The sequence below is a fragment of the Pholis gunnellus genome (genome assembly GCF_910591455.1).
Source record: "Pholis gunnellus genome assembly, chromosome: 1".
Classification (NCBI taxonomy): domain Eukaryota; kingdom Metazoa; phylum Chordata; class Actinopteri; order Perciformes; family Pholidae; genus Pholis; species Pholis gunnellus.
The window spans coordinates 27,503,819-27,767,523 of NC_136528.1; the positions used below are offsets into that span (position 1 = coordinate 27,503,819).

The 263,705-nt window shown below is 41.3% G+C and overlaps 8 protein-coding genes across 11 annotated transcripts in view; 6 read left to right on the forward strand and 2 right to left on the reverse strand.

The window, feature by feature from the left end:
* The window catches only part of slc7a10a (solute carrier family 7 member 10a), a 25,775-nt gene extending 1,451 nt beyond the window's left edge, over nucleotides 1–24,324 (reverse strand). Inside the window, exons 1-11 of the mRNA XM_079170484.1 lie at nucleotides 24,155–24,324; nucleotides 18,836–19,040; nucleotides 17,542–17,693; nucleotides 4,033–4,158; nucleotides 3,085–3,238; nucleotides 2,831–2,954; nucleotides 2,251–2,354; nucleotides 2,009–2,105; nucleotides 1,719–1,868; nucleotides 526–703; nucleotides 1–434 (exon numbers count right to left, since the gene is read on the reverse strand). The exon at nucleotides 1–434 is cut by the window's left edge and continues 1,451 nt beyond it. Of these exons, the coding sequence (XP_079026610.1) occupies nucleotides 334–434; nucleotides 526–703; nucleotides 1,719–1,868; nucleotides 2,009–2,105; nucleotides 2,251–2,354; nucleotides 2,831–2,954; nucleotides 3,085–3,238; nucleotides 4,033–4,158; nucleotides 17,542–17,693; nucleotides 18,836–19,040; nucleotides 24,155–24,260 (1,497 nt within the window). The 5' untranslated portion in view covers nucleotides 24,261–24,324 and the 3' untranslated portion in view covers nucleotides 1–333. The remainder of the gene's footprint in view (nucleotides 435–525; nucleotides 704–1,718; nucleotides 1,869–2,008; nucleotides 2,106–2,250; nucleotides 2,355–2,830; nucleotides 2,955–3,084; nucleotides 3,239–4,032; nucleotides 4,159–17,541; nucleotides 17,694–18,835; nucleotides 19,041–24,154) is intronic.
* Nucleotides 24,325–39,253: 14,929 nt separating this feature from the next.
* rhpn2 (rhophilin, Rho GTPase binding protein 2) lies at nucleotides 39,254–67,774 on the forward strand. 2 transcript variants are annotated; one of them, XM_079161430.1, is made up of 15 exons: nucleotides 39,254–39,416; nucleotides 44,232–44,347; nucleotides 48,768–48,896; nucleotides 54,134–54,209; nucleotides 55,322–55,399; nucleotides 55,672–55,796; nucleotides 56,662–56,828; nucleotides 58,559–58,746; nucleotides 58,920–59,076; nucleotides 60,380–60,499; nucleotides 60,695–60,889; nucleotides 61,306–61,382; nucleotides 63,572–63,718; nucleotides 64,788–64,943; nucleotides 65,409–67,774. In XM_079161430.1, exons 1-15 carry the CDS (start codon nucleotides 39,351–39,353, stop codon nucleotides 65,670–65,672), a joined length of 2,061 nt encoding a protein of 686 aa, XP_079017556.1. In that variant the 5' UTR covers nucleotides 39,254–39,350; the 3' UTR covers nucleotides 65,673–67,774. The 2 variants fall into 2 exon arrangements, with proteins under 2 accessions (XP_079017556.1, XP_079017557.1); XM_079161431.1 differs by having other exon boundaries at nucleotides 61,306–61,352.
* A 1,421-nt stretch (nucleotides 67,775–69,195) lies between these two features.
* cep89 (centrosomal protein 89) lies at nucleotides 69,196–120,640 on the forward strand (the record flags this gene model as incomplete). The annotated part of the gene is made up of 18 exons (XM_079158925.1): nucleotides 69,196–69,237; nucleotides 69,846–69,952; nucleotides 70,430–70,576; nucleotides 71,081–71,273; nucleotides 72,949–73,000; nucleotides 74,227–74,331; nucleotides 74,797–75,036; nucleotides 75,657–75,799; nucleotides 76,825–76,875; nucleotides 77,366–77,449; nucleotides 78,215–78,318; nucleotides 79,560–79,675; nucleotides 80,056–80,236; nucleotides 80,856–81,023; nucleotides 83,863–84,004; nucleotides 86,401–86,490; nucleotides 111,229–111,377; nucleotides 120,331–120,640. 18 exons carry the CDS (start codon nucleotides 69,196–69,198, stop codon nucleotides 120,638–120,640), a joined length of 2,424 nt encoding a protein of 807 aa, XP_079015051.1.
* LOC306695638 (E3 ubiquitin-protein ligase RNF182) lies at nucleotides 95,913–111,115 on the reverse strand (the record flags this gene model as incomplete). The annotated part of the gene is made up of 2 exons (XM_079158937.1): nucleotides 95,913–96,658; nucleotides 111,052–111,115. The coding sequence occupies 2 exons, from the start codon at nucleotides 111,113–111,115 to the stop codon at nucleotides 95,913–95,915; spliced, it is 810 nt and encodes a 269-aa protein (XP_079015063.1).
* Nucleotides 120,641–125,579: 4,939 nt separating the features above from the next.
* LOC306694547 (ATP-binding cassette sub-family C member 12-like) lies at nucleotides 125,580–153,505 on the forward strand. Of its 3 annotated transcripts, none has more exons than XM_079157450.1 (31): nucleotides 125,580–125,666; nucleotides 131,056–131,121; nucleotides 131,336–131,487; nucleotides 131,631–131,777; nucleotides 132,001–132,148; nucleotides 132,552–132,788; nucleotides 135,214–135,387; nucleotides 135,700–135,847; nucleotides 137,224–137,372; nucleotides 137,513–137,620; nucleotides 138,118–138,312; nucleotides 138,401–138,472; nucleotides 138,705–138,829; nucleotides 140,212–140,284; nucleotides 140,945–141,148; nucleotides 141,474–141,608; nucleotides 142,029–142,125; nucleotides 142,672–142,722; nucleotides 142,984–143,076; nucleotides 143,225–143,328; nucleotides 143,887–144,069; nucleotides 144,314–144,540; nucleotides 144,771–144,908; nucleotides 146,654–146,843; nucleotides 146,948–147,037; nucleotides 147,262–147,451; nucleotides 150,361–150,520; nucleotides 150,643–150,721; nucleotides 151,319–151,432; nucleotides 152,775–152,939; nucleotides 153,015–153,505. In XM_079157450.1, exons 2-31 carry the CDS (start codon nucleotides 131,062–131,064, stop codon nucleotides 153,105–153,107), a joined length of 4,101 nt encoding a protein of 1,366 aa, XP_079013576.1. In that variant the 5' UTR covers nucleotides 125,580–125,666; nucleotides 131,056–131,061; the 3' UTR covers nucleotides 153,108–153,505. The 3 variants fall into 3 exon arrangements, 2 of the variants coding, with proteins under 2 accessions (XP_079013576.1, XP_079013577.1); XM_079157451.1 differs by having other exon boundaries at nucleotides 131,339–131,487; XR_013767047.1 differs by lacking the exons at nucleotides 152,775–152,939; nucleotides 153,015–153,505 and having other exon boundaries at nucleotides 147,262–147,359.
* Nucleotides 153,506–157,257: 3,752 nt separating this feature from the next.
* Nucleotides 157,258–182,062, forward strand: LOC306697243 (ATP-binding cassette sub-family C member 12-like; the record flags this gene model as incomplete). The annotated part of the gene is made up of 30 exons (XM_079161031.1): nucleotides 157,258–157,308; nucleotides 157,593–157,744; nucleotides 157,888–158,034; nucleotides 158,291–158,438; nucleotides 158,782–159,018; nucleotides 160,452–160,625; nucleotides 160,954–161,101; nucleotides 167,678–167,826; nucleotides 167,953–168,060; nucleotides 168,598–168,831; nucleotides 168,920–168,991; nucleotides 169,224–169,348; nucleotides 169,952–170,024; nucleotides 171,096–171,299; nucleotides 171,625–171,759; nucleotides 172,057–172,153; nucleotides 172,589–172,639; nucleotides 172,997–173,089; nucleotides 173,224–173,327; nucleotides 173,911–174,093; nucleotides 174,615–174,841; nucleotides 175,011–175,148; nucleotides 175,836–176,025; nucleotides 176,128–176,217; nucleotides 176,442–176,631; nucleotides 179,971–180,130; nucleotides 180,253–180,331; nucleotides 180,929–181,042; nucleotides 181,653–181,817; nucleotides 181,901–182,062. 30 exons carry the CDS (start codon nucleotides 157,258–157,260, stop codon nucleotides 181,991–181,993), a joined length of 4,131 nt encoding a protein of 1,376 aa, XP_079017157.1. The 3' UTR covers nucleotides 181,994–182,062.
* Nucleotides 182,063–192,135: 10,073 nt separating this feature from the next.
* On the forward strand, nucleotides 192,136–211,722 carry LOC306697249 (ATP-binding cassette sub-family C member 12-like; the record flags this gene model as incomplete). The annotated part of the gene is made up of 30 exons (XM_079161047.1): nucleotides 192,136–192,186; nucleotides 192,475–192,626; nucleotides 192,770–192,916; nucleotides 193,167–193,314; nucleotides 193,722–193,958; nucleotides 195,966–196,139; nucleotides 197,629–197,776; nucleotides 198,646–198,794; nucleotides 198,924–199,031; nucleotides 199,490–199,723; nucleotides 199,812–199,883; nucleotides 200,116–200,240; nucleotides 200,839–200,911; nucleotides 201,572–201,775; nucleotides 202,101–202,235; nucleotides 202,655–202,751; nucleotides 203,295–203,345; nucleotides 205,637–205,729; nucleotides 205,848–205,951; nucleotides 206,455–206,637; nucleotides 207,310–207,536; nucleotides 207,706–207,843; nucleotides 208,464–208,653; nucleotides 208,756–208,845; nucleotides 209,070–209,259; nucleotides 209,701–209,860; nucleotides 209,983–210,061; nucleotides 210,659–210,772; nucleotides 211,383–211,547; nucleotides 211,630–211,722. The coding sequence occupies 30 exons, from the start codon at nucleotides 192,136–192,138 to the stop codon at nucleotides 211,720–211,722; spliced, it is 4,131 nt and encodes a 1,376-aa protein (XP_079017173.1).
* Nucleotides 211,723–248,948: 37,226 nt separating this feature from the next.
* Nucleotides 248,949–253,362, forward strand: LOC306696245 (gonadotropin-releasing hormone II receptor-like; the record flags this gene model as incomplete). The annotated part of the gene is made up of 3 exons (XM_079159813.1): nucleotides 248,949–249,506; nucleotides 252,557–252,761; nucleotides 252,881–253,362. Exons 1-3 carry the CDS (start codon nucleotides 248,958–248,960, stop codon nucleotides 253,360–253,362), a joined length of 1,236 nt encoding a protein of 411 aa, XP_079015939.1. The 5' UTR covers nucleotides 248,949–248,957.
* Nucleotides 253,363–263,705: the final 10,343 nt, after the last annotated feature.

The following is a 263,705-nucleotide window of genomic DNA, read 5'->3' on the forward strand; positions in this document are numbered from 1 at the left end:
GAGGTTCTTTGAGTGAGTAGAAGGGAGAAGATGAGATAAAGATCTCTCAGCGTACTGGCGAGGAGAATGGAGGAACAGTATCAACCAACAAGTAAAAACATATTTCGCAGCTTCAGGGTTTAACGTGCTACTGTCCTAAGTGTAACCCTCCACTTCTTTTATACTGGAGCTTCATCGCGGCCTCATTCAGGCTGCACCTGTGCAAGAACATAGACGGAAACCTTTTCCTTCAACATCCACAAACTAACCAATGTGAAACATTGTAAAGCAAAAAAATAAAAATGGAAGTGCTAGTCCCGATGTAAAAAGGGAATTCCTGGTTGACTGCATTGCTCAGTCAGTGGCTTTGGAGGCAGTGAGAGGTTCAGTCTCTGAAAGGTCTTCCTGAGGAAACACCACATATAACAACTTCTGGCCCATGTACGTGACTCTTTCTGCAACGCAAAAGACAACAGGAGGAGTGTTATTATCACGGGCCGACTGCTAACATATCTATAAATATTCAAATATCACAGCACAACTCACCGACTAGCCGGTAGACACATTTGGGTTTGTCCTTCCAATGAACACCCACAAAGTATACCGGGACTCCAGTCAGCATGATGACCATTCCCAGGCCACAAACCACCGGCTCAGAGTACAGACTGAAGCACAGCAGCACAGCCCAGAATATCAAGTAGGCGATGGGGACCAACATGCTTACCTGCACAAGACAAACATATATTTACACATATATATATATATTTTGTCACATTTTGTTCATTGGTGAATTTTACATTTTTTCCATCTGAAACAAACACATATCCAAGATCAGAGCTTGGATATTACTATTTTAAAAAGATTGGACAATAACATATATATGTTTAATATTTTGACCTCAAAATATTATATATTAAACCAGTGCATGTATTCTATCACACGTATTATATTATACCTTTTCTACACCAGGGGGCGCTAAAACACCATACATGTGCATGACCAACAACAAGTGACCATCCCTAGGTATCTAAAGCTAACTCATTTCTCCAACTGGTCTTTGAAGTAGCTTCATTTACGGCTAGTTTAGTCACTTTAGGAGTGCCGTAACGTTACTTAATGAGCTAAAGTGCAACCGCTGACCTTTTCCGGCCTTGCAGTCTAGTGGAGCAGGTTTAGGTTAACATTTATTTAAGCATTAAGTTAAGCATTAAGTTAAGATTCGTCATATATTTTAGTTGTCATCCGTTTAATTTACAGACCAAGATTCCATGTAATTTTAACTATAATTGCAGATTCAGTCATTAATAATTGGTCCAAACCGTACAGTCCTGTATGTGTCTGAATTATTGTCTGCACAATTTGAAGATATAGGAAAAGGCTAGACATACACTTGGTCACTTTTTTGTGTTTGTGTGACCCCATTTGTTGTTAATAACAATTCCTAAGAGGCTCATTGTTATCTCACTATGTAAGCTATATCATTTATGTTATATTGTTTTGACATTTCCTCATTGCGGTACCCTTAGCTTTGGATTTTTGCTAAGAAAACATATATATATATATATATTTTTAAACACGATTTCCCAGTTACAAATGACAGGGTGAAAAGTTAATATTCAAGCAGTGGCATAAGAGTTCTGGCACAGGGGTCCCTGCTAGTCCATTTGAAACAAACCGAGAGCTATGAATTGATAACATTCTGTCATGTCCTGCAGTTTGTGGTTCTCAGCTTTCTGTACCTTGATGGGTCTGACCAGGTTGGGTCTTTTCTTGCGGAGGTAGAGGAGGCCAGCAATGGTTACGCCGTAGGACAAATAGTTGATAAAGGACACATAGTTGATCAGGTTGTGTGTCTCTCCGATGCACAGGATGAATATGGTGGCAGTGCACTGTGGGAGGGGAAGGTAAGGTCAAAGGTCAAATACATATTGAACTATTTTTAGAATACTGCAAAATAGTACCGTATTAATTTAAAACACAGTTTGTGTGAGTGAGACAAAGTAGGCTAAACTGTGAGTGCGGCACTCACGCTGACCAGCAGGGCGGGGATAGGAGTGCAGTTCTTTAGGTGGATCATAGCCAGCAGATAAGGCAAGTGACCCTCTCTAGCGCCTGAGAAACACAATCTACAGAGAGACAGACACATTATGCATGTGTGTGTGTGTGTTCAGGTTTACTCTACTTGTTAGGAGTAACTCTTAGCATAAAAGGACATTTATCAAAGTAGGTTCGGCATGTCGTGTGCAGCAAAGCAAGGAGTGTGTGTTCTACCTGGAGGAGGTGAACAGATATCCGTTGATTCCTCCAAAGGTGGACAGCGCTACAGAGATCGGCATCACCCAGGAAAACATCCCCAGCAGCTTTTCCCCGAATGTCTGCAACACAATATCTGATGGGTCAGATATTTGACAAAATAATTGAATAATTGACTTACTGATTCAGTCATTCAGTCCCCTAACAGTAATGCGTTCATTTATTAATTTCACTGAAAAATGCAATGTTGGACCTTTCGTCTCTTTAGCTCATTTAGAAACATTTTTTATTTTATTTCATTTTCTAATAACGGCTTTATCCTTTTATGAGGACACTGCTTGTAATTCAAGTCCCACAAAGGAAAGTAGTCACATACTGAACTCATGACGGTTTCCCAAATTTCCCTCTGGGATCATGAAAAAAAACTTTAATCTTATTGACTAATTAATTGGTTGGTTGAGGTCTGTCTCGTGCAACGATTCTCAGCTTCAGCAGACATCCAGTTTCCAGACAACTGAGACTCTTGTTAAACAGTATATAAACTGCTATGAGCTCCTGTATGAGACATACATTCATGGAGAGACCGAGAGCTGCTCACCACTGCCACAGCGTTGGAGGCCAGCAGCTCCTCGGGGGTCATGGAGGAGAAGTAGGCAATGTTGGTCAGAGTGTAGACAAGGGTCACCAGTGGGATGGAAATGTAGATGGCCCGGGGCAGATTCCTGATAAAAATAATGGCAATAATTCAAAAAGTTGGTGTTGTTTTCAGGAGCTTTAACGAGACTGAATTCAAATCAATTATAAAGTCCTGAACTAAAGGGGATGAAATAGTATGCTGTGCATGTGACGTACTTGCGTGGCTCCACGACCTCCTCTGTGACGTAGTTGAGGAAGTTCCAGCCGCTGTAGGCGAAGGAGGCCTGAAGGAAGGCCAGCGCTATCTGTCCCACTGAGGGGTCCTGACTGAATTCAAAGGCCACACTGGGCCGAAGGGCGTCATAGTGACCTGGAGAAGTTGAGGGGAAGGGATGTTTGGATGAAACAGTGAAACGATCCTCAATAATATCACCTATAAAGTATAACTGCATCTTTTTTTTTCACTCGTTCATCACCAGAGTATTGCTTACATCTATAAAACTCGAAGTTACTGAATAAATGTATTTTTCTCATTTGTTACTGTTGTTTTTTTACTTAAAGAACTTTACATGTTATGTCTATTTATGTCCACCAGGGGTGTGCAGTGTTAATACAATCTGACAGGAGCTTTCCTCCAAAATGACCTCATTAGAAACAAACACAATCCCAAATACTGTTGGTTCATTGTTTCACATAAAGGTGTTTAAACGTTTTTCAACAGTGTTAGCATTTTTAATCTCTTAACTGTTTTGTTTTTTTCCAAAATGCATGCTGCACCCAAATTACACGAAACACTATAAAACTATTTTGCTTTCGTCATAAATGGATCATTTTAAGCTGTACATTTTGTTAATAAGTTGTATTTTGTTTGTATACATTTTCTGTCTCAGTGAGTTCTACTGCTGTTATGTTCCACATGATGGTAATGCGGAACTTTGTCATTATCCTGTTCTGTTGTGGAAAATGTAGGTGGTATATTTAATTTTCTCTGTTCTTTTACATATTTTTTATTTGATTTTCAGTATTTGTTATTTCAACAATTTTCCTAATGGAGATAATTACAATAAAATCAGTAATCAAACAATGAATGCACTATTTCCAGATATGTCCACAGAAATCATGTTGAGGAGTTAATCTCACCAGAGCGTGCATATGTGTGTTTACCTCTACAGATCTGGATGAGTCCAACCACTATGATGAGTACCAGAGCGAGCAGTTTTCCTACAGTGAAAACATCCTGGATCCTTGTCGCCCAGCGCACACTGGAGCAATTCACCCAGGTCAGGAATACTGCGGACGCAGACAAACACACACACTTAATGTACTTTAAAAGAGTCATGTTTCTGACAGGCTCTGCCTTATAAATGCAGTTCTGTATAAGTACCGCCTCCACTACAATAATAACCTCCACTAATAGGAGGAAAAACACAATACACTTTTATGAAATACAATCCTAACCTTAGAGGAAAAGCAGCAACGGTATTCACCGGCTGGATGCATGGACTACATGTATTCTGCTGCCTCTTTCATATTTATGTCAAACGCTCTACGGTCTGTGCGTTTTCACACTGCACATAACATCCCACTCTTGTCAGCACAAAAAAAGAACACATCTTTCCTGACAAAACAGACAGAAGTCTATAGAATTAAACACTTCCTACCTCCCGTTTCCTACTTGCATATATAGTGTATGTGTGTGTGTGTGTGTGTGTGTGTGTGTGTGTGTGTGTGTGTGTGTGTGTGTGCGTGCAAGCTCATATTTGCCACCATAATTAGGACTGGCCAAATTCCAAGTAGCTCTTGAACTCAGTACAGTCTTAAGTGAGAGGTAAACCAAGTAGCAAGTGTGAATCAGGCTTCCAGCGCAGAGTAAAAAAAGAAAGAGGGAGACAATTTTTTCTTTTCAACTTTAAGTTGTGCAATGCTTTACACATCATACCACGGATTTCAGTCTGAAAATCAATGTACTATAACTGCAATTCAGTCAGCCAGCTCACATGGAATAGACTATTGTATGTAAATGTTCAATATGTACAGCATTAACTACATGGAGCTCAGCTCAGTGCTTTGTTAGGTGGGGTTCAGCATGTTAGGTAAGTGCTTGAGATGGGCTGCCTGAACTGAATTGCCGGCTTCACTTCATATATGCTGTATACTATGTTGACTGCTTTATGGTGCTGGATGTTGTGATGTTATAAATCACTTTCAGACATGCACCCCGTTACACAAATGTAATGGACATTTCTTTATCACTTTTGACATGGCTGAGGTCTAAATTAAATACTGTGACCTTAACATAAAGTGCATATCACGCAAAAGGTTAAACAAACAATGACAGATATTACATTCATAATGTTCTGTATTCTTAAGAACACTGTAATACATTTGTCTTTTAATTATCATTTTGTTATACACAAAGAAAATCAGCACAATAAACCATGAAATACTGTGTGGAGGAGATTCTTGCCCTTTCGGTGAAGTGCAAAGGGCTGTGCGACATTAACCAAACACATGGCTTTCTAAATTTAGCATAATTCAATCTGAACATTTCTACAACCACCTTAAAAGATTTAAAAGTATCCAACCAAATCCTGATTTAAAGTGGCCCGTGTGTGTGTGTGTGTGTGTGTGTGTGTGTGTGTGTGTGTGTGTGTGTGTGTCTGTATGTGGTTGTGAGGGGGTGTATCACATGAAAGTGATAAACGCATACCCAGTATTTTGTTGTCTTCTCAATGACGTACAATATCAACAGGGAATTCAATTCAATTTAATTTATTTTGTATTTCATTTGCCTCAGAGGGCTTTACAATCTGTACACGTAGGACATCATCTGTCCGGGGACCCACACATCGGTACAGGAAAAACTCCCCCAAAAAAACCTTTAACGGGGAGAAATAGGGGTTTAAGTTGTATAATTAGTAAATCCCCTTACCTCAGCCTTCATGCTTGCTGACCATTGCCTGTGTCTCACGTGCACTCAGATTAGTTTGGCACTTCAAATCGTGAGTTTGAGATTATGAAGCGGTTTAGGCGACTGGATTCGAGGAAGATCGCTATAGATCTGTATAGTTTCCATCCCGTCTTTATTTAATCTCACTTATTTATTATTATTATTATTATTATTATCATTATTATTTACTATTTGAACCTTTCGCTCCTCCTCGCTTTTACACACAAACACGCTCACAGAAGTATACGTGTGTTTGTGTGTGTGTGTGCATATATGGGTGAAGGGTGTTATCGACCATGTCATCCATCACCGCGGCAAGGTTTCCCTCCCACCACAGAAATCTGAACAAACTGCTTCCGCTGGAGCGGACACACACACACACATACACACACACACACACACACACACGCACATACACACACAAGTGAATTTTTGGCAGGTCGTATCGGTGGCACCGGGCAGAGCTTTCTCTCCCCTACAACGCCGCGGTGTTTTATAGTCAGTCACCCTTGGGGTGTTGCATGCATTTCCGTTCCTGTGTTCCCGTGAAGCCCCCCACCACATCCACCACCTCCTCCCCCTACTTCCTCTATGTTAACCCTGACAGGAAGGAGGTGCCAGCAGGCTTTGAATGCGACAGCGCAGGTAAATCTGTGTCCTGCCATCACAGCTTCTATTGAAGGCTGGCCCAGCACTAGAATACTAAACTAATTACTGCTTTTACTCTTAACAGATTCTGAACCCAACTTCGTGCAGATTTATTAGGGGGCTTTAACCTCAGGAATGCCTCCTCTTGGTTCAGGATCTGGTCACAGGAGTCACTGAAGTGGCAATAACCCCTCAGTCCTGTCTGTCCACCACAAGTTGACTCCAGACTCCCCTCAGACTACAGTAAATCTACAGGATTAAGTCTGGGTCAAAGACATGCTGACAACTAACATAGTACAGTCAGTGATGTAGTGTAGGGGTAGATAAAAGGAAGGCTGCACCAAGCCATCACTGTTAATTTGTCTTTATAAACTTCCATTCAGACTTAAAGGCGCAAGATATAGGATTGGGAACATGTTGATTGCCTCCCAACAGCTCTCAACATGGCGACAGCAAGCTGGTGCGTGATTATGAAACCCACTTTTTTTCTTGGTAAGACCTGCTGACTATGTGTACAAAGCAAGGAGAAGCTGAGATAACAACACACAGAGCGACTTCATTCTCTGCTCAGGTACACTGTAATGAATTACTGTAAATTTACGTTGGATTTAAAACTGTATTTTACTGTATTTCATAATAACTGTAACATACCGTTACATGTTCATCCCACACATGTAAATTAACAGTCAATGCTGTCAATTAACAATAACAGCATACTATCGTAATTTATCAGCATGATACAGTATTTTCTGTGAAGTGGTGGAAATACGCAAGTTCAGTGAATCACGATCCATCTACATCGTACAGTCTATTGTAGGTTAATGTGTCTGTAATGACGATAGAATATTTTTATTATTTAAACTGCTCATTGCCTAAAAGTCATTTTTGAGTAACAAGACGTGACCGACTGCTCCTGAACGTGACTTTGGACACAACAGCTTCAGTTCATCCTTCTGAGTACAGCCATGTGGAGATAAACAGAGGAGACAAGGTGGCGTTAAGCTTATCACCTGAAATTCAAAGTCTCCAGAATTGTTCTGTCTTCATGATTATTGAACTGTTAACATCTCAGCTAATGTTTCACTTGGTCTGTTTCATTACATCAGGTTGATAATCTTAGTGGCGCTAGCTCTGTGATGTTAGCTAGCTCGAGCTTAAGTAGCCTTAGAAAGGTTAGCTGGCTAACAGCAAAGCAAGTTAAGTTAACATAAATAAAGTTAATACAGTGTTAAGATGTAATGTCAGTAACCTAACTTGTGTTTACTTGTGCTGTTATTGAACCGACTGTAGGACCGCAAACGGGACGATTATCAAAATGGAGAGGGGACCAGAAATCACCAACGTGTGTTCAAGACGATGATCTTAGTGGAGCGAATTTTAATCGCGATCACGATTTTGGCTGCCACGATTAAATGAGCATGATCGTCTGCGATATTGACGTTTAAAATACGTGCTCTGCTACATATCAAATCAAGCGCTTCCTCAATTAACAGTCAGCCAACCACCAGGGGGCGAACGAGATGAGAGCTGTCATGCGCGCACCCTGTAGAAGTAGAAGAGTAGAGACGGGAGCTTGAAGGACGAGTACTTGTGCTTAATTTATTTACACGCATGTCACGTCTGTCACTACATGGTCGCGCGTTTACAATTCCCCTGCTCTCTGTATCGCGCACGGCGGTGTTCTGCCCTGATCCGCGCGCACGATGCAACAGTCGCTCTCCTGCGAGTCGCGCCCCCCCCCCCCCCCCCGGGTAACTGGTCATTAATGAATAATCATGATTAATAATCGTGATCTCGATATTGATCAAAATAATCGCAATTATGATTTTGGCCATAATCGTGCAGCCCTACAGTTGAGGTAACGCTAATGGTAACATTACGTGTGTTATCACAGGAGCAACATTAAACCAGATCATTAAACCAGATCAAACTCATTTTAGTGTTGAACGTTAGTCCATTGTGGTCCATTGTCTTAGCTTCATTTCTTCACCGTAATCAGCTCATCATTTAGGCAAGTCTGTTCATTTAAACTGTATGGTATTGTTGTATTAGCTTTTTGCAAAGACTTGCACTGATATGTTAACATATGTGAGGCACATGCGAACCCACAGTTGCACACCCAAAGCTTCTTTTAAGTTTGTTCCTCCTGGATGGGGACAGGTACCGACAACAGTGGCATACCACTCCAGGGATAGGTACCTACTAGTGCTGGGCGTCCCTGCTGCCAGTAAGTTACCATTATTTCACGGTGAAATTGTTTAGAGTGTAGATATTACTCCACTATATCTCTACATAGCTAATAGTTGTTTGCTGCTGTATTAATGTTAAATACAGCTCCTTTGTTGAACAGAGACCTAGCCAACAAGGCGACACAGTCTGTTACAGATAGACGGGCCAGCACATGACTATAAATGTTAACTGGTTACGTTTCGATTGGCACATTTTTATGTTTTTTTTTTCTTTTTAAGATCTGTCTCATGGATTTTGGTTTGTAATGCAAATAAATCACTTTCATTTCCATGAAGCTATCTTTAAGAATAAAGATCATTGTGGAGATGATAAACAAATACATACTTGGATTGACTCATTTTATTCATCGCTCATTCGTGGTTCTGTGTAGTTTTCCTCTCAGGCATTAACTTAAACCATGGAAAAATATATACAGCGTTCCTGTCAGACAGGAAAGCTGTATATATTTTGAACATTGTTTTTGTTGGCAGGTTTCCAACCAAGTAGTTCTGTTGCCTAAACCTAAATGCAACCTCAACCACATTAAAGAGTAACTTAGGCATGATGTCTGTTTTTATCCTTAGCATGTGAACTGTGTCAACCCTGTGCCCATAGCTGCATCGTTGTATTTAGTACAGAGGGCTGAAATAGTACACAATGTACCCGTGAAAGGCACATTACGCTTCTGGGCGTTCAGGACACATCGAAGGTCGAATTATATCTACAAATTTTATTGTATCTATTTGTTATTTGTTAGGAACGCCTTGAGGGAATGCTAATTATGACAATCTCACACAAATGTGTAATAGAATGAAATTATGAAAGGAAGACATTTGGACAGACATGGATGTGAACACTGAGGCGGTAATTCTAGTTTTGTAAATGTAAAATTATTTTCTTCAATTAAATTAAATACAAGTTTGCATTTTTTGAGTAGAATAATGGCGCAATTTCTTAGGATTGTTTCGTGGAATATGTCATAGTCATCCATCAAAACCAGTGGGCAAGATTTAACATCTGATTGGCTGCAACACAACTCCTACTCCTTGACTTGCTACCACCGTTGCACCACCACACTGATGTGGCACACAAGTGACTAAATTGGCTCCCTGCTGCACTGGAATGAACAACAGTCGCTATTACTGCTGTTTCTCCTCAGTACACCTAAGAGAGAATCAGGTTGTGTATCCCTCGTGCTTTGAAAAGAAAGACATTTTGAGTGATTGTTGGGTATGATGTTACATAAATTAATGATATTCTATTCTATTACTGGAACAGGTACTTCATGTAGATTGGTGCTTTATATCTAGTTAAAGTGATCCACGTTTGACAGAATAAAGTGCCGTTATACAGTAAATCTCCTGAAATATGCGCATGACTGTGCTGCTGTGGGCAGTGCTCCTATTATTAGAAGAACACTACAAACGCACAACTGGACATGTCTGGTTTTCTGAAATACACACACGCACACACACACACAAGGGAGAAAGAAGGGGGGGGGGGGACACATATCTAGGCTGACTCACAGTCATAAACCAACCTGTCACTAAGAAAAGTTCAGTGGACATGACAGGGGCCTCAATAAGACTCAGCAATGCAGAACAACATTTGATCCGGTTAATCTCACTGAGTGTTTCAGACAAACCACCAAACGCTGAAAAATGTTAACAATTTGTCCCCGAGAGCCAAGATACTGCACATTTTTATTCCGTGAATTGATGTTAAGCTGTCTCTCACAGGTTTTTGCTTCTGGGGTTCAATTTATGGTGTATGGTTTATGGTTTATGTCGAGTGCATTTACGAACACTACTATAGAGTGACTCACTCAACGCAGAGTTGTGTAAGCCAAAGGCTAAAAGAATGAGTTACCTTTGAATTAAAATAGTAATCCATCATCTTCTCTCAGTAAAGGCTGTAGGTGGTGATAACTAACTAAAAATTTGTTTGCACCACCAGTTCTAGAGGAGTGACATGTCTGCTGTTGGTGTTTAAGGATGATGGAGCTATACTGAAAAGACTTATCAAACCGTACACTGTCAATGTTTTTAACATCCAAGGGTTCAGAGGGAAATCTTCCCCATTTGTTATCAGGATGCTGTGGAAGGGGACATTTTTGGACATTTTCCCCGCTAATAAAGTTTCACTCACATTGATTGAAACTTATATAACTGCTGGTCCCAGATACAATCTCACTGTAGGTCTGAAATGTGATGCTGTGGACCAGAGAGGAGGACGGAGGCGTTACCAAGCAGCCAATAGGAACATCAAACATCCAACCAGAATGTCAGCTGGCCAATGGGATTCCCCATCAACGATGTGCAAGGTGTCCGGCCCATTTCCTGTTTCCATGGTGCTCCGTGACAGGAGTGTCACGGTAACCACTGTGAAACAATGCACAATGGCGTAGACACACCCTCTCATTAGCGGCGTCCACAAAGGCTGGCACCATTATATAGTCTGACACTGATACTGACACACACACAAACTCGTCGCACACTCAAGAGAACAACACATAAAAAACACCACACACAAAGTGGGCCCCTGCGGTTGTAACATTCTGTCGCCAAAAATAGTGGCGGTTCACCAGCGTGCTCTGTAAATGCTAACCCCAGGCACCTGCACACAATTTCAGGCACAGATCCCCAGCCCTCTGCCGTCCATCCCCTCGTTTCTGCATCCAGTTCAGACAAGACCAAACTGGCTGGTGTGCCTACCAGATACATGCACAGTCTGCTTTCGCCACTGGCTATTTAAATACAGATTGCTGTACTGTACAACATTTCATGGAAGGGCGCTAGTCAGATTAGAAGCTGGAAATAGATCACAGTGTATCATAAGGAATCATCAAAGGACAATGACAGCCGTCAGCACACTGTGAACTATCACAGTATCATAATATCTTCATTTGGTTTGCAGAGATTGTTTTAGCCTTTGAAGTTACGTGGCTTTTCCCTTGCTTTACATTTAAAGAGCCTCTATCCACCAAGTTAGCCGCTCACTCCCAACACGTTGGTCTCTGGGTGCTCAGGTTTATCCTGCTGGATGACAGATTTGTCTAAACAGGGACCTGTTGTGCTTTTTCCTTGCTCTCATTTGTTGTTCTTTTTTTAATACATTTTTTTCAGTTGCTGTTTCACTGAACAAAAATCACAACAAAACATCCTTAATGACAAAAATAAAAATAGACAAAATTGAAAATTAAATAAAAGTTAAATAAAAGGGGGTCACCATTCACTCTTTACAACCTTTGATCCATTCTTTTCAGACCAGCTGAGAACACTACCCATCTTTTCCCTTGTATACAGTCCATTTTCCCCAACGTTGATCATGGATCTCTGCTTTGATCCTTAGATAAGATCCTTTTTCCATAGAGTATATAATGTCCAGCCACTGTCCTGGACTTGGAGGGTCACTTTTCAACCAGCTCCTTGTGATGGCCTTTTTACTTGCGAGTATCAGGATTTTAAAGAGATAGATGTCCTTCCTTTGAATTATGTCACCAGGTATCAATCCCAGGTATACAATCCGGGGGTCCCTGGGAATCTTGTAGCATAGCATCTCCTCCAGAGTCTGAATAACTCTGTCCCAGAATGTTTGTATTTTTATACATGTCCAGAAAATATGTGAATGTTTGGCATTCATCTGCCCACACTGTCTCCAGCATGGCTGCTCTTTACCCAATTGTTTATGTTTTATGTGGGGTGTAATAAAAAAGCGGATTAAGTTCTTCCAACCGAATTCCCTCCATCTTCTAGAGCTAGTAGAAGTTTGTTGCGTTCTACACATGGAATGCCAATCACTCGACAGTTTAATGTTCAGTTCTACTTCCCATTTCAGTTTGACATATAGCGTATTTCTTCCGTTTCGTTTTTTGTAAACTCCTGTACAGTTTGGAAACCAACTTTGAAGGGGTTTGTTTATATGCACCTGTCAACACTTCAATCACTTCATTACCTTCTGCTGAAATTCCTTTTTTAATTTCTGTGTCATAGAAATGCAGGTCCCCATTTTCTAAATTAAATTCTCCTTTTGAGTTTTTCAAACGTTTTGTGTTCAACGAGTGTACATATCGCTGTTATTCCTTTTTCTCTCCACCGTTTAAATGTATTATCTATCAGTCCAGGTCTAAACCTCTGCTCTCATTTGTTTTACCAGCACTTTTTATGATCTACCATCATTCAATGCTCAATCAATATTTCTTTAATCGAGTGTGCTCTGACCTTTTTACCATAAGATCAGTTGCTAGGAAAGGAATGTTGATCTAGGAAAGGAAGTTTGCTCCGATATTTTCCTCACCGGGAGTCACTCTGGGTCATACAGTCAGGTGACCTGGATATCTAAAGCAGCAGAAGGTGTGAAGTGTGATACTTTGAACCAGGGTGTCATAGTGACAGAGGCAGAGACAGGACTGTTAACCAGCCAGCCACAGTATCAATACACCAACGGAATGCTCTGAAACTACTTTCTCCAGGCAAACGACCAACAGTTCCATCAATGACTCTTCCTCTGTTTACACACATTTTTGTGAGCCAATCGACCGGACTCACCTGGCCAACAGCAACAGATTTTCAGTTAGGAAAGGTTGGGATTAGCTTTTTCAAAAATCAAAAGCTTTTTCCTTTGCTCTACTATATTTAGATGTTCTATATATATTTAGAATCATAATAAAGCATGAAACAACTAAATGCTATAGTGATATGATATAGTGGAGTAATGTGTACCTGAGTAGAGAATGAAGTCACTCTCCCTCTGTGTGTGTTGTAATCTGACCTTCTCCGTTCTTTGTTGAGAACATGTACAGAATCTCTTCATTTGAATTTAAAAATAATATTCTCCAAAATGCTGAATATCGTGGAAATTGATAAAATTTGGAAAATCAGGGTTTTCCCTCCCATTATACGCGTTTTCCCCCCTCAAATGAATTCCCACCTTAACATGGTGGAGGGATTTCAGTGCGTCAGTGACCCTGAAAGCTGAGTTATCGGGGGCAATATCTCCTGGTAGGTCTCGGCGAGCGTCTGGTGGCCGGGCCTTGGGACATGGAGCTTGGCCGGGAACAGCCCCGAAACCTACATGGAGCTGCGCTAAGGGCCCGCCATAGGCATTGGGATCGGGTGCATTAGGAGCCGGGCGGCAGGCAAAGACGGGGACCTATAGGCGTACAGACCCAGTGCAGCTTCAACAGTAATGTGGGGGTTGTACCGTACAGTTAGGTTGAAGAGGGAGCTGAGCCTCAGCTCTCGATTTACCAGTCTATCTACATTGAGACTCTCACCTACTGTATGTTCAGAAGCTTTGGGTAGTGACTGAAAGAATGAGATCACAGATGCAAGGGGCCGAAAATGAGCTTCCTTTGTTGGGGGGCTGTGCTCAGCCTTAGAGAAAGGGAGAGGAGCTCAGACATCCGGCGGTAACTCGGGAGTAGAACCACTGGTACTTTGCATCGAAAGTGAGCTGAGGTGCTTTGCGCATCTGATCGGGATGCCTCCTGGAAGCCTCCTTTTAGAGATATTCCGGGCACATCCAACTTGTTAGAGGCCCCGGGGTAGACCCAGAACACGCTGGAGGGATTATATACTGTATCTCGTCTGGCCTGGAAATGCCTCAAGGTTTCTCCAGGAAGAGGGTACCCTGAGACGGCTTGCGTAGTTCACACTACACGACTTAAGTCCTGGTTTTCCACTCTACAATTGTTGTTGGAGCTTCACAACAAAAGCCCTAGATCAGAGGCAAATTGGGGTTTGCTTGGCTCTTGCTATTCAACGAAGAGAGCCGAGAGGCTCGCAATGCATCACCTAGTGGCATAAATATCTAACCTGTTGGGAAGATACAGCCAATAGGAGCACAAGACACATGTTGAAAGTAAACTTTGGGGGAGGGGTCGTCTGTTAGTCATCCAAAAAAAGGTATTCGACACTAGCAGTTAAATTTAAAGCACTTTATTTTACAAAAGGATGGCCTGTTTCGTTTTATAACTACATTGAATCACTTTCCCTGATAAAAAAAAAGAAATTGTGCAATGTTGTGTTCTGATGAAAATATGCTTAAATCATAAAACACATCATTAACAAAAATGTAAATGAAAATTAAAGCTGCAAGCAGCGATGTACGGGCCCTCGCATCCTCCCGCACGTCGGGGGTACTGGCGGGATGCCGGCAGAAGCGGCCATAAATATCTGCGACCATCAGACAGCGAGCCCACAAGGTAGATGTATTTTTAATGCTTGGACTGTGTGACACTGGAAATTATATCGTGCAAATATTTCACCAGTTCCTGTATCCACTATCAGGCACTAGAGAACACGCGCAAACATGCATTATGTTGCTCTATATCAAGTATAGACCACATTGTGTAAATCCAATTCAGTGTGTCACAGAACGCTGTCTTCCTGTTGACAGTAGGTGACATTATGACTTTAAGTGGAAATTGGCTCATAGACATCCTCCGGCCATGACTATTATCAAGTATGGCAAGTTTGGGACAGATTTGAGCAAGTCCAGTGGAGTTACATCAGCTTGTTGTTTAACGGCGAATCACTTAAAAGGGCCGCCATGCCACGGCTTCGCCATTCCATCAAACGTAAAGCTTTGAGTAACTTGTAATTGCAAAGGTCTTTAGATTGTACTGACCAAATTTGAAGTGGATCTGACAAAATCCCTAGGAGGAGTTCGTTAAAGTATAGCGACTAGAAATAATGGAGAAATTCACACAAAAATCTAGATGGCCGACTTCCCGTTAAATTTAGAGCATGGTCCCAAGACACTTTTTGGTCCCAAGTCTTCATGTGATACACGTGCCTACTAAATGTCATACTTGTAGGTCAAACGTAGTGCTGGGGCTGGGTTTTTGAATATTTGTAGGGGGCGCTATCAAGGCAATTTGAAAGGGTCAAGCCAAAAAGCCATATGAAATATTTATTTCCATCACCTATGACACCTGTGCAAAGTTCCAAGGCTTGTTGAGCATCCTAAGTCACAGAAAAATAAGCTTCATTTTTCATGGCGAATGACGCGTTGCCACAGCAAAAGTTTTTAACGACAACTCACAATATTCACGATGAAGCATCATCATGTCTTACGGCTTACCTTACCAAATTTTAGACTGATCTGGGAAACTTCCTAGTCGGAATACATCAAAGTATAAAACTTGTCATTTCCTTTTGCCAGTAGGTGGCGCTATGACTTTGTGAAAATGTTGGCATGGAAATGTGCTCAGGCCTGGACCAGCATCATGCAAAACAAGTTTGGGCCAGATTGAATAAAGTACCTTGTAGTTACAACAACTTCCTCTTTCATGGCGAACGGCACGAAATGTACCTGACATGGGCGCCACATAAAACAAAGGTCGTTCAATGTCAGTACGCCATTTCAGTAACTTTTCATCATTAATGTCTTTAGATCATCTTGACCAATTTTGAAGTTGATTGTATAAATTCTGTGGGAGGAGTTCGTTAAAGTACAATGCCTGAAAACAATGAAAAATGCCTCAAAATGCCTCAAAATGGGAGTATTACTGCATCGCCCCCTAGTGGTTGTATGGAATAAAAATTTGAGAGTATGTTACAGGACACAATGTGAACATATGCTACAGATTTTGTGATGATAAGCCACATGGTTTTGAAGTTATATATATTGCTGTAGAAGGCCAATTCCTCATGAAATTCATTGGTCCATATATTCTTAATGCAATAAGATATCAACACAATTTTCATAACTTTTGATGATATATATCCAATAATGATTTACAGCAAATTTGGTACCAATCAGACACAGGGTCTAGGAGAACTGTTTTTTTTTTTTTTTTACAAAATTCAAAATGGCGGAACATTTTGGTAGGCGGAGCTTAGGGTCCCAAGAGGATTTTTTGTAGAACTCATTCAGTTGCTCATGTCTGTAAAATCTTAAGTAATTTGGACATACGGGCTGTCGGGGCTTGCCTTTCCAACTTCTAGGGGGCGCTAGCGAGTCATTTTCTCATGCTCGAGCATTGGACCCATAAAATATCAAAATTTCCCGCAGTCCTGATATGCTTGCCAAATATGGGGAGGTTGGGGACATGACACATACCCTTAAACACATATTCATTCAAGAGAATAAGAAGAAGAAGAAGAAGAAGAAGAAGAAGAAGAATTCCTACAGATACAATAGGGACCTCGCGGACCCGACGTTGTCAGTGCTCGGGCCCTAATTATTGAATTTGGGAATTTTTTTTACGGAATCTGGAAAAACATGAAACTTGGGGCCCTATGTGTCAAATATTTCTTCCAAGGAATAGTGAATCCCCCTATTGCCAGTCTCTATGCTATACTATGCTATGCTATGCTATGCTTAGCTAGGCTAACAATGGCCGGGATGGAAAGCTGAGCTACCATGAGAATTGTGTTTTTTCCCAAAATCATTAGAGCATCACTAGTCTTTGTTTGAATCAGTGTGTTAATCTCTTTGTTGTGCCTCGCCCCGTCACATAATAGCGATCTTACTACACCCACTTAATGAAAGCTTGTAAATTTGCTGTTTTAATGCTGCATTCCTTGTGGAAGGTAAGACATTCCCAGCTGCGAGGTTATATTACACTTAATGTTTTGCAGTGGTTCACAAATGTAAGGACCTGCAAGGCTTAAAATGAAACGTAGGCTTAAAATGAAACGTAAGTGTGTTTTGAAGAATTGAACGTGTGATGTTGCATATGGTTTGTAGTGAGTAAAAATACCTGCGCTGATTGGCAGATGATCTCTGGAAAGAAATCTTCATAGCAAAGAACCAAAAGTAGACTAAACAGAAGAGCTCATGAATCATAACTAAAACGCATCGTGACTTTCAGAGTGTTTTCTATGTTTGTGACTCACAGATACAAATGGTGGCGAGGAGTCTGGTGGCGATGTACGGTGGCAGGCAGTCCTCGAAGGCCGGCTGCAAGACGTAATTGGAGAAGGTGAGTGCGATGACAGCCAGCGTTGTCGGATACATGATGAGGACGGCACTCCATAACAACAGGAAGCTACGGGATGAAGAGACAAAACACACAGGATTTCGTATGTGAAAGTAACACTTTGGGGTGGACTGTTTTTGGACAGGCGAGGAGCTCTTGCTGCTCTCTTTCAGTTATATTCTGACTTCACAGTCACACTTATACATAAGAGCTGCCCAGCACAACCATAGTTTCCTGCTCTTGGTCTCTGTAGAGCTCCACTGCGGCAATTGGGGTTGGGTGACTTGCTCAAAGGCATCTTACACACAGGACACAGGACTAAACTAGTGCGTCCACAGGCATTCACAGTGCTCGGCATATTTTACCTTTTCAGTCTTACAGCGCTGCTCTATGATCAGCTGACATGTCACATGATCAAATGAAAGTCACAAGACCTTCAGGGCTGATTTGTTCCAGGCAGGCAGACCTCTTGTGTACAGACTGTTGCAGTATAATCCATACTAAGTGAGTACAATTGCTGCAATCTAACACTCTCGACACGAAACTTGTGAAAGATGTTGAACTACAAACTGCTGTTGTAGTTGAGGCACAGAGTGTTAATTATAAATTTGCACTAAGTAGCGTACAGATTTCCGTCGGGTGTGTCTGCAGCGACCACTGCTGTATTGTGTGCTTGAATGAATACAACACCAATGTGCTGTTAGGCGTCATAAAACACACTTCATTAAAAACTCAAAAACGAGCAGCGATGTATACAGGCAACTGACTCGAAGTCAGTCGTCGTACAAGACATTTCATACAATCTTCCCAAAAACAAAATTAAACTCAACAAGCTGTCTAGTTGCTTAGCAGCGGCTGAGTTATGGCTAGGTACAGCAGTGTGTGTACTGGTAGTTCCGTTAGCTGTTAGCCAAACACATTATCCTTCCACCGTGGGCACAGAGTAGTGGCTGTGGGGTCGGTTAAGAGCGGTGAGTGAGGCGTCACAAGGCTGTCAATAGCATTTAACGAAACAACGAGAGGTCCTTGAGCATGCTGCCATAGCTGGCCACCCAAAATATTCTGTTTGCTGCTGCAGAATGTGAGATTAGCTGTGGACAGACACAGACGTGCACACTCACTCGTTCACATACAAACTAATATGTGAACAATCGCATGATCCTCCTGGCGGAGATAAACAAAGGGTAACTGGACAAAACAACAGTACTTACCCCACTAGCCCTCCAAAGATTTCTGTCACATATGAATAGTCTCCTCCAGATTTTGGGATGGTGACACCAAGTTCAGCGTAGCACAGGGACCCAAGGGCACAGATGCCCCCTCCACAAACCCAGACGATGAGTGACAGCCCCACGGAGCCTGCATGCTCCAACACTCCCTTAGGTGAGATGAATATCCCAGAGCCAATAATGTTACCTTTGGAGAAACACAAAGATTAAGAGGGTTATTTACATTTGCCTATGAATAATACAAATATGTAACTAATAAGTAGTCAGAGAGCATAAACTTCTGCAGAAAATGTCTACCTATTACACACAAAGCAACATGTATTCATTTTACCTTTTGTTTTTACCTTTTTTCTTTTATTGGATATTGATAGTGGTAGAAAAGAAAGGGGGAGAGAGAGGGGATGACATGCAGCAAAAAATTAAATAAGATATCCATATATTTTAAATAACCAATAACCTCAAAAGCTGTAAACAAAAGCGGCTTAGACAAAGAAAAAACAACAACACTGTCATCAAATCCCAAGAGGCTTATTAAACCCTCCCAACCATTTAAATAAAAGCTCTAGGGATTCGTTTCAACTGACTTTAGTTTCATTTAATGACTTGTGCAATCTCTAAAGAACACCTGTCATCAACATTATGTCTGTCTTATGGTGGACTGTAAGCATCCGTGAAACTAGTTTTGATCTGGTCTGGGTTTTGGACCAATAAATGGACTCATATCTCCCAGTCCTCATTCCTGACAGTTGTGCTAGTATATTGCATAAAGTTGGCGGTTTGCCATTCAGGCTTGATTAATGTGTATTTTTGCGGCTCATATAACAGATCGGGTGGGTGCGGCGGAAATTTAAAAACCCTGCCCGGAGTAGTTAAATATGTTGAATATGTTTTGGGCTAATCGTTCTGTTTATAATAGAGCAGCAGACGCTATGACACCTTTGACGACTCCTTTTAATTTTAACATCATATGAATATAAGCAGGTGTGCGCTGGTCGTCTTTGAATTTGTTGTAATAATTGAAGTATAAAATAATTAGGTGTAAATGATTTGATATGCTGGAAATGGCTTCTTATGGTTATTTATAATTCATTTAGGCTACCAGGGAGAGCGTACAGCGCACTGTGACCATTTACAGAATTTATTTTGATCTTTTTTGCTGGCAATCGATTTGAGTTGGCGTGGTGAGAGCAAAGATGCCGAACCACACGGCAGCGCTACCTGTGACATTGCAGGCTGCATGTATTGAATATTCAGAGGGATGTCAACAGGGTCAAAAGACAAAAATAATAGCCAGAAAACCCTGAGTTGTGACTTTCTCACAGTTTTTGATCAGATTTTATGAGAAGAAAAATGAAATAGCAGGGCAGACCCTTTTCAGATTAGAATAATTGGGAGAAACCCAAATAAGAGTAACTATAATGACTTGTATAGATCTCGACCAAGTTGTTTTTGTGATCATTTTACATTTATTATAAGTCTTTACTTGGCTCTCTAACTTAAATAGGGGGAAAAGTTTCAGCCTAGTTGCACGGTACCAAACTGAAATTAATCTTGATTTTGTTGATCATCAGTAATCAGTTATTGCATGTAGATGCAGAGTCAAGCTTACTGACCTCCAGCTGCTGAACTCTTCTGTCTATGTCAATCACACTAGTAATGGTAATAGATAATGATAATGGTAAATTACCACAAGCCACCCTGTTGGAACTATTTCATTAGTTTGATTATTTTGTTATTTGTTCTTATTGTATTTATTTTCGTTGACACTAGGGACTCTGAGATTTGTATAATGTGTATGCCATAGTTTACAACTAATTATAGTCCCATTCTATTTAGTGTATCATGTTGGCCATAGTTATGTCGGATGAACCAGTTCATCCAACATGGCCTTGTGGTGTAGTGGAGTCATGGCTCATTGAGGCTCCTGGCTCAGCTGTCCCCCCAAACAGGGATAAACAGAGGTTCCCTGGTGGCTCAGTTGGCTAAGGCACATACTAATAAGCAACCATGTCATGAGTTCAACTCCAGCCTGGCACTCATATGTCATCACCCCCACAAAAAGAAAAGACAAAAGAAAAACTAACAAGCATGAGAAAGTAACCAAACATCAGCTGTCCAAGCAAAACATGGTTTGCGCTGTCGTTCATGTTTTTCTCCTCATTGGATAACTTCGGGACAAACGGAGTCTTCGAGGACAAAATATGACTCTGTAAACATTTTTGCTGTTTAAAACCCAGTGAGGCACGCCATCGCGTTGGAGCAGCACTGAATGCTCCCTAATGATGCAGAGGGAGAGAGGAGGTCCGAACAGTGCATTTATCACTGTCACATTTGATTGTGGAGGCTGTGGTGAGATGCAGAGCCATTGCATAACGCCTACGTTGTGTTTGTTATGTCATAAAGTGTGGCATCAAGAATAAGAGCATGAATCAGAGTCCTACTGACCCTCTCAGCCTCCCTGCACTTTAGCTGGGAAATGTTCTCAAATGTATTACTCAGATCAATCGCCATTTTATTCAAATTGTGGAGATGAGTAAAGAAATACACCACCACGCTCTTCTGTCAACCCATAAGCTTGTTTGAAATTTTTGCAGTGTTTTATTTTTCTCTCCATGAGTCTGTCTTACAAGAATGTGCACGCAGCAGGAAGCAGGGAGTGATGATAACAGACTCCCTCCAAAGGGGAAATGTGGAGCAGGATATTATTTGTTGGCGTGGAGGTGGTGCTGGTAAAATGGGGGAATGTAAGTAATTTGATACATTTGATTTACTGTCCAGCCCCTAAACATAAGCAGGAGTAGTTGCACACAGAGAGGCAGCAGCCAATAGTCCACCTTATTAGACGGAGCGGGGGATATATGAGTAGGCTGGATCTGGTGGGTAGTAGCATGACTCAAGTTGTATGTGTGTAATAGCTGCACACAGGCTTCACTCCATCTGTGCACCACAGAAAAGACTTGGCAACTGGTCATTTGAGCACTAATTTCACACCAGCAACATTAAAGTAGACCAAGTCCATAACCCTCGAAGCTCACTGATATACTGTAAAGCAGTTTCCCAAACTTTTTCTCTGGGGACCCGGTTCACTGTAGTGCTTGTCTCCCAATCGCGAGAAGAGCATATTTGTACTTTCCTGACCAGTTTTACTGACATTTACACGTCACCTTTTATTATCTTAAATAGGAAAACCAGTGTTATTAAAACATATACACATGTTTAATACTTACTTTACTTACACCATACTTTACACCAAATAAATGCTTTTAGGCGGAGTTAAGAGCCTCTGAGTGAGAACAGAATGCACACTATCCTGTCATATTAGATTAAATTGTTGTAAGTAAACTACAATAATCAGAATAATAGGAAAATGAAGGCTCCCTCGTGTGGCTCAAAAGTGGACTGCAGATATAAATGTTAAATAAAAGACTATGGAAGATATGTATTTATTTATATATCATTATTTGGCGACCCTCTTAAAAAACTTCTCCAACCCAGTCTTCGGGAATAAGTTATGTAAAGCATAGACAGCACTGTGGGTGTACTTTGAACATTTAGCAAGGGATTTGAACAGCGACTGCTTGCCAAATGAGTAAAAAACAAAGTTAAACAGGCAGGTTAAAGAATAACTTTTAACTGTATCAGCTTCTATCAAAGCACAATAGATGTGACCTTGCTTATGAAGATAATCTATTAAAATTATAACATTACTATTGAAACTGCCACACAGTAGAACTTCCTTTGTAACACTTTTTGAATGTCACATTGCTATTTATTCCTCTTTCCACTGAGATCTCATGTTTGTTTTTTGCCCTAATGATAAAACAGCCTCTATTGTTCTCTATTTATTACTTTTTCCGGTAGGTTTGTGTCAAGTCTTCTCCATTTTCATATTTATCTCAATATATAAAACATGAGGATATGTGAGCAAGCAGGGGTAGTAATCAACATTGTAAACAAAGAAAAAAAGAAAAAACACTGTGGAAATCACCGGCCAACAAGTTTCAATTATTCAACATCTGTTTCAGTCACTTTGGTCCGCCCCAACATCCCTTTGACTTGGAGGGTGCCGCCTCTACTCCTGGTGGAGGAGCTTATCATTTGGAGAGCAGATGTACAAACGGAGTTATGGAATCTCATGGCAGCACTGTAAGTTTTCCCTGGCACATTCCTAATCATACCCAACGACATGTTACTTCACTCTCTCATTCACCCAGTCCTCCAAATTCTGTATAGACGTGTCACAAGCATTCAGTCCGGTCCTTTCATCCTGCATGCTCTTGGTTCATGTGTTAATCTGAAGGTAGAGCCTCCCTACTCTAAACATGCAAGTTAGCAATCCGTAGTGTACAATTAAAAAAAAGGTGAGTTAGTGTACTGATCTCTAATAAGCTAAATACAAGAACAGAATGTTTCGCACAGAAATAACTCCATGACCTCATGACAACATTCATGTTATGAGGTCCTCCCCCTGCCTCCAAAAATGTAGAGGCTGTACTCTGGTTATCAGCTGGTGCTTGGGGAATCCTCTGCCTTACTGTCACATTATCATAGCACATACTGCATAACCTGTTGCAGATGAGGTCGTTCGTACTGTAAGACTATATCACTGTTCAGCAGCCCATCACGTTTTAAAACAGACTGTTACATTCGAGCATTTTCTAATGCAAATGTGCTGTTCTGCAGTACGAGTGCATTTGTACTAGGCTACGAGCGGGTGATAATAGGATGATTACAAGGAACTACATCGATGCCTTGCTTTACCCCGGTGTCACTCTACTCGGGGGGTGGAACCCACAACCCTGGTAGTTTAATGCTCGACTGTTCCACATAACCATACATATATGGAGGCTGTGCTTTGTCTGCATGCCTTTCAAGTTCAACACGGAGGAGGTCCAGCCACGTAGGCATGTCCATATTCAGATCATCACGACTGATGCAACAGTTTCCACACAAAGCCCAAGTGGACCGAGACATGGGCCATCCGCGCGTAAAAGCGACTCTTTCTGTGCGCATTTAGGCGGTTTGTGCCAAAGTCAGACTGCTAAGCCATATCAAAATGTTACGGTGAATTCCATTCCCTACAGTGTACTTACAGTAGTTTCGGAACAATAGAACCCGTTCTGTGACTGTATCCTATTGTGTGCCATGATATTGTAACTTTAACATCAAAACAACAATTGCACACCGGTTAGGTTACGATAGTTAATCCGCTCAAGCAAGTTTCTCCTTGTAGCTGAATTCACTGTATCGACCCATTCTCCGTGAACACACGATTTAAGACAAAAGCTGGCACACACTCACCGATGATAATAGCGCAAGCGCTCAAAAGTCCAATTTCTTTTTTCAGAGTGACTCTGTCGCTCTTGGAGGACTTATTATCCTTCTTCTTTTTCTCTTTGTCCCCCATCTCCTCCGCCGTGCAAATGTGCTTCCTGCCCGCCTCGGTCCGGTCCAGACACCGTAGACTGAACCAAGCTCCGCTCCCCGGGCTGCCCTTATAATTTACTACTGATGAACGGAGGAGGATACGCGCATGCGCACGACTCGCCACTGAAGTCACCACCTAGACTCAGGTAGGCTGATGTAAAGGTGTGATGACGAGATGGTGATAAAAAATAATTACATATGAAGAAATAGATAATCAAGCTGTATAGGGAAACTGTAGACTTCAAATAAGACAAATGAAGACATGCACATTAATTGTATTTGTCTTGCTTTTGGATGTGCACAAACTCCCCAACTTTTTAATTAAATATGGAAAAAAGGACAGGTTGTCCTTAAATTAATTCGAAAAGAATATACTGTTTGACTTTTTTTAATCTTTTAAACTCCCATGTGTTATTGAAAGCGCCCCAACTTTAGGTCTGTTGGGTGATTTGAGTCTCTGCTGATTATTTTGTAGTGGACTCACTGTAGTACTGATCAAGATACATATGAAAACACAGATACATCATGAAATGTCATTGATAAGAAAGGTGTGAAGAAGAGTCAGGGATCAAACACCTGAAGTCTGAGGAAGATGTCTCCAGAACTACATTTTGATGACACACTCCCAATGACATGACTCCCAATGTAAAAACAATACCAGGCACACACTGTCACAGACAATTAATACATTATTAATTAAGCTCAATAATTAAACTGTCCACTTCAAATAAAACGTATTAAATAAAATCATATATTATTAGATTTTTCCTTTTCTTTTTAAACTCCCGTGTTTTCTTGAAAACTCCCCAACTTTACAAAAGAAGGACAGGTTGTCCATTCTTGGAAATGTTTCTGTCTTAGTCAAACAGGATTCAGATGAGTCTGTTCTCCCTCGGGGCTGCTGTAATTTGAGCCTCTGCTCATTCTTTTGAAGTGGAAGAGGGTCAACACAACAGCATGTTCCACACACTGCTTTCAATCAGTAGGCCCAGACTATTAGATTCATCTGGTCTACAGTCAGATGCTCTTGTATGTAGGTGTACACGCCCATTAAAACAAATTTCACTGGCAGGCTGTGTGATAATATGGAAACAAATATTAATAGATAGAAAACAGGCCTATGGTTACACAGAGCTGCTCTGTGATGCATGTAAACACAGCGGTGCATGGATAAATGCTAACGTCAGCATGCTAACATGCTCACAATGAGAATACTATTGTCGCACAATGTCGATGTGTAGCAGGTAAAATGCTAACCATGTTTATCATCTTAGCGTAGCATTTGATTGCTAACAACGGTTGACGAGCTGTGATGGGCCGACTGATAAAGCCACATTCAGCATTGGTATAATACAGAAAAGTATCTGTCAACATGTGTTATCCTTAAATATGTCACGGCGCCTTGGGTAAAATGGTTACAATGAATCCACAGCATGATCGACAACTGATCCTGTATGAGACATACATTAAGTGTTGGTTGTCACGATTAGGCTTTGCCTCTGTGTTTTGTGTTCTTTGTGTAGCTCCACACCCTCCTCATGCTACCTGTCAGTCACTCCCTCGGTCTAATTCCCTTCACCTGCCTCTGATCATTAAACAAGCACTTCCCCCTCATCAGCACAACTCCCCTCACCTGTTCATCTGTCTTGTCCGTGGATCCCCTGTCGTGTCCTGTAAGTTTCCTGTTGGATTGAATTGTGCATTAAAATACCTGTGTCACGCTACTCTGCCTGGTCTGCGTTTGAGTCCTCCATCATGCCCCGTGATATTGGTGGTATGACACCAATCAAAGCCTAATCAAATCCAGAACTATAAAACCTGTTGAACAGGTGATGTGGTTTGTCTTGCAAATGGCGAGTAGCCTGCCTGACACGTCAATATTGTCATGATTAACATCATTAGCATGTAGCTTTTCAGGTCCACAGCTCGAAGTGGCAACTGAAAGAGCAGGAGGAGGCAAACACTGGATAACTGGCTTTTTTTATCCACAGATGACATGTTTACATGTCACAGTAGGATAACCACAGGTGTAAATAATGCAATTAATGATGGTTGTATTCTGCTGCTTCGGTTTCAGGGTCCTGGTACTGTGGATGCCTGCTCACTGTCAGGACTTGTTGGGACACTTGACTACAACAAATCCGTTGTCAATGTGGATAGTAAAAGGTATATAGAAGGCACAGCCCTACAAGAGTTCACAGCAGGAAGATAAAGGCCCTACACCCACATCTCGGTCTTTTCACTTACTGTGTCTGATCAGATTTCTTAAAGTTTGGTGTGAGCTGTACTGTTATTTATTTACAAATAGCAGTAGGCCTTTTACAGTAGATATTTTTTCATGTGGTAGCAGGAAAATACAGGTGTAATTAAGAAATATGAACAATGGCAGCATTCCATCTAGATGTTCCAGTTGCCTGGTGGTGTTCCTCCTGGCCGACTGGGACGGATTAACGCCGTGCTTACTTTAACTGAAACAGAACCATCATAAATGTTAGCTGCACCTGTGTTTCTCCTGCTGTGACAAGTCTGCATGGAAAATGTTCTTTTTGTTTTTCACAGCTTAATAGTTAGTGTAGGGTAAAAGAGTCTCGTCAAAGTTTAAATCAGGTGAGTAAGTAATTAATGAACCATTATCGTGAGTTCTATTCTGTTCCCAGATCAAATTTGGATGGTAGTGTTTTTGGATTCACAGCACATGGCTTTGTGTGCAGCCCAGGGGTGGTCGTCTGGTCTCCTCAGAAGGACCTCTGTAAAACTTCACACTCATACCAATTAGCTAAATAGGCATATATGTGCCAGAGGGGCAGAGAGAGTGAAACATTACCCCGGAATGATTAATTATTTCCCCTGCTGTGTATTTGTTTTCAATGAAAACTTCCTGGTTTTCAATAAAGCCCACTTCTATTTTTATATATCAGAGCACATGGACACACACACACACACGGCAGATAACGGTTAGGATCACTTTGAAGATGTCAAAAGAAAAATGTTACGTGATACGGATATTTTAAGTGATTGTTTAACCCCCTCAGTTTATCTACATGAATAGGACTTTAAGAACGGTGTATTTTGTTGATATGCTATTGTGCTTAATGGTTCATTGAGTGCACCTGTAAATCATGTGTTGAGCAGGCGCCAACCTCCGGTTCTGAAAAGTGAATCCAATACGATAAAATACGGAAGTGCCTTAAGCTTGCATTCTTTCTAATGGCCAGCAGGGGGCGACTCCTCTAGTTGCAAAAGGGAGGAAGATTGTATAGAAGTCTATGAGAAAATGACTCTACTTCTTACTTGATTTATTACCTCAGTAAACATGAGTTTATGGTCTCAATCGGTAGTTTCAAGTCTTCTTAAATACAGCATGATATTCATTAAAATCATGGTTCCAATTAGAATAAAATACACCATAAAGCAGGGTATGCTTTAGGGTGGAGCTACCTTGTGGTTGACAGGTTGGTACCCGACCAGAGTAGTATATGGCGTCCCTACGTCACTCCTCCGCAGTCCAAATATGGTCACTCCGTTCTGGTTTACGAAAAACAAGATGGCGAAGACCAAAATGCCAAACTTAAGACTTCCAAAAAATTGGTCCACAAACCAATGGGCGACATCCCGCTTCGTTTTACATCAGCTGTCACACAGGTGGTTTTACTAGCGAAGCTTTCATGCACAGCAACGCACCGAGTGCAACCGCCGTCAACTCTCTCACGTATGTGTGAGCATGGGCAGAGCCCCACTCGCAGCGATGCACCACACACCATAAACCACAGCAAAACGCAGTATGAGACTTTATTTATGTTATTTACCTAATTTATATGCACTTATTTTGTTACAGCTCAGTGGGAGAGTGTCTTGCATTTTGCTGTCATCTACGGTGCATGGTGTTTCACCGCGTACAGTGGTGAGATGAGAGCCAACGACAACCACACTCACCATGCCACTGCAACAAAAGCGTAATATATATATGTTATCCCTGCAACAAATGTACAGACTACAAAAATAAAAACTCAAAGGAATACAGTTCATCCAGGTATCTCAGGAAAAGGCTGCACCAAACATCGATCATAGAGCATACTCTTAAAGGAACAGTGTGTGAAATCTAGTGGCATCTAGTGGTGAGGCTGCAGATTGCAAGCAACAAGTGTGTTGGAGAACTATGGTGGCCTTCAGGCAGTGATAGGTATCTTTAGGTTTTTTTTACTTCGAGGAGCTACTTTTAGCAGCTGACTAAATAATTGCTTTTAAAAAAACATGTATAGAATTTTGAAAAACAGATAAATTCAGAACAAGATCAGAAGTTATTTATGTCTTAGATATAACTAAATATTGTTTCTAGAGTAACAGTATAGTTTACAACAGCAATGTCACTATATAAAGTCATAATTATCTAAATGGAAATTAAAAATGTCAATACAATTATTTATATTTCTTAGTGAAGTTTTTAATGATAATGAAGAACACAGACCTATGATAGTATGTAATTCCTCATATCCTCCTGGCTGCTTTGTCTCAGCCAGCAGAGAAGTTTACAAGAACAAATGATAAACAAGAAACTCCAGACAGACAGCTTTTGTTTTAGATTGTTTGTAATTCGCTATCATCCAAGTGTGCGTGCTGTGCTTGTGTAAACATAGAGGTGTTTGTTGAGAGACCGTACTGTAACGAGCAGAGTTGTGGTCGACTCCAGTAGTCTTCACTTCATCCGGTTCTCACTGTCTCCACTGAAGCCTCTCTGCTCTGTATGCTGACTTAATTCCTTGTGTGTCTGTGTGTGTGTGTGTGTAGTTGGAGGAGCTCAACACCGACAGGGAGAGCAGAGGAGATACTAATAACTAACTTTAAGGTTTAACGTCGGGGCGTATCAATACTCCAGTCTTTAATTATTTAGCACTGGTGCCTGTTTCACACTGAGTTTCAGTACTTATCCCTTCCTTTAGGAAATGTTCTTTCTAGAGCCAGTGTCCGGTTTGTCTTTTCTGGGCTACTTTAGAAACATGGCGGACTCCGTGGAAGAGGACCCGCTCCCTATGTAGATATAAATGCCTTTTTCTAAGCTAACAAAAACATAACACTTCTTAGTTTCAGGTCGTTAGACACTAATGAAAACATAGTTATGAATGCCATTTAATCCCCATATGTTACACACTGTTCCTTTTTAAAGGGAGAGAGAAATTCCCTCAGGACAACGACGAGTACATTGAGGGTTTGTTATTTTATACATTATTTTGTACAAAATAAAACAAAAAAACATGAAGTAATCCAGAGGGTGGGATCTACACTTCCGCAAACAACAGTGTGGTTGGGACGGTGTTATCAGCTGTAAGAACATTTCTTATAGCGACTCCCAGTGGTACAATCAAAAAAGACAGTGTGATGGACAGCAATACATGCCACTCCCCCCAGTTTTCACAAGCACTGTCAAATGTTTCTTTCAAAATATGCCATTCAAATAATTTAATTATCTAAAATTTCAACATGGAGGGGCTAAAATGGTTTAAAAAACCCATCCTAAATCTGTCCTATAGCAACAAGTTGCTTCTGAGTTCCATGTGTGAGTTTGCTATCCCTTTGCTCTTCCTCCTTCTCACCAGCTAGCTGATGACTAGAGAAAGAGAGAAATAAAGAGATGATTGATTTGCATCCTAGCCATGCCAGCAGCGTGTGCCTCAGGGGTGTTGAAGTATTGAATATATTGCCATGAAATTTTAACTTATGACTTAATTTAGCCCCACTAACAGGACAATGTTTTCACTTATCCAGTGAAATATCTCTTAACTGATTGACAGGCACAACATTTGGTACAGACATTCATGGTTTCCATATGATGGGTCCTGATGACTTTGGTGACCCCGGACTTCTCCTTTTGCGACTCCATGGGGGTCACGTTTGTGGTTTTTACTAAAATGTCTCACCATATACTGCCACAAGATTTGGTACACATAATCATGTTCCCAAATGAGTTAATTGTAAAAACGTTGGTGTTGGTGTTTTCCACAAAACAACATTTTAGTTTGTTCAATACTTTCATTTGTGACAAAATACGTTAAAAACTAATGCCATGCCCATCAACCTCAGCTGTACTTTGTGCTAATTACCAAATATTAGCAAGCTAACATGCTAAACATTTTGACCAGTTCTCTGTGTAAAAAACACATCACTTCATCTACAGTTTAAGGAGTTAAGTTGTTAAGTTGCGGCAGGCGAATGCTAACGAATGCACAATTAACTTGTAGCACGGCCTCCCACTCCAAAAGGAGGCCCCAACAAAGAGAGGAGAAGCTTTGTTGGCGAGAGGAAGGCAAGCCGAAAACACTGGCTTCAGTGATGATGGGAGGGGATGAGGAAGAGGAGGAGATGGAGGGGGAAATAGCCAAAATACTGTGGTGGCATCAGGGGAGGAGTTGTGCTGTAAACAAATGCATCACAGCCTCCCAGTACAGCGGCCGGAGGAGGAAGAGGAGGGGAGGAGAATGGAGGAGGAGCCACTGGAGGACATGGAGGACAGGAAGGACAGCAGGAAGAGGAGAAGAAGAAATAAGGGGAACTTAATGGGTGAGAAGGAGGAAGAAGAAGAGGTGGGGGTTGGAGTGTGCCGTGGAGGACGAGTTTAAGGATTTGTGTGGTGATAAGAAGCTTCCTCGGGCCTCAGAAAAGATTTGTGATAAAAACCCACACAACTTGTCTTAATTAAGAGGCTGCAGCCTACAAAGCCTACATAATGGGCTGAGAAGGCTCGTACCATTTTAAAGACTAGTCTATATGCAGCCAAGAAATAGTAATTTGTCTAAATTTGAAGGACACATTTGGTGCATTATGTGCACCCATCAGTTATTTACTATGATTTCAGGTATTGTAGAGCTTTTGTGGGTTCACCAAAAGTCAACTTTGCCATTTCTTCTGATGAAGATACAGAGAACCACATATAGCTGCTGTGTGACAAAGATCAACCTACCCAGGGTTTTGTTGGAGATCCTATTTATCAACTTGAAATTTTGTGATTTGGTCTCTCATGACGAATCAGGGCACAGGGGTGTTGGTAAAACATACAATCTCATTCGGAGACATTTATTTTGGCCCTGTGTAAAAAGAAACGTCACCGATTACATCATGACGTGCCACACCTGTCGGTTCATCGGTAAACCAAATCCAACCCATATCAGCCAGCCCTTTGAGCACCTGATTATCGATTGCATAGGACTTCTTTCTCATTCAAGGTCTGGTAATGTGACCCGACAAGCTCATCCGCAAATTCGATCTCTTGAATTGGCCGGTTCTTTGTCTCAAAATTACAGCTTTTATCACTCCAACTGGGCAGGATTGCGAAATGCACCTGCAACGTCCCAATGGTTGATGAATAAAGTCATTAGCAATATGGAAGGCTCACATGTTGGCATGCTGACATTAGCATTGAGCTCAAAGCACTAAAACTATAAGAACCCTCTGAACCCCAAAATGCGCCATCAAGATGGAAAAACACAATAATTGCCAAAACTACATCATTTATTATTGCCAGAAGCTGTAAAAACGTCATTATCGTCAGATTTCCATCTTTCCAACGGTCTTTGAATACATCACCAAAAGCATTTTATTCTGTTTTATTATTTCTTTTTTATTTCTTTGTTTATTTTGCAGGGACAATGCACACCAATCAACAGTCAAACTGTAAGTAAGCCAGAGTTAGCCAGAGACACTAGTTTTCATCTGCTGTCCCCGGACAGATGTTTGAAGGCAGCTTAAAATGAAAAAATTTCAAATTAAAATGGAATTAAAATTCATAGATAAACAGACAGTAACGTATAGACAAAACCAATATACATATAAGCAAAAGAAAAGTGTGCATAAGACACTAGAGCAGAGCAAACCCACCTACAGTACAAGCACATATATAACACTGAGGAACATAACAGACACATCAAAATGGAAAATAGCAACACTGAACAAGACAAATGCACATAAAGACGAAATAAGCAGGCAGGACAGACAGTACATCAATGCTTGCACGCCTGATTGGCAACAAGTCATTTCTTAAGGCTATGTTTGAATGTTTTGAATGTGTTTTTTGTGCGTATGTGTGATGACAGAGCATTCCACGAGTGTGCTGTCTTCACAGAGAATGTAGATTTGCTAAAAGAGCTTGAACTATGAAATGACACAATCACCTCTTGAAGCAGATCTACTCTGTCTGCTGCTTTGAGTGCTTCGTTTAATAAAATCACTAAGTGGAGGCGGGGCCATACCACGTACAATTTTAAAAACAAGACACACATCAGTGAATTTAATGAGGTTCTCCCAACTCAAGATGTGGTGTTTAATGAGGATATTGCAGTGATGGCAACTTTGTTTTTTTTTTATCAAGTGTTTTTAGAGCTAGTTTATGGAGAACATGATTAGATTTTAATGTTGTGCTACATGTCTCATTTATAATATCATCCCAAATAAACCATTTAAAGTAACCAGATCCTGTAAAAAACATTCAATTCTGCGCTCCTCAGCTCAACTAAGTCGTGATTGACTCACCTGAGACCAACAGTCACGTGACAAAACTTCTGTGAAGCTTCGACTGAACTGCAGGCAGCTGAACACATTGCATCGAGGAGAGGACAGGAGAGGTTGTAACAATGTGAATAGCTCAGTGAATGTAGCATGCAGAGCCTCCTTTCCCCCCATCATTGGTAACACTTGTGGCAACTTGGAAACAAGTTGTATGTATAGATTCCGATTTGTTTTCCAATTTCTATAATATAAATGATCAAAGAAATTCAACTTGTGTTTTTTTTCTTTTTTATGATTTATGGAATTGTAATTTTGTTACACTGTACTACACAAAAGACATGTTTTTGTTATCTCTACTTCTAGCCATGGTTGTGCTGTTTCCATAGAGGTCCAGCACTTATGTATTGCAGTGAAAATTAAGGCCAGATAGAAAATTGTGACAGGAGCAAAAAGCACCCCGAAACTTGGGTTTCCAACTTGTCTGTTTAGATTACCAGTTGTCCACTTGACAATTAATTTCTGTTTATTTTGCACAACATTATTCAGCAGATACCTCTACCTCTCTACTTCACAGTAGTGCACAAATTGGTAGTTTCAGGATATAAAATATAATAATAATCAGGAGCTAATAGCAATTCCACATCCCAGTGTGGGATTTCAGCATGTAGACATGACTAGTATGTATGCATAAAGTTTCGAAAGCGGCAATGGCGAGAAAGACGAAACGATAAATAAAACAATGATGGAAGAGGAGACATTTGAGACAGAGGAGGCATTTGCAAGGAAGAGAAGGAAGCAAGGAGAGAGCCGCCAAGGGAGGAAAGGCATGGAGAAAGGAAAGGAGGGACAGAGATGGGTAGAGAGGGAGTGGTGAAGGGAAGCAAAAAAGGACGATTGAGGAAAGCGGGAACAAAAGAGAAAGGAAGGAGAAGAGGCCATGAACCCAACACCACTTTGCAGCCAAGGATAAACTATCACTCTCTCTCATCCCGCCCTTGATCTATTCTTACTGTAGAGCTTCTAGAGTGCCTCAAATGGTTTGCTATACTGCCCGCATCGCACACCATTTGTTAACAGGGAAGCCAGAGTTCTTGCGGCTGGGGAGCAGAGCTGCATAGCAACCCTACAGCACTTCCTGTTGGGCCAGGGGTTGAACGCCGGTGCCCGTTGTTCACTGCAGTGCCCCCTCTGCCTTTTAGAAAAGCAGCCGGGAAGCAGCTCACTTACAATCAGCTTTGTGCTTCGTTGTGAGGCGAAGAGAAATGAGCGGAAAGGCAAAGCACCCTCAGTTCACCGCACTCTTTAACAGGCAGGGACCTCTATATGGTTTTACTAATGTGGGTCCCTAAGGGCCGACGGTTACATTTTTTGGAATGATGATAGCTGAGCATTGCCATCAGTATTCAGCACCTTTTAATTGTGTCTGTTTGCATGAACAACTCTTTTAAAGTATTCATCCTTCAATCAAAATCAATATCCTTTTATACAGGATTTTCTTTTTTCAGGAAGAAAACAGATCCTCAGACTCATGATCGTGTAGCTGAAGAGTGTGGACTGCCCATGTTCACTGTGAAATATGTTGTAAATAGAAAGCTGTTTTTCTCCACCAATCCGTGTTCTGTGATTATAGAGAAAATATGGTTTTACAGCCATAAATGCCAGGGCCTGCTGGGTTAAGTCACATAAGCAGCTTAAACAAGGGCAGACGTTGACTTGACATGCCCTCCTGACATTACGTGGAATGTCATTGGGATCTTGGCTTCCATGGTCATGTGGGCGCATACGCTCTCAAAACTTTAGTGTAGACTCACATTGAACAGGACAAGTAAATCAAAGTGCAAGAGATTAAACTGTTGACCAGGTGATGGTTAAATGCAGGACAGGAGGCAAATATGCAAAAAACATCTAGACAATACTTGATCAATACTCCAGGATCCAAGTATGGTAAAGATGCAATTATTATCCCCAGACTTTATGTGCATCAATCACTGAAATCAAACGGTGTATTTGTGGAATATACCACCTCTCTTTGTGCTCTTAAAACCCACCGGTGCCACGCTACTGTTCTGAAGGCCCCTTACTGCCAATAGGCAGAAAGCGCGTTTGTCCAAAAGCCCAACATCCAAACTCCCATTGTTCTGAAAATACTTAACCTTTCTTCACTTGCAGAGTTTGACTTTCAAATTGACAAACACTATATGTGTAATTCAAGCCACAATTCAAATGGGAACAAAGATGTTTTTTTGACTACCTTTGCTGTTGACCATACGTACATATTTTTTCTCAGATGAAGTCCCATGGGGGACACTGGAAGGTACGGAAATGTGTGACTTTTACTTTGGTAAATCTCTTAAATGATACAGGAAAAATGCTTGATTTTGTCTGTATGCAGTCAGAGATGCCTTGAACTCAAATGTGTCAATCATCGTCAGAAATTACTTTTCAAGCAACACAAATATCAGAAGAAATAATAGACATTTCCCTCACAATTTGTGGTATTTTCTTTTTCATTTATAAAGGCCACAGGCAACACGTTTTATACTTCTTCTTAAAATGATGCAGTTAATGTTATTTCCGTGTATGTATTTTGTACACACCCTTGTTAACACCTTACTTTTTTAAAACCTGACATAGTCACTCAGAGCCTCGTGTGTGTCCTTCTGCTGACTTCGCCATGTCCGTCACTGTCAGCTTGATATGAACCATTTGCATGCTTTCACCGTTGGCTGATTTGACCCGAACATTATAGGTAATAAGATAGCGACCTTTTGTTTTCTCAAGTTGATCATCATGTTATCTTGAGATAACAGTATTACATTTTTTTATTATGTCCATTTCGGGCTGTGAAATCATGCTACAACAACACAGACACCTCCATGCTGGCTTCATATAATCACTAATGGAAGCAGCTGTGTGTGTGCATCCTACTTTTCAGGCCTCGGGTTTACCCCGTGACAGACCTTTAAATCGAAAGGAGCCACCATTGTTAGTGACACATGCTTTTCCTGCTCAGATGAGCAAAACATGTGCTATGATAAAAGGCCTATAAGTGACGTGGGAAGGGTATAGACTTTTCTCAGATAGACTCAGCCACATTTGACACACGTGTGAATAACATTTTCAATCATTTCATGTAGGGGTGGCAGTTCCAGGGCCCTGGTATTAACTGTCTTACAGGCACATCTAAGCGGTAATGGGCCATTAGTTGTAAAAAATGTCCCAAAAACTAATTTCACTTATATTTAAAGAGAGCTTGGACTTCTTGACATGAACAAACAATAAAACACAGACACCATAAAGTGTGAGCCTGTTTATCAAACAATTCATAAATGTGTGCTGGTGACAGTAAAGTAGAATTTAGTTGAATTATTTGAAGAAAACAATCTACTACTACAGAAAACTAAACGAGGAAAGCAAATCACCCAGTGATTAACAACAAGGATAGAAGAATAAATAGACAATGTCAATGCTTAAATATTGACCACTACCCCCACCTAGTGGTTGATGTTGTTTAGTACAATATTAGTGACGTAACATATACTCTAGAGCAGAGGTCTTCAACAGAGGGTCCGCGACCCCCAAGGGGTCCGCAGAGGTACTGCAGGGGGTCCGCGAAATTTTTGGTTGATTAGACAATTATTATTTTTTTTTCCCAAACATGAATCTGTCCATTATTTTAATAGTTCAGTATTGTATGCAAGACAACAGGTATGTTTATGCATGGCAGTGGCACTAATAGGCCATCACTCATTTTCGTTTCCACATTTATGTTTAAAATGAAAACGTCAATTTGAACAGCTCGTATGCATGATTATCATGCAATTGACAGACAATGTTGATGTTGGCATTGGTATCAGTTAACAAGGTATGTTTATAAATGGCAGTGGCACGGCCGCCCTACTCACTGTGCCTTCACATGTTTAAAATAAAAACATGAATATATCAACCTGTGTATTATTTGAATAGCTTAGTATTTAATGCACAATAAAGAGGTATGTTTATACATGGCACTAGGCCCAATTTTATATAAAACACAATTTTATACAATATATATAGTCGGAGGTCCCTGCTCCATCTCTCTATCAGTTTGGGGGTCCTTGGCCTGACAAACGTTGAAGACCCCTGCTCTAGAGGACAGGACAGAAGCCCCCTGCACTCTTTAAACTTAATTCTTCAAAATATTATCCAAAGTCCAGACCTCTGTAGTGACGTCAGAAGTAGGCAGTGATACCAGTGGTTGATTTGTCACCATTTAACTAAACATAAAAAGCAACACATCTTGTGTTGATGGTCTTTTTTCAGACTGTTAATTTGCTGACTAACAAACAGTTATGACAGATAAAAACTGGCACTCCTTTCTTGTTCAAAGAGAAAAAAACATTCCGTCTGACTGAAACTGAAGGACACACTTGACTATGTGAGCTGGTCACCAACATAACCAGCTGGACCGGTTTGAACAGGGTTGTGACATCATTCTGGCTCAGTACTGCGGGAAAGTGTAACACCTAAGACAAAATATATCAGTTACATTTTAAACTTCCATCTCCAGTCTTATCTTCTTCTGTGAAACATTGTTCTCTGTACAGGAATATAAACTGATAATGTAACAAATGTTAATGTCTCCATTGACCTTTTAAAACATTAGTAATCCTTCACCTTGTTCTTTTTGTGCTGACATGGTGCTTCACTGACTTACTGTGTGGTATATTGGCAAACTGATATGAGTGCTTCAATGAACTGCTTATCCATTCATTATTTTAATATGAACTTGTAATATTGTAAAAAAAAAAGCCCAAGTGAAAAAGCCACAGAATGTGCTCTAACATTAAGGATTAAAATGGAAAGAAAATCATTCAGCCACACATGTTAAATGAGGTGAGGAATAGCCGTGGCCTAGTTTACTGCCACAGCAGCAACACCCTCGTTCTTCTGGCTTCAACTCTGTGTAGTTGTTATCAATAATCCTTTCCTGACAGTAATTACAACCTCTTAACCTGCTTTCTAACTAGCACAACCAGCCATACATGAGCAGACGACTCCTCTTGTTTCACCTCAGACACAAACATACTGGTGAGCTAAACACACCACAACATAATGGATTGTCGTCGTACCTTTAAAGAGGCCACTGACAAAGACAGTGAGTGGAATTTCGGGGGGTTTATTGGCAAAAATTGAATGTATTATTTATAAGTATGTTTTTATTAGTGTATAGTCGCCTTTAACTAAGAAGTGTTGTGTTTTCGTTACCATAGAATGAGCCACAACGGAAGCAGGTCATTCTCCGACTCGAGGGGTATTCGGTTGGTTGCAATCTGCAACCTCACCACCAGATGTCACTAAATCCTCCACACTGCTCCTTCAAAGCTAGAGTAGGGGTAAAGCTCACTTCACCCACAGATCCTCTCACTGCCGTTGCCAGGCAAGCAATTAAAAGCACAGTTTAAAGATCACAGGCGTCGTAGGCCTACATTTGTATGACTTTTTTTTATAGTGTTTGTATTAATCCGTTTATGTCAGTACCTTTCAGACCATCTGCCTTTCTCCCCACATGTGTGAGAAGTGCATGGTCTTGTCAGTGTGTGTCTGCAGAGGAAAGACACTTGCTCTTCACTGAAGAGTGCTGTTAAATATCACGATCATGAAATAAAAAAAGGGTGGATTTAAGACATTCAACTGTCACTTATGGGAGAGCGGGATCAATTGGAACAGGGGGCCAGCGGCTTTTTAGCAAGTTAGGAAGCAACTATGCCCATGCCATTCACAATGCTTCATACTCAGCCACACACCATTCTCTTTCAGCCTCAAAGTGGAGACCTTCTGACTGTTCCATTCACATTGTATTCACAGTTTTGAAATGTATTTTGTGTTCTTCTACCATGCTGTTTTAAAATGATGCCACTTACCAAAACACAATTCTTGCCAGTTGATGCAAGTGTTACCTCTAGATCTTGTTTACTCAAGTGGCAGCAAGTCAGAAACCCTGTTTTTGCCAAATTCCGTAGCTCAGTATATTTAACAAAATTAACAATATTTCCATTGCTGTTCATTTAGTCTGTGAATAATGGAAGAGTATTTGGTATCAATAGTGATTATTGTTTTAATAGCTTTAGATAAACCCTAATCATTATTATGCTGTAGGCTAAAATTAGGATATTATCTCAGTATGGACTGGACTTTCTGTCTCACTTGTGCGTTTCTTGTTTTTAACTTTCAACATTGTTTCAACAAAAATCAACAGGAAATACAAAATGTAAACACAACAGTGATTTACTCACTATTATAAGGTCTAGCCGGCTCAACGAGGTGGTAGCTTGATGTTGCCTAAAACCTGAATAAAACAGGTACCGTCCGGTGAGGTTTTCTGGGTTTTACGCACCACCCAGTCTCAACCTATCCTTTTTTCCGTTTGGGCGGAGTTTCTGGTTTCTGCAGGAAAACTCCCGGGTGGAGTCGAGTGAGAGCAGACACATAGTTGGAGGACAGAGGACACCACCTGTTGAACGGCAGCGGTCTGGTTTCAATACAGTTTTTATTCGCTTGTTTTTCCACTGAGAGTCTCAGAGTCAGAGCCTTCAGGATGACGGACACTCTTTTACCAAACGGCATCAAAGAAGGCAGAGGAAACAGCAGTTGTTTCAGAAAGGTGAGTTTTGTTTGTCGTCTCTGTGGTAACAACATGCATAGCTCGCGGTATATATCCGTGTACGTCACTGTAACGTGACGCTGAGAAGGAGCACATTTTAACCTTTGAAAGTGGGAAAAAAAATGACTTTAGCCTGCTGTTAGCTTACTGTTTGTGACATGTTTACGGCTTGACTGGAGCTTTTTAAATGTTTCATATTTTCGTTGACTGTCTCGGTGCATTGTTGGCATGCAAAAGGCGTTTTTGACGAAGCAGTCTTCACCAGATATTAGACCAATTTTAACGTCACTTTTACACGCCGTTAACTAACGTAACCTGTCGTTATGCTATCGGAGCACAGGACGTTAGTTAGCCTTCCCATGTTCACATAGTCGGAGACCTAAGTGACGGTAACTGACGAGAGAAGCTATGTTTTGCTAATGGCTTCGACCCAATAATTCATTCAATTAATCAAAGGTGTATATAAATCACCACATGGAGAAAACGTCAACTTTTTGTCATTTTTTTTTTAGAAACTGTATGGTCTCAAATGTAGCACAACAAATGCAAACAGCAGCAGAAACCTCAGCACTGTCAGCTTCAGCTGTGTGTGTGTGTGTGTGTGTGTGTGTGTGTGTTTTACTCCAAGAATAGCTGTATCTCCTGCAGTTACTGATAGTAACCGGGACTATGAGGTCAGTGACCAAACATCCCATAATCACCATCATCAGTTCCCTGCTGGTTGTCAGAGGTGTGATGGTGATTGGCATTTAACAGGAAGTGTTGTGTGCGATTGATTCCTCAAAAGCTTTGATGAGACGCCTGCTAAACTAAGGTCAGATTAGCCTCCTGTCCTTAGGCAATCACAACAAATAGCTGTTGTGTTTTAAGGGAACATTGTAAGGCCACTAAAGCCCCGACCTTTGACCCTTTTTATTGATTAACTGTATCTTACAGCTTCAGCATCAGCTGAATGATTACATTTACATGTTAGTGCCAGGTTATCTAAATTGATTGATCAGATAAGACAAGTGTTTACCATGCCGGTGTTTGTGTTGAAGTTGATGCCTTTTCATCATGTAAATGAGTATGCTGCTGCGCTATCATTATTTAGTAATTAACATGTACTGCTACGGGACCAGCACAGAAACCTCTCCAACCAGTTTTAAGTTTCACGTAGCTGCGACTGTAACATTTCCAAGAGCTGTGAGTTTGTCTAGTTTGAGGCTATGGGAAAAGCTTTTGGCAGTGGTTGAGTGATTATCTAATGTGTTTTTACTGAGCTCCCGGTCTGCCATGCGGCAAAGGGTTTTCATAGACGAGCTTGTTTGGATGGGCATCTGAACAGGGCCTTTGTGTCTTTCAGTCCCCCCGAATCCCCCTCTGAACGCTGTCTGGATCTAGGCTCTGTGCTGCACTTCCTGTGTCTATAAAGAAAAAGTCAGTGGGAGCCAGGGTCTGGCTCTGCCATTAGACATGATGGTAGAGCCTAATACCTCAATCACGTCCTTTATTACTGTAACACACATTGTAGATCCTGTCTCATCAGGTGTCCATCCCTCTCTACATTTCCTTCGTCCTCTGTATTTCCAAGTGTTGAACACTCTTGAGTCTTTGTACTCATTGCAGAAACCCTTCTCAGTAAAACAAAAAAAGCTCTTGCACATTAGCTGAAACCACAACGCAATGAGTTCAGCATTCTAATTCTGTCATGTTAAAGGGATTTGCAATTTGGAAACTTTTTGGTCACAATTTAACCAAGTGGAGCCAAGATGATCTTTGCTTCCATTTTTCCTGTGTACCCTCCTTCTCTTGGGCGAAAATGAGTTTAATGATTTACAAGGCCTCACTGAAGCCCCGGGGAGCTGTTGTGGTTCAGGGCTGCCGTCCACGGTTTCACCTCACCAGTGGACTGAGCTCCGACTGGACGGATGCTGGGTGGAAAGATGGCAGGGCAAAAAGCCGAATCGGCATGATTCTCCTCCTCGTCCTCCGCGGCCAACGAAAGAGCATTGACGTAGCATCTGGAGCGAGGCCGTCCTTCAGCCAGACCACAGACACAAATTGACAACATGTGTCCTGGTTTCAGAAACCAGACAATCTCCCTCAGCTTGGAAACACATTTCTATTCTCTTAGCAGGGTTTGTATTGGAAAAAGACAAATGAGAGATTGAGCTGCGATCGAATATTGTCTTTCACCGCACTCCTCTGAATATAAAGATGTCTTTCTCTGGGTTGAATGAAGCACAACCCCTTTTGAGCGAGCTGTCAAAGCGTCCCCGGTAATTGGAGTAGATTCAATGTCAATTAGGGAACATGCATGAATTCAGCTTGACGTTCACCTCATAACGATGAGGCGTGAATATTGAGGTACTGAACACATTCTGTAAGTCCATCCGACCAACTGTGCCATGAACCATGAAGCTCTACACGTTATTTACGAAGCCTCGGTTATACAACCGCCAAATGATTGGCTGTTTGATGGATATGATAACGGACAGGACCGTCTCTGTGTTTTGCTGTAATGAAGTATTTTGTGCGCTCGCAGAGAAAGGCTGTACTGTTTGAGTTTGCCAGAGAGTAGAAGGGGTTCAATTCCCTGAGTGGTCCAGTGGGTTAGCTAAGGGCTCCCTTCAATGTGTCACTTGATTTAATGTTGAGCTGTATGACTTTTTTTCCCCCAAGCATTTAGGCTGGAGATCATCAAGTTGGCACTGTAAAACAATGTCCAAGACAATCCCAAACACAAAAGTCCTAATGTCTCTAAGCAGAGGTTGAGGTGTGGTATCGGACCATCAGTACTTTTAGATGATGAGACACGATGTAATGGTCACCGATCAGCTGATCAGAGTCGTGTTGCTACGTCAGGGTCAGTGTCATCACTTAGGAATGCCAGCATGGGTTGAAGTTTCGCATTGTGCTACATATTAGAAATGGAAACAGAACATACTTCTTGCGTTACTACCAACCACGAGCCACTCCCTTGTTCCTTAACTCAAACAGACACCTCAGTTTTGATGTAATGACTGACGTGACAACATACTGACATAAGTCCACGCCCTCTCCAGTCGTATGCCTACGGCCTCGCCCTGCTGTCATTCTAAGAATAGCCGCCGCTACCTGCAGCCAGGCCCCCCCCCCCCCCCCCCCCCCCCCCCCCCCACGGCTACATTGTGTAATTAAGGAGGCGCTCATTTGTGTAAATGGTTAATCATTACACCCTCAGGTCACTGAAGTGTTTGGGCAGGAACACCCGGGTGAATACAGTGGAGTGGTTATAGAGAAAATGGGATGTCAAAGGTGACCCATTGGACCTGACGTGTTGAAATTTGTATTTGGGAAGAACACCGTCACTGCTTACTCATCTTACAGGACGTCTCTTTGGATGAGAGCATCAGCAACATGACTCAGATGTACATGTACAAGCTGTGACAGGTGAAAAACACAACTGCACTGACTGACTTTAGTGAATACAAACAATCCCTCCGAGCAGTAGCGCATCAACAGTTACGTTTATTAATGGTAATTTTTGGGGTGTTTTCATCTTCATCGGACAGATGACAGAGTAGAGGCAGACAGGGAATGAGAAGAGAGGCTGGGGAATGAATGCAATAATTTAAATATTGATGAGATGAACGGAGTATTAAATTACGAACTTAAGTGCAAAATGAGTATTTGTGGGAAGCCAGTGAGGGATTATATCCTTATCGCAGCACTAGTGAGGTGGGGATCAGAGGGATAGTGTGAACCTCTTGTGTGTCTTGACCCCATGGTGAAGCTCAGTGAGTCAGTAGGGACCTTGACTGCAGCACAGAGGGAAGGGGCATTTCAAATTGGAATTTCAAAAGGAAATAATCTCCCGAACAAGGTTGTGACGGGCACAACAAATATTTGTATTATTTATGTCCTACACCCCTAATTTAATATGTTTTGTAACTCACTCTTTACCCTTTTCCTTAGTGTAGAAACTGAAGCTCATTCTGCTGCTGACTTCAAACTTAAAAATAAATGCAACGTGAATGTGTCCCAAGTTGAGGACTGTAAACTAACAGGTTTTACTGAGCCGACTGGTTTCTGAGCATCATGCTGCATCTGAAGTACCGTAACGGACTACACCTCTGCTCTGCTGTGAGTCAGCCAGTATGAATGTCTAAGGGCCGTCTATCTGCGCTGGTATGAGTGACAGCCTGTTGACTTAGTGAGGCTTGGACACTTGTGATAGGGACAGGGACACACAGTTCAGCCACACACTGGCGGAGTGTAAACACAGAGAGTCAGAGCAGGTGTTTGAGCTGAGCACAGTACAACAAGGTGCAGCTCCCTCCACACCCAGTTTAGCTTCATTTTTACCGTTACTTCAGGGAACAACGAAAAAAGTAAACATTCACAAAAATGAATCTTAAAGCCAAATGTACAAAAATGTTGACGTCAGAGGAACATTCAGAGAAAACGCTGTCGAGCAATTTAGTACTTTTGAACAAATAATAATATCTTGCCAGCTCTGTGGGAGGGAATTGACGTTTGTGGGTGAAAGTTTAAAGAACAAACCTGTGAACCTGGTCAGCTTAGTCCCCGACTGATATCATGATATATTCTGATTCAACAAACTGACCTGATATAAATAAATATAGGTTAAAATAAAACAGATTCTGAATGACTTGAAGGAAATTGAGGATCTTTTTTAAGATTGTATAAGCGTAAAAAACATAATTTGGGAAATCGCCAGAGTGCAGAGTGCAAATTTTTCTTGATGCAAATGCAGTTTTTGTTTTCCCACTTATAACACAAGATCTAATCTTCTGCTGACATGTTTGTTCCTGCATCTCCTTTTCTCAGGGTTGTAACCCATTCGCCCAGACCGGACGAAGCAAACTGCAGAATCAGCGAGCCACTCTGAACCAGCAGATCATCAAACAGATGAGGATGAGGGCTGGAGCTGAGAACCTGCTGAAGTAAGAACTGAACACCCGCATGCATACTGTACATTTGTGTCTGCTTAATGCGTCGACTCCCTACAATGTGGATTATTCTAGTGGAAAGTGCAGGATGGTTTGGACTCACAGTTAGGCATTTGTTGTGAAAGCCAGCTGTTCTTAAGTCTCTCTCTCTGCTCTCTGTGCTCAGATGTGTCATTCATCTTTCTGTATTGCTAGTCGGCTATGTGCTGGTTGTGAACTCCAGGTGGACTGTTGATGCTGGGACAGACTGGCTTCATCACCTTCATTGTTCTGTCATCCGTTGTCATGAATTCTTGGTGAGACTTGAGACAACACAGAAACTATTGGGTAACAGTCTTGAAGAGGAGCAGAAAACAAATAGCTATTGTCATACGTGGTTTAGAAGAAGCCTCAGACTAATATTTGTCTCCATTTTAAAAATACATGAAGAGATGTCTTCTTCCTGCGGAAATACTTGTTCTTGTAGCATTGAATGGCATCATTTGAGATCAGATTTCTCAGCAGGTACAATGCAGCAGAGAGAAATTAGGAAGTTTACTGACCTTTACTTAGTCTGGCTGTGGGGCTTCTCCTTACAAAAGACCATCTTTCAGAATCCCCGTGTGTTGTCAGGAATATGTCATGGTGTCACTGGTAAAATAATATCTAGGATAATTTACTGTAAAGGCTCCGCTCCACCAGTCGAGAAGTGCTACATGTTTACACAGTTTGTACTGTATGCTTAAGGAACTTCCATTGCACGTAAACAGCTGTGCCGTGTGCACCAGAGTTCCACCAGAGTTCCACCTTCCCTCTTTTACGTCTGTTATTCTCTTCTGTGGCCTTCATGGCAAATGCTTCAGACGGCCTATAAAACATAGGTGACTTCAGAAATACTTTTCTTTTTGTTTTACTTGTCCTGTAATTAGTCTCTGCCTCGTTTTAGACAATTTTTGTTTTTGTTTTTTTATCTCCCAAAAAGGTCTGTGCGACAGAGGCTTTAGTTTCTTAGCTGACATTTTGGTTCATCATTGTTTTATTTTTATTTTTAGTACTTAATTAAATGTAAGGCCATCATATCTGAAGAGTATATTTTTGGAGATTGAGAATTTTCTTTCTATTTTAAATTGCTGAGGATAAGAGAGAAGAACAGTGCATTTTCTATATCCAATCTGGGTCTTTGTTTCCCTGAACATCTTTTCAATGTAAAACCACCCCAACCTGGAAAAAAGGTCTGTCAACAGCTTGCTGCCTGGTGAGACAAAATGAGGAGATAGAAAAACATTTTAGTGAATTATAGATGATCTCCAGGGGAAAACTGTCCAGAGTTGAATAAAGCTATTCCAGGAATGGAATATAATAAGCTTCATAAAAGCAGTGTTTATTATTGCAGGCTCACTGTATTGGATTGCATTAAGATATACAGTTCTTTTTGTTACTGTGTCTGTTCTGTGTGGAATTTGGCAAAAGGATAACGTTCCCCACAGAAAAGGTTAGTGAACCGTAAGGGCCTGCTATTAATAAACAGGTCCTGTGGTATCTTCTGAGGCACCGAGTCTGGAGAAACAAAAAGGTACGGCGGTGCACCTTTTCTCTGACAGAGTGGAGCCTCAACTTCCCCCACTGGGATTCTCGGATCAACTCTCTTTCCGTTTGTGTTAAGATAAGTCTGGTGAGGGAGGATACTGCAGTGTGTGTGTGTGTGTGTGTGTGTGTGTGTGTGTGTGTGTGTGTGTGTGTGTGTGTGTGTGTGTGTGTGTGTGTGTGTGTGTGTGTGTGTGTGTGTGTGTGTGTGTGTGTGTGTGTGTGTGTGTGTGTGTGCGCGCATGCTTGTATATGTGGATGTGTCATGCATTAGGTCTGTCTAAGCCTACTGTCAGCCTCAGAGGCCTCCACATTCCTCTAGTGCTTCACATCGTCTGCCCAGCCAAGGCCAGGGGCAAATGGTGTGTGTGTGTGTGTGTGTGTGTCTTTACTAGCCTAGCTGCAGCACAGGGAACAGTCTGGATGCATTTTTGAGTTTCAGGTATGCACTAAGCTTTTTTTTTTTATTTATGGTCATTTGCAGTCTGACTGTTCCTGTGATTTTCCGTCTGTGTGTGGATAACAGGGTTTCCGTGGCTCTCCTACCTATTTACACCATCCACCTGACTTGTCACGTCAAAAACAGATTTGCATCAAATAACAAATCATTCCAGAACAGAGAAGTCTCATTAAGAGAGTTTAGTTTGAGTCATTATGACCTATGAAGAATCTAAATCCTTGTTTTTCTTTAGTACACTCTAAATGTGTGCGTGTGTGCGTGCATACCTTTTTCTCATTTGGTGCCGTCAATCTTACTTTTTTTCACCTTTTCCTTTGTTCTGCATTCCTCTCTCTATCAGCAACAGGTGGAGTCCTTCTAGTCGGACCAGTTCTCTCTCCTTAACCTCCTCTGACTTGGGTTTGAGAGTTCACGGTTTAGCTGTTTTTCAAACTTTAGAAATCTCCCTCAGAGTCACAGAAGACGATACAACACCGCCTCATAATGAGTAAACTGAACTTCATGTGTCACAGCGGTGGGCTGCCCTTTTAAAGCTTGATATGTAATACATACTAATTATCTCTGTCAACTCCAATCATCATCAGAACCGGATATCCGTCTTCTGATGAAAAGCTTCGAGGAAAAACGCAACATACTGTCACTCTGCCAAAAACATATGAAAACAGGAAAGAGGACAGGGGGAACTTCAGTGTAACCACACTTGCTGGTTTACAGTCTCGTTCCCACGCTCTGCGGGATGATATTAGATATTAAATGAGATATTAATAACAGCCTCTGGGCTGGCGAGTTGGCATCTATTCTGCCCAAACCACAGCACCTCCACCTCCTCCACCCTGATGGCTTCCCCAGGCCAGACCTCCTCAAAATCCCTTCAGCAGGCCAAAAGGAAGTGACGCTAAGCCGGGGTTGACCTCCCGGTTATGTTCCAATGTGTTTTATGGAGCGAACGACTGCAGGCGGTAATTTCAAGAGCAAGAATCGAGACCAAAGTGCAGAGTGAACCAGATTTAAAGAAGACTCCATTGATTCCCTAAAACATTTTGATGTGTGCTCCATTTTAATGAAAGGTCACGTTATTTAGTTTAACAGAGTTTGGGTCATTTACGGTCATAACAACTTTTCCCCTAGATATAATAGTACTAGTGGTTTGTTAGTGCTTAGGCCAAATTATCCATATGTGTCACAAACTTTGCAAAATTTGTAACTTTTGTAACATTTTTATGGCTGAGAATCGCCATAAAATCCCCCATCTCCAGTCTCTGTCTCTGAAAGTGTCAAAGGTAAAAATGCCAAAACAAACCAAAAAAAGAGAATAAAATCAGCCATTAAAGACTATACTTCAGTAGAAACCTAGTTTGTCTGTTTCACCTTCAGCTTAACTGATTATGTTTAAACTCCTGCCTGCCAGTGCTTCTTCACAGCTCACCATTCTTGTTAAAAATCACTTCCTCTGTAATTACAGGGTAGAGAGAGCGAGAGAGAGCAAGAGAGAGAGAGAGACCAGCTGACAGGCAGACAGACCATAAACATCTCTAGAACGAGTTTGGGGTTGGGGTGTGTGCGTGTGGATGTCTTCCATTAGTGACGAATGTTTTAGGATTCACTGTAAAACACAGATAAGGATGAAATGAAACCACTGTGTGTGTGTGTGTGTGTGTGTGTGTGTGTGTGTGTGTGTGTGTGTGTTACCTTGTATCACTATGGATGCATGTGAAATGCAGTTTCACAAACAATGCATCATAAATTCTGCTTTACAAAGGATCCAACCACTTTGTCTTTGTATGCACACACACACACACACACACACACACACACACACACACACACACACACACACACACACACACACACACACACACACACACACACACACACACACACACACACACACACACACACACACACACACACACACACATTATTACAACCTTATCTCAACCTTATCTCTACTGTGCAGTGAGCCCTAACCCCTTGTGCACACACACACACAGTCAGTGTAATGCGCTAGTCTTTACTCACCTCAACATAAATAACGTACAGTATTCACACGTGTGTAGTGTACAAGATGAACCTTTTGTTTACATAAATGTACAGCAAATAATATTGAAATGTAGTGGACCTCCGACCTCTCCAAGTTGTGCGATCACATCGCATTTGTACTACACAGGGATCGCAACTGTGATTCATAGATCTTGGTAAAGCTGCTGTGTGCTGGAGGGTAAATCAAGTGCACAGCAGGGCACAGTGACGCAGGTCTGTGGTCCACAATAGCGGGGGAGGCACGCTAGTTTTAATAATCAGCTGCAGGAACGTTTGGTTTCTTCTCTTTTATTTCAAACATTTCGTGACCCTTTTGCGTCTTCTAATTTTTTGTTCCTCTCCAATCTGTAGGGCTACGTCCAACAACAAGGTGAAAGAGATGGTTCTGCTGGAGTTGAGCTACGTTAACTCCAACCTGCAGCTGCTGATGGGACAGCTGGAGGGACTCAACAGCTCAGTGGAGGTGTACCAGGACACCCAGTAAGTCCAAGTGTTACTGCTCCCTCTTTTGCTACTACTGATTCCACTACGGCCACCGCTGGTGCAATATGTGAGCTACTTCTAAGTGACAAACATCTTCATAAAAAGGAAGAAATGTCGACACCTGCCATACAGGCTTGTTCAGAACATTAGTGAAATGAAGATATAATAAAACACACAGCTATTCTGCACTGTTGGTTTAAAATCACCAATAGAAATGACATGCGATTTTGATCCGCCAGTAGCAATGCATCCGCAGGCAATGCAATGTAATTACTTGCATACTAGATCAATTAAGATGTTATTACCTTCATGCTGACATCCTGTGATGAGGTTATTAAATAGATTGCATGTTAAATCAATGCACAGCAGCCAGAGCTTTTCAGGGTTGACACATGTGACTTGGGCACCAGTGCTCTCTTCACATTGACCCAACAATATTAAACCTTAATGTGAAACAAAATCTAATTCTAATTTCCAAAGTAGTGAGGACTTGTCAAAGTAATCCCAGTTTGCAAATAATCTGCAGATCTGAATCTCAGACTACGATTCATACAGAAGAAGAATAACACAGACACAGAGTGCCAACAAGAGACTGATCTGGCTCTGATACTCTGTGGTTAAGTCATCATGAACTCTTCCAGATGAAAGGCACTCGATGACAGAGGAGCAGAGAAAATTGGTGTATGGCGGAAGAGGGAGGCCTGTTGAAATACATGAAGACAAAGTGCATGAGTTTGTTGTTGTTGAACTGGACCGGCTGGTTTTTGTGATACAATGCACGCAGCAACAAGGAAACTATGAGCTGAACTTGCATGCAAACTGAGACAAGCATCTGATTCAAAGCTTCTCTGTCGGTCTGATCATAGAGTGTGTATTGGCGTGGGTGACAGTGAAAGCTTCTGGTGTTTTCTTTATTCAAAGACGAGCCAAGTTTATGGGCTGTGGATGAAAATACAGTATGTATGCTATGAGGATACACGCGTTACAGTCAACAGTTATTTATAAAAAGGGGGTAACTACTAACTAACAGCAAGGCAAGAACACGCAATATTTGACCTACTGCTGAAAATGGACACGAGAGTGACTCACTATCGCCTCCTGAGGTACAAGTGGTATTACATGACAGGCTGGGGCTACTCAGCGAGACATCTGACCTCAGTAGATATCTCTGCAGCACAATACATAGATGTCTTTGACATTAAGTCAACACTGCAACCTCTTCACGTTCTGTTGATGGTGTTAATTCATTCATTCAATGTTTTAAATGGAAATTCTGTCCAGATCTTACACATTGCACCTTTAAACTATGGTGCCTCGTGAAGGACAGCACTTGGTTGACTGAACGCAAACACTACAGTGGCGGGAGCTCAATTCTAGAGATAATAAAGGCGATACAGGATTTCCATTACGGACGTAACACTTTCAAATACAAGTCATGAGACAGTGTTAACAGGATTTCTGATGATTTAAAAGCTCTTGATTGAAGCGTTTCTGCTTCCAGGTGGCTCTTCTTATTGAGAACACCTCCATGGACCATCTGCCCAGGCACACACACACACACACACACACACACACACACACACACACACACACACACACACACACACACACACACACACACACACACACACACACACACACACACACACACACACACACACACACACACACACACACACACACACAAGAATAAATAAATGCACTATACACATGCTATTAACACTAAACCTGCACTACCCATTCACACAGGTGCACATGAGGAAATGCCAAAATCCATAAACATATACTCAAGCATGTGTGATCCACACACTATAAAAATAAATGTATGATGCCTATATTGATTACCATTCGTACACAAACCACAACACACTTCTGTAGAGGATGCTATGTTGCCCATGACAACAAATCACAACAGAGTGAAGAGGGAGGGAGATTGTGGAGGATTGTGGGTAATGGGTTGTTGTGTGGTGGTAACTATGGTACCAGTTCTGAGGATCATTGACGGATGTTTTCTTTCCCAAAGCACCAAGCTGCTGCTATCAGGCTGTTTCTTTTCATCCTAAAAACATTTATTCTGTTTTTTTTTAATGAGCTACATTAAATCTGCAGATGACCTAAAACCCTCAATAACAATTTTCATTGGCACGCACGGTGCTGTGGGGATCAGGGGTCTTTTTCCTGGTTTTAATAAATTGTCTTCTTAGACAGGCATGACTTAGAATTTAGTAAGAAGATAGATTTGACCTCTCAGGAATCCACAGAGGCTTTAGATTTGGAGAACACATTGCACACCAGCCACTAAGAAAAAGTCATTTAGTTTACTAATTACATGGAAGTGGACAAAATGCAACAGCTGCCTCTCAGTACAATCTTAAGGCCCAAGTGTCCTCTGTCACATGGGCTCAGATGGACTCGAGTGTGGGAACATTCAGCCTCTCACCAGCCTCCTTGACGGGCTCTTAGAAAGAAGCACCTGCTCCATCCATAGACAATAGGCATGCTGGGAAACTACCATCAGCTGGCCACCATTGTCTGTCTTTAAAAGAAGACGGAGCTTGTGCACGGGCCACAGTGGTCACGTCAACACATTCACACCAGCAGATCTACAAAAGGCCAACACATACAGGCGGACAGATAGCATGCACGTGGGAATATTGGATATGTTGAGAAAGTCTGAGCAGGTGTCTCAGTGGGATGACGTTGTGTAGAGGCACAATGGAGAGTTCCTCCTCTCAGCCTGAAATACAACCTCGGTCTTAAGCACGGAAACAAAAAAAAACTCTCCTCGCCATTTCGAGGCTATTCCCACCAGCACGCCGTCCTGTGAATAGCTCCTCTCTGAGGTTACCTCTCACTCAGACCAGATTCAGCCGCTTCTAGCATGAGGTGATGCACGACAGAAAGCGCATTATATGTGACAGGTGTAGCACGCTTGCTGTACATGACGTTAGAGACCCACTTCAACCGCCCCATGAGAATAATAACGGCTACTCACTCGCTGTATCTTGACAATCTTATCATCGCCTCTTATCCATTAGCACTTTGTTGAACAACATGCTTACTCTACACATTTATGAGTGTGATATTCCTTCAGTGTCACTCACAGTACCGACAGGTTACTTGTGCTGTGATGTAGCACATGTTTGTTCGGTTGCTGTGCGTAATGTTCTTGACCTGGACAGCAAGCTGAACTTACTTACAGACCTTCTGAATCAGCACAGCAAAAGTGCTGACGAGTGAAAAGATAGAGATGTCAGCACTACCGGACGCTACATTAACTCTGCTGAGATAGAGGCGAAAGAATGATTTACGCTCATCTATTGTTAGAGAGATGAGCTTTTGCAACCTCTGACAACTGCTGTACTTTTAATGATCCAACAATGAATAATGATAATAATAGATAGGTGGAGAAATGGTTAAGTATGATCACAATTTCTTACATTTGTTTTGCTTTCTGATCAGGCTACTGAATAAGACTTCAATGAATAAATTAACTGTAAAAAAAACCCATTTCTTTGTTGCAAACCATATGTCGTTTATGTAATACACAAACTGAGATATAGGGAGTTTCAGAGGTGCTGGTAGGTTGATTTTGCTCATACTTTTTGGAAAAAGTCGGGCTAGTTTCCCCCACTGCTTCCAGTCTTTATGCTAAGCTAAGCCAACCCTGTCTCCTTGCTCTCCTTTCATATTTATTTGGCAAACATGAGAAGATGCCTTTTCATGTTACTACGGGCAAGAAAACAAATAAGCGTACTTCCCAAAATGTGCAACTTTTCCTTTGAAGCAGACTCGCACTGTGGCTAACTTACACAAGCCACCACTCAACTCCTGTGGGAGCCGAAGAGGCCAGGAAGCCAGAAACACATCGGTCTACTGTGTAGCAAAACAAAACCACTCTAGATGCAGAGTTTTGATGTTCAGTAAAGGGCTTAAGGGCCGTAGCTAAAACCAGAGTTTCGCTTGACTGCTGTGGCGATGGTCGTCTGTTCCATGTCATGCACACTGACACTGTGTGTGTGTGTGTGTGTGTGTGTGTGTGTGTGTGTGTGTGTGTGTGTGTGTGTGTGTGTGTGTGTGTGAGAGCTTTTCTGTGATTCAAGGAGCCAGTATGCCAGAGGAATGCTGCCTTATCGTCAAGTGATGAATGAGTGTGTACGGTGTTGTTTTTCCGAACCCTGTGCTTTTGACGTCTTGCATGCAGGGAGAAGGCTCTGCCAAATCTCTGATCCCTTTGTTGGAGAGGGTCCTGATTTAAAACACCACGGGGACTGAAGTTTGGGCTGCTGTTGTCCTCTTTAGAAGTTTGAAGAATAAAATGCTCAGCAAATCCAGAAGCAACCCAAGCTTGTTTTCTTTTTTAAAAGGGCAATTTATTTAGTGACACCTCACTCCTGCTTTCAGAAGGGGGATTTTTTCTTTTCTTCGCTCTACCAACTCTGTCTGATCGGCAGCAGGTATCTGTCAGGTTGTATTTCCTCCTCTCTGATAACAAGCTGAACCTACTTTCCATCTGTCAGCAGCTAGGACCTCCAGGTTCACACAGCCAGAAAAAAACTCTGAACCATTATAGCTACAGCTGAGAGCAGAAGGGAAAACCCGCTGTTTTATGGCAGCCTCTATTTGCTTTTTGGTCGGTAAAAATAATAGGAGGTAAAGAGCCTGCTCGTTAGCATTGCTGAAGCACGGCTGCAACTCCACAATGATTTATCAACAGAGAGATGTGAGGCTTTACAACACGAGGAGACGTGGGGGCCCCATTCACCTTTAAATCCTAACTCCTAAAGTGTCTGCTTACAGCACCATCTGTCTAATCCTGACTTCCCCTCTGTGAAGCTACACTAAAGATTTGATGAAAATGTAAACTTTCTCAGGTACCAAAGCCTGGCACTGCACGTTATATATATATATTTATTATAATCTGACATTGTTATTGTCGTGATATCCCTAACAAGGCTGAGTCTGTTGCCAAAGGGAGTTTCTTGTTGCTTGATATCTTGCACCACACCTTAGAGCCTGCTTTTGTTCTTGCTTAGCTGTTTGGCCGTGCGTACATAAATCACATTAAGATAATCACGGCATTGTCCGTTTGTATGTAAAGTTCTGCTGTATTGTCAGCATTTACTGACTTATTGTCCTTGTTGCAAACCTCAAATATATTTCCTTTTATGTGTATTGCATTGAGCATATGATGACTGATCATGATATCTTTCTTTTTCTCTTTTTGCTCACAGGGAAACAGCCAACATCCCCCTCATTGCTCTGGGTCTGAAGGAGACAAAAGACATTGATTTCTCCACTATATTCAAGGTACAGAAGCAACAATTACAGCTTCACCACACCACCCTTTGATTATAGGAAATGTGTATGAATATTTGACATTCTGAATTTACTATTTTGATGTGATGCAGGCATTTTGACTTCAGTAAAAATCCTTTAGCTCTGGTGACATTTTGGAGCAAAGAGATACAGAATAATGTGATGTTGTTAAACTGCGTTTCTATCATAATCTGCTTTATTGGCCAGGTATGATTTCACATACAAGGAATTGGTATTTATTTTAGTATGTTTCATGCTAAGATAGCTCTTTGATGTAAGCAACAACTCACTGAGCTCCAAAGAGCTTAAAGGATTGGTTCTCACCTGCATGTCTTCGTCATCAAATAACCAAAATTGCCATTTTTTTTTATATGTCAAGGAGAACATTCTCAAAGACTTTATAAACAAGGAGGAATAGCTATCCTAAATGGAAACTAGCCAATAGTAACAGGACAGAAATATGTAGATAAAGGGTTATACATACTGATAATTAACATTCATGAAATATGACCCACATTGGCAGTCAGTGTTTTCAATACTGTGTTCCTTGAAGTATTTGGGTCACATTGTCTGCGCCCTGAACTCCAGCTACTACATTATCTTTGCCATTTATTCGTTCAGGAACAATAAATCATCGGACCAAAAAACGTTTTGTCTTGTTAACCAAAGTGGGTCAGTAGTTATTGTGCTATTAGAGCTATCATGTGGCTGTGTCCCAATGCGGGGAGGCTCTCTATGTAAATGTCCTGATGATACCTTTACAGGGCCATGCATCCTGTTCTGGTTTGTGGGCAAGAATTGTGAAACTGTGCGACTTAATGAGCACGTTTATGCTGCTCTACTCATTGACCGTAATCGCACCGACCTTAGTCTTAATGACTGGCCGGCTCTGACAGAATGGCAGCGCTCACCAGCCCCACTTGGCACTGCTCAGTCAGACGGGGCTTCTGTGTGCATTTAGGAATGATGCGGCGGAGTGGCTTAGCTGTGAGAGTAGCCGGCAGGTAACCGAAAGGTCACAGGGTTAAGCACTAGAGCACTCCCCAACTACAAGCCAGGAAAATGTTGTATTGAGATGTTGAGTTGTTTTTTTATTCTGACAGGACATCATCTTGGAGCACTACAGTGAAGACGGGAACAGTTTTGAAGATGAGATTGCTGACCTGATGGACCTGCGACAGGTAGTGTACACACAGAGTCTGATCTGATTTTATATCAGATGTTAATCATTTCTAATACGTGGCTTTCTTTTTTTACTCTAGCGGCCTCCATAATATAAAAACAATTATAATAATAATGATAATAAAAGACCACTACTTTCAGTAAGAAAAAAAGTTTTGGCTGTGATTTGGGAGGACTGATCCTTTTTAAACAACAGAGCTGTGCATCTTCATTACAATAAGTTTACCATCATTGCAGACTGTATCAGATCTCTTTACTTCCGTGTTCCTAGGCCTGCAGGACGCCAAGTCGAGACGAGGCCGGGGTGGAACTGCTGGCAAAATACTCCAGCCATCTCCCTCTGATGGAAAGCCGATTCTTCTCCCCAACCCGCCAGACTGGCATGTTCTTCACCTGGTACACACCAATGATTATTAATTAACACCAACTTTTTAAGAGCAATTATCAGAATGCAGTACATGAAATTCTTCATAGGACATTGGTTTACAAAACAAATGACATCAACAGTACCTTAACTTCCAAACCCTAAACGGAAAGGCAACAGGTGAGGTTATGTGAGAAGTGATAAAACAGGGATTGAGCAAAGAATATTATGAAGAAAGCTGCGCTGCTCTTTAATCTAGCTGCCTTGAGCCCCTACACCGGGGTTTTCCAAAGCCGTAGAACTTAAAAGCCAAAAGCTCAGTCATTTTACAGCCTTAAATCCATGGATCAACTGGTATATCTCTGCCAGAAGGCGTCAGGCTGTGCTTTGTCTCATAGGAGAGATGCATAATAAAGACTGCAGCGTTTAAATTTTGGTTTTACCTTCCTGCTGCATTTTGCACCTGTTACAAGCAGATTAGAAATTCTATTTAGAAAGGGAGCGAGAAGACCGGTGGTCTACATGAGCAGACATTGTCAGACATTGCCCTAACTGTAGAATATTCTTTTTGATATTTTAAACTCAAGAATGAACGTCTGAATGAAGTACACATATTATTTATTTATTTTAGCAATTTTAGCCGCTAACCCGTAATTGACTTCATGCTAAATGCATGTCATTAATGCAGCAGAGAAAGAGAGAAGGGAGAATATTGGCTGAAAGGCTTAAACACTCACATCTTTTTAGGTGTGATGTAGCGTTTTCACAACACATTGTGGCATACAGGCTTTTATTCCTCCTGTATTTACCTGTTAAATTCCTGATTCTGAGACTGTTTTGATTCCTGCTTTACCAAAATATACAGTATAGTGACAACTTATGCCCTCTTTCCTTCAGGTACGACTCCTTCACAGGAGTGCCGGTGTGCCAACAGAACATGTCCCTGGAGAAGGCCAGCATCCTCTTCAACATGGCCGCCCTGTACTCTCAGATCGGTACCCGTAGTAACCGACAGACGATAGCCGGCCTGGAGGAGGCCATTTCTTCCTTCCAGAAAAGTGCAGGTAGGAAGAGATAGGAGTCATAAACTGGTTTAAACGGATACTACAGACACAACACTCTTTTCTTTATTTCTTAAGACCAGGCTTACCTGTGATCCCATGTGATCTCTGCTTTCAGTAGTTCAAACGAGGGAAATAATGGGAGAAACTAAGCTGAAATGCTCCCATTGTAAGAAACAAGTGATTGAAGTAAAGAGAGGAAGAACAAGAAAGACAGGAGAATGGTTACTAAACAATGAAGCCGACACTTTTAACACCTTAATTGTTTTGTTCTTTGAAACATGTAATATGTAAATCATCCTCTCCCCTTGCAGACATTTCCTAATAACCTTGCCATTAAAAAGGCACACACTATTTCCAGGAAAAGTGCACTGGTATGAACACAGCCTTATTTTCATAATGTGTGCCAGCCTCCACCCTCTGACTTCTGCTCCATGACGAAGAATGAATGCCGTTGATGCCTCTCTGGCTTCTTGTCATGTGGCTGAGCTCCAGAGGAGCACCCGTCATACAAACTGGTTTCCCAACCCTCTGAGGTTTCAGGAAGCTCGGACAAGTCTTGATAGAATTATGACTTGGCAGTATGAGGAGTGTTGAAGTATAATTACAGCTCTGAAGAGGCCATGGCTTCGGTGATGTTGCTTTGATGGCTATAATGTAGGCTTCTACTAAGTAAAACAATCATGTTGTTATGAGGAACATTTTTACCAGTGTACAGGGCCAGCAATAAACTAAGCTGGGAGGTGATAGGCAGGGATGCTATCTGTAGAAGTGCTGCTGCAGTGCCGTCTAGCCAGGGACACGGAAGAGGCTTCGAGGACGGGAGGAGCCAGCCAACAATGGCAGAACCTTAGACGAGGACTAGCGAGGCAGTGCTCTGTTATTAAGTTGTCTACATCTCTCTGCTGAGAGGTTGTTAATCTGTAAAATAAGAGGGGAGGCGTTCTCAGTTGGAATGCAGATGGTCTTGTTGCTTCCATCGAACATGAAAAACTAATTTAAGAAGGTTTGTGTCTTGGCACAACATGAAAGACGCACACAGACGTTGAGCCCACTGCCAGCACTGGATACTGTAACAGCAGCATGCCCGAGGAAAGGAAGAAGTAGATGTTCTGACTAACTGGATCACTTAATTCTCTGTGTGGAACCTTTTAAAACATCTGTATAAGACGGTGTGTCCGTAATTACGGTTAATGTACCAGCATACTGAAGTCATTATGTGGACAACTAAACCATATGCCTCTCCCAAATAAACTATTTGAGTTCATTGCCCATGAATATTCACTGTTACCCTTAACTGTACTATCAGCACAGCACTACTACTTGTAGTACCAACTACCACTTTTAGAGTAACTCGTTGAGTGTTGAGGGGCTACGTTTCATAACACAGAATGCACGAAAACAATCTGAAATTATCATTAAGATGTTGGTTGTAAATGAGATATTCTGCTGGGATTACATCAAAGGGCCTTTTGTTATTTACTAACTTCACTATGGAGATAATGAAGATAAAAGACGTGTAATTCCCTGTCCTAAAGACAAAGGGTCTTAAAATCACAAACAAAACACAAACAATTAGAAATTCTTAGTCTGCAGAGTCCCATTAATCAAATTCTAACGCTCACCGAATGATCTTTAGTTCAGATTGCCAGACAAGCTGGGAAAGTCTGGGTACAGAAAATGAAAATGAATAGTTTGGTGTCGAGCTGTGCTGACCTCTCGTTCTCCCCCAGGAATCCTGAACCACCTGAAGGAGACGTTCACCCACACTCCCAGCTACGACATGAGCCCAGCCATGCTCAGTATGTTGATCCGGATGATACTTGCTCAGGCTCAGGAGTGCCTGTTTGAGAAGACTGCGCTGCCTGGAATCCGAAACCAGTTCCATTCCCTCATGAAAATGGCCCAGGAGGCTGCAAAGGTAAAAGGCAGCTAAGACACCCACACAGTCCTCACATCATTTAGGCAGTGTATTGTTTCTTTCGCTGTGGATATACTGTAGGCAAAGTAATAATGTCACCGCAGTCTGATTCCTCACTTCTGATCAGTGCTGTTAATGTCCTCTCAGTAACTTTACCCTCCTTGTCCTGCCAGGTGTCAGAAATCTACGACCAAGTCCACCAGTCCATGATCCAGACGCCAATCAAAGACAATGTTCCGTTCTTCTGGTCCACCATGTCGCAAGTCAAAACCAACCACTACCGCTCCATGGCACACTACTTTGTAGCCTCAGCACTCCTGGACCACCAGTGTAAGAAAACCTGAGAGATGTTAATCATTTTCACACAGATTTCACGTGAAAAAAGAGAAGGTTGAACTGAAAAAAGGAGATAATGTCACCATGCATCTATTATTTGCTAGTAATTCTATATTTCACAAGCATGCAAGCTGTTATTATTTCTGATGAGAAGCACTACTGTCATAGCAGGACTCTGTTTTTGCAATGCACTGAAATTTGCATCTAGTGCACTAGATGCAAAATAGAGACAGGTGTGCTCTTCACAGACATACTGTAACACAAAGTTGTTTAATAATCCTATAGCTAGTGGCAAAGTCGCCACAAATCAAATGTTACCCTGCTTCTTTTTGACAACAACACAGGTGGAGTTTATGGCCACAAAGTTGTATCCACTCTCGTCATAAACAACATCCACAGTTTGAAACGACTAGTTCTATGGTGTTAGTCTGGCTGTTGGCTGCTGAGGTGTGAACCAATTCTGGGATTGGTGTAATGAGACTTTTGAACACCCTGGAAAACCTGATCCTTCTCTTAAAGTGCTGTATGGGCCACTGGGTTGGTCATGTCAGATGGCCGGACTGAACCACAGCCAGCCACAATGCTATTACATAACGGCTATTTAGAGACACGCACACGCATCCAAAACCCATGGACAAGTTTCCAGGAACTCAGTGGCAGGATGGGCAGAGAGGGAGAATGAGGGGAAAAGACAGATGGTTGGAGTGAGTTCAAATCGAGTGGATGTACTGTAGACTGCTGGAGGATTACAGTTATGTAGCCTCGTAATGCTGTGTATAATCAAGAGAGAGCCAGCCACTGGGTGAGAGACGAGGTGAAGGATGTTTTGTAAGGGAATACAAACCCTCCAGCATTGCTGTTACTAATTTAGTGTCATACTGCCTTAGTTCTTGATGGCTTGCCATTATTTTTGACATTGTTGCGGTCTTGTTTTTATCATTTTGCTTTCTTAGTACACCTTAACAAATGCACTTTAGGAGAGATTAAACTGAAAACAAAATGCAGCAGATTATATCTAGTTTCCAGTGAACGGTCATAGTTCTTAGCCAGTGCTATGAATGGGGCACGACTGAATGGAGGAACAACGGAGCGAAGCGGCTTTGAGTTTGGCAGCTCATTAACAGATTCCTGTGCGAATGAGGAGAATAGAGCAATTAACAAAGCAGGACAGAGTGAAGATTGCTGTAGCGAACAGATCAACTGCAAAGCAATAATGGCCATTTGTTTTCAGACGATCTTGGTGGGAGAGAACGGTTCAGTCTATTCATGTTAACATTGATTCTGTCTGTGCGTTCAGTGGGTCTCAGTGACGATGAGGACCAGCAGGAGAAGACGCTGTCACAGGTCTATGATCGCCTTCCTGAAGGACGCTCTCCTCTTGACATCCTGAAAAAGAAAGATGAACGCGAACGCATCGGTAAGAGCGAGCACGTTGGCTGAGCGCAAATGAAGACAATGGAGCACAGTACTGCCAATAGCGCCAGAACTGACTTTCCCCTGTTCATCTCTGACCCTCTTCTTTCCTCTTTATTCTCTGATTCGCTCCTTCTCTACCCTATCCACCTCTCCTCATCCACCCAATGGCCAATTCTTCACCCCCCCCCCCCTCCAGGTAAAGCACACATTCGTCGGGCCATACTGGGTCACGAGGAGGCTCTAAGGATCTATAGTTTGTGCCATCACTTGAACAAGCTGGAGGTCTTGCAGGACATTTTGAGAGCCAGTCACCAGCGCTCGCTCAACAAGTGCAGTGAAAATGAAGACGAGGAGGAGTTCACGGACTACATAGAGGCCCCAGACATCATCTGTGAGTCTTAAATGTTTTTAAATGAGAAGAATTGGAAGAATTGTGGCGTTTATTTGAGTCTCTTAGGTGACAGCTATCCTTCCTGTGGTTGACATAGAAACTAACCAGTCACCTCAGTGTCACCACAACAAACCCTCCACAAATGACGCCAGAGTCCAGCTGGACCAATGTGTTCATTTGTGAGGTTCGTCTCTCAGGAAACGGCTGGTGTATGAAAAAAAAAAAAGACTGCAGTGTTTTGTACCACACCTGCTGCAATCAGCTGTGATAAGTGACATTTCTTTCAGGTACAGGTGATGTAATGTTTACACTGCTAACTCCCTGTCCGCTGCTCTCAACATGGCACCAGTTGAAATGTGGTTGTGACAATAAACAGTGTAGACTAACCGCTGTTTTTCCCTCCCTTTTTCCCGTAGCTAAAACAGAGCACAAAGCAGAGATGGAGGTTCCCGCAACCACAAAGGTGAAAGTCACAGACTTCTTCCAGAGGCTGGTATGTGGGTTACTAATACTCTTCCACTCACATTGCTGTTTTTCTTGTACATCACGGTCTGTTTATTCATCAAGTGACATGAAATGGCTCTGGATTTGTGTTTTTAAGTGCACTTATTCTATTAACACCCAGAGTGTATTTTTTTTCTTGTCAAATCTGAATACAACCAACCAAGGGTGAGTCTCCTGGAGGCTTTGGCACATTTGAGCAGGAGACAATCCAAAGTCTGATCTTGTTTCCAAAGCCTCCTGGACATTCATCCATAGCAACAAATGCACAACTAACACTAACCATGGAGAGAGGGGCTCGGACCCTTGCTTTATTGTCATGGTGGTGGAAGGGAGAGGGGCACTGGCATCCTCTGTCAATATAACTGCAACCTTCTGTTTGTGTCCTCTGAAAGAGGCATTCAACTGAGAGTCCTTTTGTTTTTTTCAACTAGTTTACTATTACTAAAAAAAAACAACTTAAATTTCCAGACAAGAAAACAACGTGGATGCAAATGATTGGTAAGGAGGTCAATGGTCAGAGCTGACGCTCCCAGACAACAGAAGGAGTCTCTGTGAATAAGTACCTCTGCGGTTCCTGTTGTAACATCCAAACTAGTGAAGAACTAGGTTGGATTTTACAACAGTCTTTGCAACAAGACTCAAATCCTTTTGGAGCCACAGAGAAAACGAGATTGAAAAGTTAAATCCAGCACAATCTCACCGTACAATCACCACGGCGATAGCATTAAGGGAGCGCGCGGAGAGGCATCATCTTGCTGTTACATAGGATTTATTGTGGAGGAGAGATTTTCCCATTAGATAAGAAGTGTATTAATAGGAGATAGCTACTAAAAATTAGGACTTGTTTGCCTTCAATTAAAAGTAGGACATATTTGTGTTCAATTATAACTAATGTTGAAATGATCAATGGGAAAGAAGTAACTGACAGTTTTAAATGATTCATTATTTAAGTCATTTTATAAATATGATTGCTTTCACAGTACGGTTGATTTATCACTTGTGCATCCCTTTCCTTAGAGAACAAAAAAACCTCCACAAAGATTGAATGCTAGGGGGATTCATATGTGTCTGTGATATGTCAATGATAAGTAACAACACTGTTTTTGATGCATTGCATCAAACACTGCAGTGACCTATAATACAGTAGAAACCAGAAAAATATATATTGTATTTGGCCAACAGGGAAAACATGAGAAAATAGCTCAGTCGGGTGGACAAAAGTAAATATTACCATTTTGAAACCCGGTCTCTAAATTAAAAGCCTAATGTAATAGAAAGCATGATTTTACGCTGTAATGGCCGTGGGATCAAAAATGATGGTTTTAATACGTTTCAATGAGGACATCTTTATAATAACCTATTAAATAGAATGAATCGATAATTACAGCCATAGTTTCGTCATGCAGCTATACCTGTACAGTATGGAAGATACGACTAAATAGACAGAAGTAACATGTTCAGTGTGTTGAGAATCTTTTTTTCATATGCATCTCTTTGTTGAAGAGAACACCGTGAGGATTGCATGCCCTTTGCAAAAGGAAATGTGAAAAAAAAGGGACCGATGTGCGAGAGATTGATCGTTTAAATATAGACAAAGGTGGCAAAGGCTGAAAAGCCTGTGTGGCGTGAATGGCCTACACAGTTTCCTTTAGAGTGGCCGCTTTACGGAATTGACCTGATGCGACGGATCGTGTTTTCTGAGTTCGCATAACATCCAATCAGACATGTTCATGAGCCAGCTATGACTTTTGGGTCATCCTACGTCAAAGCCTCTTGCTTTGTGCTTCCTGTGTTGACTGTTAAATACCGAGTCACTGTCCCAGTCTAAAGATGTTTAACTAGCCCATCGTAGTCTCTCATTGCATTAGTTTAGACATCGGTGACAAACAACTGTTTATTATTTCTAGGGCTGGTTAACATTTTCGATAGAACTAGTAGAGTATATGCCTTTTCCTGCTGCAGTAACCAGGGTAACCACAGTAAACAATGCTGCTGTATGTGCAGCCTATTTGGGAGAAACATGTCATGACCAGATATAAAACGGTACGACAGGTTCATTTATTTATTCAAAAAGTAAAGAAAGAAAGTAAACATACTATCATAATGTATTATTATAATCATTCTAGTTATTATTATTCACCATATTGACTCCAGCATCCCCACACTGTCTCCATTCAGGGCCCTCTGTCAGTCTTCTCAGCCAAGCAGCGGTGGACAGCCCCACGGACAATAAAACTTCTCCCAGAAGACAAAGATCTGGGCTTCACCCTGAAAGGAGAATCACCTGTCCAGGTGGTTTCGTTGGACCCCCTCTGCCCAGCTGCTGTAAGTTATTTTTTGGATGAAAACAGGAAGATCGATCTGCTATTTTGCAGCCAGCATTTGGTTTCTATTAACGTCAGTATGGAATAAAGATAGGCCTGCACACAAACTATGTTCTTTTAAGCACAGAAGATATTTCAGGGGGCATGTGTAGTACCTGAAGTGCTGCCAAGTTACATTTTAACAAAAGCCGTGGTTGCTCAATATTAACTCCCTGCAACAGGATTAACTAGCGGGGAGTGACTTTGTTTGAGGGGGAACTAACCGCTTGAAATGTCATGCTTGCTCATATACAATGTCCTTGTATATGAGAGTGTTATTTGCTCAGAGAACCTTGGATTAGATAACGTAATTCTCTAAACCTAACCAGGATTCAGCTTTAAAGAGTGTTTAGAGGTGCTCCCTCCACCCCTACAGTCACTCTGGCTACTAATTTAATTAAGATTCAGAGAGTATTTACTCTCTGCAATCCTTTTCAGTCCGACAGCTCATTGAGAGGTGCTGACAAAGAGCAGAGAATTATTAGGTCCTGCGGGCTATGCAGAGAATCAGATTAGTAGTATTACATAAGTCTAACTAGGCCAAACTTTTTATAACTTTTTAATACTGCATTTACTAGGATTTATTCTGGAACTGGCTGATTCTCCGGATCTGCCTCTGGTGAACACAGATCAAGTTATCAGACAGAAATAGCTGAGCTCATGTAGATAAGACTTCCCACAGCTATGAAATACTGTGCTCTGGTAAACACACACACACACACACACACACACACACACACACACACACACACACACACACACACACACACACACACACACACACACACACACACACGTGTGTTTGTCCTGCTGTAAAAAAACATTGCTAGCAACTAAACCTCAGTGTTTTCTCTACTGATCCCGACTGCCACCAGGGTGTTGAAGGAAAGTAGGTGAACCTGACTTGGTCGCCATTCAAGTAAACCCTGTTAATATTTACTGTCAGCTGCAGCTTTAGGACATTTCACTGGCCCTCCTCTCTGACTCCTGCTCTTCCTCTCTGACTCCTGCTCTTCTTCATATCTTTCCAGGCTGACGGTCTGAAAGAGGGGGACTACATTGTTGCTGTGGGCGACACAGATTGCAAATGGATGAGCGTGAGCGATGTGATGCGGCTGCTGAAGGATGTGAACGAGGAGGGGATTGACATCCAGGTGGTCAGCATAATGGACAGCAATCCTCAAATGGTATGCCATGCCCTTTTTCTCTCCTGTCGACCGGACGGCAAAATTGGTCTTTGTATCAGCTCAGCACAGTTAGCATTTCTGATGTCTCCTTAGTGTTTCTGGCCGAGGTAAATTACCTGTAAAATTTCACATGAGAAAATCTTTGGGTATGATGTAGTGCCTAAAACATATATTTGGATTGTGTAGGAAATAGTTCATGAGCCAGTAGCCTAATTATCAGGATAAACAGCATAACTAATACTAGACATGCATAGGGTGAAAAGAAAAAAGCAGTGTCTGTCAAAAGGCCATCCCATTGTTGTTAGAAAGTGACCGTTTGTGATTCTGGGTATTTATTGACATCTGTGGTAAAAGATAACCTATTAACCCCATATATTGATCGAGGCTGTACAGGGTCCTGACAGGGTCCTGGGTAACTCTTTGATTAAACAAACAATGACTCATTATTTCAATGTCTCTGTCCAGCCAACCAAGAGTGCCACCTTCTGCGGAAACCTGCCTAAGACCTACTCCATGATTTGTCTGGCCTATGATGATGACGACAAGAAGTCCCGCAAAGTAACAAAGAAGTCATCCTTCCTCAACTTTGGTCTGAAGAACCGGCTTAAGAGCGCCAGCACCCTCAGCCTTCCCACGTCAGCTGACCACTCCGGTGCCCTTCCCTGGAATAAGCCTTGTCCCTCGTTCCCCAGCTCCAGCTCCTACAACCACGACAGTGCCCTCTACTGAGCTGGCTGCAGACTTTCTACCGTCTGCAAGCATCGTGCAGTATGCGTATTAGGCCAAGTATGGCTATATATATATATATAGTGCTGTGTTGTACCCATACTGTAGCTGCTATGATACTGTACCAGTTCCCTTTGGTGTTTCCACTGGAATACTGAGCAGTAGTCTATGTAGCTTGTATGTCACCAGTGTACAATAACATTTCTGCCTGCTACCTTGGAAATTGGCTGTGCCAAATACTGTCTATAGGTGCCATTGTTGGTACATGGGCGCCTTCCTAGCACAGTATCTGAAGTAATCTGCGCTGCACACCAAACATAATGGGAAATCATTCTGTACCACGCCAGTATGCGTACAGCACAGTACAACTGCACTGTGGGAAAAGCACGGCAGTTATCATTCCAGTCTCTCTATATATATATATATGCACACGCACACGCACACGCACACGCACACGCACACGCACACACACACACACACACACACACACAGCACTGAGACAGGCCTCTAAGTTAAACTGTCATCTCAGTAGGTTTTCTTGAAGAAACGTGCCGGACGAATTGAGGGACTCAAAAACAAAGTTGTGCAAACACACCCAGCGTCGGTTTCAACTTGACGGCAAGGGGGTAATTTTATTGTGGCTTAAGCTGTCCCTTGTTAGTTCCATTGTGTACTGACGTAGCTGTGCACTGTGCAGTTATATTCTCTGTGCATCCTCAATACAGGTCGTGTTTCATACGGTACATGTGTAGGATTAGGTCATTGCCACGATATTTGTTGTTTTGGGGTTTGAAATACATACATTTTCGAAATAGATATGTAGATATTTGAACCTTGAAATGTTAAAACGGTGACTGAGGGCAAAAACAAATTGTGCTGTGCAGTTGTTTTTGTCTGGGGAGAGTTGATGAATGAAAGTTCCATAAGCTGCTAAAGAAACAAAATCACATGCATACCTTGTATTATTTTCAGTTTTGCATTTTCGAGACAGCCTTTGAGGATTATTGTTTCTGCTGACTGCCATGCCTGGGACGCAACCTAAATGGAATCATTGGTACTTTAGGTTTGCTTGATGTACCAGTTATGCCACAGACCAAAATGCCTCCACATCCGTGATGTGCCAGAATGCGCCATTTGCCATTCTGACTCATCTTACCCAGTTCTGGCCCTCTTCGATCAGTGCTGCTGCCGCCTGGCAGTTTGTCCATTTGTAAGAAGAGCGTGAGCTGCGTGTCTCTGTGTTAATGTGAATCTTGATGTAGTTAAAAGGTTAATTTGCCTCCAGAAGGGAAGAATGTGGGCAGGCCGATGACATTCCTGCATCGTACTTTGAAAGCCGGTCACCCAACAGTGACTTTGATCAAAGCCCATATTCAGGTTTCTGCTATTTGCCTCTACCTGTCATAAACATAGTCATATCCCACATTTTACTGACACTTTGCAGTGTTGGACTATCTCTTTATCTACAAAGTAGATTCTTATACACATTTGATAATCAAATTATTTATGTAATACAAAAATACACACAAAAAATATTTTATATATATATATATATATATATATATATATATATATATATACCTGTATTTGTAGGTTTCAGAATTAGTTTGTGAATGGTCAAGTTGTGAATTTTTGCACGTTGGATTTCTTGGTTGGTTTCTTGGAGGAATGTATTTTACTAGCCTTGCTTAATCCTTTGGTGAACTATATATATACTGGTACAATTTGTCAATGGAAAGCTATTTTAAAATGTAAATGTTTTTAAACAGTAATACTGAGAAGATGTAGATCTTAACTGTCTCTGTTTACCTAATGTGGTGTCTTAAGTGCCATTTATGCTCATACTCATGAAGGAAAATGTCACAATAAGTGTGTAACAAAGAAGTGCAGTAATTAATTGATATAAGTGCTTACAGAGGATTTCACGTGCATAGGGATCCTAAACGCCTTGGTCTATGCAGAGGGTGATGGTACCTGTTCTCCTGAAGGTCTCAGGTTGCCTTCGCTTCTCTCCCTGAACTTTGTACTGCATAGCAACTGTGGTGTGAATGCCTTGTCTGTAAGTCTTTGTGTCATATGTATAAACTGAAATCTCAATAAAAGAAGGGGACAAAACTAATTTTCCTGGATTTTCTTTTTTCTTTTTAAAAAAAATATATACAGTACATATATTTGTGGTTCTGTGTATCTCAGTGATTGAAGCTACCAAGCAGGTTGGGAATGACTGGAATGAAGTTTGAACACAGCCCTCAGTGAGCCAACACACACTAAGTCAACACTCATGGGTTTGTGACCGATGGGAGTCTGGCCTGGGGTCACATGACATCCTAATCTGCCTTCATGGAAACAGAAGAAAAACACCATGTGATTAAGTTTTACCCATCAAGTCTGTATTCACCCATACCATTCATGGTCTTTGGGCAATAGCTTGGCACTCATCTGTGTGTTTTGTGTGTGTTAGGGCATTGGGCAGAAAAGAAAGCGCTGATTGTATATTCTCATACCTTTGAACTTTGAAAATTAGTTTCCCTAAGCTCAAATTCTCTCCTGTATTTAGATTTGTTTTAACAGGAAAGATGTATATTGGCAGGAATCACATCTGTTGACTTTTGGTTATAGGATTTTCACTTCCACCGTTCTTAGGGGCAAAGGTCAGCACTTGAGAAAACAAATTTTCAGCTGATTTATTTTCAAAAGAGGGCTGAAAATACACGTTTAAAAAAAAGTATATTATTGCAATCACCCTGCACAGTGCAGGTGAGTGTCGAAACTAGATGGAGATCTGTTCATGTTTGGAAAACCTTAATTCTATTAATCAGTCGCGATAAATATGAAAATATTTGTTTGAAGTTTGCAAGGTAGTGCCCATGATCATCATTATTGTGTATAACCAAAGTTTTGGAGCTATATTGAACTGACAAAGTGGACTGGATGGAAGACAAACTTGAGTGGCTGTCATGTGAAGTATACTTTAAACAGGTATTGCTTAAATGTTATTTTAGTCGACACATTCAATTTAAAGTTTGCTGTACATTGTATTCATGATAACTTATTTTGTTGCTTTATCAAGAAAGAAAGAATGAATTAAGAAGTAATTTTACAGCAACCATAATGTTTAGAGACAGGAGGCGACAGTTGATTATTAAATGGAACGACATCGCCCCCTGTCGGAGTGGCCGCTTGTCGGTAAGGACGTCGTTGCTAGGTGAATCATACTAGTCACTGATTGGCTGCTCTCCTCACTGTTAACCAATCAGCACTACTTTTGTAGAAAGGTGTCGTCTTGTGGTGAAGCGTCTAGATACGAGAAATCTTCTGCAAACAGGCAGCCTGTTGAACACTGTTAGCTTGCTTACTTTTCTTTATCGTTTTAGGGTAAAAGAGGAAAGATAATTTGAAACACAATGGCAGTGGCATGAAACCATTTCTTATGCTATTAAGACTAAACAAGTCAAGCTGTTTGCCTAAACTGAAAGATAACTTTAGCTAACGTTATTGAAACAAGTGTCCAGCACGTATTTCCACTATGTTAAAATTCAACTTCAGGAGGGAGAAAGACAACGAGTTTGTAAGTTTAGCGTCTCTTATTAAATAAATTGACCTTGTTTAATTTCTAACTAGCGAAATGTGCTTTTTTTGGGGGGTAATTTAGCTAACACTAACCTAGCGTTTAATTAGCTGTTAGATACCTTTGGTTAACCTTAGCAGAAGTTAGGCTAACGTTAGATATTTCAGAAATGTTTAAGCTAGCGTTTGATAATACCCGTTTCGTAACGTTAATACGTCAAGTGGTGTAATTGTATTCATATTGTTGACCAACATTAAAACAGCGAGTAAAATGAGGGATTTATCATCTCTGCTATTATTTAGAAAGGCAGTTAAAGTACTATTGACCGCTGAATACTGGACACATTGTGGCCAATAGAACAGGCTGTTTGAATACTTCAGTGTTTGGTATCTCGTTTATCAAGTGGTCATGTTGTGATTCTGTAGTCATCCTTTCCACCTTTGTGACGTTAGCCTCTTTGTTTTTCGTCAGTGTGGATGTGAAACAATGATTTAATGTAACGTTACTAACTGAAACTCTCCTCAACCATTGTCCCACATTGTGTGTGTTAATGTCCGTCTATGTGATGCTAACCCTCTCTCTAACCCTCCTTTGTGCACGTTGTGTAGAAGCATATAGCTCATGGTTTGATCCCTGCTGCCTCCATTGCTCCCAAGCCTGCTGTGCCTCGTACCCCGCCCCCACGCAGCCCAAACCCCTCACCCGAGAGACCCAGGTACCTAACAACCTCCAACCTCCTTTCATTTCGCTGTGTTCTTCTTCTTCTTCTTCTTCTTCTTCTTCTTCTTCTTCTTCTTATGACTGTTCTGTAAACTAGCCAGTGATTCATCTCAGATCCTTTTCCGTACTTTAACTTTAACTCTATGATGCATCTTTGTAGATCTTGATTCTCAAAAATGTACTCGCATGTATCACCAGCCTATGTTGTCCTCAAACATTTGCTTATTATTGACATGTTGTAGAAGAGTTGCATTCTGGTCTCCACTGTTATTGTCACTGCAATTCAGAACCATCATCAATTAATTCATCACTAAGCATCATCATACATTTACCAAACAGTGTATCACATCAATATCAACATTAGAAATAATAAAGTTTGACTTGACATTTTGATGTGATTAGCAGCATTTCTTGTGCTTGTATTACAAAGTATCTGTCCCTCCTCATATGAATTACGTATTTCCATCTACAGATCGGCCTTAGCAGCAGCCATCTTGTCTTCATCACTCACTGGACAGACATGGGCCCTCCCCCCCATCCGGCCGAGGTCTTTCTCTGAGACTGGCCAATCAGAGTCCTTCATATCTGAACCAAACATCAGCACAGACCTTTTCATCAGGTAAACTCCCTCTGGCAAATACATCAGTAGTATCACAAGCGTTGTGACAAATTATTCTAATTACAAGAGGTGACTCTCTAAGTTTAAACCTCACCTGGGGCTGTATCTGTCAAGTGTGTCACAGTAGAAAATGGGCCAAAGTGGTACACGATTGGGCCTACTTTAAGGAAGAGTAGTAAATGTATTGTTTGAGCCTCTTCCAATAGAACATTTGGGGGAAATAAAGGAAAATAAATGTCTGTAAAATTTGAGATGTGACCTTTAAAAATGAAAGAAAAGATTTAGAATACGGGTAGTTAATGTCTATCTTAAGAAGCCATCTATGCTGTTCTAATTCTTTCTTTTTTTTGGTGCAATTTTCAAAGTAGGCTTCTCATAGAAGGCAATTTTTTTCACATCACAGAAGAATAAGCACAAGTATAAATAATAGAATGAATGATAGCTGAATTCTATTTAGCTGTTTTGGTTATAGTGATAGTGATATTACTTTATTACCTTCCTCAGGGACAGATGGTCAGACGATTTGGGCAGCCGGCCGCGCCTGTCCTCCCCTGACCACTCAGAGGAGGAGTTGGAAGACAAGGAAGAGGAGGTGGAGAGTGAGGAGGACAGGGAGGAACATGTTTACCAAACTCTTGACAGAAAGGAGAATTGTGTACTCACTGAACCTATCTATTCTCTGCCACTAAAACCGAAGGTGAGACTCTACAGCACGATCTCATTGTTATGTGTAAGCAAGTTTCTGACTAGAGTGTTGCTCGGTCTGGGACCATAATGAATGGGTATGCATTTAATTGGAACATACTACTTCCTCATTACATTGCACCTTGAACTTTGACCCTCTTGCTCATACATCCACAACGCAGAGGACTGAATGGCCAGAGAAGCATGCTGGCTTACATACTGCAAAATGCGACTGGATGCAGGAGGACATCCTGGCATTTTTGGCATTCTATGTTTTGGGACAAACTAAATCTTTTTCTGAAATACTAAATATTATGGTAGTGGTATGGTTCCTGCTGTGACAAGTCAGAATATCTGCTTCTGAAATTTTGCGTTGAGGGACGATAAGTATCCTTTCTCAAATACTTTTATACTTGGTTCAGTTTGTTTGTTGTTGTGACACCAGTCTGATCCACTGGGAGGCACAGTTTCACACAGAATAAAGGTAACGTAATCTATTGAGCCTCGTACTGTAGAGAAGATTTGTAAAGTTTAGTCGTAGGTTTTGACTCTGCTCAGTCATCATTTTTAGGACTTGCAGAGAGTGTTGAGATATCCTTTCAGTGTCCCTGAATCACTACTTATGGCTAATGTTCCTTTGTAAAGCTCTTTTTGCAGTGCCATTGCAGTTTTCCTACCTTTGGCAGGTGTTTTTATTTATTTACTGAGACTTCTCCCTTTGCCACATAACATCACTCTGCATCGTTTGCCTCTCACAGTTCAGGAGCAACTTGCGTTTAATATTGAATTTATAATTGTGATTTATGGTAGTCACTGACAACAGGGTATTAGAAGTGGGTACCGAACACCGAGCCATGCACCTGAAATGTCTCTCTTTACATAGTTAAGTCAACTCCATGGTCTGTATCTATCATTTTTACCTGTGAGATTTATTCCCAAAATCCCAATAGCTATATCTCAAGAGTCTGCTCTCACAGCACATGTTTCTATTCTATTCATGTTATTGCCCTGTATACCGCTACATTGGGTTGCTAACCTGTAGTGGTCCCACTGGGCTCTGTTTCCCCCTGTAGAGTATGCTGAAAACATTTTAGCAGCACAGAGGATGTGATGTTTCTAAGGTGAGCAACCAAACGAACAGGCGTTTCTATTATTTTGTCCATTTACATCAACGAGGCTAACAGGATTACAGAAACACATCTCTGTTTAAAGCATGCTGTTCAACTGCAGCCTCCAATGTGACCATGCAGTTGAATCTGCACCTCTCTGAATACCTTTTATGAAGGTATAAGTAATATAGCAAGACTGTTGTATTGAACCGCATCAGATGTACTTAATAAACAGCCAAGTCAGTGTCTATGAATATAGTTTATTTTCTTGTCATTTGAGCATTGTGCCTTGAACGAATTAGCAGATGACGTTGTTCAGTCTGCCACATTCTTGTATTTCATTCTTTCTTTGCTTCCTTCTTGCTCATTCACATGGCCTTATGTGTCTCTGGGGATTCGCAACAACACTGTATACGCACTAACAAGAATCTTTTCTCCACATTTGGACAATGGCCATAATGGCCATAGTGGTCTCTGCACAAAAGGGATCCGGGCAGCAGGGCTTTGGAAATGTCTTTGAAAAGACTCATTATCTGTCTCTGACTGCCTGTCTGTTGGTCTGGCCTGTCTGTCTTTCAGACCTGTACACCCCAGCTCATTCAGATGTCTAGCAGGAGAGCGCCTTCTCCAGGTAATTACTCATAATCTGTCAGTAAGTGGCAATATTACCCGACCTATAATAAGACCAAACGCTGTGTATAGTTTAATGAGGCAACCCATTGTACATTTACCTTAGCCTTAACCTCACAGCCCAATAAAACAACAGATGTCAATATCTACATACTGTAGATTTCCAATGAGTTTTCTTGGAAGAGATAACAAATTACTCAAAATTTTCTTTATACATTTGACAAACTGATGTTGGCGTATTTACTGGTCAGACTATGAGATTCTATGTATGTTGTTTGTTTGTATATCCAGAGATTGTAGGAAGTAGTCACTAGCAAACATTCTGCCTCTGACTGGGTAGGACTTTTTTTGATCTTTAGGGTCCACTCAGTTTCCACATTACGTTCACATTAAAAGCATATAAGGTGGTACTCCTGCTGGTTGTAACCACGGATGTGAAGAGATGGTGGCAAAGATGATTACCTTCAACAGACAATATGGTGGTTGGTGTCAGTAAGTAGACGGAAATATCTATCAGCAGCCTTCGGTAGTACAGAGGAGTTGGAATGCTTCTAATCATAAATTGCTAACAGACCGGATGTACTCTAATAAAGTAGAAAAATTAACCATGAAAATCATTCAAACAACATGCAGCAAAATAAATGTAACAGATGATATATAAAGAGACGTGCAACTGGATTTCAGAATTTTCTCCCATAGAAAGAAAAAGAAAAGAATGGTGACTCTCTTCATATGACTCCTCCTCAGGCTTAAGAGGACGACGAAGATGCAACTCTTAACTCAACCAAAATGTAGTTTCACAGCAGACATGATGTACCTTACATCATTAAAAGCTGAATGGACAGCTTCATTATACAGTTGTTGTTACCAAAGCTGGCCTCAGGCTTTTCACGGTGCTAAATGAAAATGTTTTATGTGTCCCTAAAATGCTCCTACTTTTAACAACTAAATTGTGTACGCTACACTCAGGCTGGCTGTGTTCTAAAGTAACACATTCAAGCTATGCAGAAAGTCACATTTAAAGAACAATATGCATTTCATGGTTAAATTGGGTTATGTAGTTAAGCACACAGGAACCATCACTTCTTCTGCGATTGCATGCATTCAATGATGGCTTTATTTTTCTTATCTAGCAGTGATTCACTACGACGTATTTCTTTGATTCCAGCACTCATCCTATTGGTGCTGCCTTTTTGTATTGTTTCTGATTTTTTTCTTGTCTCTCAGATCTTTCTGAGGAAACCAGTGTCCTTTGTCCCGGAGACAGCAGTGATTCTACCAAGAAGAAAGCCTCTGTCAGGAAGAGCCCTGGAAGTCGGGGAGATGTGCCGTGTGGGTGTAAGTCCCAAAGAAGCCTGCTGTGTGTCTTCTTGTTATTTTGACTTGTTTTTTTTTTACCCAGCTTTTGATTTATAGCACATAAAAAACATGGCTTGCTTTAGATCAGGCAAAAATAAACCTCTTTCCCTTTTTGTAGTCTTTCATGTCCCGACAGGCCAGTGCTGTCTGATGGGAATATGCCCTCTGTTGGTTAGGTTCTTACTAATGATTATGATGCATTTTATCCAGTTAAATAGAACTTTAGTCACTTAAGTGACTGTCAGATTACTTTAATATAAAACAGTTTTCTGCTTCATACACACATTTCTTTGTTGATGTGTGAGATACTTGCATATTCCCATAAGTATTATGTATTGAGATTACATTTTTTTGCAATACAGCAGATTTTTCACATTTTATTCCATTGAGAATATTTTTGTGTACTGCCAGCCAAAGTATTGACCTTCCCGATTACAGCCGAGCTACCCATCCTAACCACCGACCAACCCAGCCAAGCCAAAGACCTGAAACACCCCACCCATTCGTCTACAAAGCTCAGCAAGGCATGCGATGAGGTGCAGAGGGAGGTAGCAGGGGCCTTGCCAGTGAAGGACACAAGGATGGTGGATGAACAAAAGCTCCTGGAGGAGAGACTGCAACGGCTGGAGCAGGAGATCTCCCACAGCCAAGCCGCCTCTAACCCGAGGTCATCGGCAGGTAGAGTGGACGAGCCGCTGGAGAATCACGTATGGGAGATGGAGAATTAATCAAGTGGAATAAAGGTTAAAGGGTGGAGGGTTGGGGGGGGGGGTGAAGGGAGAGGGAGTGAAGCAGGAAGTGAAGCAGGGAGGAGGGAGCTGGAGATAGGGCTGTGAATAGATAGGGTGTAATGAAACACGGAAAGGAAAAAAACACACAAAGAGTTTAAAAAAGGATGGAAAATTGGCAGTTTAATTAGGTAGCAGGTTGGCTCTGTGATTAGGGACTCCTACCTCCCGGTGGGCAGAAAGATGCAGCATGGAAAAGTACTATTCATTATCTGCTATGAAGCATTCATTATGTTCTATTTATCATCACCCGAGGGTGAAGGGTTCAGGGTCAGTCAGCAGACCACATGGAGAGTCAAAGCCATGTTGAAGAAAGACCAAAGCCATCTTACAAAATACACCATAGTCGTCTTTAGTTTAGATTACACCAGCCCTCTCTGTTCCCTTCTTCCTGAAACTATAATAATGAATATGGTTATTGTATATATAGTTAGGCCACTAAGCCCTCGACTTTTCTTGTTTGCGGGCATGTCTCAGAACTATGTATAACCGGATCTGCTGTGCTCACAGGCAGCCAGGCAGAGCTACTGAATCTGAGGCAACACGCTCAGGAGCTGGTGGATGAAAATGACGCCCTCAAATTGACAGTTCACCGTCTGAATGTGGAGCTGAGCCGCTACCAAACCCTCTTCAGGCCGTTGACCAAACAGGAAGTACGTCTAGCTACGAGGTAACGCCTCTGCTTTTCGAGCCGTACCTCATCTCATTTTCACAAATTGACAATTTATGAATGAGACCTCCTGTAACCTGATCGTAGGCCCTGTGAAACAGTTATGGGCTCATGCCTTGCATAAGAGACCCCTGGTAGAAGGCTAATGTTGGCAGCCTTAAAAAGCTTCCCTGTAGAACAGTTCCTAATTACACCAGGGCCCTTTCTGTTATCAACCAGCCTCTATCACTCCAGCTCATGCTGCCAGAATTAAATGAAAACAGGAGTACCTGTTCTAGTGTACTCCTCTGCTCTCTTCACCGACAACAGCAGCTTTTATACCAAATCTATGACCAGTACTTTGTTTTCACAGCAAGCCTTCAAGATAGAAATCTGCCTTTTGATTTGAATCCAGCTGAGCTAAATAAGGCTTATTTTTGTCTGTCCTTCTATCAGATTTGTTGCACTAAAGGAGTCACTTCGTTCCCATTTGCGGCTGTGTGTCCATTCTGGTATATTGTGTGTTTTACACGGCAGAAGGAAGCTGGCCTGTGGCTTTAATCATGGCTACCTCATGCTGTGTCTTCACACCAAGAGATCTCTGCCACCAGTTTGCTTCTGCTATTGCTGGATGTCTCTGCTAGTTCTAATTACTGACAGCTGGTGAAAGGAAGAGATAAAGGAAAAGATGAGGACGTAGTTTTATAGCAGAATGATAATAAGAGATAGGATAAAATCTGAATCTGAATTTGTTAAATTGGCCAAGCTAGAAGTAAACTTTGTCCACTTCTATAGATCCCATTAACATGACATTTTACTTTAGATTTCCCATTTGTTCTGTAGTTATAACCTACGAAAATGTTGGATTAGCTTCCCTGTGCACCAGTCCACAAGAAGCAGCAGACTTCAATCCTCTCTCACCATTTTATTTAAATATGTTTACTTTGTGTGAATGACGACATTTAAAGCAGCCATGTCAACCATGGCTGCTACGCATGATGACTAACTTTCTTACTGTGTTTCATCCAGAGCTCAAGAATCAGCGGCTTACCAAAGACAGGGTCTCCTCCTCCCTGGCTGGTCAGTATCTTTATATAGCTGCACATTACTTTCATACGGCAGGGCAGGATTCTAACCGTATGGCTGGGTAATAGTCAAAATGAGCAAATCAATCTGTTTAAGATGGCCGGCTAGTTTAATAGGCAAGTCGTTAATAAAAAAAAAGAAAAGCTGAATGATTGTTTAGCAGATTGATTTGGATTCAACATGTGTAATCATACATGCTCAGTCTGGTGACACATAACGGGTCTGATAGTTTGGAAGCTCAACTTCACCGAAACCTGCTTCACCTCTCAAATGACCAAAACACAAAGCCAGGTTGTTCATTATGTGTCCACAGTGACTAGAATCCTGCTGGATAGATCAAGGAAATAAAGCCCATTTGCACTTTGTGTGGTTCAGATTTACCAACTGGTGGGCTGGTAAATGATTTTCCTTCCTTCGATAAGCCCCATATGTGAAGAGATCCATGGTTTTGATGTTCTCTTTGTCCCTTTTTTTTTTTTTTTAGCTTGACATGAAGTATTTATCTCCTTTGGTGCTGGCCTATGAAGACAGGATGAACGAGAAAGACGCACTTCTGCAAACCACTGAGGTAAAGTGTATGTGAGAGAAACTGTATGTGTGTGCGTGTGTTTGTTATTATTATCCGCTATTATCATCTGATCATTTAGGAGAATGTTATGTGTTATCAGAGACAGAGGCAGCAGACTGTTAATGCGCTGCCTCGGCTGTAATGCACGGGATCAAAACAGATTTATCTGACTGAAAAGTCACATTTATAACCAGTGAAGCAGAGGGTATAGGTTTTATTTTCAATCATCGATTATTAATCAACAATTAATTACGATCCTGTTGAATGATGACTGAATCTTTCCTGTGAGCTGATTGTTCAGTAGAAGGCCTGTTGAGATGTTTTGATCTGATCCTCTGGAGTCGACCTGCTCCGGAGCCTCAGTGTTCCACTGAACGACTCAGAAGGTCTTTTGTTCCAGCAGCAGTCAGATTTTTAGATGTGGTTTTTAGATTTAGTATCTTTCTGATGTGATTCATGTCTCAAATATCATTTTATGATGTTATTTATTTGTTGTAATGTAGTGTTTTGTCTGTTATGCACTATGGAAACTATGTCTATTGTTGATTTGTTGATTTGGTGGCAAATGAGTTTCATTAATGATGCTTTCTAATCTAATCTAATCTAAAAGTTAGCTGGCTAACCCACTTATCCCGCGTCATGGCACAGGCCCCTGGAGAACTGGTGCACCCAGCTGTGGTTGCTATCAAGGTTTTTGTCTTGGAAGGAAGACCCCTGATCCTTAGGTAGAGGATTTCTTTTTTAGTTTTTGTCTGTTTTCCACAGGAGGAGGTGAAGAGGTTGCGTGTTCATGTAGTAGCTGTAATCAAAGAAAACGAGAGACTCCATGATGACGTTACAAAGATCGAAGGGGTCAGCCAGAAGAACTGGTAAGAAGAAATGTTCTCTCTGTGCATGTGTATTGGTTCGACACCATCAGCACTTGCTTGGCTGTCGCCATTCATTCCCCCTGATGTAGTGAAAATGGAATACCTCCTTTATTCTCTCCTGCACCTCTGCTTGCCCGTCTCTGGGTCTGTACCTAAAGCTTATATTGTGTGAAAGGATGAAATAGAAGTAGTAAAATCGTTATCTCTTCTGCTGCGCTCCTATATCTTCCCCCATCACTACTCTGTCTTTTATCATCACTCTGACTTGTAATGTTGCTGAACGCTGACTCGTGTCTTTTCATTGTAAGTAGCTCTGACATGTCAGATATGGTCAGATAGAGACATTTGAACCTGTTTTAAGTTGTGTATCAACTCAAGAACAATGTGAAGATTCATTAAGACATGAGTTGTGTGTGTTTAAATACTTTTCTTACTGTAGACTAGAGTACAGTACATGATGTTTCCTGTTGTGCTGTCTTACCACGTGAGACTAAGTGTTAAGTGCTGTTTACGGTTCATCAGTTTCCATAACAATCCCTGATTTCCCTCAGAGAACATTGATTGTCCTCCAAAGCATTAAGAACAACATCACACAAATTCTCCATCTAATTATGAATAAACAAACCGTTAGGTTTCAGTTTCCTTCAAAATACGCATTATAGCGTACACATATCTGTGTAGCAACAACACATAGAAGATGACAGTTAACCGTGTACATAATGCAATTATAAAAAGAACATTTTCCAATGCCGCCTCAAGACCCATCTCTTCTCCACGACCTTCTGTTAATGTGTGAGTCACCTTGTCTGTTGTTTGTTTCACCACCGCTCCTTTTTGTAAAGTGACTTTGAGTTCTAGAAAAGTGCTAAAAGTTATTATTAATATTACTAGTGCTTAGAAAGAGATACTGTACTTTATATTAGGATTACAAATGTTATCTAAGATCTTGTCTTTGAAAGACTAAAAATCCTCCAGGAATGTTTTAAGAGAATACTCTTGGAATATTTATTTGTGTCTGTTGTGGTTTTTCCACAAAAACCTTCACTTAACTTGTGATGCCCAGTGTTGGTTTAGACGTCACATGTACATTCAGACTTTGGCTTTTAAAATAAAAGTGATTATATTTCCAAAAAGGTACAATCTATTCAGTACCATTAAGGCAGGTTTGTGATTATTCATGGTGCCATATTATAGCAGCTTTGTGCTATAGACATTCTCTCTCTCTCTCTTTCTCCCTTCAGTCATCAGCTACAACAACAGGCCCTCCTGGTATTGCAGGAGAACCAGGTCCTGATTGATCAGCTCGAGGCTGAGCACGTTAAGGCCAAGGCCAGCCACAGCAGACACCATTCTGAAGGTACAAAGCTGTACATCCTCGGCGACTGTGTTGTTGTCTCCGAGCGCACCAGCTGGAAGATGCAGAACACACAGCACCACGACTGTTTTTCAACAGTTAGTATAACAATGATGATACAAAATTAACAAGAAATAGTTTGGTGAAAAAGTTCCGATTCGATTTCAGTTACAAAGTATTTTATGTTGTTAATGGTTACTTTATATCTTAAAATGTGACACAGCAGGGTTGGCTTGAAATGCCACTTTAGGAATAGAACGTGAACCGCTGATTTAGGTTTTTTTAAAAGTTGAAAAGGAGGCTGTCCAGCATATTTAATTATTAATGTAATCGGTGTACCGCATAAACAAGCAGAATTCTTCTTCTCTTCCCTCGCTTTGCAGTTTCCAAGGTGTGTAAGCAGCTGATGTTGTTGGAAGCAGAAAAGCAGCGTTTGCAGGAGGACCTGGAAGAGAGCAGGAGAGAGTTGCAGAAAAATGGAAGGGATGTACAAGTGCTGCAGGCCCGCCTCAAGGATGCCGTCACATGGGACGAACACTGCAACATAGCTGGGAGACTCAGGCGGTACGGCTACAATGTCTCATTTTATCTAACATTTCTTTCTTTAAAAGGATGAATCGGTCGGTATTAAACACAGTTCTGCTTCTTAACTGGGACACATTTCTTTTCATTTTGCGAAGTAAGAACAAGAAAGACAAGAATATAACTACTGAGTAGTTTTTATTAGTGACACACACTGCGACATTGTGGCACACACTCTCGCTCGCTGTATGTCAGGAAAGGGTGTACAGCGTCCTTGATATTGTCCAAAAGGCCACATGCCAGAGCTTCTCGTCGTCTTCTTACGTCTTACTTCAGTTTATTATTTATTCAACTTAAAATAGATTTGTAGAAGACAAAACAAGAACAAGACAAACAAACAAACAAGAGTAGCACCTGAAGCATTGCATTGTTAATCACAGTAAACCGGGGCACTTGGATGTGACGAATGTCGTACAGAACCCTAGCTGTAATTACTTTAGTTATATTTGATAGAGGTGGGAAAGTAATCAAAACAAGTAGTAGTAAAACTCTATGTAGGTTTGTACATTTTGTAGTGATGGAATATTCTTTGTTGAAAAGTGTTCACCAAGGCCCAGATGTTTTGTTATAATGTGCTGTGCAATCTGCTCGCGGCTCTCAGACAATTGGAGCAGCAGGAGAGTAGGAATAAGAGTGAGATGGATGAGACACGTCTCAGATCGTCCAGCCTGCAAGAGGAGAACAGGACTCTGGCTCTGGACAAGGCCAACCTGACTGCTGATATAAAGAGAATGGAGGCTGAGCAGGATCTCACCAAACAAGCCAACAGGTACTTAATATACTTCTTTCTTTGTCTGATATCATCTTACACATGAAGCCTATGACATGCCAGTCAGCCACAATTCCATCACGTCACCTCAAAGAAATGTTAGACACTTTATTTTGGCAGTATACTGCTACTGTCCCTAATACTGCTATTGCTACTAATACTGTTGAGCAGACTAAGATGTGCAGTCAATACTAGTCCAGCTAATATCATTGGCATGTTTCATAATCTGCTGTTTAAAAAAAATGTTTAGCCCAAAGCAATACAATATACTGTACACACATCTGTTAACCTGTTAATCCCGAACGACGCCCAATTGGGCGTCGCGAGTGTTTTGCGAAGAAGAGCGTCATATAAATCACTTTTCTGAAATGAATATAATGAATTTTACCCACATGCTATATATCTACTTAACGACAAGAGTCTGAGAAAAAATACAAAAAAAGTAATTTTACTCACTCAAAACACAATTATACACAAAGTAATATATAAACTACCAAGTTCTAGCGCAATACCACGTATTTTTCAGCGAGCTACAGCGAGCTACGCACTCTGAATGCAGATATCATCACAAAAAAAGAGACCGTCATGGCTGAAGATAGCTTAGCAAGCATGAGAATTCCACCCTGAATCCGCAGATATCTTCCATATTTCTCTCCTTCAAACCGTTCAAACGTTACACCGTGGAACACACACTAGATCAACCAACCACAGAGCAAAACATTTGAAACGCACCGTACCTTGAGCTGGTTTTCTGGGCGAAAAACTCTGTAAATCCACTTAAATCCTTTTGCTACATATGCGCTGGTCCCTCTCTTCCTTTTGGGAGTAAAATAGATTTAATCAAGGCATTTATGCATAGATAGTCCTCCTTTTACTTTTCAGCAAATCATTTCGACGCTCGGTCTGTTGCGCAACTCTTTTGGAGTTTTAGTGGCTAAAATGTCTGTCAATCACCTGACTGACCGACCCACCGCATTCTACACTCATTTCCGCATTCTACGACGTATCACATGTGCAAATCGACCAATCATAGGCTTCGAAAGCTGCCAATACACACACAGGAAGCGACAAACAAATCACATAAAACACATAAATCAGGCCCCTGAGAGGTCAAGAATGGTCCAAATTGATGCCAAACTGCTGTATTAGATAGATTGAACCCTGTTAGTGATAAAACAAGTGAAATATATAGTTATATAGTATACGTATACAATTAGAATAGAACAGCTGGAAACCTGGTTCCAAATTTCGAAAAATTCCGAATTTTGGCTTGACCTGGCATGAACTTTCTGTACTCCAACCTCTATCAACTTGGCCTGCTTCACTTTATCAAAGCCAATTCTTTTTTTAAAAGGACTGCTGACATGTTGTGCTATGATTGTGGAGAGTTTTAGGCTTACTGCTGCATTATTTCAAAGACAAAGGTGCTTTCTTTTCCAGGCGAACCTGAACATTTTCAATTTGAGCTGTGTGCCATCTTCATTCAGCATTAACCAGTAACATATACACTGATATGTACACATATTAACAAACTATCACATGTGTTAGTGTTATTATTCCATTGAAATTATTCAAATAGACCTTGTAGTTAGAGAGATAAGCCCCTTTAAGTATGGGTATGACATAAAATAGGCTTAGGGAAAGTGAATGACAAAATCGACTTAGAAAGTCTTCTAAGATTGATAAGGGGCTGTTTATAATATTTATTATACAGTAAACATAGAAGAATGTGATTATTTAAAGCCCCTTCACACTCATTGCCCACCCACACATTATTTTGCTAGAATAGGGCCTCAGGAGTGTGCGGTCATGTACAAACTATTTGATAGACATCTCCCTCCATCTCTTGTTGATTTTGTTGCACCTATTAGCGCAGGGAAGCTTACAGCTCAATTATTCTTATTAATACATGGAGTTTAGTGACCTCACATCATTTTCAGCATAGCTCTGCTCGACTTTAACCTCGACAGAGTTGCAGTCAGCCGGAATATAATATAATAAAATACCTGTTTGGGTTTGCAGGGCCTATAATGGTTATACAATTGTGGCTAATAATTATTGAATCAAGTGTGAACCAGAGTTTAATTGAACTAAAAAAGAAAAAAAAACATGAAGTCCTCCTTATTAAATCAAGTCGCCAACCACTTCATCAAACCACTAATTAGCACTCCCAGTTTATGCTGAAGTGAGATTTGAGCTGGTAGCTTGATCTCTGGTTGCTGGAAAGGTCAGCGGTAACTAGAGGAAATGCTCAGAACCCCTTTTTTGTTCAGTGTTCTATCTCATGGTATAAAAAAATATGCCCCCTCTACCCAAAGAGTACAATCAAAATGATGTCTTATTGCGAGAGAGTTATTTATCAATTTGTAAATTGCCAGAGTGACTTTTCAACAGTTCACATTATACCACAGTTCACATCAGGTTATTCTCCTACAGTACACAATTTATTGTGGTCAGGGATTCCAGCTGTTTTAAAATGTGGTCTGTCCTCTGCCACTTCCCTCGGCTCCCTGCAGACCTGAGCTGAGATTAAAGTGGACTGTCTCATTCCGAAGTGTGAAGATTGTCAGAAGGTGTTTGATTATTTGATGCGTTCACCCTGCTCCCATCATAAAGGCAGGATCTCAAGATATCATCCAGTTTGCATTCCCTGTTTTCAACCATTCCATCTGCCCTGTTTCTTTCCCTTAACCCCTGAGACATTGTATTCTTCTTCATTCTTTTCTAAATCTCTTCTCTTCTCCGCTTTACTCGTCCTCATTCTTTTTCTCTACCCCCCATCTATTTTCTTCTGTTCTGTTTCATTATCTTCTTCTCTCTCTGTCTCTCCATCATCCAGGAAAGCTGAGAGGAGGATGAGTGTATTGAAGAGACAGAAGGAAGAGTGCGTGTTGAAAGAGGAAAACACTCGGCATTACATGGGAGCTGTCATTTCTGTGGCTGAGCACATTTCCCTGGAGAGAGACCAACTATTACAAATGGTACTACCAATGCTACTGATAGTGTTGAAAGATTTTGTACATCACGTGGTACACATGATTCACGTGGAGTAGCATCACTACTCACACCCTAGCGAGACAATGTATGTACATACAGGTGCTAGTGATATCCCTGACACCTCTATGACTGCAGTAAAACAAGGGAGTACACATTGACCTTTTGACACTGCAGAAAGTCTGGATATTACACGCGATAGTTCAGACACTCATAATCTCTATAAACAGATAGCTGCATATGAATGCAATGGAACAAGATTTTGGTGTCAGAAGCGTTGTGGTTTCCGCTTGGTCAATGCTACTCGGACTACAATCATGTTTGAGAGAGTTTTGGCTGCAAGCAGGGAAACAATCAATAATCCATCCGCCATCATCTGAGGAGGATTTCTGCTTTATTAGCATTTCAAAAACATCTGAACCTCAGAAATGTATTCGCCCCCAAAGGCGAAGGACTTAGACACGCCAACACAGATCGTTTCTTCTGTACAAAAACTGACTAATTAGTACAATTATTATAGCTTCCCTATTATAGCTTTAAAAACAATTTAAAAAAAATCTAAAATCTAATTTTTGTATTTGTTTTTGCACCAATTTAATACAAGACTGTATTGATCCCCAGGGGGGAAATTCAGTACAGATAAAAAAAGTAAAACTAAGAATATAGATTAAAAAAATTAACTAATCAAAAGCAGTTAAACTCAACATTGCAAGGCAAGTAGTACACAAATAGTACCCAGTGTTGTACTTCAACCACTAGTGCAGCACTGTCTAAAGGTAAGTCACATAGTGGTGTGATTAGTATTACTATTTTATACTATATTATGTTAATATATGCATATAATACCTTTATGTGTTGCAGTAGTCCATATTCACAAATAGTAAAATAGCAACTCATGCTGTATTACTCCAGTTAGGCTATTGAGTAATACGGAGCAGCCTTGCAGCGTGTTGCTGATGGCAGTTGGTCAGCAGAGGCAGGAAAGTCAGAGGAACCTTTTGTTTTTGGTGCCAGAAGTCGTGTATTTGTCATTTGTCAAACACAGCAGTTTCTAGTCTCCATGTCAGCACAGCTGTGAGATGCAGAAAAGGGGGGGATATGATAAGTGTGAGTGATTAAACATTCCACAGAATGTACTTAAGGTGCTTGAAATCGACCCTTTCGCAGCAGACATCTTGGCATGTCATAGCAGGAAAATCACCAGTGTAATTGATAACCACGTAGGTGAGCAAAAAATGCTCACCTACGTGAGCATGTATGAGCTTTCCTTGACCTCAATGAGAAAACGTCAGAATGTCAAGGAAAGATGTGACAATTCACAAGGATCACACGGCCTTTGTTTTGGCTCACATCTCATCTGAGTGCACTTTTCTCGTTAGTGATTTTGATTTTTCAGAAAGAAATAATCAGCCACTAATTAAATCATAGAATATTTAATTTCAAAGAACATGTAATTTTCTCGCTGTGGAGCATTGTATTGATTAACAAAAGACTCTTATGCTATTAATATGACTTGTTGTTCTTTCAGAGCCTTAATACTTGACTGAAGTAGTCTTTTTTTGGGGTGATAATTCTAACATGGTAGAGGAGTTGCTCTGCAATGTTGGTAGAATAGAATAATATGGTCAGAGCCATGTCAAACCAAAAACATTAAGCTAATCTGAAACAAATAGAACGTGGCTCAGTTGGCTGAGTGTGTGGCAGAGGAACCGAGAAAGTTTTTCTGGTAAATGTTAATAGATTCAGGGACTCTTTTTAGAGGAAAAGTCAGAGCCCGTCGTGTGTGTAAGGTCACACTGACACCATATTAGAGGTAGCGGGTCTAAAGCTAACAAGAACCAATTTGTCTGGAAGAGAACACGATGACTGTGTGTGTGCATGCGCACAGTGAGATTAGGATTGGTTATTTGCTGTGTTGTGGCTGGACCACATTAGTAGGAGCTGTTCTATAGGAGCAGATTTAAAGAAGACTGGCTCGTCCATTGAAGGATAATTGTAGTTGCCTTCAATGTCTGGCTGTGACTTTCAGGATTACTGCATGTATGTAAATTTCCGAGACACTATCTGATGTTCTAGGCTGTGTTTTGTAGGCTAACAGATATTTCACCATTGTTTTGATGCTGTTTTTATTTGTATCCTTTTCCTTCTTATTTTTCTGATTGGTTATGTTGAACTGAAAACAGATATTGTGTGGCTGTGTTTTTACCTCACACGGGACTACTGTTAATTGGCAACAGTTTCAAGAGTCTTTCCTTCTTTTCCTTTATCGTCTCTCCCATAATCCCTTACTTCCTTCATCCAACTGTGTGTTCCCCCCCCCCCCCCCCCTCTGTGTTCCTCTCTTAGATCAGTAACCCCCTGTCTTCCTTCTCTACCTCCCCAGGCTTCGGTTCTTCAGCAGGAAAAGCAGGGATTCGTCAGCAGGATCCTGAATGGCACAATACGATTCGGAAAACTACAGGAAGAAGTCAAAGTAAGTTCATTCAAAACGTCTGTCGGAACCACCCTGCTGCATGGCGGGCAGGTTAATCTCATCTTAACCCCTGATGCCAGAGTAGCATGTGAGGCTGCAGCTTTGGCTGAGCTGGTCCCTCAACAGTCCACACTAAAACGCAGCATTTTATCTGAAGTCAATTTTGTCCAAGATAACACTCCAATTTATTTCTATTGATCAGCCCACTCCACTGCACTTGATAGTCCATCTACTATCAGTCTCCACTACTCAGAATGCATAAATTGACAAACACTTGCTCAAGCTGAATTCATTGACTTTCTAGCTCTTCATTTTCCTATCTTTAATAAAGTGTAGAATCAACAGCGCACAGTCAGCATGTGAAATGTAAAGTGTTGTGGTTTTTTCTATGTCGATGATCTTGGACTTTGAAGTTGATATAACCTTAATATCTAAAAGCTGGCTTAATACTTGTTTGCTATCTGACTCGTGGTGAGATACCACAGGAATCTCACTAAAAGGACTTCAGTAACGAACACCCACAGAACACAAGAGAGATATGAGGTTTCTTCAGTTCACGCAGGTTTATTTGCATCACACAGAATACAAGCAAAACGAGTTGTCCGGGCTCAACTGACCAGAACAAAGACATGTAATTTACTTTATACTTTTTCCCCCCATTCATGATGATCCCCCCTCCCCTTGCTCATCAACTCTCAATGTTCGTTAAACAGTCATTTCGTTCATCATGCTTAAAGTAGGGATTCATAACGGTTTTGCAGATCCTGTTCCCTGGGGGACATGTGGTTGGGAGGATGAGATGTACTGTTGGTGTACTAATTAATCAATATTATACGGACCACAACTCAGAGACTTCTATCGCTCCCTGTTCCTCGTCATACTAACTATGGACAGGAACGCATTCCGATGTCCAGTATCTATGCATCTACTATGTATGGGGCTATGGGCTGCTGGGATTCTCAGCTTCAGATCTTTCCCCCTTGGTCTCAGTTTGTCCTCCCCCCCTTCTTAAATTAAGCTCCTGCCAAACGTCTGGCTTCCTCATCACGGTCACTAAAGTCACAGTGACGCAATCTGAGCAGGCACAGGCTGGTCTCGGGGCCTATACACAAAGGTCATCCTGTTTCCTAAGGACATGTGTGGGTGACATCGTCGGTCTTTAACTGGGCCCTACCTATGCCCTACCAATTTAGGGCGGGGCAGACAATGACGAGAGGAACAGACGGGGGCAGAAAGTGAAGTGAAGCACACTGAGGAGGTGCAGGTGATTGAACGCAGCAGTGTCTAATTAGGGGACGGGCAGACCATCACAGGGTAAGACAGACAAAGGCAGGAAATAAAGTGCAAGACACATGGAACATCTCAATAAAACTGAATAAATAACTAAATCCAAACATAAATCGTGACTAAAACAGTATAAAAGATTAGATTATAAAGATAACAGAGCAAACACATGAATGTACGATTGTAAAGATAACAAGGCATACATACACATGTAAGATTATAACAATCTCTGAGCAAACTTATAATATAAACTCAGACTTAACAGAATATAGTGGTAAGCGCATACGTTCTCCAGGTAGATGAATATTCACATCTGAAAACCCTGGAGTAAATAATATAGTGGCACATGCATACATTTTTCCTCCCACGAAAGCAAACACCAGCAGTGCGAGGACCAAAGGTGTTTTTGCTCTTCTCGTCGTTTTGAGTTTTGGTGCCTGAGCAAACGTTCTGTTTTTGTTTTTGTGTCACGTTGGTTCGACATTAAAGTGATGCTGTGTGTGTGATCTCTTGAGTATCTCTGTGACACTGCTCCCGCTAGTAGCTATGGTGCTTACTTGTGATATCCGTGGCAATGATGTTATTCCTGCTGCTCATTACTTCTGATGTCTGCTGCTGATACCAGTGTCGTAGTACTCCAGACCAGTCTCAAGACCAGTCTCAAGACCCCTTTCTCAAGACCCCTTTCTCAAGGTCCCAGTCTCGTCTCTACTTGGCCGTGCTTTTACTTTGTCTCGTCTCGGTCTCAGACAAAGAGACTCTGGAGACCACAACTGTGGGGATTTCACTAAATGTGTATTGTCTGATTATTGTCTGATGATTACTGTGATTGGATGTAAAACTTCCTGCTTCAAAATGCAACCAATAACCCCATTGATTTCTAATTTGAATTGTCTACTTTTTGGCTGTCGCCACTTTGTTCAGACCTGCCATAGCTATAATATAAATAAGAAAAGAATTTCAAGATTTGTTACAACACTTGTTTGTCTGTTTATTATCGCCTTATAATTTATTCATTCAAAAATGATTAATTTCTGATCCGTGCTAATGAACTTGGATGTTTTTTAGGTATAGGAGGCTGTAATAGACACTATATGATCATCGTGACATCTTTTTTCTTTCCATTCTGTGACAAAAACTGCATTTCATCTCTTTCCAGACTATTCCAGCAAATCACCATGGCAACCTTTTCCACATCTGTCTAAATGCCAGTTTGAACCTTAGCGCTGTGATGACAGTTGTGCTGCAGTGCCAACTGGTCCATCCTGTCATTATTGGTTTGTTTGTCATGCCAGGCGTGAACATGGCATTGGTCTGACAGTGTTAGTGCCTTGCTCTAGGGCCAGTGCCCTGTGTTCCAGCTATCAGCAGCTCTTGTCATTCGAGCCACATCAGGGAAAAACATCTCAGCGGGTCTGACAATTTTATTTGTGTCTCTATAGCAACAGCCCAAAGAGAAAGAGATGTGTGTTTATGTGTGGGGATGTGATTTCTATTGGCGGTAATTAGACCATTGAAAGAGAAGAGCTATACATGTTAAATGTGTAGAAGGAAATGATTCCCATTCCTCATTTTATATTTCATTCAGTGTTTCCTACAGGATTTTGTGAGACTGTGGTGGTTGGACCTCAGACCGTCTAGGGGGGGGGGGTCCTGAGACATGCTCCCCTGGAAAGTTAAGACAAAAATTAAAGAGGATCTATGATGAACTTTGTGCTCTTGTAAACAATCTTGTGCCCTCGCAGTGGTGGAACGAAGCTTGGTACATTTAAGTTCTGTACTAACATTTTGAATGCAGAACTTTTAGTCTACTTGTAGGCCGAACAAAGCCTGTGGTTTTACTACTTTTGCTTTTAGTAAAAGATCTGAGTCCTCTTTCCACCACTGCGCTCTAGTAAACGTCCTCATCTTTAGTGTTTGTGATTAATTGAAGAAATTAACAATTCCTCCACTTCCCTCCTTTGATCGATTTAACTAATTGTGTCGGCTAGAGCTTGTTAAAAAAGTGTTTACAGGCACTATTTCCTTAGACTACTCCCTTATTCCCTGCCAGCCGAACAAGATATTAACAAAGAAGAACACTTAAAGGTGTAACGATACTTCTTCTTCAAGGTGCTGCAGTGGTTATACTGGAGCTGTAAATAACACAGGAATTGTTTTTAACACAAGTTATAAACCACTATTGCTTTGCCCGTTCAAAATGTTCCTTTTCGAAACATTAATCCAAAATACTTCACATTCAACACTACTCTTCCTTGAGTCCTCATCTAATCACCCACCATGTGTGAAGTCAATCCGATAAACAGTTGACGAGAACATTGAAGGACAGACAGACAGAGACTCCATCCACTTTAGTTAGATTTACTGTCATAGATCTGCTACAACACAATAAACAAGTCATGCATCGTCAGGAAGTGAAGTGCCTTTATTATAAACTGAACGCCTGAAGATTATTATTATTATTAATTAATGTGTACTTTTTCGGGTAATCATTTCCAGACATGGCGAGGAGGAAACTGTGATTAAAAAAATATATTTTCATTCTTTGATCCTCGGCCTTCTTTTGCTTGTATATATGATTATACTGATATCTTAATTGTATACTATATTGTCCCATGTAAAATGGGATCTGGCCCTTCACTACTGCCTAAAATCAGAGTTTTCCTCATCAGAGGAACACACTAAAACAAGCACATTTGTGGGATTATCTATTAATTTCACAGGACATGAAGGCTGTGAATGTCCTTTCTATGTCAAGATCCACATTATGTTAAAATTACTAGCTAATTCAAAACTAGTCATTCATACATCTGCCTCATATGGTAGTAGAGTTTAGCAATCATTAACATGGAAAACCAAAAGAAATACATTTATGTCAGTGATAAAGGTAAAAAAGACAACTTTTTCTGACATTGTTAGAGAAAATAACTCAAATGTTTCCCAGGCCTAACAATGCACCTGCCAATCTCATGTATGTAATTTAAACCAGACGATTTTGGTTTGGTTTGAAGCACCAGATGCAGCATCTTCCCATCAGATTTAATGACCTTAAATAAACATAACTTTGATGGGTTGATGGAGGCCACCCCGTTTAAATGACAATAAAAGTCCACAACATGACGGTTGCACATTTTCACAAGTGTTCCATTTTAGAGCTCCATGATTATATTCCTTACCGATTTACCTGCTTCAGTCAGATTTTCCACAGCACGGTCCCTTTTGTAGTCCACTGCAGCTCATAGGGGCGGCTGAACTCTTTCTCCCAGCAGCAGATGAGAATGTTCATTTCAAAAGTTCTGGCTCTCACATTTCATACCAACCTGAACTGCTGCCAAATCTTTTTAGTGAGCAGCTAAAACCTTTACAACCATCTCTAGCTCTCATTTGATTGTTATCAACCTATGGTGATTGCAGTGCATGTTACCACTTTATGAATTGAAAAGATAAGGATTGTGTGTAAAGTGTGTGCTATAAAGAGAAAAAGCAGATTGCGACTATACATAATTCATGTGTAATTAAAATTCATGCTCCTCCATCTCCTTGAAACACCTGAAATTGTTGAATATTTTAGTGAATGCGTGTATAAATATAGCCAGGTCACAGGTTTGCGTGACCCGTGCTGCTTGATGCTAGCAGGGAACCTTTCTTCCCAATCAAAATCCTCCTCCGCTCTTAGTTCCGCTCCTTCACATACCATTGATCGCACATAATCATAGGATCCCATAGATATTTGCTCCCTCTGAGACCCTTGACCTCCTCATTTTATGTGTTTGTGATTAATTGAAGAAATTCTACCACTTCCATTCTCAAGGATTCTTTATTTTCACAACCTTTCCTTGACAAACTACACTTGTACTGCACACATTGTGTCATTTAAACCATTTTTAAATAGAGAAAGAGTCCATATGCAAACTGATGACAGTTAGGTGAGGTCTGTGGGATATCCTGAGTGTCTCATAGTCAGGGTCCTCTTATATTTGGACCAATGTGTTATATATTTTTTTAAATGTAACCTGCCGCTCAGCTCAGAAAGATGAAAGCAGAATCCCGTAGATGTCACACAGTACAACCAGCAGGGCAAACGCTCCACTGACAAGCACTCTGTCCTACTGCTCTGCCAACTCAGGCAGAAAATGAAATCTCTTTTTACTGTCTGACCTGCCGCTGTTGTCTCTCATCTCTAATTTATTTTCTGTTACTTCTTATCGTGTCTGTCTCTCGCTGGTTGTACTGTATAAACCAGCCTCAGCACTTTATTGCTTTATTTTCTTTGACTCTTATTGTACTTAAAAAATAAAAGCGAGTGGCTGATTGATCTTGTTCGAGTTAGAAATACTATCGTGCTGAGTTACCATCATTACATGTGAGAGAAATGTTTCCTTTGTTGTCTCTCGCTTTGGAGCTATCGCTATTTTAGTGACACTTGAAAGTAATCTTGTGCAGCCAGACCTCCATCTCATCAATCTTGTGACGGTTTGAAGAATCTTGTTAAAAAAAATGGATTAAGAGACTTTACAAATCCAGTGGATTGGAGATTAAAATGTTCTTTTCTGTAAAGTTACAAATAAGCCCCTGCCTTTTGTGATTTGGTTGGTTTGAAGTACAACAACAGCATCCTGCCTCGTTGAGGTGGATGAGACACACTTTGCAAGATTAACCTGCGATGACAGCGATGTTGTCTGTTATGGACGGAATCAGCAGGCAGCAGACTTAGAAATAAGTACACAAGCAACGTATAGAAAATAATTCTCCATTTATTTCACTGTCTAGTATCTGTAATCAGAAGTGTGGCACTAAGCTGAGAGCTGCAGTCTGTAGATCAACACAGGAAAACATAGAGGGAGTGGGCACAGAGACAGCTAGAGAAACAGGGATAGAAGGTTGACAAAGGAAAGGTAAGATAGGAAAATGTGTACCCCACATCAGAGAATGAACAGGACTGACTGGACATTATACTGTAGAGGAAGGGTTTAGCACAACATTCTACATATCCATTTTGATGAGAAATACAATTACCTGAAGTTTGTTATTTCTATCTACATTTGATCAGCCCAGGTCCCTCAGTTATCAACAATGCACAGAAAAGGTTGACTCCTACGAGTAAAATGTGGAATGAGTACAAGGATGTTGGTAAATTTCACTTGTGCGTAACTGTTCCGAGCACCCGTCAAAAGTAGTGCGAATTGATAAAACCATCAAATTCTAAACCACCATGCTCAGGAACAGAACGCTCCACTTACATAATAAAAACACTCAATCTGTCGTCTAAACTTGTGGTGCCGGAAATGTCACCCTTTGCTTGGGTACAACTGCAGCAGCTCAAGATGTCTCAGAAGATTCCAACACACTGAAATGTTTGTTTTGGTCACATAGCTTTAAGGAAAACTACTTTTTAGTACCCACAGAAGAAGCTTTACGCTTCAGCAGACTTAATCAACAATAATAAATACATGTGAAATTACATTTAAGACTATAATAACTATAAATGATAATAATTGTTAAAATAACATCGTAGTTTATTGTTACCTTCCTTCCTGAAATCCACATGCCAGGATGATGACATGTAGGGGAGCGTTTGCCTGACATGCAAAAGAAAACCAAGATGCCGCATCAATAATGCACACAACCTTGAGGTGCCACACAACAACAAATCCACATGGTTTTAACATGGCAGTATGTGCACGTGACTTACAGCATGAAGGTAACAGAGGATTCCCATAGCCATAAACTGAACCTTTACTAGCTTTTTACAACCGGTACCACAAAACACAACAGAGCAGCCTGTGTTATTTTCAACCCGACAAGGAACTGAATGGTAACGTTGTTGCTTAACATCAAAAGACTATCAAAAAACCTGAGGTATGAGTCTTGGTTTATGCCTCACATGTGCGCTAAATCCATTTAACGCAATGAGAGAGAGAGAGAGAGAGAGAGAGAGAGAGAGAGAGAGAGAGAGAGAGAGAGAGAGAGAGAGAGAGAGAGAGAGAGAGAGAGAGAGAGAGAGAGAGAGAGAGAGAGAGAGAGAGAGAGAGAGAGAGAGAGAGAGAGAGAGAGAGAGAGAGAAAGAGGAGCAGGGCACATTCAAAAAGCAATGCTCACAACCTCATCACATGTAAGACCAAAGCCAATGCTGTGACAGAGAGGTAAAAAATAAAATATTATTGCCAATTCACAGTTGATTAGGTAATTTGTATTTAGTCCTCGCTGACATGTGCATTGCATACAGATATGCATACAGCCTTTTCCTGTAATATTCCTTTGTTTAACAATACACTGAAATTGGAAAAACGCTACTTCAACCCATAGATGTCAGCGCACCAATGCCTTTTCTCCATGCATTTTGTAGGAGCTCATGGCAAGACCAGAATCACAATTGAATTTACATATATTCGACTTGCACAGAGGGGAAATATTTGGTTACATGTAGTGCCATGAATGCTGGCTTATGGACCTGAACAACACCAATGAAAATATAAGTAATTAGTGTCTAAGCCAGGGGTCGGCAACCTTTACCATTCAAAGAGCCATTTTGCCCCATTTTTCACCAAATAAAATGTGTCTGGAGCCACAAAAGCTATTTGATATCACAGTTTATAAAGTTTTGTACATAGTTATATTATAGATACAAAAACTATAGTTTGTTGTATTTGTGAAATTATAGAACAAGGATAAAGACAATTCCAGACATTTTATTGCTAATTTACCTGTTTTGGATTTATCCATTGATAGTGTAGCCGAGGCTTAATGTTGCGCCAATACTTTATGATAATAATAAAATAATAAACACGGGGCTCCGTAATCTGCGCCAAGACGGCAGCAACTTTATTCACTTTTCCCACACTTCACCAGAACCTCTTTTTCTCTTTCTGTCTCATCCTCCACAATAAAAGCACCAAACACAGACACAGGAACACTGCTTCCTAGAGAGCTCTTAACGTGCTCAACATAATATCTTACAATAGTTTACCGAGGGCGGAGGTCTGCAAATCATAATTAGCCACCTGCAGGGAAAGGCGCACATTTTAGTTGACAAACTATTAAAACATTTTTTATTTTGGCCGCGTGTCCAGCGACGTTATCAGCCCTACGGACGTCTGAAGTCACGGTTAGCGGCTTTGAGGAGGACGGACACAAAACAGAGGACTTTTCTTTTCTTATTATTGTTTCTCAACTATTGTGAAGTCCAAACATATAAACTGTAAAGGAACTAAACATTGATTGCTCTCCAGAACGACAGAGACTTCAGTCACCAGCAGAGCAAAGTATCAAGCACGACCTTTCATTCTTAAAGACTACTTTATTACTCTGTCGTATTTTTTAAATAAATAAACCAATCTACTTCCTGTTTACATCGGCACCATCATGCCCAGCTAGTGTACGTGAATAGTCATGTTATATTTGTTTTCAGGCGTGTTAGTCTGGACGGAGGTCATCTCGAAAACGATGCTGAAACGCCGTGTGGATCGTTTTCGATTTAAAACTCCAAACTCCACTCCAGTAGTAGTGTGGATGTAGCCTCAGGGAGCCGCGGGTTGCCGACCCCTGGACTCTAAGAGGTGCTTTTGATTTTAACCGGTGGCCAAAGTTGCATACAACTTTGATTTTCCTCCGTTTTTGTCTTTGGGAACTCACAATTATCCAGTAATGCTTAAATGCATTTGTTAATTAACTGAACAACATGATGGGTGAACCAAGTTAATACTCAGACTGTTAATGTTAAGCACACGTTTCTCTTGAAAACGATTGAATGCAAACATTTCGGTGGCACAGTGTTGATAAATGAGGGCCAAGGACTCTATCAGTGCTGTAATTATTTAAGTCAAAAATGAAAGGTCTGCTCTCAAACATAATGTCAAACTAAGTCATACACACAGCACAGAACGAATATGGGTTACAGAAATACATTACAGAAACGTATGTATAGGCACCGCTCCAACCAACACATCTTGTCAGGGGCTCTGTTCCTGTTGGCCAAACTGGTTTCTGAGTTGCACTGGACCAGTACTGAAGGCGGTCTTAGGTCTCTGCACTGGCCCATTATTTGTTAAGTCTGTGTTGGAGACTGTTGGCATCATCTTTACCTTTTGGGTAAAAACGCATCAAATACCTGATCACTGCAGCTGACCCGTCCCGTCCCATCAGCCCCTGGAGGAACAGTCACACATGCCCTGGCACAGACACTGGCAGAACCCGTAGACCAGGCAAACTGTCAGGCTCGATGGCACCAAGCTAACACATACAATGCCCAGTGTCACTCTCTGGATCACCAACAAGTAGATTCCTAGAGGCAGTGAGCCAAAGTATAAGAAACCCAGCAGCCAGACCAGGATGCGCGGGACGTGATTACAGAACTTAGACAGGGCGTCCTGATCAACCGGCCCATTGGAGCCTATCGATACAGAGTCCAGGCTCTGCTCGGCGTAGACGTCAGAGCTGCCGTTTCGGCTCGGGGAGTGCTGTAAGTCCCCCTGCACTTCCATTATAGTGATAACCAGGCAGTTGGAGGAGTCGTGAGACGGGCTGGAGGAGGAGAAACTGGTTGGAGTCAGGACCACCTCCCTGTTGTGGTCGGAGCTCCAGGATTTGTCCCGCATTGCCAAGTGGGACATGATGATAGCATCGTCAGGTAGGGCTGACACATCGTACTCTGTGACCTCAGTCTGGTGTCGGCAAAAGGGGCAGGAGATGAAGCCCGTCCCGTCAGCGATGTCCAAAATCTTAATGAGGCAGCGGACGCAGACCCGGTGCAGGCAGTCCAGGATCTTAGGCTTGCGGTTGTGGGCATTGTAGCGTTGGTAACAGATTTTACACTCTAGTTCCTCTGGTGGAGGACAGTCCTTCTCTTCTAACTCAGCCTGAGCACAGCTCATCTTCAAGTCATGTTCTGGGGAAGGCGAGAGAAATATAGAGGCAGAGACACATTAAGAAAAAGTGAGTGAGAAGGAAAACGGTATATAGTCCAGCATTACATGTGACTTTAAGTAGGACGGAAATTGCATTGGAACAAGTTGTTTCTAGCTACTGTGATCTGCTGTATCTCTACAGGGAAAGGTCAGGGTCTGCCTTGTTCTCTGGCTGCTTGTGTTCTCTGTACGTGCTGGTGATGAATGATTTATGGTTTGGGAGTTGGATCGGGGTGTGATCCCAGAGCCCTTTGTGACATAGCAATAGCCAGGAATGCTATTGATTTTTGGGGAGAGCTGGGAGGGATAGCTGCTCCTTCAACATTTCCTGTTGGCTCAGTCGTTTTGTGTAGAATGCAATGTTGTTGCAGATATTTATTAAAATGACCAGTCCCTGAATCGAAGCTTTTGGATTGTTGTCCCTTGGATGATAAAAAGCCCTTTTTAGGTTTCTGTTTGATCTGTTAGTATACGCAACTTAAGAGCAATGACATTTCTTTATTAAAAGCCAATCACTCCTCTTTTGTTAAAACTGACCAATGAGTGCTTTAGTTAGCATTAATCCATGCCTGTTGAATTTAGTTATTGATCAAAAAAAACCTACAGATGATGGGTGGCAATTGTTGAGTGAAAAAAAAAATGCAACTTAAAAACCATCGTTTTCCTAAGAGGACTCAGTGATGTCACCCAAGCCTATACCAACCAATTTGCTGTGTTTGTGTAGATATTTGCAAATACTTGAAGAGTCTTCACAGAGGAAATTAGATAAGAGAATTTTTACAAAGTAAAAAAAATATATAGTGGAATAATTGATCAGATATTACAGATTTCACCCCAAAAAGATTAGGGCTGACGCGAGACAACTCCAATGAGCAGTTTCCTCCATGGAGAAATGGCAAGAAACTTTCAGTCATCATTAATAAGGTCAAATAGCTGCAAGCATGAATCCATCGATACCTAGCATGAATAGGAACGAGGTTAAGGAGGACAACACAAACCAACGACCAATCATTCTTTAGTGAAGCCATGCCGTGGATTCCCTATAATGCTGTGAAAATAGGTGGGATCACACATAAGGGACGGAACGCTTACGCAGCAGATCTGTAGTCTTCAAATCAACATTACACATCCGCAGGTCAACTTGGAAAATATTAATCAGGAGACTGAATGAGAGACACTCTCCGCTCCAGCAAGGGACGTAAATCCGCAATGCACTGTGCTACATTCTGTATTTAATATTTAAAAAAAACTATATCATTCATCTCATTAAGTAAGTTACAAAATTACTTTTTTTTAAATATGAGAACAATCTTATACAATCTTATATACACCTTACTATACATCATATAATTGTATGCTTTGTGGTTTATACGTAGATCTATTCAAACTGAATGAGGAATGAATCTTTACAATGAACTGAATACATTTTAATGCTCTCTTCTCTTGAAATAGCCCGAAGCAAAAGATTTTATACAGGTAGACAAATACAGTAGTTTATTTTTTTAACCCACTAATTTTCATGGTGTGCATGCTGTCGCCTATCCCCCAGACGTGACAATCAGCAAGGACGGGGGCGCAGCAGAGGCTGAAACAGGCTTTCCAGTCTTTGTCCAGATCCAGGTTTTTTTTTCAAATTATTTATGATTCAGTAAAGGTAAAAAAAAAAAAAGGTTAAGTAAAAACAAACGAGCGTGCTTCCGTGAGCTACAGCTGCAGTTACCTCATTCTTGTGACATCTTACTTTACTCACTTCACCTCGTCATTAGAAGGCCCCCCCCCCTCCCATCAGGAAATATGCTATATAAAGAAAAGTCAGTCATTCATTCATTCATGACCATGAAATATAGATTGAATAGGTGGGTGTTGCCTTTGGAGTTGCCCAGCAGGCCTCTCTGTGACTTGCTGACTGTTAAATATTTCAGCCTGCAGTCTGTTGCGTTAAAAAGCCTTCTGAAACATGTCAGAAAGAACGAGCTGCATCAATCCCAGGAGCAGATTTTTTCCAAGTTTTCCGCAGACCTCCTAGACAGATAAATGCAGTAATTAAAGGACACTACACTGGGATCATGCCAGAGGAAATCCAGCTCCTTGTCATGCAAAATGAACTTAAACATAAAGGTTAAAATTGTTTGTAAAGCTATTTTGTGGAGTTTAACCAGAAATAATTGTGTGTTCTCAAACACTAGCAATGTCTTTCTTATCTCATAAAACGTTTTTATGCATCAGCTTATTTTCTTTTATTGGTTCATTGCTACCTTTTAATGGCACATGACTGCTACTAGCTGTCAATATGCATTACCGCTCTGCAGTTGCCAGAAATGTATATCGCAGTTTCCAGGAGAGCCACACCTCTGTTTATCCGTTTCACACCACTAGCACAACTGTGTACACATCAATCAAACCTGTGCATGTCACACGCTCAATCATTTGTTCTATGCCAGGTGCCAGCCATTCATCAATTCATTTTTAAAAGCCAATTTAGAAGAGAGGACAGTCTGCAGTGAAGTGGAGACAGGAAACAAAGGGAGAGGTGGGTGGGACGAGCAACGAACGTCCGCAGCTGGAATTGAGTCGGGGATGTTGAGATTCTGTGTCATGCGCTGCAACCATTTGGTTGTAGAGGTTTTAATTACCTTTAAATTGAATACTTCCAAAAATTGTAATTTGCTTTTGTTGGTAGGCACTGCGTTTTGAGTTGAATAATTACATTGCCGAGTATACCATTTCGAGGTTCAACACACGTTTCCACTGGGCTGCTCCCGTTTAAAAGACTACCGTGGTTTTCCATTCTTTTTATGCTGCCAGATCCTCCATTTCTCAACCTTGAAATTGTTTTCAGCTCGGCGTTGAAAGGTATATGAACACCAGCCGCATCATACCCATGAGAAATCTCATAGCCCCACAGAAAAGAAAACTTAATTCAGAGCAGTGTAGCCTATAGGAAACAGACTGGGGCAAAACACACACATTGCATCTTTGAGATTGCTCATAGTTCTCTGAAGGGCACTTTGAAGGCTTGAATTTGGGATTACTGCTCGCTGCCAATTAGGGAACTGCAGCTGACCAATGGAGTGATAGTTGTGTTTGGTTAATTAGCATCAGTTGGACCAGTTGCTCTATGCATGTCCATCTCCCCCTCCATTGTGGTACTACTGCATAATTGTTTGTTTCCACATTAAATCAAATGCTAATTACACACATGCAGTAAGAACGAGACGTGCATTCCAAGAAGAACGACAGCATCAGTCGCTTCAGCAAGTTCCCCAAAACGACACAAGTTTAGAACAAGCAACAAAGCCCTCTAGCCACCATATACACTGTCTGTTTTCCATTTCCAACTGTTTTCTGGTAACCCTGTTACCTAACCGTACCAATGTGGACAACAAAGGCACTCGTTTTGCCCCAAACCACCATATCTCCCTTACCTTGACTAAGTGCTTATTTTTACCCAAATCCAATCTTTCCCTAAACCTTAATCATAGCTTTTTCACATCGTAAAACAGATTTATTTGTCAACAGTGATTTGTAACTGTTTCAATGGGCGCTGACAAATCATGCTCTCCTGGCAATTTGGGCATCAGATGACAACATGTGTTGTTCTCAAGGATAATTAAAAACAATGCATTTTGTTTAAATTTGGAGGAATTGTTGGTTAGAACATTAATTAACAAATGAACCACTCTTTGTCTACTAGTCACAGCGGTGTTATAAACTCCACATTGAGAGTGAAGAAAGATTGGACAACAGCTTCCTAGTCTTGTCGGGTTCTGACTGACTGATCGGTTAACTGTTTGGTTGACTGACTTATTGACAGATTGACTGACTGATTAGTTGGTCTCCACGGTAAATATATTTCATTTGAAAGGTGAAACATTGATTTGAAAAAAGGGTTGTAGCTCCACTATGGACTGGAGAAGGAATAACATGGGGAGGAGGTGGACTGAAGCTCACATTTGACATTTAGGATCTGATTGGAGGAGAGTTGAGGGAGTTTTGATGCGTGAATAGATGAATTGTGTTCTTGTTCTCCGAAGTAATTAGATCCTGTTACATCTTACTTTGGCACACATATGGGTTATTTCATTGCTCTCTGGAAAACACTGGAGAATTTACTCTTATTATATTGTAATTTCAGTAACCTGTTCTGTAGATGGCAGGGTTAGCTGGGTGTGGTTAGGGAGAATACTCTCTACCTAGCGAGTGTGGTTTAAAGTGCCCTTGAGCTTCACTAAACATCTCAAATCTTGCATCTATAGGATTTGCATTATGTGCACAAATCTGAAAGCTGAGTTTGGCTGCTATCTAAGTGCTTATTGCACATGAACCGTTTCACCATTAAACAACAATAAGAATTTTGATCAATTAATGCTAGTTAAACAGTAAAAAAATATTATTCTTTTTTTTTAATAAAAGCTGAGCAAAACTCAGAGGAGCGGCTTGTCCCCAAAATGAGAATAGGCTGAGGAGCCTGGGCCGAAGTTGTCGCTAACTTCAGGGTTAAACCCCTTCACTTTAATCAGAAGGTAGTAAGCAAGACATGGGAACTTGGCTCGGTTCTTGAGGAGAAAGAAAATCTGTTAGTTAGTAGTTGACTGTAAATTTAGATTGTATGGACCCGGTAGTAGAGGTGGAATTCTGCCCCCAACTTCTTTAGAGCGTGTGGCAAGGCATTCAAAATGTTTCACCTTTTTTATACAGTCTGAAAGCGGTTGTGAATAAGAGATTGTAGTAGTACCTGAAAGATACATCTCACATGTCTCTCCCTTATTTGGAGCACACTGAGTGAACAGGCAAAGTGTGATTCAACATCAGCTGATTATACAATTACATATGACATTATAGCCTTTGTGAAGCCAAAAAATAGTTTGTAGCCTACAATTGTGCATTGGAATGCAGCTACCTTGGGATTCATCAGTAGTGTCATTGCCATCTAAATCCCAATTGAGCATCTGTTAGACCAGTTGCTCTATGCATGTCCATCTCCCCCTCCATTGTGGTACTACTGCATACTTGTTTGTTTCCACATTAAATCAAATGCTAATTACACACATGCGGTAAGAACGAGACGTGCATTCCAAGAAGAACGACAGCATCAGTCGCTTCAGCATGTGCCCCAAAACGACACAAGTTTAGAACAAGCTATAAAGCCCTCTAGCTGCCATATTGATAATGAGGAGAGCAAATGTTTTTATAGAGCAAAAAGTCAGTGTAGAGAGGAGGTCAGGTTGGCTGGATGGGTCAACAAAGCACCATGCTTTAACATAGGAGACCACTGTCTGTTTTCCATTTCCAACTGTTTTCTGGTAACCGCGTTGCCTAACCTTAATGTGGACAACAAAGGCACTCGTTTTGCCCCAAACCACCATATCTCCCTTACCGTGACTAAGTGCTTATTTTTACCCGAATCCAATCTTTCCCTAAACCTTAATCATAGCTTTGTCACATCGTAAAACAGATTTATTTGTCAACAGTGATTTGTAACTGTTTCAATGGGCGCTGACAAATCATGCTCTCCTGGCAATTCGGGCATCAGATGACAACATGTGTTGTTCTCAAGGATAATTACAAACAATGCATTTTGCCATTACATTTGGAGGACTTGTTGGTTAGAACATTATGTACCTTTGAATCCCTACCAGCTCCGTTAAAGCTGTTTTGTAGCTGACCCTGAGCGCTCATAGGAAGCTGAACCAGAGGTGAATTTAAAACACGGGGAGATCAATGAGTATCACTTTGACTTATTCTACAAACCACTACCAACGACAAGTCGATATTTGTAGGAAGCAAAAAGTGCTTTGATCTTGCATAATGGAAAAGACTTTGATCACCATGATGAAAGCAAAGCCTGAGCTGGGTTATCACAGAAGTTTAGCACAACATTGAGCTCCAGGCGCTCTGTTGCATCTGCACCTTTACAGACAGAATTATCAATCAATATTCTGCATGGATCCTGGCAAGACAGATTCGATGGAACACTCTGTTTACTGCATTTATAGCAAATGACAAGAGGGACATGGTAGATTCTACAAGAAAAGCCTGCAAGTACTTCTTGGTAGCTCAGTGGGTTTAGATTTACAGTCTTGCCATTTGAAAGCTTTTAAAGTCTTCATGCGATTAACAGCAAAACAATTAAGGATCTACCTCCGACGGCATTTGGACTCACAGACTTACAGCAGGAATCCCACAACACATACCACACAAAGAAGCCCCTAATGCACCCACCATTTCTAAACTCCTAGCTGGCTGCACATTTGTGTGTGTGTGTGTGTGTGTGTGTGTGTGTCTGTGGCTCTGTTTGCACTGTATATGGCAGGCAAGATTGGACACATATCCTCCCCATCCCATATGTTGTCTTCTCCCCTGCCTCCTCCTCTCTACTCCTTCTTTCAGTGGGGAATTTTGATGATAGCTTCGACCTTTGCTGTCAGAATATTTGCGTGGTGAGGCTCCTCTCAATCATACGATTGATCCAGAAGATTATGTTCATGCTGCTTTTGGCAGATCTTTCAGCCTGGTTCACGACAAATAGGTGTAAACACAGAACAGTCTTTTGGTAAACTTCTCTCATTAAAAAAACGACAAACATTAAATCGAAACATTTCAAAATACACTTCTTAGCTAACTGTACTGTCTAGGCCTTTTACTGCAATTATTTTTCTGAACCTCAGATTTTTATATATATTTGATTGCAGATAACACCCCCACTCCAAATGTTTCACATTAAAGATAATTGGCCTTATAAGCCAAACCAGAGATGAAATCTTAAAAACATATTGCTCTGATAATTTAAAATCCAGTGAAACCTCTGTCTTAGTGAGCTAAAATGGGATTTCTTTGTTTTGTTCCAGAAGTTGACAAAAGTGGATTTGGAAGTTTGATCTGCTTTAGCTGGAATGATACTCCTGCAAAGACACGTGATGAATACAATCAACTGTCATATTTATTTTATATGGTAAGATGTAGAACCTACAGACCAACCCGGCTTCACAGGAACAGTGTTGTACCTTAATTTCATTGTATTCTTTCTTGATCTCCAGGTGACGTGGTGGTCCACTTTTACACCGTGATCTGTAGCTTTAGCTTCTATCTTTATCTAAAAATAATGGTCAATTGTGGCCTGTACTCCGCATTCTGCACATTGACCTGTGAAACCTTAGACCTGCTCTCATTTAGACTGATATTTAGACATTTTTCCCCAGTCCTCAGCGGTAACAAGGACAAATGTGTGGACCTCAAACGATGCATTTGACACTTACAATGTTCTGTCAAAGTGTATTTCGTCATAAGCAGCAATTACTGTATGTCTGGGGATGTGGCTCAGTTCTGGAAGCTCCTCGCCATAAAATGCGGCAGGAGTGTGTAAGGGAGAAAACTGAGCACTAACGGAACAGAATATGCTGCAACAACAAGAGAGTTGCTGTATCGTTCACATAAGATAGCACCAACAGGATGTGAGTGCAGGGATTGAATCACAAGCATAGATATGTTTTGCAGTTTGCATTTGCTAATCCTCCGGGCTTAATGACCAGAACTAAATGTGACATTGGCAGATGTTTGTTACAGACCTGAGAAAGGAAAGCTTTCACAGTTCTTTACTAAGGGAGGTGCATTTGTGCGTGTGTGTGTGTATGTGTGTGCTGTGAACCTTTTTAACCCCGGCAGATAACGAGGCTTACTTATCTTACTTCTGTCATTACACCAACCCCATGCTGTAGTTATATCCTTTGCCATCGCAAGCCAACCTCCTCACACCGGTGGACCATACTACAAGAGCTTCACTTCACAGCAAAGGTCAGAGATTTTTAAACAAAAGGGCATGACAGCAGAGTCTTGTGAGAGCTGACAAATCAGATCTTCCTTGACATTGAGACATTTAATGCTGTACATCAGTAGCTTGAAGAAGAAATGTAATCATTTCTAACCTTTACTGAACCAAGAGAAGAAACCTGGCCTACCTGCTTCACACTCAGGAAGATTTATATGTTCACATTGTGTAGCTGCACAGAATCACACAGGATTCTCCTGTTGGCCACTGGGAGATGCACAGTACATTTTTAGTTTTAGCCACTGTTTATCCACTGGGAGCCAACCAATACAACCACAGTGTTTTTTTCTGTTGGCCCCTGAGAGCTTAGAAGTCTTACATTCTCTACCACTGGAATCTGTCCAGTAAACAACCAGTACAGTAGAAAACTATTGCCTCTTTTCCACTGCAGGGTTCAGCTCAACTAAAATCGTGTTTGGTACCAGGTCCTTGTCTATTTTGCGTTCCACTGCTGATAGTACCCCCTCATTGTAAATGCCGTGCTATCATCTTTAACGCATAACTTTCACTTTTGTCAACTGTTCAACATAGTCTAGGTCGACGTATTGTACAGTGTAGTTTGCAGGATACCATTTTTTTTAATCTGGGTCGAGTGAATACAAAAAATGATATTGACTGTAGCTTGGCTATTCAAAAGCGGCGGGTTTTTGCAGGACGTCCCGTGTTGTTGGTGATGATTCCCTGACCAATCAGTGATCGGCAGTGTTTTGACTCCACCTTCTAGTACCGGCTCACATCCCTTGGAACCTTGACTGAGTTATCAAAAATCACCAGGTACTGTCCACAACCTTTGCTAATGTAAATCCCCAAAACAGCAAGTCAAGCTGAGAGCCAAGCCAAACCATGCAGTGGAAATGTGACAATATCTTTTCCTCAGCGACAACTTTCCTTTTTTTTGTCTCACTATGCTCCCATCCATTTGATCTACTTTTATTAGACGCAGTAAGATTGGGTGGAGAGTACGGTCTCATGTAGTTGAAGTCTTCCTGCCCTATTGAACTGCTTCATTACCTAATGACACAAGACGGCCAATTTAAGCAGAAAAGGTCAGTTTGTTTACTCACGCACCGATGCTTTATAGATGAGGGAATGGAGGCATTGCCGTAGGGAATTTAAACATTTTGATTTGCGAATTAATGAATCGGATAAAAGGGTATGGTGAGGTTGTGAGGCATTAATTCAAATTATGACAGGTTGACAGATAAAAGGAGAGGCGGGTGTATATACAGTAGCCTTTATCACAAGCCCAAGACTTACTCTGCATTTAGACTATGACTGTAGCAGCAGTGGTTGGCTGCAGCACAAATAGCTTTTCAGCATGAGGCAGGACATATGGCAGCTGTGATACATTGTTGGTTTCAAACAGGTGGTGGGACCCAAAGGATCAGCTTCAAATGAGTTTCCTACAGACAAACAAAAGAACCAGATGACTGGTTATTTTAGGAAATAAACGGAGCAAAGCTTGAGAGCAAGTTCAAGCGGAAAACGTCAGTGTAGTGCTAGTCACTGCAGCATGCGGTATATCAAACGCTCTCCCACAGCATCTGTAGGCTCTAAGTTGCCCCAGGGGGAAGTTATTATTGTCAGGTCTGAGTCTGGACACCATATACATATTAATCCATTTTCACATAAAAATCCATAAAACGTGAGTTGACTGAATGAAATGTACTTTCAATGATTTTGAAAGTTAGTGCTCAAATGTGCAGGGAATCATAAAGCATGCACAGGGAAAGCTAATGCTCACACACAAAATAAAATAAAATATGGCACAATTGTGACTCTCAAGGTTTCAGACTGCTATCAAATCTCAGTCCCTACTGAAAAAACCCAACTGAGCAGGTGTGTGTATGTGTGCTCAGTGAAACGTCAGTGGATAAACAATTGATATGAAGAAATCTATAAAACATGATGAAAAACATATTTAAATACATCTACAATTGCCCACTGAATTGTAGTATCAAAAATACTTTTCTGCGTTTTTTTGTATTTTTGTTGTTACTGTGTGGAGAAGGTCAGCCAGCCTCTGGGCTACAGCTAGGAGGGGGATGTATTGGTTTTTGCATTGCTCAGCTCAGCTTGTTATGAGGGCTAAATGTCACCGCTTCAGCTGGGCTGATGCTGTTGCCGTGCTGCCTCCCTGGGGGGTTGATGGAGATTCAGGGCAAGCTGTGGAGACATTTTGCTTTCCAGGTTCAAGTTCTCCAACAGAAAATACCGATTCCATTCATTAATGAGCACAACTGGGAATTTGCATAGTGGTTGGGGAGAGAGCTAGGGCCATATTCAGGGGTAAAGCTCTCAACCGGCCAGGCCAAGTGTCCATTATATGATGGGAACAGAACAGTGTTTCATATAAATATTTAGAAGGCACAAAGGGCCTTGTAGCAACCCTGCTAAGACTGGAATAAGACTGTTGAGTGCTTCTTGAACGTTTCTAGCAAAGATGTTTGATGTCGCGAGCTAACACATGTCTGCTTCTCTTTCTACGCATTAAAAATACCCTCTGTTACCTACACATCATCTGGTGACTAATTTTCCTTCAGCAAACTACAACAAATGAATACATACATGATTACATTAAAAATATGAATTATTTAATTGGCAGTTGACACATCTACACTGTGTCTTTAAACAACTTATTGCACCATCAAATGATTAACTATTTAAATTCCAGTAAAATTCCAGTTATTGGTCAATATTTTGGTTCTTTTTATCTTAAGACATATTAGCAGCCTTGTCAAAATGTCGGATGTGGTTTGATTAAGTACTATATGACTGTCTTTGGCTGTGACATGGGGCAAGGGAAAATAGTCACTGTTGCTGCCCGCTAAGCACGTCAGACTATAGCATGGTGGTGGCTGATGACATATGCTGCCACCTAATAACCACCTAGACCTTCTTCTGAGGAGGAGCGGTCACTGGTAGAAGAGAGGCGAGTGTGTCACCTCTGCAGGATTAAACGGGCAAGCTTATATTTCCTGTACTACTTCTTTAGAAGGTGAGGCTTGTGTAAAACTTTAGTTGGGCGTGCTGCATGTTGGTACTAATGCCAAGTGGCAACCTCCGAAGCTGAAAAATGAAGCCAACGGGTAAGTGCTAAAAGCTGCGGTACTTTTAATGGCCACCTGAGGCTGACTCCTCCTCTCTATAGCTAATGTTGTGTTCATGACAACTGTTCTTAAATTATATTAAGGCTTAACGTTATGCATAATTAAGGGTGTGTCAGCTTTGAGTGACAGGTGGGTGCCTGCACAGTGAGGTGTCTCCTCAGCTAATTTGAGTCACTGAGCCTAAACCATGTTTGTGGTGATCGGTGCCTTTTGGATAATTTTGTATTCAAATATCGGACAAATAACAACGCTTGTTAACGCTGTACGCTGTGCATTCTGCTGGCCATGATTTATGACCCCACGAAAACACACACACAAATACACACATGCACACCAGCCTGCACTCCACAGTGGCAAGACATCAGTAAATAAAAGGCAGGTCAGATACTTAATCAATCAGACACATTACTTGCGACACTATTGTCAGGCTGCGCTCATTCTCTGTTTGCACTTGCACATATATTACACATGTATTTATGAGCCAGGACATGCAGCAGGGCTGCCTCTAAGGAGGTCAGGTGACATAGCATAAAGAGTATCAAAGTCCCATGGATGTATGAAGAGAACTGGATACAGCTTTGGAGGCGAGGTCACGTTCATTCTTATGAAAGTTGCTCATTGTGCCAAAAAAGGTTTGACTGCTGGGTAAAAAATAACCTCTTCTGCATCCATAGGCCCATAGAGCAAGCACACCTGCAGGCTTTTAATTCCGCCTCCCAACGGCTCGCTCATCATTATGCCGAGGGAAATAACTCTGGATTCAGCTATTAATGAACCTAATGAGGACCTAATGATTTAAATAAAGGCTATTTAACTGTTTGTACTGGGAAAAAGAAGAAGAATTATCCGCTGATTTGCAGTCGTTTCTTTTTCCAATGTAAGTCTATGGGGAAAAAGTGTTTGGGCCCCATGGCATCACTTGATGGACATGGAAGATTTGATACATTGTTGGTTTCAAACAGGTGGTGGGACCCAAAGGATCAGCTTCAAATGGTGTTTCCAACAGACAAACAAAAGAACCAGATGACTGGTTATTTTAGGAAATAAACGGAGCAAAGCTTGAGAGCAAGTTCAAGCAGAAAACGTCAGTGTAGTGCTAGTCACTGCAGCATGCAGTGTATCAAACGCTCTCCAGCATCAGTAGGCTCTAGGTTGCCCAAGGGGGAAGTTATTATTGTCAGGTCCGAGTCTGGACGTCATATACATATTAATCCATTTTCCCATGAAAATCCATAAAACGTGAGTTGACTGACTGAAATGTACTTTCAATGATTTGAAAAGTCCACAAAGGGAGGGGGGGTCACGGTCAATGCATGGGTCAAACAAACACGGGACTTTCACCCAGCAGACTTCTGTTTGTGTCCCATGTGAGTCAGCGTTGACTTTTTGTTACGGAACTTTAGTAACACCACTTACATAAGTTACGTATCCAATATATTTGTTTCACGTAACAAATATTCTTATTTTAACCACTATCTTTAGTGGTTTTGGTTAAACCACCAAGTTGTTTTGTTACCAAACCAGTTTCTGCTCTGCAGGGGCTTGTGCAGGCTCACTGATAGACAGCGAGTAAAAGGTCTTCAATTGCTGGTCTGATGATGCTCTGAATATATTAATTGCTTAAAACTACTAATGCTTGATTCGTTTAACAATTGGCATTTTCAATTTGCTCACTGCCGAACAAACATTTTCACAATGTGTCCAGCCTTTCATACATGCCATGTTCCTCTGTCATGGCTCTGTTTGTATTCTGTATGTGTTGATAAGATAAGGTGGATCCCACCATTGTGTAGACTCTGATGTAGGAGGTTAGTTATTCTTTATAAAAATGGGTGACAATAATGATGATGATGAGCTGATGATTTTCTTCTTTACGGACTGTATTTCCTCGGTGGACTATTGGTTTGGAAATGATGTAATCTTTTTTTATTATTTTTTTATTAAAGCTGTACTATCCCATTTTTGCAACAGTTTCTAGCCATGTGGATGAAACAGTCACATTTGGCTACGGGAATAGAGAGACTTCAAAACTGTGAAACCTAATTGGACCCAAAGCACAAAACTCATTTTGACATGCTCTTAGCTCTCAAGTCCATCGCAGGCAATTACTTCATTTTTATTTCATGCTTTTCATCATCTCTTTGAGACTCTCTGTTCCAAAGCGAGGCTCAAACATTCATTTTTACATTAGACATTTTTACAGTAAAATAAAAAATGTGAAGGGGAAAATGTGTAGAAATGACAAAACTGTCAGCCACAAACAATGTTCAAAAATATCTAAAACTACAACCATAGACCGAATCGTAGGAAATGTGAAATGTAATTGCTTTAAAATCATTGAGGAGGTAATGAAGTTCCTAATACAATTCCAAAGGGTCTTTAACACACAACACTAATTAGAGGACAGTTGTTTAGGTGGAGAAAAGCAATTTCACTCCTTGTTTTTCATAAGCGTCATGAGGCCCTATTGTATGTGAGCCCTCTGCTCAGCGTTGTACTCATTACAATGACTCATTTTAAGCCTGTTGTTCGGAGAAATGTGATTGTCTCCTTGGTTGGCTAAGGGAAAAGCATTTGCCATCCTTCGGCACTTTTCTGAAAAAGGCTTCATAAAGAGAAGCCATGGTTGCTCTCTGTTGCCCTCTGTGTACAGTAGGCAGGAGCAGTTGGGGGTAAAATATGCTTTGTGCAAACACATTGTGTTCAGATAATTACAACTCACCAGTTCTCTGATCTTGTACCATAATTACTAAATTAAACGAAGAGATAGTATAGCTTCAGAAATCCAGCCACAGATTTAAATCGGTATCAAATCTATCACCAGTATTTAAACACCCTTTTCATTACTACTGCTGTACAAATGTCTCAGAATCAAATCTAGACAAGCAAGCTACATTATGATCCATAATCATTTAGAGTGAAATGGGGGAAAAAACAACTTGTTTGATTTACCCTTTATCAAGCAGAATAATAAAGTCCAATGCGCACACACAAATAGCAGACAAACACACACACACACAGTGTGTGTCCTAATACAGACCTTGTTTTTATCCTCACTAAATATCCAGCTGCAGAGCACAGAGCAGCAATCCACAGAATCCATCCTGTTTCTTTTTGTGCATTTGCATTTTCCTCTGCCTCTCTTGCTCTGACAGTGTTTTCTTTCGTTGTTTCTTTTTTTTTTACTTTACTTGCTCTCTTTTTGCTTTTTTTAGCCACATAATAATAAACATGTATGCCACTTGTATGAGTGTGTGTGTGTGTGTGCGCGTGTGTGTGCGTGCGTGCTGCACCTCAAACAAAACTATTATTTTCTGGACACAAAAATCCCAAACAGTTAACACCAAATGCAGTAGAAGTCCACATGCACCCACACCAGCCTCTCCAGAGAAGATCTGCAGGTTAGTGTGTGTGTCTGTGTGTGTGTGTGGTTCCTCACCTTGTCCCAATGTGTGTGACTCCCCCTCTTCCACCCCAGTTGTCTCTGATGCGCTGTCCTTCATGTAAATCCACCTCCTTCATAGCAACACTCCACATCTCATTCCTCTGTGTGTGTGTGTGTGTGTGTGTGTGTGTGTGTGTGTGTGTGTGTGTGTGTGTTTACGTGTATGTGCAGGTGTACCGGAGGCAGGCGTCAACCAGACTGGCAGTGTTGGAGGAGGCAGCGGAGGGGAGGACAGCTTCTTACCACAGGGAGATCCTTCACCTGCAGAGGCTGCTAAGAGAAAGACAGGAGGCTGAGGAGAGACTGCTGCAGTCCAAACGGTAGGAGGGGAGTGAGGAGGAGGAGGAGGAGGAGGAGGAGGAGGGGAGGAGAGAGAGAGAGAGAGAGAGAGAGAGAGAGAGAGAGAGAGAGAGAGAGAGAGAGAGAGAGAGAGAGAGAGAGAGAGAGAGAGAGAGAGAGAGAGAGAGAGAGAGAGAGAGAGAGAGAGAGAGAGAGAGAGAGAGAGAGAGAGAGACGGTCGGTGGCGGACGGAAAAAGGGAGGAGGATAGGGAGAGAATGTGTGAATGAGAGAAGGAGGAGTAAGAGAGGAGACTGTGTGTGTGTGTGTGTGTGTGTGTGTGTGTGTGTGTGTGTGTGTGTGTGTGTGTGTGTGTGTGTGTGTGTGTGTGTCACGGGAGGGAGAGCAGAGACATCGAGAGGCAGCCGTAAGGTGTGCATGAAGGCAGAGACGGTCACATCAACAATCCGACAATCACTGGCAAGAAACTGACAATTTCTGGCAAGAAACAGATGGAACAGATGTCTAGACAAACAGATCGGTTTCAGCCTTCTTGTTAATCATCCATATTTTTTTTTTTTACATTGTTTCCCTCTAAAATAATAAGCCAGGCCAATTATCATCTGGTTTAGCGTATCAGTGATTTAAATATCACAGGGACAGTACAGGACAGACATGCCAGAATTTGAGATAATTCGGAAAAAGTGTTTACCTAGTGTGTCACCAGAGAGCACTGACTCAAATGCCTTTTGCATTGATGTACACACATTGGTCACAAGTCTTTATAGCTACTACATAGAACTTTCATTTTGTGCTGGTTTTGGTGGTCCCTGTGGACAAAAGCTGTAGTTTTTACGAGCACCAGAGTCCCTTTAGAGAACCTCTTGTTTTACTGCAGCAGGGTCTGACAGTCTGCTCCACTCAGTCCTGGTTCTGGTTCTCCAGGAGAGTCTGGTAATCCTGCGAAAATCATTTCATCACATTTCGTCGGCAAATCAGACCCGATGACAGGCATTAAGAATAACTACATAGAAATAGCTAATGTTCTCGCTGATATCTTGTTTGCTTCTGTAGGTCATAAGCATCAGTATAAAATTAAAAGTTCATTGCGGTAACTTCAATAACCAAATTTAAATCTGCTACAACCAATATATGTAACAGAGATATGCATATAAATAGCTTTGTGTACAAACACAAAGTGTTAATATCATAGCGTGAATATAACATTGGACATAAGGTTTCCAGAAACACCAAATGAATGCCAACTATGATGCTTGTTGCTTGAATTGCAGTGATCTCGGTATGAACTAATTTAATAGTAACCTCCTCCAGTGTCGCCAGGTTTATTGTACACATCATGCAACTCCGGAAATTCAATACAATTTGAGCTCTTTGGCGAATCGCTCTCGTTGAATCCTTCAGCAGCAACACATGTAGTACATAGAAAAGTATGTGAACAATTCCGTTCAGGACGCAGCCGGTTGTCTACGCGAGCGTGTGGTTAAAAAGTGGTTCAAAGTATATCTTCGGACGGTTCCTAATCAACATTGTTTGTTTATGTCGTGTTTTTAATTCCAGTAACAAATATTGATAGATTTATCGTAATTGAATTTGAAAAAATCTCATTATTTGTCTCAGAATTGACCTACAGTAGTCATTTGGTTTTACACGACACAATGCGACCCAATTCACAAGTGAGAGTACGCACAAAAACACAGCCTGATAATGCATCAAAACACATCATTTTACAAAAGCAAGACATCATCTCTTTTGCTACTGTGTATCTATGTATTCTCCGGGTTTTCTATATTTGTACAGTATAATAGATGTAGATGCTGATATCCCCGTGAAACCACTGCACGCAGCAGATCACACAGCTCTTCTAAAATTCTCTCTCAACACTAAATCAGTTAACCCCCTAAGGACCGTCCATTGCAACCCTCCGATCCCTACTGTGTGTCCTCATTTACAGGTGCTAGATGGCTGGGGGTGGAACAGCCCTGCCTGATTTTCGACAGGATTTGCATATTGCCTGAAGCGTTTTATGTTAGAACTACATAGAAAGACCGACTGCTGGGACAAACAGCATAGGGTAATCATTGCTGTCAATGCAAAATGAAGAATGTTTTTCATGTTGTAAGTATTGTATTTATGTAAATCTAATCTGTGTGTTTTTCTGGTGGTTATATACATATAAACTCTCGACTTTTTTGAAATACTTGGTGCTAGAATGTCAGAAGAGAAGAATAAGTATAGCAATCTTGTAAATGAAGGCTGTTTGTAAATGATAATCGTCGTCCATTAAGCTAATTGAATTGTCCTGGTGAGGGAAGTAATGTAATAACCAAAATAACTGAACTGAAAAAATTACAAATGTCATGTAGCCAATCATCTGAGTTGGGACTGATTTTCAGGAAGACTTTTTTAGATATTCTTACTGCTACAGTGTGACAGCCATGAAAAACTCAACTCCTGAAACAATCTCCCACTTCCCCTTTATTCCCTCATTGGTGTGTCTGTTTTTAGCTCTGTCCCTGGGCCTGCTGCCCGCTGCTATCAAATGAAAGCTAGCTAATCAGATTGTGAGAAGATCCTGTCCTGCTCGGCCCTGAGGGCATTGTAATGACAAATCACACACACGCACGCACACGCACACGCACACGCACACTACCAAACACATCACTCACGGCACTTGCAACGGCTTTACGTCACCACAAACCGCTGTCCTGCTGGCCTTGTGAAACTGCATTTACCACCAGATTTACCAAACACGCGCTCTACCCTGGATGCTGTGAGTCATTGGGATGCGTGCGGGTGAAGCCCTGACTGACCCCCAAATAATAGAGTAGACTAGTCTACCAGCCACGGCAAAAAAGTGAAACTATCAGTGTAGTTGGTGGTGAGTTCCTGTCCTACTTGTGTTTTTGAGAAACCAGGTGTCCTCGGTTCTCAGCTAAAGCATTAGGCGTTCAGCCAGGTAGCGATCCACTCAGCTGAAGTCAAACTTCTCACCTCCACACAGAAGAAAAGCCTGCCTCTTCCTCTCTGATGCACTGTTTTGTATTCTTCCTGTGCTATAGCAGCAGACTGCTGAGTTCTCTGTAGCCTCTGTCTGAGACTTCCAGAAGCTCAGGAGGGGATTGAGCCTTCAGATCACTTTTCCCCTCTAAAAGCAGTCCCGTCTTCCCCACGTCCAGCCACAAACACATAGAAAGCCACATATGAGCAAAGAGGGATCTTGATGAAGGTAGCTGAACTCTCTAGGGGATTCGCATTTTGACATATGCTTTGATTTAATTTCTTTCACCTGATAATATGATTCATTCCCACTACATTTAGACTGTGTTGTGAGATTTAATGTGTTTGGTATTTTGTGTAGGGCGCAATAAATTGGTTGAAATTGATTGATGAATTAAGAATGTACTGAGAATTGTTGGATGGATTTATAGAGAGTCAAGTATATATCTATATTAGTTTTTGTGTAAGATATTTGTAGATTCCTTTCGGGGGTACAGCCCTGGACTATTACATACAGGGTAAACTTGTGTTTACTTAGATATTGTTTTCAGCTTAGCGACACACTCTTTCAGTTGTAATTCTGATCTAAATGCAGTCTTCCTCCTTATAAGTGTGTTGAAGCTTTTGGTTGCTGCAGTCTGAATTCTCCTGTTTTCACACAGTGGAAAACAAGCAGTGTAAATCACTGACTTTTTATGTTGATGGCGCACACGCTTGGAACCTCATGCATCATTAATGCTAAAGCCCATGAATGCAGATACAAACATTTTAGTAGTATTTCCTCACCCCTTGGTTTCCCATCAGGTTCAGGAGGGGTTCTGTGTCTGCTGCATCCAGCAGAGAGGACCAAAGATGGCTGATTCTCTTTTTCTTTTCTGATACTTGTTCCTTACTTCGCCGTAACAACGTGTTTTATAACTCGTACTTCCTTGTAATGGCTCATCGGTTTCAAGAAAACAGCTTTTAAAAAGTACTACAAGGAAGCATGGCATTGACAGTGATGGGTGGTGATTATATGGCAAACTTTACACAAGTAGCTGCTGTTTTTTGTACGCATGTCTCCCCAGCTTCTCTTTGGAAGGTTTGTTTTGTGATCTAAAGTCTGCCATTGGCACGGAGTAGGAGTACTCTGCTAATAGCTGCACTCCGCTCACATATAGAATCCATAACACGTTTGTAGAGCTGCAACCACCACCAAGATACCATTTCTCAATTCGACTGACACAGTGGACCTGTTAGTTAGTTGCTTATAGTGTTACAAATGTAAAACAGAAGACATATTTGAATATATTATAAGAAGAATCTATCCAGAACCTCTTTTAGTCACAAAACTTTAATCCTGAAACAAAAAAAAAGGTTTATGTGAATGATGTCCGAGTATCGCCCAAAGCATGCTGGACGGCAAATTGAAAACTTGCTCTGAGACCCTCTCCTAAGATATGGACCTGAGAAAAGCCAGATTCAATTTAGCAAAACCGGTGACGTGTGGATGTTACAATTGACTACTACTCAGCCATTGCCGTATCTATCTGGTTCTAGGACTATTCAATTATCCATGTGTGTTTGCGAGATGACACACTACTTTTCGGTGAGGGAACAGAAGGACAAAGACTTTATTGAAGCGATACTTCAGGACGGATTGTCTCATGCTGGTGCCTGTGTGGTTCCCTGTTTCTTCCTCCCAGCCAGACTTCTAAACCCCACAGCTCAGATAACATTGAATAATGTTAGCGTCTGAGCTGACAGGGCGAGGATGTTGAGGGGGGGGATTCTGTTGCAGAGCGATAGAGCGAATCCTAAGATGGCTGCAGCTTACTGAAGCTATAATTGTAATGGAGACATACTGAGGTAGAAGAGCTGCTGCTGAGCAACCGACTGGTCACCACTGCTTTCCCACCAAAACACACACATACACATAACAGACATGCTCCAGATTCATTTTCCACCTCTTATAGCGGCAAAACTTGTCTTTGTTTCTGCACAGGAAGCAATGCAGTGTGGTTGCCATGGGTAAGGCATATGTGCATGCTGTTTGGGCTGGAGGTAATTAGCAGACGATGGAGTCTTTGTGGGTATTTAGTCAAGGAAGAAAAATAGTTCTTAGTACGTCACTCAAAGAAACAACATTATTTGATCTTCATTATAATGACAGTGAAAGCATTTTTTCCCCTCATAGTTGAGTCGATGCTTTCAAGATACATTTGTGATGTCAGAGCGACTCGATGATTTGAGATTAAATTGAAAATACTGTCTTTCAAACCCCATCTACAACCAATCTTATGTGTTCTTAAGGAATCAGGTCCCCATACATAAACAACTAAATAGATCGTTTCACTTGTCTCTAAAATGATCCTTTTGACCATTATAAACTATTCATGAGCCACAAAACTACTTGAATAGGTTAGAGAACAGCCATGCTCATATTTTTGTCCAGAATGTAAAATAACTGCTTGAACAGGGTTTTTAAAGTTTTTACAGGAAGTCTAATCACCTCGTGTCGTACTAGTGACTTGGGGTCTAATAACCCTAACCCTAGAAAATGAAATGATATATCTCAAGGTCTTTATCCTGATGAAATTCATTTGATATAAACTTGTAATTTAGTATGTTCGCAATCTTAGTTTAGCGTGTTTGCATTGAACATGTTCTAGTTAGCACTAAAGACAAAGTACAGCTGAGGCTTGGGTGACCAGATGTCCCGTCACATTCAGGACAGTCCTGACTACTTACGAGCAGTTGTCCTGAAGCCTGTTCTGTTTGAACTGGAAATTGAACTAAATCCAAGTGTTGATCAGATAAAGCCGGCTAAAACAATAAATACTGATTGTTGTGAAATACTATTTTGGTGTTGCCCACAGACGGGCAAATATTGGACAAATTTGGATCACCCAAATGATTACGATTCATGCTAAGAGGGACATGAATGTCTGTACCTAACGCTATGTCAATCCAATAGTTAACGCACATCAATTCACTCCCGACCACAAATGTGAACTTCATGGTGGCGCTAGAAGAAAAGTCTCAAGCTAATGCGTTGCAATGCAACCGTTACAGTTAGCGGTTAGCTAGTTGTTATAAGCAGGACTGTGCGAGGGAGACCGTGTGCTGTAAGCAGACGAGCCGGTCAACGTGATTGCTCTGAGCAACATGCATGGACATGAATTACAATATAATAAGATGATGATTGAATTAGTTTTTACAAATGTTTTTAAAGGTTGTTTCTTTAAGGACAGCCTCACAGAGCTGCAGACTATTAGTCGTGTTTTACGTTTCACTGCTTTTAGACAGAAAAGCAACAACAAAAGCATATCCCCAATCCTGTGTGTGTGTCCAAAGTGTTGTTTTTTTTACTGTGTAGCTGTACCCTCTTCTAGCTTTGGGCCAGAAGTTGGAGGTACAGTGTGTCATGCTCTTCAAACCAGCCGGCTGGACACAGATAAGTCGGCAGCTTTCTTTGAAGACAACGCTCTTCAGCCTGTCACTTCATTTCAAATACACACGTACAATATTTGAGTTGTACAGATATGCTGATGTTCCCTCCACTGTAATAAGCAGCTAAGTGAGTACAGGCATGGAAGCTGATTGCCTCAGTTGCAGACGTGTCAACAGCCTTTGACGAAAGAGCTTTAATCCGTCAGCCATTATAGCAATAACAGCGCACACAGGTAATTGCAGTGCTGTCTCCTGGGAGCTGGTATTGTTTTCTATTATCACTCCTTCCTTCTTTTGTCTCTGTCAGGTTGTTGACTCGTGAAATCATACATAAAATGAGAAGAACATGGCCAACATTGATAGAACGGTTTTTCATTTAATCATGAACTGAATTAGTGAAACGTCAACTCTAATGTGGAATATGATTATTTTTTACTTTAAATGTTTACAGAAAACACACACACACACGCACGCAATTTTGACCTTAATAAATGATCTCAACTCATGGTGCTTTAACTTGCTATTCCTGAAGCTTTACAACACATCTCACGGTCCTCATCAGCGAATAGTTTGCTCAGTTGTCAGGGAATTGGCCCAGTTGTCGTCATGTGACGTAAGTGGGGAACTTGGGTCTCAACAGGCGTAACCGCATCGACTGTGAAAGGGTAAAAGTCATCTACCAGTAGAGAGGCCAGAGAAAGATGTTTTTAATGTATTTCTTTGATTCAGTAATGGCTTTTATTCCAAATGAGTTTTGATTGATGTGTTGAATGGACACATTTCTGGACCTTGACATCTTTTTACAGCATTACTGTCATGGCTGTTTATGTTCCTGTCTGTGTGCTTGTCAAGTCTTATCAAGAATGTGGCAAAAAGCTCAAACTCTGAAATAGGGATTATGTCGTGGCCGGTATAGTGAAGGCCTTGTACTTTGAACCTATAACAGCTGATGGACATAGTATTTAGACTATCATATGCAAAAGGAATGGACAAAAGACGGACTCAAATGTCATCACAGCTCTCATTGTGCTGATTATGCTGAACTAGCATCATCCCTCTTAGTGTAAAGAAACGGATCTGGAGAAAAAGAATAGAAAATCGAGTGTTATGGCATCAGTTGATTTTGAATGTGTGACGCTTCCAAGTCAGAGCCTTTAACAATCATACCACTCTGACAGTTATTCCCATATGATCTGATTGCGGTGTGACACCCTCGCAGAGCCCAATGATTGCTTCTTTATTTAGAAACACTTCACTTTGTTCCTGCATTGGGCCAGTTCATCTGATAGCTTAAACATCCTTACTACCGTGAAGGTGAATGTTGTGGCCATTCGAATGTAAAAACACACACACTGACTTAAAAAAAAATAAAGCTTAATGTTTTAATTTATAAGTTCTAATTAAAATGTTTTTGTGTAGTGAGCGATATAGGAGGTTTAATACGATCCTAAATGGGGTTTGTTTTACCGGGTTTCAATACTACCAGCCAGAGTGATTGAGCATGTCATGGACACTAACGTTCTGTAGGTTAAAACGCCAGATTATCAGCTAAATCAAATGCTGTTTATCCAGCACATTTCAGCCTGATTTGGTTACAATTTGTTGATTTATATCCCCGACAGCAACAAACAGACAGGTGGAGATAAGAAAAAAAGAGCATGTCCTTGGAGCTGGTGTGTAAGCTTGCGCTCTGTCACTGCAACATTAAGAGTTTGCAGTGCCTGCTTTAGGTGAAGTGCCATAGATAATAAACAGTGTTTGAACACAAGCAGTTAGTCATTCTGAGAGATCTGTTACATCTTCACAAATCAGCCTTCTGATCTTCATATTTGACTCATTTCAGTTTCCCACCATTACGCTTTGGAAGCAAAACTGACACTTCTTTAGTGTCTACAGCACACATGGATAAATAATGCGCTGGTATCCAGGCACAGAAAAGAGGGGCACAACCCTTATACATCTGGCCATTTGATTGGTAGTACTAGCAGTATGTAAACATCTTTGACATGACAGGACATTTGATTTAGTCTCCTGCACACTACCACATCCTCCATTTTACTCACGCCCAAACTCCTTTATTTTATATTCCCCGCACTTTGAAATTTAACAAAAGCAACTACAGCCTTGATTGCGCTCTAGCACATTCCCATTGCTGATATGAGCCGTTCTCTCCATCATTGAAAAAAATACAGTGCTTCAGGCATTACTTACAAAATAATTGGGAGAGGAGATGGCGCATGCAACTGTATTCCCAGGAGCCCAGTGTTTATGGATAAGGAGGAGTGAGGACTATGAATGAATGATGTATGACTGAGCTTCATGACCACATCAATGCTGCATGTCAGCTGTTAACCTAAGAGCACCTTTCATTTGGGTTTAGTTATGATTGTCAGCCTACACATTAATAGTATTATTTTCTCTCTTTCATAATTGTTAAATTCAATTCTCAGCACTTTCTTCTGTTTTTTTTATTTCCTTTGCATCACCCTCTCAGCTTGCACTTGGCTAACTGACCTTGTTTTCTCTCCTCTCTCTGCTCCTCCAGGGAAGTAGAGGAAGAGTTGGAGGTGGTGTGGCAGGCAGCATCCAGGGAGAACCAACAGATGAGAGAGACCCTTTTGGACTCTATGCTCACTGCGGACCATCATGGCAGCGCCTCTCCTGGCCGGCCTTCTCAGGCTCCAGATGAGGCCACTGCAGCCACCCAGCATCAAACACACAGCCCCGGGCCTCTCGTCTTCACCTCCTATCAAAGCCCTGGGCTCCAGGGAAGGTCCATATTTAAATCTGACTCCGACCACCAAAACAACCCCTTGGACGAGAGACATAAGCATGGGCTGGATTTCTATTGCTAAGATTCTTGAAGCCATAAACCATAGGTGTGTTTGCTCACAACGGCAAGATAGACTGTGTCGATAACTACACTAGTTACAGTCCTGAACATGTCAACGTACCAGCATTGTCAGATCGACTTTGTTTCGCAAAAATAACCTTTAAAACTTGCACCGTCCTCTGTAACAAACTCATAACTGTATTTAACTACTTTGTAAGCACACGTCTCTGATAGAAACCAGTATGTACAGTGAAGGAGAGGCAATAGTAGTCTGGGTACGGTCACTTACATTTTTTGTTAATTATCCTGCAAGGAAACTTTGTTTGGACACAAGGATTGCAGTAAAACATATAAAACATTGGAGAAAAAAAGCATAATAAAGCAGCTCAGTTTTTAGCACAGCTTAGTTTTGACAGCGTGGCCAAATATACCTGACATCTGGTTGGGTAGTCTGCCAAGATTTACCCGCTTTATAAAGAAGTTTTTTATCTATTTGTATTTTTAAATTCGTCTCAGGGTTTTGTAGACCATGCCAACTTGTATAATAGATTAACAAGTTCACCCAATATTGGAGAAAGTTGCATTATTTAGCTTGATTAAGGCTGTTGCGTTCGAAAGAATTTAACCAATGTTGCCACCTGCTGGGCACATATGATAATGGTATTATCATTGTCAGGGTGGCTTAGTTACATGGTGCAGAACAGGCAGACATGGAAAAGCTACAGGTAAAGAAGGACGTTCAAAATGAGTAAATGACATTTAGCAATTGTTCTGGAGAAGATAGTAGTGATGGTATTTCAGCGCATATCCTGGAAATGTGTTAAGATAAAACAATTGTTTCGCACAAATAAATGCACATACAATTATAGCTGCTTGGCTGTATTTTCACATTATTATTACTACCTTTTTAAACTATCAGATTATATTTTGGGGCATTGCTGATTTAGCTGAATTTGTAAACTGATTTTGACTTGCAATTAAATCTGCTTTGGACACAGTGGAATTGACTCAAAGTGATATTTCTTGGGATAGTTTGTTTAATAATAATTGTTTTTCCCCAACAAAACAGTAGTGAACCCAGTGGGCGTTGTTGGGAGTTCTGCCTATCAAATACAGACATAAAACTAACTGTTATGACGCACATATCACCTCCTCTTTGGCACTACCGCAGCCCTGCTGCATTAGACTGATACCACAAGGCAGAGTACTGTCTGAATGGAGATGTACCACAAATCCCTGCTGACGATCTCAGACCAGCATGACGGCGGTGCAGTGGCTCAGACACGTATTATATCTGTAAAGTGATGAGGGACATGTCTAATACCTGGTGTAATCGTAGAAACGGGCAGCCTGCCAACAAATCAAAACAGCCAAAATATGGCATTGGGCCTCTAAGCCACAGTGTCATCAGCAATAAACATTATACATGTGCTGTTATAAACAATAACAAAAGTAACCTCATAGTGACTGCCGACCATACATACATATATATATATATATATATATACAGTACATATGAATGTATACATTTAATTAAGTAAGTTTATGGCCCCAACAAAAGCAGTGTTATGTACCAGAGAGACTAACATTACAACAAAACATCCAAGAATTACTCTTAGATGAATGTCAAAACCTTTTCAATTCTGTTAAATTCTATGATATCTAACAACAGAGATTCACACCATGTAAGAATTTAGATCAGGGGTCGGCAACCCGCGGCTCCGGAGCCCCTTCGGCCCCTCTGTTGCAGCTCCCTGAGGCTACATCCACTACTACTGGAGCGGAGTTTGGAGTTTTAAAACGATCTCCGTACACACGGCGTTTCAGCATCGTATTCGAGATGATCTCCAGCCAGACTACCACGCCTTAAAACTAACATCACCTGACTATACACGTACACTGGGCACGAAGGTGCCGGTGTAAACAGGATGTAGATTGGTTGCTTAGTTAAAATAATACGACAGATCAAAGGAGTCTTTAATAATGAAAGGTCGCGCTTGATACTTTGCTCTGCTGGTGACTGAAGTCTCTGTCGTTCTGGAGAGCAATCAATGTTTAGTTCCTTTACAGTTTATGTGTGTGGACTTCACAATAGTTGTGCAGAACAAAATAAGCATTAATAAAGGAAAGGAAAGTCCTGTTTTGTAGGGCTCCATAGGGCTGATAACACCGCTGGACACGCCGCCAACAATACAAAATGTTTTAATAGTTTGTCAACTAAAGTGTGCGCCACATCCTATTACGCCTTTCCCTGCAGGTGGCCAATCATATATTATTTGCAGACCTCCGCCCTCGGTAAACTATTGTAAGCTATTATGTTGAGCACGTTAAGAGCTCTCCAGGAAGCAGTTTTCCTGTGTCTGTGTTTGGAGCTTTTATTGTGAAGGATGAGACGGAAAAAGAAAAAGAGGTTCTGGTGAAGTGTGGGAAAAGTGAATAAAGTTGCTGGTTGCTTTGCTTGGTGCAGATTATTTTATTATTATCATAAAGTATTGGCGCAACATTAACCCTCGGTAAACTATCAATGGATAAATCCCCAGAAAAGAAAAGTCACGGAGGAAAATAGAGAGTTTAATTCTGCGTGGACGTATTTGCTTTCACTGCCAACGATGCTGGTTTACCTGTATGCTTGAAATGTGGCGAGAAATTAGCAAACAACAAAACATGTAATGTTGAATGTCACTTCCAGAACAAGCACACAGCATTTGATGAAAAGTATCACGCTGGAGATGAGCGAAAAAAAGAGCGATTCCTCAACTGCTGCAGCAAACTGAGCAAGTTTCTTTCTCCTCTTCATGAGTTTGATATTGTTATAACAGGTAAAATGTCAAGAATTGAATTTATTCTTGTTCTATAATTTCACAAATACAACAAACTATAGTTTTCATATGTATAATATAACTATATACAAAACTTTATAAACTGTGATATCAAATAGCTTTTGTGGCTCCAGACACATTTTATTTGGTGCAAAATGGCTCTTTGGCTTGTAAAGGTTGCCGACCCCTGATTTAGATCAAATTCAAACGCTATGAAGTCTTATTGGCATCTGCACAGCACCAAAAACACAAGACTGAGAAGAATCCTGCACACCGTCTGACACTTGCACTGACTTTATTAAAAACGTTTTGGTCTTTTGCCTTTCATCAGGTAACATTAAATGAAATTAGAATTGCACTTTGTCTGCTATGCAGAAGACAGAAATGTCCCTGTTTAAAACGTGTAAAATGAATTGGTTGTGAACCACTACCTTCTAATAACTAATTAACCCGGTAAAAGCAATTCAAATTCTAATAAAAGGCTCTTGGATCGTTACAAAATACGAAAGCAAACATCCACATTCACACCCCTCACACCTCCCCATTGACCAGGGCAATCAGGTCAGTGGAGGACGCAGTTAACACGTGACGGCACTACATCCTACAACTCCAGCTTGCCGTTCAACACCATCATCCCAGACATGCTGCGCTCCGAACTCACCCAGCTCACTGTCCAAGCTTTCACCGTCAGTGGATCACATACTTCCTGACAGACAGGAAACAGCAGTTGAGGCTGCGGGAAATCACATCCAGCGCCCTGGACCATAAGCACTGGCATCTTCCCCCGGACTACAGGCAGACACTAAAATCTGCAACAGTCTTTTACTATCAGGAAAAATGACTTGCAGAGGATGAACTTCCTGTGCCAGCTCCTGTTCCTGCCTCAGGAACTGCTGATACAATTCAACCCTGTATTCATCCAGTCTGTTCTCTGCACATCCATTGCTGTGTGGGTTGGATCAACAACCAAACAAGACAGGAACAGACTACAATGCACAGGTGAGGACTGCAGAGAAAATCATTGGTGCCAGCCGGCCCTTTGTTCAAGAGTTATACACCTCCAGAGTCAGGAAATGGGCAGAAAACATCACTGCAGACCCTTCACACCCTGGACACAACCGGTTACAGCTTCTCCTCTGTGGGTGGCGCTGCAGAACACTGTACACCAAAAGAACGAGAACAGTTTCTTCCTGCAGGCCTTCCCTCTGATGAACACTGACATCAGTCATACATTCCATATCCCTCTAACACCAACATATGCAATGCTACCATTATAGATTAGATACTTACCATTTTAATGCAGAATTAGTTAAATATACATATCACCTGTCACTGTCAATATAAATCCTACACACAGTACAGTATATAGACATCTGTATGTACATACATACTGGTGGATTGGAGCTGGTGGATGTGGTCAGGACTGTCTTGTCTTTTAAATGACAGTAAAACTCGTCACACAATGACGACTCTCTCACATACCAGCCTGCCTCAAAGTCTCAAACATCATCCCCATCCCCAAAAAAACAAGGATCACAGGACTTAATGACTACAGGTCCATCGCCCTGACCTCTGTGGTTATGAAGTCTTTTGAGCGCCTTGTCCTGTCCCACCTCAAAACCCTCACCGACCCTCTTCCGGACCCCCTGCAGTTCACCTACAGAGCCAACAGGTCTGCTTTCAACACCATCATCCCTTCTCTGCTGCTACATGCCCGACTCAATCTGCAAGTGGATCACATACTTTACTGCAGAGATCAGGCAGTTCTAGGCGTGTTACTGCCGGTCCTGCTAGCAACACCTCACATCTCCTAAATCGTCAGATCTGATTGTTTAATCGGCTGAATCTTGACAAACAAACCACAGATTTTATGCTTAAACAACTAACTTCTCGCCTAAAAACATCCTAAAATTACTTTCTGTGACTTAACAACAGTAGTATTTCGAAAGTTTCAACTTCCAGTTGGTTGATTTCTCCTCCTCCATTGTTTCCTGTTGCAAAATGCATTCTGGGATATTTGGCTGTCCCAAGTACAGACAAGTCACCTCCAATGCTTCCCAGATAAAATGGGCGGAGCAAGCCACATCCGGGCATTTGGACAGTGCTTGGCTTGATGTGAATTCAGAATTGCAACAGTACTTAAACGAGTACAGACAAGTACGCATATTGAGAAAATCCCCAGTGTGAATCCGGCGGTACATTTTTTTTTCTTCGTGAAAAATTCAAAAGGTAGGTTCATTTTGCAGATAGTAAACGATGTGATTTATGTTTGTGTTCTGGCTCATATCTCGCTGATGCTTTGTTGTAGCTGGCTTTGTTTGATATGTGTGGAATCCAGTGGTGGGCCGTCAGTGCCAGCTAAGCCTTCTCTGTTGGCCAAATTTTTCGCCTTTTCCTATTAGCTTATTTTCTCATTGCACAGCTCCCGTCTTCCTCTGTTGCTCTGCTTCCAGCCTAGCTTGTTTTAAGAAGAGCTTTTATCCAATCAGATTCAGCCCCCATTTCTCTATGTAAGAAGACAGGCCCGAGGTCCTCTAGGTAGACTTTGCAGATTAAAGTATATGGGGACGATATTGATGATTGTCAGTCTTCAACCAATCAGATCTTTAGTCATGAATCAAGAAGGACTTCTTACTGGAACGATTTACTGGGATTTAGCTCTATATTGTGTGCGTATTACATAAAATACCACAGTGATAGAGCCAGAAATGTGGAAAAGTACAATAAAATAGCTATATCGGCTACTTCCAAAATCATAATTGACGTTGGCTGACCACAGCTGACCTGTACACCGGCATTGATTTCTCAGGCATACTTCACTCTATCAAAGCCAATTTTTTTTTTTAAATGACTGCTGACATGTTGGGATATGATTTGAGAGAGTTTAAGCCTTGGACTGCATCATTTCAAATCAATAAAAGTGCTTTTCTTTTCAGGCGAACCTGAACATTTTTTATTTGAGCTGTGTGTTATATTCATTCAGCATTAACCAATAACATATACACTGATATGTACACATATTAACAAACTATCGTTTGTATAATACCATTGAAATTATTCAAATAGACCTTGTAGTTAGTGAGATAAGCCCCTTAGAGTGTGGGTATGAAATGTTCGAGCGGAGGGCTCAAAATAGGCTTAGGGATTAAAAGGCTAATTAGAGCATGTAAAAACGGCTTACATGATGTTGTAGCCCAGGCTTTGCTGTTTAATCTGGTATACAACGTGTAGAACATCATTATATTCGTTCCTGATAAGGGCATTTTTTCCGACTGTATATGCTAAGCTTTCTCCACAGCCCCCGAAAACGGGGGCGCACGGGCTCAAGATGTTCAGTTTTAACACTCCTTGGCACACAACACATTTGGGTTATCTTGAAGGACTTTTGGGGCACATTGTTTTTGTATGGCCTTCCAATCCACATAGATAACAAATTAGCATTTTGGCAGGAGGCTTTGATGACATATTAGCGGGCTGGTTTTCCCTCATAGGGGGCTTACCCACACTTGCGGTTGGCCTTTGGTGGTACTGAGACTGGCTTGTGGTTCTCTCTACTTTCCCACATGATGTAACGCCATGGCTGGCCTTTCCTCCGTGCTGTCACGTACACAACCAGTTTAGCGGCCTCAGCAGCAGAAACTAGGTTACTCCCTTTAATCCAGACCTGCAGCTCAGGAGAAAGCATTCTCAAGTATTGCTTCAAGATTAGGATTTCACCAATTTCCTGAACCATTTTACCTTTTGGGTTAATCCACTTCCCGTTGTGTTTTTTCCTGTTTATGAGCTGCTTCTTTGACTTTACCCAACGGCTGGCTCAGTAACTGTTATCTATCTGACTCGTGGTCAGACACCACAGGATCTCACTATTAGGAACGCCGTAACGAACACCCACAGAACACAAGAGAGATTGGCTTTTCTTCAGTTCACGCAGATTTATTTGCATCACAAAGTATACAAGTAAACCGAGCTGTCCGGCGTCAACCAACTTCACAATAGCATTGTACATTATTTTATACCTCTATTCTACCCTAAATCTCCCTCTCTTCAGAGATTTCCTCCTCTGAACTGTCACCTAGACAAGTTACACTGTGTACCTACAGAGGGTTTTTTGATTAACCACAGTGTCCTTCCACACTCGTCTTTTCCTGATTCCGCCTGTGACAGCCTCTGGCTTTCAGCAGGGCCTGCAGTGGGCGTTCCTTTGTGTCTTGTCTGTGCTGTCTTGCAGGTCCCTTGTAGGCGGAGCCTCTCTGTCCAATTGGGAGCACCTGGCCAGTCTCCCAGGGGTATATAGGACCTGCCTGTCGCAGTCAGAGCTCTCGCTGTTCCTGCAGCACCATGCCTTTGTTTTGTTGAGCAATAAATGCAAACTGTTTGGTATAACAACCCGTGTGTCTCGCGTTTTGTCATGGCTCAAGAGCCAGGTCGTGACACTGCCTCTGGCCGCCAGTCACAGCTACCGGCTTTTGTCTTTCCCCTCCGTTAGAAATCTTGCCCTACTTGTTTATCCAAGTCATCCCCCCTCCATCTTCACCCGGGCCCCAAGGCCGCTATACAAGACTCCCTGTCTCAGAGACGTGAATAACATAGGACAATGATACAGGCCAATATCACAGTATGAATGTGAATATACATGGATACATTTCAAATTATGGATACGATTGATTTTACACAAATATATCTCAAGACAGACATTTTTCTCCCACACTGTACAACTCCTTCAACCGAGCATACAACTCATTTGGGTTCTTCTCAGGCTTTATTTCAAGGGAGTGGAATCTCAGCCTATATGTCTCAGGGTTAATGTCATATTTATGGGGACTGGCTCTCTTGACTTGATCATAATCCAAAGAATCATCAATATCCGTGTGAACATATGCACCCCTAGCTTTTTTTTTCAACATCGTCTGTGATCTTCTCCAATCTTGGCTCATGAAAACAAGACTGACCTGCTGAGGCATAGGAGTTGGGTGATAGTCTCGTTTCTGGGAGCAACTTGGAGAGGGATGTCAACATCCGGATGCTCAGGATCAGGTGGTTCAGGCTCATCTGGCAGAAGCTCAGGGACTGGAGAGGTGTGGACTTCCACTTCCTCCTGAAGAAGCCGGAACTAGTGTTGGAGTGCTCTAAAGCAGTGATTCTCAACTGGTGGGTCACGACCCAAAAGTGGGTCGCGGGCCTTTACCTGAAAAAAAGGAGAAAAGAAAAAAAAAACATTGCTTTTATTTTGAAGGGGATTTTTTATGCAGCGGAGTGCAGTCTATTCACACTCCTTAAGATTATTTGGCATTAATGCCCTCGGAGTTTATTTTCTTATGCCAATTAAGCATGGTGAAACGCAAAGTACAACACAGACTAAATGAGATATGGATTTTCTTACGTTGAGGACAAAAGAGGGCAAAAACCTCAGTGTGTTTCTGGCACAAGAAAGCATGACGACGTCAAAACTGAAGCGGCATTTGGAAACAAAATACCCTTAAGATAAACCTGTTGAGTACTTTCGAAGACGACTTCAAGACCAGAGGACATCACAAAAGTGTCTTACTTACCTGCAGCCATGGACATGGTGAGAGAGGTGTTAGATCAATCTGCAGGGGATAAACTGAAAACTATACCTCTGTCAAATGACACTATAAGTAGACGAATTGAAGACATGTCGGACGACATCAAACAACAGATCACAGCTCGAATTAAGGAAAGTGGTCATTTTGCATTACAAATGGACGAATCTACAGACGTAACAAACAAAGCAGTTTTACTCGTTTACGTGAAACGTGTGGGACGGGGACTGACAGGAACAATTTCTCTGCACAAGAGAGCTCCCTACACTACGACTGCAGAGGACATTTCCAGCTCAGGTTCAAACTGCACCATCTATTCATTAAATACATTTTCCCGAATCGTTGCATGACTTGGAGATCAAAGGAGGAAAAGATTAAAAAAGATGAAAAAACAAAACCCTGTGCCTTCATCTGGATGATCCCACCACTGCCACCAAATGTCGTGGACCAAGCAGTCAAGGCACAAGGAAACAGGCAAAAAAAGTCAACAAAACTTAACTCTATTAAAGAATAGGGTTAACAAAACAAGACAATTACTCCATTAACAAAAACCTCTAGAACAAAACTGAGGGAAAGCTATATACTGGCTGACCAAACCAACAAAAGCATATAGGGGAGGACAACACAGACAAGAACTACTAGGTAAACACAAAACCGCCCAGATCCCCCCCATGCGGTCAGAGCTCTTGGTATGGTCCTTGGCTCAGACTTCTGCATAAAATCAGGCTCCACCCTCATCCCCATCTTTTGTCAGACCAGGAAGAGGAACTCATTAGCCAGGTAACTTTAATTGTGGGGCAGTGGCCACCACAGGCACATAGGATTTCTGTAATTCATTGACACATTGTATTTTCAGGTGTTGAAATTTCAAGTCACGCAAGTAAAAAATGGGAATGTAAGAAATGAGAGTGCAAAGTTTAAATATAGGGATAATGTATCAACACAATGTGGGTGGTATACATATAAAATGTATACAAATTTATATTTACAAGTTTGATATTCTGCATGCCTCTGCCTGAGCCTTATCGAAATCATTGCAATCTTACTTTTTGTTTTTAATTGGACTTTATAACCTTTCTTGCAATGTGGGTACATTTTTGATATTTGACCAAGTAAAGTATTGTGGTCACAGTTGTAATGCCTTGTGACTTGTCATCAGTTATAATACATGAAGCATCCTGAATGACAGCATTTCTTATTAATTGATTGTGTTGAAATGAGTAAAGTCCATCTTCTCTTTAACAGGGTTAAATGATACGGTTGTACATTACATCGGTGCGGTTCAGTTCCAGCAAGAGGTCCTTCTCGATTCATGGACGCCAGTGATGACAGTCGAGCTTTCCCAGTTGTATTTCTTGAATACGTTTTAATGCGTTTGAGGGCTGAAAATGTCCGCTCGACATAGGCAGCAGATATTGGGATTGTCACTGCCCAACATGTCACGCTAGCCCACTGACCAATCAAGCTGCACGTTAATGCTGACGTACTCTGCTAGGCCAGCTAGCAGGCTCTGGCATGTGAAAGAATAGGTTCAACATGTCAAACTAAAAATCTGATTGGTTGAAGACTGACAATCAACAATATAGTCACCATGTACTTAAACTGCAAAGGGATCCACTTGTAAGTTTGAAGGCCTCTGGGAAGATTTCGTTTTTTAACCTAGAGAGCATAGGGTCGAAATCTGATTGGATAAAAGCTCTACTTCATACAAGCGGTGCTGGCAGCAGCGCAACTGAGGAAGACAGCAGCTATGCAATGAGATAATAAACTAATGGGAACAAATATTTAGAATACATGTAGTGTATTTATGAAAAATAATAAAATTATAGAATGGCTATAACTTTGTGATTCTATCTAGGCCAGAAGGTAAGGCTTTGCTGGCCCTGACGGCCCACCACTGCATTAGACTGTTGCACAGCAGTATGAGAAATGGTCATGCCCTCCATATTGATGCTGTTAAAAGTATTTGGTTAGTAGGCTTCAAGCAATGTTTGTACTTAAAATGTCTTGTTGGCAAGTACAATAGTGACGCTGCATGTTTGTTTCCCTTGGTACAGGACAAAATGATGGAAGACTTTTCACTGGAAAGGAACAGTCGAGGAGTCTCTTTTGTGGAACAAACGGTACACTGCCGGCCTCTTTACATGTGGCTTTCACTGCCTGAGATCTTTTCCTCTTCTATTGTTAATCCTGCATCCTGTGTTTTTGATGCAAATTTGCTTAATCCACTTTTTGAGAATACTTTAGTTTGAATATTGACAAAAGGCTCTCTTTCTTTCTGTCTCTTTCTCTGTCCACTCTGTCTGATTCTTTCTCTTTGTGTTTATGACTCTTCAGCAGGAAGTTGTTTTCCAACGGAGAACTGGATCTGTGGCCTCCAGTTCAGAACATACTGATTTGGACAACAGAGAAAGATCCTACCCTACCCTGTTTGGAAAATACAGCCAGAGCCTTCAGACCCTCAAACCCTTCCGCTGGTCCTCATCTCAGTTAGTGTCATTGCTGACATCATTTGTCTTGTTTTGATGCTGTTATATTTCATTTGATAAATAAATGTAAGGTAAAATGTTAGCAGACAGGTACTGTACTATACCGGCCCTCATTGCATATTGGGTGATGTTTCCTTGTATAGGTCTCACCCTCTGGACAATGCAGGTTTCCTGTCCTTTGCAACTTTTACCTGGATTACCCCCATGATGTGGGCCTTGTTCAAGAATAAGCTGGACATGAGCTCTCTCAACCTGTCTCCTTTGGATGTAGCCGACACCAGCGGAGAAAGGTTTGACACTCTTGTTGATTCATGGGCTCCCCCACATTTCTCTACATGTCATTTGATGCAATGAAATACAGGACACGATATTTACAGATGTTCATAGACGTCACAAACCTGAAATTCGTATCTGTAAATTACTCAGGACAATGCTAGGAAATTATAAATAAGAGGTAATATGTGTGTGTCACTGTTTTACTTGAATAAGGCTAATTTTGTGTTTTGTGCACAGACTCCACAGACTTTGGGAGGAAGAGGTGGCAAAGGTGGGCCTGGAGAAGGCTTCTCTGGTCCGAGTAATCCTTCGCTTTCAAAGAACCAGGCTGATTCTCTCTGTCGCTGTTGGTGTCCTTGCCATGGTGGCAGTGTTTCTGGGCCCGGTAATTACATTTGAAGCTGAATATCAGTACCAGTGCTTCCTCTATTGGATACCAGATCCAGGAGTCTTTTCTGAAGTTTTTCCTATTATCACATTCACTGTAAATGTGCTTGAAGAAGTATTCAGATATTTTTCTTAAGTAAAAGTGCAAGTATCTACTGTAAAATATTTCACTACAAGTAAAAGAACTGCGTTCAAAACTTTACTTAGTTAAAATACGCAGATATAATCAGCTACATTTACTTAAAGAATGAAAAGTCAAAGTTCTCATTATGCAGAAAAATTGTCAAGAAATGCAATTAAAGGCTTTATGAGTGACGGCACAAAGGTTTTATGACACAAATGTAAAGGTTGTTTAATATGTTATGCTCTTTTGTGTGTTTCAAACTTCTCTGTCCTGTCAGGCTGTTCTGGTCTATGAGATCCTGAAATATAATGAGCACCCAGAGAAGTCCACAGTATTCTACGGTGTTGGTCTGTCCTTCGCTTTGTTCGCCTCTGAGTTCTCCAAAGCCTTCCTGATATCCTTGTTGTGGGCGTTGAACCTGCGCACTGCAGTCAGACTGAAGGGAGCCTTCTCTTCAGTGGCCTTTCAGAAAGTCATCTCTCTGCGGGTGCACAGCGGCATTTCAATGGGAGAGGTAGGGTGCCTGCTCTTCTCTAGGAAAGCCATCTCGTACACCAAAATCGCTTTGCCCATCGTTTGAGAGATCTTCTTACTCTTGGTGAACTTTAGAAAGTAGTGTCAAGAAAATATATTTTCAATATACCTCCTGTCTGTTTTAAATTTGTGGAGTTTAACATGTAAACTGGGGTCAGTCCAGGTCTTAATTAATATGTATTTTTAATGTTGACATACATCAAGTGCACATGTAGTTGGTGTTACAGGGGACAACTGCATAATGCCCTTCTTGAATATATATATATCTCTATCTATCTATCTTTTCATCAAACTTTGTAGTCGGTATTATTGCACCTTTAGGGTTCTAGCTCCAAAGGGATTCCCTGTGAGCTGGAAATAGCAAGAAATAGACACTTCGCCCAATAACTGGACACGATGTGCATGTGCTTTGTAAGAAATCTGACTTAAATCGGCCACATGGTTTAATGTGCCAACACACAAAAAAAACATTTTAGGAAGGCCACGACCTTTCGCCACCAAGTTGGATTGACTTGAAATGGGACATACTCTGACCATATAAGTTCGCGCCACTACATTTTCGTCTATTAGGAATTTTTGAAACATACATTTTTGTCATCTCCTCCTTAAATGTAGATCTGATTGCTACCAAATTTTCTGTGAATCATTATTGGACCAAGCTAAACAAAATGAATACAACCTTGTTGATATATGATAAAGCTTTCAAGATATTGACCAATGAACTTCCAGGGGTCCTGCCTCACCACATTAATATACCCAACTCAACAATTGTTTGGCCAATCATCTTGCAGTGTGTATCTACAACAGTACCTGAAACAAGTTTCAATCAAATCGACCACTAGGTGGGGCTTCAAATACAATAGATAAGTGTGGCACAACCCAAATTGGTCTATAAATCAAACAGTTTGTCTAATCAATACAAAACTTGCAGGCTATGTTTCATGACAATGTCAAACCACGTGTGGGAAACTATTTCAAAATCACTCAATAGAGGGCGAGACTGGACTGCATGGGGCAGATTTGGTCATAAATCGAAGACAGTTAGTCCAAACATCACCAAACTTGCTGTTGTGTGTAAAAAGAAAATATGACTGGTGGGACTTTGAGTGTGAAATTCTGAAAGGCTGTATACATGGTCATGATGAAACAAGTGTGTGATTGGTTTCACTTTGTCTTTAAACAAGATTAAACCAGCTGAATTGACTTTGCTCTACTTTTTGAAGCCAATTACCCAGTCCCCTGGAACCTTGAATGGCCCCTTGTGGCTATATACTGTATATGTTCTGTAGCGTGAGCGGGTCCTGCACCGGGGAAAGCGGGACAGGCTCGCACCTAACACGGTGGTAACTCCGTCGGTAATCCGACCAACCTCAGTGGGTTTTAGTGTCCCACAGAGGTGTCAGAAAATACCTACAGCATTTTATCTCACCCCGTATCAGAATAGGATGTTAGGATTTTGGAATTGTCTTTCTGAGAGTCTTGTATGGCTACGCCCTTGGTGCTCTCAGTAGGATGTAGCCCTAACACCCAGCATGAATAGTTATGTAGATCGTCTATACTTTACTATTGCCAATTTTAAGTTTCTCACCATTTTTGCCAAGTCTTCACCCAGGGACCTTCCCTTAACTTCCTCTGGTAGAGTCAGTCGTCACCTGTGTATCACACTTTTCATGGACGGGGGTTAAACTATTCTAAAGAACCAGAGTACTTAGTTTGGATCCCAGTCACTTACAAATGGTAAGGCTGTGGTTTTATTAAAGTTTTCTCACAACAGTCACATACAACAATTTTAATTAAATGAAATGGTCTCAGTGCTACAAAAGCTAATGTGGACAATCCTGCTGTTAACAGGCTCTCTCTGTCAGCTCTCGCTGTGTTTTTTTTCATTATTTGATAGCAGAAGCGTCTTCCAGTCACCCCTAATGGTAATATCTTTAAGCCTAGTCTTCTTATTATAGAAGTGTGATCCAGTGTCTATGCTGGAACCGGCTCTTCTTCTGTTGGCAGAAGGGTCTTCCAGTCATCTCTCAGGGCGAAGACTCTCGTCACCTCTCAGGGCGAAGACTGAGTTCCCTCAGTTATGCTGCTGCTTTTATGCTGGTCTGAGACTAGTACCTCTACTGGTTTCATGCGACACTTGCACATGAGTCATCCTGTTTTAAGGTCAAACACAGGATGTAAGGATCATACAAGGCTTGAGTGACTATTTTATATAAGGTGTCTATGCAGTTTATGTTTAATCACTTCTATCATGAAATAAAACAGGTTGTATGTTGTAATAGTTATGCTTTCATACTTTTCTACAATCTTCTTACAGTTCTCACCATTAGTTCAAGCAACTTGCCTTGGCAAAGCGATCTTGGCAAATATAGATTACAGTCTTTCTCTCCTTCTCCCCCGTCCAGATAATTGCTGTTTTGACCAACGATGGCCACACATTATTCGAGGCAGTAGTGTTTGGGAGCTTCGTGCTGTCCACCCCAGTGCTCTTTATTGCCTGTATTGTCTATGCCTGCTACATTCTGGGCTACACCGCACTGACTGGAGTCTGCACTTACCTCATCTTCATCCCAGTACAGGTCTGTATGTTGGAAACTGCACAAACGGTTATTAATTAGACATATTTTCATGAGCAGTGTAAAATAAATGGATTCAGATTTAATCGAGCCACATCACAATCAGAGCTAAAAAGAGATACTGCAATAATCAAAGGTTATAAACAGAAATGCATTTTAATTATCTAGTAGTTGGCAAATATTTAAAAATTTCTAACTAATTAATTTGAACTAATTCAGCCTTCAACGTGGAAAACACTAACGTATCTGTATTTGCTCTTTTGCGGCTTGTTTACAATTGACACAAAGATTAATATTACTTTTTTCTGCTTTCAGTTTGGCTTTGCCAAACTACTTAAAACATTCAGATTGAATACTGTACTGATAAACGCCAGCCGTGTTTGCACAATGAATGAGATTCTCAACAGTATCAAGCTCATCAAGATGTACGCCTGGGAAGATTCCTTTGAAAAGAAGATCACAGGTATGAAGATGGACAGACTTTGTCGTTCAGTCAAACATGTTTTTAATCTTTCTTGAAGAACAAATATGTTTATCATGTATACAGTCCTTTTGTATGAACTAGTGCTGGGCAACGATTAACGTTTTTAATCGCATGATTTTTTGCGATTAATCGCAAAGTTCAATAATGAATTCAAAAGTAGTGTATTGCGCACTTTTATTTTAAAAGTACTGCTATATGAAGAAAAGTGCAATAACATTTGGTTTGCAAACACTTTAAAAACAAATAACGTGCTTTTTAAAAGCAGTATTCCCTTTACATAGTAGCAGTTAAAATACAGTTATGATTCTAATAGGTATTCAGCCGGTGTTCACAACTTTATTTTCACGTGTGTAATAAATGCAATTTGAAATATACACCTTAAACTGTAAACCTATCTACGTCATGTTTTTTGTCTTTGATAAATTCTCAGTAGCGATAACTAAATGATATGCTTATTATACATATTCCAAACAAAACAACTTTAAAAACTCCAGAAAAATTGGAATTTCTTTTTTCGCTTTTTTTGGTATTTTGGTCAGACACATGTGTAACACTGATTACAGTAATGTGTTGTATTTGTTGTAAATGTACATTGGTACATAGAGGGTGATAAGAAGTTGTACATGGAAGGACTTAGGACCCAGGGGAATGTAGGTGAAGGAAGGGAACCTGGAGGGGGTCTGTACCGTGGCAGTAACCTGCATGAGGAAGTTATGCTATGCAGTTGCAGTTAAGAGCAGTTTGTTCTCACATGCTTATATGTTCATTTAAAAACACGACAATATGTATTTTGATATTGTCACGTTTGATCCTGTAACGAGACGATCGCGTGCGAAGCAGGAAGTGACGCCACACAAACACAGCTGTTCGCCACTCGCTGCCCGGTTCTTGTGTTAAAAATGTCCGCTTAATAATAATTAAAAACGCGTTAACGCGCGATAAAATAATTGTCGGCATTAATTAATGAATGCCTCAACGCGTTAACTTGCCCAGCACTATTATAAACACAAACCCAGTCTTGAAAGTTGCGTGTGCTACTCTCCATGGAGCAAAGCGGCAAAGTTCAAGGGAAATTATGTGCACCTTTTACAGCAATCTGGATCTTGTGTTGTATTAGTTTTTGATGAAAAATCACATGCTGCCAGAGGCTTCAGAGGCTGAAAATGAGGCTGCCACATATTCTCCACCTTCTACTTAAATAGAACGAGCTGCTTATATATGCAAAACGGGAATCTAGGATTGAGCTCCCATGTGCTCTTGCCTCCACCTTTTGGTGTCAGCTAATAGAAGTAGAAGTATAGTTTAAAAAAAAAACTGAAATTGTTCCCCAAACATGTGATGCTGTCTCTCTACAGGCCTCCGGAAAAATGAGAAGAAAGAACTGCATAAGGTCGGTTACGTCCAGAACGCCAATACCAGCATCGTCAGCATCATCCCCACCCTGGCCACCATTATCACCTTCATCGTACACACTTCGTTGAGTTTGAGGCTCAAGACAACTGATGTGAGTATTGCAGCACATGCAGTAAAACAACCATTGCCATCATGCCCACTGTGTGATTTACATGGTTGATACTGTACTGATGTACTGAAAATAAATGTCAGTGTTGTATAGTTTGAGCGTCATTATTTTTTTATGAACAGGCCTTCACCACCATCGCCATCTTCAACTCTTTAAGGTTCTGCATGGCTATCATGCCCATGTCTGCGAAGGTCCTGGCTGAGGCTGCTGTTTCACTAAAGCGACTGAAGGTAAACTCCTCTCTTTTTGTCCTGCTCAGCTGGCAACGGTATTCATTATTACTCTGATCTTACATAAAGTCATCTTGTTGTGATGTCATCCAGCCATATCAACTGCAATGTTGTGCCTTCTGATGATAGATAATGATTTGTAAATATGGCCTCCCCCACCAAAGCTCATAATCTGAAGACTAACGTGATATAGTTTTTATTTGATCTTTATTAATTTCAAACATTAACAGCTTGTATGGAGTTTTAACATGTACACCAACCTGCAGTGCAAACTTCACACTTGCGTTTAATGCCTTTTAATCTCTAAAATATGAAAATTTGTATTGTTACCACATTGTTTTTCCATTTTCATTGTTATTGGAGCCATTTTCTTTACTACAACTTCATTGCCAGCTTTCATTGTTTGTTGCTGTTGTGGAACAAATTCGCAATTAAAACCTCATTTTTATAAACCGTTTTAAAAAAAAGCTTATAAATGTAATGTTCGGCTATTTCAGAAAATATTGCTGATCCAGAATCCAGAGCCCTACCTGATCCAGAGAACAGACAGTGATTCAGCTGTAGTGATGAAAAATGCTTCACTTTCCTGGAACAAACCAGCCAACCAGCCAGACTCTCCACCCATCATCTCAGGTAATGGGGAGACTGAAACGTTGCCAACCCTGAGAAACATCTCCTTCACACTGCCTAAGGTGTGTTTTACGACTGGTGAGAATAAATAAAGTGATCTAGAAAGGGTTAAAGGTTAAACCTAAACTCTCTCTGTGTTATCTCCTGAAGGGCAACCTGCTTGGAATCTGTGGAAACGTGGGGAGTGGAAAGACGTCACTGATTTCCAGCATTTTGGAACAGGTTGGCTCCTCATTTTGTCTTTTTTGTTATGTATTCTCTCTTATAATCACTGCAAGTTCCTGACATAATGTTTGACATTTTTATCGTCCGTTGATTTTCACTATTTTATTACCACTCTGTTACAGTTATGTAAAAATGATGCTCCTTATTTACATTTTGACAAACCAGATCTAACTGATGCCATGTAATGAGCAGGTTTCCTCATGGTGGTCTGCTCACTTTTATATTTTAGATGCACCTTCAGCAGGGCTCCCTCACAGCTGATGGGACGTTTGCCTACGTTTCCCAGCAGGCCTGGATATTTCATGGAACTGTTGAAGAAAACATCCTGATGGGGGAACCTCTTGACCAGTCCAAGTATATAATCACTTAACCCACAAACATTATAAGTAACCGCAGAGCTTCTGAATATGGAAACAAAAGGAGGTATCGTGAACTGGATAACATTTGTGACGTTAATATTTGACCACTGTTCCTCGTTGCAGTTATACAGACCATTACAAGGCACGGATAGGTCTTTTCTTTTGAGGTTATCTCACGAGACAAATGTAATAAATGGAGAATTTGCTCTTATCACTGTCAGTTCGCATCTGGCAAGGAAGTCAAACAAGAGGTCATCTCTGTTATCTGACAAGATAGGAAACAATCTAGAAGAAAACTACTCCATGCAGCCACATATGTGTCAAGTAATTTGCCGTGTCACATCATTCAGCTGGCATTTATGATGGTGGGTAGGCCCATAGTGCTGTAATTATCTTGTATGAAGTACATACTGCAGCGAAAGTCAATATGCAGCAGACTGACGCAATAGAAACACGGTTACTATTACATTTTCAACTTTTTCTATTACGTATAGCTGATATGATTGGCGATACTAAATACAATTCTCGAATGAAGTGGATCAAGTTTGTGAATCCATTTCTGCGCTGCTTATCTGTTAATACAGACTAATACTCGCTGTGTGAGTATATTTTGAAACCTTGCTTCCTCCTATACCAGGGGTCGGCAACCCGAGGCTCCGGGGCCGCATTCGGCTCTTCAGCCCCTCTGTTGCGGCTCCCTGAGGCTACATCCACACTAATACGTTTTAGTTTAAAAACTGAAAAAAAAAATGAGTATCGCGTGACTATTCACGCATATTGGGCATGCGAGTGGGTGCCGGTGTAAACAGGAAGTAGATTGGTTGCTTAGTTAAAAAAATACGACAGAGTAATGAAGTAGTCTTTAATAATGAAAGGTCGTGTTTGATACTTAAGATCTTCCTCTATGAACTCAAACAGACACATTTTATTTTTCAGACTTGGTTACAACGCTGCGGTTCGTGTTCTATCTCTCTCTCATCAAATTTACTTTAAAATGAACACTTACACATACAAGTTTACTAGATTATGGGTCCATAAATTAAGAATTCATTTTGAGGCCCTGTATTGTACACCCCCCTTATGTTTTGTGTTGTTGTGCTGCTCAGTACTTTTTCTCATTGTTGTTTTTGATTGTTTGACACAGACCAGGAAGTGAGGGTTTTTGGGGTCGCACGCACGCATGTGGCACTTTATGTATGTCTATCCTTTATCAATTTAAAAGAATATATAAAGATAATAGACGTTTTTGCAAAAGTTGCTTTTACCATTAAGTTAACTGAATTAAATATTCAAATCTTATCTTTGAAATGGCTCTGTTGAATACACTATACGTGACTGGCTCTTGACATTGAGGTAACTCATTGTCTTCCTCCACAGATACAACAGAGTTGTGGATGTCTGCAGTCTCAGAGCTGACCTGGATATCCTCCCACATGGTGATCAAACTGAGGTGAGGGCTTTCTGCTGTACTCAAAACTCCCCGAGCTGAATGTTTGTTTTGCTTTTGAATGATTTCCTACAAGCTGAGTGGAACTTTTAACACTAACACCCTCTGATGAGGGGTAGGAAACCCTTTGCAGACATTAGCATTAACAAAAGATGGAATAAGGTAAACATTAGTTGGTACAATCAATAACCCAGTTCGCTTTTCTTTCTTCGAACAATTGTTTTGTACAGCATTGAATTTCCCAAAAGATTACTACAAACTCTACCAATTATTTTTCACTGTCTCCTATAGCAATTCATTCATGAAACTGAAAATAAAAGTAGATGTTCAGTGAGACGGGAACAATCATCTACTGTGCAAAGTACAGTAATTTTACAAAAAAGTATTACATGATGTAAATAAATGGTATGTTCAAGTCTGAGTCAGAACTAAATAATTACAAGTTAAATACCAGACCTATTTATTTAGGTTTGAGTTTAGCATATCCAAATTTGGGATCAGTTCCAAGTCTGACTGATGTTTCTGACTTAATCTTTAACTGTGATTAGTTTTATTTCTTCTATATTGTTGTAAGTTAGTAAAAGGGAAAAGCTGATTTTATAATGTACCATATCGTGACGTGTTGTCGGGGATCTTATCAGCTTTCTGCTGTTTTGTTGGCAGATCGGAGAGCGAGGGCTGAATCTGTCAGGGGGGCAGAAGCAGAGGATCAGTCTGGCCAGAGCTGTCTACTCCAATAAGGACATCTTCCTCCTCGACGATCCACTATCTGCTGTCGATGCCCATGTGGGGAAACACATCTTTGAGGAATGCATTAAGAAAGAGCTCCAGGGAAAATCCATCATACTGATTACACACCAGCTCCAGGTAGACACCGTTTGATATTAATGCCTAATATTAAGAATTACATTTCTAAATTTGATTTGCATACTTGTTTAAAACACATACAAAATGATTTGAAGATCCATCCTATTGTGGTAAACCCCAAAGTAACAGTAAATCAAACACCAGGAAGTGGTTTCTGATTGCAGCCATTAGTTGTTTTTTTATTGTGAATTGTAAACCACAAGATAAGAGCGTCTGCCAAGTGTCCTATATTTAAAGACGTGCTGTTTAGACTGCGTTAGGTAGAACTCTGGCCACAGTGCTGAGATGGTTTGTTGACGTGGTTGTCCTCACTTGTGTCTGTCAGTATCTGGAGTTCTGTGATGACATTATGCTTTTGGATGATGGCGAGGTGCAGGAGGCTGGAAACCACCAGGACCTAATGAAAGCCAATGCACGCTATGCTCAGCTCATCAGCAACTACCAGATGGAACAGCCCGAGGTAAAACAGGAAATCTACAGTACGAAACTCTTATATACGATAGCTTTTTTATGTGTCTTATCTCCATGTTTTACGAGCTGCAAAACCTTTCACCGGTTCTTTATTGGGTTTTTAGCTTAAAGACAATAAACCGATACATGTAAGCTGTAAACCAAATGTGTCAGAGGTTAGGAGGCAGAAACATGTCTTGTACTAGGCCACAAGTTAACGATTCATTTACTTTAGAATCAGAATCGTTTATTGCCATGGTATGTTGAACATACAAATATAAAATAAAATAAAATATAAAATAAAGTGCACAAAAGAACAGATAACAGGACTATAAACAAGTGAGATGTAAGTGTACTGTAGGGTGAAAGTGAGTTGTCATCAACTTGTCCACACTCAGCAGTATCACTGCGTTTTTACTTTCTCATTCAGACTCCAAATGAGGAGGAGGAAGCGTCTCCCCAAGACGCTGCCCAGCTGAGGGACATTGAGCTAAGAGAAAGCACCGACAGTGGGTTAGTGAACCCAGGTATGGAATCAAGAAAACATGTTTGTTTGTGTCATCATCTAAAATAGTTGATATGGGACTATTTTAGATGCTGCAATTCATCATTTAATCATTTATAATTAACGAAAACAAGGCTGGAGATTATTATAGAGTTTAGTACTAAGAGACACTGGGAGTGTGGCACATTATTGCCTGAAAGCAATTTAGAGAGCAGAAGCAGTCAGGGGGATATTCTAGAAAATTCTGCTTTACTTTTGGCCCAATTCTCTGTGGACCAAAGTGCCATTCGTGCTAATATATAACCAGGAGGAGGTAAAAGGTACTCAGCGGTCCATCGAGGTAACAAAGGGACCTTGGTCAACAAAATAAAGGACAATGGACTTTGTCAAAGCTTTGTAAAACAATAGAAAACAGGGCAACAAATCTACAATCCTGACTGTTAATATACTCTTATCATTGTTTTATTTGGGCATGTGAGTCTTTATTACGGTCAACAGCAAAGAGATGACAGATATTTCTTCTGTCATTTTATTGATATCTCCCTTCCACATCTGTGCTCTCTTTCAGCATTTGACATGTCTGATGAAAAGGACGATGAAATGACAACTAACCAAAGATGTGAGTCTGGAAAACGTACTAAATAACTATTGGTGAAGTTCAGATCTAACGCATCCAGTCTCTGCAAGGATGCCAGACTCATTTGTTTCCAATTAAATGTGGTTAAAGACACATTAAAGACAAAGGGTGCGTGCGCTAAGTGGCCAGAAGGGCTGGCACAGCTTCTCTCTCAAGATCGTTCTTGGTTTTCCACATTTATTCCCATATTTCAACATTTATCGCTTCCCTTTCTACATGGTTTTCACTTTTCTTCCTCTTTAGCACCTGTCGATGATCAGCTGGTCAGTCAGGAGTCCACCACAGAAGGTGCCGTGTCCTGGAGAGTCTACCAGCAATACTGCAAGGCAGCTGGAGGTTTGAACACCGACAGCACGCACGCACGCACACACGCACACACACACACACGCATTGTCATGATTATATGCATTGTCATGATTATATGCAATAATACACAATTCACACATGGACAACCTGGTTGATGTTTGATGTGACTGTGCTGCAGGCTACATAGTAAGCTTCCTCACCATCCTGAACTACGTCCTGATGATCGGATCCACAGCCTTCAGCAACTGGTGGCTCAGCTTCTGGCTGGGGCAGGGTGACGGGGTGAGAACCATCTCTCTCACATACATACATACATACAGCCCTGGTTTCATTTCAATGTGTTTTTAGTAAGTGTGTGTGACTTCCCACAGCTGGAAACAATGATTATTTCATGCTCCAACAGGCATGTTTTATAAAAAATCTGAGGGTTGTGAGTAGCTCTCTTCAAAGAGTGTCTGTTTTACCTTTTTACAAAACCGACAAGCCAACAGCCACACACCTAGTTGGTCAGATGTGCCCAGATGTTGGTATTGCCTCATGTGCTGTCTAAATTCTTTTACCTCGCATAACTTCACTGTCTGTGTTTACGGCTGAACCAAACTGGCTTTGTCTATATTGGCGATAGAGGTGGTGTGCTTATAGAGAACAGATAGAACTTAACTGTATAGCTGTAGTAAACTGTGCTTAATATGTGATGCAATATGTGTTATTTCCACATATCTGCATGAATTGTTGACTATTCACAATAGTGTGAAAAATATTTAAAAGAATATGTTGATAAATTGTCTCTCTGGACCTGGTTTCCACTAACATCATATCTTTTCTGATTTATTTTTTAAGTCATCCAATAACACAACCTCAAACCAAGGAGACGTCTCACAAAACCCTCACCTGCACTTCTACCAAATTATTTATGGGGTGATGGTGGTCGTCATGGTGACACTTGCCCTCATCAAATGCTTCTCCTTAACTTGGGTGACCTTGAATGCGGCCACCAAACTCCACGACACCATGTTCAAGAAGGTACTGTTGGATGCACGATTCCGTGAGCAGGATTAGATGCAAAAAAACATCTTTACTTATCAGAAAATAGTTCGGAACACAGCAGATCCGTCAGGTAATCGGGCAAAACACACAAAAATGAAATGTCAAAATAAAGGAAAATATAACCTAAGGACAAGGTATTACAGACAGAAGGGACCAAGAGAAAAACTACTCCCTATAATAATGTGTTCATGTAGAAGTTTCTTTTGTTTTCCTTTCTCAGATCTTCTCCAGTCCCATGAGTTTCTTTGACACAACGCCAACAGGACGCATTCTCAACCGCTTCTCCAAAGATCAGGAGGAGGTGGACACGGTCCTTCCCCTCAACATAGACAGTTTCTTCCAGTTTACTCTAACGGTCACCTGCACCATTTTCATCATCTCGGCAGTCTTCCCCCCGATGCTGGCAGTTGTGGTTTTCATGGGAGCTTTGTTCGGCCTCATTCTCTTGTGAGTTGATACCAGTTTAAACATGAAAACAATGATTTGTATGGGTACTTTTGGAAAATAGGATCATAGCAATTCACAATCTAGTACCTGGTGATTACACGTTCAGTGAAAATGTGTGACGTTCATGTAGATTCAGATTTTCATTTAAATTGTTGCACGTCTTAAAAGCAGGTACAGTACAACAGTTCTTTAAAGGAATACTAAATATATCCGTTGTGATTCATCTGCAGTATCTTCCAGAGGAGTATTCTTCAGATGAAGAGGATGGAGAACGTCAGTCGCTCTCCCTGCGTCTCTCTCACCACCTCTACCCTGCAGGGCCTCAGCACCATCCATGCCTACAACATAAGAGACAGACACGTACAACTGTAAGATAGCAAAGTTCCTCGACATGACTCAACTGTGTGGGTCCTCATATCGCTGTTTGCAGCGTTGTCTGGGGGACGATTTGGACACAATTTAAAATGGCAGAAAATGTATCTTGATGTAATTTTTTTGATGCACATTTTTTATTTCATAGTGTATTATAATTCCCATAGTTCTAATACATTATAATCTTATACCAACGCATTATATTAACTGTTATAATGCATTCTAACCGGATTATAAGTTACCCTATGAGGTCATTGTTGGCATTCAGTTAAGTGACAGAACAACAAACAAAACTTAGTGAATTTTGTCACTTACAGCTCCAAAGTTTCCCACCAAAACGCAAAGTTTGTTGTTGTAGTGCAACCAACTGATCAAATCGCACCACATTTGACACTACATTCCCTTGGGTCCCCAGCAGTGGTGGGCCGTCAGGGCCTGCAAAGCCTTCTCTGCTGGCCTAAACAGAATCACAAAGTTATAGCTATTTTACAATTTAATCATTTTTCTTAAATACACTACATGTATTAGAATTTATAAAAATATTTTTCCCATTATCCTATTTTCTCATTGCACAGCTACTGTGTTCCTCAGTTGCTCTGCTTCCAGTGCAGCTTGTTTTAAGGAGTTTTTATCCAATCAGATTTCACCTCTGTGTCTCTAGGTAAGAAGAGAGGCCCGAGGCCTGCAGACTCACAAGTGAATCCATGTGCAGTTTAAGTGAATGGGGACGATATTGTTGATTGTCATAGTCTTCAACCAATCAGATCTTTAGTTTAACATGTTGGGCGTATTCTTTGACGTGCCAGAGCTGCTAGCTGGCCTACAAGTACGTGATTGATCAGTGGGCGGTGACAATCTCAATATCTGGAACTAAAATGCACGGATGTACTGAACAACCGTGAGATTAAACTCTTTATTAACAAAGAAAGGAGGAACAGCAGCTAAATGTATTAACAGCAGCTCTGGTAAGTCAACTGCTTTTGTTTGTACATCTGCAGTAGCTTTAAGATGCTTGTTTATATATTATTTGTACAACTTGTTTTTATGAAGATGGATTTTTGTTTGGTTTAAATGTGATAGGAACTATTGTTATGTCCAATGTTGCTCTGGGGACATATTTAGCCGGTGCCAGTGTTGGCAACTTGGCGACTTTCTCGCTAAATCTGGCGACTTTCCGAAACCCTCATGGCGACTTTTTTTGTCAAAAGCTACTAGCGACTTGTTCTAGTGTTATTGGAGACTTTTGTGGTGTTTTGACTCTGACGTTAAAGCACGTACATTCTGCACTCTCGTGAACGGGCAGCGGGTGCTGCCGTGAGCCCCTCCGCCGCCGCCCCAAAGCACACACAGGCGGGTACTCTCACAGAAGCCTCGCACAGCAGTCCCAGCTGCAGTCGGAGAAGAGAGGAGACGCACTCTATAAGTGTTAACAAATGATAACCGTAGCTGTGTTTCAGCTGCAGGACAGCAGTGAAGGCCCAGGTATAAATTGCACGGCCCGCCACTGGTCCCCAGCAAAACACTCGCCAAGCTTGAAGTAGATCAAATCAGCAGTTCTCGAGATAAGCAAAGGATACTCACTCAGTTTCCTTGCTTTATTGTTAGATGCAGTGCAAAGCAGTTGATGTTTCAGTCAGTCTCTAAACCTGGTCTGCGTTTTAAATGCTGCGTTACTGATCATTGGAGTAAGGCGGTACAGTATGTATGTTCACTAACCTGCACGTCCTTTATCACGTTGTAGGTTCAAGTCACTGAATGACATCAACTCCAACAACCATTTATTGTTTTACTCTGGAACACGTTGGCTCTCCTTCTGCCTGGATTCCATGGCTTCGACCATGACCTTGTTGGTGTCTCTGTTCGTAGTCCTCAGCAGTAATGACTTCATCAGTCCGTCTTTGAAAGGCTTGGCCTTGTCCTACACCATACAGGTGAGTTTGGAACAGAAAATGAATGAACCTTTGGTTTATTTTTGTAAAGATACACTGAAATTGACTGCAACATGTTTATTTAAAGATGTTGATGTATTGTCCAGCTAACAGGCATTCTTCAGTATACAGTGAGGCTGGCGACGGAGGTGGAGGCTAGATTCAACTCGGTGGAGCGGCTGCAGGAATACATCACGGTCAGATTATGAACTTCTCTGCCTCTGAAAAATGATACACATGTACACAGGCTGCGTGCCAACTACCAACAATCCATCCATGTTTTACTAATCTTCTTGAAACTGTCCATTAAACTACTGAAGGACAACAATTTCTAAAGCTAATAGTTTCTCTTCTATGAAGTACAGTTTTCTCTGACACATTCCCTTTCCCCTCCCTAAAAGTAGTTGTTTGTTGTGTCCAGGGTTGTACGTCTGAGGCCCCCAGGCAAATAAAAGAGGCCCAAGTCCCAGAGGATTGGCCGCAGAGCGGAACCATCACCTTCCAGGACTATAAGATGAGGTACCGAGAAAACACACCCATTGTCCTGAACGGACTCGATTTCTCCATCCGAGCTGGAGAGAAGCTGGGCATTGTGGGAAGGACAGGCTCTGGTAAAACCTTAACTCCAGCAGTTTTTAACTCATAACTTTGTTTTTCATGCAGGTTGAGTTTGGTGAAAATGGGCAATTCAGAAAATGTCAAGATGACTCAGACATATTATGAGTGATCGATTGAAGGAAACTACCATTAATTATCAGAGTTTAATCTTGAACAGTCCTAAATACGCACACAATTTTACTTATTTCAATACATCCCATCCATCCATTTTCCTCCGCTTATCCGGGGTCGGGTCGTGGTGGCAGCAGGCCAAGCAGGCTGACCCAGACTTCCCTCTCGCCCGCAACATTTTCCAGCTCATACTGGAGGATCCCGAGGCGTTCCCAGGCCAGCTGGGAGATATAATCCCTCCAGCGTGTTCTGGGTCTTCCCCGGGGTCTCCTCCCAGTTGGACGTGCCCGGAAAACCTCCAGTGGGAGGCGTCCAGGACGCATCCTAATTAGATGCCCGAACCACCTCAGCTGACTCCTTTCGACGCGAAGGAGTAGCGGCTCGACTCCAAGTTCCCTCCTGATGTCCGAGCTCCTTACCCTATCTCTAAGGCTGAGCCCGGCCACCCTACGGAGGAAACTCATTTCGGCCACTTGTACCCGCAATCTTGTCCTTTTGGTCACGACCCAGAGTTTCTCTCTGAACCAAGAAGGTCCGGTACAGCCCCTGCTTTACTGCTGCAGCCACACTGATCTGCCTGTCGATCTCCCGCTCAATCTTACCCTCACTCCTGAACAAGACCCCGAGATACTTAAACTCCTTCGCTTGAGGTAGGCACTCCGTCCCCACCTGGAGGGAGCAATCCACCGGTTTCTGGCAGAGCACCATGGCCTCAGTTTTGGAGGTGCTAACTCTCATCCCCGCCGCTTCACACTCTGCTGCAAACCGCCCTAGTGAATGCTGGAGGTCACGATCCGAGGACGCCAACAGGACCACATCATCTGCAGCTGCGCCTAGATATCCTGTCCATGAAAGTCACGAACAGGACCGGTGACAAAGGGCAGCCCTGGCGGAGGCCAACACCCACTGGGAACGTGTCTGACTCATTGCCGAGAATGCGGACACAGCTCCTACTGTAGTCGTACAGAGACCGGATCGCCCATTGTAACGGGTCCGGCACCCCATACTCCCGCAGCACCCCCCACAAGAACCCCCGAGGGACCCGGTCGAAAGCCTTCGCCAAGTCCACAAAGCACATGTAGACTGGTTGGGCAAACTCCCAGAACCCCTCCAGTAGTTTTGCAAGGGTAAAGAGCTGGTCCACTGTTCCAGGGCCTGGACGGAATCCGCACGGCTCCTCTTGAATCAGAGGTTCGACAAACGGTCGGAGCCTCCTTTCCAGCACCCTGGCATAAGCTTTCCCCGGTAGGCTAAGTAGTGTGATGCCCCGATAATTCGAGAACACTCTCCGGTCCCCCTTTTTTGAGAATGGGAACCACCACCCTGGTCTGCCAGTCCATGGGCACTGATCCCGACCCCCATGCGACACTAAAGAGGCGTGTCAGCCAAGACAGCCCAACAGTGTCCAGCGCCTTCAGCCTCTCAGGGCAGATCTCATCCATCCCCGGCGCCTTGCCACCAAGGAGCTTTTTGACTACCTTAGCAACCTCTGCCAGGGATATGAGTGAGCCTCCTCCCAGGTCTTCAAGCGCTGCCTCCTCAGGACATGTTGGTCTGGGGTAGACCCTGCTTTCCCTTCCTGAGCCGTCGGATGGTTTGCCATAACTTCCTTGAGGCCAACCGAAAACCGAAAGTCCTTCTCCATGGCCTCCCCGAACTCCTCCAATGCCCGACTTTTAGCATCCGCGACCACCGCAGCTGCAGCCCTTCTGGCCTGCCGGTACCTCTCAGCTGCTTCGGGTGACCCCTGGGCCAGCCAGGCCCTGAAGGTCTCCTTCTTCAGCTTGACGACTTCCCTCACCTCTGGTGTCCACCACCGGGTTCTCGGGTTGCCGCCACGACATGCACCGATGACCTTCCGGCCACAGCTGCTAGTGGCCGCGTCCACAATAGAGGCTTTGAACATGGTCCATTCGAATTCCATGTTCCCAGCCTCCCTCGGGATGTGAGAAGTTCTTCCAGAGGTGGGAGTTGAAGACCTCCCGGACAGGGTCCTCCGCCAGACGTTCCCAGTTCACCCTCACTATACGTTTGGGCTTGCCGGGTCTTTCCAAATGGTTCCCCCGCCATCTGATCCAACTCACTACCAGATGGTAATCAGTTGACAGCTCTGCTCCTCTCTTCACCCGAGTGTCCAAGACATACGGCCGCAGATCAGATGATACGATTACGAAGTTGATCATTGATCTCTGGCCTAAGGTGTTCTGGTACCAGGTACACTTATGAGCCACCTTATGTTCGAACATGGTGTTCGTTATGGCCAAACCATGGCTAGCACAGAAGTCCAATAACGAGACACCACTCGGGTTCAGATTGGGCAAGCCGTTCCTCCCAATCACCCCCTGCCAGGTTTCTCCGTCATTGCCCACGTGAGCGTTGAAGCCCCCCAGGAAAACTATGGAGTCGGCAGGCGGCGCCCTTTCGAGGACCCCTCCCGCCGACTCCAAGAAGGCCGGATACTCCGAACTGCTCCGAACTGCTGACCACAGTCAGAGCCTTGCTCCCCGCAATACGCACACAATTTTACCTATTTCAATACATCCTATCATATCATAAACAACATACAGTATATACATTACAATAAATCACAAACCTATCGTCTATATTCATCATAATATATCTTCTACAATGCAAATGTTGATGGCCCAGTTTAACAACAGCATCTTTGGATTTAAATGTGTAAATTAAAGAATTTACTTGGATTAGAGTGTTAACTTGTAAAGACATGGCTGTAGGGTGCTAAGGTGCCTCTGTAAACCATTAGGGTTACTGTTGTTCTTTGTTTCTGTAGGGAAGTCCTCTCTAGGTGTGGCTCTGTTCAGGCTGGTGGAGCCAGCATCAGGGACCATCCTGATAGATGGCGTGGACATTACGGCCATTGGTCTGCAGGATCTGCGCAGCAAATTGTCTATCATTCCCCAGGATCCTGTGCTATTCATTGGAACGGTCAGGTAACCTAAGCTAACCCCTAACTCCATAGCGCTTTATGTTTACACACAGGTACGCACTGCTCTCACTGTGGTGGGTTAGTCACTGGCTCGCCAACTGTGATAGCGCATGTCCTTTCTTCCAGGTACAACTTAGACCCCTTCAATAACTTCAATGATGAGGAGATCTGGGCGGCGCTGGAGAAGACCTACATGAAGGACTCAGTATGTTCACTGGACATTATGAAGCACAGTACATTAACAGTTTCATTAGAGTGTAATCAGTTATCCAGACTAAATCTTTTTAGCTAGCGTGCAGCGATTTCTTCTCGCATATCTTGAAGTGAAATGTTATCTGACCAGATAGTAGCTGTCTTAGTGGTGTATTGGTGTTATTGAACCCTTATTTTCAAATGTATTATGAACCGTAGCATTGGTGGAAGAAGTATTCAATCATTTACTTAAGTAAAAGTAGCAATACCACACTGTGAAAATACTCACAAGTAAAGTCACTGTATGTAAGATCTTACTTGAGTTAAAGTACTGAAGTGTTATGAGCTTTGTGTACTTAATGTATCAAAGTAAAAGTACACAGAGTAGAAAAATGCACCCTGTGAGTGTTACACAATGATATCATTAGAATATTATTGCCGATACAGTAATGTGTAAGTAGCAATTTTATGTTTTAGTTGGTAGCTTTGACTATTTTACAAACTTTGGGGGTTTTACATCCTTATTTGATCATAGTCAGTATAGGTTACTCTTAGAGGTGGTAGTAGCAGACGTAAAAGTGGTTCAACGAGTATTGTTTTGTTTCCTTAGATCTCCAGACTGGAGGGGAAACTACAGGCAACAGTGCTGGAGAATGGAGAAAACTTCTCTGTAGGAGAAAGACAACTCCTATGTATGGCTAGAGCACTACTACGCAACTCCAAGGTTTGTACATGAATTTCTGTCTTCTGATTTCTTGCTATTTACACACTTCCCATTTCTTCAGCCACTGGATTACTACGCCACATATCTGTCATGGTTTCGTCCTGATTAGCTGATCAGCTGTCAGTGGGCTTTAACAGCTGTAGAGACTTCTGATGGAGTTTGTCTGCACACAGGATCACTGTACTAAGGCAAACCTATGTTTTTTTATGTATGTTGACCTATTCAGACCACACTATATTCACACTAGTTCTCAATATGCAGATGTCATATATGCGAGTTTCAAACATTTAGATATATTGAAACAAATAGATATAGTTGATGGTGCTATTATGATAAATCAAACCCCTTGGACGAGAGTTATAATCAAGACGTTATCATCACTGCCAGAGCAGCAGTGTTTCCTCTCTGTAGCCTGTTCTCACTGCCTGTTTAAAGAACTGCATTCTGTATTTTTTATGCGTTCTGTTTCCTGTTGATAAATGCAGGATCGTTTTCTAGAGGCAGAATGCATTTGTATATGTATTCATTATTTGCGTCTGCATTCATTGATATTCTGATTGTGAAGCGACTATCAAATAACCCAAAATATTATTATGGTGTCAATTGAACAATGGAAAGAATTTATTAGGGTAAATGTTTCGGGGAAATTTTTAAATATGTAACTTATTAAACCTGACAATCGGTAATATCAGCCTTGCACAACTGAATGAAATGAAAACAAAAGATGTAAAAAGTTGTTCTTGCTGATAGAAGGTCTCTCCTGCTCTCTTTGACTTTAATTGTATCCATCATAAAAGTTATTGGGAGAAATAACAGATCATAAAAAGACAAATCTTTCTAAAAAATTAAAGTTGTTTAGACCTACAATTAACATATATTTTAACCAGATGGTGAAAAAGTAACCAAATCAAATATATCACTTGAGTGTAATCTGTGATTTCACTCTGGTATGAAATGTCAGTAATGCTAAGCAATATCAGATCAGTCCGATCGGTTGAAGCGTCCAATCTTATAACTGATAAATAACAAGGGGGCGTGTCGGCCCTGAAAACACTTCTGTGAAGGCTGCTCTTCCTCGCTCATGGCTCCTCAGATAACCATCCTCTGTTGAAGCGAGGATCGCGGAGTGAGGAAAAGACAAATAAGACGCTTAAGATGTACCAATAGTCCTGTCTTATTATTGGTTGTCGTTTCGTCTTTCATTCCTTCCTTGTTGCATAGTGTACCTGTCTGCCAGACCACCTGCTTTATTTGGACTCTGAAATCCATTTCAATAAAATCATTGAATTGTTCCCGCTGCCTCATCTGTTACCGCGTTTGGGTCCTTCCCCTGCTCCAACAGATCATTCTTTTGGATGAGGCGACAGCATCCATCGATGCAGAGACTGATGCCTTGATCCAGACCACCATCAAAGAAGCCTTTCAGGACTGCACCATGCTCACCATCGCCCATCGTATCAACACTGTGATGCACGCAGATCGTATTCTGGTCATGGACAATGGAGAGGTTTGAGAGATTTAAAAAAAGATAAAGTTTATGTGCATCTAAACCTCGACTAACGGTAAGGGATTTGTCCGGCAGGTGGCTGAGTTTGACCATCCAGATGTGCTGAAGCAGAGACCAGACTCTCTGTTCTCCTCACTCCTCGCTGCTGCTAACACTGTGAACACCTGAACCACAGAGGCCCTGTGGCACCATTACACACTAAAAACTGGAACATAATAATATTCATTTACACAAACTTATCTTAATCAGTCCTGTCATATTGTAATCTGGACCAGTCTGACTTTATGTGACAGAGCAGCAGAGAAGGGGTCCAACAGTCATGGAGAAAAAGACACAACTTTTGTTTTTCACCTTACACACTGTGTAAATATGGATGTATTTATCGCCACTGTCTGCTGAAACAAATGCATGGACAATATATTTTATAGGAGCGGATTCAAATGTATTTTTTAAAACATTATTCATTCATTTTCTTTGACTTTTTTTCACTGCCACTTTGAAACTTCACACAGAAGCTTTGCAATCTGCTGGGTGAATATGTACTATGCAATTTTTAATAAAGTATTTTAAAAGAATTTCACACATGGGCATCAATATCTAAGCAGTGTCTTATGTGGAACAGTGTTATCTTTTCTGTGAGACGCTGTTAAGGTATGACATTTCTTTAATCTGAGGTTACTATGTTTTAATGGCAAGGCCCGTCCTCAGCCTGCTTTTACAATCCCTCCTATATTTCTCCACTTTCCATTCTCACGCCAACCACTCACAATATAAATGAGTATGCACAATATACAGATGACGATAGAATTCAAAAGGATGCCTCACTTAAAATCATTTCACAAGTAAGCCAGTTTCTTGTTGTATAGAAATCCAATATCGGGAGAATGTTGAAGAATACTTGTGTAAAATAGCTTCAAATTGGTTTCAAGACACTTCCGCTTCTGTCTTTTACAGTTGATGTGTGCAATCGTTGTTGCAGGCAGGTGTGTTCTCTGCGTCGCAAAACTCATCAAAACTGGGATTGAATCAAATTCCCTGTTTATCTGTACTGCTGAGGAAGGGCCACTTTGAGGACATGGAAGGACAGCCTTCACTCTGCTAGCAGCCTGTGGGGGGAGACAGAGTCAAACACACTAAAACTCATGAAACACAATAATGTGATTTATTTTCAAGAAACTGAAATAAGCAGAAAGGAGTGTTGATTAGTGGTGACTTGTTAACAGATCTGGTCTCCAGTGATTACTTTAACTGCTGTTATTAACCAGTGCTTCAGCTGCCATCTGGCACTGGGACACATGATGGCACCAGAGTTTCTTTTTTTTATTGAGGGTGGGGAAAATCACATCCACCACCCTGGACCATAAGCACGGGCGCCTCCCCCCCCAGGGATGTGTGGTCTCCCCTCTGCTCTTCTTCATCTACACCAACAGCTGCACCTCAGGAGACCCATTTTTTAAAATCTTGATATTTGCATACAACACAGCGGTCATCGGCCTCGTCTGGGACGGTGACGAGTTTGCATACAGACGGGAGGTTGATCAGCTGATCCAACAACCTGGAGCTGAACGCTCTTAAAACTGTGGTGATAACAGTGGACTTAAGACCCTACACTGCGCCCCCCATCACTATACTTACAGTATAACACTGTCTACTGTGAAAGTTCCCAACATCTCCCAGGACCTCAGGATTTCCAACATAGACACCCTGCAGAGGATGAACTTCCTGTGCCAGCTCAGGAATAACTGTTAATCTAAGCCGTACAGTGTTTATTAACATTCCATGATTCTGAGATATATTTTTCCCCATTACAGTTGCCAAGTTGGCAACACTGGCATCGGCTAAATATGTCCCCAGCGCAACATTGGCTGTATCAATAGTTCCTATCACATATTAAACCAAACAAAAATCCATCTTCATAAAAACAAGTTGTACAAATAATTTATAAACAAGCTACTATTAAAGCTACTGCAGATGTAAAAACAAAATCAGTTAAATTACCAAAGCCATTGTTCACTTAAAGACAAAGTCCATCCTCCTTTCTTTGTTAATAAAGAGTTTAATCTCACGGTTGTTCAGTACATCCGTGCGTTTTAGTTCCAGTAAGAAGTTCTTCTCCATTCATGTACGCCAGTGAAGACATTTGAGCCTCCCCAGTTGTATTTCTTGAATACGTTTTAATGCGTTTGAGGGCTGAAAATGTCCGCTCCACAGAGGCAGCAGATATTGGGATTGTCACCGCCCACTGACCAATCACGTACTTGTAGGCCAGCTAGAAGCTCTGGCACGTCAAAGAATACGCCCCATATGTCAAACTAAAGATCTGATTGGTTGAAGACTATGACAATCAACAATATCGTCCCCATTCACTTAAACTGCACATGGAGGCACTTGTGATTCTGAAGGCCTGGGGCCTCTCTTCTTACCTAGAGACACAGAGGTGAACTCTGATTGGATAAAAGCTCTACTTAAAACAAGCTGCACTGGAAGCAGAGCAACTGCGGAAGACAGGAGCTGTGCAATGAGGAAATAATATAATACATGTAGTGTATTTATGAAAAATTATTAAATTATAAAATAGCTATAACTTTGTGATTCTGTTTAGGCCAGCAGGCTTAGCTGGCCCTGACGGCCCGCCACTGATATATACTGTATATATATATATGTATATATATATATACATATATATATACTGAATTCCCTGTGAGGGTGACAAAAATATGATGTCCTGACGTGTTTTATCAAAGTGTTATTTACTGCTTTTTTTTTGTGTTGGAATAAATGTTAAATATTTAACTGCAAAGTGGTAATGCATGTTTGATACCTTAATATTTTTGCAATAAATCATACTGGGATGTTTGCTGAAATTGATTTGATGGCCCTACCTAGAAAAGGTAGAGCGTATGCTGCCCAGCCGCCACTGGGCAGCATACCTATGTGTTCTTCTCCGGACATGAAACTGTTCATGGCTGTTTGACCACTGAGGAGGGAGGAGGGATAGTTACCTCTGAACACTCCAACCTTTGATCTCTGTCAAAGTGACTTATGTAATGCAGAGTAAAATGTTGCTCCAGTGTGAGCTTTAGAGTCAGTATCAACACACTGCAGCGAGTCATCCTTGTCCTCCACACAGAGGTACTGCTTCATTTTACTTCTTTAGAGTTTCACTCAACTCAGTTTTAAAATGTTTTGATCCGTTTTGCTTCTTTAGTTTGTTGTACTTTTTGTATTTTAGTTCAATTATATTAATTTAGGTTTTGGTCAGCTAACTTTATTTAAGATAGCACCTGATGTTTTTGAGTTTAATTCAAGTTTAGCTAATTTAATCCGTTTTTTTATTTACATGCACTAAAGTTTCGGAATCACCCACGAAGCCTTGATTGTGTCCAGTCAGATGTCTGAGAGGACTACTCTATATGTTTAAATGGTCTTTCATGCTTGAGGTTGCAAAAAGTCCTCTTTACAAATAGATACTAGTTTGTATGACGGGTTGTTTTGAAGACGGAGATGTTGTTGGTTTTAGGTGTACCGTGCTCATAATAAATTATAACACACATTGATGTTACACCTGATCAGAAATACTCCAGAGGAGTGTCTTTGTGTATTTAACTGTACGGCAACAAGGGTCACATGGACTCATTCACTCGTTTCCTACACCCTCATTTAATTTGGCTGTTGGAACTTTGACACAGTGTGAATGGAGGCACATAGGATTCCTGTAATTCATTAACACATTGTATTTTCAGATGTTACGTACGATGCATGAATGACTGGTTTTTAAGTTACGCAAGTAAAAAGTGGAATCTAAGAAATGAAATAATGCAAAGTTTAAATATAATGGGATAATGTCTCAACACAATATGGGTGGTATACATATAAAATGTATATTTACAGGTTTGATATTCTGCATGCCTCTGCCTGAGCCTTATTGAAATCATTACAATCTTACTTTTTGTTTTTAATTGGATTTTATAACCTTTCATGCAATGCGGGTACATTTGTGATATTTGACCAAATAAAGTATTTTGATCACAGTTGTAATGCCTTGCGACTTGTCATCACAGTTATAATACATGAAGCATCCTGAATGACAGCATTTCTTATGACTGCTGATGATTGTGTTGAAATGAGTGATGAGTAAGCTTCAAACACACAATAGTGTCGTTACACTGTTACACAGCAGAATGAGAAATGGTTACACCCTCCATGTTGATGCTGTTAAAAGTATTTGGTTATTAGGCTCAAAGCAATGTTCATACTTAAAATCTCTTGTTGGCGAGTGAAATAGTGACGCTGCATGTTTGTTTCCCTACAGGACAAAATGAAGAAAGACTTTTCTCTGGAGAGGAACAACAGTCGAGGAGTCTCTTTTGTAAGTTTAGAACAAACAACAGCTTCCACCAGTACGCTCCCGGCCTCTTCACATGTGGCTTTCACTGCCTGAGATCTTTTCCTCTTCTATTGTTTCTCCTGCATCCTGTGTTTTTGATGCAAACTTGTTTGATCCACTTTTTGAGACTCTTTAGTTATTGAAAAAAGTCTCTCTCTCTCTGTCTCTCTCGCTCTCCTTCTCCTCACCATCTCTGTCTCTTACTCTGTCCACTCTGTCTTTCTGTCTGATTCTCTCTCTTTCTCTATGTGTTTATGACTCTTCAGCAGGAAGATGTTTTCCAACGGAGAACTGGATCTGTGGCCTCCAGTTCAGAACATACTGATTTGGACAACAGAGAAAGATCCTACCCTACCCTGTTTGGAAAATACAGCCAGAGCCTTCAGACCCTCAAACCCTTCCGCTGGTCCTCATCTCAGTTAGTGTCATCGATGACATCATTTGTCTTGTTTTGATGCTGTTATATTTCATTTGATAAATAAATGTAAGGTAAAATGTTAGCAGACAGGTACTGTACTGTACCGGCCCTCATTGCATATTGGGTGATGTTTCCATGTCTAGGTCTCACCCTCTGGACAATGCAGGTTTCTTGTCCTTTGCAACCTTTGTTTGGATGACCCCCATGATGTGGGCCTTGTTCAAGAATAAGCTGGACATGAGCTCTCTCAACCTGTCTCCTTTGGATGTAGCCGACACCAGCGGAGAAAGGTTTGACACTCTTGTTGATTCATGGGCTCCCCCACATTTCTCTACATGTCATTTGATGCAATGAAATACAGGACACGATATTTATAGATTTATAGGTATTTATGGACATGACACATGGCAAGCCACAGCTGCTAAAATTCGTATCTGGAAAATGACTCATGAAAATGCTAGGAAATGATTAATTATGAGGTAACGTGTGTGTGTGTGTGTGTCACTGTTTTACTTGAATAAGGCTAATTTTGTGTTTTGTGCACAGACTCCACAGACTTTGGGAGGAAGAGGTGGCAAAGGTGGGCCTGGAGAAGGCTTCTCTGGTCCGAGTAATCCTTCGCTTTCAAAGAACCAGGCTGATTCTCTCTGTCGCTGTTGGTGTCCTTGTCATGGTGGCAGTGTTTCTGGGCCCGGTAATTACATTTGAAGCTGAATATCAGTACCAGTGCTTCCTCTATTGGATACCTTATCCAGGAGTCTTTTCTGAAGTTTTTCCACTGAAGTATACCACTGTAAAATACTCCACTACAATTAAAAGAACTGCATTCAAAACTTTACTTAGTTAAAATATGCAGATATAATCAGCTACATTTACTTAAAGAATGAAAAGTCAAAGTTCTCATTATGCAGAATAATGGTCAAGAAATACAATTAAAGGCTTTATGGGTGACGGCACAAAGGTTTTATGACACAAATGTAAAGGTTGTTTAATATGTTATGCTCTTTTGTGTGTTACAAACTTCTCTGTCCTGTCAGGCTGTTCTGGTCTATGAGATCCTGAAATATAATGAGCACCCAGAGAAGTCCACAGTATTCTACGGTGTTGGTCTGTCCTTCGCTTTGTTCGCCACTGAGTTCTCCAAAGCCTTCCTGATATCCTTGTTGTGGGCGTTGAACCTGCGCACTGCAGTCAGACTGAAGGGAGCCTTCTCTTCAGTGGCCTTTCAGAAAGTCATCTCTCTGCGGGTGCACAGCGGCATTTCAACGGGAGAGGTAGGGTGCCTGCTCTTCTCTAGGAAAGTGATCTCGTACACCAAAATCGCTTTTCCCATCGTTTGAGAGATCTTCTTACTCTTGGTGAACTGTAGAAAGTAGTGTCAAGAAAATATATTTAGATTTGTGGAGTTGTAAACTGACAAAAAGTTTTTTTAATATGTATTTTTAATGTAGACATACAACAAGTGCACATTTGAGTAACAGGGGACAACTGCATAATGCTCTTCTTGAATATATATACAGTATATATATTTTTTGTATCAAACATTTTAGTAATAGATATCATTGCATTTTTAGGGTTCTAGCTCCGAAAAGATTCCCTGTGAGCTGGAAATAGCAAGAAATAGAAACTTCGCCCAATAACTGGACATGATGTGCATGTGCTTTGCAAGAAATTCAATTGGCCACATGGTGGTGCTGTAATGTGCCAACACACAAAACATTTTAGAAAGGCCACAAACTTTTGCCACCAAGTTGGATTGACTTGGAATTTGACACATATCAGTTCGCCCACTACATTTTTCTCCATTTGTCATCTCCTCCTTAAATGTAGATCTAATTGCTACCAAATTGTATGTGGATACTTATTGGACCAAGCTAAACAAAATGATCAAAACCTTGTTGATATATTATAACGTTTTCAAGATATTGACCAATAAACTTCAAGGGGGCCTGCCTCACCACATTAATATACCCAACTCAACAATTGTTTAGCCAATCATCTTGCAGGGTGTGTCTACAAGAGTAGCTGAAACATACCCTGAAAGTTTCAGTCGAATCAACCACTAGGTGGCGATTCAAATACAATAGATGAGTGTGGCACAAGCCAAATCGGTCTTTAAATCAGAAACTTTTTGTCCAATCAATACAAAACTCACAGGATATGTTTCATGACAATGTTAAACCAAGTGTGTGAAACTATTTCAAAATCACTCATTAATAAGGGTCGGTCTAGTTCTTAACATATGCATGGGGCAAATTTGGCCATGAATCAATGACAGTTTGTCAAAACAACAAACTTGCTGGATATTTTTGATTAAGCTGTTGAAACATGGTCAAATGTAAAAAAAAAAATATGACTGGTGGGACTTTGAGTGTGCATTTCTGAAAGGCTGCATACATGATCTTGATGAAAGTGGGTGATTGGTTTCACTTTGTCTTTAAACAAGAATAAACCAGTTTAATTGACTTAGCTCAACTTTGTGAAGTCAAGTACCCAGTCCCCTGGAACCTAGAATGGCCCCTTGTGGCTATTTGTTCTTGTTTCCTGCACAACTTTGTTTTTGATCCTGTTTTACAAGGCCACACTTCTTTGTCATAAACATCCTGTGGAATTCACTTGTTCTCGCCATTAGTTCAAGCAACTTGCCTTGGCAAAGCATTCTTGGCAAATTTATTTTACAGTCTCTCTCTCCTTCTCTCCCATCCAGATGATTGGTGTTTTGACCAACGATGGCCACAAATTATTCGAAGCAGTATTGTTTGGGAGCTTTGTGCTGTCCACCCCAGTGCTCTTTATTGTGTGTATTGTCTATGCCTGCTACATTCTGGGCTACACCGCACTGACTGGAGTCTGCACCTACCTCATCTTCATCCCAGTACAGGTCTGTATGTTAGAAACAGTTAGTAGATCTATTTTCATGAGCAGTGTAAAATAAATGGATTCAGATTTAATCGAGCGACATCACAATCAGAGCTAAAAAGAGGTACTGCAATAATCAAAGGTTATAAACAGAAATGCATTTTAATTATCTAGTAGTTGGCAAACAATTAAAGCTTTCCAATTAATTAATTCTAACTAATTCAACCTTCAACTTGGACAACACTAACATATTTTTATTTTCCTCTTTGCGGCTTGTTTTCAATTGACACTGTTGTGGGGTACTTTACGTCCCACAAAATAAAGATTAATATTGTTTTTTCTGCTTTCAGTTTGGCCTGGCCAATCTCATCAACAAATTCAAATGGAAAACCATATTGATAACAGACAGCCGTGTTCGCACAATGAATGAGATTCTCAACAGTATCAAGCTCATCAAAATGTACGCCTGGGAAGATTCCTTTGAAAATAAGATCACAGGTATGAAGTTAGACAGACTTTGTCATTCCGTCAAACATGGTTTCTTGTCAGGGTTAAAGGCAGAAATGGTAGCAGGGGATTGACCCAAACACAAAGAGACACGGGGAAACAGAGGGATGAATAATGGTGACTTTAATTGTTAAGAAAATGTTTGAAACTAAACTTGCAGAGCTGGGGAGTCAAAAAATGTGTCACAAAAAGTCCAAGAAAGCGAAACTACTTAACAGGCAACACGGCAGGGAACACAGCAGAGAAGAGCAGGGATCATCCCAGGAATCATTGTCGATCAAAACAGAGAGCAGAGCAGGTAGCACAACAGACGAACCGACACTGAGACACTTTGGAGGTGCAGATGATTAGACACAGGAGGATTCAATCAGGGAGACAATCACACAGGCGGGAAAACATACAAATGTAGGTAGTGAAGTGAACACAGGACACAAGAGACAGGGACATTCTAAATAAAACAGGAAACCAACTAAACAGATATTTCTTGAAGAACAAACATCGTGTTTATCATTTATACAGTCCCTTTGTATGAACACAAACCCAATCTTGAAAGTCACGTGCACATTCCATTGAGCAAAACAGCAAAGTTCAAGGGAAATTGTGTGCACCTTTTACAGCAATCTGGATCTTGTTTTGTATTAGTTTTTGATAATAAATCACATAGCCATGCTGCCAGAGGCACTACAGGCTGAAATAAGGCTGCCGCATACTCTCCACCTTCAACTTATATAGAACGAGCTGCCTATTTATGCAAAACAGGAATCTAGGGTTGAGCTCCCATGTGTTCTTGCCTCCACCAGTCCATGCTCTTTTGGTGTCAGCTAATAGAAGTAGAGTAAAAACGAATGTTACAAATGTAACTACGGTTCTATGAATCCTGGATGACCGCCAGAGGCAGTGCTTAGCACTGGATATCTTCTGTCTCGCGTCTGCGCCGGTCGAGTATTTATATAAACAAAGCCACCTGTGACCTCGGATGAACCCCGTCGTCTATAAGTTCCGGTGTCATCCTGAGTTCAGTCCTACGGAATCGTCTCGCGAGTTCACGGGATTCCGAGTGACCAAGAACTCTGGCGGTCATCCAGGATTTATAGAACCGTAGTTACATTCGTAACTTTTGTTCTATTTCATCCTTACTGACCGCCAGAGGCAGTGCTTAACACTGGATGTCTTATAACAACAGAGTCACGAGGAATCACAGTAACTACCTCGTATAGCTCTGGCAGAGGAAATTGGCCAAAGAACCCTCCCCAGTGGGTGAAGGGTGGCAATATTAACTCTGTAGTGTTTGGTGAATGTGCTCGGTGATGCCCATGAGGCCGCAGCACATATATCCTCCACAGGCACACCTCTGTGTTGCCCCTGACGTGGAGACACTTTTGGTAGAGTGGCCCTTCTCCCCGGATGGCCGAGCGCGGTCGCTCGCCTTGTCTGTATAGGCAATGGCCTCCACTATCCAGTGGGATAGGTGCTGTTTTGCTTTTTTTTAGAAAGAGCACAGCCCTTCTTAGGCTCACCATAACTGAGAAAGCTGCTCTGACCGCCGTATACAGGCGGTGGCTTCCACATAAGCTCTGGGGGCCCGCACTGGGCACAGCAGCCTTGACCTCTCCTCTCCTGATGGGAGGGTGAAACTGCGTGAGCTGGATAGGCTGGTTGATATGTCAGCGTGTCAACACCCTTGGGAGAAACGCTGCATTAGGCCACAAAGTGACACCCAAGCCCTCTGACATGATTCTCTCACCGACAGGGCATGCAGCTTGTCCCCATGTTGAGCTGAAGTGACGGCAAGGAGAAAAAATGTTTTGGCCGATAGCCATCTCGGCTCCGCCTGTGCCAGGGGTTCAAAAGGAGACAAGCATAGGGTATCTAGTACCAAGGGTAGGTCCCATGCAGGGGCCTTTGGGGCGCTCGGGGGACACAATCGCAGAGCCCCTTTTTAGGAAGAAGGACGCCAGTCTGTGGCTCTCTCCTTTGTCATTGTCGACCTTAGTATGCTGCCCCGAAATAGCGGCCACGTATACGCCAAGGGTAGAGGGAGACCGGCCCTTATCTAGGAGGGACTGTAGAGACACAGTACAGCAGGCACGGGGCACTGTACCGGGACCTTGTTCTGAGCCGCACATCAGTCAGAGAACAGCTTCCACCGGTTTTCGTACTGCAGATAGGTAGATCGCTCCCTGGCATTCAGAATAGTCAGCCTGACTAGTTCCATGCAGCCACTCAGCATCCGATCGGGCCAGACCCATAGTTGAAGGCGGCAGGGATTGGGTTACTAAATCTGACCTCCTAGTTGTGACAGGAGGTCCCTCCTGTCGTGGAAGAACTCTGAGAAGCGTTGTCAAGATCAGAGGGAATGGTGGAAAGGCATAAAGAAAAATCCTCTGGCCACGTGTGAGCCAGGGCATCTTGACCCAGAGGACTGGCCCTCTCCGTCAGGGAGAACCAGTGGGGGCAGTGGGTCGACATTACGTCTGGATGCAGCTGCCACTCTCCCGGTGGAGGCTTGTGACGGAACAGCAAAACCACAACCTGGTTCTGTTCTCCTGGTGGGTACATTGCCCGAAGGCTGGTCAGGTGAGGGACCGCCCAAGTCAGAAGGGCACGGTGATCCCCGTAGCAACATCTGCAGATCTGGTGCCCCATTGATGGTTTATGTGAAAATACAGCAGAGGTGTTGTCCAACCGGACAAACACATGCTTTCCCTTCAATATGGCAGGAGGTTTGAGCACTGGCTCTAGAACATTGACCTGCCCCTGCGGTCTTTGAGCAGACAACTGCCCCCAAGCAGTCCTGTTCTGTCACACTGCACCCCGCCTTGAGAGGCAGGTATCGCCCGGCGGAATGGAACAGAGCCCATGGGGACAGTTTGCCAGATATGCAATCTCCCTCCATGGGGATAGAGTGAGTAGGCACTGTTTTGATACTATTATTGCCCTGTCTGTGCCACTTGGCATCCAAGTGAAGGCTGTTCAGCCATCCGCAATCCCAAGGGAACGACAGTTGAGGCAGCTGTCAGTTTACCCAATAGGCGGAGAAAAGGATGTAGGGCAACCGTCTGCCCTCTCAGAAGGGGGAGAGGTTGTGGGGGATGTTGTCCCCAGGCTGGGGCAACAGACAGACCCTCATAGGGCCACACTAATGAAGGTTATACTCTGAGAAGGGCTCAGGTAGCTCCTCTCCATGTTCACCTTGAGACCCCACCGGGCCACGTGAGAGAAGGTGAGCAGTGTCCTGTGGTGCCTGAAGCCGGGAGGGCGCACAGGTCAGCCAGTCGTCTAAGTACGGCAGTATTTTCATGCCCTGTGATTGCAGGGGGAAAGGACAGCAGTAACACACCTTGTGAACGCCCGTGGGGAGAAGGGAGAGTCCGAATGGAAGCACCCTGGACTGAAAATGGCGGCCTTAAAAGGCGAAAACGAAGAAACTGCCCGTGGTGATGCACCATGGGAACATGGGAATAGGCATCGACAGACGTGAACCACTCTCCCTTGGGAATCTGGGAGAAAAAAACCAACAGCCAGCCCGGAGACATCGTCTCCTGGCCCCCCTGCCTCTGGAGGCTTTGGGGGGTTAGTCCCTACGTCCAAGTTCCCTCGACATGAGCGCAAACTCCTGCAATGAAGCATCACTGAGGCTGGAGGCGGAAGCGTCGAAAGTAGCCTGCTGCGGAGAAGCTGCGAGGGCAAGCATGAGGTGGGAGAGGGAGTTGCCGATACGGTCCACAGCACTGCTGTGTCATAAGCCCTGGATAGCAGGCCATCTTTGACCTGACGTTGGGGTCGAGGGCACCTGGCATCGGGCCTCAGATTTTCCTCAGGGGAACTCTGAGGGACGCAGTAGTCGGCTAAATGGCTGGCATTCGTGCAAGGCCAAATTTTGCCAGCTCCTGCATGGCCGTCAGGGTTCAGTCATCTGATGTAAGGTGGGAGAGAGCCCTGGTGTCTCCAGCATGCATGTAACTCTCTCAGATATTCCTCGGAGGGAGGAACAGAAAAGGTGGTGAGGGCGGGAAGGCGCCTGAAGAAGGCACTCGCAGGCAGAAGTTCCGGCTGCTGTGTATCCCACTGCAGGCGTGCCAGCGCCATACAAATGATCAGGGTAGGTTGGGCTGGATTCAGCTGCCCTGACAGGGGGAGGTAGACCTCACGCATCAGGTGTTCCAATTCGGCCAGCCTAGCAGTGAGAGGGGAGTGAGGCCACTCTCTTCACTCAGGCTAACCTGGTGGGACACAAACTAGACTAAGTTAATACTGGGATTGTGTCCGTTGATTTTGTAACATTACGGCTATCACCGTCAGCTGAGTGTCCTCGCTCAGGCTAACTGGTGGGACACCACTAGTTACAGCGACTGTCCTAGTGAAGAGAGTGGCCTCACTCCCCTCTCACTGTAAGGACTGTTTTTTCCACAGCGGCAGAGTGCTCTCGCTCAGGCTAACTGGTGGGTCACCAATATCTGCAGCACATATCCTAGTGAAGAGTGTCCTCGCCCCCCTCTCACTGTAAGGACTGTTTATTTTTTGGCCTGTTTCCACAGTGGCAGAGTGCTCTCGCTCAAGCTAACTGGTGGGACACCAATATCTGCAGCGACTGTCCTAGTGAGGACACTGCCAACTGCAACAGCTGTAATGCGTAAAAAGCATCAACAGATACAACATCAATGTTGATTTAGTATAACTAGCATCTCACCAAGTTAGCCTGAGCGAGGACACTCTGCTAACTGTGATAGTCGTAATGCTACAAAGTCGACGGACACAATCCCAGTCTCAGCTTTGTCTAGCTAGCTTCTCACTGAGTTAGCCTGAGCGAGGACGCTCTGTTAGCTATGACAGCCGTAAGGTTACAAAGTTAATGGACACAGTCCCAGTACCAGCTTTGTCTAGCTAGCATCTCACCAAGTTAGCCTGAGCGGGAACACTCTGCTCACTGTAATAGCCGTAATGTTACAAAATCAGTAGACACAATGCTAATGTCGATCTAGTCCAGGGGTGGGCAACCCGGGGCTCTTCGGCCCCTCTGTTGCGGCTCCCTGAGTCTTCTGTCCACACAGCGTTTAAGCATTGTTTTCGAGATGATCTCCGTCCAGACTTAAACGCCTGAAAACGAATATCACGTGACTATTCACTTACACTGGGCATGCAGTGGGTGCTGGTGTTACGTCCCTACTGGTTTTCAAACCTACTGGTTTCCCTTCCGTGCGTGTGTTGTGTTCGCGTAACAGCAGCAGCTGTTTTCTGCCTGTGTTGCCAGATTCGTCACACATTCACAAACATATTGCTGGAGATCTAAAAGCCACATCTCATATATATTCCGGGGATTACGATTGTATAAGTGAGCACTACATCACAGCCACGTATGAAGAAATACATTGAAGAAAATATATTTATGGAAAGATCGCATCAACCTGGATTCGAACTCTTTCGAGCAAAATGGTAATATATTCAAATATGACCGCGCTTCGCAATCCGCCACTTGCATCTTACGACGTAAATCGCCTTTCCCTGCACCTGGCTGATCATGATATGCAGACCCCCGCCCTCGGTAAACTATCGATGGATAAATCCAAAAACAGAAAAGTCACAGAGGAAAATAGAGAGTTTAATTCTGCGTGGACGTATTAATTTGCTTTCACTGCGAACGATGCTGGCTTACCTGTATGCTTGATATGTGGCGAGAAATTTGCAAACAACAAAAAATGTAATGTTGAAAGACGCTTCCAGAACAAGCACACAGCATTTGCTGGAAAGTGTCACGCTGGAGATGAGCGAAAAAGAGCCGATTCCTCAACTGCTGCAGCAAACTCTCCTCTTCATGAGAGTTTGATATTGTTAGAACACGTAAAATAGCAATACAATGTCAACAAGTGTCTTTATTCTTGTTCTATAATTTCATAAATACAACAAACTATAGTTTTTGTATATATAATATAACTATATATAAAACTTTATAAACTGTGATATCAAATAGCTTTTGCGGCTCCAGACGAATTTTATTTGGTGGAAAATAGGGCAAAATGGCTCTTTGGATAGTAAAGGTTGACGACCCCTGATCTAGTCGAACTAGTCTCTCACCAAGTTTGCCTGAGCGGGAACACTCTGCTAACTGTGATAGCCGTAATGTTACAAAATCAGTAGACACAATGCTAATGTCGATCTAGTCGAACTAGCATCTCATCAAGTTAGCCTGAGCGAGGACTTCTAACTTCTAACTGTGATAGCTGTAACTGTGAAGGGCGGGCCGACAGCGTATTCTACGCTCTGACCCAGACTTCCCTCTCGCCCGAAACATTTTCCAGCTCATACTCGTAGACACATCTTTGTTTAAGCTTATGCTACCATGGTAGCTAGCCTACGTAGCGAGAAGATGAAAAAGGACTGAACTCAAGATGACACCGGAACTTATAGATGACGGGGATCATCCGAGGTCACAGATGACTTTGTTGATCTAAATACTCGACCTGCGCAGGCGCGAGACAGATATCCAGTGTTAAGCACTGCCTCTGGTGGTCAGTAAGGATGAAATAGAACTGAAACTGTTCCCCAAACAAGTGATGCTGTCTCTCTTAGGCTACCGGAAAAATGAGAAGAAAGAACTGCGGAAGGTCAGTTACGTCCAGAACGCCAATACCAGCATCACCGGCATCATCCCCACCCTGGCCACCATTCTCACCTTCATTGTACACACTTCGTTGAGCTTGAAGCTCAACACAACTGATGTGAGTACTGCAGCACATGCAGTACAACCCTTGCCATCATACCCACTGTGTGATTTACATGGTTGAGGTGTACTGAAAAAAAAGAGTTAGTGTTGTATAGTTTGAGCGTCATTCTTTTTTGAACAGGCCTTCACCACCATCGCCATCTTTAACTCCTTGAGGTTCTGCTTGGGACTTATGCCCATGTCTGCGAAGGTCCTGGCTGAGGCTGCTGTTTCACTAAAGCGACTGAAGGTAAACTCCTCTCTTTTTGTCCTGCTCAGCTGGACACGGTATTCATTATTACTCTGATCTTACATAAAGTCATCTTGTTGTGATGTCATACAGCCATACCAACTCCAATGTTGTGCCTTCTGATGATAGATAATGATTTGTAAATATGGCCTCCCCCACCAAAGCTCATAATCTGCAGACTAACGATATGGTTCTTATATTTTACTTTATTAATTTTAAACATAAATAATAGCTTGTATGGAGTTTTAACATGTACACCAACCTGCAGTGCAAACTTGGCTTTATTGCTTCTGTTGTCATTTTCTTAGCTTCACACTTTTAATCTTTTAATCTCTGCCTTTAATCTCTAAAATATGAAAATTTGTATTATTACGTCATTGTTTTTCCATTTTCATTGTTATTGGAGCTATCTTCTTTGCTACAACTTCATAGCCAGCTTTCATTGTGTCTGTTGCTGTTGTGGAACAAGTTCACACTTAGAATCTCATCTTTACAGTTAAAGAAAAAGCTTATAAATGTAATGTTCGGCTATTTCAGAAAATATTGCTGATCCAGAATCCAGAGCCCTACCTGATCCAGAGAACAGACAGTGATTCAGCTGTAGTGATGAAAAATGCTTCACTTTCCTGGAACAAACCAGCCAACCAGCCAGACTCTCCACCCATCATTTCAGTTAATGGGGAGAAGGGACACAAAATGGAGGAGACGAGCCAGAATGGGAAGTCTGAAACGTTGCCAACCCTGAGAAACATCTCCTTCACACTGCCTAAGGTGTGTTTTACAACTGGTGAGAATAAATAAGGTGATCTAGAAAAGGATAAAGGATAAACCTAAACTCTCTCTGTGTTATCTCCTGAAGGGCAACCTGCTTGGAATCTGTGGAAATGTGGGGAGTGGAAAGACGTCACTGATTTCCAGCATTTTGGAACAGGTTGGCTCCTCCTTTTGTCTTTTTTGTTATGTATTCTCTCTTATAATCACTGCAAGTTCCTGACATAATGTTTGACATTTTTATCGTCCGTTGATTTTCACTATTTTATTACCACTCTGTTACAGTTATGTAAAAATGATGCTCCTTATTTACATTTCGATAAACCAGATCTAACTGATGCCATGTAATGAGCAGGTTTCCTCATGGTGGTCTGCTCACTTTTATATTTTAGATGCACCTTCAGCAGGGCTCCCTCACAGCTGATGGGACGTTTGCCTACGTTTCCCAGCAGGCCTGGATATTTCATGGAACTGTTGAAGAAAACATCCTGATGGGGGAACCTCTTGACCAGTCCAAGTATATAATCACTTAACCCACAAACATTATAAGTAACCGCAGAGCTTCTGAATATGGAAACAAAAGGAGGTATCGTGAACTGGATAACATTTGTAACGTTAATATTTGACCACTGTTCCTCGTTGCAGTTATACAGACCATTACAAGGCACGGATAGGTCTTTTCTTTTGAGGTTATCTCACGAGACAAATGTAATAAATGGAGAATTTCCTTTTATCACTGTCAGTTCGCATCTGGCAAGGAAGTCAAACAAGAGGTCATCTCTGTTATCTGACAAGATAGGAAACAATCTAGAAGAAAACTACTCCATGCAGCCACATATGTGTCAAGTAATTTGCTGTGTCACATCATTCAGCTGGCATTTATGACGGTGGTTAGGCCCATAGTTGTGCTGTAATCATTATCTTGTATGAAGTACATACTGCAGCAAAAGTCAACGTGCAGCAGACCTGACTGACGCAATAAAAACACTTTATTCCAAAAGTTGTTTTTACTGTTAAGTTAATTGAAAGTATTCAAATCTTATCTTTGAAATGGCTCTGTTGAATACACTATACGTGACTGGCTCTTGACATTGAGGTAACTCATTGTCTTCCTCCACAGATACAACAGAGTTGTGGATGTCTGCAGTCTCAGAGCTGACCTGGATATCCTCCCACATGGTGATCAATCTGAGGTGAGGGCTTTCTGCTGTACTCAAAACTCCCCGAGCTGAATGTTTGTTTTGCTTTTGAATGATTTCCTACAAGCTGAGTGGAACTTTTAACACTAACACCCTCTGATGAGGGGTAGGAAACCCTTTGCAGACATTAGCATTAACAAAAGATGGAATAAGGTAAACATTAGTTGGTACAATCAATAACCCAGTTCGCTGTTTTAAAGCCCATTTGAATCTTGTATTTTTGTTAGGAACGACATTATTTTATTTCGAATTGTTTTGTACAGCATTTAAATATAAAAAATAAATATACCTCAAACTCTGCAAATGATGTTATCTTTTACTGTCTCCTATAGCAATTCATTCATGAAACTGACACTAAAACTAGATGTTCACCGAAAATTCATCTACTGTGCAAAGTAGGGCTGCACAATTAATCGAATTTTAATCGCGATCACGATTTTGGCTGTCACAATTAAATGAGCATGATCGTCTGCGATATTGACGTTTAAAATGCGTGCTCTGCTACATATCAAATCAAGCGCTTCCTCAATTAACAGTCAGCCAACCACCAGGGGGCGAACGAGATGAGAGCTGTCATGCGCGCACCCTGTAGAAGTAGAAGAGTAGAGAGACGGGAGCTTGAAGGACGAGTACTTGTACTTAATTTATTTACACGCCGGCATGTCACGTCTGTCACTACATGGTCGTGCGTTTACAATTCCCCTGCTCTCTGTATCACACACGGCGGTGTTCCGCCCCGATCCGCGCGCACGATGCAACAGTCGCTCTATAGCACCGTACAGTAGCACCCGGTCCGGTCCGCTAACTGGTCATTAATGAATAATCGTGATAAATAATCGTGATCTCAATATTGATCAAAATAATCGCGATTATGATTTTGGCCATAATCGTGCAGCCCTAGTGCAAAGTACAGTCATTTTACAAAAAGCAAAGTATTACATGATGTAAATAAATGGTATGTTCAAGTCTGAGTCAGAACTAAATAATTACAAGTTAAATACCAGACCTATTTATTTAGGTTGGAGTTTAGCAGATCTTATCAGCTTTCTGCTGTTTTGTTGGCAGATCGGAGAGCGAGGGCTGAATCTGTCAGGGGGGCAGAAGCAGAGGATCAGTCTGGCCAGAGCTGTCTACTCCAATAAGGACATCTTCCTCCTCGACGATCCACTATCTGCTGTCGATGCCCATGTGGGGAAACACATCTTTGAGGAATGCATTAAGAAAGAGCTCCAGGGAAAATCCATCATACTGATTACACACCAGCTCCAGGTAGACACCGTTTGATATTAATGCCTAATATTAAGAATTACATTTCTAAATTTGATTTGCATACTTGTTTAAAACACATACAAAATGATTTGAAGATCCATCCTATTGTGGTAAACCCCAAAGTAACAGTAAATCAAACACCAGGAAGTGGTTTCTGATTGCAGCCATTAGTTGTTTTTTTATTGTGAATTGTAAACCACAAGATAAGAGCGTCTGCCAAGTGTCCTATATTTAAAGACGTGCTGTTTAGACTGCGTTAGGTAGAACTCTGGCCACAGTGCTGAGATGGTTTGTTGATGTGGTTGTCCTCACTTGTGTCTGTCAGTATCTGGAGTTCTGTGATGACATTATGCTTTTGGATGATGGCGAGGTGCAGGAGGCTGGAAACCACCAGGACCTAATGAAAGCCAATGCACGCTATGCTCAGCTCATCAGCAACTACCAGATGGAACAGCCCGAGGTAAAACAGGAAATCTACAGTACGAAACTCTTATATACGATAGCTTTTTTATGTGTCTTATCTCCATGTTTTACGAGCTGCAAAGCCTTTCACCGGTTCTTTATTGGGTTTTTAGCTTAAAGACAATAAACCGATACATGTAAGCTGTAAACCAAATGTGTCAGAGGTTAGGAGGCAGAAACATGTCTTGTACTAGGCCACAAGTTAACGATTCATCATTTACTTTAGGGTGAAAGTGAGTTGTCATCAACTTGTCCACACTCAGCAGTATCACTGCGTTTTTACTTTCTCATTCAGACTCCAAATGAGGAGGAGGAAGCGTCTCCCCAAGACGCTGCCCAGCTGAGGGACATTGAGCTAAGAGAAAGCACCGACAGTGGGTTAGTGAACCCAGGTATGGAATCAAGAAAACATGTTTGTTTGTGTCATCATCCAAAATAGTTGATATGGGATACCGCAATTCATCACTTAATATTTTATAATTAACGAAAACAAGGCTGGAGATTATTATAGAGTTTAGTACTAAGAGACACTGGGAGTGTGGCACATTATTGCCTGAAAGCAATTTAGAGAGCAGAAGCAGTCAGGGGGATATTCTAGAAAATTCTGCTTTACTTTTGGTCCAATTCTCTGTGGACCAAAGTGCCATTCGTGCCAATATATAACCAGGAGGAGGTAAAAGCTACTCAGTGGTCCATCGAGGTATAAGGGACATTGGTTGACAATATAAAGGGCACTGGACTTTGTAAAAGCTTTGTAAAACAAATCCACAATCCTGACTGTTAATATTTTATTGATATCTCCCTATCACATCTGTGCTCTCTTTCAGCATTTGACATGTCAGATGAAAAGGACGATGGAATGACAACTAACCAAAGATGTGAGTCTGGAAAACGTATTAAATAATAACTCTTGATGTCGGTGAAGTTCAGATCTAACACATCCAGTCTCTGCAAGGATGTCAGACTCATTTGGTTCCATTTTAATGTGGGAACGTTAAAGACACATTCAAGACACGTTAAAAACATGTTAAAAACACGTTAAAACACGTTAAAGACAAAGGGTGCGTTTGTTAAGTGGCCAGAAGGGCTGGCTGGATGGTTGAACAGTTTCTCTCTCAAGATCTCTTTCTTAATTTTTCACATTTTCCTCTCAATTTTTCAATTTAAAAAAAAAAAAAATTCCAATTTTTTTTGCTCCCCTTTCTACAATGGTTTTCACTTTTCTTCCTCTTTAGCACCTGTCGATGATCAGCTGGTTAGTCAGGAGTCCACCACACAAGGTGCCGTGTCCTGGAGAGTCTACCAGCAATACTGCAAGGCAGCTGGAGGTTTGAACACAGACAGCACACACACACACACACAAATGCATTGTCATGATTATTTGCATTGTCATAATTATATGCAATAATACACAATTCACACATGGACAACCTGGTTGATGTTTGATGTGACTGTGCTGCAGGCTACATAGTAAGCTTCCTCACCGTCCTGAACTACGTCCTGATGATCGGATCCACAGCCTTCAGCAACTGGTGGCTCAGCTTCTGGCTGGGGCAGGGTGACGGGGTGAGAACCATCTCTCTCTCCTTCTTCTTTCTCTCTCTCTTTCGTCTTTCTTTCTTCTCTCTCTCACACACACACCCCTGGTAGCATTTCAATGTGTTTTCAGTAAGTGTGGGACTTCTCACAGCTGGAAAGACAATATTCATGCTCCAATGGGCATGTTTTATAAAAAATCTGAGGGTTGTGAATAGCTCTCTTCAAAGAGTGTCTGTTTTACCTTTTCCAAAACTGACAATCCAACAGCCACACACCTTTTTCACATGGTTTGTCAGATGTGCACAGATGTTGGTATTGCTGCATGTGCTTTGCAAATAATTTTACTTCAAATAACTTCTGTGTGTCTGTGTTTACGGCTGAACCAAACTGGCTTTGTCTATATTGGCAGCGATAGAGGTGGTGTGCTTATAGAGAACGGATAGAACTTAACTGTATAACTGTAGTAAACTGTGCTAAACATGTGATGCAATATTTATTTATTGCCACATATCTGCACCAATTGTTATAGTATGAAAAATATTCAAAAAAAGATGTGTTGATGAATTCCCATGAGTTTCCACTAACATCATATCTTTTCTGTTTTTTTAAGTCATCCAATAACACAACCTCAAACCAAGGAGACGTCTCACAAAACCCTCACCTGCACTTCTACCAAATTATTTATGGGGTGATGGTGGTCGTCATGGTGACACTTGCCGTCATCAAATGCTTCTCCTACACTTGGGTGACCTTGAATGCGGCCACCAAACTCCACGACACCATGTTCAAGAAGGTACTGTTGGATGGCTGACCCCCAGCCATCTATATACAACAAACATAACCATGTTTACTGAATTGAATATACGATCGTTTAAAACATCTGTTAAGATTTTTCCATATAGTTTACTGTTGCGACTGATGTTTCAGGTGAGCAACACAAAATAGAACAGGAAATAATGAAATATCAAAATAAAGCAAAATATAACCTAAGGACAAGGTATACAGACAGAAGGGACCAAGAGAAAAAGTCACAATTATAAATACGTCTACGTCTTCACGACGGATATATATTTCATAGCCATGGTCGGAGCCACGGATTCTTTCTCTGACCTGCACACAACTAGACAGACTAGACTAACATATTCAACTAAACAAGCCCTTTGGCCCTGCCCTCACTCTGCTACTATGGGATGGAGAGGAGGGATGGGAGGTTAACAAGGGGCATGCATTTTGGTCATTTTATGAACAAAGGCAATTAACTACTCCTTATAAATATACGTTCATGATGACTTTTCTTTTGTTTTCCTTTCTCAGATCTTCTCCAGTCCCATGAGTTTCTTTGACACAACGCCAACAGGACGCATTCTCAACCGCTTCTCCAAAGATCAGGAGGAGGTGGACACGGTCCTTCCCCTCCACATGGACCCTTTTTTGCAGTTTACTCTGCTGGTCACCTTCACCATTATCACCATCTCGGCAGTCTTCCCCCCGATGCTGGCAGCTGTGGTTTTCATTGGAGCTTTGTTCGGCCTCATTCTCTTGTGAGTTGATACCAGTTTAAACATGAAAACAATGATTTGTATGGGTACTTTTGGAAAATAGGATCATAGCAATTCACAATCATTTAAATTGTTGCACGTCTTAAAAGCAGGTTCAGTCCAACAGTTCTTTAAAGGAATACTAAATATATCCGTTGTGATTCATCTGCAGTATCTTCCAGAGGAGTATCCGTCAGATGAAGAGGATGGAGAACGTCAGTCGCTCTCCCTGCATCTCTCTCACCACCTCTACCCTGCAGGGCCTCAGCACCATCCATGCCTACAACATAAGAGACAGACACATACAACTGTAAGATAGCAAAGTTCCTTGACATGACTCTCTACTGCGTGGCTCCTCATATTGCTGTTTGCAGCTTTGTCTGGGTGGCAATTTGGACACAATTTAAAATGGCATAAAATTGATCTTGATAACATTTTTTCTTTTTTTTGATGCACATTTTTGAAATCATAGTGTATTATAATTCCCATAGTTCTCATACATTAGAGAGTTAGAGTAACGCATTGTAAAAACTGTTAGAATGCATTATAACCTGATTTTACGTTACCCTAAGAGGTCATTGTTGGTTTTCAGTAAAGTGAAAAAATAGCATTAAATCTTTGACAGAACAACAAATAAAACGTAGTGAATTTTGTCACTTACAGCTCCAAAGTTTCCCGCCAAAACATAAAGTTTGTTGTTGCAGTGTCACCAACTGATCAAATCGCACCACATTTCACACGGCGTTCCCTTGGGTCCCCAGCAAAACACCCGCCAAGCTTGAAGTAGATCAAATCAACAGTTCTCGAGATAAGCAAAGGACACTCACTCATAGAGTTTCCTTGCTTTATCGTTAGATGCAGTGCAAAAGTAGCAGGTGATGTTTCAGTCAGAGTCTCTAAACCTGGTCTGCGTTTTAAATCCTGCGTTATGGATCATTGGAGTGAGGCGGTACAGTATGTATGTTCACTAACCTGCACGTCCTTTATCACGTTGTAGGTTCAAGTCACTGAATGACATCAACTCCAACCACTATTTATTGTTTCACTCTGGAACACGTTGGCTCTCCTTCTGCCTGGATTCCATGGCTTCGACCATGACCTTGTTGGTGTCTCTGTTCGTAGTCCTCAGCAGTAATGACTTCATCAGTCCGTCTTTGAAAGGCTTGGCCTTGTCCTACACCATACAGGTGAGTTTGGAACAGAAAATGAATGAACCTTTGGTTTATTTTTGCAAAGACATTGAGAGCAACTGCAACGTGTGTATTTAAAGATGTTGATGTGTTGTCCAGCTAACAGGCATGCTTCAGTATACAGTGAGGGAGGCGACGGAGGTGGAGGCTAGATTCAACTCGGTGGAGCGGCTGCAGGAATACATCACGGTCAGATTATGAACTTCTCTGCCTCTGAAAAATGATACACATGTACACAGGCTGCGTGACAACTACCAGCAATCCATCCATGTTTTACTAATCTTCTTGAAACTGTCCATTACACTACTGAAGGACAACAGTTTCTAAAGCTAATGGTTTCTCTTCTTTGAAGTACAGTTTTCTCTGACACATTACCTTTCCCCTCCCTTAAAGTAGTTGTTTGTTGTGTCCAGGGTTGTACGTCTGAGGCCCCCAGGCAAATAAAGGAGGCCCAAGTCCCAGAGGATTGGCCGAAGAGCGGAACCATCACCTTCCAGGACTATAAGATGAGGTACCGAGAAAACACACCCATTGTCCTGAACGGACTCGATTTCTCCATCCGAGCTGGAGAGAAGCTGGGCATTGTGGGAAGGACAGGTTCTGGTAAGACCTTGACTCCAGCAGTTTTTACTCATAACTTTGTTTTTCATGCAGGTTGAGTTTGGTTTCAGACATATTCAAATATATTGATTGATTGATTGAGGGAAACTAATTGTCAGAGTTGAATCTTGAACAGTCCTAAATACACACAAATGTACCTATTCAATACATCACATCATATAATAAACAACATATATGCATTACAATGAATCACGAAACATGTAGTCTATATTGATCACAATGCAGTGGTGGGCCGTGCATTTTATATCTTGGCCTTCAGTGCTGTCCTACTACAGTTGAACCCCCTCCTAATAACCTCACTATAACGCCACAGCTACGGTTTATCATGTGTTTCTAGGGGTGTAACAATACACGTATTCGCATTAAACCGTTCGGTGCGAGGCTTACGAACTGAACAATACGTTTGAATAATACTAGTGTATTTGGAAAATGCAGAAGCTTAAATTGTGGGAAATATAATGTTCTTTCGGAGGAGCCACTGCGCTCAACCTGGCAAATCCACCCAGGCTGCCACCACGGAAGAAAAACATTACTCTTTTGAGGCGCATGTGTTCTGGGAGGCTATGCTAGATTAGCTTAGCAGGCAAACCAACAGCAGCACGCACACTGAAAACTCTCTCCGCAGTATTTAGCTGGTCCTTACTGATTCAACAGGGCTAAAGCATAGCCACACAATCCCTATTTCTCCAGACCATAATTCTTGCTTTGTAAAAGAAAACAGATACATGAATACGCACATGACGGGATGCTTTGTCATTAACAGACAATGCATATAGTCAAAATGAATGTAATTAACACAATGTCAAGAACAAACTCACAAGAACCAGTCACATATATTTATATGACAACAAAGCATGACAAATCAATCTAGCAACACTGTGGCGCTAAAACATGTGTTCCGCCACACACTAAAGAGCACGGGCCATCCAACTATTATTCACATCAGAGGGAACAATATTAACAATATTATAAAAACGACACCATAGACAAATGAACACAGTAGTAACGCTACTGCAGATGTAAAACAAACGCACGTCACTTACCAAAGTTGCTGTGCACTTAAAGACGAAGTCCATCCTCCTTTCTTTGTTTACAAAGAGTTTAATGACGCTTTTATACAGTACATCAGTGCGGTTCAGTTCCAGTAAGAGGTCCTCCTGAGAACGTGTTCGTTGAGTTGTAGATCCACTCGGGTCACAGCTAAAGTTTTCAAAAGCTCCGTAGCTTGTAAGTGTCCTGTCATGGTATGGTGTCTTGTTGCTGACTTGGTTAGCCACCTCAGGTTAGCGTAGCGTAGCTCCAAACAGCTCCAAACACCAAGATGCTCAGTTGCAAATAAAACACATTCCCAGCTGTAGGTGACTAAAAGCAACTTTCCGATAGTCACCGAGAGGCTAAGTAAGGGAGATTAGACTTGCGGACGCGCTGGCTATAAATGATTTCCCGGATCCAGTGGTTTGAGTGTTTATTTGGAAACGTAAAAACGTTGATTCTGGCATACAGTCATAAGTCAGACAATGATAATAGCGTGAAGTAGCGTGAAGTAGCGGTCAACAAAAAATAAGGCTCCCTCTCTCACCCCCTCTCCTTCCAATCCTGCAACTAAACCACTGAACAGCTGATATTTCTTTCCCCAACACCATGTGACTCAATTACCGGAAGTGTACCGGAAGTGACCAAAAAAGGTATAAATGACACAGGCCATACCTGGCTTCTACACCAGCCATAAAATGTACAACGCTTCTCTGACACTGTTAGCCAGGAATACCATTCGTACAAATCCTTTTCCTGGCTGGGTCAGGGCTGCTAGCTGTGCGGTTGGCCGACCCTTTCTTACGATGTCCAGCTTTTCTGGAAACGTCCTTCTTCACAGGCGTTGCCAGTAACTCCCAAATCCGTTTCTCCTCTTCCTCCAGCCATTGAGTGTTAAAAAAACAAAGCTTAACCAAGCAAAACGCTAAAAATGTCATGTCAATGTCATACGCTCAACGCCCAACATGTAAAACTAAAAATCTGATTGGTTGAAGACTATGACACTCAACAATATCGTCCCCATTTACTTAAACTGCAAAGTCTACCTAGAGGCCCTCGGGCCTCTTTTCTCACCCTGAGAAATAGGGGTGAATTCTGATTGGATAAAAGCTCTCCTTAAAACAAGCTGCACTGGAAGCAGCGCTGCAAGCTGGAAGTAGAGCAACTGAGGAAGACAGGAGCTGAGCAATGAGAAAATAAGCTAATGGGAAAAATAATTAGAATACATGTAGTGTATTTATGAAAAATTATTAAATTATAAAATAGCGATATTTTTGTTATTCTGTTTATGCCAGCAGATAAGGCTTTGCTGGCCCTGATGGCCCACCACTGTCATAATGTATCTTCTACAATGCAAATGTTGATAGCCCAGTGTTACAACAGCATCTTTGGATTTAAATGTGTAAATGAAAGAACTTACTTGGATTTAGGGTTGTCACGATACCAAAATTATAACTTCGATACGATACCTGCCATAAATATCATGATACCCGATACTTACGATACGATACCAGAATTCGATACAATACCACAAATACGATATGATACCACAAATACGATACGATACTGGTATATTTATCGATAATAGTAATAAATAAAACATCTGTATGGTTCCTTTTTTTACCAGCTTGTTCCTGCCCAGCTTTTTGAACACTTAACAAATGGCATTAATATTAGTATTAGCCTACAGCAAGATATTAATGAAAACTACCTGTCGTTCTTTGAACTCTTTGAAAAGTTCGGGGTGTCTGTCTGAAAGGTGCTTTGCCATGTTTGACCTGTTGCCTCTCTTGGTCTGTGTGGCTTTGAAACACGTTTTGCAGACGGGTCTCTGTGTGTCAGTGGGCTTTCCTCCACTGTCTGCAATGTAGCCAAATTACTTCCAGATTTCACTTCTGGCATCTTTTTTTCCAACAAGCCGAGGACGGTCTGCAAAAGCTCCTGCACTTGATGCCATGTCTCCCCTGCGATGACTCGCTGCGAGTAAGCGCTGCCTGTTGCGTGTGTGAGCGCTGGGCAGCCCCGACCCCTTGCAGTCAATGCGTGCAGGCAGCATGACAGGGGGAACAGTGAGTGCGCTCTGATCGCACGCTATTTTAATGAACTATCGATACTAAAAATATGCAAAATCATATAGTTTTTAACGTACGGGTACCGCGGTACCTTTTTAGTATCGATACACCTTGCAACATTACTTGGATTAGAGTGTTAACTTGTAAAGACATGGCTGTAGGGTGCTAAGGTGCCTCTGTAAACCATTAGGGTTACTGTTGTTCTTTGTTTCTGTAGGGAAGTCCTCTCTAGGCGTGGCTCTGTTCAGGCTGGTGGAGCCAGCATCAGGGACCATCCTGATAGATGGCGTGGACATTACGGCCATTGGTCTGAAGGATCTGCGCAGCAAATTGTCTATCATTCCCCAGGATCCTGTGCTATTCATTGGAACGGTCAGGTAACCTAAGCTAACCCCTAACTCCATAGCTCTTTATGTTTACACACAGGTACGCACTGCTCTCACTGTGGTGGGTTAGTCACTGGCTCGCCAACTGTGATAGCGCATGTCCTTTCTTCCAGGTACAACTTAGACCCCTTCAATAACTTCAATGATGAGGAGATCTGGGCGGCGCTGGAGAAGACCTACATGAAGGACTCAGTATGTTCACTGGACATTATGAAGCACAGTACATTAACAGTTTCATTAGAGTGTAATCAGTTATCCAGACTAAATCTTTTTAGCTAGCGTGCAGCGATTTCTTCTCGCATATCTTGAAGTGAAATGTTATCTGACCAGATAGTAGCTGTCTTAGTGGTGTATTGGTGTTATTGAACCCTTATTTTCAAATGTATTATGAACCGTAGCATTGGTGGAAGAAGTATTCAATCATTTACTTAAGTAAAAGTAGCAATACCACACTGTGAAAATACTCACAAGTAAAGTCACTGTATGTAAGATCTTACTTGAGTTAAAGTACTGAAGTGTTATGAGCTTTGTGTACTTAATGTATCAAAGTAAAAGTACACAGAGTAGAAAAATGCACCCTGTGAGTGTTACACAATGATATCATTAGAATATTATTGCCGATACAGTAATGTGTAAGTAGCAATTTTATGTTTTAGTTGGTAGCTTTGACTATTTTACAAACTTTGGGGGTTTTACATCCTTATTTGATCATAGTCAGTATAGGTTACTCTTAGAGGTGGTAGTAGCAGACGTAAAAGTGGTTCAACGAGTATTGTTTTGTTTCCTTAGATCTCCAGACTGGAGGGGAAACTACAGGCAACAGTGCTGGAGAATGGAGAAAACTTCTCTGTAGGAGAAAGACAACTCCTATGTATGGCTAGAGCACTACTACGCAACTCCAAGGTTTGTACATGAATTTCTGTCTTCTGATTTCTTGCTATTTACACACTTCCCATTTCTTCAGCCACTGGATTACTACGCCACATATCTGTCATGGTTTCGTCCTGATTAGCTGATCAGCTGTCAGTGGGCTTTAACAGCTGTAGAGACTTCTGATGGAGTTTGTCTGCACACAGGATCACTGTACGAAGGCAAACCTATGTTTTTTTTATGTATGTTGACCTATTCAGACCACACTATATTCACACTAGTTCTTAATAGGCAGATGTCATATATGCGAGTTTCAAACATTTAGATATATTGAAACAAATAGATATAGTTGATGGTGCTATTATGATAAATCAAACTCCAACAAACCCCTTGGACGAGAGGCATAATTAAGACACAGTTATCATCACTGCCAAAGTAGCAGTGTTTCCTCTCTGTAGCATGTTGCCTGTTTAAAGAACTGCATTTTGTATTTTTAATGTGTTCTGTGTCCTGCTTATAAGCGCGGGGTCGTTTTCTACAGGCAGAATGAGTTTGTTTATTCATTACTTACATCTGTATTCATTGATATTCTGATCTTGAAGCGATCTGTGACCGCGTTTGGGTCCTTCCCCTGCTCCAACAGATCATTCTTTTGGATGAGGCGACAGCATCCATCGATGCAGAGACTGACGCCTTGATCCAGACCACCATCAAAGAAGCCTTTCAGGACTGCACCATGCTCACCATCGCCCATCGTATCAACACTGTGATGCACGCAGATCGTATTCTGGTCATGGACAACGGAGAGGTTTGAGAGATTTAAAAAAAAAGATAAAGATAAAGTTTACGTGCATCTAAACCTAGACTAACGGTAAGGGATTTGTCCGGCAGGTGGCTGAGTTTGACCATCCAGATGTGCTGAAGCAGAGACCAGACTCTCTGTTCTCCTCACTCCTCGCTGCGGCTAACACTGTGAACACCTGAACCACAGAGGCCCTGTGGCCCCACTACACACTAAAAACTGGAACATAATAATATTCATTCACACATTCATCAGTCCTGTCATATGTAATCTGGACCAGTCTGGTTTTATCCAGTGTGACTGAGCAGCAGAGAAGGGGTCCAACATTCATGGAGAAAAAGACACAACTTTTGTTTTTCACCTTACACACTGTGTAAATATGGATGTATTTATCTCCACTGTCTGCTGAAACAAATGCATGGACAATATTTATCATAGGATTTTTATAGGAGCGGTTTGAATGTATATTTAAAACATATTATTTTTAGATTTTCTTTGACTTTGTTTGCTGCCACTTTGCAGTCTCAACGGTGAAAACACCCAAATACTCTGGTAGGTCTGACTGGAAAGCTTTCCTGGCTCAATTTGTACTATCATCCCATGCCGGAGGATGGTCCACAGAGACTAAAGCACTGCAGCTGGCTTTGTGTTTCACAGACGATGCGCTGTCCTGTCTTCTACTGCTGAGCCCGGAGGACAGACGTAGTTATCAAGCACTGGTGGGGGCTCTGCAGAGGCGGTTTGGACAATGTTTGCAGCCTGAGCTCCTGCGTAATGAACTCAATAATTGTTGCAGAAAACCTGGGGCCTATGGCTGTGGAGAGAGAGAATGTCTGGGGTGTAGAGGCTGGAAACTGTCAAAAGGAGGGGCCACCTGCTGTGAGGGCTGCAATGGTGAGTTCCTCAGAGGAAGAGAGACCGGCATGGGTGACTGAACTGATTAGGGCTGTGTCGTTACAGCAAACACACTGGCCGGGCCCAGGGCCTGCTGGGGATGTGGACAACCAGGGCACTAAGCCAGGGAGTGCCCCAAGTCAAGCAAAGGGAAACGGCTCGGGGCCCGTCCCTAACTCCAACCCCGTCTTCACAAGCCTCAACATCAGATGGAGGAGCCCAACATCACAGCCGGAGGAGCCGGGCTCCACTTCCCCCAGAAGCAGATGACAACACATGCTTGGAGCCTGTCGTTGCAGTGGGACCTACCTGTAAGGGCGATTCTTGTTATGTCTTTGTCCCTGCTTTGCACTAGTGGACACAGGGTCAACAGTAACGCTGGTGAGGCCGGATATCCATCCACACCCCTACTGTGCCTCCTTCGCTACCTCTCGCACCATCAGCGAGTACAGTAGAGACTGTATCCGGCAACCTTTCCCCCTTTGCTGGCTCCCCTGAGACACCCACCCGGGGTGCCTCTTCCCCATCTGACCCCACCATGAGCTATGCAACCCCAACACCGCCTGGGTTGTGCCAGATGGAGGAGGAGGGGACTCTGGTACACCCCGGACCCCCAGGGCAGAACCTGCCCACCAGACACTGAATAGACACCAGACACCCCTTTCTCTCCCCCTGGTCCTTTAGACCAGTGTTTTTCAAACTTTTCTGAGACACTTTTTACATTAAAAAGATCCCGCGGCACACCAACAACCAAAAACGTTACAAAATGACACCTTTTAGCATAATACAGCATATATGCCTTGGTGTCAAACTGAATCTCGGAGAGGGACAAAACAAAAAATTGGGACCACGTTGAGGGCCAAATAGAGTCACCATTTAATAAACAGGATAGAAGGGATATTGGACAAAGTGCAAAAAGAATACATGTTTAGGTAGGCTACATTATTTTATGCATATGTGCCAGAGCCAGAGGTTTGGCATATTTTTTTGGCTGCCAGTTCATTAATATCTGGGGTTAGGTTCTGTGGAAACCCTCAATGTGGAGTGAAGGTGTGCATCAGTGAGACGACTCCTGTGTGGGTTTTGGTTCATCTTCATCACAGAGAAAATCAGTGGCGGGCCGTGGATTTTATACCTGGGCCTTCAGTGCTGTTCGACACTTCTAATAACCTCATTATGACGTCACAGCTACGGGTTATTATTTGTTTCATGTAAAAGCCGCATATTCACATAACACTGCAACATTTGACAAATGAAATAAAATGTTACATGAAGTTCAACACCTAGCATACAAAACACGAAATGCAGAGTGCAAATACATGAATACGAGCATGACGGGACGCTGCGTCATTAACGGACAATACAGTCCAAATCAATGTAACACAATGACAAACTCACAAGAGCAGTCGCATATATTCGTATGACAACAAAGCAACAAATCAATCCAGCAGACCTGCAGCGGATCCACGCATTCCACCACACGAGCACGAGCCATTCAAATATTATTCATAAAAACGCCACGATAGACAAATGAATAGTATAACTGTAGAGGTAAACAGATGAAGTTCACTTACCAAATGCTGTCTATCCTTTCTTTGTTGACAAAGAGTTTAATCCCAGTACATCAGTTCCAGTAAGAAGTCCTTCTCGATTCAGCGATGTGTGGAGAATTACAGTATTAAGAAGCATTATTTAGTAGAATTTATAGCACCCCTAGTGGTGAATAAAATTGTCACAATGATGAGAATGTAAATTATGTTAAGAGTCACAATATATTTACTTATGGAATGTAATATAGGTTTATAGGATGTTTACTCATAGAAGATATTATATGTTTGCAATAAGTTTACTTGTAGGAGTCTTAAACATAATCATTGGAAGTATTGAACCAAAGTACAGTCACATAGGTATGGGGGTTCTGAGCCATGAGGCAGAGAGATCAAAGGGGAGATAGGGTCAGTGAGGAATGCAGAGGACAGGCTCTTCACGACCATATAAGGGAATAGGTCGAGGACCAGAGACATCAAAGGGGACATCAAAGGGGACACAGAGGAGCTGGACAAATGACCAACAAAGGAGGAGGAGAACCGGAGACAACTGATGAGGAGCAGACTGCCATAAAATAACAGAGAGGACTCCTGGGTAACACCATGCGGCCGCAGGACAGAGGGCAGGTCAGAGGTGATGTCAGAGGTGATGTCACAAGGAGACAGCCACTGAGATGAGCAGCGGATCGATAGAGGTGGGGTCAGATCAATCGGAAACCAATCACTGACCCCGGATGACGGCCTTTATGTTTTGCGACAGCGTGGGACGCTTTCCGCCCATCAAAGAACATAAAAAGAATGTTTGAGAGAGAAAGTTTCAGTTCTCGGCAATATTCGTTTTTCAGCTAACTGACCAGGTCGGATCTGTGAGTGAAATTGCACGTGGACTCTGTTCTCGAGAACATTACCATGCATGGTGTATTTCAGATTGCATTTGTAAAACATTAGGTTGCAATTGAGTGCATAAGTTTGCATTGTTTACCTTCGTGGTTGCAGTTGTATCTGCTATCTTTTTATTAAATACTATTTTTGACTTTTAATTGGATCCAGTTCGTTTTTGATTAGTCTCCGTTGCTGGAAGTCAGCAGCGTTGAAAGTTTGCAGCCTACCTCCTCTCGTGAAGTTCCAGCCTCAACAGATGCCAGTCGAGCCTCCACAGTTGTATTTCGCCGGGATGCATATTAGTTCCAAATAGAAGATTTGCCACAATTCTAACAGCTGTAAAGTAACAGTATAATTAATATGAAGCCATACAGTAATAAAAACTAATCACTTTATTTGTACAGGCGATGGTTCTCGCTACTCTTGCTGTCTTTGTTTTTATATAACAAACTTTTAAAGGTTAATAAAAATAGAGCTGAAATACTGATTAATCACTGAATAATAAATTAGTTTTTTTGCTTAAAGTAAATGTCTTATCACTTAATTTTCACCAGAATGCTACATTTTAAAGCTCATATTTAAAATAAAATGCTCCTGATATGTGTGAGCACATACCTGCACTCATTTAGTTTGGTTTTGCAAACTCAGTAAAACTTTGTTATCTTGAAAATATATTCAGTGCAAAACAGGTTTATTGCAGCCACAATAAGCTATTTTTTGCCAAATATTAGTTATGTTTTGCACAGATAGAACTTCATTTGCATTGTTCCAACAAAGGGATTGCACAATGTATTTGTTTTTGTCTGATGGAGCAATCTGGTTTACTTGACAGTGATTGCAATTTTCTTTTATTCTATTATTTGAAAAAGCACAGATGGAGGAGTCACAAAATGTTGTTTCAATAAAAGTTCAACATGGACCATTTTGTTACCATTTTGTTGGGGCGGTGGGGCATGAACATTCTTCTTCCTCCAAAGTGGGGCGTGACAGAAAAAGTTTGAGAACCACTCATTAAGTGAAATTGGACATTTTTCCACGTCACACCCGGCGATCTCTCACGGCACACTGGTGTCACGGGAATGCAAGGACTAGGACTCAATTGCAAGACCACAGGAGATAGAGTCAGGAAAACAGTCTTTATTTAGCACAGCTGATTACAGACAGGAAAGGCTGTGTGGAGCCCGTGGTCCGACACAGCGTGCAGGCCGGATCGACGGTGTGGTACCCATGGTCCGACACCGGAGGGCAGGCAGATTGACGGTGTGTGTCCCGTGGCACGACACCGGAGGACACGGGGGATTCTCGGATCAGCAGACACCGGAGGCAGGCAGAGCGTCGGCGAACAATCCAGTGGGGACACAACAGGGGCACGGGGGATTCCCGGACCGTAGAACACCGGAGGCAGACACCGTAGGCAGGCAGAGTGTCCGCGAGAAGATCTGTTGGGACACAACAGGGGCACGGGGAATTCCCGGACCGTAGGACACCGGAGGCAGACACCGTAGGCAGGCAGAGCGTCGGCGAGAAGAACTGTTGGGACACAACAGGGGCACGGGGGATTCCCGGACCGTAGGACACCGGAGAGCAGACGCTCGAGACAGCAGGCGATACAGGGTTGAAGCGGGTGAAAGACGACTGACAACCCCAGACTGCAGGACCAGGGTTATTATAGTGGCAGGGGAAAGGATTAGTGTAATTAGAGTCTGGTGTGTCAGCCTGCGAGAGGTAATTGGCTGAGTGGCTGCAGCCGTGCACCAGTCAGGGGTGTGGCCATGGGAGTGACTGGAGGCAGAGGAAAAATCCCCGAGCACATGGCACAACACAACACACAGGGAAATGACAGCCACATGAGGAGAGGAGATTGGGGGAAAACAGAGGTTACACACACGGTCCAACAGGGATCCTGACACAGCGGTTGAAAATCACTGCATTAGACACAAACTCCACAGGCGGCCCAGCCACGAAGACAGAGAAGGCCCCCGAGCCGATGGGAAATAGTTAAGAGTGAGGCTTTAGGTTCCAGAGAGGGCAAGAATGCTTCCTGGTCTCACTGGAAGTGACGGTAGTCCACCCTGATCTTCCTAGCAAGGGACAAAAAAAAAGTGTGATTGATAGAGCGGGGGGGGGTGTTACCTGTTCTGTGTTTGATGAAAACATGAAAACTGTATGAAAACCAAAATGTTCACTTGTCAGTGGCTCGGCACTTGTTGGTGGTTTCTGTTAATAAACCAGTCATGCAAGGACTTCACTCTGTCTCCGACTCGTAAGTGGAACATTACAATATAAACAATGTTCATGCAGGCACAAAGTGGTAATAGATCATGAAAATGTGTCAGCTTCAGTCACACTGTGTGCTGTTTGCTGCAACCAGTGACACATTTTTCTTCTTCCTGTCCAGAATTTGCATTTAAAAAGTGTTCAAACACATTATTAGTTTTGTAAGTAATGATACTCATTACTTATGTCTACAGGCTACAGGGCTTTTTTTTTTGCATTAACAGGGCTTTTTTTACTTACCCAAACTGACCCAACACACCCACTAGCCTCTTCAGTGAAGCGATAAGGAAATATGGATTGGAAATATATATAGAATATATATATATACAGATGAAGATATATAATCTGTACACATGAAAATTCAAAAGGAGTGTTGATTAGTGGTGACTTGTTAACAGATCTGGTCTCCAGTGATTACTTTACCTGCTGTTATTAACCAGTGCTTCAGCTGTCATCTGACACTGGGACACATGATGGCACCAGAGTTTCTTTTTTTTATTGAGGGTGGGGAAAATCACATCCAGCGCCCTGGACCATCACTATACTTTGTGAATTGTGAAAGTTCCCAACATCTCCCAGGACTTCAGGATTTCCAACATAGACACTATTAGGATGATACAACTCAACCCTGTATTCATCCAGTCTGTTCTCTGCACATCCATCGCTGTGTTGTTTGGATCAACAACCAAACAAGACAGCAACAGACTACAACGCACAGATGAGGACTGCAGAGAAAATCATTGGTGACAGCCGGCCCTCTATTCAAGAGTTATACACCTCCAGAGTAAGGAAATGGGCAGAAAACATCACTGCAGACCCTTCACACCCTGGACACAACCGGTTACAGCTTCTCCTCTGTGGGTGGCGCTGCAGAACACTGTACACCAAAACAGTCAGACTCGAGAACAGTTTCTTCCTGCAGTCATACACTCCATATCACTCTAACACCAAAATATATAATGCTACCATTATAGATTAGATTTTTACCATTTTAATGCAGAATTAGGTTTTTTTAAATGTACATATCATCTGTCACTGTCAATATAAATCCTACACACAGTATATAGACATCTGTATGTATGTATGTATGTCCATCAATGACCTCCTTCTGGCAAATGAGCTGAACAAGTTTTACTATCGCTTTGAAAGACAATGGGACCGTCTTGACCCCATCCACCAGCTCCAGTCCACCAGGTCCCCCGCTCTCAGGTCATGTCCACACTACTCCGTTTCATTTGAAAACGCATATTGCCACCTTCCTAAAAGTCACTCTTGACATAGGCCGTTATACTGCAGGGGTACAATCGCATGATCTGTTCAACTGAGGATGTAGGCAATTTTACCAGAGGTGGTCAGCATCATGAGGCGATGATTTAGGCAACAAAATCATTTTTGTCAAAAAATGACATAGGCCATTATTTTAGGAAGGTGACGATATGTTTTGCTACGTTTACACGCCGGAGTTTTGGAGTACCGAAAACGGAGGAGTTTGAAAACGCTCCACTGTCATCTCCACAGTTCTGAGCTTGTTTAGCTCCAGGTTGTTCTGACCACACCAGAGGACCAGCTGTTCAACCTCCCGTCTGTACGCAGACTCATCACCGACCCTGATGAGGCCGATGACCGCTGTGTCGTCTGCGAACTTCAGGAGTCTAACAGACGGGTCCTCTGAGGTGCAGTCGTTGGTGTAGAGGGAGAAGAGCAGTGGAGAGCACACATCCCTGGGGGGCGCCAGTGCTGATAGACCCTTAGTATGTTTAGCCTTATTAATCTTGATTAATCTTGAAAAGTGGGAATATTATCGAACAAGTCTGAATATAAGACTCCAGATTTAGTTCCTTCACTCAAAGAATTGGTTAAATACAATCAGTATAAATGTTTCAGAACATTTTGTATCTCAAATACGATATTAAATTATAATTCTCATAAAAACATAATGACATGATGAGCTTGCCCTCTACATTAAATACATTTAATTGAATTTAACTGACATTAGGGAATGTAAGAGAACTGCAACAATACATATTTATATTTTATTAAGTTGTTATTTGAGGAATTACAATACAATGCAGAATGATATATCACAGCAGGGATTTGCCAGAATAAACAAAGTAGCATCATTGATCTGTAGATCTCCGGATTCTTAAAGTAACAGTCAGTGGTAAAAAAGCAAAGAAATTATAATATGTCATTTTATTAGTTCAGCATGGTACACAAGAGAGTTCCATTTTTTTTTTGTATTTTGTAGAAAATTAGCTTACAACGCATCGAGCACCTAAGTAGCTTCCCACGCGATGGAAGGCAGATTTCCTTCACCATGGCACCCATTCCGCGGTCAGGATGGTGTGGCCTAAGAGGTTCAATGTGTTTTCTGTTCTTCTGTGCAATAGTAATTGTGTTTCCTATCATATTGATGCCTGAGAAACCATGGCAACCAAATAACGTAGGGCCAAAAACCAGCAACCATCAGATTAAAGATTGAAAAACCATTTAGCCAAACAGCGAATAACATGTGATATGAATATGCTGAGTTCACAGTCCGGCAGCACACCAACTGTGCTTAAAAACACGTCCACACATGCATGCTCCGCTGTTTAATCTATTACACCAACTCGTCCTGAGACCTGTAGGACCTTGAAAGTGAGATTTCTGTGTAATACTTATGTTGATTATTACAGCTCGTTATCTGAGGAATGTGATCTCACAAAACAGCTGCTTTCTTTTATTTTACTCAATTAGATTGACCATTGATTCTGAATGTATATTATGGTAATATAAATATTTGGATGATAGAATTTCTTACAAATTGTTTGATTATTGTTTGTTATGAAACTCACTGACATGTTGTCTCATTGTACAGTTCAACAGAGATGGAGGTCCGATGTCCGTGTTTCACCTCATCTCAGGTGACTTATCTTGACACGTTGATGTTGACATTCACTAGCTTGCTACAACATAGAGTTGCTAACAATTTGCAAAAACAGCTTATTGTAAGTCGCTTTGGATAAAAGCGTCTGCTAAATGACTGTAATGTAATGTAATGTAATATATGTTAATGTTTCGATATGGCCCTGACTGACGACTGGCTACAACGAAATCTGGGGTTTCAACACCTTAATTATTCTGTCCGCCATTCAGTAAAAGTTTCTGGTCTCGCCCACCAAGGTTACCGCACTAAATTAACTAGTGACCTATCCAGATGATGGTAGGTGTCAATCCTCTTCAGTCTGCCTGTTAGACTGTCTTTTAGTGCGAGCCATCAACAAATCAGTGTCCCATCAACTCCTCCTGCATTCCACTGAGCACTCTGATCAAACGACAGCGCAATTAGAAACTTTTCCCCTCTCTGATACAGACTCATAACAGACTTTAGCTACAATGACGAGGTGAGTGAGTAAACATTTTGTTTCCTCCACGTGCTTGCATTTACTACAGTGGTGTTGGAGGGAGGAGGGATAGTTACCTCTGAACACTCCAACCTTTGATCTCTGTCAAAGTGACTTATGTAATGCAGAGTAAAATGTTGCTCCAGTGTGAGCTTTAGAGTCAGTATCAACACACTGCAGCGAGTCATCCTTGTCCTCCACACAGAGGTACTGCTTCATTTTACTTCTTTAGAGTTTCACTCAACTCAGTTTTAAAATGTTTTGATCCGTTTTGCTTCTTTAGTTTGTTGTACATTTTGTATTTTAGTTCAATTATATTAATTTAGGTTTTGGTCAGCTAACTTTATTTAAGATAGCACCTGATGTTTTTGAGTTTAATTCAAGTTTAGCTAATTTAATCCATTTTTTTATTTACATGCACTAAAGTTTCGGAATCACCCACGAAGCCTTGATTGTGTCCAGTCAGATGTCTGAGAGGACTACTCTATATGTTTAAATGGTCTTTCATGCTTGAGGTTGCAAAAAGTCCTCTTTACAAATAGATACTAGTTTGTATGACGGGTTGTTTTGAAGACGGAGATGTTGTTGGTTTTAGGTGTACCGTGCTCATTATAAATTATAACACACATTGATGATACACCTGATCAGAAATACTCCAGAGGAGTGTCTTTGTGTATTTAACTGTACGGCAACAAGGGTCACATGGACTCATTCACTCGTTTCCTACACCCTCATTTAATTTGGCTGTTGGAACTTTGACACAGTGTGAATGGAGGCACATAGGATTCCTGTAATTCATTAACACATTGTATTTTCAGATGTTACGTACGATGCATGTAAAAAAGTGGAATCTAAGAAATGAAATAATGCAAAGTTTAAATATAATGGGATAATGTCTCAACACAATATGGGTGGTATACATATAAAATGTATATTTACAGGTTTGATATTCTGCATGCCTCTGCCTGAGCCTTATTGAAATCATTACAATCTTACTTTTTGTTTTTAATTGGACTTTATAACCTTTCATGCAATGCGGGTACATTTGTGATATTTGACCAAATAAAGTATTTTGATCACAGTTGTAATGCCTTGCGACTTGTCATCACAGTTATAATACATGAAGCTGATGATTGTGTTGAAATGAGTGATGAGTAAGCTTCAAACACACAATAGTGTCGTTACACTGTTACACAGCAGAATGAGAAATGGTTACACCCTCCATGTTGATGCTGTTAAAAGTATTTGGTTATTAGGCTCAAAGCAATGTTCATACTTAAAATCTCTTGTTGGCGAGTGAAATAGTGACGCTGCATGTTTGTTTCCCTACAGGACAAAATGAAGAAAGACTTTTCTCTGGAGAGGAACAACAGTCGAGGAGTCTCTTTTGTAAGTTTAGAACAAACAACAGCTTCCACCAGTACGCTCCCGGCCTCTTCACATGTGGCTTTCACTGCCTGAGATATTTTCCTCTTCTATTGTTTCTCCTGCATCCTGTGTTTTTGATGCAAACTTGTTTGATCCACTTTTTGAGACTCTTTAGTTATTGACTTTAGTTAGTCTCTCTCTCTCTCTCTCTGTCTCTCCTTCTCCTCACCATCTCTGTCTCTTACTCTGTCCACTCTGTCTTTCTGTCTGATTCTCTCTCTCTGTCTCTTTGTGTTTATGACTCTTCAGCAGGAAGATGTTTTCCAACGGAGAACTGGATCTGTGGCCTCCAGTTCAGAACATACTGATTTGGACAACAGAGAAAGATCCTACCCTACCCTGTTTGGAAAATACAGCCAGAGCCTTCAGACCCTCAAACCCTTCCGCTGGTCCTCATCTCAGTTAGTGTCATTGCTGACATCATTTGTCTTGTTTTGATGCTGTTATATTTCATTTGATAAATAAATGTAAGGTAAAATGTTAGCAGACAGGTACTGTACTGTACCGGCCCTCATTGCATATTGGGTGATGTTTCCATGTCTAGGTCTCACCCTCTGGACAATGCAGGTTTCTTGTCCTTTGCAACCTTTGTTTGGATGACCCCCATGATGTGGGCCTTGTTCAAGAATAAGCTGGACATGAGCTCTCTCAACCTGTCTCCTTTGGATGTAGCCGACACCAGCGGAGAAAGGTTTGACACTCTTGTTGATTCATGGGCTCCCCCACATTTCTCTACATGTCATTTGATGCAATGAAATACAGGACAGTATATTTATAGATTTATAGGTATTTATGGACATGACACATGGCAAGCCATAGCTGCTAAAATTCGTATCTGGAAAATGACTCATGAAAATGCTAGGAAATGATTAATTATGAGGTAACGTGTGTGTGTGTCACTGTTTTACTTGAATAAGGCTAATTTTGTGTTTTGTGCACAGACTCCACAGACTTTGGGAGGAAGAGGTGGCAAAGGTGGGCCTGGAGAAGGCTTCTCTGGTCCGAGTAATCCTTCGCTTTCAAAGAACCAGGCTGATTCTCTCTGTCGCTGTTGGTGTCCTTGCCATGGTGGCAGCGTTTCTGGGCCCGGTAATTACATTTGAAGCTGAATATCAGTACCAGTGCTTCCTCTATTGGATACCAGATCCAGGAGTCTTTTCTGAAGCATTTCCTATTATCACATTCACTGTAAATGTGCTTGAAGAAGAATTCAGATCTTTTTTTAAGTAAAAGTGCCACTGTATACCACTGTAAAATACTTCACTACAAGTAAAAGAACTGCGTTCAAAATTGTACTTATTTAAAAAACGCAGATATAATCAGCTACATTTACTTTTAAAGCATGAAAAGTAAAAGTTCTCATTATGCAGAAAAATTGTCAAGAAATGCAATTAAAGGCTTTATGAGTGACGGCACAAAGGTTTTATGACACAAATGTAAAGGTTGTTTAATATGTTATGCTCTTTTGTGTGTTACAAACTTCTCTGTCCTGTCAGGCTGTTCTGGTCTATGAGATCCTGAAATATAATGAGCACCCAGAGAAGTCCACAGTATTCTACGGTGTTGGTCTGTCCTTCACTTTGTTCGCCTCTGAGTTCTCCAAAGCCTTCCTGATATCCTTGTTGTGGGCGTTGAATCTGCGCACTGCAGTCAGACTGAAGGGAGCCTTCTCTTCAGTGGCCTTTCAGAAAGTCATCTCTCTGCGGGTGCACAGCGGCATTTCAATGGGAGAGGTAGGGTGCCTGCTCTTCTCTAGGAAAGCCATCTCGTACACCAAAATCGCTTTGCCCATCGTTTGAGAGATCTTCTTACTCTTGGTAAACTGTAGAAAGTAGTGTCAAGAAAATATATTTTCAATATACCTCATGTCTGTTTTAGATTTGTAGAGTTCAACATGTAGACTGGGGTCAGTCCAGGTCAAAGAAAGCTAGCAGTCTTCCTCAGCAGCTGAAGTGAAGGCAGGAATAAAATGTTGATGGTGTGGTTATTTTTAATGTGGACAAACATCAAGTGCACATCTAGTTGGAGTGGACAACTGCATAATTCCCTTCTTGAATATATATATATATATATATATATATATATATATATATATTTATTTTTATCAAACATTTTAGTCTGTATTATTGCATTTTAGGGCTTCTAGCTCCGAAAGGATTCCCTGTGAGCTGGAAATAGCAAGAAATAGAAACTTGGCCCAATAACTGGACATGATGTGCATGTGCTTTGCAAGAAATCTGACTTCAATCGGCCAAAGGATGGCGCTAGAATGTACCAACACACAAAAAAAACATTTTGGGAAGTCCACAACCTTTCACCATCCAGTCAGATTCACTTGATATTTGACACATTTGAAAGTTCGCCCCTACATTTTTCTCCAATAGGAATTTTTGAAACATACATTTTTGTCATCTCCTCCTTAAATGTAGATCTGATTGCTACCAAATTCTTGTATCATTATTGGACCAAGTTAAACAAAATAATCAAAACCTTATATATCTATATATATATATATATATATATATATATATATCTTATAAAGCTTTCTAGATATTGACCAATGAACTTCGAGCCTGCCTCACCACATTAATATACCTAACTCAACAATTGTTTGGCCAATCATCTTGCAGGGTATGTTATGGAAGCCCATTCCCGCAGCAAAAAAAAAAAAAAAGATTTCAATTTGTTTTTGTTGGCTGAAAAAAAGAAAAAAATAACTGATTCTTTTTTTTTTTGGCAGAAAAATGCACTTTTGGTGCATCCATCTGTAACCATAACACTGGATGTTTGCAGTTGCTATATATAGTCGAAATTATGAGATAAAAAGTACTTTAACTCAACAGTCATAGAAGCAGCTCTTCATAGGTTACCCTACATTTGACATATACATGGATTGTGAGTACATTGAAGACTTCTTTAAACGTGGCTTTACAACAGATGAAATACTTCAATTGCTTGATGTTTCACATGGATTGTACTGAGCAAACGCACCCTTGAATAGAATTTTAAGCAAGAAGCAGCTCTGGAGTATAAAGAATAGAAATTTTTTTTTTTATTTGGGTGGATTTCTTTTTTCTTTTTCGTTAACTTTTCTTTTTTTTTTTTCTGGCGGGAATGGGCTTCCAAAGTATATCAACAAGAGTAGCTGAAACATACCTTTCACTAGGTGGTGCTTCCAATACAATAGATGAGTGTGGCACAACCCAAATTGAACTATAAATCAGAAACTGTTCATCCAATCAATACAAAACTTGCAGGATATGTTTCATGACAATGTTAAACCAAGTGTGTGAAACTATTTCAAAATAACTTAATAGGGGTCGGGACTAGTTCTTAACATGTGCATGGGGCAAATTTGGCCATAAATCAATGACAGTTTGTCCAAACATCCCCAACCTTGCTGGATATTTTTGATTAAGCTGTTGAAAAAAAAAAAATGACAACTGTGTGATTGGTCTCACATTGTCTTTAAACAAGATTAAACCAGTTGAATTGACTTAGCTCAACTTTGTGAAGCCAAATACCCAGTCCCCTGGAACCTAGAATGGCCTCTTGTGGCTATATTTGTTCTTGTTTCCTGCACAACTTTGTTTTTGATCCTGTTTTACAAGGCCACACTTCTTTGTCATAAACATCCTGTGGAATTTATTTGTTCTCACCATTCGTTCAAGCAACTTGCCTTGGCAAAGCATTCTTGGCAAATGTAGATTACAGTCTTTCTCTCCTTCTCTCCCATCCAGATGATTGGTGTTTTGACCAACGATGGCCACAAATTATTCGAGGCAGTATTGTTTGGGAGCTTCGTGCTGTCCACCCCAGTGCTCTTTATTGCCTGTATTGTCTATGCCTGCTACATTCTGGGCTACACCGCACTGACTGGAGTCTGCACCTACCTCATCTTCATTCCAGTACAGGTCTGTACAGTGGCATGCTGTGCATTTTATACCTGGGCCTTCAGTGCTGTCTTGCAGCTGAAACACCACCTAATAACCTCATGATGGCGCCACAGCTATGATTATTTGTTTCTACGTGTTTAATAATACACGTATTCGTATTACACCGTTAGGTACGAGGCTTACAAACCAAACAATACATTTGAATATTGCTAGTGCATTTGCAAAATACCAAGCAAAATGCAAAACATTTCATAATTTCTTCCATATCTTTCAATTTCAACTCCTAGTACTCCGACTAAGCCTCTGATGGCTATTTTAAGTTTCATTTCACAATAGTCATGTGCTCGCCCACTGACCAATCACAGCACATGCTGCACCTCACTGCAGAGCTGCTCCTGCAAACTGAGCTGCACGTAATGCTGCCGTAGTTGTAGGCCAGCTAGCAGGCTCTGGCACGTCAAAGAATACACCCAACATGTCAAACTAAAGGTCTGATTGGTTGAAGACTATGTCAATCAACAATATCATCCCCATTCACTGAACCTGCACATGGATTCACTGGTGAGTCTGCAGGCCTGGGGCCTCTCTTCTTACCTAGAGACACAGAGGTGAAATCTGATTGGATAAAAGCTCTACTTAAAACAAGCTGCACTGGAAGCAAAGCAACTGAGGAAGACAGTAGCTGTGCAATGATAAAATAAGATAATGGAAAACATGTTTTTATAAATTATGATACATGTAGTGTATTTAAGAAAAAATATTAAATTATAAAATAGCTATAACTGTGATTCTGTTTAGGCCAGCAGAGAAGGATTTGCAGGCCCTGACGGCCCACCACTGGGTCTGTATGTTGGAAACCGCACAAACAGTTAGTAGATCTATTTTCATAAAATAAAAGGATTCAGATTTTATCGAGCGACATCACAATGAGAGCTAAAAAGAGGTACTGCAATAATCAAAGGTTATTAAAAGAAATGCATTTTAATTATCTAGTAGTTGGCAAATAATTAAAGCTTTCCAATTAATTCATTCTAACTAATTCAGCCATCAACGTGGACCACACTAACATATCTTTATTTTCCTCTTTGCGGCTTGTTTTTAATTGACACTGTTGTGGGGGTTTTCCAACGTCGATGATGATGCTCAGCTTCTTTGACTTTATGACTTCTGTTAAAACTCAACACCTAACAGGTGGCTCAGTAACTGTTATCTATCTGACTCGTGGTGAGACACCACAGGATCTCACTATTAGGAACTCAGCAACGAACACCCACAAAATGCAAGAGATTGGATTTTCTTCAGTTCACTCAGATGTATTTGCATCACAAAGTATACAACTAAACCGAGCTGTCCGGAGCCAACTAACTTCACAATAGCATTGTGCATTACTTTATACAAGTCTCTGTGAATATACATGGATACATTTCAAATTATGGATACAATTGATTTACACAAATACATTTTTCTCCCACAACACAAAGATTAATATTGTTTTTTCTGCTTTCAGTTTGGCCTGGCCAATCTCATCAACAAATTCAAATGGAAAACCATATTGATAACAGACAGCCGTGTTCGCACAATGAATGAGATTCTCAACAGTATCAAGCTCATCAAGATGTACGCCTGGGAAGATTCCTTTGAAAATAAGATCACAGGTATGAAGTTAGACAGACTTTGTCATTCCGTCAAACATGGTTTTAATTTTTCTTGTCAGGGTTAAAGGCAGAAATGGTAGCAGGGGATTGACCCAAACACAGAGAGACACGGGGAAACAGAGGGATGAATAATGGTGACTTTAATTGTTAAGAAAATGTTTGAAACTAAACTTGCAGAGCTGGGGAGTCAAAAAATGTGTCACAAAAAGTCCAAGAAAGCAAAACTACTTAACAGGGAACACGGCAGGGAACACAGCAGAGAAGAGCAGGGATCATCCCAGGAATCATTGTAGATCAAAACAGAGAGCAGAGCAGGTAGCACAATAGACGAACCGACACTGAGACACTGTGGAGGTGCAGATGATTAGACACAGGAGGATTCAATCAGGGAGACAATCACACAGGCGGGAAAACATACAAATGTAGGTAGTGAAGTGAACACAGGACACAAGAGACAGGGACATTCTAAATAAAACAGGAAACCAACTAAACAGATATTTCTTGAAGAACAAACATCGTGTTTATCATTTATACAGTCCCTTTGTATGAACACAAACCCAATCTTGAAAGTCACGTGCACATTCCATTGAGCAAAACAGCAAAGTTCAAGGGAAATTGTGTGCACCTTTTACAGCAATCTGGATCTTGTTTAGTATTAAACAGAGGCACTACAGGCTGAAATAAGGCTGCCGCATACTCTCCACCTTCAACTTATATAGAACGAGCTGCTTATTTATGCAAAACAGGAATCTAGGGTTGAGCTCCCATGTTTTCTTGCCTCCACCAGTCCATGCTCTTTTGGTGTCAGCTAATAGAAGTAGAGTAAAAACTGAAACTGTTCCCCAAACAAGTGATGCTGTCTCTCTTAGGCTTCCGGAAAAATGAGAAGAAAGAACTGCGGAAGGTCAGTTACGTCCAGAACGCCAATACCAGCATCACCAGCATCATCCCCACCCTGGCCACCATTCTCACCTTCATCATACACACTTCGTTGAGCTTGAAGCTCAACACAACTGATGTGAGTACTGCAGCACATGCAGTACAACCCTTGCCATCATGCCCACTGTGTGATTTACATGGCTATGGTGTACTGAAAAAAAAAATGTCAGTGTTGTACAGTGTGAACACCATTCTTTTTTATGAACAGGCCTTCACCACCATCGCCATCTTCAACTCACTGAGGTTCTGCTTGGCTATCATGCCCATGTCTGCGAAGGTCCTGGCTGAGGCTGCTGTTTCACTAAAGCGACTGAAGGTAAACTCCTCTCTTTTTGTCCTGCTCAGCTGGCAACGGTATTCATTATTACTCTGATCTTACATAAAGTCATCTTGCTGTGATGTCATCCAGCCATATCAACTGCAATGTTGTGCCTTCTGATGATAATGATTTGTAAATATGGCCTCCCCCACCAAAGCTCATAATCTGCAGACTAACGATATGGTTCTTATATTTTACTTTATTCATTTCAAATATAAATAATAGCTTGTATGGAGTTTTAACATGCCTTTAATGCCTTTAATCTCTAAATATGAAAATTTGTATTATTACGTCATTGTTTTTCCATTTTCATTGTTATTGGAGCTATCTTCTTTGCTACAACTTCATAGCCAGCTTTCATTGTGTTTGTTGCTGTTGTGGAACAAGTTCACACTTAGAATCTCATCTTTACAGTTAAAGAAAAAGCTTATAAATGTAATGTTCGGCTATTTCAGAAAATATTGCTTATCCAGAATCCAGAGCCCTACCTGATCCAGAGAACAGACAGTGATTCAGCTGTAGTGATGAAAAATGCTTCACTTTCCTGGAACAAACCAGCCAACCAGCCAGACTCTCCACCCATCATTTCAGTTAATGGGGAGAAGGGACACAAAATGGAGGAGACGAGCCAGAATGGGAAGTCTGAAACGTTGCCAACCCTGAGAAACATCTCCTTCACACTGCCTAAGGTGTGTTTTACGACTGGTGAGAATAAATAAGGTGATCTAGAAAGGGTTAAAGGTTAAACCTAAACTCTCTCTGTGTTATCTCCTGAAGGGCAACCTGCTTGGAATCTGTGGAAACGTGGGGAGTGGAAAGACGTCACTGATTTCCAGCATTTTGGAACAGGTTGGCTCCTCCTTTTGTCTTTTTTGTTATGTATTCTCTCTTATAATCACTGCAAGTTCCTGACATAATGTTTGACATTTTTATCGTCCGTTGATTTTCACTATTTTATTACCACTCTGTTACAGTTATGTAAAAATGATGCTCCTTATTTACATTTTGACAAACCAGATCTAACTGATGCCATGTAATGAGCAGGTTTCCTCATGGTGGTCTGCTCACTTTTATATTTTAGATGCACCTTCAGCAGGGCTCCCTCACAGCTGATGGGACGTTTGCCTACGTTTCCCAGCAGGCCTGGATATTTCATGGAACTGTTGAAGAAAACATCCTGATGGGGGAACCTCTTGACAAGTCCAAGTATATAATCACTTAACCCACAAACATTATAAGTAACCGCAGAGCTTCTGAATATGGAAACAAAAGGAGGTATCGTGAACTGGATAACATTTGTGACGTTAATATTTGACCACTGTTCCTCGTTGCAGTTATACAGACCATTAAAAGGCATGGATAGGTCTTTTCTTTTGAGGTTATCTCACGAGACAAATGTAATAAATGGAGAATTTCCTCTTATCATTGTCAGTTCGCATCTGGCAAGGAAGTCAAACAAGAGGTCATCTCTGTTATCTGACAGGTTTATTGTTGGGAAACCACTCCATGCAGCCACATATGTGTCAAGTAATTTGCTGTGTCACATCATTCAGCTGGCATTTATGACGGTGGTTAGGCCCATAGTTGTGCTGTAATCATTATCTTGAATGAAGTACATACTGCAGCAAAAGTCAACGTGCAGCAGACCTGACTGACGCAATAAAAACACTTTATTCCAAAAGTTGTTTTTACTGTTAAATTAACTGAATTAAATTTTCAAATCTTATCTTTGAAATGGCTCTGTTGAATACACTATACGTGACTGGCTCTTGACATTGAGGTAACTCATTGTCTTCCTCCACAGATACAACAGAGTTGTGGATGTCTGCAGTCTCAGAGCTGACCTGGATATCCTCCCACATGGTGATCAAACTGAGGTGAGGGCTTTCTGCTGTACTCAAAACTCCCCGAGCTGAATGTTTGTTTTGCTTTTGAATGATTTCCTACAAGCTGAGTGGAACTTTTAACACTAACACCCTCTGATGAGGGGTAGGAAACCCTTTGCAGACATTAGCATTAACAAAAGATGGAATAAGGTAAACATTAGTTGGTACAATCAATAACCCAGTTCGCTTTTCTTTCTTCGAACAATTGTTTTGTACAGCATTGAATTTCCCAAAAGATTACTACAAACTCTACCAATTATTTTTCACTGTCTCCTATAGCAATTCATTCATGAAACTGAAAATAAAAGTAGATGTTCAGTGAGACGGGAACAATCATCTACTGTGCAAAGTACAGTAATTTTACAAAAAAGTATTACATGATGTAAATAAATGGTATGTTCAAGTCTGAGTCAGAACTAAATAATTACAAGTTAAATACCAGACCTATTTATTTAGGTTTGAGTTTAGCATATCCAAATTTGGGATCAGTTCCAAGTCTGACTGATGTTTCTGACTTAATCTTTAACTGTGATTAGTTTTATTTCTTCTATATTGTTGTAAGTTAGTAAAAGGGAAAAGCTGATTTTATAATGTACCATATCGTGACGTGTTGTCGGGGATCTTATCAGCTTTCTGCTGTTTTGTTGGCAGATCGGAGAGCGAGGGCTGAATCTGTCAGGGGGGCAGAAGCAGAGGATCAGTCTGGCCAGAGCTGTCTACTCCAATAAGGACATCTTCCTCCTCGACGATCCACTATCTGCTGTCGATGCCCATGTGGGGAAACACATCTTTGAGGAATGCATTAAGAAAGAGCTCCAGGGAAAATCCATCATACTGATTACACACCAGCTCCAGGTAGACACCGTTTGATATTAATGCCTAATATTAAGAATTACATTTCTAAATTTGATTTGCATACTTGTTTAAAACACATACAAAATGATTTGAAGATCCATCCTATTGTGGTAAACCCCAAAGTAACAGTAAATCAAACACCAGGAAGTGGTTTCTGATTGCAGCCATTAGTTGTTTTTTTATTGTGAATTGTAAACCACAAGATAAGAGCGTCTGCCAAGTGTCCTATATTTAAAGACGTGCTGTTTAGACTGCGTTAGGTAGAACTCTGGCCACAGTGCTGAGATGGTTTGTTGACGTGGTTGTCCTCACTTGTGTCTGTCAGTATCTGGAGTTCTGTGATGACATTATGCTTTTGGATGATGGCGAGGTGCAGGAGGCTGGAAACCACCAGGACCTAATGAAAGCCAATGCACGCTATGCTCAGCTCATCAGCAACTACCAGATGGAACAGCCCGAGGTAAAACAGGAAATCTACAGTACGAAACTCTAGTGTAATATAGCTTTTACGTCTTTCCTCCATGTTTTAATAGCTACGAAACCTTACACCAGTTCTTTATTGGGTTTTTAGCTTAAAAACTTTAAACCGATACACGTAAGCTGTAAACCAAATGTGTCAGAGGTTAGGAGGCAGAAACATGTCTTGTACTAGGCCACAAGTTAACGATTCATCATTTACTTTAGAATCAGAATCGTTTATTGCCATGGTATGTTGAACAAACAAATATAAAATAAAGTAAAATATAAAATAAAGTGCACAAAAGAACAGATAACAGGACTATAAACAAGTGAGATGTAAGTGTACTGTAGGGTGAAAGTGAGTTGTCATCAACTTGTCCACACTCAGCAGTATCACTGCGTTTTTACTTTCTCATTCAGACTCCAAATGAGGAGGAGGAAGCGTCTCCCCAAGACGCTGCCCAGCTGAGGAACATTGAGCTAAGAGAAAGCACCGACAGTGGGTTAGTGAACCCAGGTATGGAATCAAGAAAACATGTTTGTTTGTGTCATCATCTAAAATAGTTGATATGGGATTATTTTAGATGCTGCAATTCATCATTTAATCATTTATAATTAACGAAAACAAGGCTGGAGATTATTATAGAGTTTAGTACTAAGAGACACTGGGAGTGTGGCACATTATTGCCTGAAAGCAATTTAGAGAGCAGAAGCAGTCAGGGGGATATTCTAGAAAATTCTGCTTTACTTTTGGCCCAATTCTCTGTGGACCAAAGTGCCATTCGTGCTAATATATAACCAGGAGGAGGTAAAAGGTACTCAGCGGTCCATCGAGGTAACAAAGGGACCTTGGTCAACAAAATAAAGGACAATGGACTTTGTCAAAGCTTTGTAAAACAGTAGAAGACAGGGCAACAAATCTACAATCCTGACTGTTAATATCTTAACATTGTTTTATTTGGGCATGTGTGTCTTTATTACGGTCAACAGCAAAGAGATGACAGATATTTCTTCTGTCATTTTATTGATATCTCCCTTCCACATCTGTGCTCTCTTTCAGCATTTGACATGTCGGATGAAAAGGACGATGAAATGACAACTAACCAAAGATGTGAGTCTGGAAAACGTATTAAATAATAACTCTGATGTCGGTGAAGTTCAGATCTAACACATCCAGTCTCTGCAAGGATGTCAGACTCATTTGGTTCCATTTTAATGTGGGAACGTTAAAGACACGTTAAAGACAAAAGGTGCGTGTGTTAAGTGGCCAGAAGGGCTGGCTGGATGGTTGAACAGCTTCTCTCTCAAGATCTCTTTCTTAATTTTTCACGTTTTCCTCTCAATTTTTCTGTTTACAATAAACAAGCGCAACATTATGAATGCCTTCCAGGAAAGAATATCTGCACCGTTATTCATTACATTACAGTCATTTATCAGACGCTTTTATCCAAAGCGACTTACAATAAGTGTATTCAACATCGGTATTCAAGAGAACCAGTGGCGGGCCGTGGATTTTATACCTGGGCCTTCAGTGCTGTTTGACACTTCTAATAACCTCATTATGACGTCACAGCTACGGGTTATTATTTGTTTTGTGTAAAAGCCGCATATTCACATAACACTGCAACATTTGACAAATGAAATAAAATGAGCAGATACATGAATACGAGCATGACGGGACGCTGCATCATTAACGGACAATATAGTCCAAATCAATGTAACACAATGACAAACTCACAAGAGCAGTCGCATATATTCATATGACAACAAAGCAACAAATCAATCCAGCAGACCTGCAGCGGATCCACGCATTCCACCACACGAGCACGAGCCATTCAAATATTATTCATAAAAACACCACGATAGACAAATGAACAGTAGAGGTAAACAAACGAACTTCACTTACCAAATGCTGTCTAGCCTCCTTTCTTTGTTGACAAAGAGTTTAATCCCAGTACATCAGTTCCAGTAAGAAGTCCTTCTCCATTCATCGTCGGTTGTCCGTCTTCTGCGGCAGTTCGGTCGTCGTCTTCGACCGCGGTTCGGTGGTCTCTTCGGCTGTGGACCGGCGAAGGGCGGGCCGCGGTTGTGGAGCTGATTCCCTGCAAACGTGGTCGTTGAGTTGTAGATCCACTCGAGTCTCTCCAAAAGTACCGACGCTCAGTTAAAATGAAACACATTCACAGCCATAACATGTGCAACGCTTCTCCGACACTGCATACAAATGCTTTTCCTGGCTGGGTCAGGGCTGCTAGCTGTGGGGTCGTTTCTTACTGTCCAGTTTGTTCAGAAATGTCCTTCTTGAGAAAAGTGTTCCCAGTAACTCCGCCACTAAATCCGTTTCTCCTCCTTCCGCCATTTCATATTAAAAAAACAAAGCTAGGTAAAATGTCTTTCAAATATATCCACTTGAACTCTGTCTGCTACAACCAAAGCTCTGCTAGCAAGCATTATGTTTCGCGGGCACATAGTCACGTGCCCGCCCACTGACCAATCACAGCACACTCTGCACCTTGCAGCAGAGAGGCATCTGGACTCAGTAATGCTGACGTAACTAGGCCTTCAAACCGCTCTGGTGCGGCCATGAATCTCAAACTAAAGTAAATCTGATTGGTTGAATCAACAATATCGTCCCCATTCAACTTAAACTGCACATGGAAGCACTGGGTGAGTCTGCAGGCCTGGGCTTCTCTTCTTACTAGAGACACAGAGGTGAAATCTGATTGGATAAAAGCTCTACTTAAAACAAGCTGCACTGGAAGCAGAGCAACTGAGGAACACAGTAGCTGTGCAATGAGAAAATAAGATAATGGGAAAAATATTTTTATAAATTATAATAGATATAAGAAAAATTAACTGTATTTAAGAAAAAATATTAAATTATAAAATAGCTATAACTTTGTGATTCTGTTTAGGCCAGCAGAGAAGGCTTTGCAGGCCCTGACGGCCCACCACTGAAGAGAACTACTAGTCACCAGAAATCATAAGTGCATCAACTTTGTTAAACAAGCATCTAAGAGCATAAACCAGAGCAAACGTACAGTGCAGAAACAAGTGAATACAATAAGTGCAACAAGCTAATACGAGTACCATGAGTGCTAAGTGGAAGGCTCAGGGTAGTACTTCTTGAAGAGGTGGGTTTTCAGCCTGCGCCGAAAGATGGGCAGCGACATCAGTGGGGAGTTCATTCCACCATTGTGGGGCCAGGACAGAGAAAAGCCGTGTCCGGGTCGATCGGCCGCAGGGACCTCTGAGCGACGGGGCAGCCAATCACCCCGAGGCAGCAGAGCCAAGTGGCCGGGCGGGGGTGTAGGGCTTGACCATGGCCTGGAGATAGGTTCCCGTATTTCAACATTTATCGCTCCCCTTTCTACAATGGTTTTCACTTTTCTTCCTCTTTAGCACCTGTCGATGATCAGCTGGTCAGTCAGGAGTCCACCTCACAAGGTGCCGTGTCCTGGAGAGTCTACCAGCAATACTGCAAGGCAGCTGGAGGTTTGAACACCGACAGCACACACACACACACACACACAAATGCAATCATGATTATATGCAATGATACACAATTCACACATGGACAACCTGGTTGATGTTTGATGTGACTGTGCTGCAGGCTACATAGTAAGCTTCCTCATCATCCTGAACTACGTCCTGATGATCGGATCCACAGCCTTCAGCAACTGGTGGCTCAGCTTCTGGCTGGGGCAGGGTGACGGGGTGAGAACCATCTCTCTCACATACATACATACATACAGCCCTGGTTTCATTTCAATGTGTTTTTAGTAAGTGTGTGTGACTTTCCACAGCTGGAAACAATGATTATTTCATGCTCCAACAGGCATGTTTTATAAAAAATCTGAGGGTTGTGAATAGCTCTCTTCAAAGAGTGTCTGTTTTACCCAACCGTCCAACAGCCACACATTTTTTCCACATAGTTGGTCAGATGTGCACAGATGTTGGTATTGCCTCATGTGCTGTGCAAATTCTTTTACCTCACATAACTTCACTGTCTGTGTTTACGGCTGAACCAAACTGGTTTTGTCTACATTGGCAGCGATAGAGGTGGTGTGCTTATAGAGAACAGATAGAACTTAACTGTATAACTGTAGTAAACTGTGCTAAATATGTGATGCAATATGTGTTATTTCCACATATCTGCATGAATTGTTGATACATTTTTTAAGTTTCCACTAACATCATATCTTTTCTGTTTTTTTAAGTCATCCAATAACACAACCTCAAACCAAGGAGACGTCTCACAAAACCCTCACCTGCACTTCTACCAAATTATTTATGGGGTGATGGTGGTTGTCATGGTGACACTTGCCGTCATCAAATGCTTCTCCTACACTTGGGTGACCTTGAATGCAGCCACCAAACTCCACGACACCATGTTCAAGAAGGTACTGTTGGATGGCTGACCCCCAGCCATCTATATACAACAAACTGAATTACTGAATTGAATATACGATCATTTAAAACATCTGTTAAGACTTTTCCATATAGTTTACTGTTACGACTGATGGAACCACAGGGTAAGACAGGACTCAAATGCACGATCCAGAGAGCAGGATAAGAAAAAAAAAGAAACTTAACTTTACTTATCAGAAAAAGGTTCGGAACACAGGAGATCCGTCAGGCAAAACACACAAGGGCAGGAAGTGAAGCATCTGAAACGAGAGCAGAGGTGAGTAACACAAAATAGAACAGGAAAGAATGAAATGTCAAAATAAAGCAAAATATAACCTAAGGACAAGGTATACAGACAGAAGGGACCAAGAGAAAAAGTCACAATTATAAATACGTCTACGTCTTCACGACGGATATATATTTATATAGCCATGGTCGGAGCCACGGATTCTTTCTCTGACCTGCACAAAACTAGACAGACTAGACTAACATATTCAACTAAACAAGCCCTTTGGCCCTGCCCTCACTCTGCTACTATGGGATGGAGAGGAGGGATGGGAGGTTAACAAGGGGCATGCATTTTGGTCATTTTATGAACAAAGGCAATTAACTACTCCTTATAAATATACGTTCATGATGACTTTTCTTTTGTTTTCCTTTCTCAGATCTTCTCCAGTCCCATGAGTTTCTTTGACACAACGCCAACAGGACGCATTCTCAACCGCTTCTCCAAAGATCAGGAGGAGGTGGACACGGTCCTTCCCCTCCACATGGACCCTTTCTTGCAGTTTACTCTAATGGTCACCTTCACCATTATCACCATCTCGGCAGTCTTCCCCCCGATGCTGGCAGCTGTGGTTTTCATTGGAGCTTTGTTCGGCCTCATTCTCTTGTGAGTTGATACCAGTTTAAACATGAAAACAATGATTTGTATGGGTACTTTTGGAAAATAGGATCATAGCAATTCACAATCATTTAAATTGTTGCATGTCTTAAAAGCAGGTTCAGTACAACAGTTCTTTAAAGGAATACTAAATATATCCGTTGTGATTCATCTGCAGTATCTTCCAGAGGAGTATCCGTCAGATGAAGAGGATGGAGAACATCAGTCGCTCTCCCTGCATCTCTCTCACCACCTCTACCCTGCAGGGCCTCAGCACCATCCATGCCTACAACATAAGAGACAGACACATACAACTGTAAGATAGCAAAGTTCCTCGACATGACTCTCTACTGCGTGGCTCCTCATATTGCTGTTTGCAGCTTTGTCTGGGTGACAATTTGGACACAATTTAAAATGGCAGAAAATGTATCTTGATGCACATTTTTGAAATCATAGTGTATTATAATTCCCATAGTTCTAATACATTAGAGAGTTAGAGTAACACATTGCAAAAACTGTTAGAATGCATTATAACCTGATTTTAAATTACCCTATGAGGTCATTGTTGGCTTTCAGTTAGTAGTGAATTGTGTCACTTACAGCTCCAAAGTTTCCCGCCAAAACATAAAGTTTGTTGTTGCAGTGTCACCAACTGATCAAATCGCACCACATTTCACACGGCGTTCCCTTGGGTCCCCAGCAAAACACCCGCCAAGCTTGAAGTAGATCAAATCAACAGTTCTCGAGATAAGCAAAGGACACTCACTCATAGAGTTTCCTTGCTTTATCGTTAGATGCAGTGCAAAAGTAGCAGGTGATGTTTCAGTCAGAGTCTCTAAACCTGGTCTGCGTTTTAAATGCTGCGTTACGGATCATTGGGGTGAGGCGGTACAGTATGTATGTTCACTAACTTGCACGTCCTTTATCACGTTGTAGGTTCAAGTCATTGAATGACATCAACTCCAACCACTATTTATTGTTTCACTCTGGAACACGTTGGCTCTCCTTCTGCCTGGATTCCATGGCTTCGACCATGACCTTGTTGGTGTCTCTGTTCGTAGTCCTCAGCAGTAATGACTTCATCAGTCCGTCTTTGAAAGGCTTGGCCTTGTCCTACACCATACAGGTGAGTTTGGAACAGAAAATGAATGAACCTTTGGTTTATTTTTGCAAAGACATTGAGAGCAACTGCAACGTGTGTATTTAAAGATGTTGATGTGTTGTCCAGCTAACAGGCATGCTTCAGTATACAGTGAGGGAGGCGACGGAGGTGGAGGCTAGATTCAACTCGGTGGAGCGGCTGCAGGAATACATCACGGTCAGATTATGAACTTCTCTGCCTCTGAAAAATGATACACATGTACACAGGCTGTGTGACAACTACCAACAATCCATCCATGTTTTACTAATCTTCTTGAAACTGTCCATTACACTACTGAAGGACAACAGTTTCTAAAGCTAATGGTTTCTCTTCTATGAAGTACAGTTTTCTCTGACACATTACCTTTCCCCTCCCTTAAAGTAGTTGTTTGTTGTGTCCAGGGTTGTACGTCTGAGGCCCCCAGGCAAATAAAGGAGGCCCAAGTCCCAGAGGATTGGCCGAAGAGCGGAACCATCACCTTCCAGGACTATAAGATGAGGTACCGAGAAAACACACCCATTGTCCTGAACGGACTCGATTTCTCCATCCGAGCTGGAGAGAAGCTGGGCATTGTGGGAAGGACAGGCTCTGGTAAGACCTTAACTCCAGCAGTTGTTACTCATAACTTTGTTTTTCATGCAGGTTGAGTTTGGTGAAAATGGGCAATTCAGAATATGTCAAGATGACTCAGACATATTATGAGTGATTGATTGAAGGAAACTACCATTAATTATCAGAGTTTAATCTTGAACAGTCCTAAATACGCACACAATTTTACTTATTTCAATACATCCTATCATAAACAACAAATATACATTACAATAAATCACAAACCTATCGTCTATATTCATCATAATATATCTTCTACAATGCAAATGTTGATGGCCCAGTTTAACAACAGCATCTTTGGATTTAAATGTGTAAATTAAAGAATTTACTTGGATTAGAGTGTTAACTTGTAAAGACATGGCTCTAGGGTGCTAAGGTGCCTCTGTAAACCATTAGGGTTACTGTTGTTCTTTGTTTCTGTAGGGAAGTCCTCTCTAGGTGTGGCTCTGTTCAGGCTGGTGGAGCCAGCATCAGGGACCATCCTGATAGATGGCGTGGACATTACGGCCATTGGTCTGCAGGATCTGCGCAGCAAATTGTCTATCATTCCCCAGGATCCTGTGCTATTCATTGGAACGGTCAGGTAACCTAAGCTAACCCCTAACTCCATAGCTCTTTATGTTTACACACAGGTACGCACTGCTCTCACTGTGGTGGGTTAGTCACTGGCTCGCCAACTGTGATAGCGCATGTCCTTTCTTCCAGGTACAACTTAGACCCCTTCAATAACTTCAATGATGAGGAGATCTGGGCGGCGCTGGAGAAGACCTACATGAAGGACTCAGTATGTTCACTGGACATTATGAAGCACAGTACATTAACAGTTTCATTAGAGTGTAATCAGTTATCCAGACTAAATATTTTTAGCTAGCGTGCAGAGATTTCTTCTCGCATATCTTGAAGTGAAATGTTATCTGACCAGATAGTAGCTGTCTTAGTGGTGTATTGGTGTTATTGAACCCTTATTTTCAAATGTATTATGAACCGTAGCATTGGTGGAAGAAGTATTCAATCATTTACTTAAGTAAAAGTAGCAATACCACACTGTGAAAATACTCACAAGTAAAGTCACTGTATGTAAGATCTTACTTGAGTTAAAGCACTGAAGTGTTATGAGCTTTGTGTACTTAATGTATCAAAGTAAAAGTACACAGAGTAGAAAAATGCACCCTGTGAGTGTTACACAATGATATCATTCGAATATTATTGCCGATACAGTAATGTGTAAGTAGCAATTTTATGTTTTAGTTGGTAGCTTTGACTATTTTACAAACTTTGGGGGTTTTACATCCTTATTTGATCATAGTCAGTATAGGTTTGTCTTAGAGGTGGTAGTAGCAGACGTAAAAGTGGTTCAATGAGTATTGTTTTGTTTCCTTAGATCTCCAGACTGGAGGGGAAACTACAGGCAACAGTGCTGGAGAATGGAGAAAACTTCTCTGTAGGAGAAAGACAACTCCTATGTATGGCTAGAGCACTACTACGCAACTCCAAGGTTTGTACATGAATTTCTGTCTTCTGATTTCTTGCTATTTACACACTTCCCATTTCTTCAGCCACTGGATTACTACGCCACATATCTGTCATGGTTTCGTCCTGATTAGCTGATCAGCTGTCAGTGGGCTTTAACAGCTGTAGAGACTTCTGATGGAGTTTGTCTGCACACAGGATCACTGTACGAAGGCAAACCTATGTTTTTTTTATGTATGTTGACCTATTCAGACCACACTATATTCACACTAGTTCTTAATAGGCAGATGTCATATATGCGAGTTTCAAACATTTAGATATATTGAAACAAATAGATATAGTTGATGGTGCTATTATGATAAATCAAACTCCAACAAACCCCTTGGACGAGAGGCATAATTAAGACACAGTTATCATCACTGCCAAAGTAGCAGTGTTTCCTCTCTGTAGCATGTTGCCTGTTTAAAGAACTGCATTTTGTATTTTTAATGTGTTCTGTGTCCTGCTTATAAGCGCGGGGTCGTTTTCTACAGGCAGAATGAGTTTGTTTATTCATTACTTGCATCTGTATTCATTGATATTCTGATCTTGAAGCGATCTGTGACCGCGTTTGGGTCCTTCCCCTGCTCCAACAGATCATTCTTTTGGATGAGGCAACAGCATCCATCGATGCAGAGACTGACGCCTTGATCCAGACCACCATCAAAGAAGCCTTTCAGGACTGCACCATGCTCACCATCGCCCATCGTATCAACACTGTGATGCACGCAGATCGTATTCTGGTCATGGACAACGGAGAGGTTTGAGAGATTTAAAAAAAAGATAAAGTTAAAGTTTACGTGCATCTAAACCTAGACTAACAGTCAGGGATTTGTCCGGCAGGTGGCTGAGTTTGACCATCCAGATGTGCTGAAGCAGAGACCAGACTCTCTGTTCTCCTCACTCCTCGCTGCGGCTAACACTGTGAACACCTGAACCACAGAGGCCCTGTGGCCCCACTACACACTAAAAACTGGAACATAATAATATTCATTTACACATTCATCAGTCCTGTCATATGTAATCTGGACCAGTCTGGTTTTATCCAGTGTGACTGAGCAGCAGAGAAGGGGTCCAACATTCATGGAGAAAAAGACACAACTTTTGTTTTTCACCTTACACACTGTGTAAATATGGATGTATTTATCTCCACTGTCTGCTGAAACAAATGCATGGACAATATTTATCATAGGATTTTTAGGGGAGTGGATTTGAATGTATATTTAGAAAATATTATTTATTTATTTTCTTTGACTTTGTTTGCTGCAACTTTGCAAAGCTTCTCTGTGTGAAGTTTCAATCTGCTGGGGGAGTATGTATGGACTATGCAACAGCACAGTGGCACTGAGGGACAAAACAGCAAAAGAGAAAGCACAACTACGTTTGGTCAGACTGAAACAGAAAAATGTAGGTTCGCTGTGGCCAATGATTCCTCGTCAGTGAAATGTTGATTTGACTCTAAGGGCCACCGTAAAATATATTGTGAAACACATATTTCACACATATTTCACAATATGTGTGAAATATGTGTTTGTGGTCGACACCATCTCCCGCCTCGAATCCTCCCTCAATATCACCGGAACTGCTCTCTCCTGGATTAAATCATATTTTACAAACAGACAACAGTTCATCAGTATCAACAACTGCACCTCCTCCACTGCTCCTCTGTCTCAAGGCGTCCCCCAGGGTTCGGTGCTTGGTCCTCTTCTGTTCATCCTCTACTTGCTCCCTCTTGGTAATATCATACGTGAACATGGTCTCCACTTCCACTGCTACGCTGATGATGTCCAGCTCTACATCTCCACAAAGGCCATTACCACTGCTACCCATCCACTCTCACCAACTGCCTCACTGACATTAAATCATGGATGCAAACCAACTTCCTCAAACTCAACTGTGATAAATCTGACATGATCATCATCGGTCCCAAATCCCTCACTAAAACCAGTCACAACTTCTGCCTCACCATCGACAACTCCACTCTGCCCCACACATCCGCAACCTCAGTCATGTTTGACAGCAAACTCTCCTTTGAACACCACGTCAAACAAATCACCAGAACTGCCTCCCGTCTCCGCCCATCACTCTCCTTATCTGCTGCTGAAACTTTGATGCACGCCTTCATTACCTCCAGAATCGACTACTGCAACAGTATTCTTAATGGCACATCATCCAAAATCCTAAATAAACTTTTTTTTTTACACCAAATTGACCCAACACCCGCTATCTTCTTAGTGACGCTATTAGGAAATGCAGATTGAATAGGTGAAGGTGGCTAATGCTCTATCGTTCTGCAAAGTCAATGCATTTTCTAAAGGATCAGTTCATAGAGAGAAAGTTTTGATACTAAAGATCTTTAAAAAGAAAATTTAATATGGGCGTCATAATCCAAGCAGTGTCTTATGAGGAAGATGGTTTTCCGCTGTGAAATCCTATTACAGCATGACATTCCTTTCATCTGAGGTTATTATGTTTTTATGGTCAGGCCCGTCCTTTTTAATCCCTCTATCGCTCCATCCTCACACCTTCCACTCACAGAGAAAACGATTGGGTTGCACAATATACATATAAGGATAAATAATCCTTACGCATGAAGACATAAAGGGCAGCTTTACTTCATAAAATAAACACACAATAGGAAGAATGTTGTGTTCAAGAATACTTGTGTAAACTAGCTTTAAGTTTGTTTCAAGTTCACTACCGCGTCTGTCTTTGAATCCGACCAATATAACCACCATTCTGCTGGGAAGATTTTGTAAAGGGTGTTTCTGTGCCAGTCTGCCAGATTGATCTGCGTAACCGACAGCATCAACTGTAACAGAATCAAAGCCTCATTTTAATTCTAATATTGTCAATACCAATTTACAGTTAATGTTTGCAATCATTGATGCCAGACAGGTGTGTTCTCTGCATCGCAAAACACGTCATATCCAAGTAAAAACAAAGTGTATGAATCAAATTCCCTGTTTATCTGTACCTCTAGTATTTCAGGATCAAAATACAGCAGGCACAGCACTGCTGAGGAAGCCTTCACTCTGCTAGCAGCCTTTAGGGGGAGACAAACACGCACTAAAACTCATAAAACACACAAAGAAATGTCACTATGTGATTTTTTTCTTGCAAGAAACGGGCTTTCTGGCATGCAAAATCAAAAAAGTGTTTTGGTTAGTGATGTAATCCACTTGTGTAACACATCTGGTCTCCAGTGTTAGCTTTTGCCTGCTGTTTTTAACCAGCGCTTCAGCTGTCATCTGACACAGGGACACACGATGGCACCAGAGTTTACATTATGCTGTTCCATCTGCAGCCTAATGATGGAATGACTTGTTTTGTGTGTTAAAAACACAATATCCATCGTTTTATTGACCTGCTTGCTTTATTTTACACATGGAATTCTTAAAGTAGCCTTGTGTTAGATAAAAGAAAAGAAATTCACAGTTGGAAGGGCAATCTATCTTTTCCCCATCAAAGTGTCATTCATTGAAGTTTCAGTGACTAAATTAACATTTCAACCAACAGCTTACATTTTGTTGTAGTGGAAAAATGGCAGATACTGTATGTTATGTCACATCTATAACAAGAATCTATAAAACACTCAGGATAACACAAATATAAAACCTGCCCAATGATTGTACTAATACAGGGGTGGCCAACCAGTCAGAGACCAAGAGCCACATTTTTTACTGTGTTACCGCAAAGAGCCACATCATACACATGGGCACACATGAACATCACCCTATCCCTTCCTCACACACACACATACCTTTGCTCAGCCAGATTTATTGTAAATGTCACACACCAATATGATAATGACAGAAATTGACTCCTAAGACCACAGGCCAGTCATTTTCAACAATGAACATTGTGTGCACTGTCTCACACAGACAAACTCTCAGTTCAACTAAGTCCACAAACAAAAATATAATAATTAACAATAGTGTTTTTCTTTTACTATGCATGTTACTTAGTGGGACTTCTGGCATTCCTTGCCTTGAACAATCCTCTTCAAATCTGGCTTGTATTCCGTTGTTGCCACTCGAAGCAATTCTTTCACATGGGTGTCAGTCAGAACAGATCGATGCTTTGATTTCACGTGTTTCAGGGTAGAAAACACAGACTCGCAGACGTATGTTGACCCAAACATTGACAGTATCTTAAGCGCAGCCCGTTTGACATTGGGGTATTTTTTCATTGGCACACTTTTCCAGAACTCAATGGTCCCGTCCCTTAAAGCAGGTTTGAGTTGGTCCTCCTCACAAAGATCGATCATCTCCAACTCAGCCGCAGCCTCATCTGTGACTAGCGGGGCTTTCAAACAGTCCGTCTCGGCGTTAAATGGGTCGACGAGGAACGTAATCTGTGGCCGCACATGCGCGTTTGACGAAAATACCGTATTTAACTCAAGCGAAGGGAACACGAACATTAAAAAAACACAAATACAAACTTCGATATGAACGTAAGAGCCGCATGAAACCGGGCAAAGAGCCGCATGCGGCTCGGGAGCCGCGGGTTGGCCACCCCTGTACTAATAACAATGATACAATCAAACCGGGAGAGACAGCGAGATCCTTTTTGCGGCACTGGCACCCAGAGGCAGGTGTCGGAACTGTGTCAGTCAGGTGCCACAACTGTGGCAGTCGAGCGGCACTGAGCGGCACTGTTCGGCATCTGAGCGGCACTGTTCGGCAGCTGCCGAGCTGAGTGGGCGGAGTCACATTTCTAGAGAACACACATTGTTGTTACGACAGTTCAGCTGCCATAAATCAGTTTTATGATTTTAGTTGATTCACCGGAGCCGCCCGTTCTCTGCATACATCCTGTGAGTAACCACGTTGTACTTTTTTGTTTGTTATTCATTTTATTTAAGTATGATTTTGCTGGTTTTGCAACAAAAGGAAACATAATACACTCCTTCCAAATTATTACTTTTATAGTCATTTACAACAATCGGCAAAAATAATGAAACCAAATCATCCGTTTTATTATCATTTAAAAGTATATATATATATAAACGTTTTTAAATGAAAACCCATAAAATCTCCAATCCAAAAATACATGTCTGAAAATATCTGAAATGTCTGAAAACAAGCTGCCAGTGACAATAGTTGTCACAAGAGTTCCGCCAGCAGTCAGAGGGGTGTCGGAGGGTGCCGGAGAGTGCCGGAGAGTGCCGGAGAGTGCCGGAGGGTGCCAGAGATTGCCGCGAGCAGTCAGGGGGTGCCAGAGAGTGCCGGAGAGTGCCAGAGAGTGCCGCGAGCTGTCAGAGGGTGTCGGAGGGCAGAGGGGTGTGCCCCCCCTGGTCCGTGTATGTTTTGATAGTCTGTTTTATGGTTTATTTGTTTTTCTTTTCAAGAGCGACGCAAAGTCAGACAGGTAGTTCGGAAGTAAGAATATGTCAAAAAAGGTAATAGAATGACCATATACAAGAAAATGGTTCGTCTATGATGCAAGCACATACCAGGGTAACATTAGGAGCCACAGCTGTGGCACCTGACTGACACAGTTCCGACACCTGCCACTGGGTGCCAGTGCCGCAAAAAGGATCTCGGCCCTGCACGAGAGACAGCGAGATCCTTTTTGCGGCACTGGCACCCAGAGGCAGGTGTCGGAACTGTGTCAGTCAGGTGCCACAACTGTGGCAGTCGAGCGGCACTGAGCGGCACTGTTCGGCATCTGAGCGGCACTGTTCGGCAGCTGCCGAGCTGAGTGGGCGGAGTCACATTTCTAGAGAACACACATTGTTGTTACGACAGTTCAGCTGCCATAAATCAGTTTTATGATTTTAGTTGATTCACCGGAGCCGCCCGTTCTCTGCATACATCCTGTGAGTAACCACGTTGTACTTTTTTGTTTGTTATTCATTTTATTTAAGTATGATTTTGCTGGTTTTGCAACAAAAGGAAACATAATACACTCCTTCCAAATTATTACTTTTATAGTCATTTACAACAATCGGCAAAAATAATGAAACCAAATCATCCGTTTTATTATCATTTAAAAGTATATATATATAAACGTTTTTAAATGAAAACCCATAAAATCTCCAATCCAAAAATACATGTCTGAAAATATCTGAAATGTCTGAAAACAAGCTGCCAGTGACAATAGTTGTCACAAGAGTTCCGCCAGCAGTCAGAGGGGTGTCGGAGGGTGCCAGAGAGTGCCGGAGAGTGCCAGAGGGTGCCAGAGATTGCCGCGAGCAGTCAGAGGGTGTCGGAGGGCAGAGGGGTGTGCCCCCCCTGGTCCGTGTATGTTTTGATAGTCTGTTTTATGGTTTATTTGTTTTTCTTTTCAAGAGCGACGCAAAGTCAGACAGGTAGTTCGGAAGTAAGAATATGTCAAAAAAGGTAATAGAATGACCATATACAAGAAAATGGTTCGTCTATGATGCAAGCACATACCAGGGTAACATTAGGAGACAAATACATAAATATAAATGTGGGCTGATGGGAGTGTGTTAGCAACAATAGTTGACTACATGCGAATTCATATTAATTTATCCATGTACACAGCAAGAATGAAGTTTTCGATTAATCTGTGGATTGTTTGATGCAATACAGTTTTTAATATAGTTTAATCAAGGTCATTTTTGTGTGTGCAGAGCTGTTGCTATTTATTCTTCCACCGTATTGCTTTGCTGCTTGAGTGAACGCAGAGCATAGCCTGTAATAGCCTGAATAAGAGTGTTTACCATTTCTACCACTAGATGGCAGTATACGTGTATTTCAACCATAGATTTGTCATATTTACTTGTGTCTTTGTTAATTGTCTAGGTTATTGATACAGATGGATTTAATGCTGATTATTTCATCTGATATTTGATGTTGATGGTTAATTTGCAACCTGGTTGTATAAATCATGTATTTACTTGTTATTTGTATATAATAGAAAAGTGAGCATGTGTTCATGAAGCAATACATAATGACAATTGGAAAATAAAGAGACGTTTGGTTCATTCTTTTCAAACACTTCGCCTAATTTACCTACTTCATTGATTTAATTGTCACACTTAAATCCTGAATTGACGAGTGAAACAGAAGAAGTTAAAACGCCAAGATGAGAAGATATAATGTTGGTCAAATACTGTGGTCCAAATTAAATTACTTCAGTTTCATTGCCATTGATTTTGATTCTAGAATATTCAAAAAATTCCTAATCTCACAAGACAAGAGCAAAAACAAGATTAAGTTGTTCTGTGTCGGAGGGTGCCAGACAGTGCCGGAGAGTGCCACGAGCAGTCAGAGAGTGCCGGAGGGTGCCAGCGAGTGCCGGAGAGTGCCGCGAGCAGTCAGAGGGTGCCGGAGAGTGCCGGAGAGTGCCACGAGCAGTCAGAGGGTGTCGGAGGGCAGAGGGGTGTGCCCCCCCTGGTCCGTGTATGTTTTGATAGTCTGTTTTATGGTTTATTTGTTTTTCTTTTCAAGAGCGACGCAAAGTCAGACAGGTGGTTCGGAAGTAAGAATATGTCAAAAAAGGTAATAGAATGACCATATACAAGAAAATGGTTCGTCTATGATGCAAGCACATACCAGGGTAACATTAGGAGACAAATACATAAATATAAATGAATAAATGTGGGCTGATGGGAGTGTGTTAGCAACAATAGTTGACTACATGCGATTTCATATTAATTTATCCATGTACACAGCAAGAATGAAGTTTTCGATTAATCTGTGGATTGTTTGATGCAATACAGTTTTTAATATAGTTTAATCAAGGTCATTTTTGTGTGTGCAGAGCTGTTGCTATTTATTCTTCCACCGTATTGCTTTGCTGCTTGAGTGAACGCAGAGCATAGCCTGTAATAGCCTGAATAAGAGTGTTTACCATTTCTACCACTAGATGGCGGTATACGTGTATTTCAACCATAGATTTGTCATATTTACTTGTGTCTTTGTTAATTGTCTAGGTTATTGATACAGATGGATTTAATGCTGATTATTTCATCTGATATTTGATGTTGATGGTTAATTTGCAACCTGGTTGTATAAATCATGTATTTACTTGTTATTTGTATATAATAGAAAAGTGAGCATGTGTTCATGAAGCAATACATAATGACAATTGGAAAATAAAGAGACGTTTGGTTCATTCTTTTCAAACACTTCGCCTAATTTACCTACTTCATTGATTTAATTGTCACACTTAAATCCTGAATTGACGAGTGAAACAGAAGAAGTTAAAACGCCAAGATGAGAAGATATAATGTTGGTCAAATACTGTGGTCCAAATTAAATTACTTCAGTTTCATTGCCATCGAGATATAGAAAGTTTGATTCTAGAATATTCGAAAAATTCCTAATCTCACAAGACAAGAGCAAAAACAAGATTAAGTTGTTCTGTGTCGGAGGGTGCCAGAGAGTGCCACGAGCAGTCAGAGAGTGCCGGAGAGTGCCGGAGAGTGCCGGAGAGTGCCGGAGAGTGCCGGAGAGTGCCAGAGAGTGCCAGAGAGTGCCAGAGAGTGCCAGAGAGTGCCAGAGAGTGCCAGAGAGTGCCAGAGAGTGCCAGAGAGTGCCAGAGAGTGCCAGAGAGTGCCAGAGAGTGCCACGAGCAGTCAGAGAGTGCCGGAGGGTGCCAGAGAGTGCCAGAGAGTGCCACGAGCAGTCAGAGAGTGCCGGAGAGTGCCAGAGAGTGCCAGAGAGTGCCACGAGCAGTCAGAGGGTGTCGGAGGGTGCCAGAGAGTGCCGCCAGCAGTCAGAAGGGTGCCGACAGTAGTCAGAGTGTGCGGTTCGGTTTTGCTCGATTTAGGTTCTGTTTTGTTCTGTTTTCGATGAAAAGTGCTGTTGAAACTTGTTAGATGTAATTAATGTGATGGTGAACAATTCAATAATAGTCAAAATTCTGTTACACATGAAAGCATTAGTATTTGCTGAATCAATAAAGCTGCAGTTGTCATGGGTGGGAACACACAAGGAATAGAACCAGACGCAGAGACTGTCAGGACATTTTTATATATCTTAATTACAATCAAAATAAAACTGAACAAGTAAAAAAATGAAATCCACTCCAATTAAACATATAAAAACAACATGAGAATTTATGAACAAATGAACAAGACTATGTTAGGCGACCCAAACATTTGTCCCTTCTTCACTGAAAACTAATCGCACTCCTTAAATGCGCCATCCACCATGTAGCCCTTGTCCATGAACTCCTCACAAAACATGTCATAATCGCTCTGATAATGGAATTCAAAGACGAAGACACTTTGTGGTGAGTCTTCGTCTTCATCCATATTTTCACGTTCGTCTAGCGCTTTCAGCTGGTTTTGTTTGTCCATATTTGTAACTTCTGGCAAAGTGACTGTTCCCTTGAACACCTTGGTCTGGCACCACTTGGCTGCCAACAAAGTGTGTTCGAGACGTCTTAATTTGCCATTGTTCTGCATTTGAAGAAAAGGAGCATTATAAAAAACACCATTAATTTGAAGTATATTTAATTGAAGTCACTTTGACTATAAAATATGAAACAATAACTAAATAGCACATTTAATTTCAACAAGAAAGAAGTGATACATCGTAATGCTACATCAGCACAGTAATACTTTTTCCAAACGTCTAAAAGTGATGTGCACATATTGCTTGTGTACCAGACTGGAGGTCCTTGAGCACCATGTATGTTGTGTCAAACCAAACAAACGTTGGATCGGGTCGGTGTTATAGGAGACAATAACCAAACTTTTTTGTAATGGTGGCGGGGGATCATAAGCAGGATTTCACTGGAGTGTGAATAATGTAGTGGAACCCCAATTTGGAATTCACCATCCAATTCGGGTGGAAAATGATAAACCCTTTTGTTTAACTGTGTAATGATGTGTTCAGACATGCTATATCAGACTTGCACAATAATTACCTGTTGGTCTGTCGGGTCTTGGGCTGCAATGCTGCTGGTTTTTTTATCTGCTCCACTTGAAATTAACAGAAAGAGAATAAATTGTGACATTACTTTCAGGATTTACTTTTCTCTAAAAGATGAAAAGTTCACACTTTACAGAGAATGCTGGATTCTTAAGGCAAACTGAGCATAGGCATACAGTTAGCCATAGAAACACAGTTCTTCATTTATTTATCATTAACCTTGAAAATGTTTTGATTTATATCAATTGCATTGTCCCGAGATGACTTTGCCCTTCATCACGCAACTTGTTTGTGTCTTTGCTGTGTCTGTATTTTGTTCATTGTTGTCATTCAAATCCATAACATCTTCATTTAACACACACCACTTCCATAGCACCTCTATTTAAACAACTGCACCAGGAGAGTATCGCAGTACTGTGAGTTCAAACATTTCCTTAAACCTTACTTTATTCACACAAACATTCATTAATTTCACACTCATCAAATAACCACACCACAAATAGTCTGTCTCTAAATGTAGCCTGCAGTAGCCTCCTTAATTGAAACAACTGTTGACATTGCTTATTATTATTTGCTTTTATTGTTACTGACAATCCAATTCTATTTCCTTTTGTAAGACTTTACATTTTTTTCATTTAGCCCCAATTTTTTGTCTTAACTTGAAAATAAAAAGCATCATTTTGACCCTATACTAGGACTGTGTCTCTGAGTGAATTCACCCGCTCTCCTCACATCGCCTGGTCACATCTATACTTCAACAGGCATAAATTAAAAAGAGATATATAAATATATATTTAAATATATTTCTAGCCATTACAGACATACGCTGTCCTACTACATAAAAACAAAGAGTCAAGGAGGCAAGCAACAGGAGAAATGCAAAGTGAAGTTTAACTATACTTCCACCTAGCTCTCCACCTGTTGCTAACCGCAAAGCACCCTCCACTATCATATTTACTTTCCCAAAAGTGAAGGAATTACTTAGATCTCACAATGAGGTCTTACCTTTGTGCATCTTCCTGTTTCAAAAGGATACGTTCTGCCTTGTGTCGCCAAAGACCAAAAGTTTTCCTCAGCCACTGAATTGTTACCTTAAAAGCAACATGAATGCACATTTTGTGACCACATTTCATTTATTCTAGAGATGTAAGGTGTGCAAAATTGTGAAATCAAATTAATCCAATGTGTAATAATTTTACCAACCCTTTATTAAAGCATTATTTGTGCCTAAAACTATCAGCAGGGCCAGGAAAGCTTGGTCAAAATAAAACTCCAAAGTTAAGTATGGCCAAAAATTACATTTTTGGGCTGTATGTTATGTATTTATTACACTGCTGTCAAGAGAAAATATATGGATACAGTCATACAGTCAAAGGCTTTTGCTTATGTTTTTCATCAAAATAGCATACATTCACTGGATAACAGTAAAGCGTGGGTATATGTTATCAAAAACAAAGTGACAGTGTATTTCAAACATTTATTATTATAAATGGGATGGTTTTGTCTCTCACAATTGTGTATTATGTGTATAATAATTTTATTATTAATAATTTTAATAATTTTTTTTGAATACTATGAATCATACCTCTGGCAGAATCACTTCTTCCAGGTACATCTTCTGGTCAACTTCTGTTCCTGGTACAGGCAGGATGTTCTTCAGCCTGTTCATCATCTGTGCAGTCTAAAACATGTTGCAAGTTAGTTATTACCTTTACAGACCTTTTTTAGAAGCTTTGGTGACAATGTTGTGCTTGTGTTTTTTTATATTATTTGAAATACAGTTCATAATTTCCTATTGACATGGAATGTACAAAATGCATGGAATTATTTATTGTCTAAGAGTGAAATAAAAACGATTTGAGACAAATAGAAATATGTTTTGCTTCTAGTTATGAGGTGACATGACAATGTCTTGGGCATACCTTAATTTCATCCAACAATGTGTTGTTGGTGGCATACATTATCTGTAGCCCTGGATAACAACCCTTATGTTGGTGGAGATAGACTCTGTTGGACAGAAGCTTGCCATCTTGCAGATCTTTCTCCAGATCCTTAGAATAGCATAATAATTCTGATGTTAAAGGATTGGTAATCCCAATTGACAAATATGGAAAAAACAGCTGCTTAACATAGTATAGAAGTCATTTCAAATCTTTAATTGTAATCCATTACTCAAAATATTGGTCACTACATCTGAGAAGTTTGACAACCATCCATCTAGCTGCCAGACTGCATTTCAAAATAATTTGTCAACATAAAAATTCTTGCATCTCACAAATGTAGGAAGGAGTTCTTAAATACATTAATAATACAAATTTGAAAGATCCTTTTTTACCTTTATGTCTTGGTCAGTCAACATGCTGTCCACCTCAGTTGATTCCAGGCTTTCCTTACTGGTGACAAAAAGAGAAAGCCTTTTCTAAGCAAACAGCCTGCTACACTCTGATCTTTGAATTACCTTTAAAGGTTTTTGTGATAGTATACATGAATACTTTGTGTAAGATATTACAGAATTATGCAATTTTTAAAATAACCATGCCTTCAAAAACTTCCAAGAGGATATTAGTGGAAGGAAATGCAAGACTCAGGCAAAAGTTGTTTCAAGTTAGGTGAGATCATTACTATCATAGCACTCACACATTTGGTTGGACAACTTTATTGCAGCCACAATCAAAGTCTTTGTCGGTACACTCTCCAGCAACAATTCCAGCACAGTGGAAATGAATCCATTTCTTGCAGTTTTCGCATTGAAGCCATTTATAATCCCTCAGGTTTTTGTGGAGAAACCTAAGTTGAACAGATAATTAAAAAACATTTAAAACTAACCAAATGTTAAGTGGTGGCTAAAATGTTAGATATCTTTGAAATGCAAGTTTTGTCATCTAAAACTTAAAGATACAGTGTGTAGTATTTGGCGGAATTTATCATTGAGGTTGCAGATTGCAACCAACTTCTTCCGTGTGCTAAGCATGAAGGAGAACTTCCTGATTGAAATGGTACTATCTAGAGCCCGTGTTTGGTTTTCTACTGTAGGAACATAGCGGCCAGCTCTCTGAAAATAACCTGCTCCGTATGTAGATATAAACGGCTCATTCCAAGGTAACGAAAACACAATGATTCTTATTTTTAGGTGATAATACACTTAAGAACAAATATTTATTAATATTATATTCTATTTCTTCCAATAGATCCCTCTAAATGCTACACACTGTTATTTTAACATCTATTAAATATGTATTTCTTTTTTAAAATTGAACACAAACTTATAACTTACACACTTGTCCCCACGACACGCTGAAAAATGCAGGCTCTTATGCACCATGCCATGCAATGGCAGTTGGAGTCCGCCTCATTTTCTTCTGCTCTTGTCAGCCTGGCCTCTTTTCTTTCCATTTCCTCTGACTCATCCTTGGTGAGAGGGAAGGCCTTTTTTGGAAACATAGAAAGTACAACTGGAGAGGTTAAAGTCCGGACAACACATTAAAAATATATTTATTAAATATAGAACCAAAAAAATCGTTGTTTTCATTACTGTCTCTGGGATATGTTTTAGCATTTTTGCTGCATGGTATTTCCGCAGAGTCCGGCATTGGGTCATTGTCAGTGACTCTTCTTGGACATCTGTATTGGTCATTTCATTCTCAGCAGCCTATATGTCAAATGATAAGATTGTTAATTGCACACAATCTGTGAGGATTTTTATAATATTTTTATAATGTGCATAGGCCTATTATAATATTTTAACAATGCACACTGTACACCAGAGTTTACGCTGTACTTTTTTTACGGTTAATAAGGCCGTTGATATTCCAGAATTTCAGCCATATAGAACGACTATTGGACATATGTATTAAATAGACATTTAATAGCCTTCATTTGACAAAACTGGAAAATAAGTCATATGAAGAAGGGGTTTAAAAAAATAAAATAATAGGCTGGGCGCACTCCAAATTCTGTGTTTGTCAAATTCAAACTGTGGCTTCTATGGCTATAGCCAAACAAATTGTTTGAAGCTTCATTCAAAACCAGCTTCAAAACCAAACTACTTGAAAACTGTTTAAAAGCAGGCATATGCCAGCTAACGTAAACACTGCTGTACACATTGTCACATGGATTTACTCACTGAGCAGACAAAAATCCCACAATTGACAGAGTCTTTCTGAAGCCACTGGACAAGGTATCTCATACTCCAGTCCTGCAGCCCACCCTTCTTCCGAAAGACATTTCTGGGAGTGCCAAAATGTTAACAAATGCAATTACATGTCAAAGAGATGAAAAAGTGTTATTGTGTCATATTTGCATTTTGGTAGCTGACGTAGACTCACTTCAGAAGATCCATGTCATCCTTGTCTAAACCGGTCCTGGTCTTCAAGGAGTCATAAATACGAATTTCTTTTTTGGAGAAATCCAGCACCTTATAAACAATAATGTCAAGATGTAATTCACCAGATGTTGAGGTTTATTATGTGTTGTCCTGTTTAACATGGTAACATAAATAGCACCTCTTTGACTATAGAAATTATTGAAACACATGAGGTTGGAACAATCTCTTTACTCTAGAACCATTATTCATCTGGTCTTATAAGTCATACAATCTTTTTTTCATATTTATGGTTATGTTTGGAAACAGTCAATAAAAACTAATAACTGATGCATACCCATAGAATGAAGTGGTTGCCAGTTTCTTTACTGATATGACCCACAATCCTTGGCAGAAAGATCATTTCAGCATCCTCCTGTAGAATAGAGAGTTATAATTTTACTCAGTCACTGCCAAATGCCTACTGAATAATTTAATTTGTAAAGGGTGATAGTTGTCCACATTTGTGTGAAAAACTTACAGGGAGATGACTAACAAGCCTGTCATTGACATTTTTGTTGATCATCCAGTCTCTGTGCCACAATATAAAGTCAAAATGACCAAGTGCTGCAGTCTGTAAACAACAAAATCACAAACCTTTGTAATACACAAGCTAAATGACAATAGAAAATATCACATTCGCATTTTGATAGCCATAAAATATTACGATGACCATGTGACAGCACTTACCTTTGAGTTGTCCATGGAAAGCTGTGCCACACGATAGTTGACGGCCTAAAGGAAAATATGTAATCCTAATTATAAACAAAATCACATATGCCAAGCTACGCATGCATATGTATCTGTACTGAATTTACAGAAATCTTTTGACAGACTGTATATTATTGTAATCATTGTAGTTTGATAAACTATTTCTATGCACATATAACTTACATCATCAGTGAGCCATGGCATAACCCATGCCGATTCGCCCAACAGTTCCACAGGACAGACACTGCAGATATCCAGTATGGATACAGGATACCTTCGATTGATGTTGTCCAACACCTGCCTTTCATCACGGGAACCTGTCAGAAGTTTCCTTAACTTCTCCTGAGTGATATACACATGTAAAAAATAATGCAAATAACTGTATAACTGTAATTTACTGAAGCACCAACACATGGAGTATCCAGAGATATTCAAAGTCATACAAAAGCAGCCATATATTAAAAAGACTTAGATAATACTTAAAATGGACACTTTCTTTAATGGAGAAATTATCGTTGCCATAGTGAATCTCACCTCATCGACATCATCGATGGTGTACTTCTGGGCTGAGAATGCCTTGATCTTGTCCATGGCTGACTCTGGTGCCAAATGTGGTCCAGTGGCTGTTTGCTTAACTACAAAATAGTGCATATTGTCATTCAAGTTGAAAAATGGTAAATTTCATTTTTTTAATGACAGCATGTACTTCTAACTTTTCACATATAACAGCTTTAAGGTCATTTTTTCTACTAAGACAGTATTACACATTTATAAGTTAAAGGTTGCAGCATGTCCAATTGAAGACTGATAGATTGAGGCGTTGGTCAGATAATGTGGAGGTGTTACCATGATATACAAAGAAAAATTCAACAGAAAAACGTTTTGGTTTTGTTTAGCATGACTAACTTGATGAAAGAATTTCAATTTTAGAGTCACAAACCAACATCTATGATTGTGGCTATTTAAACAAGTAAACACAAAAAAACATTATGTTATCTTCTACAATAGCAGGGATTAGACACTTTGTGGCTGCAGTTGCATGTGGTATAAAGGTCAAGAAAGGCTGCTTGTCGTTCAAAACTTCTCTATAACATAAAAGAATGAAGTCTATAAACAGTTGTCAACAACAAATTTTTGAACATGAAAACAATGACAATTTTGATGTACGCTCTTACCTGAAGATTCCAACACCAACCTGCCATATTGTCCTATCGCCAGTGGTGTGCTGCATATTGCCATCATATTTTGCAGGAAGCAATTGTTTATTTTCTCATTGTGTAATTCAATGAGTACTCGAACTGTCTGCTTGAAGTGTGCCTCCTTCATTTGGCAGACAGAATATCTAAATGCTGCCAGCTCACGGTTGAACTGTTCTGCCACTGAGGAATTGATCTCTGAGCGTAAAGAGGGGCAGATGTTCAAACTCCTCAGTTTTTCCTCTGGTCTGCGTTGGTTTTTCTGATGGAACCTGTCATAGAGTGCATACCTCTCATTTGTTTTTGTGATGGAATGTAATCCAGTAAACCGATCTGTTCCTTGAACAGGTTGCAGTGGTGCGCCTGGAGACCTGAGATTAGGAATCCACTCAAGGTCCACTTGAAGTGTCTTTTCCCTGGCTGCATCAATGTTTGGCTGTGATGGTGCACAGAGCCGGCCATCATGGGGCTGAAAGAATTTCTGCTGGGTTCTATTGTTCATGTGGCGTGCAACCTGTCCTGCCACATCTGAAATATATACAGTTGGAAAACTGTTAAAGCTTAGAAGCCCATCTACGTGATCTCTGGCCGATTCTCCCCAAAAGAGAAAGTTCACATAGTACACAACTCCATGTGTACAGGCGAAGTGCAACACACCACCTGGAAAAGAAAGCAAAATTGTAATACATTTGTATGAATTTACTCACATGCTTTTAAAAAACACATTTCCCCTTTATTTATCACCTCCTGTTTTTTGTAGTTTTACAAAGAGCTTTGGGTAAAGCTCCTTGAAATTGAGCAGCTCCTCCAGTCGGTTGACAAGGTCAGTGATGGAACCCTCAGAAGTCACACCAAGTGCTGCACAGGCATCTTGTAGTTCCTTCTTTTGAAGCTGAAATAATCAATGCAGCTTTCAGTATACATTCCAATGAAAAATATGCACAACAACTTCAATTATAATACATTGTGAACTTTATACTCACCCTTCTAGACTCAAGAAGTGCATGGATGATGTCTTCATCCACCTTCTGTTTGGACACCTTGGTCTCTACTGACCTTTTCTTCAACCCCTTTTTCAATTCTGTCTTTGGGAGAATGTTTCCAACACGCGTGTCCTTTCCCATCCATGGAGCCAATGTGGAATATGTTAGCAAGGACCTGTAAGGGTTTACTGTGGTGGTTCCTATTAGAAGTGAAAGTACAGATGATATACACTTACACTACATCGGTATCTTTATATTGTTATTATTTTTTTGTTTTGTTTGGAGATGTGCATTAACAACATTGTTAACTGGCTTTTGTTATTATAATAACAGGAAGAATAAATACATAATTAGTGTCAATGGAGCAGAGTACACCAATAGTACGAGAAGTGATACCAGCATTAACAAAGAGGACGTACCTGATGTGAAGCCCTCAGCAATCATCTCCTTGTCCAGGTCTGCCCATGTCTTCTCAATATCTATATTGAGGTCTGTGTCTGTCACAGTGTCCAGGTCCGGCCTCTTGAATGTCCCAACTGAGAATAAACATAGAGCAACAGTAATTTGAAAAGTATTAAACCTATTTGCCTATTTGACTTCAATGTCGTATAAAATGTATTGAACATGATAAACTCTGTTATATGACATAAACATTAAACTGTGCTACTTTCGAAATGAAGTATGCTATCAGAGGGGCTGGTGATTTTACATCTATTCATGCAAATACAGAAACTTCCTTTTCCTTTTGTGGGTGAGGGGGATAATAAAAGTAAGTTTATGTTTGTAAGACATGGATTTTATGAATTTACCTGGCACATCAAAAGCCACTTTCCAGTTGGCATCAGCAATAATGACCGGAGGATTATGGCCACATTGGTGACAGGAGAAGTGAAACTCAAAGTCCATCAGCGAAAGGAAGTGGTGGAAAGCCTTGCGTACTGTCTGGTGGTGGTATGTGTTTTTATTAAACAGATTGATGGTGTCCAACATGCGTCCACAAGCTGTCTTGTTCTGGAGAGCAGGATAAACAGCACATGCAGAGGATTTACTGCAAAACATGTTATTTTAAACCAATCCTCAGAACACAACATGTACACCAGAATGATCATAGATACTTCAGAGAAAATCATAAACTAAAAGTAAATGTTTCAACAGAACACCTAACCAAATTCTATAATCATGTGTAATTAGTTAATTTAGAAAAACTTACAGCCAAAGCAGAGAGCAGGAGTGCACATAGCGGAAGAGTGAGCAACACCCTGTCGTTGAAATTGTGGAACCCGGATAAGTAGTCTTGGAAACGGACATGATTTCCACAGACAGGGCACTTCTTTATAGCAACAGAGACCCCTTAAATTTGAGCAAAAGGACAACATTATTTAAACCAAAGTAAGCAAGTAAGGGAGTACGCACAGAAAACACCAATATAGTTTCCCTGTAAAATGTGAGAATCTTTAATGTTGGTATGTGCAAGCCTTTAATTGCACATTCTCCACCAAATAGTAATTACTCCTACATTAAGTGTATTTACAAAGACTAAGATAGACATTTATATGTGTTCGTACACCAATGGGTTAAATTAATGTAGCATGTAATTACCTTTTTCAATGAAGCTATATCCATAAACGGTGGCTTGTGTTGTTATTATTTCCTCTGTCAGACCTGGGGATGTTGGTCCAGGGCAATATGGACAATTGAGCTCACTTGGAATGAAACACGTCGGTGGTGGCTTTTCCTTGGTTCGCAGTTCGATGGGGATGTTGTGTAATGCAGGAATCTTCTTTGCTTTGGCCAAGTACTCAGTCATAACACGGACTTTTTGATCATTGACGTTGGATGATGTACATGGCAGTTCTGGGTCAAGGAGCTCACTTTCCATGTCTTCAATTTCCTCTTGGTGGGTATCACAGTTAGAGAGAACATTTGGAGACTCCTGAAAGATCCACCACATGGCCATCATGTGATGGACACAGCGGAGTGATTGTCCCCTTTGCCTACAAGGACAATGCCACTGACCCCCCACAGAGTCACAGCTTACCATGGTACGCTCAAATCGGCACCAATTGTCCTTTTTGTCTGTGAAGACAGAGAAAAATAGCCATCTTTTGGAAAATCCAGCATGTCCATAAAGAATGGGGTTGATGCTTTCAGTTCCCTTTTTGGCTGCTGCTGTTTGCAACTCCTTGCACCGCTCACTCCATTCAGTGGAGATAAGTCCCTTGTCCAACATTTCCTGTAGCGAAGTATTTTTCACAGATGCTGGGGGGACATACGGATCGGCATATTTTACTCTTTCTAGGTGAACACACTCTTTTCCTGGATTTCCCGATGCTTTCGCAATGTCCATCAATTTCCGACAGAGTGAAACTTCGCAATCGATAACCGGTGTGCCTGTAGACTTTATGACATGAATTGGGAACAGAGGGCCTGAATCATGTTTTGGTGTGACATAAATGCCATTGTCAGGGTCAATGCACATCATAGGGGTTGTCGGACGGTTGTGAACCTCACGGATATGGCGTCTCAGATTGGAATGAGTTGAAAGTAATGAACTGAAATGCATGCATGGAATACTTTTATTCTTCTGTGAAACCTTTGGATGTGGGATATCACCTGCTTTCTCTGTGCCAGCTTTATTTGAAGCTTTTTCTAAAAAAAAAAAAGAAGAAAGAATTTACAGAACACATTATGTTCCATGTAACTGATATTTATTTATTTTTTACAACATTTTATGAAGTAAATGTGTTTGCTTGCAGTGTCAAGTTGGCAAAAATTGTCAAATACAGTAACCTGAGTAGATGGGGATGGGCAGGGCTAATTGTAAGAGTACGAACAGAAGGTGCTACAAATGAATGAATAGGAGAAGTCGGCTAGTATTAATGGTATTAGTTTTAGGAGGAAGGCCTTATCTTTTTTTATTAATTGTAGCTATATACAAAAATGCGAGAGAGTGAAAGTTAGTGTGTGGTTGTTAATGATAGAAGTAAGGATTGATTGATGGATGGATGGATGGATGGATGATAGTATGGGTGCTAGATGTTATATCTTAAAATATATCTTACCTGTTTTCTTGAATGATTCAATACCTACAATTGAAAGAAGAATTGGTCATCATTGAATTCAAATAAAATAAATCTTTATAGTTACTTCACCACTTCAAGTCTTTGCAACAATGGGCTCTGAAGCTACCCGTTATCAAGATGGTTTCTCAGAGACCCTAATTCCACTAATTTGAAAAATGTATTTCTTTATAATAAAGTATTTGTACTTACTGATATAATGGGACTACATATATTTGTTCTCGACTCCATGTATAGTTCTCGTTCTTATTTGCCAAATTTCTAATAAATGTACAACATATTCACCCTTAAAAAATGTAAGTTTAAATTAAAAAAAATAAAAACATTATGTAATTTAAAACCCCAAATGAACATTACATAACAACACTGAATTTCACATTGGATGAATGACATTCATGTATTCAATATCTTAAAGGTAAAGTTTAGTATTTTAGAAGTGGATTTAAACAAAAGGTCTGTCAACTGTGGTCTGATTGTGATATGGTCTTTAAGTGCCCCTAGATGCTTCAAATATATTTACAGGTGATATTTATACATCATTTTATTTGGGATATAGAGATCGAAAGGGAGGCCAATGTTGTAATTCAGTATTTGAATGTCTTTATGTCAAACATAAATTGTCTATCAATACCATCATGTATTTCCCTTAGTTGTTGGCCTTGTAAATACCTTTGAGTGTGACATATACTTACCATGAACTAGTTGAAGATGTTTCCTGAAGTTCACAATTCGGGAAAACACTCTGTAGTTGCACAACGGACAATGATTGTGGCATCTATGGCTTTGATTTGAGTCCTGGCAAAAGCATGCCACCACAAATTTCTCTGTTGAAGAACATTGCATAAAATTAGGAATATTAGTGACATGAAGATTTGCTTAAACTGTTGTAAAAAACAGGAGCATACAGTATTTTATCTTCAATTATGTTTAAGTACCTGTATCTCCATCGCGAAAATAAACAGCATCCCTTAGATGTTTTTGATGTAGATGCCCCGCAGAAGCCTCTACTTGCAGAGTGCAAAATATACACTTGGGACCAACAAACTGAAGAACAGACTGTTCATCATTGAAGACCTGATGTGAATCTGTAAGAGAATATATGTATTTATTTATTTTTAAATAAATGTCAACAAATATGTAATACGAAAGAAAGGACCCAGCTTCATTCTATACAAAAAATAATAAACAAAATATATGCCTGAACTCAACGTGTGCAGTAGAGAGCAAATACAGATCATACTCTATAGCATATTTACATGAATCTTAGATGTAAACTTTTAACAACTTGTTAAGATACAACTATTTTTTCTACTACTAGTTATTGGTAGACCTATAAATCAGTGTATAGGCCTACTTCTGGGGAAGGGGGGTTATTACCAAAAATAATGTCTGTGTGCCATCACTATAGAATACCTTTGAGTGAATATAGCCTAGACTGTAATCTTCCTATATTATTTGTATATACCTGTATGCTTTTTAACAATACTGAAAATCAGAGAGGAGGGTTGGATTGGGCATGTTGTTTGTCTTTTTTCCCCCTCATTTCAGTTTCTGTGATTAGTTGTCTATAGACACCCTGGCCTACCCATCGAATAAACAGGGAGCATGCATTTTCCAAGAAATAAAAGTAAATAATATTTTAAATAACAAATTGAGGTGACTACAAATAGACTGTAACATTAGCCTGTTATGAATGTAGGAGTGAAGTGCACCTAAATAACATCTCCTGCATTAGCCTGAGGCATTGTTGCATATGTGCGAAATTAACATTCACCTCCAGTTCACTTCCAATGATTTCCGGTGAAATCATTTTACATCCTCACTGATATGTTTTCAATCATGAGTTTAGACAGGGACCATGTGATGCACTACAAGCCTAGTTCCAGTAAAACTCGTTATTTTTATTTGCGTTATTTCTTGACATGTGGCGCACACTGTAGCCTACAATGACATCTAGTGGCCACGGCCTTGGCAGCACCTTCAATCGGTTATTAAATACCTGATAATAAATGCATTTACTGGATGACAGTGATCAAAAAAGTAGCATACCTTTGTTTTATTGTTTTATTTCTGACACCCACTAGAACCAGTAAATATATCTTACAGATATTAAATTGAATGCATGCTGTGACGAACGTGGCCACTACACTACCTGCCGGTGTGGATGTTAAATATTTAAGGTGAAGATACACCAAATCCGTGGACGTATGTGGAGTTGACGGATACCATTCATTTTTTTATTGGAGAGGATGATAGACTGACCATTCAATCTATCCACATTTGCATAAACAACACCCGCCTTCAACTTTATACAAATTTGGTCCGTCCATCACAAGACAGCAGGCTCGCGAAACTCAGACCAAACAGTCATCGGTCGCCATGTTGAAATCACTTGAGCCATCGCGTCTTTCCGTTTGTTGGCTGGATTTGGTAGATCTCCTGGACATCAAGACCGTTTTTTCTCCTCTCCATAGACTCTTAGTCATAGTGCATCACAGCATCATTGTCTAAACACTCATTTTTGAAAACATATGGGTGAGGACGAAAATGACTTTGAAGGACGTGCTATTTGCAATACACTATTTTGACACATAACCAATTCTTAATGTCAATGCCCGATGTAGTCACTGCTATTTTGTATAAAAAGCCCAGCCTAACCTAGGTTGCATGTAGGCATCCAACTTTAAATATTTAAATCACCTAACCCTAATGAAGTTACCAATAAAGTTAAGAATTGTTGAAGTAATTTTCGAAGTAGGAATAATTCGAGGTACTGCAGCGTGGAGGCATGCGCTCAAAGTGCATTCATCCTTACCTGCCATGGTTTAGTCCTTATGACCATGTCCAATGTCGATGCCCAGTACACAGAAACCTTTTTCAAATTGTCTTTGACATTTATCCAATACAAATCAGAAAAGGTAGTGTTAGATGTAAAGGTTTTTAAATTCTTCTGACACACTTCACCGATACTTCTCGACCTTCTTCGTATGACGTTAGGGATGCAGTGTCAACAACATCAAATAACACGGAGCCAAGGGCCCATTTACAGCCTACTCTCACCTATGGTTTTATAATTCCACCTACGCAAGGGGTGTGGGCTACATCAGTTGAGAACTATTTTTTGTCGGAGATTTCTTTTTTCTAACCTTTTTTTTAAATAAAGTAGGCTAATCTTTCATTATTGACATTATCATTTATGCAACATAGTTTTGCCTATTTTTGATCGGCATTATATATTTTTATGGTTACTTTTGGTGTCAACATGTGAGCACTGTCTAAGGCAAATCGGTTTGTTTCCACACGGCAGACATTCGTACCAAATAGGCTAGACTAAATTGTTAAAAGATCAATACGGAGCTGTATGGACTGGTCAAGTACAGCGAACAGTTAAAAAAAACGTCTCTTTCATTTTCTTTCCATGGAGGTTGGGTCCCGTATTAACAACGTTAGCCGTGCATCCACCGTGTATTGTAGTAGCACGGTAGAAGTTCCCTACTTAAATAGCCTGCGTGCTAAATGTCATTTTCTACTTAATTGTTTTAAATAAATGTAGTTCTCCTGTTATGGAAGTCATCACAATAGTAGCACAACATAAAAAAAGCAGATAAACAAGTTGAATACAAGTTTGACAACACAGTATATTATTATCTTTGTTAGTACTAGTAGACCTATTGTTGTTATTACTATAGGCCTATGTATTGATTGTTTTATAGGCTACGTTACATAGGCTACTACTAAACACATATACAGAAGGCCACATTGTTATTTTCGTTATGTTATTGGCATCACACTACTACTATACAGCTATATTAACAAGCTAAATGCACGTTAGAAGGGTGCTCTTTCAGCAACACTTAAGCCATCTGAGACTACAAAATGGACCGATTGCTTGCAGCGTGATTGAGTTCCGAGAAAGAAAAGAAAATTACGTTCAATATAGTATTACAAAATATTAAAAACGTGGCAGGAAATTGCTAAACGTTAATCTCATCACTGCACTCTATAGGTAAACAGCCTTCAGTGGACCTTGCCTCAGTTAGCACCTAGTCATAGCACCACTTGTGCTTCCCATTTTGACCTTCATTACTATATCATCACTGCACCATCATCATCAACCTCTAACCTGTTCTGTTGTAACTCTGCTGTCAGCGTCTTAGCACCTCTCACAAAATCACATCATTATGTAGGCAATTTGGTCTAAAGAATGATTTAGCACAGTGCTTGTGTGTGAACACTGTTGTAGGAGTTGACTATATGACCTATTATTTAAGACTCAAACATATAAAAATGAAATTCATGTTCATTATCTTCTTTAAAATAAAACTTAGTCAAATGAACACACTATATTCAAACGTAATGGCGTGACAGATATATACTATATATATATATATATATATATATATAGTATATATATATACTTCCCTTTCTATCCCCAAAATGTAAAAAAACACAACTCCATCCCATCTGCAACATAAACACCAGACAAGACATTTGTCAATTGAACCAATAATCCTACACTTACCAACAGCACATATAAGAAGAACTAAGAAGCCATTACTAGAATGAGGTGAATTATATAGCTTGATTATTCATACCACTGTTAATACTGTTGTCTCTTGTGTAACAATACCGCTAACTGTTCATTCCACATTATATATATATTTGACCAATTAACAAGTAGATGGTGAGGCAAGAGACAATTAAAAAAACACGTCAGTGCTGACAAAGTTTTCTTATAATATCAATCAGACATTTGAGTCCATCTCTAAAAGGTTGTGGCAGATTATTGACAGCATTGTCCAGCCAGCAGTACACCGCATCTGGGCACTGCAGAGCAAATTCTCTCTCTGCAGCTTCCTGGTCCTTTTCACTGTGAAAGGGGTTGCTGCCAAAGTGTGACACTTGGGTCAGTTAGCCCACCTCTTCCTCATACCAGTCTGCAGCCACTGATGCATCCGGCAAAAGGTCTGTGGACAGCTTTTTTGGGCATCCCTCTCTGGCAAGTAACTAGGGATCCCCTATAATGACAATTGGACGTTTAACAATAGTTTTCTCTTTGAAATATAATTATTCTAATTCTGTAGGCCCTTTGTGCTTTCGAGAAGCTGACCTAAAACCTGGATTCAAGGTGGAACTAAAATGACCACAATCAGTGATACATTTTCAAAATAGTAACACTTCTGACGGTCTCCATCCGCCTACAGCTCCAGAGATTAATCTAAGGGGTCACAAGACAGTTAACATGGTAGCAATGAAGAAAGGAGAACAACTTAATCTTGTTTTTGCTCTTGTCTTGTGAGATTAGGAATTTTTCGAATATTCTAGAATCAAACTTTCTATATCTCGATGGCAATGAAACTGAAGTAATTTAATTTGGACCACAGTATTTGACCAACATTATATCTTCTCATCTTGGCGTTTTAACTTCTTCTGTTTCACTCGTCAATTCAGGATTTAAGTGTGACAATTAAATCAATGAAGTAGGTAAATTAGGCGAAGTGTTTGAAAAGAATGAACCAAACGTCTCTTTATTTTCCAATTGTCATTATGTATTGCTTCATGAACACATGCTCACTTTTCTATTATATACAAATAACAAGTAAACACATGATGTATACAACCAGGTTGCAAATTAACCATCAACATCAAATATCAGATGAAATAATCAGCATTAAATCCATCTGTATCAATAACCTAGACAATTAACAAAGACACAAGTAAATATGACAAATCTATGGTTGAAATACACGTATACTGCCATCTAGTGGTAGAAATGGTAAACACTCTTATTCAGGCTATTACAGGCTATGCTCTGCGTTCACTCAAGCAGCAAAGCAATACGGTGGAAGAATAAATAGCAACAGCTCTGCACACACAAAAATGACCTTGATTAAACTATATTAAAAACTGTATTGCATCAAACAATCCACAGATAAATCGAAAACTTCATTCTTGCTGTGTACATGGATAAATTAATATTAAATCGCATGTAGTCAACTATTGTTGCTAACACACTCCCATCAGCCCACATTTATTCATTTATATTTATTTATTTTTCTCCTAATGTTACCCTGGTATGTGCTTGCATCATAGACGAACCATTTTCTTGTATATGGTCATTCTATTACCTTTTTTGACATATTCTTACTTCCGAACTACCTGTCTGACTTTGCGTCGCTCTTGAAAAGAAAAACAAATAAACCATAAAACAGACTATCAAAACATACACGGACCAGGGGGGGCACACCCCTCTGCCCTCCGACACCCTCTGACTGCTGGCGGCACTCTCTGGCACTCTCTCGCACCCTCTGACTGCTCGCGGCACTCTCTGGCACTCTCTGGCACCCTCCGGCACTCTCTGGCACCCTCCGACACCCCTCCGACTGCTGGCGGCACTCCTGTGACAACTATTGTCACTGGCAACTTGTGGCTACTACTGACACCTACACATAAGCAGAGGAAGAGTGAAAATATTTTCAGAGATGTATCTTTGGATTGGAGATTTTACGTTTTTATACATATATACTTTTAAATGATAATAAAATGGATGATTTATTTTCATTATTTTATCCGATTGTTGTAAATGACTATAAAAGTAATAATTTGGAAGGAGTGTATTATGTTTCCTTTTGTTGCAAAATCATACTTAAATAAAATGAATAAGAAACAAAAAAGTACAACATGGTTACTCACAGGATGTATACAGAGAACGGGCGGCTCCGGTGACTCAACTAAAATCATAAAACTGATTTACGGCAGCTGACCTGTCGTAACAACAATGTGTGTTCTCTAGAAATGTGGCTCCGCCCACTCAGCTCGGCAGCTGCCGAACAGTGCCACTCAGGTGCCGAACAGTGCCGCTCAGTGCCGCTCGACTGCCACAGCTGTGGCACCTGACTGACACAGTTCCGACACCTGCCACTGGGTGCCAGTGCCGCAAAAAGGATCTCGGCCCTGCACTGTTTGCCTCCAAACGAGCACTGGTTTTGTGTCTTTAAGCTCAAAGTGACTCCATGTCTCTCCGAAATACGTTTGGATGAAAACTTTGCTCCCTACATTTTCTTGAGGAAATGCAAAAGCTTTAGGAAAGATCTTTGGAAAACATTGCAGATGTAAACAAATCTGAAACAATCCTCTTGCGCTAGTTTTCATATCTTAAAATGATCTGTCAATCAATTTTGGACTGATATCAGGTCTGCTTTGACCTAATTAATTAATTAATGCTTTAACGCGATAATACGTTAACTTGCCCAGCCCTAATTACAATATGATATATTATTGGATAATAAAACCGTTGTCCAGACGGTTTGATAATTATTCACTACATACTGCTGTGCTACCCAAATAATTAGGTCTATTAGGTAAACACTAATGGTTAGAACAGTACATGAATGTTACTGCTGTCTCCCGAAAAAGTTCACGATAAAGGTAACATGTTTCTTTCCACATGTTGAAATAATAGGAGTGAAATAAATCAGTATGTCATCCTGTAGCTTAAATAAATAGGCAGCATATTTCCCTTTGCATTGCTGTGGCTGTGCTTCGGTAACTAGAGGATTCATAGAAATCACACCTAACCATAGCAGCTAAACCATATCTGGTGTGTGCCTATTAGCTCACATCTCTTTATGGGATTGTGCTTATGGTTAAAGACAGGTGAAATTTGAAGTCAGGTATTAATCATAGAAGCGCATAACCAACTGTGCTGAGAAGCTTGAACTAATTGTGCTGGAGTCTAGAGTTAACTGACATTGCAAGAATAAAAACTGACATGTGTCCACTGAGAATCCAGAAACAGAACCCCCCTCATCTGGTTGATAATTGAATCTTTGTCAGTCCAAAAACCTGCAGCATTCCTCGGTCACATCAAGGCTGAAATGATCGTGTGTCGACTAAATGACAGAGCGACAAAGTGGACCAGTGGTCCAGCCACGGTGCCTCGTCTCTGAACATGAAACGTCCAGCTGATATTTCTGTTTTCTGTCCCGAGAGGACTCGGCCTGTCTGAGTTATCCCTCCATATTCCCAGAGAGACAAGCAGACAAACTTTGGCACTCTGAGGGGAAGTGTGCGAGGGCTAAAAATATTTCCACTGGGTTATCTAATTCACAAACCTCCACCACTTCCTTCACTGTTCCACCGGTACTGCAGAGCAAACCTGAAATGGTTTAATTTGTTTGCACTTCATCCGAGTACAGATAAAGCTCTCTGTCCATTTCTCATTCTATGGCAGTTTTTAATTTGGCCTTTTGAACTGTCCCAGAAGTCCAGTCTGTTTACCCTGGTTCCAGACCACCAGCATCTTCAAATAGAAGGGAAAACCAAATGGATTATGGAGTCTCATCCCTCTTCCATTTAAAAAAAACAAACACAAACTGCAGCCTGCCTTTGTCTCTCTGGATTCCATTAGACCCCACTGCACAGCAGTACAAACAACTCATTTGACAATAAATTAAATTGTAATTTGTCTACGATTTGCATATGGCTGGGAAGAATGTCCGCGCATTTGATTCGCCCGTCCCAGCTGCTTTCATCATGTTTATGTGTTTTGCATTTTAATTCTCTTCTGTGACCTCCTGGAGAGAGGGATAATGGAATCAGCGGTTTCAGTTTCCCCCGCCGATAACAATCAGTGTCACCCAGTCAGCGATAGAAGAGAGGTCACTCAATAAACATTTGGTCAGGTGAATTTGGGATTCTTGTATTTCTGTAAGGCAGCTTTATCTACAAATCATGCATTCCTTTGTATTTTCTAATTGTAAGAGAAACCATTTGCATTTAGTGGTCTGAGGTAGACCCTCCACCCTCCCTTTGTGCAACACTGCAGGTAACCTTACAGGAGCAGGAGGAAGAAACTTCTCACCAGCTGTTTCCTATCATTAAAATACTAGAACGTGGCCACCTGGATAGAGGTGATGTAACAAAAAGTCATTGATTTGTCACCAATTGATGATATTTATCAATTTTGATGAAACATGGAAAGTGACTCATCTTGGCTCCGTGCATTTTCAAGATAAGTGTTTCCTGTCACGAAACAATATGGGGCCGTTCTGTGCGACGTTGGTGAGAGCAGCAGCTGTCTCTGCACGCTGCCTCCGATTATTTTGTAAAAGTTTTAGCAGCCTCTGACTATCGAGAAGGAAGACAAACCGATGGTGGTGGCTGTCGGTTGACGATGTTGATCCCGCTTGTCCTTACACATAAGTGCCTTGGTAGAGTTGCTGTCATGTTATAATGAAGGTCAAAATTATGACGGCTCTTACACAGTGGCTTTTACACCACCAGTCCAATGTTGATTAGACTCAGCGAGACACCGCATCTCATTTCTGATTGGCCCAGGGTGGGAGATGATAATACATGCTTGCTTTCCACTGGCCTCAGGCTACATCCATACTACTTCGTTTTCAAACGTAAACGGAGTTTTCAAACAAAAACGATCTCCGTCCACACGGCGTTTCAGCATCGTTTTCGAAATGATCTCCGTCCAGACTAACACGCCTGAAAACGAATATCACGTGACTCTTCACGTACACTGCGCATGCGCGTGGGTGTCGATGTAAACAGGAAGTAGATTGCTTGCTTAGTTAAAAAATACGATAGAGTAATACAGTAGTCTTTAATAATGAAAGGTCGTGTTTGATACTTAAGATCTTCTCTAAAATCTTCCTCTATGAACTCAAACAGACACAATTCGTGGAAAGTTTTAGAAGTTTTATTTTTCAGACTTAGGTACAGCGCTGCAGGTCTTGTTCTATCTCTGTCTCTCTCTCTCACACATCAAATTTAAAGTAACAGTTTGCTAGATTATGGTTCCATGAAAGTGGTCAACACACGTCTCTCACTTGTTTCCTTGGTGTTGTTGTCTGTTCTCACTCGTAGCTCTGCTGGTGGCTTAGCTGTCTGTCCTACTGAATAGCATTTACTGCTAACCGTGACTTCAGACGGCCGCTCCATCGGTCTGATAACGCCGCTGGACACGCTCAAATAACAGCTGCTTCCTCCATAATAATGCCGACTTTAACTGAACAACAGCTGATAGTAAAGACAACAAAGTCAGCATCGCCTGTAATCAGTTGTCCATGTTAAATTAACCGGGTAGTCGATCGGTATTCAATGTTGTCGTTTGTGAGCTTCTGGGTAAGGGTCACGTGATGGACATGTGACGAATCAGGGAAGGACACGTCATGACTCCTAAGAACCAAACAAGTAGCGAACACGGACCGTCCACACGAAAACGCAACCCCGGAGTTTTCAAGCTTATCCATTTACGGTGCTCTAAAACTCCGGCGTAGTGTGGACGCTCAGTGTAAACGGAGCAATGTGGACATGGCCTTAGAGTACTTTCACAATATGCTAACGATGTCCAGGTTGAGAATAAAACAATGTGATGATGAGTCTGAATAGTAAAATATTTTTTCCTGATTGTGGTCCTCTCGGATGTGGCAGTGGGGCGTGCGATTTTCATTTTTATGGATTCATCATCATGATGGATTAACTTCAACTTGACACATGTTCAGTTTGATTAATACCCGGACATCTAAAAACTCTCCACGAGCACTTTAAACTCTCTGTGCCTGCTGTCGCCTGGAGTAAAAAGCCACACCATGGAAAATAGCAAAATGCCAGAGGATTGTCCTCCACCCATGCTCTCACCATATGCAGATAGACCTTTTGACTGTGAATCATGTTGAAACGTGTCTGTCAATTATCTTTCTGCCATAGTACATGCGGCTGGTAATTGGATTGAAAGGTAAAGTGCTTTCATTTTTGCTTGGAGGTTATATGTGGAGAATTGAGGATGTGAGCCATCAGAGCGGGCTGGTTTAGGTTAGCCTATTGTACCAAAATGAGTGAGCCATCAATGTCATTAAAAGGTCACAAATGTGATGCTCATGATGGTCAGTGCACCATTTAGATTAGTTTAAATTGGACTAATGCATTTTGATTTACATACTGTAATAGGGTGGCACATACAACTATGGAGAGAATGTAAAATACATGTGAATTTACAACCTCTGTATTTTTCTCTGAATGTCACTGAAGGTCGCTTGTGTTATACGCTGCTCTGGACCAGAGCAGGAGAACGTCCCAGAATCCTCCCCGAATCACACCGTCGCTCCTGTAGCTGTTGTCCGGTGGTTTGGCGAGACAGCGCTGCGGGCATCACTTCCCTCTGCCAGCTCTCTTCACATAATCGGCAGCAGGCAGACAAAATGTTACTAATTGGATAGAAAATTAGAGGCAATTGGGCAAAAGAAGAACACATGAGAAATAGTTGTGTTACGGTGTTCTGGAAAGCTTGGAGTTGTTATTCGTCCAACACGTTCAAAAGCAACCGATGCGTTCGTTTAAAGTCCGTCCATCCATCCATCACCTGTTGACACTTATCCGTTTCGAGGTCGCGGGGCTGGAGCCGAGATACTAACACCTTTTGCCATAAAGTAAACCATTCAACAGCACCACTAATAGTAGCCTCTAAAATGAACACAGAGTTCTGTGACCAAAAGTAACCTGTGCGTTGCATGCAGTAAAGGCAGGATTTATTGCAGGGCTGTTACATTAGAATGCATTAAATGTATTTAGCTCGATCTGAAAAAGTAGAAACTCAATTGTATGCCTAATTTGTATTCTTTTGATAAGTACAGCTTATGAAAATATTTGTTTGTGTGCTCTATGAATATCTTTCTCTTCTGCTACAATGACTTCCTCAAACACCATTTGATTTCTGTATAATATACTTTTGTATAGTAATTGTAGCGGTCAGGCAATTCTTTTCAATTCATTCACCTTCACTTGTCATTTGTTTGACTATTTAATTATTCATACATGTTTTATGGATTATCATTATTAGCTTAATGCCACTGGGAAATGTATTCTACATTACACTAGAATACTCTTCAGTTACTGGCAATCACCAACATTATGAGCAACAAAAGGTTTCAAAATATCAAGAGGTCACTGCACCAAGACTTATTATAGCGGTAAGATCTGAGTACGGCAGAGGGGACCCGCAGTCATCCTCGCAAACCTTTACTCATCCTGGTCAGTCATCTCTTCAACATGACTGACCAGGAAGCTATTGCGTTTACGCTGAGCATGCAGCTTTTAGCGAAGGTTGACTCTGCTCCAGCAGGTTGAACGTGGCATTTTCCGATAAAATCGTCTGATTCAGGTGACCTTCACTTCAGGAACACGGATAATGAAATACTCTGTCACTGACATGTGCATTTATTGAATCAGGACCGCCTTTAGCTTTTGCGAAGGTGAATGTGTTACCTCACTGCTCTCAGGTAAAAACTGCATCAAGGCTGCTGCGGCGTCTCAGATCCATCAGTGGAGATGCTTCTTAATGCACATCCACTCTGGCTGCTGCAGTCGCCCATGGTAGCTGTTGAAACAATCCCAGCTGTGTATTGAATTTCTCAGATTAATTTAATAATACTTTTTATATCCTATGCAATTGACTTTTCATTTTTTGTCCAACAACTGTGATCAGCCATGGCTCAGCAACAGTTTTATTAGATTGAATTCTGATGCTGTGATAGTGGTCGTAGTGGTAGCAGATTCTCTATTGAGAAAGTAACACATGGTTGTGGATGGATTGACATGTGTGGTAGAGGAGCTACTGTGAAATATTGAAGCTATATTCTCTATAAAACACTGTGTGCCCACATCTGGCGCCTGTGGCTGTGATGTAGTATCAACACCATTGCCAAGGTTTCTCTTTGGTCAAATCAGTTCCCAAACGTTGAACTGAATGCCATGCTGCATAACTATGGGCAGATTATGAGTCCCTTTGTAATTGGTTTGGTCTTCTTATTAACTCTGCCAGGAGGATAATGCGTGTGTGTGTATGTGTGCATGTGCTCTGTCTGTCTGTTGCCGGCTAATCTCGCATTCTGCTGCAGCAAACTACATACTATTGTGGGCGCCCAGTTATGGCTTGATGCTCAAAGACCTCTTGTGGTTGCAGAGACTCACACTTTTTCAAAACACCTTTTATTGCCTGTTTTCATACTGCTATTGACTGCCTGCTGACTCCTCACTCACACCTCTTAACCGGTCCCTGCACGTTAGGGGCCGCTAGTGATAACAAAGCTGAGTGCATATAGTTTGCTCACTTTTATTGTTTTGGACGGTGTGTTTGGCTAACAGCAAACAGCTAACGGACCATATCAGTACACGCACTGCTGTACCTCGCCGCCTCTCAGCTGCTGCTATGTGGGCAGACAGCTTGATAAGTTTCACTTAGTTTAATGCTGGTATTAAGACGTGTGACAGGTATGTTACTGTTGGTCTTACTCTTAACAAATCAAACTGTTAGTCTTTAAACAGATTGCACATATTTTTAGACTGTAATTACAACCTTTAAATGTTGGTCACATAATCTATATTTTTGTGTACATGAGGCCATCAGCTGTAGCCTTTGGTTATCCTTGAACAACCGTCAATCTTGATGTGTTCAACTAAAGTCCAGACTGTGGGAGACTGCTGCACCGACGAGACGATTGTCCCAGCGACAAATGAATTGGGGTAACCTAGCTTTGGTAGTGTAACATATCTTTTGCATTTCATCGCTTGTCTTTTTTGTATTCAATTTTGTAATGCATAGTGTAAAGTGTGTGTTAAGTCTTGTATCTTATTTTGGTAAGTTTGTGATCAGTATTTTGACGTTTTGGAGAGTAATTGCAATCTTATCTCATTTCAGAGCACACGGCCATCGGCAGGAGTTGTCAGCTGCTGTTTTAGGATTTTAATGTTGTTTTCTACATTTGCCGATTCCCTTTTGTCAACCTGAGCCAAAGCACATAGGGTTTTAGAGTTTTCAAGCAAAGTGCAACTGACCTGGTGGGTCGTGATTTTCTAGCACCTGGGTAAAGTATACCTTCTTTTGCATGTTTATCGCCACAGAGTTAGCTCTGTGTGTCATCTGAAAGTGTAGATTCTCTGCATGTTACCTATTTTATAATAGTTTCTTGCTATGTATTTGGAGTTGTGTATCACTATGGTCTAAACCTGTCCGTAGATCAGTTGTCATGCTTGAGAACTGAACAACCTACTACTATAAATTACAATAGAAGACAACCTACTGCTCTCTAACCTATAGTGTCTTTATTTATCTTGAAAAAGACTTGTTATTCACTTGATGATAGCACTCCCGCGTTAGTGTTGTAGTATTGGAGCCCTGGCAGCATGCTGCATATGAAATGTCTTATTTGACGTGTTCGTTCAATCCCACAATGCAGCAGTGGTCATTGCGGGCTCACCTGGCGGAGATCTGCACTCTACTGAGTGCACCTTTCTAGTTGTACCTATTTTTTGTCCGTGATTGTTTTGCGTCTCTTTGCAGATGATTTGTGTCTCTTTGTAGTCATTGTGAGTCTCTTTGTTATTTGGCTCCCTTTTATAGTCGCTGTGAGTCATTTTGTGGTCTTTTTCTGTCTCTCTTTGCAACTGACATTGTCTCTTTGTAGTTTTTCTGTGTCTCTATGTATTTGATTCATGTTTCTTCTTCTCATTGAGCATCTCTTCCTGTTAATTACGTGTCTCTTTGAGTGACATTTAAGGCTGGTGGGACCTCTGACAGTAAGCCCGTTCAGTAATCCATCCATATGCATTACATATCGGAATGAATGACTTTGGTGATCCCCCGACTGTTCCTATAGTGTCATCACACGGTTGACATTTGTGGGTTTCAGTGAAATATCTCAACAACTGGTTTGCTGTGAGTTATTTTTTGCACATATTCATGTTGCCCTCATAACTGTAACTCTACATCTAGCGCCACCATCAGTTTCTGATTTTAACTTGTCACATTTGAGTTTTGGATAAGGAAAGAAATTATATTGGGGGGGGGGGGGGGGGGGGGGGGGGCGACAAAGTACACACATGTAGTACAAATCACTTCTGAGAACGAATTAAATTATATTTTATGATATATCAAAAACCTACGTAACGAAGAAATTCTGATAAAAAGGACCATGTAAGCTATTTTACTCACGTGTCATTACACTCCTTAGACTCTTCCGCATTCAACGCTGTGTCGTAGGCGAAAATCTGCCAATCAGAAGGCTCTGTAAGGTTCAAATGAAGTCTGTGAAACTGGAACTCAGACGAGGATGAGCCCTGTTTTACAGGTTTATATGTAAGGCTCTGAAAATGATGCCAAACTGCTGTATTAGATAGATTGACCACTATTAGTGATAAAAGAAGTGAAATATATAGTTATATGGCATATAAAATTACAATAAAATGGCTGAAAGTGCTGCTTCCAAAATCAGAATTGACGTCGGCTGACCTGTACAAAACCATCAATATCGCTGGCCTGCTTCACTTTATCAAAGCCATTTTTTTTTGAGAGACTTCTGACCTGTTGTGCTATGACTTGTGAGGGTTGATTTGGGCGTATCTGCATCATTTCAAATAAATAAAATCAATAAAAGTGCATTTTTTCAAGCGAACCTGAACATTTTCAATTTGAGCTGTGTGTTATATTCATTCAGCATTAACCAGTAACATATACACTGATATGTACACATATTAACACATCTCACAAGTGTTAGAGTTATTATTCCATTGAAATTATTCAAATAGACCTTGTAGTTAGAGAGATAAGCCCCTTTGAGTATGGGTATGAAATTTTCGGCCTAAAATAGGGCTAGGGTACACGCTTTTGTGTTGCAGTAATATATGCTTGTTGTGGAAGGTGAGGGATTTCAGCGAGCTCACGCTGAAGCAATGAATGATAATACTACTGAGCCTCAATAAGCAGCACAATTTCTGTGGATTAACGTGAAAGAGTCTGATGTCTGTAAAGCTGAAGGTCATGGCCTGCTTTGAGAGTAGCCCAGAGTCTGACATTTGGCCAGCACCAATCAGCTGCCGCATCACTTTGAACATGTTGCTGCTGATAATCCACCGCTGTAGATTGAATAGAGGAGAGCTTTGGTGCAACTGAGAGGTACGGCAATGACATCCCAACAGTAGGTGTGTTTTCTCCTCTCTCTCGCCCCTGAGGAACGGTAAAGGTCAAATTACATGAGATAAAGGTCCTTACAGATTCAAATCAAAGTGGTTCTTACATGCATATTCCACCTTATATCTCATGTTCTAGTGATGAGCAGACGTGCTTCTGTCTCATCACGTAACATAATAATATTCCTTCAACAGAAGGGAAGTGTCGTGATAGCTTAGCAGTATACGTCATAACCTATTTCAAGGGTGTCAAACTCAAGGCCCGCGGGCCGAATCCGTCCCGTCACATCATTTTATGTGGCTGGCGGATTCGTGGGCCACATAAAATGTCTATAACATTGTTCCACAACATTAACGTTCAGTTGGAGATCTCATTTCTGGCTTCCTGAGAAATGTAAGTGCAACATTCACTCTCCTTTTAGCTCTGCTTTTGGTCTCCACCTACCCCTGAGAAAACTATATTAACCATCGTCGCTAACTTTGTACGTAGCTTGGTTTAAGTAGATGCATTTGCTGAAACGTCTGCCTGGCCTGCCTGGGGCCGACGAGAACGGCGAGAGTGAAACAGAACAGTAAAGCTGCAGAACTGGACAGTCAAAACAATGTGCAGAAAGACGCCAAAAAGCCTCATAGAGCTGAGGAGACAAAACTGCAGAGTCGGACTGGAATTCTCTGTGGGCTCATCACTACCAGCAACACATTTCCCCCACTGGCAGTCATGTGATCCCCAGTGGGGCACCTGTTCCCCCAAATCATGAAAAACCACATTTTTGTAATATGGCATTTTCTGACACAGTCCATAAAAAACTGCGGCATGGTCTTACTTTCGTTTATTTTGCGCATATTCTTGTGATTTTGTCCTCCCCTTTGTACCGTCGCGTGACGTTACAGCACATAATTACTGCAATTATAACGAGCAGGTTTGGTGGCGCTACTCGGGGCTGCAGTGTCTCATCAAATTGACTCCGGCCAGGGTTAAAATTAGAAACTAAACTGAGCCGGAGCTCAGAGCTCACCGAACTGACGCTCCTGGGATGCGGAGAACGCTCGTAGCCGCGCACACAGAGCGACGGACGCGCACACGAGGAGGGAGAGCGAGCTGCGTCTGATAAACTCTTGACGGGGGAAGCCAAGGTAAAAGCCGAGAGGGAGGACCGGAGACTACTCAGAAACTCGGTGCTGTGCTCATCATAAGGAGGGTCCGGGGACTTCCAGAGAGGTTTTTTTTTGTATCACTATCTGATGTGGGAAATGCATCGCTCCACGACAACATGTGCGTAGATGTGAGTCTGTTCCGGCTATTTCTTGTATTTATATGTTAATATACAGATATTGTTTTGCATTATTGCTTTGCAGAAAAGAAAGAGAGAGGAATTGTGTAAATAGTGTACTCCTGTAACATACAGTATTTTGTTATGTGACCCTTTGTTGCGCCCTGTTACTGTTTTTAAGCATTCTTGATATCAAGATCACCAAACTTAATTCAAGATAGTAATAATTCAATGTATTCTAGTGAGACTTAACTGCTGCTTCCATCTTTGCATTGTTGGGGGGAAAAATGCAAATTAGAAGCCATAATTCAACTTTAGTTTATTTTAATTTTTTCCCTATCAAAGATGATTGTATCATGAATACCAAACAACCATGTTTTATTTTGTCCAATAAGTGAATATCGCCGTTGGAGTGTGAGTAACTTGGTTGTCGGGTGTTGCTGTTGGCGTTGCTGTAAATTGACTAATCTGGAGACCCCCATATGCACAAAGGGTAGCATCTGTCCATGTCAGTGAGCAACAAAGTGAGACAGAGAGGGAGAGAGTGAGAGAGATGTGTTCTATTGCTCACAGAACTATTGTCTCAGCCTCCTTATGCAAATCCATGCAGATGAATATGTTGCGCCAACTTCACGCAAAAGGCTCATGTAGATGTGTTTTGCCTTATCTCCCTCCCGCAGCCGTCACCGGCCTCCCATGTAGCTGAGCGGCAAACACTGACTCCTTGGTGAGGGTCAGAAAATGAACGCCTCCTGCGATCCTGCGGTCATGGCGTATCAGCAGAGCTCCGGGTGCGACCTTGACGGTAGCTGTGACTGGCTGCCTCCTCCATGCTGCAATTGGACGTCAGTGGACGGTGGAGCGCCGCGGCTGCCCACCTTCTCCATGGCGGCTAAAGTCAGAGTGATCGTCACCTTCATCCTGTGTGGCCTTTCCACTTTCTGCAATCTGACTGTGCTGTGGGCGGCTAATAGCCACAAGCGCAAATCCCACGTCCGAGTGCTGATCATCAACCTGACTGCGGCCGACCTCTTGGTCACCTTCATCGTGATGCCCGTGGACGCCGTGTGGAACATCACCGTCCAGTGGATGGCCGGCGACCTGGCCTGCAGGTTCCTGATGTTCCTTAAGCTGCAGGCCATGTACTCCTGTGCCTTTGTCACTGTGGTGATCAGTCTGGACCGACAGTCGGCCATTCTCAACCCTCTGGCCATCAGCATGGCACGGAGAAGGAACCGGGTTATGCTGGTGGTGGCATGGACTATGAGCGCCTTGTTCTCAATCCCTCAGGTAAGGCCAGGGGACACTGGTTGGACAAGACAGGTCGTTTGGTTGAGATAATTCTTGGACCCGAGCGAGATTTTTAGCGAGCGAGATTTTTAACCAAAGAGAGCGTCGTAGAAAGCAAAGTTCATAAAGAAATTTAAAAAAGAAATTACATTTTTTTTTTTTTTTTATCGAAAAAAGTCTCCTTAATGTAATCACGTTAACCATTTTACACACTGCAAACACCATTATAAGCTATTCTACTAACTAACTAAGAAGATTCGCCACAATATCATGCATTTTACGCCACAGCCGGCAAGACAACAACTCAGAGAATGCTTCGTTAATCTCGGGCATAGCGTCTAACCCGGCATATCACACTGCTAACAACATTAGCATTCCACACAGAGTTCAACGGTATCATCCAAATTACTCTCCGTCAAAGCGTTCAGGAGTTACAGCCAACAAGCCACAGAAAGCACAACTCCCACACTGCGAAAAATATTATAACTGTATCATACCATGAGTCGGTTTTGAGGGCCAAAACGGTGAAATCCGCAATTATTCCTTATTAGTAATGTGTTCGTCTGCTAAGTGGGTACGTCTGGAACTTAAAATGGCATTTCTCCGTTCATCTGAGCCAAAATGGTGGTCAGAATGCCGGCGGCGAATCATACACAGGGCTTGGGGCTTGGGGCTTGAAAATTCTGTCAATCACTTCATGGAACACACGAGTGTGTTCGTTTTGAGCACCTGGTTGTAACGAGTGGTCTCATGACAAGATCCGCCCAGCAGAGCCTGAGCAAGCGCTCCAGACAAACAGACAGAGACATCCAGGAGAGATATGACAGGTCAAAATGGGTCAAAATGGGTTAGAATTATGCCAAAATTATGCCAAACAGCTCTGTTAGGATAGATTGTACAATATGAGTGATAAATAAAGTGAAATATAGTGAAATATATAATTATAAAGTATATAAAAGTACAATGGAACAGCTACAAATTCTGGTTCGAAAATGAGAATTTGGCATGTTTTCTTTTAGATAAACACCTATAACTGGGGTTTGCTTCACTTTATTTACACCAAATCTTTTTGTGAGGCACCTGCACCATTTGTGCTATGAATTGGGAATGTTTTAGGCTAGCCAGGGCCTCATTTAATAAATTACAGTGCTTTTTCTTCAGACGAACCTGGGAATTTTCCCTGTTTGCTGTGTTTGCTGTGTTCAGCTACTATTAACCAGTAACATATACACAATATTTACTCATCTCATCAAATCTCACAATCCCTAGTGTTATTCAAGCATCACAATTTTTAAAATAGACCTTGTAGTTACAGAATTGTAGTCTCTTTTGTATGGGTTACAATATTCGAGAAAAGGCCTAAAAAAAGGCTTAGGGTCCAAAAGACGGAAGCAACGGATTTGGAGAGAAGTGCTGGGTTATAGGAGATGTTTTGAACTCTCTCTCGTTTTCCCCCGAACAGTATCACAGTGAGGTCTTCAGATTATAGGATCTGCATGCATTATCTCAGTTTCATAAAGGTATTAATGTGTGGGTGATCCACACATGCTCGAGGAAATTAAAATCGCTATACACGGTTCATCATGCTCTCTCCATCTCTGTGCATTTACATCAAATGTGGCAATTCATAGAGCAGGGGTGGCCAACCCGCGGCTCGCGAGCCGCATGCGGCTCTTTGCCCGGTTTCATGCGGCTCTTACGTTCATATCGAAGTTTGTATTTGTGTTTTTTTAATGTTCGTGTTCGCTTCGCTTGAGTTAAATACGGTATTTTCGTCAAACGCGCATGTGCGGCCACAGATTACGTTCCTCGTCGACCCATTTAACGCCGAGACGGACTGTTTGAAAGCCCCGCTTTAAGTAAAAATGTAAAAGTCGGACAATTTACAAATATCCGTTGTATCGCGCAAGGCGGAGCTCCTCCCCGATCCGCACGCGCCGCGCACACCTCCACCAGCGTATGTGACAGCAGCAGCAGCAGCCACCCTCCCCGCCGACGAAGAAGGAGCAGCAGCAGCAGCACCCGCCCCCCCCCCGCCGACAACCGGCCCTTTGGGGGCAACCATGATGCTGATGTGGCCCCAGAGCGACAATGAGTTTGACACCCCTGGTGTACACAATGTTCATTGTTGAAAATGACTGGCCTGTGGTCTTAGGAGTCAATTTCTGTCATTATCATATTGGTGTGTGACATTTACAATAAATCTGGCTGAGCAAAGGTATGTGTGTGTGTGAGGAAGGGATAGGGTGATGTTCATGTGTGCCCATGTGTATGATGTGGCTCTTTGCGGTAACAGTAAAAAATGTGGCTCTTGGTCTCTGACTGGTTGGCCACCCCTGTCATAGAGGCTTTGATGCAAGCAAACATGCGTGTTTCAAGGGGCCCAAATGGTCTCGGTGTTGGGGATTAGTGGCTCCATCATTTAGTTATACAAGGATGGGAATCCCTAATCCTAATGGTATAAATGCTTTACGGTAAACAGTGAGACATATGGCAGCCTACCATGTAACACAGATGATCAGGTTCATGAGGGGGGGGGGGGAGAGATGGCGATACGGTGCAATTCAATCTCCAAACAGAATGTCCAGCAAAAGACTGGAGTACAGCCAATGGCAACATTTTGAAATGGTCAGTGGCTTGAATCCGAAATTCCTGCAATATCAACACAGATGCAATTAGATTACAGCTGAAATGATTGCAAAGTAATCTGCAAATATTTTGATAATTAATCCATCCTTTTAAAAAAAACAATTTCAAGCAAAAATACACAAATACGCTGTTGCTTTAATGCAGATTAGTCAACTGAATATCTTTTGCTTTTGGACTGTTGGTTGGAGGAAAAAAAGCAATATTATATTAAAATATGTAATTATTAATTTCCACCAAACACTGGCATTTGACCTACATGAATGTAATTCCTATACTGGGCTATTTGGTCAAACCCCAACATAATGCTTTAATCTTTCCATCCCACCTCTGCAAAAGAAACTGCATGACAGCTGCCGCCAGCAAAATGCTAACCTTATATTTTTCCATTTTTATTTCCTCAGATGTTCATTTTCCATAATGTGACCATCACATATCCAGCAAACTTTACTCAGTGCACCACCAGGGGAAGCTTCGTCACTCACTGGCAGGAAACGGCTTACAACATGTTCACCTTTTCCTGCCTCTTCCTGCTGCCGCTCATCATGATGATCATCTGCTACACCAGGATCTTCATCCAGATCTCCAAACGGATGACGACAAGGAACTGTGAGTTCACAGCTAAGTCTTTTCCTGACCCTACATTTGATGCATTCCTTTTTGTAACCATGTTGCTTGCTCACATGCCATCCATCCATTAATACTCTCTCCCGCTCTCTTTCCTCCAGTGGCCTCCAATGAGCCACATCTCCGCTGCTCCAAGAACAACATCCCCAAAGCCAGGATGAGAACTCTTAAAATGAGCATCTTCATAGTGATCTGCTTCATAGTCTGCTGGACTCCGTACTACCTTTTGGGTTTGTGGTACTGGTTCTTTCCGGACGACCTGGAGGGGAAAGTCTCCCACTCCCTCACCCACATCCTGTTCATCTTCGGGCTTTTCAACACCTGCCTGGACCCCATCATCTACGGTCTATTCACCATACGCTTCCGCAAGGGGCTGAGGAGCTGCTACCGCAAAACCGCGGTGATGTCCGACCGCGAGATGAAATGCACTGCTGCTGCTTTGCCCTCTAAGAGAGGGATGAGGACCGGTGAAAAGGGCCGCAACTGTGGACGGGCTGAGCCCAGATTGTCTGAAGCCAGGTCTCTATCCAGTCGAGGGAAAGGAGGACAACCGTGCCATTTCAGTGCTGAGAGCACAATATGAGTAGAAGCAGGAACTTGACACTGCTAATGGAACTGGTTCACCTTTTATTTCAGGGTTGTACATATACATGTGTATTTCACAATCAAACTTAACGTATGTGTGTAGAATAAGTCTGAAAACTTTAAAGAAAATCCATCACCTAGATGTGTCTCTCTGTGTGTTGTCTTTGGGGCTGTCCATCTTACTTAAGGCTTACCTCACATCTTTATGAACCTACTAAACAGAGTTGTTTGATGTTTTGTGTGTGGCTCCTATTTTAAGACGAGTTCGCCATTTACAATATGCATTTACCAGTGTGGAAAAAGCTTCAGTGTGTCGTGCATGCAGCTACACACACACTGCCGAAATGTCTGTGAGGAAGCTTTAGATGATGTTGGAGGTTGAGAGCTTTCCTTTGTAACCAACACAAAAGAAGAAAATAAGTCAATCAGATGCATTATCCAGTCTATTACATTAGGAAAAACGAAGAATCAATTGTCCGTTATGTCATAGAAGGAAAAGGACGAGGCCCTCGTTAATGTTCTAACGAGGGCCCTGTCCCATTCAAGTGTAGTCAATCAGTGTGACAGTGAGGTTGCAGCATGCACAACCAACACAAGGACCTTGGAAGCTGAAGCAGCTCATTATTCACTCCAGTGTTTTTCATGCAGGGACATAAAAACGTCCTCTGTGAAATTTCCTCATGCTACTGCAGTGCACATGTGTAAAACAAGTTTGAAAAGGTTTGCGTTTATTCATCATAAGCAATGGCCTGGAAACAAGTTTAATAGTTATTTATGTTTTCTTTTTCTTTACAGTTTGCAACAATATAGAAATAACTGCCTGCAGTGATAATGTGGAGGAAATGCAGGACAGCTGCTGACTTCCTGGCACTTTTAATCCAGATTACAGTATTAAAAGACATTCTTAAAGCCATGGGTTACTTCTGCAGTTGCCACCACTTCTTATTGGACTCCATTGGTTGGATTATGTGAACAATTTTCCCGCTGTTTATTATCCAATTTCTCTGGATTAACTGGTGTTCATTTCACCTGTACATCGGGACAAAACCGATAAAAGGATTATATAGTGATGCCAATAGAGCTGCAACTAACATTTATCTTTGTCATTGAATAATCTGGTGATTATTTTCTTAATTTATTTTATTGGTGTATAAAATGAAGTGAATAATGCTCATCACCGTTTCCAAGCTGGTGTTTTCAAATGAGATGTTTGGCTGGACCTACCCAATTCCAAATATATTCAGTTGGAAAGCAGAAAATCCTTATAACTGAGAGGCACGGAACAATGTAATCTTTGGCTATTTTTACTTAAACAATCATCAAAATGATTAATCGGTTATCAAAATTGTCAATGGGCTAATGGAATAATCAACTAATTGTTTAGCTCTAGCTGTTACCAATGGGTCCGTTCTCCCTCAGAATCGTTCAAATGGTACATGAAGGGATGTGGTTCACCTTCCTTTTGAATGTTTATTATGTTATTTTCAAGTATTTTGGATACAGTGTAAACAGAAGCAAAGAAAAAGCTTTTGTCGTATCATATTTCAGAAACATGCTCATCAAATGTGTCCAAATAAATTGCAACAAAAAGTAATGTTAAAAAGAAACTATGTCACTGGAAGATTATTAATGAGTGAATATTGGCATTTTGTTAAAGGAGTTAATATTTCTGATGAATGAGACTTCATTATGCACAGGCGGTAATTAGCTGAGGAATATTGTACCCTCAACAAACCCCAATAGGTAGGGGCTAACGGTTAGCATGCAGCTACTTTCTATTAAATGTTATAACATTATTGGTAACACAATGTATTTATATGTATTGGATTTAAGATGGAACCGTAATGATTCAATTATGACACAACTTATATATTGTGTGATGCTGAAAGTTTGGCTAACAGTTAAATTAAGATTTAGGATTAGTTTAATGCAATAAACCGTAAGGTTAGACAATTTAGCTATTTGGTATGTTTTCATGATGGGTGAACGAACACATCAAGTTGGTTCTAGGCACCTTTGAAAATAGGTTAATTTAACTACAATACCAACATTGGTTTGGACAACCTGAATACCACCAGTCATCTTTTGGCTTCTGATCAGAGGGTAGCGTCTGACACGACTTGACCAGAAATAAGTACCCGGAAACCAATGATGGGCTAGCAACTTTTGTGTCAGGAAAATCTTTCTGAATATTTAATTTGCAGAACAGCCAAGAGGAAAGCCCTCTCTCTGAAATGACCTGTGATTGGCCAAAGTTTACCGTTCACGTGCTAGATTTTTCTAAAGCCTAAAAACAGGTGTAGGAGTCTAGTTTTTCACTTGAATTGCATTAAACTGAAAGGTTATTATTGAATTTTTGCCCAATGTCGCAAAAAAAAGAAAGAAAAAAAACTGCCTACCCCTGATTTAATTATTTTGGGGCCCAAACTACTTAAAATCTAAATAATACATTTGGTGTGTTAATCATACCCATATTAAAATAGCCTTTAGTAAAGAGGAAAGAAGAACATCAAAATAACAGTTAATTCGAAACTTTTGATCAACAGTATATCAGGTAAGCATAAATTACTCCAACCTCCACCCTTTATCCGCCCATGGAGTCTCTATACCTGCATCTATGTTCAACACAAATACTTGTTTTACTGTCAGTGAATGAGATGACACGTGACACGTCTTTAGAGGTTATAGGCATACTTTTTTTCTACTTTGGACATCTAACGAATCAAGAAAAGCTAATTTTTCGAAAATGTCAAACTTAATTCCATTCAGTATTTCTAATAATACATCATAAATCAACAGAATAAACCAATATATGGGATATGTCACCCGTCATCTGCAGTGCAGTATAGTGCATTTTGCTGTTGTGACACTGCTGTGAACAGGATGGAGCGGATGGTCGAAGGGTCTCTCAGGGGACAGGAACATTTTATCGCTGATGTTTGTCATCTCGTAACCAGTCCCACTGAGTCCTCTGGAGACCCCGGAGCAGTGTCCCTGTTACCGGGGCAGTCAGCACATCTGGGCTTGTACTCCGTTCTGACGAGCAAAGTAAAAGGGAGAAAGTAAAAACAAGCACCCCGCTGTGGTCACTCGTGACAACGCTTCTAATCCGGTTTGTCACTTGTATCCATATATCACCGATACTGAAGCTGTTTTCAGTCTCATCCCATTTTCAGCCCAGACTTTTAAATAGAGTGTTTGATGACTGTTATCGCTTACATTGTTTTGGACTCGGCCTACATCATGCGGAGAATGCCAACTCATTCATTGCTCACTGATCCTTCCCTGGCCTGTCGGTGTCGGGAGCGCTATCGTCTGACGGGCACATCGACGCACGCGGGCCTCCTCTCGACGTGCATCCCAGTCGTGCCGGCTCGCAGGACAGATGCGCGCACCTGTAGCTCGCTACGAGGCAGCTGCTAAAGGCAGGAGACGTGTCCTACATGCTTTGGCTCATTGCAGCCGCCAAGGTTTCCCGATATGAAACCCTCGCAGGTGTGCAGGGTATGTGGAGTGTACACAGCTACTCGAGTACGGTCCAGAGTCAGAGACCAGTGGCTCCGTGTGAATAGTGCTTTATCTTTCCAGAATTTCAATTTGAAAATCGTGCTGTTTCATAGCGTTGGATCAGCCGAGTGCTCTGCTCCGGAACTTTCAGCCTCTGGTGAAATCACCACCGCTCACCCTCGGGGTCCGATGATGTTTCTGCCTGAGATATTATTAGCCTGCCTGCATTATCTGGCCTGCATGAATTGCATGGCCAATGGAGTACATATTGTACAGCAATTAGACTGTGGGGTCAGGCGAGATTTAATCTCGTCTGTCACTGACAGACACGTTGCTCTTATTGTACAGAAGCTATAATAGGAGCACCAGGATGTGCAACACAGTAAAGTGATGCTGTCTTATCCAGGCGTTGCTGAAATCATTCAAACACTGACTGTTCAGTATGTCACAATGCATTTCTTCTCTGTGCGGTAACACTCTTGAATGAGCGCGGTGGAGTTATTAGAGCCCATATTTTGCAGCCGGAGAATGCCCCATTTCTCAGAGTGCACACTGCCTTCACCACTAAGTTATTACTATGATTTTTCTGTGCAGTTTTTCTATGCTCCCACGGGTCTGTTTTGGGCAGGAAAACATTATTTTGAATTATCTTTCAGTTATATAATTCAGAGGAAGGTGCAACACATCTTGCTTGATTTGTGCCAGCAAAAGCACCCTGCTTTTTTTTTTTTTTACCCCCGTTGAAGACTTGGTACTCTATCTGCAGTTAAACTACTTTACCCTCAGCAGACTAATGCATTTTTTTCCCTGTCAAAGACTGGTGCAGATAAAGTGCAGAGATAGCAAAAATTCGTGAAGGGCACATCTCAGCAGAGTCCTCATTTTCTAGACGCAGGGAGCTACAATCGTTGGTAACTGGATTTGGTCATGACATGGTGGAATCTATAGTGACCTTTTTGACATTATGTCAACACTATCAGGAACTGGGCTTCACTTTGAGTTCTAATTCATTTTGATTAAATCAAGTCAGATTACAGTTATATTCTAAGTTACATGTAATCATCATTTCTCCTTGGTCATGATAATCAGTTGTTAAAGGATGTGTGGTGATTTTCTATTTTTCTTTGTCAACAACTTCTTTTCCATGAAAAGATCCTACTAACAAGTGTCGTGTGTGAACACAAAGCCTTGTACAGCTTAACATTTCTATGCCAGGAGTTTTCAAAGTCTGTCAGCGTGGACTGTTTTACAGTGGCATGCTCCGTGTTATGTTGTAGAGTAAAGCAGAAGAGATGGCTCTCACAGTTTGAAAACCTCTCCTCACGTCGACCTCCACTGTTGCCCTAAAAACAGTCTTATATTCTGAGTTGATTCTGCTGCTCCAGTAAATATTCAGCCAGCTGCAGAAAACAGTCTCCACAAATGCACTATTAGTTATTAGTATACAAAAAAACTACAATGCCCCGCTGCTTCTTTTTCCCTTTTAAAGATTTACATCTCCACGTCTCAGTCCCTCAAGCCCTCCTCTTCAGACACATCCCCTATTCCCCAGGCCCCACGTCATTATTGACGTTTTCCATCCTTCCCTCAGTCTCTCCCTCTTTTCCCCATCACCCAACTGTCCCACCCATCTACACATCTCACATTGTGCTCACATTCATTCATTCCCCGCCAGACCACCATAGTTGCAATGCTGCTTTCTTGCAGTCTGGATTCATTTGCAGATGGGTCCTATCCAGAAAAACATGCAGCCTTATCCTCCTAGTCTCGTAATATATAGGAGCAGAGGGTAATGGCTACTGTTACGTTGGCTCTGTTGGAGGATATGATAAGGATTCAAGAGCACATTTGAGCTGATGATTGCCATCTATGTCTAAACTTGGTCATGGATGTGTTCATCACTCATGGTGAATTGGGTTTGGGATGTTAAATCAACCTTGGTAGGCAGCGTAACTGCATCAAGAGGCTTTGCAACTGCATGCTCTCGTGTAAACTGTTGAAAGAAATTTGAATGCTGATCTACCTCACTGGGTTTTAGACTCATCCCCGATAGACCAAGCAACATGTACAAGCAACATTCAGTGTGCTGACGCATGGTCAATTCTGTTCGTAGCTCTCTTAGAGGGTTCATTTTATTAAGAAAAGAACACCGTTTAAGGGTAACAGCTGAGGGGCTAAATTGCTTCAGTAAAACATCCATCATAAAGTGATTTATTCTGGGACTCAAAATAACATATTCTGCGAAATGGTTGAGGTAATTCTACTTTTGCTCAGTCAGTCAGTCAGGCATTGGAAGGGATATTCTTTAGCACTGCATAGCTGAAGCAGTGTTATCTATTTTGTTCTGCATACTTGCACAAAATATAATACTTAAAAAAAGGCTGCCTCCTATAATGTGGTGCACATACACAATTGTTTCCCACAGTTGCGGATGTAGTTAGTGAGTGCAAGCCTCCATTTTGGACACTAAAATAATAAAATAACTTTCCCTTTAAACAATTAATGTGTTGAAGCGCTTGAGTGGAAGTGCATGGTTTACTGGTAGTGATTTATTCCACATTTTGAGGTTCTTATAATCAGTTAAAATGTTGTGGTTGGGCAGAAAAATAAATAAAACAGAACGCAAATGAATTGCCAGACAATTTCTTAAAACCATGATATTGATTTTATGTTTAGTCGGTCACTTAATTGACACCCCTAACCTGAGCAATTTAATAAGCCAGTATGGTTCAATGCTTCGTTCAGGGACAATTTCACAAGAGGGTTGACTGATATCCATTGAAAATGAATCCTTGAACTGTTACATGTTCAGTTCTTTAAAGGAGAAATGTTGACAGCAAGAATGCTTTCAGCTAAGACGAAGATGGAAGTCAAGGTTCCTGAAAACATGTTTAGTGTCTGTAAGGAGCTGGACATTCTGGTATTTGACATATAATACATATGAGCTCTTGTTTCAAAGTGACTCAAACCAGAAACCGATATCTAGGCCGCTAGTGATGTTTGAAATGAATGTCCTTTCACACTTAAACTCTTGATTCAAAAATACAAAGCACATCAACTTGGACTGCTTGAACCTGCACTCGGACAATTTGGCCATTAGTCAGAATTTGGTCTTTTTTAAGAGAGAGTGTGACGCACACAAAATGTATGGTCAGATTTTTGTTTATTTGATTATTAATTTCTTGAACTTACACATGTACTGTCCTACTATTAAAGGAAAAGCGATCAGATAAAAGGATCTATTATACCAACTTCCTCGGAAGTGTGCTTTAACCTATGGACCAGCAGGGTCCATAGGTTAAAAAACTGCCTCTGACAAGGAAAAGTGCGATTGAACGGTCAGTCAAATCCAAATTCCGAGGTCGAAAAGTTTCCCGACAGCTGACGTCACAGCAACATGTCAGCGCTAACAGTGAAATACTTTTTCATATCATTTATTATTTTATGTAGTGTTTGTGTTGTGAAACGTGCTGTAACAACATTGTTGACCCTTAAAAGTGATGCATATGGAAGTCGACCATCCATTACAGTTCTCAACCACACAATATATAAAACAGGCAAGCGCCCACCTGGAAAAGGCACACACTGTACCCAACCAGAGACAGTCAAACGTGTACGTTGCAGAAAATATAATATCAAAAGAAATCACGTTCTTCAGGCAATAAGGGGGTAAAACACAATTGGCCTCATGCAAGAACCACTTGTATAAATAGATTCATTCTATGGATTGTACGAGTGATTTAGGAGAAGTCATTTCCCAATTGTCTTGTATTTTGAATTTTCTCTTAGGTAAGAACACAATGTGGTCCAGACCTCTCCCAGGAGTCATGTGCAATTAGTCTGCTGTTATCCAAGCCGAATTCTTCCACCGATGGATCATATATTTCATGACTTTGAGGAGTATTTTGGGTTAGAAACTCCTATATAAATTACACTTCATAATTATGTTGACATTTATTCTGAAAGAGTCTTTAGACAGCGTCCTGATATTAGCAGTGACAGATGGATGGTTCTTCACATGCAGGTTTATGTACATCGATGTCCAGGACACAAACTCCATCACTATGCCTGACAGTGCGACATCACCTGTAACTGCTCGTATTCTTTGGTCCATCTCTGTGATGGAGACTTACCCTTGACCCCCTCCCGTTGCAGTCATTGATTGCCTTGCTGTGGCGAGACGTTTTATTTATGCCATTTTCATATTGAACCATTTCTTCTTTATTCCAGTGACAGTATGACCCTCAGGTGACACGTCAATAGCAACACTTGTTATTCTCTCCCATGGGCTTTAGCAGGTCCCTTAATTCTGCTGCTGAGAGTGTTAAAAAGTATAGATTTTCCTTTATGGATATCCGAAAGTCTAAACCCTCTGAATTTGTAAAGTCATTTTTATTCTCTGATGCCATTTTCATGAACAAACAGTTCCGGACATATGCAGGACACGAAGCCCTTATATGGTGTTATTGGGGCATTCGTGATGCTAATTTACAATTCTCATGAACACTCATTTATGTACAGGTGGATTTCATCATGTTTACGCCGGTCATTTACAAAGTTATCTGAAGTTCATTTGCTGAATCTGACATGGCACACTTGTATGAAGAGAAAGTTAAGATAATCATGTGAAAATGTTTTGTACAAGACCCGTTGATTTTTCATTCTTTTGGGGAGAAAAGCAGGCAAATTGCAAAGAGTGTAATGGTTTAAACATGTCAAAATATGTTGTAGTTTTTGACTTAATACAGCAACTGTCAATCTGTATGTTTTGTAAGGGAACAGCATCCTTCACTCTTCCTCTCATTCATGTGCTGAGACCAACCTGTCAGCTGATGCTGTGGAGACCAAGCATCAGTCCTGAGCTACTGGCCAGATTATCTGCTCTACATTGAAGGCATTCACTATTGTTAAAATTATTAACAGTCAGTTCAAGTGACCCTTACATTAAGAACGTGTTTTTCCATGTAGCAAGCTCATTACAAGATGATAAACCCACAATCGCATACAGTGCGGTCCTGAAGAATTGAAACGAGGATAAGGGTCTAATTGTGCCACGTGTGGTTTAGCAGAAATGGCAGACCACCTCCCTTCAACAAACCAGCACGGATTTAATGATGATTTAGGTAATAGCAGGAGAGGAAAAAAGACAATAATGTCAAAGCAAGCCCTTTGCATGAATGAATACATTGCAGATAAGAGAAGTTTGGTGGAGTAAAGAGACAAGATATAGTTACAGAATAGAGTACCATTATTAGTTCGTACTTTGCTGCCATCTAGTGGCGTAACGTTCACATATTGTACAACACCCACAAAGGATTTTGATACATTTATGTCAAAAAGCCCAATTGTTAAACACAATAGCGTTTTTTTCACATAGGGCATCCTAACTTGTTATAGTAGGAAAGGAACAAGGAACATGGCTTTGTTCTATTCAAGAGTACCAGTCATCCATGACGGTGTGAAAGGGAGCCAACAGGAACAACTCCAGCACCCGGAAAGTGAAGCAGCTAAATTCAATGCAACTAAATCGTATTATTTACACCTTTGCTTTTCCTACTGTGACATGTTGACATGTCTACTGTGAAAAAGGCTTTTACTGGTTAGCATTGAGGCTATTTTAAAATAAATGTGTCCCAGCCTTTTTGTACGCATTGGCAGTGGTGATGACGTGTAGGTATTTCAAAAGCCGCTTCTTTAACGGCCACAGACAACACTTAACCTCATTACCAGTGTATTAGAAGCATGGTTACCTGTGAAGTTTCCAACACATGGAGAACTCTTAACTATTGCATTTTAAACTGTATGCATTTGGCTGTTTTATTTTTTCACATGGACAGGTGTTTATTATAGATGTGTGGCTTGTTGTAAGGTCCGTTTGCTCACTCAATACTGTCAATACTTTAAATTCTAAATTGACATCATTTTGTTGTGAATTGTATTCAGTGGGCGAATGATAACTAAAAGAATTATAAGTAAGTTTACTCAAGTGCTTTGTTCAAGAGCAATTCTGAGGTACATGAACGTATTTCCATTTTGTACTACTTTATACTTCTCTACATTTCAAGAGTAAATATTGTACTTTTGACTGCACTTCATTTACTTGACAGCTATACTTTTCACATTAGGATTTTACAAATGAAACCTATGATCAGTATCTAAAATATGATGAAATGTTATTAATTAAATGATGCAATGGTATATACAATAATAGTTAACAGCAATAATATTCCAATGCGTTAGCGACAATAATCACATTTGTTTTCTGCACAATGAATACTTGAAGTACATTTAGAGGATAATAGTAATTTAAAAGTCTTGAGGGTTCTGATTCTGTGTGTCAGCCCTGTGATTGACTGGTGACCTGACCGGTGCACCCTGAGTGTACCTCGCCTCTCGCCCTTTGTCCGCTGGTATTGGCTCCAGCCCCTGACTCAATCTACGATGAGCCGGTTCCGTTAATGGACGGATAGATTAATTGAATCCTTACTGCAATTAACTTCACTGACCTCCAGAGGGCACTATAGAACAGTCTATAAAATGCAAACGCTAATGTCAGCATCGGTATTTACATTTAATTAAGGCACGTGTCTTACCAGATCTATACATTAATAACAATAAAAAAGCCACGCAAATTAGATTATTCTCTTATATCATGTTCTCCTTTGTAAGGCAATAGAAAAACCACAGGCTTCTGCGCTGCTTGCTTTGCTGATGCTTCAATATCAAAGAAAATAGGACATCTTTTTTGACAGAGTATAGTCTATTTTATTATGACAGCCGTAGTAGTACTGTATGAATTTCTGAAGTTTCTGAACAAACCTTATTCCCTGTGTG

Coding starts and splice junctions, on each gene's coding strand:
- rhpn2 (XM_079161430.1), top strand. CDS start 39,351: ATGACGGACACTCTTTTACCAAACGGCATCAAAGAAGGCAGAGGAAAC. Junction 60,500..60,694: donor AGATGAACGCGAACGCATCG/GTAAGAGCGAGC, acceptor CCCCCCCTCCAG/GTAAAGCACACATTCGTCGG. Junction 61,383..63,571: donor CAGACTTCTTCCAGAGGCTG/GTATGTGGGTTA, acceptor GTCTCCATTCAG/GGCCCTCTGTCAGTCTTCTC.
- LOC306694547 (XM_079157450.1), top strand. CDS start 131,062: ATGATGGAAGACTTTTCACTGGAAAGGAACAGTCGAGGAGTCTCTTTT. Junction 144,541..144,770: donor TTGTTCGGCCTCATTCTCTT/GTGAGTTGATAC, acceptor ATTCATCTGCAG/TATCTTCCAGAGGAGTATTC. Junction 152,940..153,014: donor TGGTCATGGACAATGGAGAG/GTTTGAGAGATT, acceptor TTTGTCCGGCAG/GTGGCTGAGTTTGACCATCC.